The 233,152-nt window shown below is 47.4% G+C and overlaps 2 protein-coding genes and 1 long non-coding RNA gene across 5 annotated transcripts; 1 reads left to right on the top strand and 2 right to left on the bottom strand.

Moving 5' to 3' along the window:
- Positions 1-3,073: 3,073 nt before the first annotated feature.
- Positions 3,074-7,747, bottom strand: LOC122933245. 2 transcript variants are annotated; one of them, XM_044288110.1, is made up of 3 exons: positions 7,476-7,747; positions 7,046-7,404; positions 3,074-4,180 (listed from the first exon to the last, which is right to left on the bottom strand). In XM_044288110.1, exons 2-3 carry the CDS (start codon positions 7,399-7,401, stop codon positions 3,217-3,219), a joined length of 1,320 nt encoding a protein of 439 aa, XP_044144045.1. In that variant the 5' UTR covers positions 7,402-7,404; positions 7,476-7,747; the 3' UTR covers positions 3,074-3,216. The 2 variants fall into 2 exon arrangements, with proteins under 2 accessions (XP_044144045.1, XP_044144044.1); XM_044288109.1 differs by having other exon boundaries at positions 3,074-7,404; positions 7,476-7,737.
- A 4,683-nt stretch (positions 7,748-12,430) lies between these two features.
- LOC122932497 (Fc receptor-like protein 5) lies at positions 12,431-146,057 on the top strand. Of its 2 annotated transcripts, XM_044286950.1 has the most exons (9): positions 12,431-12,531; positions 53,631-53,948; positions 61,765-62,034; positions 63,653-63,904; positions 68,314-68,565; positions 86,261-86,512; positions 129,706-129,963; positions 136,226-136,360; positions 145,777-146,057. In XM_044286950.1, exons 1-8 carry the CDS (start codon positions 12,486-12,488, stop codon positions 136,354-136,356), a joined length of 1,779 nt encoding a protein of 592 aa, XP_044142885.1. In that variant the 5' UTR covers positions 12,431-12,485; the 3' UTR covers positions 136,357-136,360; positions 145,777-146,057. The 2 variants fall into 2 exon arrangements, with proteins under 2 accessions (XP_044142885.1, XP_044142886.1); XM_044286951.1 differs by lacking the exon at positions 129,706-129,963.
- LOC122932498 lies at positions 25,042-35,541 on the bottom strand. The gene is made up of 3 exons (XR_006388310.1): positions 35,471-35,541; positions 28,368-28,440; positions 25,042-25,311 (listed from the first exon to the last, which is right to left on the bottom strand). It is a non-coding gene; the product is annotated as an uncharacterized LOC122932498 (long non-coding RNA).
- Positions 146,058-233,152: the final 87,095 nt, after the last annotated feature.

Here is a 233,152-nt window from a genome sequence, read left to right as displayed (position 1 = left end):
AATGTGTGTAAGGCAAACAGGAAGCTGAAGGCATGAGCTCCGTGCCTCCAAACTGCCGGCAGCACCAGCTTGATCAGATAAGCTGCAACCCTGAAAGAGAAACACAAGGTTAGCATGAAATCTAAGAGCATGGCAGCCAAATGGCTGCCCCCGTCTGTCCTGCAGTCCCAAGGACAGAAAAAAACACACTGATGTATGGGGGGTTTGGCCTCTTATAGTGAGGTAATGGGGGCGTGGATTTATTTGATTACTTTACTTCATTAAACATTCCGTCTGTCCTACCAGTTTCACTGGGGCGGATAAACCCCACATGTGCTGCTGGTTAGGACGTAAGGGAAATATATAATACAGATAGTCAGTGCAGGTTATATCCTGATATAGTGGAGCTGATATATATATAATACAGATAGTCAGTGCAGGTTATATCCTGATATAGCGGAGCTGATATATATATAATACAGATAGTCAGTGCAGGTTATATCCTGATATAGTGGAGCTGATATATATAATACAGATAGTCAGTGCAGGTTATATCCTGATAAGTGGAGCTGATATATATATATAATACAGATAGTCAGTGCAGGTTATATCCTGATATAGTGGAGCTGATATATATAATACAGATAGTCAGTGCAGGTTATATCCTGATATAGTGGGGCTGATATATATAATACAGATAGTCAGTGCAGGTTATATCCTGATATAGTGGAGCTGATATATATATAATACAGATAGTCAGTGCAGGTTATATCCTGATATAGTGGAGCTGATATATATAATACAGATAGTCAGTGCAGGTTATATATATAATACAGATAGTCAGTGTAGGTTATATCCTGATATAGTGGAGCTGATATATATAATACAGATAGTCAGTGTAGGTTATATCCTGATATAGTGGAGCTGATATATATATAATACAGATAGTCAGTGCAGGTTATATCCTGATATAGTGGAGCTGATATATATAATACAGATAGTCAGTGCAGGTTATATCCTGATATAGTGGGAGCTGATATATATAATACAGATAGTCAGTGCAGGTTATATCCTGATATAGTGGAGCTGATATATATATAATACAGATAGTCAGTGCAGGTTATATCCTGATATAGTGGAGCTGATATATATAATACAGATAGTCAGTGCAGGTTATATCCTGATATAGTGGAGATGATATATATAATACAGATAGTCAGTGCAGGTTATATCCTGATATAGTGGAGCTGATATATATATAATACAGATAGTCAGTGCAGGTTATATCCTGATATAGTGGAGCTGATATATATAATACAGATAGTCAGTGCAGGTTATATCCTGATATAGTGGAGCTGATATATATATAATACAGATAGTCAGTGCAGGTTATATCCTGATATAGTGGAGCTGATATATATATAATACAGATAGTCAGTGCAGGTTATATCCTGATATAGTGGAGCTGATATATATAATACAGATAGTCAGTGCAGGTTATATCCTGATATAGTGGAGCTGATATATATAATACAGATAGTCAGTGCAGGTTATATCCTGATATAGTGGAGCTGATATATATATAATACAGATAGTCAGTGCAGGTTTATATCCTGATATAGTGGAGCTGATATATATATATAATACAGATAGTCAGTGCAGGTTATATCCTGATATAGTGGAGCTGATATATATATAATACAGATAGTCAGTGCTAGGTTATATCCTGATATAGTGGAGCTGATATATATATATACAGATAGTCAGTGCAGGTTATCTCCTGATATAGTGGGAGCTGATATATATTATAATACAGATAGTCAGTGCAGGTTGATATCCTGATATAGTGGAGCTGAATATATATAATACAGATAGTCAGTGCAGGTTATATCCTGATATAGTGGGGCTGATATATATATAATACAGATAGTCAGTGCAGGTTATATCCTGATATAGTGGAGCTGATATAATATAATACAAGATAGTCAGTGGCAGGTTATATCCTGATATAGTGGGGCTGGATATATATAATACAGATAGTCAGTGCTAGGTTATATCCTGATATAGTGGAGCTGATATATATATAATACAGATAGTCAGTGCAGGTTATATCCTGATATAGTGGGAGCTGATATATATAATACAGATAGTCAGTGCAGGTTATATCCTGATATAGTGGGGTGAATCTATATAATACAGATAGTCAGTGTAGGTTATATCCTGATATAGTGGGGCTGATATATATATATATACAGATAGTCAGTGCAGGTTATATCCTGATATAGTGGGGCTGATATATATAATACAGATAGTCAGTGCAGGTTATATCCTGATATAGTGGAGCTGATATATATATAATACAGATAGTCAGTGTAGGTTATATCCTGATATAGTGGAGCTGATATATATAATACAGATAGTCAGTGCAGGTTATATCCTGATATAGTGGAGCTGATATATATATATAATACAGATAGTCAGTGCAGGTTATATCCTGATATAGTGGAGCTGATATATATAATACAGATAGTCAGTGCAGGTTATATCCTGATATAGCGGAGCTGATATATATATAATACAGATAGTCAGTGCAGGTTATATCCTGATATAGTGGAGCTGATATATATAATACAGATAGTCAGTGCAGGTTATATCCTGATATAGTGGAGCTGATATATATAATACAGATAGTCAGTGCAGGTTATATCCTGATATAGTGGAGCTGATATATATATATATAATACAGATAGTCAGTGCAGGTTATATCCTGATATAGCGGAGCTGATATATATAATACAGATAGTCAGTGCAGGTTATATCCTGATATAGTGGAGCTGATATATATATAATACAGATAGTCAGTGCAGGTTATATCCTGATATAGTGGAGCTGATATGCGTTAATTTCTTAACGTTAATTTGTTTTCCCTTAGTCCTAACAGCAGCACATGTGGGGTTTATCCGCCCCAGTGAAACTGGTAGGACAGACGGAATGTTTAATGAAGTAAAGTAATCAAATAAATCCACGCCCCCATTACCTCACTATAAGAGGCCAAACCCCCCATACATCAGTGTGTCATAACAAGAAACTCTCAAAAAACAAAGGGAGGGATATTTGTGTGCTGCTGTTAGGACTAAGGGAAAACAAATTAACGTTAAGAAATTAACGCTTCCCTTACGTCCTAACCAGCAGCACATGTGGGGACTTAGCAAGAAGTTAGCCTAAAGGGTAGGGACTTCAATGCTGAATGGAATTCAAAACAGACCGCCCAAAGGCAGTGTCTTCTGATCCCCTGAGGTTGAGTCTATAATGGCTCACAAAGGTAGAATGTGAGCTCCAGGAGGCCGCGGAACAGATCTGTTCCAGAGGAATAAGAGACCTTTCGGCCCAACTAGTAGAGACTGCTCGGGTGGAGTGAGCAGTGACAAAGGCAGGAGGAGGTCTATTCTGGGAAGCGAAAGATTCTCTGATGGCCTCTCTGATCCATCTACTTAGAGTAGGCTTAGAGGCCTTCTTCCCTTTATTCCTGCCAAAGAACAGGATAAGAAGATTCTCTGACCTTCTGAACTCCCGGGATCTCTCAATGTAGATTCTCAAACATCTGGCCACATCCAGAGTATGGAGGGAAGTTTCTTCTGCAGAGGAAGAAGAGGAACATAACACAGGCAAAGACACAACTTGATTAATGTTGTGCACAGAGGGCACCTTAGGCAAAAAGGTGGGTAAAAAACGTAAAAGGACTCTGTCCGGTAAAAATAAAGTGTATGGCTCATATGCCGAAAAAGCCTGAAGCTCTGAAATGCGTTTGGCCGAAGTTACGGCCAACAAAAAGGTTACCTTCCAGGATAAAAACTTAAAGTCCACTTCTTCCAAGGGTTCAAAGGGAGGACCACTCAACCCTTTAAGCACCACTGAGAGATCCCACTGCGGTATAGGTCTTGAAATGCTAGGCTTAAGACGTACGGCTCCTTTAAGGAACCTCTTAATCAGAGGGTCTTGATGTAAAGATCTGCCAAAGGCGGCTGACAGAGCAGAGATCTGTACCTTGAGTGTAGAAGGGCTGAGGCCCTTATCTAGTCCATCCTGCATGAACTGAAGAATAGCTGATACTGGAGGATCCTGAGATGGTACTTGATGAGATGCACACCATAGAAGAAAAATGCGCTTTACCCTGGCGTAGGCCTTGACAGTCGCAGGAGCTCTGGAATGAGACATCGTTCTTAAGACCGCTGCTGATAGCCCTTCCGGCTCTAGAAGGGACTCATCAATCTCCAGGCTGTCAGATTGAGTCTGGATGGATCCAGGCAGAGCTGAGTGCCCCGGGACACCAGGTTCTGCATTGGGGGAAGCTTCCAATATTGCCCTCGGCTCATCTGCATGAGCAGGGTAAACCAAGACCTCCTGGGCCAGAATGGAATCACGGCTATTACTGAGGCTTGGTCCTGCCGAATCTTCATCAATACCCTGGGTATCATGGCGATGGGAGGAAAGATGTAGGCCAGCCTGAACTCCCATGGAATTGACAGAGCATCTACTGCCAAGGGATTGTCCTCCCGATACAGGGAACAGAACGTTTCCACTTTGGCATTGAATCTTGTCGCCATGAGATCTATGTCCGGGCGACCCCACCGGAGAGTGATCTGATGAAAGATCTCCTGATTCAGAGACATTTCTCCCAGAGCTGGGACTCCTCTGCTGAGCTGGTCTGCAACCACATTCAGGGACCCCCGAATGTGGACTGCTGAAAGGTGGGAAAGATTCTGCTCTGCCCAAGACAGAATTAGACCTACTTCTGAGAGTAGACTCTGAGACCTGGTGCCTCCCTGTTTGTTGATGTAAGATACCGCAGTAGAATTGTCTGAGCGAACCCTTACAGCCTTGTTTCTGATAAGGGGGAAAAAATGAAAGAGAGCCATCCGGATTGCTCTGAGTTCTCTCAGATTGGATGACATCAAACGCTCTTGAGGGCTCCAGGATCCTTGAACTTGAAGTTCCTCTAGATGGGCACCCCAGCCTAGAAGGGATGCATCTGTCGTCAACAGGATCCAACAAGGTTGGATCAAGGACCTCCCATCTTTGACCTGTTTCCACCACTTCAGTGAGCGGCGAGCTTGAGATGACAGGGAGCACTTTGTCTCTAGCCCTCTGGGAGTTCGATCCCATAGACTCAGAACTTCCGCTTGAAGAGGGCGAATATGCCACAAGGCCCAAGGAACCGCATCCACGGCTGCTGACATTAGGCCTAACATCCTCATCAATACTCTGATAGTTACCCGGCGGGGAACCATGAGTTGATCTGCAGTCTTGGAAATGCGTAACTTCCTTTCCGGAGAAAGGTAGAGCGTCATGTTGGCAGAATCTATTATGAACCCCAGAAACCTCCTGGTAGTGGAGGGAGAAATCTCTGACTTCTGCCAATTGATAATCCAGCCCAAGCGCTGGAGGAAGGACTGAGCCTGCAGAAGATGAAGATGAAGCGTCTCTACCGAGTGGGCTTTTAGAAGCCAATCGTCCAGATATGGAATGATCTCCAGGCCTCTCAATCTGAGGGGAGCTACTACAGCTATCACCACTTTGGTGAAGATGTAGGGCGCGGTTGTGATGCCGAAGGGAAGTGCGGCAAACTGAAAATGTTTCACCGTCCCTCTGAGACTTACTGCCACTCGTAGATACTTCCTGTGGGCCTGGCACACAGGGATGTGGAGATAGGCATCCCTTAGATCCAGTGTGACCATCAGGTCCCCTGGGCTCAGGATGCTGATTACCGATTTGATGGTTTCCATCCGGAACCGCCTTTTCTTTATGAATCGGTTGAGGTAGCGGAGATCTATGATCATGCGCCAACCTCCTGTGGCTTTGGGAACAAGGAAAACTGGCGAATAGACGCCGGATCCAATCTCTTCTGGAGGAACCTCCTCCAAGGCCCCTTTCCGCCTGTATTCCAGTATAGACTCCTCCAACACCGTTTGCTTCGCGCGTGGAAGTAATCTTGTCAAAACAAATTTTTCTGGGGGAACAGATAAAAATTCTATCCTGTACCCTGTCCTTATTATATTCAGGACCCAGGGATCTGGAACAAACTCTGTCCAGGTATTTAGAAAAAAAGTTAAACGGCCTCCGACTGGGAGGTCTGAAAGAATAGGAGTCAAATTTATGACTGGATCTGACGGAAGGGGAGGGCCGTCACTGGTCGGCTTTATTGTTTTTGTTCCCACCGGAACGATATGATCCTCCCCTCCTGGACCCACGGCCTCGCTGAGGCCTGGATTGGCCCTGAAAGGATCTGGACCCTCTACCCTGCCTACCCCTACCCTTAGGGGTTTGAGGAAGGCATTTGCCCTTTTTATCGGCAAGACCCTCCATAATGCGGTCCAGTTCAGTCCCAAAAAGCCTTCCTGGCTCGTAAGGGAGGCTGCATAAATTATACTTGGAGGCATTATCTGCCACCCAAGGTTTTAGCCATAGTGGCCTCCTACCCGCTGCAGAGAGGGCCATAGCTTTAGAGGCTAATTTTAACTGTTGTGGGCCAGAGTCACACAGAAATTCCACGGCACGTAGAATGGACTTAAACTGCGCCAGGATGTCATCACGGGATATGCCAGAGTCGATATCCGACTGCACCTGTCGGAGGCGTCTTTGGAGGAAGACGGCTACCTCCGTAGAGGATATGGCCACAGATGCAGCAGCAGCAGCAGTGGAGTAAGACCTTCTCAAGGTGCATTCTACCCGCCTGTCCATCGGGTCCTGTAAGTTGGAGCCGTCATCAGCCGGGACAAGAGTCCTCTTAGACAATTTTGCAATTGCCAAATCAACTTTGGGCACAGTGCCCCACTGGTCAAATTGGGAAGTCACAATCGGGAACATGGACTTGAAGCGCTTTGAGATGACCGGTGCCTTCTCAGGATGTTTCCATTCTAGCTTCATTAATCGAGACAGAGTCTCGTCCACTTTGAAGGCCCTTGGCCCCCTAGAGGTGGACTCTGAAGCTTCCCCGGGATCAACATCCTGGTCCCCCGACCGGATGGATCTAAGTAACCTCTGGGTCTTCTCTACAGGAAAGGCGTACCTTCCAGCCTCTTCTTCCTCCCCGCTAGACTCAGAGGAATGGACTTCGTCCACGGTATGGTAGACTTCCTCCTGCATAGGAGTGGGTCTCAGAGGAGATCGGACACTGGGTCTTCTGGATGACACGGAATCCCTTAGGGTGTTCATTGAGGACTCCACAAAGTCCTTTACCCAGACTACTACGTCCCGTATGGTAGGCTCCGTATCAGGAGGCAGAGGAGGAGGAGGACGGCAAGAGGGACACCTATTAAATTCATAGGAGTCCGCTAGAGGGGTGTCACAATCCCTACACGCCAAATGCTTGCGCTTGGATGACGTCTTGCGCCCAGTCCGATCCCCATCACCGGCAGAGGACATTATCTGCAGAGAAAGAGTTAAAAATGAATGAACAATGTCTATTCATTAGCTAACCAAGGAAGCAGCAAACCTACCAGACACAGGAAAGCTGGTGACTAAAGTAGTCTGCCTCAGTAACCAACCCAAGGCTGCAACAGCACAGCCTGGAAGGACTGGAGGCTTTATATATTCAAATTTGGCGCCCAAACTGACGTCAGACGCCAGGTTTGAACAAACTTTAATCATTGTTGTTCAGCAACAAACCACCAGAGGGCGCTGGAACACAATGTGTGTAAGCCAAACAGGAAGCTGAATGCAGGAGCTCCGTGCCTCCAAACTGCCGGCAGCACCAGCTTCCATCAGATAAGCTGCAACCCTGAAAGAGAAACACAAGGTTAGCATGAAATCTAAGAGCATGGCAGCCAAGTGGCTGCCCCGTCTGTCCTGCAGTCCCAAGGACAGAAAAAAACACACTGATGTATGGGGGGTGTGGCCTCTTATAGTGAGGTAATGGGGGCGTGGATTTATTTGATTACTTTACTTCATTAAACATTCCGTCTGTCCTACCAGTTTCACTGGGGCGGATAAACCCCCCACATGTGCTGCTGGTTAGGACGTAAGGGAAATATATAATACAGATAGTCAGTGCAGGTTATATCCTGATATAGTGGAGCTGATATATATAATACAGATAGTCAGTGCAGGTTATATCCTGATATAGTGGAGCTGATATATATATAATACAGATAGTCAGTGCAGGTTATATCCTGATATAGTGGAGCTGATATATATAATACAGATAGTCAGTGTAGGTTATATCCTGATATAGTGGAGCTGATATATATAATACAGATAGTCAGTGCAGGTTATATCCTGATATAGTGGAGCTGATATATATAATACAGATAGTCAGTGCAGGTTATATCCTGATATAGTGGAGCTGATATATATAATACAGATAGTCAGTGCAGGTTATATCCTGATATAGTGGAGCTGATATATATATATAATACAGATAGTCAGTGCAGGTTATATCCTGATATAGTGGAGCTGATATATATATAATACAGATAGTCAGTGCAGGTTATATCCTGATATAGTGGAGCTGATATATATATATATAATACAGATAGTCAGTGTAGGTTATATCCTGATATAGTGGAGCTGATATATATATAATACAGATAGTCAGTGCAGGTTATATCCTGATATAGTGGAGCTGATATATATATAATACAGATAGTCAGTGCAGGTTATATCCTGATATAGTGGAGCTGATATATATATAATACAGATAGTCAGTGCAGGTTATATCCTGATATAGTGGAGCTGATATATATAATACAGATAGTCAGTGCAGGTTATATCCTGATATAGTGGAGCTGATATATATATATATATAATACAGATAGTCAGTGCAGGTTATATCCTGATATAGTGGAGCTGATATATATATAATACAGATAGTCAGTGCAGGTTATATCCTGATATAGTGGAGCTGATATATATATATAATACAGATAGTCAGTGCAGGTTATATCCTGATATAGCGGAGCTGATATATATATATATAATACAGATAGTCAGTGCAGGTTATATCCTGATATAGTGGAGCTGATATATATATATAATACAGATAGTCAGTGCAGGTTATATCCTGATATAGTGGAGCTGATATATATATATAATACAGATAGTCAGTGTAGGTTATATCCTGATATAGTGGAGCTGATATATATATAATACAGATAGTCAGTGCAGGTTATATCCTGATATAGTGGAGCTGATATATATATATAATACAGATAGTCAGTGCAGGTTATATCCTGATATAGCGGAGCTGATATATATATATATAATACAGATAGTCAGTGCAGGTTATATCCTGATATAGTGGAGCTGATATATATATATATAATACAGATAGTCAGTGCAGGTTATATCCTGATATAGTGGAGCTGATATATATAATACAGATAGTCAGTGCAGGTTATATCCTGATATAGCGGAGCTGATATATATATATAATACAGATAGTCAGTGCAGGTTATATCCTGATATAGTGGAGCTGATATATATATAATACAGATAGTCAGTGCAGGTTATATCCTGATATAGTGGAGCTGATATATATATAATACAGATAGTCAGTGCAGGTTATATCCTGATATAGTGGAGCTGATATATATATATAATACAGATAGTCAGTGCAGGTTATATCCTGATATAGTGGAGCTGATATATATATAATACAGATAGTCAGTGCAGGTTATATCCTGATATAGTGGAGCTGATATATATAATACAGATAGTCAGTGCAGGTTATATCCTGATATAGTGGAGCTGATATATATATATAATACAGATAGTCAGTGCAGGTTATATCCTGATATAGTGGAGCTGATATATATATAATACAGATAGTCAGTGCAGGTTATATCCTGATATAGTGGAGCTGATATATATAATACAGATAGTCAGTGCAGGTTATATCCTGATATAGTGGAGCTGATATATATAATACAGATAGTCAGTGCAGGATATATCCTGATATAGTGGAGCTGATAGGTTCTGCTGTCCATACATACAGTACAGACCAAAAGTTTGGACACAGCTTCTCATTCAAAGAGTTTTCTTTATTTTCATGACTATGACAATTGTAGATTCGCACTGAAGGCATCAAAACTATGAATTATCACATGTGGAATTATATACATAACAAAAAAGTGTGAAACAACTGAAAATATGTCATATTCTAGGTTCTTCACAGTAGCCGCCTTTTGCTTTGATTGCTGCTTTGCACACTCTTGGCATTCTCTTGATGAGCTTCAAGAGGTAGTCACCTGAAATGGTCTTCCAACAGTCTTGAAGGAGTTCCCAGAGATGCTTAGCACTTGTTGGCCCTTTTGCCTTCACTCTGCGGTCCGGCTCACCCCAAGCCATCTCGATTGGGTTCAGGTCCGGTGACTGTGGAGGCCAGGTCATCTGGCGCAGCACCCCATCACTCTCCTTCATGGTCAGATAGCCCTTACACCGCCTGGAGGTGTGTTTGGGGTCATTGTCCTGTTGAAAAATAAATGATGGTCCAACTAAACGCAAACCGGATGGAATAGCATGCCGCTGCAAGATGCTGTGGTAGCCATGCTGGTTCAGTATGCCTTCAATTCTGAATAAATCCCCAACAGTGTCCCCAGCAAAGCACCCCCCCACCATCACACCTCCTCCTCCATGCTTCACGGTGGGAACCAGGCATGTAGAGTCCATCCGTTCACCTTTTCTGCGTCGCACAAAGACACGGTGGTTGGAACCAAAGATCTCAATTTTGGACTCATCAGACCAAAGCACAGATTTCCACTGGTCTAATGTCCATTCCTTGAGTTCTTTAGTCCAAACAAGTCTCTTCTGCTTGTTGCCTGTCCTTAGCAGTGGTTTCCTAGCAGATCTTCTACCATGAAGGCCTGATTCACACAGTCTCCTCCTAACAGTTGTTCTAGAGATGTGTCTGCTGCTAGAACTCTGGGTGGCATTGACCTGGTCTCTAATCTGAGCTGCTGTTAACCTGCGACTTCTGAGGCTGGTGACTCGGATGAACTTCTCCTCCGCAGCAGAGGTGACTCTTGGTCTTCCTTTCCTGGGGCGGTCCGCATGTGAGTCAGTTTCTTTGTAGTGCTTGATGGTTTTTGTGACTGCACTTGGGGACACTTTCAAAGTTTTCCCAATTTTTCGGACTGACTGACCTTCATTTCTTAAAGTAATGATGGCCACTCGTTTTTCTTTACTTAGCTGCTTTTTTCTTGCCATAATACAAATTCTAACAGTCTATTCAGTAGGACTATCAGCTGTGTATCCACCTGACTTCTCCACAACGCAACTGATGGTCCCAACCCCATTTATAAGGCAAGAAATCCCACTTATTACACCTGACAGGACACACCTGTGAAGTGAAGACCATTTCAGGTGACCACCTCTTGAAGCTCATCAAGAGAATGCCAAGAGTGTGCAAAGCAGTAATCAAAGCAAAAGGTGGCTACTTTGAAGAACCTAGAATATGACATATTTTCAGTTGTTTCACACTTTTTTGTTATGTATATAATTCCACATGTGATAATTCATAGTTTTGATGCCTTCAGTGTGAATCTACAATTGTCATAGTCCTGAAAATAAAGAAAACTCTTTGAATGAGAAGAAGGTGCGTCCAAACTTTTGGTCTGTACTGTATATAGAGCTGTGATGTCACAAGTTCACAACAATACTTAGTGCACCAATCACTAATAAGTAGTCAGACCTGTTAAAATGTGAAGTTGCGCGTATTGCGCCAAAATATTCACATTATTAGTGCCGATTTGCGCAATCACGAATATATTGGAGCACTCTATCTGCATATAAAGCCATTGTGACGTTCTGCCGCGCCGACCATTGTCTCCAGTCTCAGGAAACTTCTAGCAGCTTGAAAAATTTAGCTATAGTGACCCACGCCGGTATTGTGCGCGTATTACTCAAATATTACATTCCCGATTTTTCGCGATCAAGAAAATAATCGCGAATTTGTGACTATATGATGATTATTCTACCAAATATTCACAAAATATTGTGAATTTGAATATTGCCCCTGCCGCTCATTACTAGGCATGGCTGTGATGGCTTCTATGTGCCCACAGCTTAAAAGCCTGCTGATTGGCTGCCCTGCGGGCTCTCAAAAGCTTTATTAAATGCTCAAACACCGAACTCCAACCCGGGTACCTGAACTCGCAAAGTTCGGTATGGACAGTTCGGGTTCTCTCAACACTACCTGTAACCATGGAGACACATTGCTTTGCTTAGGAGGAGATTCATAACTCAGTCCAGGGGCAATGTTGCTTCATTTGGATTAGAGGGACACTTTAGGCCGAGGTGAACATGATTCTTAATCTCTAGGGGTAGCCCCATATTCTGAGGATACCAGTGTATGCCGATCATCCAGACCATGTGACCCGGGGCCGGCTATAGGCAGAGCCTATACAGTGTAATGCAGGAAGCGCGGCAGCTCTGGTGGGGACGTCTTCTTCTTCCGCTTCTCACTTCTCCTCATTACTTCCTCTTTGGTTGTCAGTGAGAGCAGCAAGAATATGAGGTCTCTCTGCGTCCTGTGTGTCTTCCTGTCCATGGTGCAAGGTGAGTGATAGTATATAGCGATGCCACCACCGCACATGGCCAGATGCGTGTGTATGATATGTGTGTATTATATGTATGTATGTATGGGTATGTTTGGTGTAGGTACAAGCACTGGATAACTACAGGGGGGCAGAAGTTTCAGTTGTACCCGTTCCCTTGTGTATGAGGGGCTGGAAAGGTCCCAGAATTGAGAAGTCGCAGTTCAGGGTCCTCTTACAGATTAGTTTGTGTGTATTATGTCTATGTGCAGCGACCCCCTGGGCAGCCTGTGTAGTGGCTGGAATGAAGTGAACTCCCTCAGGTCATTGTTCCCTGGGGATCAGTGCAGTAGAATTAGGCCTCTTTCAGACGGGCGTTGCGGGAAACGGTGCGAGTGCGTTGCAGGAACATGCACGATTTTTCCGCTCGAGTGCAAAACATTGTAATGCGTTTTGCACTCGCGTGAGAAAAATCGTGCATGTTTGGTACCCAAACCCGAACTTCTTCACAGAAGTTCGGGCTTGGGATCGGTGTTCTGTAGATTGTATTATTTTCCCTTATAACATGGTTATAAGGGAAAATAATAGCATTGTGAATACAGAATGCATAGTACAATAGTGCTGAAGGGGTTAAAAAAAATATATATAATTTAACTCACCTTAATCCACTTGCTCGCGCAGCCGGCATCTCATCTGTCTGTCTTCTGTGCTGTGTGCAGGAAAAGGACCTGTGGTGACATCACTCCGGTCATCACATGATCTTTTACCATGGTGATGGATCATGTGATGGACCATGTGATGACCAGAGTGACGTCACGACAGGTCCTTTTCCTGCACACAGCACAGAAGACAGACAGAAGAGATGCCGGCTGTGCGAGCAAGTGGATTAAGGTGAGTTAAATTATACATATTTTTTTTTTAACCCCTCCAGCGCTATTGTACTATGCATTCTGTATTCAGAACGCTACTATTTTCCCTTATAACCATGTTATAAGGGAAAATAATAATGATCGGGTCTCCATCCCGATCGTCTCCTAGCAGCCGTGCGTGAAAATCGCACCACATCTGCACTTGCTTGCGGATGCTTGCGATTTTCACACAGCCCTATTCACTTCTATGGGGCCTGCGTTGCGTGGAAACCGCACAACATAGAACATGCTGCGATTTTCACGCAACGCACAAGTGATGCGTGAAAATCACCGCTCTTGTGCACAGCCCCATAGAAGTGAATGGGTCCTGATTCAGTGCGAGTGCAATGCGTTAAACTCACGCATCGCATCCGCGCGGAAAACTCGCCGGTGTGAAAGGGGCCTTATAGCTCTGAAGAATGAGGCCATAGTCAAACCTAAGAAAGTGTTAGATCATGAAATACATACAGTAGCAACAGGTGTCCAGTGCAGATCTTCTCTGGCACCAGTAAGGATATGGAGGCAGGTTGGCCCGTGGCAATTCAGCACCACTGGCCTTGTGGTCGTTGGGTGATGGGTGGCTTGGCTATAACACCAAACCTCACAGCAGGGTCATCAATGCTGATGGTAGCAGATCACATTGCTGTCTGGAGACTCAAGAGTTTGCTCTTTACAAGATGAGCCAATTCTAGGTCAGCCCTCGTCCTGATTATTTTAGGTGCTCTTTTGCTGTAGTCAAGCAGCCCCCTAATGACTCTACTCTCTGCCGGGACTTCTTTCTCTGCTGGTGGTGTAGGATTACACATCTGTGTTGAGTTGATGGTTCCAGCGGTCTTAGGCCGGAGGGGCTGAGCTTATTGCTGGGCTGTTCGTCTGCAGAGACTAATTCTTTTTCAGTAGGTAGCCTGGATGAGGCATCGGCATTGTCATTAGTTTCCCCAGCACAGTATTTCATGGAAAAATTGAAACTTTGTAAGCTTAGAGGCCCATCTTTGCTCAAGGGCTTCCAAAAGGGCTGTGTTCAAGTCAGCCAGTGGGTTATTATCAGTGTAAACCGTGAAGGCTGTAGCCACCAAGTAATACTTTAACTTTTCAGTTATGACCCACACCAAGGCCAGGAACCTCTAGTTTAAAGGTGCTATAATTTTGGTAATTTTGCTCGGGTTCTTGGAAGGATCTGCCAGCATATGTGATGAATCTTTCAGTCCAAGCTCGCACCTGAGACAGCACAGCTCCTAAACTTTTTTTGCTGCAATGTGCCACCCCCTATTTCGTCCCAGGTCTAGGTAGAATGCCGAGTGTATGGTGCGGCCTGTATGTGTCACGGTGCTCCTACCTGGATACAGCTGGACCCTAGGCTTTGGCTCCAAAGCAAATAAAGGGGGGTTGAGTGGGGGATGAAGGAAAAATTTAGTCCAGACCCTGTATGAAGTTCAACAGCAGCTTTACTTGAGTACATGTTCATCCAAACAGTTTTCAGGCTTTGTTTTTGTTCCAGCAGGTTTTAGCATAAACTGGCAGGCAAACTCAACTCTGCTTTTTCTCTGCTATACTCACAGGCTTGATTAAATACGTTGCTTTCTTTCTTTGTGCTGCACTAAACTCTGCTTAGTTCTGATTTCTGTACTTTAGGTCTGTTCTGGTATCCTCGGATGGGGTGCCGACCACTGTTATTTCCCTCCTGACACTCAGCAAAAACCCTATCTTCAGCCAAAGAACAAGTTAGTGTCTTGTCAGCTCCAATATGGAGTCTAAACTGTAAACCTCTATATCTGCCACCACTCCCTTCTAGGGTTGGGCGATATACCGGTGTTCACGATATACCGTGGTATTAAAAAACTGCGATATCGCTGTTTCCTAATTACCACTGTATTTTGTGACATCATCGAAATGGTCATGTGCGCTGACCGCTTCTAAATCTGCGTCTGCCCACCCCTGCACCTTGCATAGCACTGAGTGCAAACACATTACTTCCACTCGCTCCTGGCTCCTTCTTGCTCGGCCTCCCTTATTCAAGTCTCCAGACTCCACCCACCATCTAACATCACCGTCCGTGACCCACCCCTGCCGGTTCTATTGTATGTGGCGAACGCTATGTGAGTAGGGTGTCTATGGAGAGACTTTTCCTGCGGCTGCCTCTCGCGTGTGCTCTGATGACAAAATTAGAAACGTATTACTTCCAGCAGCGGCCGCCCCGGCTCTCCCTCCTCCTTGCTCCCATATTCAAATCTCCACCCACTGACATCTGATGTCTGAATCGGAGCACACAAGCGAGGCAGCCGTAGGAAAAGTATATCGTAAAGTATTATTGTATGTATGGTGGCCTGTGGCCACAAGACTTTATTATAACATCTCCTTGTGGCCCCCTACAGTGTAATGTCTCCTTGTGGCCCCCATACAGTGTAACGACTCCTTGTGGCCCCCCATACAGTATAACGTCTCCTTGTGGCCCCCCCATACAGTATAGTATCTCCTTGTGGCCCCCATACAGTATAACATCTCCTTGTAGCTGCCCCCATACAGTATAACGTCTCCTTGTGGCCCCCATACAGTATAACGTCTCCTTGTGGCTGCCCCCATACAGTGTAATGTCTCCTTGTGGCCCCCCGTACAGTATAATATCTCCTTGTGGCTCTCATACAGTATAATGCCTCCTTGAGGCCCCCCTACAGTATAACGTCTCCTTGAGGCCTCCCTACAGTATGTCTCCTTGTGGCCCCCATACAGTGTAACGTCTCCTTGTGGCCCCCATACAGTATAATGTCTCCTTGTGGGCCCCATACAGTATAACATCTCCTTGTGGCCCCCATACAGTTTAGTGTCTACTTGTGGCCCCCATACAGTATAATGTCTCCTTGTGGCCCTCATACACTATAACGTCTCCTTGTGGACCCCATACACTATAACGTCTTCTTGTGGCCCCATACAGTATAATGTCTCCCTGTGGCCCCCATACAGTATAATGTCTCCTTGTGGCCCCCATACAGTATAATGTCTCCTTGTGGCTGACCTCATACAGTTTAACATCTCCTTGTGGCCGACCCCATACAGTATAACGTCTCCTTGTGGCTGCCCCCATACAGTATAATGTCTCCTTGTGTTTTTTTCTTGGAAACTGGTATTTATTGAGATATATATCGTTATCACAATAAATTTCTTAATATCGTTAGAATATTTTTGATATCGCCCAACCCTACTCCCTTCTGGTAGCAAGCAGGACTGGCCCACTTCTGCCTAAAGAGAGGAGAATGGAATGGTGAGTTCCATTCTGTCTAGAGAATAGCTCTGCCATATACTCTGCCACCTGCTGGTGAACCAGGCATATTACATGTAATAACAGTTACATAAGAAGATTACAGATGCACATTTGTGGAGAACCTGGAATAAAACACAAAGATGGCATTTATGTTAGCAAAAAAAGACAGTAGCGGAGTGCAGAAATGGTAATACCATTCTGGGGTATTACATACCCCCTTACGTAACAGCAAGCTGCCCTCAGCTTGTGCTTATGGTATGCTTTTGGGTTCCCTTTTAAGTTAAAGTGCTGCTTAACACTATTTGCTGTTACCATATACATGAATTGACATAGCAATGGCTACTAATAGGTCTCTGATGGTATGAGTAGGGTGTCTATTTCCTGTTTCCCTCTCGGTAAAACCAGAGAACCAAACATACTGCACAAAGCGATCAAATACTCCACGACCTGGCCGGAGTTTTATATGGAGCGTGGGGGTGTCATGTACTGTAATCACTCAACGATACTATGAACACCCGCAAATAGAAGGAGTCGCTTCATCCTGTAATCCCTTCTGAGCACCAAGGTGTAATAAGGCTTTAAGCATGGTAACCTTGATGACTAAACTGGTAGCTTCACATTTCTATTATGGCTACTTTCACACTCGCGTTTTGGCTTTCCGTTTGTAAGATCCGTCATGGGCTCTCAAAAGCGGTCCAAAACGGATCAGTTTTGCCCTCATGCATTCTGCCCTAATCCACTCAGAATGCATCAGTTTGCCTCCGATCAGTTTCGATTGCGCTCTGGAGGTGGACACCAAAACGCTGCCTGCAGGGTTTTGCTCTCCGCTTGATGAAACTTAGCCAAACAGATCCTGGCACATGGATCCGTTTTCTCAGACACAATCTGGCACAATAGAAAACGGATCCATCTCCCATTGACTTTCAATGGAGTTCATGATGGATCTGTCTTGGCTATGTTACAGATAATACAAACGGACCCGTTCATGACGGATGTATGCGGTTGAATTTTTGTAATTGATCAGTTTTTGCAGATCCATGACGGATCAGCCCAAAACACGATCGTGAAAGTAGCCTAAGGCAGTGCACAATGCCTTAGGGCATCTAGAACCAGGGCATAAGGGTTGACCCCCTCTCAACTTACATTTCTAGCAGCGGGGCCACCCTTTACGATGTTAGACTGCTTGTGACATTACCACTTGGTCCTCCCTGTGGAGCAACAGCACATGAACCCAAAGACATGGGACATAATGTCTCCTTCCCCTCCCAAGTCTGTGGAGAGAAAAAGGTTAAGGGCACATGCAAGTAATACAATATAATACCTAGGCTTTCTGAACTAACACAAGGCAAAGTGGGACCATTAGTATTAGGCGTCCTCAGAGGCAGTCCATATGAGCAATGAAGCAAGGTGCTAACTATCTAGCTAATGGTATTGAGTCCAAAGTCCATTTAAAAAGTGCATAAGAGGTCACATTGTGCCCATAAAAGAGTCCATACAATGGGCTAAAGTGCTTGAACGTTATAAAAACTTTATAACTTTAGTGCAAGAATATGACAGTCAGGGCTGGTTTTAGACAAAATGTGGCCCTGGGCAAAATCAAAAGAGGGGGCCCACATCTTGTAGTAATGTGCTAAAATCACAGTCCGACACCCAGGCCGATACGCTGTTTGAAGAGCCGGCGCGTGCTGTTCACTGCTGTCCTATAGACATACAGCAGCAGAAAGAGAGAAGGGAGACGGCACGGGCACACAGCGCTCCTCAAACAGCTGACCGTCGGGAGTGCCGGGTGTCAGACACCGCCGATCTAATATTGATGACCTATCTGGTTCACCCGAGGCTGATATGCGATGGTCCTCAGTTTTTTGCAGTTGTACAGGGCACAAAGTTCATAGAACAACTGAGACTCGAATGCGGACCCTTTATCAGTGAGTATCTTGTCAGGACCCCCATACTGCAGAATGAAGCTCTTCCACATGGCAGCTGCTGTAGTTTTAGCAGTTAAGTCCTTTACAGGTGTCTATGATTGTCATAGCATAGGTGTATCCGGATCTGCTGGCTTCCAGTTTCACGTGGTCGACGGCCACGATTTCCAGAGGACTCCTAATCACTATTGGATGAAGGGGGGCTTGCTGATCATGTCTGTAACAGAAGCCTTCTGTTTGTCTGTGGAGACATTTCGTTTAAGTAATGTCGAACCCCGAATGAGGTCTCGTGTGCGGTCGGTCAGAAACGAGGCCTCCAGGAAATTCTTAAACCCCTTCTCTGATTTTTGGATATGGTCCCCATTGTATCCGGACCCTCTCCACGAACGGAGCTTAGGGCCCCTCTTCCACCCGGGCCCCCTAGTTTTTCTGGTCCTTCCAGGAATAATTGAGAATATTCCAAGGTGAAATGTCACCGATGCCGCAAACCCGGACACCGAGTGGCCAATTACCCTTTTGGACCCCCCGATCTTCCTGGAACAACTCACCCCCTGTGTCAACCCCGGCTGCATCATGTACCCCGGCTGTCCACTGCATGGACACGGACACTCACCCTGAGGAATATCTGGGGGTATTGTATGAGGTCAATCCCATTCAGGCTGATTCCAGGGATAATAGACCACAGCACCGACAAGAGGTCAAGCTCGACAGACAGGTCGCCCAAGGATTACGGAACACTGGGGCTACCATTACACTGGTACAGAGGCACTTGATTCCATCCCATAAACTTACGGGCCAAAACTATAGCTGTTCGAGTGGCTGGAGGAGCCGTAATTCGCCTGCCTGCCGCTCGCGTTCACCTAGACTGGGGAGCCGGATCCGGTGTAGTTAAAGTCGGCATAATGGATAACTTACCTGCAGAAGTCCTTCTGGGCAACGATCTGGGCCCCCTCATTTCTGCCTACATCCCCACCTCTACAGCAGTTGCACACCCCGTGACAACCAGGGCCCAAGCTAAAACCGAGCGGACCAGTTCGATCGGGAGCAGAGAGCGGACAGCAGGGAGCACGAAGTCAGCAGCCCCCCACCCCCATCCTAAGTTACCATCAACATCCGGGGTCAAGTTAACAGCGAGTAACCGCCTCCCTGAGTCACCACCTCCGAAGGGAACCACAACCATTTAGGGCTGCAGCTAACGATTATTTTAATAATCGATTAGTTGTCGATAATTTCATCGATTAATCAGGAAAAAACACCAAAATGACAAAAAAAGGGGTTTATATGATTTTACTTGAAAGATTATGTTCAAAGGCCATATTAAAACAAATTGTGAATAGCACTGTTATGGAGGATCTGTGGATAGCACTGTTATGGGGGGATCTGTGGATGGCACTGTTATGGAGGGGATCTGTGGATGACGCACTGTTATGGAGGATCTGTGGATAGCACTGTTATGGGGGGATCTGTGGATGGCACTGTTATGGGGGGATCTGTGGATGACACTGTTATGGAGGGGATCTGTGGATGACGCACTGTTATGGAGGATCTGTGGATAGCACTGTTATGGGGGGATCTGTGGATGGCACTGTTATGGGGGATCTGTGGATGACACTGTTATGGGGGGATCTGTGGATGACACTGTTATGGGGGATCTGGGGATGGCACTGTTATGGAGGATCTGTGGATAGCACTGTTATGGGGGGATCTGTGGATGGCACTGTTATGGGGGATCTGTGGATGACACTGTTATGGGGGATCTGTGGATGACACTGTTATGGGGGATCTGTGGATGGCACTGTTATGGGGGGATCTGTGGATGGCACTGTTATGGGGGGATCTGTGGATGACACTGTTATGGAGGGGATCTGTGGATGGCACTGTTATGGGGGATCTGTGGATAGCACTGTTATGGGGGGATCTGTGGATGGCACTGTTATGGGGGGATCTGTGGATGGCACTGTTATGGGAGGATCTGTGGATGGCACTGTTATGGAGGGGATCTGTGGATGACACTGTTATGGAGGGGATCTGTGGATGGCACTTTTATGGAGGATCTGTGGATAGCACTGTTATGGAGGGGATCTGTGGATGGCACTGTTATGGAGGGGATCTGTGGATGACACTGTTATGGAGGGGATCTGTGGATGGCACTGTTATGGAGGATCTGTGGATAGCACTGTTATGGAGGGGATCTGTGGATGGCACTGTTATGGAGAGGATCTGTGGATGGCACTGTTATGGAGGGGATCTGTGGATGGTACTGTTATGGAGGATCTGTGGATAGCACTGTTATGGAGGGGATCTGTGGATGGCACTGTTATGGAGGGGATCTGTGGATGGCACTGTTATGGGGGGATCTGTGGATGACACACTGTTATGGGGGATCTGTGGGTGGCACTGTTATTCGGGATCTGTGGATGGCACTGTTATGGGGGATCTGTGGATGTCACTGTTATGGGGGATCTGTGGATGGCACTGTAATGAGGGGATCTGTGGATGGCACTGTAATGAGGGGATCTGTGGATGACACTGTTATGGGGGATCTGTGGATGTTGCTGTTATGGGGGATCTGTGGATGGCACTGTTATGGAGGGGATCTGTGGAAGGCGCTGTTATGGGGGGATCTGTGGATGGCGCTGTTATGGGGGGATCTGTGGATGGCACTGTTATGGAGGATCTGTGGGAGGCACTGTTATGGGGGATCTGTGGATGGCGCTGTTATGGGGGATCTGTGGATGGCACTGTTATGGGGGATCTGTGGATGGCACTGTTATGGGGGATCTGTGGATGGCACTGTTATGGGGGATCTGTGGATGGCACTGTTATGGTGGATCTGTGGATGGCGCTGTTATTGGGGGATCTGTGGATGGCACTGTTATGGGGGGATCTGTGGATGGCGCTGTTATAGGGAGGATCTGTGGATGGCACTGTTATGGGGGGATCTGTGGATGGCACTGTTATGGTGGGATCTGTGGATGGCACTGTTATGGAGGGGATCTGTGGATGGCACTGTTATGGAGGGGATCTGTGGATAGCACTGTTATTGGGGATCTGTGGATGGCACGGTTATGGGGAGGGGGACCTGTGGATGACCATGCTATGGGGGGATCTATGGATGACACTCTTATGCTATATGTGTCATCCACAGATCTCCCCTATACCAGTGTCATCCACAGATCCCCCTCCCCATAACAGTGTCATCCAAAGATCCCCCTACCCATAACAGTGTCATCCACAGATCCCCCTCCCCATAACAGTGCCATCCACAGATCCTCCTCCCATAACAGCCCTTGCCCCGCCGCTCACAGCAGTATTCCTTAACCGGCAGTAACTTTTACTTTATATCACTGCATATTTATTACCTTACAATGAAGCTCCAGTAACAGGCAGAGCGGGCATGCACGTCACGTGAGTAAGCCGCCTGAAGTAGGCGGAGCATGCACGTCACGTGAGTAAGCCGCCCGCTCTGCCTGTTACTGGAGCTTCATTGTAAGGTAATAAAGATGCAGTGATTTAAAGTTCAAGGACCCGCAGGCATAGTGCCTGACCGCCCGCTCCCGCCCATATAGCAATGAATCGGCCGATTATTCGATAACGGGATTCGTTGACAACAAATCCCGTTATCGAATATTATCGATAACGTCGATTAATCGTTGCAGCCCTACAACCATTTCTAACACCATTAGCAGCGACGTTGAAACTCAACAGCATCAGCAGCCAGCCGCCCTGGAGAGCAAGTCAAGCCACTGTGGGGGAGAAGAAGGTCATCGCAACCAAGGTTTTGGGCACGTCAAACGGTCTAACGTGCGTAATGGATATGGCTTCATTAACAGGAATGACACCAAGGAAGATGTGTTTGTACACCAAACTGCCATTAAGACGAACAACCCAACGAGGTATCTTTGCAGTGTGGGAGATGGGGAGAGTGTAGAGTTTGATGTAGTGGAGGGAGAGAAGGGTGCAGAGGCAGCCAATGTAACTGGTCCTGGTGGTGTTCCTGTCCAAGGCAGACTGATCTAAACACCGAATAACAGAGACTGGACAGCCCCAAGTTGCCCTGAAAAAAGGTCGAACAGGGTCTGCCAGCGTGTTCCACTAAGAGGGAGCCATGTAACAGAAGCCCTATGTTTGTCAGAAACGAGGCCTCCAGGAAATTCTTTAACCCCTTCTCTGATTTGGGTGATTTTTGGATATGTTGGTCACCCAGATCAGGGCTATCAGGGGATGTCACATTTGTGGATTTTGGGGTACTTTCTAATGCTTTATAAAGAAATGTGGTTTATTCTGCCTGGAGATGATTGGGTTACACACAGTATCTGGCCTAATTATCTCCCAGGCAGAGGGGAGGCATTGTGTGTCCTGTATGGGAATGTCCCGGATTGTATGGTTATTTCCATTGGTCTGTGTGGTTATCACACAGTTCTCCATCAGGTCCAGAGGGGATGTCCCCTTGCATGGGGACTTGTATATAAGGCCAAGTGTGGCACCAATAAAGCAAATCTTCTTACCCTCAACTCGCAGCCTCGTCTCGTATTGTAGGAGCTGTACAACTACTAGGAATCACAACTCGGCCTTGGAAGTCGCTGGAGCAGCTCTACAGCGCCACTCTTGCTAGGTGAGAAGGACATCACCAACGGTTGATACCGTTACAATGTCTTTCTCCTCTAGCCACAGCACAGGTGGGACACTCCCAGCACCAGGTTTCAATGTCACTTCTCATGTAAATTTAGTAGAAATTACATCTGATGGTGGCTTCCGTCTTTTGAGTTCCAAAATGACCAGACCTGTTATTGTACATGCCCATTACCATCTTAGCATCTCTTCGGGGCGCCACTATCTGATGGTGGTGCTCACAGGTGACTGGATCAAGGGTTCTCCTGAGGAGCAGATCTCTTTGTAGAAAGAGTAGTTTCCGTTGTCGGCAGAGGTGAACTAGCTCAGAGTCAGCTCTCCGCTGCTGGATTCTCTCCGGAACACACCCACTGTAAAAATAATCCAACAGTTCTCCGATGACTCTACTCTCTGCTTGTAGATTGAGCCAGAGCGCTTTCTCAACTGGAGGTGAAGGATCACCGGTCTTTGGAGAACTAGTGGCTTTGGAGGCCTGATGCATAGTGTGTAGGGCTTTGTGCTGGGCAAACCGGGAGTAGAACATTGGCATTTCTATATCTTCCTATTGATCACCTGTAGAAATTAGTTCCTTCTGGGCAGGTAGCCTGGACAAGGTGTCAACGTTGTCATTAGTTTTGCCAGTCCGGTACCTAATGGTGAAGTTGAAGTTCACCAGTCTAAAGACCCATCTTTGCTCCAGAGCTCCCAGACACGCAGTTTTCAAGTGAGCCGGCGGATTATTATCGGTGTAGACAGTGAATGGTGTGGCCGCCAGATAATCCTTTATCTTCTTAGTTACAGCTCATACCTAGGCTAGGAATTCCAGTTTAAAAGAGCTATAATTATGGTCATTCCTCTCCTGCTCTCATAAAGACCTGCTGGTATAGGTGATGACTCTTTCAGTTCCAGCTTGTGTCTGAGATAGTACGGCTCCAACACCTTTCTTACTTGCGTCAGTATAGGGGCAGAATGGCAGGCTATAGTCAGGGTAGCCCAGGACTGGTGGCTCTGTAAATTTTTCTTTTAACAGTTGGAAAGCGGTCTCTCACTCTTTTTTCCACTCTAACGGTATCTTAGCATTCTGACAGCCTATAGGATGACCCTTTAAAAGCTCCTGGATAGGCTCCGCAATTTGAGCGAAATGCGGGATAAATCTCCGGTAGTAACTTGCAAATCCGAGAAAGCTCTTGACTTCTCTGACTTAGAAGCTGGCCAGCTTTGTACTGCTGCTATCTTATTTGGGTCCAGTTTCACGCCCTCCGCACTCACAACATGTCCGAGGTACAGTCCTGATCAAAAGTTTAAGACCACTTGAAAAATGGCAAAAAATCCTATTTAGCATGGCTGGATCTTAACAAGGTTCCAAGTAGAGCTTCAACATGCAACAAGAAGAAATGGGAGGGAGACAAAACATTTTTTGAGCATTAAATTTAATGAAAACAACAAATAAACTGAAACAGGCTGTTTTTCAGCTGATCAAAAGTTTAGAACCACATGCCTTTAAAAGGCAAAATCTGTGCAAAGATGTGGATTCATTGTCCTGTTCTGTCAGGTAGTCACACGTTGTGATGGCAAAGGCAAAAAAACTCTCCCTTTTTGAACGTGGTCGGGTTGTTGAACTGCATAAGCAGGGTCTCTCACAGCGCGCCATCGCTGCTGAGGTGGGACGCAGTAAGACAGTCATTTGCAATTTCTTAAATGATCCTGAGGGTTATGGAACAAAAAAGTCAAGTCGAAGACCCCAAAAAATTTGTAAGAGAGCACCAAACATAGGACATTCAAAGGTGGAAGAAAGTTTTATTCTCTGATGAGAAAAAATGTAACCTTGATGGTCCTGATGGTTTCCAACGTTACTGGCATGACAAGCAGATCCCACCTGAGATGTTTTCTACGCGCCACAGTGGAGGGGGCGCCATAATGGTCTGGGGTACTTTTTCCTTCCGTCTGGTTTATGACGAGTTCAGTTACATGGGGTGCGGTCAGTAGGATTTTCTTAAAGGTTTCCAGCACTTCAGTGTAACAGTTGCCGAGTACATTCATCCCCAGAACCACAGGGCAATGGTCATCTTCCGTGTTAAATCTCTTTTATATTATTAAATGATATTCTGCAGGTCATAGAATACAAAATACTAAGAAAGTCATCTTCTTACAATAAACAGCACAATCATTTAGAGGTTTAAATATGATCAATGACAAATTGTTCTAATGCAAACAAACTAGTCTTCATCTGACTGCATTTGGATGTCTACCTCTACAGTGCTAGTGAGATGTGGATCAACAAATTTGAAAAAACAGAACAATAATTACAGGGGTAAAAAGCAAAAGAGAGAGTAAAAAAAGGTTTGGGAGGTAAGGGGAGGGGGTTAAAGGGTATGGGTTGCACTAGTTCTTCGTAGGGTGCAAGTAGAAAACTATAGATAAAATATGTTTCAAGGCTATGTAAGAGCCAGGTGGGATGTGACCATGAACTTGGATTGCATCCAGGGATCCCAAATTTTGAGGAAGGATGTTCTGGTCATAGCTTCCCAGTGAGCTAACTCCTCTAGTCGAAGTATTTGATTGACCTTAGTCTTGTAGGGTTGGAGGCCTTGGGAATGTTGGCATTAACAATTTAGCTGCAGATAGTAATAATGTGGGTAGATTGAGTTTCCGTGGCGTAAAAGAGGAGGTTGGGCTCCACAGAAGAACCAACTGAGGAGTCAATGTGAGCTTACTTCGTTTTAATGGTTTATGCTATTTTCGATCGCTTCCCAATAATCTTTGATAAGAGGGCAATGCCACCAATGGTGAGATAAGGTGCCTCTGCCAGATCTACATCTCAAGCAGGTATCTGGGATCCTGGGATTAATTGTGTGGAGAAAAACCAGGGTTTTGTACCAACGTGTTAATAATTTAAAAGAGTTCTTGAAGCTTTACACAGAGTGATAAGCAATGTAATCTGGAGAGCAGAAAATGTAATTATGGATCAGAGAAGGTCATACCCAATTCCTCTTCCCATTTAGACACATATTGGGGTTTAAATTGAGAATCATTGGTTAAAAGCCAATTATAGAGAAAAGAAAGATCTTTGGAGTGAGGCGACTGTTATAATAAGTGCAATTCTAGCCAAGTATCCTGACGTGTGGAGGGCAGTTTCTTGTAAGCAGTTGTACAGATATAAACTATCGGTGTGGTACTGAAAAGCAGGAAGGGCTCAACCCCATATGCAGTGGCGCATCTATACAGGGGGGCAGATCCTGCACTTGTGGTCCGCTGCTAATGGCAATGCGTAATGGCAAAAATGCATACAATGGAGGATGCCCGCAACGGACCACAAGTACCACAATAGACATCCTACACAGGATAGCAAATGTGAGGATGTGATAAACAATAAAACAAAATAACAATAACTTTTACAAAGACAGGTGCACTCTACGGTCTTACTAAACCCTCATACTGATGTAAAATTTTGAGATTAGCCAACATATCCTACTATGGAGGACATGTCTGAGCCCAAGCACCGCGCCAAGGTTTCTCAAGTAGCTCGGGACCTAACGCTAAACCTACCTGTGCCGTATGGGCAATACCAGGAGCCTGTGGGCAAATTACAGGAGCGCAAGGTTCGACTCACAGCAAACTCCCGGGTACCCAGTTAGGTTTCGCATTAGGTCCCGAGCTACTTGAGAAACCTTGGGGCGGTGCTCGGGTTCAGACATGTCCTCCACAGTAGGATATGTTGGCTAATCTCTCAATTTTACATCAGTATGAAGGTTGGGTAAGACCGCAGAGTGCACCTGTCTTTGTAAAAGTTATTGTTAAGCAGTTTTACAAACCGAGTCGAAGTCGCTGTACAAAGTTGGGAAAGATGAATTTTGGTCTTTTGTAGTAAAATGTCTGATGTGGGAATAGTATCTGTGTAAAATATATCTGCTACTGTAATGTTAGAAAGCTGTTTCCAGAAGTCTGAGGAGGTTCTTATACCTGGGTTAACATACTTCGGTAGGAGGCTCAAAGGCATTTCAGGCGATGGGGAGGAGATCAGAGCTGTTTGTTTATTGATCTTTTGGCACACATCGGCAATATATGAGGGTGATATCTGGCTGGTTTAGAGATGCCTCAACAACAGCAGCAGTCTGCCAGGGTGAAAAGATGGTTTTCAATGTAGGCATATAGATTAGATGGTGGGTTCAACGTGACTGTGATCCATCTACTAAGCTGGTTCGCTTTATAATAGGTGAGAAGGTCTGAGAGCCCAAAACCTCCAAACTTTTGTTTGTGTTTCAGAAGTCTAAAGGGAAGTCTAGGGCCAAGTCTACAGGCCAAGTGTATTTAGATTGGAGCTGAAGTTGGCGTGCCTGATGTAGTGGAAGCTTTATATTTAGAATTTCCGATTTGCTAAAGTTGACTTTAAAGTTCAACAGACTTCCATATTGTTCCAGCAGAGCAGACAAACATGGAAGAGACTGCAGAGGGTTTGTGGTCAATATCAGCAAATCATCTCTGAAAGCCGCAATGGTGTGTGTGAAAGATCCCACCCGATATCCCTGTATCCGAGGGTACTGTCAAAGTGTCTGAATTAGGGTTTCCATTACTAGTACATACAATGAAGGGGACAATGGACAACCCTGCCTGGTACCATTTTTTATGTGAAAGTTCGAAGAATAGATTCCATTCACTTTTATTTTCGCCTTGGGTTTTTCATATAGTGTAAGTATAGCATTAATAACTATATTAGGGAATTGGAACCGCCGGAGAGTTGCAATCACATATGGCCAACTAACCCTATCAACCACTTTCTCAGTGTCTGTGCTTCAAAGAAGAAGAAGTGTTTCAGTAGACCTAGCATGTGAAATTATAGGTATAACCCTAGCAGTATTATCTTTAACGAACCCTGTTTGTTCGGCACCAATAATCCTGGGCAATATAGGACTCAGTCTATATGCTAAGGCTTTAGCCCACCACTTTAGTTCTGCGTTGAGAAGAGATATCTACCTGTAGCTGCTGCATAGAGTAGGATCTTTGCCACCCTTAGGTAATATAGTTATATGGACTTCTAGAGATTGCGGTGGCCAGGTATCTCCTCCCAACAGGGCATTACACACTTTGGTAAAACGCGGCAGCAGAGAAGATTTAAACTTTTTATAGTAGTGGATGGAGAAGCCGTCCGGGCCTGGTGACTTACCCGATGGGATAGACTGTAGTACCTTACCCAGTTCTGAAGGTGTGAAGGGTTGCGTCAAGGAGATTATCTGTCTCTGAAATGGAAGGAAGATTGAGTGAGTCTACAAACTTGTCGATAGATCTCGGGGAGGGTGTCGACACTGGGGAAGCTGGTTTCCAATGTAGATTATAAAGTTTAGAATAAAAATCTTGAAATGCCTGGGTAATTGATTTTAAATCAGTGGATAAGGATCCTTGCGTTGTGCGGATTTTAGTAATATATGATTTTTCTTTTTTGTTTTACCATTGCTAACATAATCTTATTGCATTTATCTCCATGGCCATAGTATTTGAACTTGGACATGTGGAATAGCTTAGCCGTGTGAATATTAAGGATGTTTTTAATCTTAGTTCCAATTACCTTTTATGGATGTTTAATAGTTTAGAGGCTTGGAACATTAGGGAGTCAAGAAGGGCATATCTTTGTTTCTTTAGTCGGTGTGGCGAAACAGTGTTTTGGAGGGGGCTGTTTGCCAGCCGCCTGCCCTGGGATTATGGTCCCTTAAGTTATTGGGTCTTAAGGCACTTGGGACGGAGCCCTCTGTCCCTGGACTGCATCCTCTGCCTTACTTGCTTGGATGAAGCACATGGTGAGAACAATAGATAGCGGCCATTTTAACTCACAGACACTGTTCTGAATTTTCAACACGGTGCTATCTTGCCTGTATTTGGTGCACAGAGACATCATTCAGTAGTTTGAAACTACCAAACAGGGGACACATTTATTAGTGACTATTTTCGGTATAACTTGTATATTTTCAGTGTAACTGTATCTTCCAAACTACTGAACGGATGTGGGTGAATTTTGGATATGTGGTTCACCCAGATCCCCCGGTTCCGAGGATATATTGGTTATGGGGTTATTGCATGTTTTGGGGTTCCTGTGATATGTTTTATAAAACTGTATTTCTCTGCCTTTGATAATTATATTCGCCAGTGTGTTCAATAATCATCACCGGCAGAGGGGAGGATTTTGTGTGGGTGTGTTTCTATTGTCCCATTGTGTGTTTAAATGGTGATGTCTGTCCTGTTGTCTCCACATGTGTATTGGCGACTTCCCTTTGTCCTGAGAGATAATTGGATTGCCCTCGGTTGTCTCCGGGACAGAGAGGAGGAAACCATGATGCATTGTGGGGATGTGTTGTATCTGTCCTGTATTTGCAACAACTGTAATAAAAACCAGGCTGGGTGTGCCAGCACGTCAGACCACTGCTTGACCCTCAACACGGAGCCTTGTCTCGTTATTGGGGGGATTCCCTGTATGCTGTTAGAGACTGATTGCCAGGAGTGTAAGCTGATTGTATGCTTTTCCTGTTCGTCTGCTGGCAGCTATTCGCGAGGTTCCAGTTTGGAGTGCTATTTTGTATCCAGTTCGGGAGTTTGGTGTTCTGCAGTAGCTGTGCCTGTCTCTCAGAAAGGGGCATATCGCCTAAACGGATTTTAACCCCTTGTCTGCTGAAACGGTCCGTTACAATTGGTGGCAAGCAGGCGGGATCGTTCCTACAGCCAGAAGGACAGCTACAGGAGACACCATTTCTTTGGATTTTACAACTTAAGGGCAACGCATGTCTCAGTACAGCGACCCTAAAAGCACCAGGATGGAACCAGCAGTGGAGTACAGATACTCTGTTGAGGAATTTGACCGTATGATGTGGTTGCGGCTGAACTTCTTCGGACCCAATCCAGCTGAGAAATACGTAAAGTTCGTGAGGAGTCTAGTGTTCAAGACCCTACTATACTGGGCAGAAGGTGACGGTCAGCTGCCACGTTGGGTGGACCTCCATCGGAAGTTACAGTTGCGGGACAGAGGGAGCCCAGTCTCCATTCCCCAGCGGCAGGCTGAGTTACAGGGGGCAGAGACAGTCGGTCCTGTCCCCCAGCGGCAGAGTGTCCAGCAGGGAATAAAAAGCCCAGTCTCCTTTCCCCAGCAGCAGATTGAGTTGTTGGGAATTGGGAGCCCAGTCTCCATCCCACAGCAACAGAAGGATTTGTTGGGAACTGGGAGCCTAGTCTCCATTCCCCAGCGGAAGCTTAACGCACCAGGGGGAGACAGTAAGCCCCACAACTGTGCAGATGGGACCGTGGTCTCTGCACTCACAGCACAGGGGGTAGGGACAGTCGGTCCTGTCCCCCAGCAACAGGGTTGTTTAGCCGAAGAGGAGACAGTCGGTCTCACCCTCAAACAACCAGATCTCCAGCCATCTCCGCAGGGATACCAGGAGGAGGAGGTAAGCGAGCCCTCCCCTTCCCAGCTACTTCCCAACCGAGTTCTGGGGGCAGGGGATGAGCCTGCAATACCCACTGATCCCTTCCCAGCGGAAGAGCTGGCATCAGGGCAGAGAGCCGCTAGCCTCTGCTCCACCGACCCCCTTGTTACAGGACTGGCTTGTACCCCCCTCACCCCAGCAGAAGAGCTGGCATCAGGGCAGAGCGCAGTCGGCCTCTGCCCTCCCCTATCCTCTTGTCCAGAGACTGACTTCCCACAGGCATCCCCAGCGGAAGAGCTGGCATCTGGGCAGAGCGCAGTCGGCCTCTGCCCACCAAGTACCTACAGCTCCAAGCTGGAGAACCACAAAGCAAGGAGTAGCAGATGCACACTCAACAGCTGGGGACATACAGAACAGAGCCAGGCCCCAAGATTCAACAGGTCCAGTATTGGGTTGTGGGTGGGCTGCCAGACTAACTCAGGTACCGACCGGCGTGAGGTCAGGTATCTGGTTAGTCTTCCCTGGGGGGGGGGAGATGTGTGGTGAAACCAACCTCGCCACGGTGTTTTGGAGGGGGCTGTTTGCCAGCCTCCTGCCCTGGGATTATGGTCCCTTAAGTTATTGGGTCTTAAGGCACTTGGGACGGAGCTCTCTGTCCCTGGATTGCATCATTTGCCTTACTTGCTTGGATGAAGCACATGGTGAGAACAATAGATAGCGGCCATTTTAACTCACAGACACTGTTCTGACTTTTCAACACGGTGCTATCTTGCCTGTATTTGGTGCACAGAGACATCATTCAGTAGTTTGAAACTACCAAACAGGGGACACATTTATTAGTGACTATTTTCTGTATAACTTGTATATTTTCAGTGTAACTGTATCTTCCAAACTACTGAACGGATGTGGGTGAATTTTGGATATGTGGTTCACCCAGATCCCCCGGTTCCGAGGATATATTGGTTATGGGGTTATTGCATGTTTTGGGGTTCCTGTGATATGTTTTATAAAACTGTATTTCTCTGCCTTTGATAATTATATTCGCCAGTGTGTTCAATAATCATCACCGGCAGAGGGGAGGATTTTGTGTGGGTGTGTTTCTATTGTCCCATTGTGTGTTTAAATGGTGATGTCTGTCCTGTTGTCTCCACATGTGTATTGGTGATCTCCCTTTGTCCTGAGAGATAATTGGATTGCCCTCGGTTGTCTCTGGGACAGAGAGGAGGAAACCATGATGCATTGTGGGGATGTGTTGTATCTGTCCTGTATTTGCAACAACTGTAATAAAAACCAGGCTGGGTGTGCCAGCACGTCAGACCACTGCTTGACCCTCAACACGGAGCCTTGTCTCGTTATTGGGGGGATTCCCTGTATGCTGTTAGAGACTGATTGCCAGGAGTGTAAGCTGATTGTATGCTTTTCCTGTTTGTCTGCTGGCAGCTATTCGCGAGGTTCCAGTTTGGAGTGCTATTTTGTATCCAGTTCGGGAGTTTGGTGTTCTGCAGTAGCTGTGCCTGTCTCTCAGAAAGGGGCATATCGCCTAAACGGATTTAAACCCCTTGTCTGCTGAAACGGTCCGTTACAGTCGGCTTCCAATGGATATCAACTCTCCCCGTATGACGGCCTTATGTGCCTCCCAAATAATAGGTCGTGGTGTCTGTGGGATATCATTAGTCTCAAAATAGCTATTGAGGCAATCCAGTATTGACTGGGATACTGCTGGTTCCTCTATTAAGGGCTCGTTCAGTCTCCAACACCAAGCCCCTTTTGGTAGGTCAGGAGAAGTAATGGTAATTGATACAGGGCTGTGGTCGGAGAGTAGAATGTCGCCAATATCTGCTTTGTGAATTTGGGCATGTAGGTTTGTGAAAGGAAGGTGTAGTCCAGTCTGTGATAGGTGTCATGGGCATCTGAATAGGAGGTATAGTTGTTTGTGTTGGAGAATAGCAATCTCGAGACATCTACCAAATGTAGGTCTTGTAGGGTACTGTTGAGGCGTCTCAGAGACCGGTAGGAGATATGAGAGGCACCGGTGGAGTCTAGGATAGGGTTTACAGAGAGATTAAAGTCACCACCAACTATCTTTATTTCGTCTGCAAACTACCCAAATTTTTGCAATGTCTGCGTGAGCCATTTTACTTGGTGTGTATTCGGAGCATATAGGCTTACAATAGAGTATACGGAGTTACCCATTCTCCCCCTAATGAAGAGATGTCTACCATCTGGATCCACAGTTTCTGTGATGAGCTGGAAAGGAATGTTAGCGTTAATAGCAATAGCAACTCCCCTAGAGGCTGTAGTGTACGTACTATGGTACCATGTAGAGAAGTGCTTATGGGGAAGAGCAGGTATTTTAGACGTCTTAAAGTGTGTTTCCTGTAAGAGTGCAAGATACACTTTATAGGTTCACAGATAGTGGAAGATTTGGCTTTTTTTTTGCAGGATATTAAGTCCTTTAACAATAAAAGGACATTACCTTAAATTCAGCCATAGTAAGAAACAATAGTAAGACGGCCAACATTGTGTAAGAACCAGTGCAAAGTAATTGTATGGGTAGGTCGATATGAGGGGGGGGGGGGGGAGGGAGAGGAAAAGGAGGAGAGCAGAGTAAGAAAGAGCTGTAACACCAAGACATTGATGTCAACAGCAGCATCAAGGTTAATCGAGGGCCAATAACATGCAACAGGGCCCGTATTAGAAAATGGCAGATGAAAAAGAAAGCATTATAAAACAATGACTGAAATGAAGTGAGCATTACTATGGTCACTAAATAGGGCTAACCCTGACCAACTAGCAGTTCTAAAGAGTAAACCTAGAGAAGGTAGATAGATCTGTTACCAACATCCTACAGATGAGTAACTTCTGAAGAATAAACCGCGCCGCGCACATATCCACAATAGGTTGAGTAAAAACATATTGTGGGTAATATAATCCCTTTAAAAAAAAAAAAAGAAAAGAAAAGGATATCAGGAACAAGAAAATGTTTCTTCCGGAGAGTTCAAGTGTTGTCCAGCGGCACATGTCTTGAGGTGAATCTCCCAGTTTTCTTTTTCGATCTTGTAGAATGATCAACTACTTCCCATGGGGTGGGATGAGCACCCAAAGTGATTGTGAGGAGGTCTTGACCCATGGCCCAGTCCGATACGCGGAGATGAGAAGCTTCTAAAGCATCAAGAAGCGGCGTTAGTTCTGCGTGTTCTTGGATGGTGAATCTTTTACCATCTACGGACAAAGTGAGACCAAACAGGAACAGCCATCTATAAGGAATTCTTCTATCACGTAGCAGATCTGTCAATGGTTCGAGAGTCCTTCTTTTGTTGAGAGTACTGGCAGCTAGATCCTGAAAAAGAGATATATCACTGCCTTCAAAAGAGATCGCTCTACTGTCCCTGACTCTAAAGTCCAGTAATCTACAGATGATGTCACACGGGGGTTCAGTAGGTTTAGGTCTCGCGCGTAGAGCCCTATGAGCTCTTTCTATAATTATTTATTCCGGATAGTCGTCCCCTAGTAGAGACATGAAGAGGCGTTTCACAGTATCCGATATTGATTCTGGTGGGATTGTTTCAGGTAGGCCTCGAATTCTCAAGTTGTTTCTGCGACCTCTGTTTTTATGGTCTTCTAAGTGATCATAAGCAACATTGAGGTAATTCTGTCAAGATTGGGGTTAGCGACTTCCTCTGTGTGCTCACAAATAGCTTTTTGAATGTTTTCCAAACTGTCCACTCTCGCGCCAATTTGCCTCATATCTTGTTTAATGTCACTGACATCTTAGGCTAGGGGCTCTAAGGCTTTGGCCAGAGATTTTTGCAAAAAGGCACGAGAAATAGATAAGGCAGAAGTTATAGAGGTGTCATCCGTGTCGGTATGGTCCACCTCAGAGTCTTCACGAGGGTGCTGTACTTCCTGGGAGCATGACATTTTGGGAGCGGGAGGGGTGGATCTTTGGGGTTGACCACCCTCTCTAATCACATATTTTCCGAACTTGACCATCTTGTCAATTAGTGTTGGTGGTCGATAACTAGTTGGTTTGGGGTAAAAAGCTGAGGTCACATGGGTGTTTATGCCATAATGAATACAAAAATATCAGATTAGTGAAGCACTTAAGGTGTTAAAAAAAAGTGGGCTTTCATTAAGGTTTGTGAAGTAAAATGAGATAGATGGCCACTAGATGGCAGTGTGGATCTATAGCCAGCGGGAGATGGTGTTTTGTGAAAACCTCCAGCAATGCTTGGGGTTTAGGGTGGCCACTTGCAGAGCCCCAAAAAAGAGGATATCATACCGGGGACAGTGGCGCATAATGGTACAACATACTACATGCCCAGGTTATGTCAGCATAGTCCATGTCATTATATACAGGAGATGCCCAGGTTATACCAGCATGGTCCATAAAACTAAATACAAGAAGATGTATGACTTATACAAGGCCAGCTGACAGTAATATATAATTAAAGTATGCAGAAAATGTATTAATCTCTATACATATCCCCATAAAATATCTAAAACAAAAAGAGTAATAAAACAATCAAGATATACAATGGCATATAATAATCAAACAATCAAAGTATTCAGTGGCATATGGTGCATAACATTTCAGATGGTTCAGATTGCACACCTGGACTTTTATATATTATCTATTACTAAATGCAACCGTTTGTAAATGCAAAAAGGAGTCTCCTTTATATCTCTGTCCCAGGGTAGAAAAGTGAATGTCACTTCAGGTGCTAATGTTGCACTTATCACAGAAACGCAATATGTTCATATATCATCCGATAAATTCAAGTGATACTGTGCTTAAAGTCTCTCTTTAGATATCCTTTAAAAATAAAGGTAAAATCTTTATCACTGTTCGGCTTACCGTATGGTGCCAGTTGTCTCCCGATCGCTTGGTACGGAGCTTTGAGTATTTGCCGGCGTGCTCGTTATTCTCCTTGAGCCAAGCAGGTTTAGATCTCGCTGGAGTTCCAAAGATCGCGGGAGTTCACACTCTATACTGCGAATTCCTTCGATATAAAGATCGAGGAGAAGAATATTTGTTCCTTTTCTTTTCTTCAATAATTTTTCTGTATGGCCATACAGTTTATAGGAGGACTTTCAATGCGGGTACGTCCACTTGTTTCACCAAACGCGTTTCGGGTAGATTCACTCTCCCTTCCTCAGTGGTCAAGTGTTTGCCCGCCTAGCCTCCATTTTTATACTCTCTTTGATTAAATCAAGATCGCAAGCACCTGCTATTCAAGCTGTTTTCAATTAGCAAAGGAATAATCCTATAGTGCGTTTTCTTCATATTTCTCCTTGCGTTTTTCATGCGTTTTTTTCAGAGCATATGCGTTTTTTTGCCCAGATGTGATATACCACTGTATGTCATAAAAACCTTATATATGGTTGCTTATGGTCCTAAACACCAATTGTTTCACAATAATGGTGACCAAATAAAATTACATATATAACCATAATAATGCCATATAAATACTGTTCACATATGAATATTAAAATAAATTACTATAAAATTTACTTATAAAATTTATATAAGATTATAACATTAAAATGGAATGGAATTTGATAGATGAGAATGGGTGGGTATCTCGAAACTAAGGGCACGTCGCAGCGCCGATAAATGGCCTGGCATGAGACGTGCCATCGGTGACCAGACATCCAGTCCTTTTGGTTGTAAGGATGCAAATTCATAGATGCGTCGGGATTCTATCCTAGACATTTGTCTAATATAGTCTCCGCCCCTCCAGTGTTTTTCCACCTTCTCCAGTGCCACGACCATCAAACTAGATGGATCCTGTTTGTGCACATCTTTATAATGTTTTGATAGGGAGTGTTTATCATACCCCTTCTTTATATTCGCCATATGTTCAGCCACTCTCTTTTTTAGTGGTCTTTTTGTGCGCCCTATATATTGTCTATTGCAAGGGCACTGGAGAAGGTAAATAACCCCGGTGGAGTCGCATGTGAGACAGTCTTCTATCTCCCACTTAAAGTTATTTTGAGTTGAGGAGACAGTAGTCGTCAGACGGGGTTTCTTGTTCAATCTACAGCCTATGCATCTTCCGCATTTATAAAAACCCTTCAAGTTTAGCCAAGTTCCCGAAAAGCTCATCTTATTCTGTTTCCATGGTTTTACAGTAGGAGCCACTTTAATACCTAGATTGGGTGCCTTAGTAAAGGTAATTGATGGAACAGTTGGGAGCAGATGTCCTATGGTTTTATCACTCAAAATATGATGCCAATGAGTTTTAATAATTTTCTGAATCTTCCTATAATTCTCATTAAATGGAAGAATTACTCTTAGAGCATCTTCCTTACTTTGTTCCTTTTCCTTTTCCTTTTCATTTTGATCTTCCTTTCCAAAAAACTCCCTTCTCTCTAGTTTCCTAGTTTGATTAAGTGACTCCTCCACTAACTCCTCAGGATATTATTTTTCAATAAATTGTTTTTTCATTTCAATGGCCTCTATCTCAAAGATGTGTCCCTCTGTGCAGTTTCGTTTTATCCTACGAAACTGACCAGATGGGATATTTGTCAGCCATCTTGGCAAATGGCAACTCGAGAAGTCAATATAGCTATTTCTGGTTGTAGGTTTGCGGAATGTCTCACATATTATTTTTTTTTTTCCAGATCTCGTAATCAATAAGTCTAGGAATTCGGTCCTTTCCTGTATATTTGAAGTAAAGACCAGATTTAAGTGGTTATTATTAATTATTATAATTAATTACCTCTAGGAATGCGTCTAGTTCATCTTTACCCTGCTTCCAGATGAAGATTACATCATCAATGTATCGTCGCCATAGGGCCAGATCCACCCCCAGCCTCGGTCCGACCTGGTTATACTCCCACTCGGCCAGAAATAGATTTGCGTAGCTGGGGCGAATCTGGTCCCCATGGCGGTACCCAGTTTCTGCAAGAAGAACTCCCCCTCAAAGAAGAAGTAGTTGTGACTCAAGATATACTCTATTCCTTCTGTTATAAAGTCCCTCTTAATTATTCCATAGGAACCATCTCTTGTTAATTGTGATTTAACAGCATCAATTCCTTGATGGTGGTCAATCACAGTGTATAATGATTGGATATCAAGTGTACCCATAATCCATTCAGAGTGTACATCTAAATTTTCCAAAATCTGTATGATTTGGGTCGTATCCTTGATATAGGAACTGTTTTTTTTAACCACTGGTTGTAATTGGACGTCTATGTATTTAGACAGGTTGGACGTGATGGATCCAATCCCCGAGACAATTTGGCGTCCTGGAGGAGGACGTCTGTTCCTATATCAAGGATACAACCCAAATCATACAGATTTTGGAAAATTTAGATGTACACTCTGAATGGATTATGGGTACACTTGATATCCAATCATTATACACTGTGATTGACCACCATCAAGGAATTGATGCTGTTAAATCACAATTAACAAGAGATGGTTCCTATGGAATTATTAAGAGGGACTTTATAACAGAAGGAATAGAGTATATCTTGAGTCACAACTACTTCTTCTTTGAGGGGGAGTTCTTCTTGCAGAAACTGGGTACCGCCATGGGGACCAGATTCGCCCCCAGCTACGCAAATCTATTTCTGGCCGAGTGGGAGTATAACCAGGTCGGACCAAGGCTGGTGGTGGATCTGGCCCTATGGCGATGATACATTGATGATGTAATCTTCATCTGGAAGCAGGGTAAAGATGAACTAGAGGCATTCCTAGAGGTAATTAATAATAACCACTTAAATCTGGTCTTTACTTCAAATATACAGGAAAGGACCGAATTCCTAGACTTATCGATTACGAAATCTGGAAATAAATATATATGTGAGACATTCCGCAAACCTACAACCAGAAATAGCTATATTGACTTCTCGAGTTGCCATTTGCCAAGATGGCTGACAAATATCCCCTCTGGTCAGTTTCGTAGGATAAAACGAAACTGCACAGAGGGACACATCTTTGAGATAGAGGCCATTGAAATGGAAAAACAATTTATTGAAAAAGAATATCCTGAGGAGTTAGTGGAGGAGTCACTTAATCAAACTAGGAAACTAGAGAGAAGGGAGTTTTTTGGAAAGGAAAATCAAAATGAAAAGGAAAAGGAACAAAGTAAGGAAGATGCTCTAAGAGTAATTCTTCAATTTAATGAGAATTATAGGAAGATTCAGAAAATTATTAAAACTCATTGGCATCATATTTTGAGTGATAAAACCATAGGACATCTGCTCCCAACTGTTCCATCAATTACCTTTACTAAGGCACCCAATCTAGGTATTAAAGTGTCTCCTACTGTAAAACCATGGAAACAGAATAAGATGAGCTTTTCGGGAACTTGGCTAAACTTGAAGGGTTTTTATAAATGCGGAAGATGCATAGGCTGTAGATTGAACAAGAAACTCCGTCTGACGACTACTGTCTCCTCAACTCAAAATAACTTTAAGTGGGAGATAGAAGACTGTCACACATGCGACTCCACCGGGGTTATTTACCTTCTCCAGTGCCCTTGCAATAGACAATATATAGGGCGCACAAAAAGACCACAAAAAAAGAGAGTGGCTGAACATATGGCGAATATAAAGAAGGGGTATGATAAACACTCCCTATCAAAACATTATAAAGATGTGCACGTCTCATGCCAGGCCGTTTATCGGCGCTGCGACGTGCCCTTAGTTTCGAGATACCCACCCATTCTCATCTATCAAATTCCATTCCATTTTAATGTTATAATCTTATATAAATTTTATAAGTAAATTTTATAGTAATTTATTTTAATATTCATATGTGAACAGTATTTATATGGCATTATTATGGTTATATATGTAATTTTATTTGGTCACCATTATTGTGAAAAAATTGGTGTTTAGGACCATAAGCAACCATATATAAGGTTTTTATGACATACAGTGGTATATCACATCTGGGCAAAAAAACGCATATGCTCCAAAAAAACCGCATGAAAACTGCAAGGAGAAATATGAAGAAAACGCACTATAGGATTATTCCTCTGCTAATTGAAAACAGCTTGAATAGCAGGTGCTTGCGATCTTGATTTAATCAAAGAGAGTATAAAAATGGAGGCTAGGCGGGCAAACACTTGACCACTGAGGAAGGGAGAGTAAATCTACCCGAAACGCGTTTGGTGAAACAAGTGGACGTACCCGCATTGAAAGTCCTCCTATAAACTGTATGGCCATTGTGGCGAAACCAACCTCGCCACTGGGTTTTGGAGGGGCATGGCTACCAGCCTCTTGCCTCAGGATTTTGGCCCATACTAACTTTAAAGGAGAAGACAGACCAGCCGCACAGCTTAAATCTGCCTTTGGAATTGTATTGTATGCTATGTGAGGGTACCCAGATAGCTAATTTTATTGTATTCGTGTAGTCTGAGTGCTATTCGCCTAATGGTATGCACTCAGACTTGAGCTATCTGGGGATGTGTTGGATGTCTGTGTTTACTGTAAGGGTTGTGACATTGTATGTTTAAATGGTGATTTCTGTCCTGTTGTCCCCACATGTGTATTGGCGATTTCCCTTTGTCCTGAGAGATAATTGAATTACTCCTCGGGTGTCTCCAGGGCAAGCGAGAGAGCAGAGAGAGCAGAGTGTCAGACCCAGGTCCAGAGCCCTTCAGCTGGGAGGATATTGTGGAGGTTTACTGGGAAGACCCGACTGAAGTATCCCCTGCTTCAGTACCAGCTACACAGGTAGGGGACCTCATAGACTGGTCCTGGGGGGAACCCCATATGGCAGATGGAGATGGGACCGAGGTCTCTTCACCGGCCCTACAGAGATGCTGGGCAGTCGGCCCAGATCCCCAACGGCAGCCGGAGTTTCAGTGAGTAGGGACAGTTGGTCCTGCTCCCCAGCGGCAGTGTACTTTGAAGGGAGAGGAGACAACCGGTCTCTCTCCCCAACCACAGGGGGGCAGCACCGCTAACTCCAATGATGCAGATGGGACCGCAGTCTCTGCACCAGGCCTACCGGGATGCTGGACGGCCGGTACAGAGTTCCCACTTACCCCGCAGGAATGCCAGGAGGAGGAGGTAAGCGATCCCTCCTCTCCACAGCTGATCCACAACAAGGTCTTGGGGATAGGATTCCCTGACCCCATCCCAGCGGAAGAGCTGGCATCTGGGAAGAGCGCAGTTGGCCTCTGTCCTCCTCTATCCTCTTCTCTAGAGGCTGACTCCACACAGGCTTCCCCAGAGGAAGAGCTGGCATCGGGGCAGAACACAGTTGGCCTCTGCCCTCCCCTATCCCCTTCTCCAGAGCCGGACATCCCACAAGCTACCCCAGCGGAAGAGCTGGCATCTGGGCAGAGCGCAGTTGGCCTCTGCCCTCCTCTATCCTCTTCTCCAGAGGCTGACTCCACACCGGCTTCCCCAGCGGAAGAACTGGCATGTGGGCATAACACAGTTGGCCACTGCCCTCCCCTATCCTCTTCTCCAGAAGCTGACTTTCCACAGGCTACCCCAGCGGAAGCGCTGGCATCTGGGCAGAGCGTAGTCGGCCTCTGCCCTCCCCTATCCTCTTCTCCTGAGCCGGACTTCCCACAGGCTACCCCAGTGGAAGAGCTGGCATCAGGGCAGAGCGCAGTCAGCCTCTGCCCACCAAGTACCTACAGGTCCAAGCTAGAGAGCAAAAAGGAAGCAAGGAGTAGCAAATGCCCCCTTAACAGCTGGGGACATACAGAACAGAGCCAGGCCCCAAAATTCAACAGGTCCAGTATTGGGTTGTGGGTGGACTGCCAGACTAACTCGGCATGAGGTCAGGTATCTGGTTAGTCTTCCCTGGGAGGGGGAGATGTGTGGTGAAACCAACCTCGCCACTGGGTATTGGAGGGGCCTGGCTACCAGCCTCTTGCCTCAGGATTATGGCCCATACTAACTTTAAAGGAGAAGACAGACCGGCCGCACAGCTTAAATCTGTCTTTGGAATTGTATTGTATGTTATGTGAGGGTACCCAGATAGCTAATTTTATTGTATTTGTGTACTCTGAGTGCCATTCACCTAATGATATGCACTCAGACTTGAGCTATCTGGGGATGTGTTAAATGTCTGTGTTTACTGTAAGGGTTGTGACATTGTATGTTTAAATGGTGATTTCTGTCCTGTTGTCCCCACATGTGTATTGGCGATTTCCCTTTGTCCTGAGAGATAATTGAAGTACTCCTCGGGTGTCTCCAGGGCAGAGAGGAGGAAACCATGATTCATTGTGGGTATGTATTGAGTCTGTGTATCCTGAATTGCTGCATATCTGTCCTGTGTCACAGTCTTCCATCTGGTCCCCTAGGGGAGTGTCCACCAGATGGGGACCTGCATAAATACGGGCGGGTAGCCCTCAATAAAGAGTGCCTGTTTTATCCTTCATCATGTTGAGGCTGGTGTTTGTGTAACTGATCAACACTGGGGATTTCTATACGCTAAAGATTTGCTATACTCCCCTGCATAACTACGAGCTCTTGTAAGAGCTGTTCCTGCTCTCTGGTTTTAGGAGAGGTTCACCCACTGGAGCCTGGAGCCTTGTCGTAGGTCCAGGGTGGGTAGAAGACGGTGAGACCTCAACCAAGCTTCGGCGGTTCGTGGGGTCCGCAGCGCTTACGGTGTCAGGTGGAGTGCTTGGAGTCCTCGGGAAGCACTAGGAGCATCTATCGACAGAGGTACCCGGTCAGGGTGCTAGGAGATCCGTTACAGCCATACAGAAAAATTATTGAAGAAAAAAAAAGGAACAAATATTCTTCTCCTCGATCTTCATATCGAAGGAATTCGCGGTATAGAGTGTGAACTCCCGCGATCTTTGGAACTCCCGCTAGATCTAAATCTGCTTGGCTCAAGGAGAATAACGAGCACGCCGGCAAATACTCAAAGCTCCGTACCAAGCGATCGGGAGACAACTGGCACCATACGGTAAGCCGAACATTGATAAAGATTTTACCTTTATTTTTAAAGGATATCTAAAGAGAGACTTTAAGCACAGTATCACTTGAATTTATCGTTTGATATATGAACATATTGCGTTTCTGTGATAAGTGCAACATTAGCACCTGAAGTGACATTCACTTTTCTACCCTGGGACAGAGATATAAAGGAGACTCCTTTTTGCATTTACAAACAGTTGCATATAGTAATAGACAATATATAAAAGTCCAGGTGTGCAGTCTGAACCATCTGAAATGTTATGCACGATATGCCACTGAATACTTTGATTGTTTGATTATTATATGCCATTGTATATCTTGATTGTTTTATTACTCTTATTGTTTTAGATATTTTATGGGGATATGTATAGAGATTAATACATTTTCTGCATACTTCAATCTGAGATCAAATGTATGAGTGCTCGCCCATTCTTTCTATTTCCACTTTTTAATCGAGGGTTGGGTGATCCCCTCTACTTGAGCTTGTAGCACCATACCATAACTAATTACGAGTGAGCCACCGCAATCTATTGCAATAAATATATAATTATATGCCCCAACTAGAGATGGCCTTGGTGTTCGCCTGGCGGTCGTTTTGCGGCGAACTTTGCTCTTTGGCGGTTCGCCGAACAGGCGAACATATGGCGATATCCGCCGGCGCCATATTCTTTTACATTGTGAAGAACTTTGCACCATGACACATCTATCAGGTGGTACAGGACGGCCAATTGAGATGTTTCAGCACATGGACACCCCCCCACCTTTTAAATAAACCTGATCTGGCCGCCATTTTACATTCAGTGTTTTACCAGTGTAGGGAGAGGTTGCTGTGTGGAGCAGGGACAGGCTGTTAGGGACACCAAATGCCGGCTAATAGGGCCACAAAAGTGCTTTTAAGGACTGGTACAGGTGCGCTATCGATAGATGTGATACACAGAGGAGTGTGATATACTTATAATATACTTTCTAACATAGAAAGTATATAGTGCATCTGTTTTGTGCAGCAGTTGTGTGCGGTTCTGCTGAGATACTGCAGCCACACAGAGGGACAAACACTATTGGAACAACTAATTGCAACTAGTGTGATTTACCAGTTGCCCCCCCCAAAAAAAAAACTGATTGAGGCAGGGATTTTATATACCAATAATATACTTTCTATATAGTGTAGTTGGGTAGTGCAGCAGTTGTTTGCGGTTTTGCTGCGTTACCTCAGCTACAGATAGTGACAAATGACATTGGAACAAATAATTTCTACTGGTGTGATATACCAGTTGCCCCCCCAAAAAAGTGATTGGTTGAGGCAGGGGTGTTATATACCTTTTTCCACAAATACTGCTCTTCTATAGGGACTTTTGTCACAGGATCATTTTGAAAAGGACAGGCGGAGGAAGAGGCAGGCCATTCCGTAGGGGTGTAGAGGTCAGGCATGTACAGAAGGCGCGTGCGATTACGTCAAAGGACGCAACAGAGTTGGTTGAGTGGCTCACTCAGCCTTCCACCTCTGCTGTGTGCACCCCCAAAGACACCACCACCACCATATTCCCTCTGCTCGAGTCAGAGGAATTATTTTCCCATCCAATCCAAAACCTTACTGATGCGCAGCGGCATCGGATCAGGAAGAGGAGGTTTGAATGGTCGCCACCCAGCAGTCTGACGACAGTACCCAGATCAGCCCAAGGAGGGTGGTCCCCGCTGTTGCTGCCTTCTCCGAGATCTCTAATGTCAGTGGTGGTGAAGGTGACGATGATGACGTGTCGTCACGTGGGTGCCCACAAGAGAAGAAGAGGAGGGGAGTTCAGAGGGAGAGCAGATAAGAGGGAGAAGGAGGAGAAGCAGGCAGAACTCACAGTGCACAGGAGCCAAAAAGCAGACAGCAAATGTATCTTGAGCGAGCCATCCACCATGCACGGTCACATATGGCGCTCCCAGGATGCTGGCACATGGCTCCGCAGTGTGGGATTTTTTTAACGTGTCAACTGCTGACAATAGTGTTGCCATCTGCAGCCTGTGCTGTCAACGGTAAGCCCAACACTCACCTAGAGACGACCGCCTTAAGAAGGCACCTGGCCTCCCATCACCGAGCCCAGTGGAAGCAACACCGTCAGAACCCACAAAGACACACTCCTGGTGCTCCACGTCCTGCCTCTTCTCCTTCCCCTTCTCCTCTCGCCTCCCATTTGTCCTCCACTTCACCTTCCACCATGCCGTTGTCGCATTCATCTGGCAGAAGGCAGGCTTCCGTGGCCCAAATGTTAGAGCGAAAAAAGTTGATGACGCCGGATAACCCTCTTGCCCAACGGCTGACCGCTGGCTTGTCGGAACTGCTAGCCCGCCAACTACTGCCATATAAACTGGTGGACTCGGAGGCCTTTAGAAAATTTGTGGCCATTGGCACACCGCAATGGAAGGTCCCCGTAAGGAAATATTTCTCCCAGAAGGGCATCCTAGAGCTATATGGCCACGTTCAGCGGCAAGTGAATGTATATCTGGCACACAGTGTCGGTGCCAATATACATCTGACCACAGACATGTGATCTAGCAAACACGGGCAGGGAAGGTACATAACTTTTACTGCCCACTGGGTGAGCCTTCTGACGGCCGTCAAGCATGCAACCCGTGGCACCCGTGTGGATTTGGTGTTACCGCCACGGATTGCATGCAGGCCGGCCTCTTCTCCTCCTCCTACTCCATCCTCCGTCTCCTCCTCGGCTGACTCCTCCTTTTCCACTGCTACCGCCTCTTCCGCTGAACTCCCCAAGCTCCCCAAAACCTATTAGACGTGCCAGGTGAGACGTTGCCATGCTGTGCTGCATCTGTTGTGCCTGGAAGCCAAGAGCCACACCGGTCCTGCACTGCTTTCAGCTCTGCGGTCACAGTTGGTAAAGTGGTGTGTGACAACGGTGCCAATCTGCTGAGCGCGCTGAAACAGGGCAAAATGACACACGTGCCGTGCATGGCACGCGTCATGAACTAAGTCGTGCAGTGATTCGTTGCCAAATACCCCGGGTTCAGGACGTTTTGCGGCAGGCCAGGAAAATCTCTGGCCATTTTAGAAGATCTTACACGGCCAAGGCTCATCTTGCTGACGTTCAGCCGCGACACCACCGGGCCGTCAGATATCTGATTTGTGACTGCCCGACGCCCTGGAACTCCACCTTGTATATGCTTGATAGGCTGCTCCAGCAGAAATGTGCAGTTAACGACTACCTGTACGAACTCTGCGGCAGGACAGGTTCTGGGGAGCTTGGTTTCTTTTCACTGCGCCAGTGGCTGCTCATGCACAACGCATGCAGACTTCTGCGGCCAGGCCAAACTGGTCAGTCGCAGCCAGGCCACCATCAGTGACTTCGTACCTTACGCCTTCTTTCTGGAGCGTGCATTGCGTCGTGTCATTGATTAAGCCGTCGAGGAGCAGGAAGACGAGGAAGTCGCAATGCTGGATGAATTTACAGCGGGGCTACTCCATCTGAGACAAGTCAGCAGGAGTCGGAAGAGGAGTCAGAGGAGGATGGTGCCGTGGGGGAGGAGGAGCGAAAACAGCAGGCTTTAAACGTTTCTGGGATTCCCTAGTGTTGTCCGTCGCTCGGGGGCTGGAGACCGAGGACGACATTATCCTGGACAATTAGCAGGAACCAGGCCACTCCACCGCTTCCAGTTAGTTAGTTGCAAATGGGGACCCCATATATTAAGCATAAAGGGCAAGGACCAGTACTGGGTGGCAATGTTCTTAGACCCCCGGTACAAACACAAAATGGCGGACATGTTACCAGCATCACAGAGGGCTGTCAGAATGCAGCACTTCTAGGCCTTGCTTCGAGAAATGCTGCATTCTGCTTTTGCGGGCGCTAGCAGTGGAATTTCCACTCACAGAGAAACAGTTGCGGGTACCAATCCAACAGTGCATGCAAGAAGAGGGCAGTTTGAAGATGTGTTGGTCACTTCGGATATGAGATCATTCTAGCAGCCAACCCATCGACAGCCGCCCTCCGGATCCAGCCTCAGGGAACGCCTAGACCGATAGGTGTCTGACTACATCGGGTTAACGGCCGATGTGGACGCTCTGAGAAGTGAGGAACCCCGGACTACTGGGTGTGCAGGCTTGACCTGTGGCCAGAGCTGGCACAATTTGCCATGGAACTGTTGACTTGCCGCTTGTCCAGGGGGGATCATGACCGATAAGGGCACTCGCCTAGCTCACGACAGTGTGGACTACCTCACATGGCTAAGAATGATTGAGGCATTGATCTCGAAGGAATTCAACACCTGTGACGACCACGTTTAATTGAATTTACTCATGCCAGCCCATAAATATCCGCCACCACCCAGAACAAATATTGGTCCCTGTCTTAGGTAAATACAGCGCCATAAAAAGCCTTTTCTGTCCCTTGAATGCCTAATGTTTTTGGCCTCGGAGGAATTCAACACCTGTGAGGACCACGTGTTTCAACTATTATCATTAGGGTTTTTTTCAAGAGGGGGGATTTCGTTAGCAATGTTTTTAATCCAATTTTATATTTTTTGTTCTTTTAAACATATGTATTTGACCTGTATTTGTACTGGCCTTCAGTAAAATTTATATCCATTGACCATCTAATAGACCTCCAGCCACATACTTATTTGTTCTTTTATGTACGCTGAATGCATAATTTTTGGGGCCTGTAGTACGCTGGCCTGCTGGAAAATTGATATCCAGCGACCGTGTAATCTACCTTCAGCCACTGACTTGTTCATTTATGTACACTGAATGCATAATTTTTGGGGCCTGTAGTACACTGGCCTGCTGGAAAATTGATATCCAATGACCGTGTAATCTACCTCCAGCCACATACTTACTTGTTCTTTTATGTACGCTGGAGAAATTCAACACCAGTGACGACCACATGTTATCAAATTTCAACTATTATCATTAGGGTTTTTTTCAACAGGGGGGATTTCGTTAGCAATGTTTTTAATCCAATTTAATATTTTTTGACCTGTATTTATACTGGCCTGCAGTAAAATTGATATCCATTGACCGTGTAATATACCTCCGGCCACATAATCACTTCATCTTTTCTGTCCGGTGAATGCCTAATGTTTGGGGCCTGTAGTCCAGTGGCCTACAGTAAAATTTGTATCCATTGACCGCATAATGTACCTCGAGTCACATAATCAGAATTTATTTTACGTCCGGTGAATGCCTAATTTTTAAGGCCCGTATGCCCGTGGCCTAAAATAACATTTTCTAACATTTATCCAACAGGGCACAGTTCAGAGAATTTCCCTTTAAGACACAAAAAAATGTCCCCTGATTAAGATACATATTTTTTGTTGAAATTTTTGTCACTGATCCCCCTCTAGTATGTCAGTGTCTATGTTGTTGGACTATTTGTACATATTCTGACTCCGATTGTTGTAATAGCGATTTAATAGCGATTTATCCTAGTGAGGCCTCTATGCCTGGCCTGTATAAGCAGATATAAGCACTGCGGGCAATCCTTATCAGATAGCTTGAACTCACCAACACCGAGTTGCTTTATTCTGAAGCCAGATAACAGAGTACAGCAGAACAGATGGATTCCGGTATTGTGCGGTCAAAAGATGATGCTTTTGTAAGCTTACATGAGAATACATGTGTACCTGTGCAAATGTCTGGAGGAGAATGAAGATACAGGAAGTGATGTATACAGAAGAAGGGGTGGAGCAATGAAATGAATGACAGATATGACGAACCAGAAAAACAAGTGCATTACCAAAAACGGCCCTAGATGGGAGCATATAAGCAAATATAGAATATATGAATGGTTCAATGAATTAAACTATATACATTTAACTGCGTAGCAGCACACTCCCTTTCTGGCATTGAAAATTTCACTATTTAAACCATAACGGTAGTTATATAATGCAAACTAAAAAGACAGGGAGGCATTAGCAGGAGGTGCTCAAACCCACATGCAGTCGTGCATATATACAGGGGAGCAAATCCTGCACTTGTGGCCCGTTGCTAATGGCGATCCCCAGCAAAATGCATACGGTGGAGGATGCCCGCGGCGAACCACAAGTACCACAATAGACATCTCACACAAGGTAACAAGTGCGTATGTCATAATCAATATAACAATATAACAAAACAATAACAAATACAGGTGCACTCTGCAGTCTCACTAAACCCTCAAACTGATTTTAAAATTGAGAGATTAGTCAACATGTCCTACGGTGTAGAACATGTCTAAGTCCGGGCACCACGCCAAGGTTTCTCAAGTAGCCCGAGACCTAACGCTCTCCTACCTGAGCCGTATGGGCGATACCAGGAGCCAGTTTGAGGGTTTAGTGAGACTGCAGAGTGCACCTGTATTTGTTATTGTTTTGTTATAGTTATATAATGCAAATAAACAACAGTGCAATTTTCTTGATGTCCGAGGACCTGAAAAACATAAAGAGAACAGGCATATAATGCAACAACTAAAATGTAAGGCTTCAAGTGTATCAAGTAAAGTTTAAACACTTCTTGCTTGAAGTTTCAGGCAGTATTAAGCAGCCTAGGCAAATAAGTTCATTCTCCAAAGGGCAAGAGCAGAATAAGTCCCATGATAGGCCTGATGAAAGTCTTTACAGTTCCTTGTCTTTGAACTTTCACCTCCACCTTGCGTACCTTACCGTCATCACTAGGAACACTCTTCACAATAAGTCCCATAGGCCACTCGATTCTTTTGGCTTGCTGGTCCTTGAGCAGAACGAGATCTCCACCTTGTATGTTAGGGTACTGTCGTTGCCATTTGCTGCGTCCTTGCAGAGTGGAAAGATACTCCATCTTCCAACGATTCCAAAAGTGGTTGGCAAGGTTTTGTACTCGCTTCCACTGATCAAAGCACAGATTTCCATCTTTAAAGTTTCCAGGTGGAACAGGAACGGACCCAAGCTTCCGGGTAAGCAGGGTAGCTGGGGTAAGGATAGTTGGGTTCTCTGCATCCTTGTCAGGTTCTAGAAGACCGAAGACGTCAGCTATGGTCTTTTCTGTGTGATCCAGCCGGAATTCAGGACCTGTTAACCAGGAAGAATTTGCAAATCACTTGCAGACACTGGCCTAGTAGCATGGTCTGCAGGATGAATTTCAGATGGGACATAATGCCATTGTTCAGGTTTAGATGATTTCCTGATTTTTTCTACACGGTTGCTGACGTAGACATAGGAACGTTTAGTCTGGTTGTATATGTAGCCCAGAACAACCTTACTGTCTGTGTAGAATTTGGTGTCATCTATCTGAATGTCTAGCTCGCGTAATATGAAATCTCAGATTTCTACAGCTAGCACAGTCCCACAAAGTTCAAGTCTAGGTATTGTGTGCTCAGGCCTAGGTGCTAACTTGGCTTTCCCAAACAGAAACCCTATGTGGGTTTTATTAGAAGAGTCTCTCACCTTGAGGTAGGCAACAACCGCAATGGCCTCAGTAGATGCGTCTGAGAAGATGTGAAGCTCTTTTCTCCGGCTCAGCAAGGGAAGCTGAGGTATAGCAGCATGGTATATAGATTCTATCAAAGGCGTGTAGAGATTGCTTCCAGGACTCCCACTTTGAAAGCTTGTCAGATAACAGTGAAGCATCCCAATCTTTAATAGACTCTGAGAGCTGTCTAAGTAAGGCTTTACCTTCTATGGTGATGGGAGCCACAAATCCCATTTGATCGCATAGGCTGTTTACCACTGACAGAACACCACGCTTGGTAAATGGCTTGTCTGTAGAGCTGACTTGAAAGCTGAAAGTGTCCTTTAATTGGTCCCACCGTAGGCCCAGACTTCTCTGTATAGGTAGCATGTCTATTCCCATATTTAAGTCCTTAAACCCTGTGGCATGATTGCCAGGTTGAAAGGCTTTCATAACAGCAACACTATTTGAGGCAATCTTGTGTAGTCTGAGGTTAGCCTCAGAATGCATACCTTGTGTCCTTTGGAGCAGGTCTATGGCTTCTTCAGTCTGTAGGTAAAGACTTAAGTCCATCGTCAACATAAAAGTCTCTCTCAATTAAGTGTCTAGCATCCGCGCCATACTCCCTTATATGCAATATGCTGGGTGTGTTTCTATTATCCCATTGTGCCATTGTGTGTTTAAATGGTGATGTCTGTCCTGTTGTCTCCACATGTGTATTGGCGATCTCCCTTTGCACTAATAATTGGATTGCCCTCGGTTGTCTCCGGGACAGAGAGGAGGAAACCATGATGCATTGTGGGGATGTGTTGTATCTGTTCTGTGTCGCAGTCTTCCTTCTGGTCCTCTGGGGGGCGTGAACGATTGGTTGCTGTACTTGCATTGTGTGTGTTGTAAGATATTGATTGGTTGAATTTCAAAACCCTGTGGGCAGTACTATGTTTGTTTTTTATGGATAAAAGAGGCTGTACTTGATGTACAGTCAGACCACTGCTTGACCCTCAACACGGAGCCTTGTCTCGTTATTGGGGGGATTCCCTGTATGCTGTTAGAGACTGATTGCCAGGAGTGTAAGCTGATTGTATGCTTTTCCTGTTCATCTGCTGGCAGCTATTCGCGAGGTTCCAGTTTGGAGTGCTATTTTGTATCCAGTTCGGGAGTTTGGTGTTCTGCAGTAGCTGTGCCTGTCTCTCAGAAAGGGGCATATCGCCTAAACGGATTTTAACCCCTTGTCTGCTGAAACGGTCCGTTACATTGGTGGCAAGCAGCGGGAGCGTTCCTACAGCCAGAAGGACAGCTACAGGAGACACCATTTCTTTGGATTTTACAACTTAAGGGCAACGCATGTCTCAGTACAGCGACCCTAAAAGCACCAGGATGGAACCAGCAGTGGAGTACAGATACTCTGTTGAGGAATTTGACCGTATGATGTGGTTGCGGCTGAACTTCTTTGGACCCAATCCAGCTTAGAAATCCGTGAAGTTCGTGAGGAGTCTAGTGTTCAAGACCCTACTATACCGGGCAGAAGGTGACGGTCAGCTGCCACGTTGGGTGGACCTCCACCGGAAGTTACAGTTGCGGGACAGAGGGAGCCCAGTCTCCATTCCCCAGCGGCAGTGTGAAATGCAGGGAGAGGAGAGCAGCGTCCTCCCTCCCCAGCGGCAGGCTGAGTTACAGGGGGCAGAGGTAGTTGTTCCTGCCCCCCAGCAGCAGCATGATTTTTGGGGAATTGGGAGCCCAGTCTCCATTCCCCAGAGGCAGGCAGAGTTACAGGGTGCAGAGACAGTCGGTCCTGTCCCCCAGCGGCAGAGTGTCCAGCAGGGAATAGAGAGCCCAGTCTCCATTCCCCAGCAGCAGGACACTGTATTGGGAGCGGAGACAGTCGGTCTCCCCCTCCAACAACCAGGCTCCAACCAGGCTTCTTCCATGGTAGCGCTGGTACCAGGGCAGAGTACCGCTGATCCCTGCCCACAAAGCAACCTTCACTCCAAGCCAGGGAGCAACTCAGAGACCGGGAGTACCAGCTACCAATATAACCTTGGTAGATTCACTGGACAGAGACAGGCTACTAAATTCAACAGGTCCAGTATTTGGTTGTGGGTGGCCTGCCAGACCGGGCCATTTGTACTACTGGGGGCACTATAAAGGGCCATTTATACTACTGGGGGTACTATAGGGGGCCATTTGTACTACTGGGGGCACTATAGGGGGCCATTTATACTACTGGGAGCACTATAGGGGGCCATTTATACTACTGGGAGCACTATAGGGGGCCATTTATACTACTGGGGGCACTATAGAGGGCCGTGTATACTAGTGGGGCACTATAGGGGTCCATTTATACTACTGGGGCACTATAGAGGGCCGTTTATACTACTGGGGGCACTATAGGGGGCCATTTATACTACTGGGGGCACTATAGAGGGCCGTGTATACTAGTGGACCACTATAGGGGGCCATTTATACTACTAGGGCACTATAGAGGGCCGTTTATACTACTGGGGGCACTATAGTGGGCCATTTATACTACTGGGGCACTATAGGGGGCCATTTGTACTACTGGGGGCACTATAAAGGGCCATTTATACTACTGGGGGTACTATAGGGGGCCATTTGTACTACTGGGGGCACTATAGGGAGCCATTTATACTACTGGGGACACTAAAGGGGGCCATTTATACTACTGGGGGCACTATAGAGGGCCGTTTATACTACTGGGAGCACTATAGGGGGCCATTTATACTACTGGGGGCACTATAGAGGGCCATTTACACTACTGGGAGCACTATAGGGGCCATTTATACTACTGGGGGCACTATAGAGGGCCGTTTATACTACTGGGGGCACCATAGAGGGCCATTTATACTACTGGGGGCACTATAGGGGACCATTTATACTACTGGGGTCACCATGTTTACTTTCTGTGGAGGGGGCACAATCCTGGGTATATTACTGTGAGGAGGCATATTCCTGGGCATATTACTCTGAGGGGGCACATATCTGGGTATATTACTGTGAGGAGGCACAATCCTGGGCATATTACTGTGAGGGGGCACAATCCTGGGCATATTACTGTGAGGGGGCACATATCTGGGCATAATCTGTGAAGGAGACACAATGTTGGCATATCCACTGTGCGGTGGCATGTAGGAGGAATAATTAGTATGTGGGGGCATTTAATGGACTGGGTGGGATTGGTTATTTAGTTATGTTTTGGGCAGAGTTAGCGGTGTGGCCTAGTGTGGGAAACAATTGCCACAGATGTGCTTTGCGCGCCGCACATAATGTCCCTCTTCCTTCTTTTCACCAGTTGGGAGGTATGCAGCCCTGTGCCTCGCCTGTATTGTTTGGCACCTGAATCCCTCCAGTAAAGAAGCCCCCTGGTTACTGCAGACCCGGACTCTCTGGACTTATCTCCCATTGGGGTGCACCACGCCTTACCATCCCTTCTGGAGAGCAGCAACACGTGGTGACACCTCGACGGTGTCCGGGGGACCCAGCGTAGCGTTAGGGCCTCCCCAAACCTAGCCACAGGATCTACAATGCCCATTACAACCTAGGCAAGGCATATAACTTCTTATAGAGATAGGAGTGTGCCAGGAGTGTGTGTAGACGCCTGTGGAGGACTCTTATATTAACATGTTATAATATCATTCATGTGGTTATCATACAGAACAATATCTTCATTGAATGTTCTTCTCTGTACCCACAGGAGAGGATATATTCACCCGTTCAGGCTCCGATGTTCTCCTCCCCCTGAGATATAACCTGAGCACGGAAAAAGACAAGTGTGATGTGTTTATCTGGGAATGGAGCTACAATGGATCCTCATCATCACCGATCTCAAGAAGTGTACGCTGCAAGATGAGAAGATACAACATCACCAAATTCACTAATGATAATACATCAAAGGACGGACACCTGACCCTAACAGCCGTCACCAAAAACAACAGCGGCATCTATACCGTCACCGTACGCAATGTAGGAGGAAACCTGATCTTACAAGAAAATTATAATCTCCAAGTACAAGGTAAAATATACTCTGCAGGGTTCATACCATTCTCCGCAAGAAAAAAGAATGAACGTTATAGATAAAGATATAAAGAAAGGTGGCTGAACATGTAATGGGCATGTAGTGTATGGTATAATGAGCGGGGGTCTGTGTAGTGTATGGTATAATGAGCGGGGGTCTGTGTAGTGTAGGGTATAATGAGCGGGGGTCTGTGTAGTGTAGGGTATAATGAGCGGGTGTTTGTGTAGTGTATGGTATAATGAGCGGGGGTCTGTGTAGTGTATGGTATAATGAGCGGGGGTCTGTGTAGTGTAGGGTATAATGAGCGGGTGTTTGTGTAGTGTATGGTATAATGAGCGGGGGTCTGTGTAGTGTAGGGTATAATGAGCGGGGGTCTGTGTAGTGTAGGGTATAATGAGCGGGGGTCTGTGTAGTGTATGGAATAATGAGCGGGGGTCTGTATAGTGTATGGTATAATGAGCGAGGGTCTGTGAAGTGTAGGGTATAATGAGCGGTGGGTCTGTGTAGTGTAGGGTATAATGAGCGGGGGTCTGTGTAGTGTAGGGTATAATGAGCGGGTGTCTGTGTAGTGTAGGGTATAATGAGCAGGTGTCTGTGTAGTGTAGGGTATAATGAGCGAGGGTCTGTGTAGTGTAGGGTATAATAAGTGGGGGTCTGTGTAGTGTAGGGTATAATAAGTGGGGGTCTGTGTAGTGTAGGGTATAATGAGCGGGGGTCTGTGTAGTGTAGGGTATAATGAGCGGGGGTCTGTGTAGTGTAGGGTATAATGAGCGGGGGTCTGTGTAGTGTAGGGTATAATGAGCGGGGGTCTGTGTAGTGTAGGGTATAATGAGCGGGGGTCTGTGTAGTGTAGGGTATAATGAGCGGGTGTTTGTGTAGTGTATGGTATAATGAGCGGGGGTCTGTGTATTGTAGGGTATAATTAGCAGGGGTCTGTGTAGTGTAGGGTATAATGAGCAGGTGTTTGTGTAGTGTATGGTATAATGAGCGGGGGTCTGTGTAGTGTAGGGTATAATGAGCGGGGGTCTGTGTAGTGTAGGGTATAATGAGCGGGGGTCTGTGTAGTGTAGGGTATAATGAGCGGGGGTCTGTGTAGTGTAGGGTATAATGAGCGGGGGTCTGTGTAGTGTAAGGTATAATGAGCGGGGGTCTGTGTAGTGTAGGGTATAATGAGCGGGTGTCTGTGTAGTGTAGGGTATAATGAGCGGGGGTCTGTGTAGTGTAGGGTATAATGAGCGAGGGTCTGTGTAGTGTAGGGTATAATAAGTGGGGGTCTGTGTAGTGTAGGGTATAATGAGCGGGTGTCTGTGTAGTGTAGGGTATAATAAGAGGGGGTCTGTGTAGTGTAGGGTATAATGAGCGGGTGTCTGTGTAGTGTAGGGTATAATGAGCGAGGGTCTGTGTAGTGTAGGGTATAATAAGTGGGGGTCTGTGTGGTGTAGGGTATAATGAGCGGGTGTTTGTGTAGTGTATGGTATAATGAGCGGGGGTCTGTGTAGTGTAGGGTATAATTAGCAGGGGTCTGTGTAGTGTAGGGTATAATGAGCGGGTGTTTGTGTAGTGTATGGTATAATGAGCGGGGCTCTGTGTAGTGTAGGGTATAATGAGCGGGGGTCTGTGTAGTGTAGGGTATAATGAGCGGGGGTCTGTGTAGTGTAGGGTATAATGAGCGGGGGTCTGTGTAGTGTAGGGTATAATGAGCGGGGGTCTGTGTAGTGTAGGGTATAATGAGCGGGGGTCTGTGTAGTGTAGGGTATAATGAGCGGGTGTCTGTGTAGTGTAGGGTATAATGAGTGGGGGTCTGTGTAGTGTAGGGTATAATGAGCGAGGGTCTGTGTAGTGTAGGGTATAATAAGTGGGGGTCTGTGTAGTGTAGGGTATAATGAGCGGGTGTCTGTGTAGTGTAGGGTATAATAAGTGGGGGTCTGTGTAGTGTAGGGTATAATGAGCGGGTGTCTGTGTAGTGTAGGGTATAATGAGCGAGGGTCTGTGTAGTGTAGGGTATAATAAGTGGGGGTCTGTGTAGTGTAGGGTATAATGAGCGGGGGTCTGTGTAGTGTATGGTATAATGAGCGGGGGTCTGTGTAGTGTAGGGTATAATGAGCGGGGGTCTGTATAGTGTATGGTATAATGAGCGGGGGTCTGTGAAATGTAGGGTATAATGAGCGGTGGGTCTGTGTAGTGTAGGGTATAATGAGCGGGTGTCTGTGTAGTGTAGGGTATAATGAGCGGGGGTCTGTGTAGTGTAGGGTATAATGAGCGGGGGTCTGTGTAGTGTAGGGTATAATTAGCAGGGGTCTGTGTAGTGTAGGGTATAATGAGCGGGGGTCTGTGTAGTGTAGGGTATAATGAGTGGGGGTCTGTGTAGTGTAGGGTATAATGAGCGGGGGTCTGTGTAGTGTAGGGTATAATGAGTGGGTGTCTGTGTAGTGTAGGGTATAATGAGCTGGGCTCTGTGTAGTGTAGGGTATAATGAGCGGTGGGTCTGTGTAGTGTAGGGTATAATGAGCGGGGGTCTGTGTAGTGTTGGGTATAATGAGCGGGTGTTTGTGTAGTGTAGTGTATAATGAGCGAGGGTCTGTGTAGTGTAGGGTATAATGGGTGAGGGTCTGTGTAGTGTAGGGTATAATGAGCGGGGGTCTGTGTAGTGTAGGGTATAATGAGCGGGTGTCTGTGTAGTGTAGGGTATAATGAGCGGGGGTCTGTGTAGTGTAGGGTATAATGAGCGGATGTCTTTGTAGTGTAGGGTATAATGAGCGGGGGTCTGTGTAGTGTAGGGTATAATGAGCGGATGTCTTTGTAGTGTAGGGTATAATGAGTGGGGGTCTGTGAAGTGTAGGGTATAAAAAGCAGCGGGTCTGTGTAGTGTAGGGTATAATGAGCGAGGGTCTGTGTAGTGTAGGGTATTATGAGCGGCGGTCTGTGTAGTGTAGGGTATAATGAGCAGCGGGTCTGGGAAGTGTAGGGTATAATGAGCGAGGGTCTGTGTAGTGTAGGGTATAATGAGCGAGGGTCTTTGTAGTGTATGGTATAATGAGCGAGGGTCTGTGTAGTGTAGGGTATAATGAGTGGGGGTCTATGTAGTGTAGGGTATAATGAGTGGGGGTCTGTGTAGTGTAGGGTATAATGAGTGGGGGTCTGTGTAGTGTTGGGTATAATGAGCGGGTGTCTGTGTAGTGTAGGGTATAATGAGCGGGGGTCTGTGTAGTGTAGGGTATAATGAGTGGGTGTCTGTGTAGTGTAGGGTATAATGAGCGGGTGTCTGTGTAGTGTAGGGCATAATGAGCGGGGCTCTGTGTAGTGTAGGGTATAATGAGCGGTGGGTCTGTGGAGTGTAGGGTATAATGAGCGGGGGTCTGTGTAGTGTAGGGTATAATGAGCGGGGGTCTGTGTAGTGTATGGTATAATGAGCGAGGGTCTGTGTAGTGTAGGGTATAATGAGCGGGGGTCTGTGTAGTGTAGGGTATAATGAGCGGGGGTCTGTGTAGTGTAGGGTATAATGAGCGGGGGTCTGTGTAGTGTAGGGTATAATGAGCGGGGGGTCTGTATTGTGTAGCGTATAATGAGCGGGGGTCTGTGTAGTGTAGGGTATAATGAGCGGTGGGTCTGTGTAGTGTAGGGTATAATGAGCGAGGGTCTGTGTAGTGTAGGGTATAATCAGCGGGGGTCTGTGTAGTGTAGGGTATAATGAGCGGGGGGTCTGTGTAGTGTAGGGTATAATGAGCGGGGGTCTGTATTGTGTAGGGTATAATGAGCGGGGGTCTGTGTAGTGTAGTGTATAATGAGCGAGGGTCTGTGTAGTGTAGTGTATAATGAGCGGGGGTCTGTGTAGTGTAGGGTATAATGAGCGAGGGTCTGTGTAGTGTAGGGTATAATGAGCAAGGGTCTGTGTAGTGTAGGGTATAATGAGCGGGGGTCTGTGTAGTGTAGGGTATAATGAGCGGGTGTTTGTGTAGTGTAGTGTATAATGAGCGAGGGTCTGTGTAGTGTAGGGCATAATGAGCTGGGCTCTGTGTAGTGTAGGGTATAATGAGCGGTGGGTCTGTGTAGTGTAGGGTATAATGAGCGGGGGTCTGTGTAGTGTTGGGTATAATGAGCGGGTGTTTGTGTAGTGTAGTGTATAATGAGCGAGGGTCTGTGTAGTGTAGGGTATAATGGGTGAGGGTCTGTGTAGTGTAGGGTATAATGAGCGGGGGTCTGTGTAGTGTAGGGTATAATGAGCGGGTGTCTGTGTAGTGTAGGGTATAATGAGCGGGGGTCTGTGTAGTGTAGGGTATAATGAGCGGATGTCTTTGTAGTGTAGGGTATAATGAGCGGGGGTCTGTGTAGTGTAGGGTATAATGAGCGGATGTCTTTGTAGTGTAGGGTATAATGAGTGGGGTCTGTGAAGTGTAGGGTATAAAAAGCAGCGGGTCTGTGTAGTGTAGGGTATAATGAGCGAGGGTCTGTGTAGTGTAGGGTATTATGAGCGGCGGTCTGTGTAGTGTAGGGTATAATGAGCAGCGGGTCTGTGAAGTGTAGGGTATAATGAGCGAGGGTCTGTGTAGTGTAGGGTATAATGAGCGAGGGTCTGTGTAGTGTATGGTATAATGAGCGAGGGTCTGTGTAGTGTAGGGTATAATGAGTGGGGGTCTGTGTAGTGTAGGGTATAATGAGCGGGGGTCTGTGTAGTGTAGGGTATTATGACAGGGGGTCTGTGTAGTGTGAGGTATAATGAGCGGGGGTCTGTGTAGTGTAGGTTATAATGAGCGGGGGTCTGTGTAGTGTAGTGTATAATGAGCGGGGGTCTGTGTAGTGTAGGGTATTATGAGTGGGGGTCTTTGTAGTGTAGGGTATAATGAGCGGATGTCTTTGTAGTGTAGGGTATAATGAGCGAGGGTCTGTGTAGTGTAGGGTATAATGAGTGGGTGTCTGTGTAGTGTAGGGTATAATGAGCGAGGGTCTGTGTAGTGTAGGGTATAATGAGTGGGTGTCTGTGTAGTGTAGGGTATAATGAGCGAGGGTCTGTGTAATGTATGGTATAATGAGCGAGGGTCTGTGTAGTGTAGGGTATAATGAGCGGGGGTCTGTGTAGTGTCGCTTTCTTGAGGTCCTGCCACAGCATCTCAGTCGGGTTGAGGTCAGGACTCTGACTGGGCCACTGCAGAAGGCGGATTTTCTTCTGTTTAAGCCATTCTGTTGTTGATTTACTTCTATGCTTTGGGTCGTTGTCCTGTTGCAGCACCCATCTTCTGTTGAGCTTCAGCTGGTGGACAGATGGCCTTAAGTTCTCCTGCAAAATGTCTTGATAAACTTGGGAATTCATTTTTCCTTCGATGATAGCAATCTGTCCAGGCCCTGACGCAGCAGAGCAGCCCCAAACCATGATGCCCCCCCACCATACCTCACAGTTGGGATGAGGTTTTGAGGTTGATGTGCTGTGCCTCTTTTTCTCCACACATATTGTTGTGTGTTTCTTCCAAACAACTCCACTTTGGTTTCCTCTGTCCACAGAATATTTTGCCAGTACTGCTGTGGAACATCCAGGTGCTCTTGTGCAAACTGTAAACGTGCAGCAATGTTTTTTTTGGACAGCAGTGGCTTCCTCTGTGGTGTCCTCCCATGAAATCCATTCTTGTTTAGTGTTTTACGTATCGGAGATTCGCTAACAGGGATTTTAGCATATGCCAGAGACTTCTGTAAGTCTTTAGCTGACACTCTAGGATCTTCTTCCCCTCATTGAGCAGTCTGCGCTGTGCTCGTGCAGTCATCTTTACAGGACGGCCACTCCTAGGGAGAGTAGCAGCAGTGCTGAACTTTCTCCATTATAGACAATTTGTCTTACCGTGGACGGATGAACAGCAAGGCTTTTGGAGATACTTTTATAACCCTTTCCAGCTTTATACAAGTCAACAATTCTTAATCGTAGGTCTTCTGAGAGCTCTTTTGTGCGAGGCATCGTTCACATCAGGCAATGCTTCTTGTGAAAAGCAAACCCAGAACTGGTGTGTGTTTTTTTATAGGGCAGCTGTAACCAACACCTCCAATCTCATCTCATTGATTGGACTCCAGTTGGCTGACACCTCACTCCAATTAGCTCTTGGAGATGTCATTAGTCTAGGTTTTCACATAATTTTTCCATCTGCACTGTGAATATTTACATGGTGTGTTCAATAAAAACATGGTAACATTTAATTTTTTGTGTGTTATTAGTTTAAGCAGACTGTGATTGTCTATTGTTGTGACTTAGATGAAGATCAGATCATATTTTATGACCAATTTGTGCAGAAATCCATATAATTCCAAAGGGTTTTGCAACCCTACCTCATTGACTCCAATGGATCAAAACTGGAATACCAGACACAACCAATGTACAGGGGTGGTGCTTGGAAGAAAGCAGATCTTATAATCCTGGACAACCCTTTTACATGGTCTGCACAATACAATATGGGGGGGGGGGGGGACTCCTGCTGCCATGTTGTAGCACTGTCACGGAAGGTGTACAGAAAACTAGAAGACACAAAATGAAGATCCGACTGACTGGATCCAAAACTAAGGAACCAAAGGGTAAGCCCTGCAACAGACCTGGCTCTCTCCCTAACTGCTCAGCCTATGCAAAAATCTCTATGGTAGATGATTGCATACCCTCGTTCCTCTACTGTATAACACCTGAACACCATATAATAGTGAGGGGACACGACCACCGGCTCCCTACACTTGATACGGAGGGAGTCAGGGTCACCTGGGATCCAGCAAACAGGAAAACACAAATGAATGAACAAAACTTATCTGTAGAAGACTCAGTAGTAGCATCCAGCATGCACACACTCCAGGAAGTTGTATAAACCGCAAAGTGATGCAGTATGGGAAGGGATTTAAAGGGATGCAATCAGTGCAACTACATGACAGCTGAGAGAGGCTAACGAGATGAGAAAACGAAAGCAAAACAAAAGGAACCTCAAGCAGGAGGTTCTGAAGAACGTCTGACAGAGCTTCTCAGATGTCTGGTGGTGACAAGCACATGGCCAACACCCTGTCGTGATACAAGAGATAGAGATGGTGACCTCACAACATCCTACCTGGATGCTGTTCTTGTTCTCAATGGAGTTCCAATTAACTGTCTTTGTGCACCAGGTTTATACCTTTTCAGCCTCTCCTTCTAAGGATGTCCAGTGTGCAGCACGCATGTCTCTGAGATAAACAATCAGGAATGTGACCTTCTCAGCACAATGGGGGGGGTTTGTCTATGTTATCTAACTATCCCTACCTCACTACATTACAAAAATATTTAAGGTGACATAATAATTGAAGGGGACAGAACCAATCGGTACTTAATTATGTAAAATACTCTTTCAATACAATAAGACAACCAGCAATCTCTAGTGATGGCTCAGACACAGGTCCTGAGCCTACACCATCACACTGAACATGAACTACCTTCCCACTATGAAATAATATGATAGAGTAGAGAGGGAAGGGGTTTAATGACACCTATGACAGAGGGACCCCTACACTACATCTTATCTATATAGGAGAATACTTCCATTCTCCGCTCTGCTCTGACTATAGGCTGTTCTAATATGGGCCCATGTAAAAGAGAAACACCACCATGGGGGCAGTTTGGATCGATATGACCCCTGTCCTCATATATTTCACAGTCTTCACTGACTTGGAATAAGGATATGGGGGGCAGATTGTATCGATGAGACCCCTGTCCTCATATATTTCAGAGTCTTTACTGGCCTGGAGTAAGGAGATGGATTGTATCAATGAGACCCCTGTCCTCACAGTCTTTGTTTACCTTGCCTTCTCATATTCTCTCCACTTTCTCCAGAACCGGTATCAGAGCTTCTCCTGAATGTCTCCTGTCTTCCGGACGGTGGAGCTGACATCGTGTGCAGGACTGATGTTGGAGATGATCCCAAGTTTTCCATTATGGTAAATGGTGGTTTCAGGCTGGAGAACTCTACATCATCCAGGACTGTGGGTGATGCCAATGAGGTCAATGTCCCTGCGGTTTCACCTGGACCTTGGAATATTACATGTTCTGTGAGAAACCGGGTCAGCGAAAGTGAGACCAATAAAAAGGAAGTAATATGTCCAGGTGAGTACCACTCCTGCTGGAGGTTAGTAATTGCCAGCACCATAGGAGTAGACACTGGAATCTGTCCAGGTACCTATAGTCATGTATGAATGCTATATGGCTTCTAAGTGGTATAGACCTCAGGTAGAACATGGGTACATTGTCTTCTGGTACAGTTCTGACAGGTTTAAACTAAGACCACTTGTCATTAGTTTTTAGGGTGCAGAGAAGACCTTCTGGATGCTCCAGGGGCTGTTCCAAATGTATTGTTTATTTTATGCCTTATTATTTCTGTGTGAATTGTGTTTAGGGTTTTTTGCCATTACAGGTCGAGAGTCAAGGACAAGTTGTTACTGCAGTTATATGAATAATGTCTGCCTTTCATAAGCATATGCTATATAGGGATTACATATACAGTACAGATCAAAAGTTTGGACACACCTTCTCATTCAAAGAGTTTTTATTTATTTTCATGACTGACAATTGTAGATTCACACTGAAGGCATCAAAACTATGAATTAACACATGTGGAATTATATACATAACAAAAAAGTGTGAAACAACTGAAAGTATGTCATATTCTAGGTTCTTCAAAGTAGCCACCTTTTGCTTTGATTACTGCTTTGCACACTCTTGGCATTCTCTTGATGAGCTTCAAGAGGTAGTCACCTGAAATGGTCTTCACTTCACAGGTGTGCCCTGTCAGGTTTAATAAGTGGGATTTCTTGCCTTATAAATGTGGTTGGGACCATCAGTTGCATTGAGGAGAAGTCAGGTGGATACACAGCTGATAGTCCTACTGAATAGACTGTTAGAATTTGTATTATGGCAAGAAAAAAGCAGCTACATAAAGAAAAACGAGTGGCCATCATTACTTTAAGAAATTAAGGTCAGTCAGTCTGTCGAAAAATTGGGAAAATTTTGAAAGTAAGGGCTATTTCACCATGAAGGAGAGTGATGGGGTGCTGCGCCAGATGATCTGGCCTCCACAGTCACCAGACCGGAACCCAATCTAGATGGTTTGGGGTGAGCTGGATCGCAGAGTGAAGGCAAAAGGGCCAACAAGTGCTAAGCATCTCTGGGAACTTCTTAGAGACTGTTGGAAGACCATTTCAGGTGACTACCTCTTGAAGTTCATCAAGAGAATGCCAAGAGTGTGCAAAGCAGTAATCAAAGCAAAAGGTGGCTACTGTGAAGAACCTAGAATATGACATATTTTCAGTTGTTTCACACTTGTTTGCTATGTATATAATTCCACATGTGATAATTCATAGTTTTGATGCCTTCATAGTCATAAAAATAAAGAAAACTCTTTGAATGAGAAAGTGTGTCCAAACTTTTGGTCTGTACTGTATGTTCTGTTATATATAGAAATATATAATCAGTTGCCTGGCCATGACAATGTGGCATTGGAGCCTCAAAATTGTAAATCCTTTAAATGTCAGAAGATGGTTCAATTCACCGCCACAGGTACCACAGCATGCTTGTGGCTGGAGAATGATGTTGCTCCTTCAGTCTCCATGTATATATTCATCCTGCCGACTACGCCAAGTTGTGATCTTATTAAGTCATCAGTACACATTGAAAATGTTTCCTCTTGTATATACCTCTCTTCACCAGCTGTCCTCTTATCTCCTAGTCCCACCGTCTGACCTGGTCCTGGAGGATTTGTGTCTCCAAAATGGCAGCCTCCAGGTCTCTTGCTCCGTGGAGAATGGAACAGATCTCCTCTTCTCTCTGTCTGTGAATAACACATTATTGGAAGAAAGCACAAAGGAACAGAAAAGGGTTATTGTCACATTGTCATCTTCCGGACCCTGGCATGTTAACTGTTCAGCTAGAAACGATCTCGGGGAGAAGAGTAAGACCAAGTCATATCCGGCTTGTCCAGGTGAGTGGTAACATGTTCTATCACCACACCCCAGGAACATGTATACCATATTGTATGTCTCATATCTGTGGGGATCCAACAACTTCCGATCCTGAGAACCTGGGTCCTGTTCACACAAGACTGGTAACCTAGACTGGATACTGAATGGGAATGTTATGATGGGAAGGTGAATGTCCACAACTCTGGTGTCAGTCCATCTCTTCTGTGATAAGATCAGTGAAATTAGTAAATTTCCTCAGCTCTTCTGTGAGGTGAGTTAGAATGTTTGCTGCTCTTGACATGAAGAAAATTATGCTGCCTATTACTAGAAGAAAGCACAGGATGTAGGAATGCATAGTGCATATTTGTCACATGTGAATGCTTCAGGCCGTCAGACGACTTCTAGTATTAGACACAGAGGACCACAGATTTTATACGATGATTTCATGTATTGCAGGAAAATACTTTTCAGCCCTTCCTGTCCCTATGTGAAAAACTAATTGCCCTCTTTTTCTGACTGAACCAATCAACCAAATTCAGTTGAAATGAGTGTGACTCTTGGTACCCTGACACGATCACTGCCAAACCTGCTGAATATGAACATCACTTCCATAGAACCTCTTTGGTGATGTGCAGCAGAGGGAAGGTCATACAAAGCTGCACAAGATACAGCCAGAGAAGCGAAACAAAGTTACTGCCATTATCCAGAGATGTAGAAAACCTTCCCAGAAGTGGCCGGTCTACCAAAACGCCACCAAGAGCATCAACAAGTCATACAGAAAGTCACAAAAGAACCAAACATCTAAAAAACTGTAGGCCTCACTTGCCTCAGGTAAGATCAGCACTGTTGACCAATGAAAGATAAAGGCTCATCTTATATTGGCCATAAAACATCGGAATGACACCCAAGGTATTTGAAATATAGTGTGAACTGATGAGTCAAAGGTGGAAGTCTTTGGAAGACATGGGTCCTATTGTATCTGGTCATTTCACAATAGGAACATCATAGCAACAGTCAGAATTGGTGGTGGTCATTAGTGTTGAGCACGAATATTCGAATAACCAATTTTAATAGCGAATATCGCCACTTCGATAATTCACGAATATTTAGAATATATTTCTATGTATTAATTTTTCGAGTATCCATCTGAAATGAACAGTACACATGATTCCTCCCTGCTTAGGGTGTCTGGTTCCCAAAAAAAACAGTTCTTATCTGTCCGGGCTCCCTAGGATTTCAGCCCGCTCCAGTCAGTGCCCGTTGCCGTGCGCATGGAGCATCCCCATCACCATAGGAACGCCTCGGGGTTAGAATATACCATCGGATCTGAGTTTTCACGATCTCACAACAGCATATAGTCTTGTCATAAGACTATGCAACCAATAGGGGGCGCTGTTCATAACGTGATATTGTTCACTTTAGATAGATGATGAAAAATGACGAATATTCTAAAAACGAATATATAGCAATATATTCAATATATTGCTACATATTCGTTTTTTCGAATATTCGCGAATATATGACGAATATTCTACAAAATATTCATCAAATATCGCAAATTCGAATATAGCCCCCGCCGCTCATCACTAGTGGTCATGTGATGAACTGGAGCAGGACGTGGATGACTTGTCATCATGGATGGAACCATGAATTCTGCATCAGAACATCCACCCATCAGTTCAGGACCTGAAGCTCCAGCACAGTTGGTTTATGCAGCAGGACAAAGATCCAGAACAGGATGAAGGTTCCAGAGTCCTGACCTCAATTCCTTTGAGATTCTGCGGCAAGATTTGATAGTAGATGTTCATTCTGGAAGACCCTGCAATGTAGGCAAATGAAAACAGTTCTGTAAAGAAGAGTGCGCCCACATTCCTCCACAGCGACAGAAAAGACTTGTCACAAGTTATCACCAAGATGTTACTGCCAAGAGGGCAAGGCCAGGTATTAGGTTCAGGGGGCAATTACTTTTTCACAGGGGGATATAGGTTTAGAATAAATTCTTATCTTCAGTAAATGGTCATCATGTAATGGCTGCAGTATGTGTTTCCTCGTCTCGTCTTTGTCTTGTATTAGCATTTGTAGGAGGACCGGAATGATTTACACTGTCAGGATATAGGGTGGGGGGCAAATACTTTTTCACAGCACATGTAGGTTGTAAAACTATTTTAATTATTTTCCGTGGACTCGGTCATGTCCGATTACATCTAATTGGCCAAGTGAACTCTGCTCCACCAAGAAGGGCTCCGCCTGGTAACTAATAAAGGGGTTATCCCTCAAAAGCGACCATTTATCATGTAATTACATGATCATATCACATGATCAAAGTATGTTTGCCGGAGGCTCCACCACACAGACCCTCTTCACCAAAAGAATAGGTTAAGCTGCTTGAATCTAATGACGGTCAAAGGCTCTGGGACTGATGGAGATAGCTATCACTGTAGGTACCATAGACTGTGAATGAAGGTGCAGTGAGCATGTGTGACCACCACCTTATTCAAACTTCTCCAAAGTGGGAGCTTGAGATCCCTGTTCTAGTGATTGGTGGAAACCCGATTACTAGAGTGATTTAAATCATTATATGTTTCAGCCGTTACGTTTCTCCCCAGAGAAGTGACTCCTACGGTATAAGCTGCAGTCAGTTTGGCATTGGCTAGACTGGGGTGTGAAATTTTCCCGGTCAGATTCACGGGCAGCAGTCCTCAGAATAGTGACTGATTGGAGACAAACTCAGAGACAGGACAAAAATAAATTTGCTGGAGAGTGGTCAGGATGTGACAAGCCAGAGGATGAGATGGTGGCTTAGCTAGGGGACGGGCAAAAAGGTAGAACAACAGGTACCAAGGAGTGAAACAGAAGCGTTATCCAGTAACGAGCACTGGGTCAGAGTCAGAACGATAAGTCAGGCACAAGAGTCACAAAAGCCTGTGTCTTATCCAGTGGGCGAGGATCCATAGAAGCTTCTGATCTAAACATGCATGATGCTATTAGTGGGTGGAAGGCAACATGGCAACCTGTGGCCAGAAGCAGGGAGCCATGGAGACCCACTGCTGGAATGGGGAGAGATGATTTCAACTGGCCCTACACATTGGTGGGTTTGGCTGACATACATCTAATCTAATGTACTGTATATGGAGGTTTCTAACTCTCTGTGATCTTGTGGGAGATGGTGATCAGGCAGGAGGAGACTCAATAGCAACACATGCTTGCCCGAATAATGGGGATCGGGAGTGATAGCTGATGGCCGAACAGCTACCTTAGGTCCATGGCCGGCCTAACACCTACAGTGACAGTGATGATGAAGAATAAGATGATGGTTGTGATGGGAATAAAGGTCACAATGATGGTGAAGATGATGGTTGTGATGGGGATAATGGTCACAATGATGGTGAAGATGATAGTTGTGATTAGGATAATGGTCACAATGATGGCGACGATGATGGTTGTGATTGGAATAATGGTCACAACGTTGATGAAGATGATGGTTCTGATGGGGATAATGGTCACAACGGTGATGAAGATGATGGTTGTGATGGGGATAATGGTCACAATGATGATGAAGATGATGGTTGTGATTGGGATAATGGTCACAGTGATGATGAAGATGATGGTTGTGGTGGGGATAATGGTCACAGTGATGATGGAGATGATGGTTGTGATGGGGATAATGGTCACAGTGATGATGGAGATGATAGTTGTGATGGGGATAATAGTCACAGTGAAGATGGAGATGATGGTTGTGATGGGGATAATAGTCACAGTGATGATGGAGATGATGGTTGTGATGGGGATAATAGTCACAGTGATGATGGAGATGATGGTTGTGATGGGGATAATAGTCACAGTGATGATGGAGATGATGGTTGTGATGGGGATAATGGTAACAATGATAGTGTTCTTAGTGTCTCTAGTTTCCATACATACATGAACTCAGCAACAAATCTTTCCTTACTTATCTGCTCTGAGATACAACCAGTGATCATCTTATACTGGGATCTGCACATAACTTGTGAGGGTAAGACACCAAAACAATCAGAGGCTGAAAAACAATCTCCTCTGCTCAGTCTTGTACGGCTGCTGCGGAGAGATCCCAGATTATTCAACAGGTGTGGATTATTGGGATTACAGGGGTTGTCCAGGATCTGTATATGTTCGGTTTTTTCCTTCTTCTGAACACCTTACACAGATCGATTTGATTTCTCTTGAGTCTTTCTAAACCCTACTGATAAGGGCGTCATGCAGCTTTGTGTAGGGTTGGAACATGGGGTGTAACGATTCCAACGAGCGGTGGTTTCCAATCTGTGGCTCTCTAGATGTTGTGAGACTACAACTCCCAGCATTTCCTGACAGTATTAGGCACATTTTCGTCTTGGGTCCACGTTGTATACGTTACTCCTTGTCTATACTTTTCTTCTGTTGTTTTGTCTCCTAGTGCCACCATCAGACCCAGTACTTGGGATCTCGTGTTACAATGGCAGCCTCCAGATCTCTTGCTCCGTGGAGAAGGGAACGGATCCCATCTTCTCTCTGTCTGTGAATGGAATATTATTGTTGGAAAATGTCCAAAATGAGCAGAAAATGGTTAACTACACGTCATCATCATCTGGACCTTGGAATGTTTATTGCTCTGTGAGAAACAATCTCGGAGAGAAGAATAAATCTGTGACATACCAGACGTGTTCAGGTGAGTGTTGGTATGAGACAGTCCAGGAATCTGGACTGGACTCGAGCTGTATGCAGATGATTTAATACAGGACCCTCATACTGGTGACCAGAGAGACATATAGGTGTCAAATTGGGGAGTCCAACAATGGAGCCTCCTGTGAATTTGGAGTCCTATCCACACTTGGCTCTTCCTAGAGCTCACACTGATATAAATGGAGAGTGAGAGTGACTCACCACATACCAGTAACCTAGGACCTGAAGGCTCATGTGGGTTCCTGTGGTTACACCCCACCCATCAATACTTCTATGGTATAATGGGTACATATGTGATGTGTTCATAGCGTGTACTGTACATTTTCATATTCACATCACTGCACTATGATATGACCTGTATATAGGCTTGAGGCCATAAAAACCCGACACCCGCTCCCATTGTGTGGTCTGTACAGGATGGTGCATATCTGCGTCACCTATCAGAACAACCTTACAGTAGAACTGTGACAAGGTGACTAGCACAGAGCACACAGCGATGGAGGATGGGGCATTAATCATGAGAAATTTATTGTGTTACTGGAAAACTGCTCCACAGAACACGGCTGAGCACCAACTCCAAGAGCTTAATCTAACAAAACAATAAAAACAAATCAGGGAACCCGGAACTCCAACACAAGCAAATGGACCCTCAATAGTACGCAGTTCTCCACCACTTGGAATACGGCTCCCGTTCTCTAATGTTGGATGGCAGACTATTCCCAATCTCTCACTTCTTGAAAAGTTCTTGTGGCCCCAGGATCTGGCCTCAGCACCAGATCCTGACCCTTCCAAAGCCACTGTTCACTGCAACAACCCATAACCTCCTCTGCCAGCGGTTATGATAATTCCACCTGGATGATCAGCCCAGGGGCAGATAGGGGCATGAATAATTACCAGCCCCCAACCACCCTTCTGCTGATCAGTTCAGCATTTTCTATAAGATCCTTAAGCAAAAGGTGAAAAGTCTATCATGTCCTTCTTCCTCTACCACATTCCAAGGGATCCTGTGTCCAGACAGTCAGGTCAATTACCCAGTGAAGTCCCAGCAACACACAAAAGATTTTCAGCTCCACCCAGTTGAATGTATGTAGGATACATGACCTCAGTAGATAGTTTGGAAGGTCTATGAGTGTTAAAAGTCAGAATGAGGTGAAGCATTGTCAGAGCCACCAATCAGAGCTCAGCTTTAATAGCCACCAATCAGAGCTCAGCTTTAATAGCCACCAATCAGAGCTCAGCTTTAATAGCCACCAATCAGAGCTCAGCTTTAATAGCCACCAATCAGAGCTCAGCTTTAATAGCCACCAATCAGAGCACAGCTTTAATAGCCACCAATCAGAGCTCAGCTTTAATAGCCACCAATCAGAGCTCAGCTTTAATAGCCACCAATCAGAGCTCAGCTTTAATAGCCACCAATCAGAGCTCAGCTTTAATATCTACCAATCAGAGCTCACCTTTAATAGCCACCAATCAGAGCTCAGCTTTAATGGCCACCAATCAGAGCTCAGCTTTAATAGACACCAATTAGAGCTCAGCTTTAATAGACACCAATCAGAGCTCAGCTTTATTAGCCACCAATCAGAGCTCAGCTTTAATAGCCACCAATCAGAGCTCAGCTTTAATAGACACCAATCAGAGCTCAGCTTTAATAGACACCAATCAGAGCTCAGATTTAATAGCCACCAATCAGTCAGTATGTTCAGTAGAGAATTTGTCACGGACGGTGTACAGGAAACAAGGCAAAGCAACATGTATAAACGACTCGCTGGATCCAAAAACTAAGGAACCAAGGGAGACCCCTGCAGAAGACCTGGCACTTTCCCTGGCTGCTCAGCCTATGCAAAGATCCGAATGGTGGAGGTTTGCATATCCACGAACCTTGACTATAAAGCCCTGAGCACCCTACAATAGTGAGGGGACACGACCACCGGCTCCCTACACAAGATACGGAGGGAGTCAGGGTCACCTGGGATCCAGCAAACAGAAAATAACAGATAAAGGTACAACACTTAGCTTTGAAGCAAACAGGAGGACAGAGTCAGCGTGCACACACACTCCAGGAAGTAGTATAGGCCGCCCAGAAAAGCCTTCTGGGGAAGAATTTAAAGGGAAGCAATTAGTCCAACACATGACAGCTGAGAGAGGCTAACGAGAGGAGGAGCTGAATACCATAACACAGAAACTCAAGGAGGAGGTTCTGAAAGGCCTCTGTCAGAGCTTCTCAGCTGTCTGGTTGTGACAGTACCCCTCCCTCTACGAGTGGACTCCGGACACTCAGAACCCACCTTCTCAGGATGGGACCTATGGAAAGCCCTGATGAGACGAGAGGCCTTAATGTCCGTCACTGGGACCCACATCCTCTCCTCAGGACCATACCCCTCCCACTGAACAAGGTACTGAAGAGAACCGCGGACAAGACGAGAATCCACAATCCTAGAGACCTGAAATTCAAGATTCCCATCAACCATAATCAGAGGAGGAGGCAAAGGCGAGGGTACAATGGGTTGAACATAAGGTTTCAATAAGGACTTATGAAAAACATTATGGATCTTCCAAGTCTGAGGAAGATCAAGACGGTAGGCAACAGGATTGATGACAGACAGGATTTTGTAAGGCCCAATAAACCTAGGACCCAACTTCCAGGAGGGAACCTTCAATTTGATATTCTTGGTAGACAACCACACCAGATCACCAACATTCAGGTCCGGACCAAGCACACGTCTCTTATCAGCCACACGCTTATATCTCTCACTCATGCTCTTTAGATTATCTTGAATCTTTTGCCAAATAGATGACAAAGACGAGGAGAATCTGTCCTCATCAGGTAAACCAGAAGACCCCTCTCCCGAGAAAGTCCCAAACTGTGGATGAAACCCATATGCACCAAAAAATGGTGACTTATCAGAGGACTCCTGACGACGTTTATTTAAAGCAAACTCAGCAAGGGACAAAAAAGAACACCAATCCTCTTGATTCTCCGCCACAAAACAACGCAGATATGTCTCCAGATTCTGATTGACGCGCTCTGTCTGGCCATTCGACTGCGGGTGGAAAGCAGAAGAGAATGACAACCGTACCCCCAAGCGAGAACAGAAAGCCTTCCAGAATCTGGAAACAAACTGCGTGCCCCTATCAGAGACTATGTCTGAAGGAATACCGTGCAATTTGACAATGTGATCAACAAATGCCTGCGCCAGCGTCTTAGCATTGGGCAAACCAGGAAAAGGGATGAAATGCACCATTTTGCTAAAACGGTCCACCACCACCAGAATCACAGTCTTCCCCGAGGAACGAGGCAGATCCGTTATGAAGTCCATGGACAGATGTGTCCAAGGACGGGAAGGAATGGGTAAGGGAAGGAGAGGACCTGATGGCCGTGAATGAGGGACTTTGGCACGAGCGCAAGTCTCGCAGGCTGCCACAAAACCCTCAACCGACTTACGAAGCGCAGGCCACCAGAATCTCCGAGCGATGAGATCCAGTGTGGCTCTTACCCCCGGGTGCCCAGCAAGGACCGTATCGTGGTGTTCTTTAAAAATCTTGTGTCTTAAAGCGAGAGGTACAAACAACCTCCCAGGAGGACAAAGATCAGGAGCCTCTGACTGGGCTGCCTGCACCTCTGCCTCCAATTCAGGAAAAAGAGCAGAGACCACCACACCTTCAGCCAAAATGGGACCCGGGTCTTCAAAATTCCCGCCTCCCGGAAAACAACGTGACAGGGCATCTGCCTTCACATTCTTAACTCCAGGGCGGAACGTGACAACAAAATTAAACCTTGAAAAGAACAAAGACCATCTGGCCTGTCTCGGGTTCAGACGCTTGGCTGACTCCAAGTAGGCCAGATTCTTATGGTCAGTAAACACGGTAATAGGGTGTCTGGCTCCCTCTAGCCAATGGCGCCATTCCTCAAAAGCCAACTTGATGGCCAACAATTCCCTATCTCCCACATCGTAATTTCTCTCTGCGGAGGAGAGTTTTCTTGAGAAAAAGGCACACGGTCGCCAATTGGCAGGAGAGGAACCCTGAGACAAAACCGCCCCCACACCCACCTCAGAAGCATCAACCTCAATTATGAAGGGTAAAGAAACATCAGGTTGCACCAAGATGGGAGCGGAAGCAAAACTCTCCTTGATATCAGAAAAAGCCTTACGCGCCTCTACTGACCAAGAAGAAAAATATACCCCCTTTCTGGTCATATCAGTGAGTGGTTTAACAATAGAAGAATAATTCAAAATGAACTTCCTGTAATAATTGGCAAAGCCCAAAAAACGCATCAGCGCCTTTTGATTCTCAGGAAGCTCCCACTCAAGCACAGCGCGGACCTTCTCGGGGTCCATGCGAAAACCAGAAGCGGAGAGAAGAAACCCCAGAAATTGAATTTCTGGAACCGCAAACACACATTTTTCCAGTTTCGCATATAATTTATTCTCCCGCAGGATGAGCAAGACCTGACGTAAATGTTCCTTATGAGTTTTGAAATCGGGAGAAAAAATCAAAATGTCATCCAAATACACCAATACAAATTTCCCCATCAAATGATAAAAAATGCTGTTCACGAAATGCTGAAAAACGGCTGGGGCATTCATCAAACCAAAAGGCATAACCAAATTTTCAAAATGGCCCTCAGGGGTATTGAAGGCCGTCTTCCATTCGTCCCCTTCTCTGACCCTGACCAGGTTGTATGCTCCTCTTAAATCTAATTTGGAAAAGACTTTAGCCCCAACAACCTGGTTAAACAGGTCCGGGATCAGAGGAAGCGGATAAGGGTCACGAATGTGATATTGTTCAGCTCCCTGAAATCCAGACAAGGTCTTAAAGAACCATCTTTTTTCTTAACAAAGAAAAAACCAGCGGCAACAGGTGACTTTGAGGGTCGTATGTGTCCCTTTCTCAGACTCTCAGAGATATAAGCACGCATAGCGATCCTCTCAGGTTGGGAAAGATTGTATAAACGAGATTTAGGCAGCTTGGCGTCTGGGATGAGATTAATAGGGCAATCGTACTCCCTGTGCGGGGGCAAATCCTGAACTCCACTCTCAGAGAAGACATCCGAAAATTCAGAGAGAAAAGATGGTACAGTCTTAGTAGCAACCTCAGAAACAGATGTCATGAGGCAATTCTCTCTGCAAAAGTCACTCCAACCATTTATTTGCCTCGCTTGCCAATCAATGGTGGGGTTATGCTTAGTGAGCCAGGGCAGCCCCAACACCAGAGGGGTAGGCAAACCGCTAAGGACGAAACATGACACATCCTCAACATGAGCATCACTCACAATTAAACGGATATTGTGAACTATGCCCTTTAATGATTTTTGAGAAAGTGGAGCGGAATCGATAGCAAAAACAGGAATATCCTTTCCCAAAGTGCGCACCTGGAAACCATGAGTTATCGCAAATTGATTATCAATGAGATTAACCGCTGCTCCACTATCCACAAAAATCTCACAAAAAATGTTCTTGCTCTCTAGCGCCACCCTAGCCGGCAGGACAAAACGGGAACTACAAGCAAATGGAAAACCTTCAATTTCCGCCTCAACCCTGCCAATAGTAACAGACGGAACATTTTTAAAAGATTTTTTCCTGTTTGTTTCTTTATTACTCCCAGAAAACTGCCTGAATCTCCTAGAGGGACAAATATTTGCCAAATGATTTATACCTCCACAACAAAAACAAACCCTCCCATGCGAGCTGAATCTTCTATTGTCAGAAGCAATCAACCCCAGCTGCATGGGCTCCTGCTCAGAAGGGGCTGACGGCGACTGAGAGCCCTGCGCACAGAATGGGACCGCTGCACTGTCCTGGGACTGAGTATGACAGGAAGGAGAGATCTCTCCTCTCTCTCTAAGACGCCTGTCAATACGAACGGCCTGAGACATAGCAGAGTCCAAAGAAATAGGCCTCTCATGAAAGGCAAATGCATCTTTCAATCCCTCTGAAAGACCATGGCAAAATTGACTTCGGAGCGCAGCATCATTCCAACCAGTATCAACTGCCCATCTCCGAAATTCTGAGCAGTATATTTCTGCGGATTGTTTACCCTGGCATAATAGACGTAGTTTAGACTCAGCCAGAGCAATACGATCCGGATCATCATATATCTGACCCAGGGCTAAAAAGAATTCATCCACTGAACGGAGAGGCCGTGCCCCCTCCGGCAGCGAAAAGGCCCAGGACTGAGCGTTACCCCTGAGCAGCGATATAATGATCCCCACCCTCCGTTCCTCATCACCAGAGGAATGGGGAAGAAGGCGAAAATGGAGTTTGCAAGCCTCTCTAAAACGCACAAAATTCTCACTACCCCCGGAGAACGTATCCGGGAGCGAGATCTTAGGCTCAGAACAAACTCCATGAACGCAAGCTGAACCGGTCACTTGAAGCTGAGAAAAAGTCTTACGGAGATCAGCTACCTCCAATGAAAGACCCTGGAAGCGTTCAGCCAAAAGTGAAACCGGATCCATGCTTGAGACGGTTATGGCGGCTTATAATGTCACGGACGGTGTACAGGAAACAAGGCAAAGCAACATGTATAAACGACTCGCTGGATCCAAAAACTAAGGAACCAAGGGAGACCCCTGCAGGAGACCTGGCACTTTCCCTGGCTGCTCAGCCTATGCAAAGATCCGAATGGTGGAGGTTTGCATATCCACGAACGTTGACTATAAAGCCCTGAGCACCCTACAATAGTGAGGGGACACGACCACCGGCTCCCTACACCAGACACGGAGGGAGTCAGGGTCACCTGGGATCCAGCAAACAGAAAATAACAGATAAAGGTACAACACTTAGCTTTGAAGCAAACAGGAGGACAGAGTCAGCGTGCACACACACTCCAGGAAGAAATATGAGCCGCCCAGAAAAGCCTTCTGGGGAAGAATTTAAAGGGAAGCAATTAATCCAACACATGACAGCTGAGAGAGGCTAACGAGAGGAGGAGCTGAATACCACAACACAGAAACTCAAGGAGGAGGTTCTGAAAGGCCTCTGTCAGAGCTTCTCAGCTGTCTGGTTGTGACAGAATTGTGGAATAGAAAGTCAGAAATGCAGCGCTCACCTGCGTATCGTATCAGAGGCACGGATGTAGATAGGACAAGGCCGACATAAACTGTGCAAAAAGTAAGAGGAGTCAGCTTCTGGCAAAACCATATCCTTTATTTGATGCAGTAAAATCCATACAGTGCAAAACAAGTGCAACATCGACGCGTTTCGGATCCCAAGTTAATGATCCTTACTCATGATATAAAATGCTACCTGTGACTCTCCCATATAAATCCACCTCCTGTAATCACACACATGGAAACATCACGTGGTAAACAGGTACGGGCAAATCACAAAACATGGAACAGCAAATCCAAACGTATAGAAAGGAGAAAAGAAAAAAAAAAGAACAATAAAACTTTCTCAAATTCATTAATATTGTAAAATCAAATCCTTAGTAGTTTGCATCTGTGGTCACCCCCCTAACTGGGAGCGGGACCACCTAATCAAGGTCACCTGTGGGAGCCGCACAGCTATATGTACCACCTAATCAAGGTCAGCTGTGGGAGCCCGCACAGCTATATGTACCACCTAATCAAGGTCACCTGTGGGAGCCACACAGCTATATGTACCACCTAATCAAGGTCACCTGTGGGAGTCCGCACAGCTATATGTACCACCTAATCAAGGTCACCTGTGGGAGTCCGCACAGCGATATGTACCACCTAATCAAGGTCACCTGTAGGAGCCGGCACAGCTATATGTACCACCTAATCAAGGTCACCTGTGGGAGCCGCACAGCTATATGTACCACCTAATCAAGGCCACCTGTAGGAGCCGGCACAGCTATATGTACCACCTAATCAAGGTCACCTGTGGGAGCCGCACAGCTATATGTACCATCTAATCAAGGTCACCTGTGGGAGCCGCACAGCTATATGTACCACCTCATCAAGGTCACCTGTGGGAGTCAGCACAGCTATATGTACCACCTAATCAAGGGCACCTGTGGGAGGCGCACAGCTATATGTACCACCTAATCAAGGGCACCTGTGGGAGTCAGCACAGCTATATGTACCATCTAATCAAGGTCACCTGTGGGAGCCGCACAGCTATATGTACCACCTCATCAAGGTCACCTGTGGGAGTCAGCACAGCTATATGTACCACCTAATCAAGGGCTCCTGTGGGAGGCGCACAGCTATATGTACCACCTAATCAAGGGCACCTGTGGGAGGCGCACAGCTATATGTACCACCTAATCAAGGGCACCTGTGGGAGGCGCACAGCTATATGTACCACCTCATCAAGGTCACCTGTGGGAGCCGCACAGCTATATGTACCACCTAATCAAGGGCACCTGTGGGAGGCGCACAGCTATATGTACCACCTCATCAAGGTCACCTGTGGGAGCCGCACAGCTATATGTACCGCCTCATCAAGGTCACCTGTGGGAGCCCGCACAGCTATATGTACCTCCTAATCAAGGTCACCTGTGGGAGCCGCACAGCTATATGTACCACCTAATCAAGGTCACCTGTGGGAGCCGCACAGCTATATGTACCACCTAATCAAGGTCACCTGTGGGAGCCGCACAGCTATATGTACCACCTAATCAAGGTCACCTGTGGGAGCCGCACAGCTATATGTACCACCTAATCAAGGTCACCTGTGGGAGCCCGCACAGCTATATGTACCACCTAATCAAGGTCACCTGTGGGAGCCGCACAGCTATATGTACCACCTAATCAAGGTCACCTGTGGGAGCCGCACAGCTATATGTACCGCCTCATCAAGGTCACCTGTGGGAGCCCGCACAGCTATATGTACCTCCTAATCAAGGTCACCTGTGGGAGCCGCACAGCTATATGTACCACCTAATCAAGGTCACCTGTGGGAGCCGGCACAGCTATATGTACCACCTAATCAAGGTCACCTGCGGGAGCCTGCACAGCTATATGTGCCACCTAATCAAGGGCGCCTGCGGGAGCCGGCACATCTATATGTACCACCTAATCAAGGCCGCCTGTGGGAGCCCGCACAGCTATATGTACCACCTAATCAATGTCACCTGTGGGAGCCGCACAGCTATATGTACCACCTAATCAATGTCACCTGTGGGAGCCGGCACAGCTATATGTACCACCTAATCAAGGTCGCCTGTTGGAGACGGCACAGCTATATGTACCACCTAATCAAGGTCACCTGTGGGAGCCGCACAGCTATATGTACCACCTAATCAAGGCTGCCTGTGGGAGCCGCACAGCTATATGTACCACCTCATCAAGGGCACCTGTGGGAGCCCGCACAGCTATATGTACCACCTCATCAAGGTCACCTGTGGGACCCCGCACAGCTATATGTACCACCTCATCAAGGTCGCCTGTGGGAGCCGCACAGCTATATGTACCACCTAATCAAGGTCACCTGTGGGAGCCGCACAGCTATATGTACCACCTCATCAAGGGCGCATGTGGGAGCCGGCACAGCTATATGTACCACCTAATCAAGGTCACCTGTGGGAGCCTGCACAACTATATGTACCACCTAATCAAGGTCACCTGTGGGAGCCGGCACAGCTATATGTACCACCTAATCAAGGTCACCTGTGGGAGCCGGCACAGCTATATGTACCACCTAATAGAAGGCGCCTGTGGGAGCCGGCACAGCTATATGTACCACCTAATCAAGGTCACATGTGGTAGCCGCACAGCTATATGTACCAGCTAATCAAGGTCGCCTGTGGGAGCCGCACAGCTATATGTACCACCTAATCAAGGTCGCCTGTGGGAGCCGACACAGCTATATGTACCACCTAATCAAGGTCACCTGTGGGAGCCCGCACAGCTATATGTACCACCTAGTCAAGGGCGCCTGTGGGAGCCCGCACAGCTATATGTACCACCTAATCAAGAGAGCAGGGTGCAGGGTGGAATACAGTCTCTGTAGATGTTATGTACACGTGTCACGGTGTTCCTACCTGGATATCCGTGGATCCCAGACGTGATGTGGTCCGAAGCAGTGCAAAAGGGGCAATTTAACTTGGATGGTGGATGAGTAGAACAAATGGAATCCAGACTTTGTAGTAACGTTGAACAGTTGCTTTTACTTGGCATAAATTGATAATTCAAACAGCTTCCAAACGATATCTTGGTCATCAGCAGGTATTGGCATTAACTTTGGCAGGCAAATACTTCTCTGCAACAATCTCAGCTCTGCTATGCTTGGCTGAATAAATAGGAAACTCTTCCTCTTCTGCTGGAACTTAAGTTAGCTGTAGTCTGTAGTCTTACTTATAGTCCCAGGAACTTCTTGTCCTGGCTTTATAGTACCTCAAGGTTCGGCTCAGCTTGGATGTGCACAACCTCCAGTGATAAGGTTGGTGTAGGCCTAACAGAACCTGTCCAGAGAGGACCAGGCCTCCTGCCTTCCCCTTACAGGGACTAAGCTAGACTCCTCCTTCTAGCTACAGAGGGCTGGGAGGAACCAGGGAGGAACCAGAAGACTGACATGGTATACGATTGCAGTCTATGCAGCCTTTGGGATCAGAAGATCATATGGTTAAGATCCTAAGGGAACTACAAATTTTAGTAAAAAAAAAAAAAAAAGTTATAAAAAAATAAACATAATTGCTATCACCATGTCTGAAAATGTCAGAACAATATGTCGTATTTTGGTCACCTTCCCCCCCCCCCCCCAAAAAAAATAAAAATAAAAATGAATAAAAAATGGTAGTTATCCTGGCAGACCCTGGTTCTCACAGTCCAATGCCTCAGTCACACGTCAGTGTTCAGTCAGAGATTTTAAGCCCAAACCAGTCGCGGCTCTAAGCAAAGAACCAGTGCAGTTCTCTCCGTTATTCCTTATCTCTGTGGAGGCTCCACTCCTGGTTTTGCTCACAATCACTGATGGAAATCACTGAGCAAACACTGACGTGTGACTGAGGCTTAATCCCTATACAGGCCTCTGCAGTGGAACCACCAGGCCGCTACCTTCTGGAGTAGGCTCTATGCGATTGACAGCTGACCTACGGGGGTCAAGGGACAATGGTGCAGAGCACGTACCACCTAATCAGTGACGGCTGAGGTCAGGCAGAGTATTTACAGCCTAATTAACAGCTTAAGGATGTGCAGCTCAGGGTCAGAATGGAGATCAGACAGAGACCAGGACAGGCAGCGAGAAGTCAAATCCAGGAAACAGGGCATTAGTGCACAAGAACCTATTGCTCAGGTACCCTCTTACTCCCCCAACTTGTTACCCCCCCTCTGTACCCTTACTGCAGACTGCTAGCGATTCATCCATCACTTCTAGTAGAAATAATAAAGGTGAAGATTAGGGTGTGTGCGCTGGCCCGATAAGAGCCAAAGGGAGAGCGTACACCCTACGAGCATAGCGAGAAAGGCTGAACCGCAAGCACGCCGAAGCCTGTGAGGAGGGACAGAGCTAGCCTGGTGGCTGGACCCATCTGGAAGAAGAGGACTGCAGGAGGCAAGTCCTCTTGGCTGGGACCCAGACACTGATGCTGGTGAGCAGAGTACCTCAACAGTACCACAAAATGCTACCAATAGAAACTGCAGCTCAACCCACAAAAAACAAGCCCTCACATGTAGATGGATTATTACAAAGTCATGGGCGCCAGAATATGGCGATGCAAAATGTTCTCAGAGGTTTTTTTTTTAATTAAAAATAGAAAACCATGTAATTGTAGCGCAAAGTAAATAACGTAAACAAATTTTTTTTATAAAAAATTATCAGAATTGCAATTTTTTTCCACCAGTTTTTCCAATTTCACCACATAATGATTTTTCCCGCTGTTTTCCAGTATAAGCTGCTATGGTGAATAGTGCCATTAAAGAATATAACTTGTTCTGTAAAAAAAAAACAAGCCCTCATATGACTATGAGAAAGGCCGGACGCTGGAGGTAGGCCTGCATGAGGGGTTTTGGGCCGAGGAGTGGCTAGGAAGGGTTAGGATAGTGAGGGGGCGGAGTCGCGCTGGGTGTGGGTGGAGCTTCAAGAGGCCATTCCGGGAGAAGAGGAGCAGGAGAGCGGACATCTCGGCATCCTGTCCAGCTCCCAGCTTACCATGTCGGGTGTCGAGGAAGTCCTGGAGAGGCTGCGGGCAGCGGCGGAGGTCCGTGGTCAAGGCTGGCTTGAAGACCAGGTAGCCGGCTTGTTACAGGGGGAGGCGGCGGGTGCAGTTTGCCCGCCGTCAGAGGAAAAACGGCCGCGGTGGGCTAGGCCGCCGGCGCACCTGATTGAGGAGGACACCCCCAGAGTCCAGCGCCGAGTTAGGAGCCCCTCTAGGGACCCTCCGGGCAGTGGGGGACACTCTCAACCCCTCCCTAAGTCCTCACGGCTCGGGAGGAATCCACATGCACGGCGGGACTCAGTGAAGGGAAGGGGGCGGCCCCCTTCATCGCGTGCGGCTGCAGACGGCGGGAATGCGGGTCCAGGTACTGCAGGCTCCCCTCCTAGGCCTGGGGGGAGGCCTGCTCGACGTGGGAGACCAAGTGGAGCGAGGGTCTGCGGGGCTGTGCATCGGGAGGCGGAGCGGGTGCACAGGCCCCTTATGGATGACAGACAGCCGGCGGCTGGTCTTAATGAAGAGTCGAGTGAGCAGATGGCAGGGGCTGAACAAGAGGGGTCCAGGATGGTGCGATCGGAAGTGGAGCGATGGGAATCCGGATCAACGGCTGCGGGGTTCACAGCACCCGGGCAGCCAGGTGAGGCAACCTTGGGGACACCGTTTACATTATTGCAAGGTGTGGGGTTGGGGGCCAGCGGGGGTGGTCAGGCTGATTTATTTGGTGGTTTGGAGCGGTTACTGTGCGGGTTGGCTGGTTTAGGGCAAGGCGGCACAGGGCCTTTGCAAGCTTGGGGATTGGGGAGGGGAAGCGAGGTTGAAGCAGTGGCTGGGGGATCTGGGCAGGTTTTGGGGGGGGTGGGCCCCGGGGTGGGGGCGAGTGGGGGGAGGGGGCTTTCAGTGCAGACTCAGGTTGGCGGTGAGGAAGACATGCCGAGGGTTGATGATGCGGCAAAGGGCGAGGTGTATGTGTGCTTTGAGGGCCCGTTGGGGGCGCATTTAAAGCAGGAAGTGAGGGAGCGAATTTGGAAGGGGGAATACATGGATATTTTCTCGCTGCTCCCGTTGGAGCGCTTTAATTTGGATGTGGTTAGGAAGGATTTGGGGAAAAAGGAGGAGGAACGGAAGAGATGGTATAGGCTGATACCCCGTACGTTTAGCAATTGGCTTCAAGCGTTTGCTATTTTGGCAAGTGTGATCGGGGAGAAGGCGCAAGATAGTTGTTCGCCTCTGTTTTGTTACATGGATGCGATAGGGGAGGCTTATCGTGTTTATGGAGGATACAGGTGGTTCCGGTATGACGAACAGTTTCGTCAGAGGAAGGCGGTCCGCTCCGGTATGCGGTGGGACCATAAAGACATAGGGCTGTGGATGAGGGTGATGGGAGCTGGTAGACAGGGACAGCCTTTTCGTGCGGAGCAGGGGGGGGGGTGGGGGGCGGGCAGTCGGGTTTTGCCGCTGCTTCGGCAAAGGGCTTGTGTTTGTTGTTCAATGAGGGGAGTTGCAAGTTCGGTCAGAAATGTAAGTTTAAGCACGAGTGTTCGGGGTGCGGGGGGAGTCACGGGGCCAGCCGATGTTTCCGGGGGCATAGGCCGAGGGGGGGAGAGACGGTTGGAAAAGGGGCGGACTCCGGTCAGGGTGGACGCGATGGGGCCGTATTTAAGTAGGTACCCGGATAGGGTGGGGGCAGAGCTGTTGCGGAGGGGGTTTGAGGAGGGGTTTGTGATTCCGTCTTGTCATGAGGATGCGGGGGGTGGAAGAGGTAAGAATTTGAGGTCGACTTTGATGCACCCGGAAGTGGTGTCTCAGAAGCTAGCTAAGGAGGTGAGTTTGGGGAGAATGTATGGGCCGTTTGTGGAGTTACCTTTGGGGAACTTGGTGGTTTCTCCGTTGGGGGTGGTTCCGAAGAAGGAGCCGAATGCTTTTCGGCTGAGTCAACATTTATCTTTCCCAAAGGGGTCGTCGGTGAATGATGGAATTGATCCGGAATTGTGTTCGGTTGTTTACACCTCGTTTGATACGGCGGTTAGTTGGGTTAGGAAGTTGGGGCCGGGTGCGCTGTTGGCAAAGGCGGACATTGAGGCCGTGTTTCGCTTATTGCCGGTTCATCCGGATAGTTTGCGCTTGTTGGGATGTTTTTGGGAGGGGGGTTATTTTGTGGACGGGTGTTTGCCGATGGGGTGTTCGATCTCTTGCGCTTATTTTGAGAAGTTTATCTCCTTCTTGGAATGGGTGGTGAAGGATGTGGCGGGGTGTCAGTCGCTCATTTGGATGACTTCCTTTGTTTGGGGCCGGCAGGTTCCGGGGTGTGTGGGTTGCTGTTGGCCTCGTTGCAGTCGGTGTTTAGGGAGTTCGGGGTGCTGTTGTCGGCAGAAAAGACGGTTGGCCCCACTACAGAGTTGTGTTTTTTAGGCATAGTGCTGGATACGGTTCGGATGGAGTGTAGGTTACCTGAGGACAAATTGGTTGATGTGAGGGCTGCAGTGCAGTCGGCGAGGGTGGGGCCGAAGATTCGTTTGAAGGAGTTGCAATCCTTGTTAGGGAAGTTGAATTTTGCTTGTAGGACTATTCCAATGGGCAGAATATTTTGTAGGAGGTTGGCGGTGGCGACGGCAGGTGTGGTGTCGGGTCACCATTTTATTCGGCTGGGGAAGGAATTGAGGAAGGACTTGGAGGTTTGGGACGGGTTTTTGGGACAATTTAATGGCAGGACGTTGGTCATGGGGGAGGTGGTGGAGAGTTTTGACTTGTTTTCAGATGCTGTTGGGGGGGTGGGTTTTGGTGTGTATTGTGAAGGACAGTGGTGTGTGGGTGAATGGCCGGTGAGTTGGTTTGAGAGGGGTTGGGTTAGGAACGTCGCGTTGCTTGAATTGTTCCCGATAGTGCTGGCGGTGGTGCTGTGGGGGGGCAAGTTCAAGGATAGGAAAGTGAGGTGGCATTGCGATAACTTGGGTGTTGTGCAGGCCGTTAATAGTCTGAAAGCATCTTCGCCTCCTGTAGTTAGGTTATTGCAGCACTTGGTGCTGATGTGTTTGCCGCTGAACACATGGGTTGTGGCGGTGCATGTGCCGGGTGTTCATAACGGGGTGGCTGACTCTCTTTCTCGTTTGCAGTGGGAGCGTTTTCGTCAGCTGGCTCCAGAGGCAGAGGGGGAGGGGCTGGAGTGGCCGGCGTGGCTCTGGGACCTATTGGAGGTACTATAGCGGATTTGTTTAGGAGGTCTTTGAGTGAAGGTACTTGGTCTGACTATGGTAAGGCGTGGCGTTCTTGGGAGCAGTGGTGTGTGAGTATTGGGGTTGGTGTTGATGGGGGGGAGATCCCATTGGTGTTGTTTTTGGGGCACGTGGTGGAGGAGGGTTGGTCAGTGGCAAGGGTTAACCGTTTTTTTGCTGGTTTAGTTTTTGGTTTTAGGTTGAGGGGCCTTCCGGATGTTACCAAATCATTTTTGGTTAAGCAGGTACTGAAGGGTTTTCGACGTGGGGGCCGGGAGGCGGATGGTCGGAGGCCGGTGTCCTTTGAGTTGCTGTTGAGAGTGGGGGTTTGTGTGGAGTCGGTTTGTAGCTCGGAGAGTGAGATCCGGTTATTTAGGCTTGCATTCACGTTGGCCTTTTTCGGGCCTTTCTGGCTGGGGGAGCTGGTGAGTAAGAGTACGGTGTGTGGGGGCGGTTTGGCGAGTGATGATTTGGATTTGTACGAGGATAGGGTGGTTGTACGGATTAGGGTATCTAAGACGGACAGGGAAGGAAGGGGTCGGAATGTGTGTCTGTATGCAGTGGCAGGGTGCTTGGTTTGTCCAGTAAATTGTTTGAGGGTATAAAGGGCGGGGGGGGGGGGGGGTCCGTTGTTGAGGCATCAGGATGGTTCTTTTTTGTCAAGGTTCCAATTTGTGGCGGTATTCAAGAAGTGTATGGCGGTGCTGGGAATGGACTCTAGTGGCTTTACGGGTCATTCCTTTCATATTGGGGCGCGACGGAGGCTGCCAGATTGGGGTTGGGGGACGAGGTGATTAAGAAGATTGGGCGGTGGGAGTCGGCCCGTTTTAAGTCATATGTGCGTCTGGGGGGGCTTGTGAGTTCGGGTTGGAGGGTGCAGTGGTTTTGTTTGTGTTTTCATTCTCGTTTTTCTTGTTGCAGGTTGTGAGGCGGCGTTAGTCTGGATCCTGGGACATTCGTTCGTTTTTTGGGGTGCTTTGCGGGCGGATGTGAGGCCCAACGGGCGGCAGTTGGGGATAGGACGGGATGAGGCAGGTGGTGAGATGGATTGGACGCAGGGGAATGTTGTGGGGGAGTGTGATGGGTGAGATTCATAGGCATGCGAGGTTGGATAGGGCCCCGGATATTCTGGTGCTGCATGTGGGTGGTAATGACTTGGGGGTGAGGTCTTGTCGGGATTTGATCAAGGATATCAAGTTTGACTTGTTGCGCTTGTGGTCCTTGTTTCCTGGGATGATCACGGTTTGGTCGGATATGGTGTATAGGCAGTCATGGCGAGAGGCCAGGTCGTTTGAGAGGGTGGATAAGACAAGGGTGAAGGTGAACAGGGCGGTGGGTAAGTTTGCAGCCAGGAATGGGGCGGTGGTGGTTTGGCATGTGGAGTTGGAGGCGGGTACAGGAGGATTTTGGAGGGCTGATGGTGTTCATTTGAACGCGGTGGGGATTGACTTGTGGTCTTTGGGCCTGCAGGGGGGCATTGAGAGGGCGCTTTGCATGTGGAGGAACGCGCGGGCTTGAGGGAGGAGTCAAGCCTCGCGTTGTTGGCGGGGGAAGGTCATAGAAGCTGGTGGTCTTGAATGGTGTGGAAAATGGGAGGGCCCCCAGGAGGGGGGGCTGGACTCTCATAGTTGGGGCATTTTTGGTTCGTTCAGAGAGGCGTCCATCAGTTGGTGTCTCCGAGCTGGAGTTTTGCGGCTGGAGGCAAGATGGAAGTGCCGGGTTGGCGTGTTTATACATATATGTGAGAAATTTGGGGCATCTATGACCTCCCTCGTCAGGGGGTATGGAAAAAGTTATTGTTATATATTTATATATATATTTATATATGTTATGTATTTATTTATTAATAAACGGCTGCTGTGGCCGATTTAATCCAACTCGGACTGTGTGTATTCATTTAAGGGGCGTGAGAGGTTGGGGGGTAAAAAGGGGGAGTTTTTGTGGAGTAAGTAGGCCCCGGGGAATGCACAATAACCCATTCATGAAAAAAAAAGCTAAAAAAAAAGAAAAATAGGGCTCTTGGAAGAAAAAAAGTAAAAAAAAAAACATAAACATTGCCTCATCCTGTTGAGGATAGCTGGTTCTTAGCCTCTTTCTGCAGGTGTGTACAGGGGCTAACAACCAACTTCGTGACGGGTGAGCTCCTTTCAGTTCACCTCCTCCCCTGCTGATATCTACATTGGTGAACACACGGGACTCTTGAGCCCCCAATCTCATCAGGTCCCGAGATGTAGGTAATAATGAGTGTCGTCTGTATTGTGGGCTCTGGTGACAGACCTGTGACAACGCCTGAGGCACAATCTGAAGGACCTGTTGGGGAGATGTGAGGACCAGGGTTGAGACACAGCCATGTAAACCATATATTATCCAGTATATACTGTAATAATCTGCACATGAATGTCTCCTTAGTTCCTCTCTCTGCACCCATTATTAATGCCACCTGTCAAAACGATGGAACGGCAAGAGTCGTCTGTGAGGTAGAAAGAGCGAGCGATGCCACATATGCCTGGAGTGTGAACGGGAAACATTTTCACCTCCGCCATGCTCCAAACATCACTATAGATGCCTCAGAATTTGCATCTGGTGCCATAAACGTCAGCTGTTCTGCAGAGAACTCTGTCAGCAAGGAAAACAGTAGTAGCAAGGAAATCTTCTGTGATGGTGAGTAAACAGCAAGCAGTGCTACTGAGGTAAAGAATATTCAAACCTCACAGTCTGATCTCTCCTCACAGTCTGATCTCTCCTCACACTGATCTCTCCTCACACTGATCTCTCCTCACAGTCCGATCTCTCCTCACAGTCTGATCTCTCCTCACACTCTGATCTCTCCTCACAGTCTGATCTCTCCTCACAGTCTGATCTCTCCTCACACTCTGATCTCTCCTCACAGTCTGATCTCTCCTCACAGTCTGATCTCTCCTCACAGTCTGATCTCTCCTCACACTCTGATCTCTCCTCACAGTCTGATCTCTCCTCACAGTCTGATCTCTCCTCACACTCTGATCTCTCCTCACAGTCTGCTCTCTCCTCACAGTCTGCTCTCTCCTCACAGTCTGATCTCTCCTCACAGTCTGATCTCTCCTCACACTCTGATCTCTCCTCACACTCTGATCTCTCCTCACAGTCTGATCTCTCCTCACAGTCTGATCTCTCCTCACACTCTGATCTCTCCTCACAGTCTGATCTCTCCTCACACTCTGATCTCTCCTCACACTCTGATCTCTCCTCACAGTCCCTCACAGTCTGATCTCTCCCCACAGTCTGATCTCTCCTCACAGTCTGATCTCTCCTCACACTCTGATCTCTCCTCACAGTCTGATCTCTCCTCACACTCTGATCTCTCGTCACAGTCTGATCTCTCCTCACAGTCTGATCTCTCCTCACACTCTGATCTCTCCTCACAGTCTGATCTCTCCTCACAGTCCCTCACAGTCTGATCTCTCCCAACAGTCTGATCTCTCCTCACAGTCTGATCTCTCCTCACAGTCTGATCTCTCCTCACAGTCCCTCACAGTCTGATCTCTCCCCACAGTCTGATCTCTCCTCACAGTCTGATCTCTCCTCACAGTCCCTCACAGTCTGATCTCTCCCCACAGTCTGATCTCTCTTCACAGTCTGATCTCTCCTCACAGTCTGATCTCTCCCCACAGTCTGATCTCTCTTCACAGTCTGATCTCTCCTCACAGTCTGATCTCTCCTCACAGTCTGATCTCTCCTCACAGTCTGATCTCTCCCCACAGTCTGATCTCTCCTCACAGTCCGATCTCTCCTCACAGTCTGATCTCTCCTCACAGTCTGATCTCTCCTCACAGTCTGATCTCTCCTCACAGTCCCTCACAGTCCCTCACAGTCTGATCTCTCCTCACAGTCCGATCTCTCCTCACAGTCTGATCTCTCCTCACAGTCTGATCTCTCCTCACAGTCTGATCTCTCCTCACAGTCCCTCACAGTCTGATCTCTCCCCACAGTCTGATCTCTCCTCACAGTCTGATCTCTCCTCACAGTCTGATCTCTCCCCACAGTCTGATCTCTCCCCACAGTCTGATCTCTCCTCACAGTCCGATCTCTCCTCACAGTCTAATCTCTCCTCACAGTCTGATCTCTCCTCACAGTCTGATCTCTCCTCACAGTCCCTCACAGTCTGATCTCTCCCCACAGTCTGATCTCTCCCCACAGTCTGATCTCTCCTCACAGTCTGATCTCTCCTCACAGTCCCTCACAGTCTGATCTCTCCCCACAGTCTGATCTCTCCTCACAGTCTGATCTCTCCTCACACTCTGATCTCTCCTCACACTCTGATTTCTCCCCTCACAGTCCGATCTCTCCTCACAGTCTGATCTCTCCTCACAGTCTGATCTCTCCTCACAGTCTGATCTCTCCCCACACTCTGATCTCTCTCACACTCTGATCTCTCTCACACTCTGATCTCTCTCACACTCTGATCTCTCTCACACTCTGATCTCTCTCACACTCTGATCTCTCCTCACAGTCCGATCTCTCCTCACAGTCTGATCTCTCCTCACAGTCTGATCTCTCCTCACAGTCTGATCTCTCCCCACAGTCTGATCTCTCCCCACAGTCTGATCTCTCTCACACTCTGATCTCTCTCACAATCTGATCTCTCCTCACAGTCCGATCTCTCCTCACAGTCTGATCTCTCCTCAGAATCTGATCTATCCTAACACTCTGATCTCTCCTCACAGTCCGATCTCTCCTCACAGTCTGATCTCTCCTCAGAATCTGATCTCTCCTAACAGTCTGATCTCTCCTCTCAGTCTGATCTCTCCTCAGAATCTGATCTCTCCTAACAGTCTGATCTCTCCCCACAGTCTGATCTCTCCTCACAGTCTGATCTCTCCTCTGAATCTGATCTCTCCTCACAGTCTGATCTCTCCTCACACTCTGATCTCTCCTCACAGTCTGATCTCTCCTCACAGTCTGATCTCTCCTCACACTCTGATCTCTCCTCACAGTCTGCTCTCTCCTCACAGTCTGATCTCTCCTCACAGTCTGATCTCTCCTCACACTCTGATCTCTCCTCACACTCTGATCTCTCCTCACACTCTGATCTCTCCTCACACTCTGATCTCTCCTCACAGTCTGATCTCTCCTCACAGTCTGATCTCTCCTCACACTCTGATCTCTCCTCACAGTCTGATCTCTCCTCACACTCTGATCTCTCCTCACAGTCTGATCTCTCCTCACAGTCCCTCACAGTCTGATCTCTCCCCACAGTCTGATCTCTCCTCACAGTCTGATCTCTCCTCACAGTCTGATCTCACACTCTGATCTCTCCTCACAGTCTGCTCTCTCCTCACAGTCTGATCTCTCCTCACAGTCTGATCTCTCCTCACACTCTGATCTCTCTCACACTCTGATCTCTCCTCACAGTCTGATCTCTCCTCACACTCTGATCTCTCCTCACAGTCTGATCTCTCCTCACACTCTGATCTCTCGTCACAGTCTGATCTCTCCTCACAGTCTGATCTCTCCTCACACTCTGATCTCTCCTCACAGTCTGATCTCTCCTCACAGTCCCTCACAGTCTGATCTCTCCCCACAGTCTGATCTCTCCTCACAGTCTGATCTCTCCTCACAGTCCTTCACAGTCTGATCTCTCCCCACAGTCTGATCTCTTCTCACAGTCTGATCTCTCCTCACAGTCCCTCACAGTCTGATCTCTCCCCACAGTCTGATCTCTCTTCACAGTCTGATCTCTCCTCACAGTCTGATCTCTCCCCACAGTCTGATCTCTCTTCACAGTCTGATCTCTCCTCACAGTCTGATCTCTCCTCACAGTCTGATCTCTCCTCACAGTCTGATCTCTCCTCACAGTCTGATCTCTCCCCACAGTCTGATCTCTCCTCACAGTCCGATCTCTCCTCACAGTCCGATCTCTCCTCACAGTCTGATCTCTCCTCACAGTCTGATCTCTCCTCACAGTCCCTCACAGTCTGATCTCTCCCCACAGTCTGATCTCTCCCCACAGTCTGATCTCTCCTCACAGTCTGATCTCTCCTCACAGTCCCTCACAGTCTGATCTCTCCCCACAGTCTGATCTCTCCTCACAGTCTGATCTCTCCTCACACTCTGATCTCTCCTCACACTCTGATTTCTCCCCTCACAGTCCGATCTCTCCTCACAGTCTGATCTCTCCTCACAGTCTGATCTCTCCTCACAGTCTGATCTCTCCTCACAGTCTGATCTCTCCCCACACTCTGATCTCTCTCACACTCTGATCTCTCTCACACTCTGATCTCTCTCACACTCTGATCTCTCTCACACTCTGATCTCTCCTCACAGTCTGATCTCTCCTCACAGTCTCATCTCTCCTCACAGTCTGATCTCTCCCCACAGTCTGATCTCTCCCCACAGTCTGATCTCTCTCACACTCTGATCTCTCTCACAATCTGATCTCTCCTCACAGTCCGATCTCTCCTCACAGTCCGATCTCTCCTCACAGTCTGATCTCTCCTCAGAATCTGATCTATCCTAACAGTCTGATCTCTCCTCACAGTCCAATCTCTCCTCACAGTCTGATCTCTCCTCAGAATCTGATCTCTCCTAACAGTCTGATCTCTCCTAACAGTCTGATCTCTCCTCACAGTCTGATCTCTCCTCAGAATCTGATCTCTCCTAACAGTCTGATCTCTCTCCACAGTCTGATCTCTCCTCACAGTCTGATCTCTCCTCTGAATCTGATCTCTCCTAACAGTCTGATCTCTCCCCACAGTCTGATCTCTCTCACACTCTGATCTCTCTCACACTCTGATCTCTCTCACACTCTGATCTCTCCTCACAGTCCGATCTCTCCTCACAGTCTGATCTCTCCTCACAGTCTGATCTCTCCTCACAGTCTGATCTCTCCCCACAGTCTGATCTCTCCCCACAGTCTGATCTCTCCCCACAGTCTGATCTCTCTCACACTCTGATCTCTCTCACACTCTGATCTCTCTCACACTCTGATCTCTCTCACACTCTAATCTCTCCTCACAGTCCGATCTCTCCTCACAGTCTGATCTCTCCTCACAGTCTGATCTCTCCTCACAGTCTGATCTCTCCCCACAGTCTGATCTCTCCCCACAGTCTGATCTCTCTCACACTCTGATCTCTCTCACAATCTGATCTCTCCTCACAGTCCGATCTCTCCTCACAGTCCGATCTCTCCTCACAGTCTGATCTCTCCTCAGAATCTGATCTCTCCTAACAGTCTGATCTCTCCGCACAGTCTGATCTCTCTCACACTCTGATCTCTCTCACACTCTGATCTCTCTCACACTCTGATCTCTCTCACACTATGATCTCTCCTCAGAATCTGATCTCTCCTAACAGTCTGATCTCTCCCCACAGTCTGATCTCTCTCACACTCTGATCTCTCTCACACTCTGATCTCTCTCACACTCTGATCTCTCTCACACTCTGATCTCTCCTCACACTTTGATCTCTCCTCACACTCTGATCTCTCTCACACTCTGATCTCTCTCACACTCTGATCTCTCTCACACTCTGATCTCTCCTCACAGTCCGATCTCTCCTCACAGTCCCTCACACTCTGATCTCTCCTCACACTGTGATCTCTCCTCACACTCTGATCTCTCCTCTTACTCTGATCTCATTTCACACTCTGATCTCTTCTCACACTCTGATCTCTCCTCACACTCTGATCTCTCTCACACTCTGATCTCTCTCACACTCTGATCTCTCCTCACAGTCCGATCTCTCCTCACAGTCTGATCTCTCCTCACAGTCTGATCTCTCCTCACAGTCTGATCTCTCCCCACAGTCTGATCTCTCCCCACAGTCTGATCTCTCCCCACAATCTGATCTCTCTCACACTCTGATCTCTCTCACACTCTGATCTCTCTCACAATCTGATCTCTCCTCACAGTCCGATCTCTCCTCACAGTCTGATCTCTCCTCAGAATCTGATCTCTCCTAACAGTCTGATCTCTCCCCACAGTCTGATCTCTCTCACACTCTGATCTCTCTCACACTCTGATCTCTCTCACACTCTGATCTCTCTCACACTATGATCTCTCCTCAGAATCTGATCTCTCCTAACAGTCTGATCTCTCCCCACAGTCTGATCTCTCTTACACTCTGATCTCTCTCACACTCTGATCTCTCTCACACTCTGATCTCTCTCACACTCTGATCTCTCCTCACACTTTGATCTCTCCTCACACTCTGATCTCTCTCACACTCTGATCTCTCTCACACTCTGATCTCTCTCACACTCTGATCTCTCCTCACAGTCCGATCTCTCCTCACAGTCCGATCTCTTTTCACAGTCCGATCTCTCCTCACAGTCTGATCTCTCCTCACAGTCTGATCTCTCCTCACTGTCTGATATCTCCCCACAGTCTGATCTCTCTCACACTCTGATCTCTCTCACACTCTGATCTCTCTCACAGTCCGATCTCTCCTCACAGTCCGATCTCTCCTCACAGTCCGATCTCTCCTCACAGTCCGATCTCTCCTCACAGTCTGATCTCTCCTCACAGTCCGATCTCTCCTCACAGTCCGATATCTCCTCACAGTCTGATCTCTCCTCACAGTCTGATCTCTCCTCACACTATGATCTCTCCTCTCACTCTGATCTCTGCTCACAGTCTGATATCTCCTCACAGTCTGATCTCTCCTCACAGTCTGATCTCTCCTCACAGTCTGATCTCTCCTCACAGTCTGATCTCTCCCCACACTCTGATCTCTCTCACACTCTGATCTCTCTCACACTCTGATCTCTCTCACACTCTGATCTCTCTCACACTCTGATCTCTCCTCACAGTCCGATCTCTCCTCAGTCTGATCTCTCCTCACAGTCTCATCTCTCCTCACAGTCTGATCTCTCCCCACAGTCTGATCTCTCCCCACAGTCTGATCTCTCTCACACTCTGATCTCTCTCACAATCTGATCTCTCCTCACAGTCCGATCTCTCCTCACAGTCTGATCTCTCCTCAGAATCTGATCTATCCTAACAGTCTGATCTCTCCTCACAGTCTGATCTCTCCTCACAGTCCGATCTCTCCTCACAGTCTGATCTCTCCTCAGAATCTGATCTCTCCTAACAGTCTGATCTCTCCTCACAGTCTGATCTCTCCTCAGAATCTGATCTCTCCTAACAGTCTGATCTCTCCCCACAGTCTGATCTCTCCTCACAGTCTGATCTCTCCTCTGAATCTGATCTCTCCTAACAGTCTGATCTCTCCCCACAGTCTGATCTCTCTCACACTCTGATCTCTCTCACACTCTGATCTCTCTCACACTCTGATCTCTCTCACACTCTGATCTCTCCTCACAGTCCGATCTCTCCTCACAGTCTGATCTCTCCTCACAGTCTGATCTCTCCTCACAGTCTGATCTCTCCTCACAGTCTGATCTCTCCTCACAGTCTGATCTCTCCCCACAGTCTGATCTCTCCCCACAGTCTGATCTCTCCCCACAGTCTGATCTCTCTCACACTCTGATCTCTCTCACAATCTGATCTCTCCTCACAGTCCGATCTCTCCTCACAGTCTGATCTCTCCTCAGAATCTGATCTCTCCTAACAGTCTGATCTCTCCCCACAGTCTGATCTCTCTCACACTCTGATCTCTCTCACACTATGATCTCTCCTCAGAATCTGATCTCTCCTAACAGTCTGATCTCTCCCCACAGTCTGATCTCTCTCACACTCTGATCTCTCTCACACTCTGATCTCTCTCACACTCTGATCTCTCTCACACTCTGATCTCTCCTCACACTTTGATCTCTCCTCACACTCTGATCTCTCTCACACTCTGATCTCTCTCACACTCTGATCTCTCTCACACTCTGATCTCTCTCACACTCTGATCTCTCCTCACAGTCCGATCTCTCCTCACAGTCCGATCTCTCCTCACAGTCCCTCACACTCTGATCTCTCCTCACACTGTGATCTCTCCTCACACTCTGATCTCTCCTCATACTCTGATCTCATATCACACTCTGATCTCTTCTCACACTCTGATCTCTTCTCACACTCTGATCTCTCCTCACACTCTGATCTCTCTCACACTCTGATCTCTCTCACACTCTGATCTCTCTCACACTCTGATCTCTCCTCACAGTCCGATCTCTCCTCACAGTCTGATCTCTCCTCACAGTCTGATCTCTCCTCACAGTCTGATCTCTCCCCACAGTCTGATCTCTCCCCACAGTCTGATCTCTCCCCACAGTCTGATCTCTCCCCACAGTCTGATCTCTCTCACACTCTGATCTCTCTCACACTCTGATCTCTCTCACACTCTGATCTCTCCTCACAATCTGATCTCTCCTCACAGTCCGATCTCTCCTCACAGTCTGATCTCTCCTCAGAATCTGATCTCTCCTCACAGTCTGATCTCTCCCCACAGTCTGATCTCTCCTCACAGTCTGATCTCTCCTCTGAATCTGATCTCTCCTAACAGTCTGATCTCTCCCCACAGTCTGATCTCTCTCACACTCTGATCTCTCTCACACTCTGATCTCTCTCACACTCTGATCTCTCTCACACTCTGATCTCTCCTCACAGTCCGATCTCTCCTCACAGTCTGATCTCTCCTCACAGTCTGATCTCTCCTCACAGTCTGATCTCTCCTCACAGTCTGATCTCTCCCCACAGTCTGATCTCTCCCCACAGTCTGATCTCTCCCCACAGTCTGATCTCTCTCACACTCTGATCTCTCTCACAATCTGATCTCTCCTCACAGTCAGATCTCTCCTCACAGTCTGATCTCTCCTCAGAATCTGATCTCTCCTAACAGTCTGATCTCTCCCCACAGTCTGATCTCTCTCACACTCTGATCTCTCTCACACTCTGATCTCTCTCACACTATGATCTCTCCTCAGAATCTGATCTCTCCTAACATTCTGATCTCTCCCCACAGTCTGATCTCTCTCACACTCTGATCTCTCTCACACTCTGATCTCTCTCACACTCTGATCTCTCTCACACTCTGATCTCTCCTCACACTTTGATCTCTCCTCACACTCTGATCTCTCTCACACTCTGATCTCTCTCACACTCTGATCTCTCTCACACTCTGATCTCTCTCACACTCTGATCTCTCCTCACAGTCCAATCTCTCCTCACAGTCCGATCTCTCCTCACAGTCCCTCACACTCTGATCTCTCCTCACACTGTGATCTCTCCTCACACTCTGATCTCTCCTCTTACTCTGATCTCATTTCACACTCTGATCTCTTCTCACACTCTGATCTCTTCTCACACTCTGATCTCTCCTCACACTCTGATCTCTCTCACACTCTGATCTCTCTCACACTCTGATCTCTCTCACACTCTGATCTCTCCTCACAGTCCGATCTCTCCTCACAGTCTGATCTCTCCTCACAGTCTGATCTCTCCCCACAGTCTGATCTCTCTCACACTCTGATCTCTCTCACACTCTGATCTCTCTCACACTCTGATCTCTCCTCACAATCTGATCTCTCCTCACAGTCCGATCTCTCCTCACAGTCTGATCTCTCCTCAGAATCTGATCTCTCCTAACAGTTTGATCTCTCCCCACAGTCTGATCTCTCTCACACTCTGATCTCTCTCACACTATGATCTCTCCTCAGAATCTGATCTCTCCTAACAGTCTGATCTCTCCCCACAGTCTGATCTCTCTCACACTCTGATCTCTCTCACACTCTGATCTCTCTCACACTCTGATCTCTCTCACACTCTGATCTCTCTCACACTCTGATCTCTCCTCACACTTTGATCTCTCCTCACACTCTGATCTCTCTCACACTCTGATCTCTCTCACACTCTGATCTCTCTCACACTCTGATCTCTCCTCACAGTCCGATCTCTCCTCACAGTCCGATCTCTTTTCACAGTCCGATCTCTCCTCACAGTCTGATCTCTCCTCACAGTCTGATCTCTCCTCACTGTCTGATATCTCCCCACAGTCTGATCTCTCTCACACTCTGATCTCTCTCACACTCTGATCTCTCTCACACTCTGATCTCTCCTCACAGTCCGATCTCTCCTCACAGTCCGATCTCTCCTCACAGTCTGATCTCTCCTCACAGTCCGATCTCTCCTCACAGTCCGATCTCTCCTCACAGTCCGATATCTCCTCACAGTCTGATCTCTCCTCACAGTCTGATCTCTCCTCACACTATGATCTCTCCTCTCACTCTGATCTCTGCTCACAGTCTGATATCTCCTCACAGTCTGATCTCTCCTCACAGTCTGATCTCTCCTCACAGTCTGATCTCTCCTCACACTCTGATCTCTCCTCACAGTCTGATCTCTCCTCACAGTCTGATCTCTCCTCACACTCTGATCTCTCCTCACAGTCTGATCTCTCCTCACACTCTATTCTCTCCTCACAGTCTGATCTCTCCTCACAGTCTGATCTCTCCTCACAGTCTGATCTCTCCTCACAGTCTGATCTCTCCTCACAGTCTGATCTCTCCTCACAGTCTGATCTCTCCTCACACTCTGATCTCTCTCACACTCTGATCTCTCTCCTCACACTGTGATCTCTCCTCACAGTCTGATCTCTCCTCACAGTCTGATCTCTCCTCACAGTCTGATCTCTCCTCACACTCTGATCTCTCCTCACAGTCTGATCTCTCCTCACAGTCTGATCTCTCCTCACAGTCCGATCTCTCCTCACAGTCTGATCTCTCCTCACACTCCGATCTATCCACATTCTAATCTCCCTCTTTACTGTTATGGTGGTGACAAGTGCTGATATACCCCAACCGCATTCCCTACCTATTTGCACGATCCGTCCTAGTCGACAGTCCCTCCTTAATTAAGTGCTGGGGCCTATACAGGAAGGTACAATGGGGACAAAATAATAAACAGATAGTGACAGATCGGCCAAAACTGAGTAAAGGCAAAGCAGAAGCAGACAAACCAGGAGGAACAAACACACACGGAACCAGAAGACCAAACTACGCCAAAGTCAACACCCGAAGAGACAGACAGATCTAAATCAGAGAACAATAACCACAAAGAATTGTGTACGTAGTAGGGGCACAGCGACATACTCCTATTAACACTTCAAACACCGGATCTAAACTCAGACGTCCAGCGCACCACCCCGTCCTACACTGCAGTCCTGTGGTGCAACGCCCCTTAAAACATATAAGTATAGATTCCAACAGTATTAAAAGTTAATGAAGCGGCACTCACCCAGCAGTAATTCGTAAAATGATCCTTTATTAATCCGGGGTTCAAGTAGCAATAACCAGCAGAGTTAACAGTGGCGGAACTGCGAATCTTTCATGCATGGCGGCAACGGCCGTTTTGCGCAAAAATGCGCTTCCCCAGGCCGCTGACGTGAGCGCGTATAGACGCGCTGACTTTAAACACACCCAGGTGGAGGTTGTCATGCCAACACATGACACACTATCACCCTTCTGATGGCCAATAAAATAAAAGACAGATCGTCTATAATAAAAACAAACAATGAGAACATTTACAGAAACACACTAAGATCATTGCGGTCATTTAACCCTAGCTTGCCCAAGGCATCCGCACGCAGGATCCATCTGGCTTCCCTCTGTAGCAGTAATCTGTGCCTATCTCCCCCTGCAGAGGGGCTGGGAACTAGTTCAATGCCAGCAAATTCAAGAGTTTTACAATTGCCATTATGTGTCTCCTTCATGTGTTTGATGAATCTAGGACAACCTTTACCTGATTGTACGGAATTTATGTGTTCCCCGATTCTCTCAAAAAGGCATCTAATGGTTTTGCCAATATAGAAATGGCCACAGTTGCATGAGATCAAATAGACTACAAAAGTACTCCTACAGGTAATAAAATCTGTAACCCTATGATGTATACCTCTAATATTGGGAATTGTACTTGCAAAAAGAGCAATTGCCACATTTGTAATTACCTTTAGGTCTTCTCTCATGTAATCAACTGTTGCTAGTGTCCTGAGTGAAGCGGCTTCTCACTAATCTGTCCCTAGTAGTATGACTTTAACCACAAAGAAGTCTAAATCTTATAGTCCAGAGCGGCTTAAAAAGGCTAATGTGGTGATCCGAAGACCGACCCATCACGGGGCAACCGTGGCAAGCAGTTGCCTGTTTAAAATAGTGACATGACCGGCATCATTGCCAGCTTTACGCGTCCCAATGTTATCTCTACACCAGACATGCTACGTGCTTCTACAAGAAGCCTCTGGAACCTTAACCCAAGGAGTTGGTTTCTCAGGATGAATAGCATGAAATCGTTTGACCAATCTATCCTGCATGAACTTCTTTAGAAGAAACCCAAGATCTTTCCTCTGGGCCCTATCCCTTCCACTGCCCAAGGTATTGAATAGAACCTCGAAGTCTTCTAGAGCTTAGGATTTCCAAAATCTCATACTCTAATTGCCCCAGCACCTTCATGGGAGAAGGAGTCTGTGGCAGAGTGATAAGTGAAACATATGGGGTCCTTCATTTTTGACAGCTCCTTTGGAAAATTAAAGGTGGAATCTGGTTGGTTGCTATGAGCAAAAAAGCCAGTTCTACTTCACATGAATTTGATAAATGACCCCAATAATTCTTAAGCAACGATCTATGTAACACATTGTGTGAATTTTAAATGAAATCGGTAACTTTAAACAGTAAAATAAAGGATTAATGATTTCAATAATTTTATAAGGACCAATAAAGTGTGGAACAACCTTTCCAAATGGTACATTGAGATACCTTATCCCCCCCACAACAAAGTCTGCCCCTGAGAACATTTCCTGGGATATTCTCAGGTTTGCTTGAATCTGAGCCCAGACTATGCACATTTCTGATGATACCGAAGAAAAAGACCTGCACGAAGAGTGAAAACCATAGTTACAGAAAAAGGGAGAAGTGGAAGAATTCACATGATTATTGATGGCAAACTCTGCAAGTGCGATATGAGAAACCCAATCAGATAGTTTGTCTGAAATATAACATCTTAAATATTGTTCTAAGGATTGATTCAATTGTTCCGTTCGGCCATTGGTCTCAGGGTGGAATGCTGATGAGAAAGACAAAGTAATTCCTAATTTAAGGTAAAAGGCCCTCCAAAATCTAGAGACGAACTGAACACCTCTATCAGTACAATATCCTTTGGAATGCCATGCAGATGCACAACATGGTCAATAAACAACAAAGCCAATTACTTGGCAGTAGATAACTTAGCTGTCAATAGTTATCTATACCACAGATTTACCCTGTGAAACACGTAGGTCTATGATGAAGTCCATGGACAGAGTGAACCATGGTCTTAAGGGAATGGCTAATGGCTGTAATTCACCCACAGGATGTGTCCTGGGAGTGTCAGACCTGGCACAAATCTTGCAAGCTAATACCTAGGCTGCAATACCTCTGGACATTGTAGACCACCAATAATGTCTCGAGATTAATTTCTTTGTACCTACAAAACCGAATCATGCACTCACCCAGAAGTGACTCAGGTTGAAAAATGTACCTACTGGACAGTTTTCAGGTGGCAGATTTTGATTCGTCTTGATCTCCGAAGCCAAGTCGAAGAAAATCAAGGAAACCAATATACTTGTGGGTAGAATGTGTTCTAGTGGCGCATCAGGAGGACGAACAGTACAAAAATGTTTGGACAGTACGTCTTCTTTTACGTTCTTAGATCCCAACCTGAAAGTGATAACATTAAAATGGGTAAAAAAATAATGCCCACCTGCATTGCCAGGGATTCAACCACTTGGCAGATTCCAAAAAAGTCAAATTCTTTTGGTCAGTGATCAAAGTCACCTGATGCTGAGCCCCCTCCGAAAAGAGCTGCTATTCCTTGAATGTCCACTTAATGGTGAGGAGCAATTACTTATTTCATAATTTCTTTCCATGAGGGAAAATTCACAAGAAAAGAACGTGCAAGCCCTAAGCTGAATGAGTGAAGAGGTACCTTGTGAGTGTGCTGTCTCCACTCATATTTTCAAACTGTCTACTTCCACAAATGGTTTAGTTTGATAAGGTTGAGCCCCCAGAAACTACTTCTTTAAAGATTCAAATGAATTAACACCCATGAGATGTAGGCGCCACGTCTTCTGTCCCCTCGCCAGTCAGATTTATCAGCATCTCCTTCAGGAAGTGAAGGAGTGGAATAACAACATTTATCCGGTTGTCCTGGTGACTGACAAATAAAGTGGTCTCCTCAAAGGGCCTGAACATCATCAAGAAATCATGTATTGCCTTCCTCTGCTCATATACTGTAGTCAGTCCAACATGTTAAGGGTGAAGTTCCAACATGTGGAAATGTTGCATATGAGGCAATGTTGTGGAACGCTATTCTGCCTTTGCAGTTCAAGGAGGGCCTGTTTTTCATGGTAAGAGTGGCTGAAGTGCATGCACAGTTTCCTTGACATTTTTAAGATGTCTTGCAGTTGGGTAGAAGACTTCAGGAGCTGGGTGACAACCAGTTTGAAGACGTGCGCCATGCAAGGCGCATGGGTCAGCCTTCCCTGATGCAGTGCAGACAGTATGTTCTTCCTGTTATCAGTGACCATGGTTCTGATCTCCAGTTAGTGAGGAGACAGCCAGGAATCGATTGCCAGCAGTTCCTCCCCTTTGTGACTCCATTCACCCAGGCTGGCCAGGTGCAGAAACACGTCACAACTCCGTTCTTTGCATAGGTGGTATGCTGGAGAACCACTCTGAACTGTGCCTACAGTGGAGGCTGAGGATAAGGTGGAGGTTGAGGAGGCAGAGTAGGACATTGGCGGAGAAATCACACAATTACAACGCAGAGGCGACAGTGCCGTCACCTGGCCAAGTACCAGCAACTTGGCCAGGTGTGAGTTCAGCTTCTGCCCTGTTGGATGAGTGCACGCATACTGCTGTCTTCTTTTTGCTATCGGCTCTGTGATCGATTGATGGCGAAACATGTGACGAGGAGGAGGAGCATCGGGGAAAGAACAACAGCTTCCTTCTGCTGAGGTTGAGGAGTCCTGACTGCTGGAGAAGGCCTTCCAGCTGCTGGGAGATTCAGTGCCTGCTGCATCAGGCTGTACCACTACATTAGAGCCACGGTGGCGCTCCATGTGTTGACGCAGGGCCGTGTAGCCAACATTAGCATCCTGACCGTGCTTCACCTTCTGCCCACATATCCTGCATACTGCCACTTTAATGTCCTCCAGCTACTTGATAAAAAATTCCCACACTGCCGAGTGTGCCATTTTACCCCCAACAATCTGTGCTGCCTGCCTGCCTTTATGAACCTGTTGTTTTGTGACAGGTAGGATCCTACCCCGGGCATGTTTGGCTCCAGATCTCCCACTGCTTCCACCCTGCTGCTGTCTCACGGGCCTGCTGCCACACTCGCACCCTCATGATGATGCCCCCTCTTCATCCAGCTCCCACATGTGATCGGCTACATCTTCAACCACTAATGTCTGTTCTTCACTTATGTCACCCTTACCAGTCTCATGGCCACGTCCCTGACCGCATGCAACACTCCCACCTGACTGTCATCATCGCTAGTTACACGCCTAAGGGAGGATGCAACGGACCTCTTCTCCAAGTCTGTGCTGGCCTGTTACTGCTGACTGTCCTCACTAAGCTCATCCTCGCTGATATCCTGAGCATAGCCGGCAGCATACATTACTTCCCGAGCAGAAGGAGCAGCAAAGGAGAGAGGCAGTTGCAGGACAGGTGAGGGCACAGAGGTTGTTTCTGGGCTATGCCAACTAAGTGTGGTGTCAGAGGAACCCACTGACTCCTGGCTTTGTGTATCTGTTCTCACCTGACATGATGTTGCAGGGCGAGTCAACCATTCCAGTATAGCTGAGTTGTTCGTCAAAACAAGACCACTGGATGACACTGGCAGCTCTGGGCTGTTTCTACAGCTGCTCCTACCACCTACCCTTCTTCTGCTGCTACTTGTGCCGGCTACAGCAACATTTTTGCCACTCACTTTTCCTTTCGAGGGCCCAGGCACCTGTTTGTTGGCCATCGTGTACAGTAACTGAATCATTAATGTAACAGATGAAGTATGAACAATGCAGCAGATAGACTAGAAAAACGCTCCAATATATTACACTGCCTGTTGGCAATGAGTCTGATGCACAATAAGTCTATGTATAACAGAACAGATTAAGCATAAATGGCGCAGCAGATGAACTATATAAACGTGCCTGTATATTACTATTGGGGGGTACTATCTCTCCTTGGGTAGAGAGTGCCTTAATAGGTGTGAAAAGACTTATAGGCCATGCATGCTCCTTTGCAATTCTGGGTAAAAAGGGAGGCAAATGAGCTCTTAACAAGCTCCGCCTCTAATGCCACCAGATGTAAGGCAGCTATCCTATAAGTCTGTGTCTGACCCTTCAAACAGGCCTGGAGACATGACTTGGATAATAAATAACAACGTTTCGACTGTTCACCAGTCTTTGTCAAGCCTGGTGAACAGTCGAAACGTTGCCATTTGTGTCTGGAGGTACAAATAAAGAAGTTTTTTTGATACTGCTACATGCTGCCGGAGCCATTCTTTCTTATACACGTATTCCAAGGCCTGATGGATCAAGGGCCTACGGCTAGGCTGCTGCATTGATCAACGCATTATCTTGAGACCGTAAGGTGCTGCTTCTACATTTTTTTTACGTTTATTTTTTGGATAATAAATAAGTCAGTGCCACATCTGGAGACAGCTGTTCCGGGGCAATTGCTCCTCATAAGTGTAGAGCAGAGAGAACTGGCTTAACTGGGTAAGAGGCCTAAATCAGGATTTGGGGGGTATCATCTCTCCTTGGGGAGAGAGCTCCTTAATAGGCATGAGGAGACTGATAGCAGCAAATTGAGTCTGATGCACAGTAAGTCTATGTATAACAGAACAGCTTAATAATAAATGGTACAGCAGTGGAGCAAGATGCACAAGGCGATTATACTACGCTTGCACTGTCCCTGCAGTCTCCCTATGCTCTCCTTACGATCTCCCTACACTCTCCCTGCACTTTTCCTATCCAATACTCTAATGTCCCTAGCACTTGTCACATCTCTTCTTATGCCCAGTTCACAGTAAAAAGCCGGAGACCAGGCAGGATTAGGCTTTTTATAGGGCTGTGACATCGCAGGGGATAGGCTGGCTGCACGGCATTATGGGTCATATTACGTTCACAGGCTTCTTGCTTTTACTTTGTTACACGTGTAGCCGCCATTTTAAGAGAAAAAAAAAACCTTTGTTACTACGAAGCGCAAGGAAATTCAGCTTCTATGTACATTGGAGTTTTCCTGAAATTGCGATTGAAGTCAATTCGTTTCACTTCGATTCACTCAACACTAGTAAGGATGTACCACAAAAAAGGAACTTCTTGTACCCCGAACACACACGTTTCCTCTTGACAAGCAAATTATCCCCAGGATCAATGTAGCAGGATTACTGGTTGGACTTGATGGACTTTAGTTTTTTCCAACCATAACAACTAATTAGCACTGACCTAACATGGACTCCATGGGTCTCCCAGTCAGGGAAATAAAATATCATCGAGCTACATCTCCATATATTTTCCAATAAATTCCCTATATATATATTAATGACTAGATTTTGGTAATCTGGGGGAACATCACTTAACCCAAAAGGCATGACTAATTCCTTAGTGTCCCTCAGGGGTGTTAAATGCTGTCTTCCACTCCTCTCCTTCCTTGATACAAATAAGGTTGTACGCCCCCGAGGCAGAGCTTAGAAAACCATTGAGCATCTAGAATTTGATGGAATAAGTCTAGGATTAGAGGTAAGGGAGGGTTCACATCACCGTTATGGATTCCGTTTTGTTTTCCGTTATAACATGGTTAACTGAAAATAACGGAATCCATAATACAGAAGTCAAAACGGAAGCCTTTAAGAGGCATTCCGTTTTAATCCGTCATAATAGAAGTCTTTGGGAATCATAATGGATCGTCTGGTTCCCGTTATGCAAGACGGAAAACAAAGTCCTGCCGACAGAAACCAGATGAATCCGTTAATATTGCCCATAGACTTCTATTATGAAGGAAAGCAAAACAAAATGCCTTTTAAAGGCATCCGTTTTGCATTCTGTCATGATACAAGTCTATGGCCAACATAACAGATCCGTCCTGGTTTCCGTTATGCAAGACTGGGCTCCTGCATAATGGAAACCAGAACGAATCCGTTCTGCTGCCCATGGACTTGTATTATGAAGGATCCAAACTGAGTGCCTCCTAAAGGCTTCCGTTTTGACTTCCGTCTTACAGATTCCATTATTTTCCGTTATAACCATGTTATAACGGAAAACAAAAAGGGAATCCATAACGGTGATGTGAACCCGCCCTAAGGGGTATTGGCTCTTAAACCTTATTTTATATCATTGCCTATAATCAATACATGGCCTAAGACTCCCACCTTTCTTGCAAAAATAAATAAATAACTGCACCCATGGGATATGTGCAAGGTCTAACATGCCCCTCCTGCAGACTTTTTTTTAATATAATTTTGCATAACTTGATGTTTCGGACCAGACAGGCTGTAATTCCATCCATTGGGGAATTTCACTGATGGTAATGAGTCAATATCGCAATCTTATAGTCTACAGGGTGGAAGGGAATCTGAACTAGCTTTGGAATCAATGTTGGAAAATGCTCAGTTCTACAGAAATCCGATTTAGTCAATTTGCCGAACTTTGACAAGAAGTTTGATTTGTTATAAATTAATTTGTCACCAATCGTTATAAATCAGGTATACCCAGGCCCCACTGCCTAGTCATACTCATCCCACTTGGTGGCCAAATCGCAGTGTGAAGGTATCGGCGTGTGCATTATGTTCTAGTGCACACACATTCATAATCAATCTGTTCTGTAGGTACTGGGCCGTCAGTATTACAGAGGTGATTTATCGCCGACTACATCACTGTGCAGGGCACCAAGATTCATAGCTAATCCCTTCTGTTAAATAATAAGAAAAGCATACAGCAGCCTTCAGTTAAGCCAAAACCCACGTGCGCCCTTGCAGGATCTGTGTCCAAATGGCTCCTTAGTGGAACAAAATAAAGTAATGGAGGCAGCATCAATAAAGTAGTGGAGAAAATGTTTTTTTTACTGCATGTTGTGGCAGTGCAAACACATGCTTTTTAATCCCTTCTGTTAGCTGTAGATTTACTGTGCATCAGTATTACAGGTCACTGTTAACATCAGATCTAATTTATCGCTGTGGACATAACCGTGCAATGCCCAAAGATTCAAGCAGTGGCCCCATGACACAGTGTAGAGGGTGGCAGCAGCAGCAGTGGCACTAACTGTGACAATAGTGGCCCATGACAGAGTGGGGATTGTGGCAGCAGTTGAACAAGATAAACACGACAATATATTAGACCATCCTTTAATACTTTAATACAGTATTTATATATATAAACTAACATTAACTGGAAATATGGCAGCAGTTCGACAAGATGCACATGGCGATTACATGCAACCTGCACTGTCCCTGCAGTCTCCCTGTGCTCTCCCTACACTGTCCTCACACTGTCCCTGCAGTATCCCTGTGCTCTCCCTACACTGTCCTCCCACTGTCCCTGCAGTCTCCCTGTGCTCTCCCTACAGTCTCCCTGTGCTCTCCCTACACTGTCCTCACACTGTCCCTGCAGTCTCCCTGTGCTCTCCCTACACTGTCCTCACACTGTCCCTGCAGTCTCCCTGTGCTCTCCCTACACTGTCCTCACACTGTCCCTGCAGTCTCCCTGTGCTCTCCCTACACTGTCCTCACACTGTCCCTGCAGTCTTCCTGTGCTCTCCCTACACTGTCCTCACACTGTCCCTGCAGTCTCCCTGTGCTCTCCCTACACTGTCCTCACACTGTCCCTGCAGTCTCCCTGTGCTCTCCCTACACAGTCTCCCTATCTAATATTCTACAATTAAAAGCTTTCTTCAACACTGTCCCTAGCGCATGAGCGCTTGCCTCGTCTTTCCCTATGCTCAGCTCACAGTGAAATAACAGAGACCATGCAGAATGTGGCTTTTTATAGGGCTGTGACATCACAGGAAAAAGCTGTGGATAGGCTGGCTGCACAGCATAATGGGTCATTTCGTGTTCCCGTAATTCTTACTTTCACTTTGTAACATGTGCGGCAGCCATTTTAGAAAAAATCTAATTTGTTACAACAAAGCGCGAGGAAATTCAAAATTGAATTTTTTATAAACTTCGGCTCAAATTCGAATTTGAATGCTTTGATTCGCTCAGCACTACTCAGTTCCTATCATAGAACAAGCAAGAATTACGGGTAAGCAGGAACTGGCACAATTAGGTCCCCATTTCTCAAGCTCACCCGAAGTCCAGTTAATGACTGGATTACACTGCTGGCGCCATGGCAGACCCACAATGACCTCAGTGGGTACATTTTTCATAAAAAATAGAGAACTATGGTTCATCAAAATTCTCAGTGCACAAAATTCGACAATTCCTCTAGCCAGGGCAGTGGAGTCTACTGCTGTAACTAGTACAGGTTCTGCCTTTCAGGGGGTGATTTGCACACCCACAATAGTAGAAAAGACCTCCTAAAATTTCTGTCATCCTCTATGGACAGCGTTACCCCAAGTTACATGAGTTCATCCATGTGGACCAAAGTCTTGGGACCTGGTGATAGTGGGTCTGGATAGGCGAGCAGCATAGGTGCAGACTCCGTTCTCTCTTCCGTTCTCTAAGATGCCGGTCCAGTCTCGCTTCCAAGGTCATAGTTTCGTCTAATGTGTCAGGAGAGGGATAGTTGACTAAAGGCCCTATTACACGTGCAGATAGAGTAGAAGACCACTGCTATTACATGCAGCCATCTCCTCCTTGGTATAGGAATGATCAATCGCTAATGCATCGCTCGTCCTTAAACTGTCTCATTGTTTGCCATCAGCAAAGCGCCTATTACACGGCAAAAACCGCCGGAAAACCAGGATTTAATAACAAGTTAAAAGATCCCGATTACTTGATGAACAAGCGTTTGTTCATTCAGCAGGGTAATCGGCGGCAGGATAACATTGCCAGATGATCGCTAACAAGCGTTCATACGAAGACTTGTTAGTGATTATTTTTACAACAATAATCTTCCCGTGTAAGAGGGCCTTAACATGTCCTTAAGAGATTTTGATAGTCCCTGTTGATATTGACTCCTCAGTGCTGGGTTGCATCCTCCTTGACCTGCTCGCTGTGCAATCCATCTAATATTTTAGCTTTGTCCCCAGCAAGCTTGGAATCAAGGCCCTGAGAGCGGCAAGAAAGCCAAGAACAAGTTGAAGTGAGACAAGCCCTTTAATACAAGAAGAAGAGATATTCATGGAAGATGCGGCATGAACCTCCTCCTGGTTTTGGACTCTTTCTGAATGCGTTAGGCCTTGCACCTGAACCCCAATAGCCCGCATACCCTCCATGTTCACACCAATACCAAGTAAATTTAGTAGGCCTGTGCTTCTGACACGGTGGAGACAAGTCAGATGCTGATCTACCCTAACCGCTGTCCCGACCTATTTGCACAATCTGTTCAATGTGACAGTCCATAACTGGTAGACTTTTTCTCCTTAATTAAGTGCTGGGGCCTATGCAGAAAGATGTCGGCCAAAACCAAGTAAGGGCGAAGCAGAAACAGATGAGCCGGGTCAAACCAGGAGAGACAGAAGCATATTGAATCAGGAGATGCAAATATGCCAAAGTCAATACCAGGAGAGACAGACAAGATAAAATCAGAGAACAATAACCAGAAACAATACCAAGCCAAGAGTTGGTACCAGGAAGTCATGTCAGGGTCCAAATCATCAGGCAAAGGGTCAAAGTCAGTAACCAAAGCAGAGGTCCAAATCCTATAGTCCCGATTGGCTTAGAAAGGCTAGTGTGGAGATCCGAAGACAAACCCATCACAGGAAACTTTGACATGCAGTAGCCTGTTTAAAACTGACCCCCTGACATCACTATGCCGGACATGCCAGCACGATTACTGATTAGCCGACTCTCCTGCTTGTGGAAGCAGGCCTGTTACCCCCGGACGCCGGCAGTGCTGTATGTGAAGGAGAGCGCCCGTCAGCCCAGTTATAACACTCACTCCAATCTCATTTTTTAATCTGCTCTCTCCTCACACTCTGCTCTCTCCTCACACTCTTCTCTCTCCTCACACTCTGCTCTCTCCTCACAATCTGCTCTCTCCTCACACGCTAATCTGTCTCCTCACACTATGATCTCTCCTAACACTGCTCCCTCATAACACTCTGATCTCTCCTAACACTGCTGTCTCCTCACACTCTGCTCTATCCTCACACTCTGATCTCATCTTACACTCTGCTCCCTCCTCACACGCTAATCTGTCTCCTTACACTCTGATCTCTCCTAACACTGCTCTATCCTCACACTCTGATCTCATCTTACACTCTGCTCTCTCATCACACTCTGCTCTCTCCTCACACTCTGCTCTCTCCTCACACGCTAATCTGTCTCCTTACACTCTGATCTCTCCTCACACTCTGCTCCCTCCTCACACTCTGCTCTATCCTCACACTCTGATCTCTCCTCACACTCTGGTCTCTCCTCACACTCTGATCTCTCCTCACACTCTGCTCTCTCCTCACACTCTGCTCTCTCCTCACACTCTGCTCCCTCCTCACACTCTGCTCCCTCCTCACACTCTGATCTCTCCTCACACTCTGCTCCCTCCTCACACTCTGCTCCCTCCTCACACTCTGATCTCTCCTCACACTCTGCTCTCTCCTCACACTCTGATCTCTCCTCACACTCTGCTCTCTCCTCACACTCTGCTCTCTCCTCACACTCTGCTCTCTCCTCACACTCTGCTCTATCCTCACACTCTGATCTCATCTTACACTCTGCTCTCTCATCACACTCTGCTCTCTCATCACACTCTGCTCTCTCCTCACACGCTAATCTGTCTCCTTACACTCTGATCTCTCCTCACACTCTGCTCCCTCCTCACACTCTGCTCTATCCTCACACTCTGATCTCTCCTCACACTCTGGTCTCTCCTCACACTCTGATCTCTCCTCACACTCTGCTCTCTCCTCACACTCTGCTCTCTCCTCACACTCTGCTCCCTCCTCACACTCTGCTCCCTCCTCACACTCTGATCTCTCCTCACACTCTGCTCCCTCCTCACACTCTGCTCCCTCCTCACACTCTGATCTCTCCTCACACTCTGCTCTCTCCTCACACTCTGATCTCTCCTCACACTCTGCTCTCTCCTCACACTCTGCTCTCTCCTCACACTCTGCTCTCTCCTCACACTCTGCTCTATCCTCACACTCTGATCTCATCTTACACTCTGCTCTCTCATCACACTCTGCTCTCTCATCACACTCTGCTCTCTCCTCACACGCTAATCTGTCTCCTTACACTCTGATCTCTCCTCACACTCTGCTCCCTCCTCACACTCTGCTCTCTCCTCACACTCTGATCTCTCCTCACACTCTGGTCTCTCCTCACACTCTGATCTCTCCTCACACTCTGCTCTCTCCTCACACTCTGCTCTCTCCTCACACTCTGCTCTCTCCTCACACTCTGCTCCCTCCTCACACTCTGATCTCTCCTCACACTCTGCTCCCTCCTCACACTCTGCTCCCTCCTCACACTCTGCTCTCTCCTCACACTCTGGTCTCTCCTCACACTCTGATCTCTCCTCACACTCTGCTCTCTCCTCACACTCTGATCTCTCTCCTCACACTCTGCTCTCTCCTCACACTCTGCTCCCTCCTCACACTCTGCTCTCTCCTCACAATCTGATCGCTCTTCACACTTTGCTCTCTCCTCACACTCTGCTCTCTCCTCACAATCTGCTCTCTCCTCACACTCTGCTCTCTCCTCACACTTTGCTCTCTCCTCACACTCTGCTCTCTCCTCACAATCTGATCGCTCTTCACACTTTGCTCCCTCCTCACACTCTGCTCTCTCCTCACAATCTGATCGCTCTTCACACTTTGCTCCCTCCTCACACTCTGCTCTCTCCTCACAATCTGATCGCTCTTCACACTTTGCTCCCTCCTCACACTCTGCTCTCTCCTCACACTTTGCTCCCTCCTCACACTCTGCTCTCTCCTCACACTCTGCTCTCTCCTCACACTTTGCTCCCTCCTCACACTCTGCTCTCTCCTCACAATCTTCTCTCTCCTCACACTCTGATCGCTCTTCACACTTTGCTCCCTCCTCACACTCTGCTCTCATCTCACACTTTGCTCTCTCCTCACACTGTGCTCCCTCCTCACACTGTGCTCCCTCCTCACACTTTGCTCTCTCCTCACACTCTGCTCTCTCCTCACACTTTGCTCCCTCCTCACACTCTGCTCTCATCTCACACTTTGCTCCCTCCTCACACTTTGCTTTCTCCTCACACTTTGCTCTCTCCTCACACTCTGCTCTCTCCTCACACTCTGCTCTCTCCTCACAATCTGATCGCTCTTCACACTTTGCTCCCTCCTCACACTTTGCTTTCTCCTCACACTTTGCTCTCTCCTCACACTCTGCTCTTTCCTCACACTCTGCTCTCTCCTCACAATCTGATCGCTCTTCACACTTTGCTCCCTCCTCACACTTTGCTTTCTCCTCACACTTTGCTCTCTCCTCACACTCTGCTCTCTCCTCACACTCTGCTCTCTCCTCACAATCTGATCGCTCTTCACACTTTGCTCCCTCCTCACACTTTGCTCCCTCCTCACACTTTGCTTTCTCCTCACACTTTGCTTTCTCCTCACACTTTGCTCTCTCCACACACTCTGATCGCTCTTTACACTTTGCTCCCTCCTCACACTCTGCTCTCTCCTCACACTCTGCTCTCTCCTCACACTCTGCTCTCTCCTCACACTCTGCTCTCTCCTCACACTCTGATCTCTCCTCACACTCTGCTCTCATCTCACACTTTGCTCCCTCCTCATACTTTGCTCCCTCCTCACACGCTAATCTGTCTCCTCACACTTTGCTCTCTCCTCACACTCTGATCTCTCCTTACACTCTGCTCTCTCCACACACTCTGCTCTCTCCACACACTCTGCTCTCTCCTCACACTCTGATCTCTCCTCACACTCTGCTCTCATCTCACACTCTGCTCTCTCCTCACACTCTGCTCTCATCTCACACTCTGCTCTCTCCTCACACTCTGCTCCCTCCTCACACTTTGCTCCCTCCTCACACTCTGCTCTCTCCTCACACTCTGCTCTCATCTCACACTTTGCTCTCTCCTCACACGCTAATCTGTCTCCTCACACTTTGCTCTCTCCTCACACTCTGATCTCTCCTTACACTCTGCTCTCTCCACACACTCTGCTCTCTCCACACACTCTGCTCTCTCCTCACACTCTGATCTCTCCTCACACTCTGCTCTCATCTCACACTTTGCTCTCTCCTCACACTCTGATCTCTCCTCACACTCTGATCTCTCCTCACACTCTGCTCTCTCCACACACTCTGCTCTCTCCTCACACTCTGCTCTCTCCTCACACTCTGATCTCTCCTCACACTCTGCTCTCATCTCACACTTTGCTCCCTCCTCACACTTTGCTCCCTCCTCACACTCTGATCTCTCCTCACACTCTGATCTCTCCTCACACTCTGCTCTCTCCACACACTCTGCTCTCTCCTCACACTCTGATCTCTCCTCACACTCTGCTCTCATCTCACACTTTGCTCCCTCCTCACACGCTAATCTGTCTCCTCACACTCTGATCTCTCCTAACACTGCTCCCTCATCACACTCTGATCTCTCATCACAGTGTCCAAATCATCAGGCAAAGGGTTAAAGTCAGTAACCAAAGCCTATATCCTATAGTCCAAAGTGGATTAAACAAGCTAGTGTGGTGATATGAAGACAAACCCATCACAGGATACTGTGGCAAGCATTTGCCTGTTTAAAATAGTCCAAGCTACCGGTCATGTGACATGGCCGGCATCACGTGACCACCTGACATCACCACGCCATATATGATAGCATGACTACTGATCATCCGGCTCTCCTGCTTGTGGAAGCTGGCCTGTTACCCCAGACTGTTGGCACCATCAGGAATGGGAAAGGGGTACTCCAACCCCACCTCTGGCCCCCGCATACCAACCCCATCTAAACCCCTTTAATAACGACACTGACACCGTTCAACTTTTCAACCCTTTATTTTGTTGGGTGGTAATCGGCCACAGCTTTATTCAAACGGCAAACCGTAACTTTAAACCGTGCTCTCCGCCAGCCGCTGGTCTCCCAGCGGACGGATTCGCCCATTTTTTCTCCAACACCTTTAAGCTGAAATAACTTGCCGCCAGCTGTGACTTAAGAAAATTCCAACGAGGCGCAATGCCCATAAAACCACTTCCATTAACCACGTAGAAAACCCAGTCAAAAGAGGCCCCACACTACCAACTCACAAGGGAGGGAGGGCAAATCGCTTCCGCACAAAGAGGAAGAGGAGAGGCGGGACAGCGGCATATAAGCCCTCCTAGCCGCCCGCCTCCTCTCCCAACCGGATCAGCATGTTAACCCCTAACTGCCCACACAAAACGGGTGCCAGTGGGGAAACCAAACTAAGGGGGATAAGAACAAGGGGGGGGGGGACCACCAGTCCCTGCCCACCCTCCCTAAGCTGTCGGGTGGCCACCAGACTGTTGGCACCATCAGGAATGGGAAAGGGGTACTCCAACCCCACCTCTGGCCCCCGCATACCAACCCCATCTAAACCCCTTTAATAACGACACTGACACCGTTCAACTTTTCAACCCTTTATTTTGTTGGGTGGTAATCGGCCACAGCTTTATTCAAACGGCAAACCGTAACTTTGAACCGTGCTCTCCGCCAGCCGCTGGTCTCCCAGCGGACGGATTCGCCCATTTTTTCTCCAACACCTTTAAGCTGAAATAACTTGCCGCCACGGAGGAGAACCGCCCTCAAACGGGGCTCCGACCACCACCCAACAAAAACATGGCCTGCTCTATCCCATCCTGAAGACCTGAAAGGAAAATATCCAAGCCGATATCCGTCAGATGCACCCCGTCAGGCCTCATCAATGAGCGATTATCGCCCTCCAGCTGCCGGTGTCTGACCACCACACCACCCCGGGACCGAACAAAACGGGAGATACGGGCATTAATCGTCCTCCTACACCTCTCCACCGCCTCCCCACCCTGCCATACAACCCGAGGGACAACCTCGGACCACACCAGGACCACCTCACGGAAAAAAGAAGGGAAACGCTCCAAATCCGACCTAATGAGGGCCAACAATTCCACCAGGGGCACAGAACCTATATCGTTACCCCCCGCATGCAAAACCAGAATCACCGGGCCACTGGCCTGCAAACCAATGTCGACCACTTGGGACAGGAGCTGAGTCCATCGCAACCCACGGATTCCTCTCCAGGACACATCCACCTCACGGAAGCCGAGGGATCTCCCACCGGGCCGGCAATCGGCTCTCTGGGCTGCCCAGAACACATACGAATGGCCGAGAATCCAAACGGCCGGACGCCCAGGACCTGCAAGAGAATAGAATTAGCACCGAGCAAACATCACTCAAAACCAAGAGATTCCTGAAAACCAAATATACACGTCAACAAAAACGCACAAGTAGGGCACACAGAAACTAAGAAGTAGCTGAATGACTGGCCAAATAATCTTTTGAAAATCTTCCCTTTCCTTTTTTTTTTTTTTTTTTTTTATACGTTACCTGTCAACATAACAGAAGGTCCGGTCGAATATACCTAGCAAAGCAATCGGACTTCCACCTGCCAATTCTCATAACCTCCGATTCGGGTAAACCTGCCCTGGCCACCTCCGTGGCCGCCCCAATCCGGAACGAATGAGTACCGAATTCCCCGGGATTCACCCCAACCCACTCCAAACAAGACCGCAAAACCCTGGTGAACTGGAATTTGGTCAAGGGGGAACCATCCGCATGCGCAAAGAAATTACCGCTCACCGGGCGAACTGCACTATAGCTACCCACCAACCCGACAGGGCAAGAAATACCCGCCACTGGATACAGAGGAATCCAGGCGCCCCTGCCAAACTGGTCAGTTTTAGACCGCCGGACCCTAATCCTCAACGAATCACTGCCTAGCACCACGTCCTGGCAAGAAAGGCCTCCTATTTTCTTACAAGAGGGCGCAACTAACTCGCCCAACCGCAGCGCCGCAAAGAAGGCCACGCTAAAACAACACGAGAACAACGTCGTCTCAAAAGGCGAAGCGCAAACATCCGGAAGCCCGGCAATAAGCCTACCCAGCAAAGCAAACGAGATCGGCCTCCGGCACTCGCGAGAGACAAACTCTCTCCTCCAACCCCTCAGAGCCTGCCGGATAATAAACTGCTTGGTGACATCCACCCAGCCGCGCAATTTAAAATGAAAGGCAACACCCGCCAAACGCCGCTGTGCTACCGCGGCCGAAACGCGCTCAGCTCGCAAGCGCAATAGCCATTCCGTCGTGACCTCCAAGCGCAGGTCAACCTGGGACGCCACGTCCCTGCCATTCACCATTCCCAACCACTCATCCCACGCCTTACCATGGGCCTGCCAAGTAGCCGGGGAAATCGATGATCGGACCAACGACATCAGCTCCTGTCCACCAGGTCCCACAGGTACGACGGGCACGTCCAGCCCTCCAAATCCGCTCCCGGAAGAAAGAACCTGAAATCCTGCCAACGAAAACGGGAGAGAGCATCAGCAATCTTGTTATCAACTCCTGGAACGTGACGAGCCCTAAAATAGATATTACATTCGAGGCACCGAAGGACGAGATGACGAAGCAAAGATAGAACCGGGAGGGAAGAGGAAGACAAGCTGTTGACAGCATAAACCACACTCAAATTGTCAGTCCAAAACGAAACATGCTTATTGGCCAATCGGTCACCCCATAACTCCACCGACACAATAATCGGAAACAATTCCAACAACGTGAGGTTCTTGCACAAACCAGCAGATCGCCAAGTGGCAGGCCACTCACCGGCACACCACTCAAACCCCAAAATCGTACCAAAACCACACGACCCGGAAGCATCCGAAAACAGAGACAGCTCGGAATTAGGGGTCACTGCAGACATGTAGCATGTATGACCATTGAAAGAGCGCAGAAAAGCCTTCCACACCCGCAAATCCTCCTTTAGAGACGCAGTGATCCGAATGCGATGACGGGGAGACTGCACACCCCTGGTAGCTAAAGACAAACGCCGGGCGAAAACCCGACCCATGGGCATCACCCTACACGCAAAGCACAAGAGACCCAGGAGAGACTGCATCTGCAGGAGGGAAACCTTCCTGACCGCCAGGAACCCATCAATTAAACTCACAAGCTTCTGAAGCTTATCATGTGGCAACCGGAAAACCATATTGACAGTGTCAATTTCGATACCCAGAAAAGACAAACACGTAACCGGGCCCTCCGTTTTCTCCATAGAAATCGGGACCCCAAACTGAGCCATCCGCTCCAAAAACAGATTCAGCAAGAACAAGCAACCATCCCCAGACCCTGGAGAAACAAAAAGGAAGTCGTCCAAATAATGCAAAACCGACGTAGAGCCCGACTCAAAACGAACGACCCATTCCAGAAAGGAACCAAACAACTCAAAATAGTGACACGAAATGGAGCAACCCATAGGAAGACAGGTATCATAGTAAAACCTGCCGTCCACACAGCAACCCAGCAAATGAAAACAATCCGGGTGAACAGGAAGCAGGCGGAAAGCAGACTCTATATCCGATTTGGCCAAAAGGGCCCCCTGGCCCGCCTCCCTAACCAGCGCGACCGCACGGTCAAAGGAGACGTAAGACACCGAAGCATCCTCTGGACTAATGGCGTCATTAACTGACGAACCCTTAGGGTGGGACAAATGATGAATCAACCTGAACTTCCCCGGTTCCTTCTTAGGAACCACGCCAAGCGGGGAAACCCGCAAATTAGGGAAAGGCAGCACCTCAAACGGACCCCTAATCCTGCCCAACGAAACCTCCTTAGCGACCTTCTCCCGAAGAACCTCCGGTAACTCCCGAGCAGACTTCAAGTTATCAGAAAAAAACGGCAAGCGGTTAAGCACAAAAGGAATAAAAAACCCAAAGGAAAAGCCAAAACGGAGCTGAGCAGCAGCACGTTTATTGGGATACCTGTCTAACCAGGGGCCCATCTCTGCCACGCTCACCGGGGTCCTTAACTCCCCCTTGGACAAACTGCCTGGAAGGCCCAATCGCGGGGCGGGAGCATTTACCCGCCGGGTGAGGGCCGCCACAGGCGGAGCACTCATGCTTGAACCTGCACAATCCGGCAAACCTGCAGTTCCCCTCGTTGAACAACCAACAAGACCCGGGGCGGCGGACGGCCACCGGTCCATGGGAAGGTGATCCCCCTGAACCAGCGGCCGCTGCTGGAAAGGGAGAGGGCCTCTGCGCGACCATCAACCGCAACCACACATCCGTCGCCTTCACCCCCCACCCCATCTCCGGATGTAACGCCAACCGACGGTGGAACTCCTCATCGTACCGCCACCATGCACTGCCCCCGTGCGATTTATAGGCACTATAAATAATATCCTGATAAACAAACAGCTCAGCACAGCGCTCAGGGTGACGCTGTCCCATAACACAACCCAAAACAGAAAAGGCCTGCAACCAATTGTTCATGGTCTTGGCCACCCGGGGTCTACGCTCAGAAGGTCTATCCGAGAAACGCCGTTCCTTATCAACCGTGTGTTGGTCAACCGATATGAGGGACCAAACATCCACATACTGGTTAGCCCACACCTTCTCCTTAACCGCCTCATCCAGGTGGGCCCCTAGGAGGCTAACCCCACAATAGCACGAATCCTTGTGCACCCCCGCCAGAACAGGCGCCTGCTTAACACTGGGAGGAGGGGGATCCGGAACCGGGGCAGGCGGCTGCAAACGATCCAACAACATCTGCAACAACTCGGCCGCGTTCGCATCCCCCACCCTCTTCGAGAAATCGCCCGTGCTCACATCCCCTGCTCCCGCCCCCAACACACCCACAGAATGGTACTCACCGGACGCAGAAACAGGAACCACCGGAGGAACAGGCATCGGAACCTCAGACTGAACAGTCGCCGCAGGAGCCAGGCAACGGACCCTGGACGAGTGACGCCGCGACCGTCCACTGCGACGCGAACGTGCTACACGACCAGACTCCCCCGACGCAGCCAGCGACCCCTCAGAGGAGGACGGCGAGCGCCACCTGGAGGATCTGGAGCGCCTGCTCCACGCCGAGCCACCAGACCTGCGGTGGGAGTGACGTCTGCGGGAACCGCGGCGACCACGCCTCCTGCTCTCCGGAGAGGAGGACGACGAGGTGGACCGAACCCTGCGCCGGCGTGACCCCTGGGGAAGGGAGGGGGGGGGTGGCAAGGTGAAAGAATTTACAGCAGGGGCAGAAGGAGGGTCCACCCGCACCCCATCATCATTGTGAGCAGGGGGGGGGCCACTTCCACAACTGCCGCAGATGGCAGAGCCCCATCCCCCTGCAGCTGCTCATGGGGGACAGGAGGGGGCAAAGGCTGAGAAGCAGGAGGAGTGGGAGGGAGACTATGGGAGGAGGAGCTGCTGGCCTGAGCTCCCATCACTAAAGCGCCGCTCCACGCCGCAGTCACACCAGCGGCAGCAGGACGGGACACGAGGTGAGAGGGAACAGGAAGGGGCGGAGCCACCGCCGACTCGGCAGCACAGGGGACCTGCCGGCGAGCCTGGAAAGCGCCAGCGACGGCTGTAGCAGGCAAGGTAAGGGGAACTGGAGGGGGGGGGAGCGCCCGAACCGAGCGGGGGGGCGGATGTGCCGTGCAGACCGCCGGCCCCTCACCACAGTACCGGGATCCGCGGACATTACCTCCCTAGGGGGACACGCCGAGCCAGGAGAGGAGGAAGGCTGAGGGGAACCGAGGCTGCTCAAGAATGAGCGCAGCCATCCCTCACCCCCCTCCGCCATTCTCGCCCTCAAAGCCTCCATCAGAGGGACATCAGAGGCGGACATCTTCCTGCAGACAGAGCGCAAATCGCTTCCGCACAAAGAGGAAGAGGAGAGGCGGGACAGCGGCATATAAGCCCTCCTAGCCGCCCGCCTCCTCTCCCAACCGGATCAGCATGTTAACCCCTAACTGCCCACACAAAACGGGTGCCAGTGGGGAAACCAAACTAAGGGGGATAAGAACAAGGGGGGGGGGGGGGACCACCAGTCCCTGCCCACCCTCCCTAAGCTGTCGGGTGGCCACCAGAAACTGGACACCACCGGAGCTATGAGTGAAGGAGGGCACCCGTCAGCCCTGTTATAACATCTCTCCTTAACTCTGCTTCCTCTTCACACTCAGATATCTCCTCACACTCTGCTCCCTCCTTACACTCTGCTTACTCTCTGTTCTCTCCTCACACTCTGCTCTCTCCTTACACTCTGCTCTCTGCTTACTCTCTGTTCTCTCCTCACACTCTGCTCTCTCCTTACACTCTGCTCTCTGCTTACTCTCTGTTCTCTCCTTACACTCTGCTCTCACCTCACACTCTGATCTCACCTCACACTCTGATCTCACCTCACACTCTGCTCTCTCCTTACACTCTGATCTCACCTCACACTCTGCTCTCTCCTTACACTCTGCTCTCTGCTTACTCTCTGCTCTCTCCTTACACTCTGATCTCACCTCACACTCTGCTCTCTCCTTACACTCTGCTCTCTGCTTACTCTCTGTTCTCTCCTCACACTCTGATCTCACCTCACACTCTGATCTCACCTCACACTCTGATCTCACCTCACACTCTGCTCTCTGCTTACTCTCTGTTCTCTCCTCACACTCTGATCTCACCTCACACTCTGATCTCACCTCACACTCTGCTCTCTCCTTACACTCTGCTCTCTGCTTACTCTCTGATCTCACCTCACACTCTGCTCTCTCCTTACACTCTGATCTCACCTCACACTCTGATCTCACCTCACACTCTGCTCTCTCCTTCCACTCTGATCTCACCTCCCACTCTGCTCTCTCCTTACACACTGATCTCACCTCACACTCTGATCTCACCTCACACTCTGCTCTCTCCTTACACTCTGATCTCACCTCACACTCTGATCTCACCTCACACTCTGCTCTCTCCTTACACTCTGCTCTCTCCTTCCACTCTGATCTCACCTCCCACTCTGATCTCTCCTCCCACTCTGATCTCTCCTCACACTCTGCTCTCTCCTTACACTCTGATCTCACCTCACACTCTGCTCTCTCCTTACACTCTGCTCTCTGCTTACTCTCTGTTCTCTCCTCACACTCTGATCTCACCTCACACTCTGATCTCACCTCACACTCTGATCTCACCTCACACTCTGCTCTCTGCTTACTCTCTGTTCTCTCCTCACACTCTGATCTCACCTCACACTCTGATCTCACCTCACACTCTGCTCTCTCCTTACACTCTGCTCTCTGCTTACTCTCTGTTCTCTCCTCACACTCTGATCTCACCTCACACTCTGATCTCACCTCACACTCTGATCTCTCCTTACACTCTGATCTCACCTCACACTCTGATCTCTCCTCACACTCTGCTCTCTCCTTACACTCTGATCTCACCTCACACTCTGCTCTCTCCTTACACTCTGATCTCACCTCACACTCTGATCTCACCTCACACTCTGCTCTCTCCTTACACTCTGATCTCACCTCACACTCTGATCTCACCTCACACTCTGCTCTCTCCTTACACTCTGATCTCACCTCACACTCTGATCTCACCTCACACTCTGCTCTCTCCTTCCACTCTGATCTCACCTCCCACTCTGCTCTCTCCTTACACACTGATCTCACCTCACACTCTGATCTCACCTCACACTCTGCTCTCTCCTTACACTCTGATCTCACCTCACACTCTGATCTCACCTCACACTCTGCTCTCTCCTTACACTCTGATCTCACCTCACACTCTGATCTCACCTCACACTCTGCTCTCTCCTTCCACTCTGATCTCACCTCCCACTCTGATCTCTCCTCCCACTCTGATCTCTCCTCACACTCTGCTCTCTCCTTACACTCTGATCTCACCTCACACTCTGATCTCACCTCACACTCTGATCTCACCACACACTCTGATCTCACCTCACACTCTGATCTCACCTTCCACTCTGCTCTCTCCTCACACTCTGCTCTCTCCTTACACTCTGATCTCACCTCACACTCTGATCTTACCTCACACTCTGCTCTCTCCTTGCACTCTGCTCTCTGCTTACTCTCTGTTCTCTCCTCACACTCTGATCTCACCTCACACTCTGATCTCACCTCACACTCTGATCTCACCTCACACTCTGATCTCTCCTTACACTCTGCTCTCCGCTTACTCTCTGTTCTCTCCTCACACTCTGATCTTACCTCACACTCTGATCTCACCTCACACTCTGATCTCTCCTTACACTCTGATCTCACCTCACACTCTGATCTCACCTCACACTCTGCTCTCTCCTTACACTCTGATCTCACCTCACACTCTGATCTCACCTTCCACTCTGCTCTCTCCTTACACTCTGCTCTCACCTCACACTCTGCTCTCTCCTTACACTCTGATCTCACCTCACACTCTGCTCTCTCCTTACACTCTGATCTCACCTCACACTCTGATCTCTCTGCACATTCTTCTCCCACCTCACACTTTGAGCTCTCCTCCCACTCAGATCTCTTCTCACACTTTGATCACACCTCACTCTGCTCTCTTCTGATGCTCTGCTCTCTATACAATCTGCTACCTCCATACACTCTGCTCTCTCCTTACACTCTGATCAATCATCATACTCTGCTCTTTTCATACTCTGAACTCTCCCAACACAGATCTTACCTCACTCTCTGCTTTTTCTTCATATTCTGCTCTCTTCCCTCACACTCTGATCTCTCCTCACACTCTGCTTCCCCATCTCCTTTTGATCTATTCTCACCCTCTGATCTCTCCTCACACTCTGATCTCTTTTCACACTTTGATCTCACCTCACACTCTGCTCTCTCCTCACTCTATGTTCAATCCTTGCACTCTGATCGCATCTTCCACTCTGCTCTCTGCTCACTCTCTGCTCTGTCCTCACACTCACTAACACTCTGATTTCCTCTCCCACTCTGCTATCTCCTCATACTCTAATCTCTCCTCACACTCTTCTCTCTGCTTACACTCTGATCTTTCCTTACAGTCTGACCTCTCTCCTCACACTCTGATCACACTCTCCTCTCAACTCACAGTATGCTGTCTTCTCACACTTAGATCTCACTTCACGTTCTGCTCTCTCCTCGCACTGTGCTCGCTTCTCACGTTCTGATCTCTCCTCACGTTCTGATCTCTCCTCACATTCTGATCTCTCCTCATGCTCTGCTCTCTTTTCTCATGCTTTGCTCTCTTTCCTCACGCTCTGATCTCTCCTCGCACTCTGATCTCTGATCACGCTCTGATCTGTCCTTATAATCTGCTTCTTCCTCACACTCTGCTTCCTCATCACACTTAGCTCTATCCTCACATTCTGATCTCACCTCTCACTCTATTTTCTCCTCACACTCTGATCTCACCTCACACTCTGATCTCACCTCACACTCTGCTCTCTGCTTACTCTCTGTTCTCTTCTCACACTCTGATCTCACCTCACACTCTGATCTCACCTCACACTCTGCTCTCTCCTTACACTCTGCTCTCTGCTTACTCTCTGTTCTCTCCTCACACTCTGATCTCACCTCACACTCTGATCTCACCTCACACTCTGATCTCTCCTTACACTCTGATCTCACCTCACACTCTGATCTCACCTCACACTCTGCTCTCTCCTTACACTCTGATCTCACCTCACACTCTGCTCTCTCCTTACACTCTGATCTCACCTCACACTCTGATCTCACCTCACACTCTGCTCTCTCCTTACACTCTGATCTCACCTCACACTCTGATCTCACCTCACACTCTGCTCTCTCCTTACACTCTGATCTCACCTCACACTCTGATCTCACCTCACACTCTGCTCTCTCCTTACACTCTGATCTCACCTCACACTCTGATCTCACCTTCCACTCTGCTCTCTCCTTACACTCTGATCTCACCTCACACTCTGCTCTCTCCTTACACTCTGATCTCACCTCACACTCTGATCTCACCTCACACTCTGCTCTCTCCTTGCACTCTGCTCTCTGCTTACTCTCTGTTTCTCCTCACACTCTGATCTCACCTCACACTCTGATCTCACCTCACACTCTGATCTCACCTCACACTCTGATCTCTCCTTACACTCTGCTCTCCGCTTACTCTCTGTTCTCTCCTCACACTCTGATCTCACCTCACACTCTGATCTCACCTCACACTCTGATCTCTCCTTACACTCTGATCTCACCTCACACTCTGATCTCACCTCACACTCTGCTCTCTCCTTACACTCTGATCTCACCTCACACTCTGCTCTCTCCTTACACTCTGATCTCACTTCACACTCTGATCTCACCTCACACTCTGCTCTCTCCTCACACTCTGATCTCACCTCACACTCTGATATCTCACCTCACACTCTGATCTCTCCTTACACTCTGATCTCACCTCACACTCTGATCTCACCTCACACTCTGCTCTCTCCTTACACTCTGATCTCACCTCACACTCTGATCTCACCTTCCACTCTGCTCTCTCCTTACACTCTGATCTCACCTCACACTCTGCTCTCTCCTTACACTCTGATCTCACCTCACACTCTGATCTCACCTCACACTCTGCTCTCTCCTTACACTCTGATCTCACCTCACACTCTGATCTCACCTTCCACTCTGCTCTCTCCTTACACTCTGCTCTCTCCTTACACTCTGATCTCTCCTTACACTCTGATCTCACCTCACACTCTGCTCTCTCCTTACACTCTGATCTCACCTCACACTCTGATCTCTCTGCACATTCTTCTCCCACCTCACACTTTGAGCTCTCCTCCCACTCAGATCTCTTCTCACACTTTGATCACACCTCACTCTGCTCTCTTCTGATGCTCTGCTCTCTATACAATCTGCTACCTCCATACACTCTGCTCTCTCCTTACACTCTGATCAATCATCATACTCTGCTCTTTTCATACTCTGAACTCTCCCAACACAGATCTTACCTCACTCTCTGCTTTTTCTTCATATTCTGCTCTCTTCCCTCACACTCTGATCTCTCCTCACACTCTGCTTCCCCATCTCCTTTTGATCTATTCTCACCCTCTGATCTCTCCTCACACTCTGATCTCTTTTCACACTTTGATCTCACCTCACACTCTGCTCTCTCCTCACTCTATGTTCAATCCTTGCACTCTGATCGCATCTCCCACTCTGCTCTCTGCTCACTCTCTGCTCTGTCCTCACACTCACTAACACTCTGATTTCCTCTCCCACTCTGCTCTCTCCTCATACTCTAATCTCTCCTCACACTCTTCTCTCTGCTTACACTCTGATCTTTCCTTACAGTCTGACCTCTCTCCTCACACTCTGATCACACTCTCCTCTCAACTCACAGTATGCTGTCTTCTCACACTTAGATCTCACTTCACGTTCTGCTCTCTCCTCGCACTGTGCTCGCTTCTCACGTTCTGATCTCTCCTCACGTTCTGATCTCTCCTCACATTCTGATCTCTCCTCATGCTCTGCTCTCTTTTCTCATGCTTTGCTCTCTTTCCTCACGCTCTGATCTCTCCTCGCACTCTGATCTCTGATCACGCTCTGATCTGTCCTTATAATCTGCTTCTTCCTCACACTCTGCTTCCTCATCACACTTAGCTCTATCCTCACATTCTGATCTCACCTCTCACTCTATTTTCTCCTCACACTCTGATCTCACCTCACACTCTGATCTCACCTCACCCTCTGCTCTCTGCTTACTCTCTGTTCTCTTCTCACACTCTGATCTCACCTCACACTCTGATCTCACCTCACACTCTGCTCTCTCCTTACACTCTGCTCTCTGCTTACTCTCTGTTCTCTCCTCACACTCTGATCTCACCTCACACTCTGATCTCACCTCACACTCTGATCTCTCCTTACACTCTGATCTCACCTCACACTCTGATCTCACCTCACACTCTGCTCTCTCCTTACACTCTGATCTCACCTCACACTCTGCTCTCTCCTTACACTCTGATCTCACCTCACACTCTGATCTCACCTCACACTCTGCTCTCTCCTTACACTCTGATCTCACCTCACACTCTGATCTCACCTCACACTCTGCTCTCTCCTTACACTCTGATCTCACCTCACACTCTGATCTCACCTCACACTCTGCTCTCTCCTTACACTCTGATCTCACCTCACACTCTGATCTCACCTTCCACTCTGCTCTCTCCTTACACTCTGATCTCACCTCACACTCTGCTCTCTCCTTACACTCTGATCTCACCTCACACTCTGATCTCACCTCACACTCTGCTCTCTCCTTGCACTCTGCTCTCTGCTTACTCTCTGTTTTCTCCTCACACTCTGATCTCACCTCACACTCTGATCTCTCCTCCCACTCTGATCTCACCTTACACTCTCCTCTCACATTATGCTCTCTCCTCATATTCTGATCTCCTCTCACACAGGGGTAGGATTCAAATTTTTAACAACAGGTTCCCTACTTAACGGCAAGCATGCGGCATCACGGCACATGTTTATATACATACACAATATATATGCAACACACATACACATGAATACACCATATATCCACTACACACACATACCACCCAACTTTCAAAAAGCCCAAGGAGCTAAACTATCAGAGGCGTGCAAAGCTCGTCACAACAAGTGTTTTAAAGCCATGGCCCACTCCTCTAACTCCACATAATGTCTATCTGCCTAGTCTCCATTGTGCCCCACACAGCAGTTATGCCAGATCTGGGATGGTTGGGAGGTATGCATACACAGAATATATACACTCACATAATCACATATACGACATACACCATACAGTATATAAATGACCCCTAGGCTACACTTACAGTAGATTTTCCGACATCATATACATTTCATACACATTTGTACCGAGCACTAAAGACATATTTGCAGACACATTATATTCAGTGCTATCCAGAATACAGCGCCACATGCCTCTTGCATCCAGTGACTTCTCCTCTGATCCTTCTCTTTCCTCATCTTCTCCTTTCAGACCAGACCGCCATGATGATTTTTCACCCATCTCTCGTCTCTGCAGTTTGACAAAAAGACATCTTAGGTTCCTACTTTTCCATCCTCCTACCTTCTGAACAACTCATTCTGCCACATTTAATACTGTGCCCGCTGTGCTCCTCAATACTATACTACAGAAACTGTACACCGAAAAATGCCAGTACCACACAGATAGTGCCCCCAGTACTGTGCCCACTGTGTGCCCCAATACTAACCAGCAGAAACAAATAAACCCCCTGATGACACTAGTACCACACAGCTTGCCACATAAAAGGAAAAAAAAACACTAATACTTTCCTCCATGCTGGCAGGGATGCATACCTCTTCCAGCCTGTGTCCCGCGCAGTACAAATCTCGGCTCAGGCGGACGCAATGATGTCATCGCTCCGCCTGTGCCAGCCTATGATAGGCTGCAAGCCTAGTGCCTGCAGCCTATCAGAGGAGCAGGAAAGGGAGACCCCTCTCCCTTGCTCTGCTGCTGCCGCTGCCGAGCTCCAGATCAGGAATCAGCCAGCAACACGGTTCTCTGATCCGGCTGTAATTTTAACAACCGGATCTGAAGAACCGGAGGAAACTGGCTGAATCCCATGCCGGCTGTCACATTGATCTCTCATCATACTCTGATCTCTCCTCACACTCTGATCTCTCCTCACACTCTGATCTCTCATCATACTCTGATCTCTCCTCACACTCTGATCTCTTCTCACACTCTGATCACTCCTCACACTCTGATCACTCCTCACACTCAGATCTCTCCTCACACTCTGATCTCTTCTCACACTCTGATCTCTCTCCTCACACTCTGATCTCTTCTCACACTCTGATCTCTCCTCACACTCTGATCTCTTCTCACACTCTGATCTCTTCTTACACTCTGATCTCTCCTCACACTCTGATCTCTCCTCACACTCTAATCTCTCCTCACATTCTGATATCTCCTAACACTCTGATCTCACCTTACACTCTGCGTTCTCCACACGCTCTGCTGCCTCCTCATGCTCTCCCTCTCCCTCACATCTCTCCTCTCACTCTAGTCTCTCCTTACACTCTGATCTCTCTCCTTACACTCTGATCTCTCTCTTCTCACACTCTGATCTTTCTCCTTACACTCTGATCTCTCTTCTCACACTCTGATCTCTCTTCTCACACTCTGATCTCTCTTCTCACACTCTGATCTCTCTCCTTACACTTTGATCTCTCCTCTCACTCTGGTCTCTCTTCTCACACTCTGATCTCTCTCCTCACACTCTGATCTTTCTCCTTACACTCTGATCTCTATTCTCACACTCTGATCTCTCTTCTCACACTCTGATCTCTCTTCTCACACTCTGATCTCTCTCCTTACACTTTGATCTCTCCTCTCACTCTGATCTCTCTTCTCACACTCTGATCTCTCTTCTCACACTCTGATCTCTCTTCTCACACTCTGGTCTCTCTCCTCACACTCTGATCTTTCTCCTTACACTCTGATCTCTCTTCTCACACTCTGATCTCTCCTCTCACTCTGGTCTCTCCCCTCACTCTGGTCTCTCCTTACACTCTGATCTCTCTTCTCACACTCTGATCTCTCTTCACACACTCTGATCTTTCTCCTTACACTCTGATCTCTATTCTCACACTCTGATCTCTCTTCTCACACTCTGATCTCTCTCCTTACACTTTGATCTTTCTCCTTACACTCTGATCTCTATTCTCACACTCTGATCTCTCTTCTCACACTCTGATCTCTCTTCTCACACTCTGATCTCTCTCCTTACACTTTGATCTCTCCTCTCACTCTGATCTCTCTTCTCACACTCTGATCTCTCTTCTCACACTCTGATCTCTCTTCTCACACTCTGGTCTCTCTCCTCACACTCTGATCTTTCTCCTTACACTCTGATCTCTCTTCTCACACTCTGATCTCTCCTCTCACTCTGGTCTCTCCCCTCACTCTGGTCTCTCCTTACACTCTGATCTCTCTTCTCACACTCTGATCTCTCTTCACACACTCTGATCTTTCTCCTTACACTCTGATCTCTATTCTCACACTCTGATCTCTATTCTCACACTCTGATCTCTCTTCTCACACTCTGATCTCTCTTCTCACACTCTGATCTCTCTCCTTACACTTTGATCTCTCCTCACACTCTGATCTCTCCTCACACTCTGATCTCTCCTCACACTTTGATCTCTCCTTACACTCTGATCTCTCTTCTCACACTCTGATCTCTCTCCTCACACTCTGATATTTCTCCTTACACTCTGATCTCTCTTCTCACACTCTGATCTCTCTCCTCACACTCTGATCTCTCTTCTCACACTCTGATCTCTCCTCTCACTCTGGTCTCTCCTTACACTCTGATCTCTCTTCTCACACTCTGATCTCTCTTCTCACACTCTGATCTCTCTTCTCACACTCTGATCTTTCTCCTTACACTCTGATCTCTATTCTCACACTCTGATCTCTCTTCTCACACTCTGATCTCTCTCGTCACACTCTGATCTCTCTTCTCACACTCTGATCTCTCTCCTCACACTCTGATCTCTCTCCTCACACTCTGATATTTCTCCTTACACTCTGATCTTTCTCCTTACACTCTGATCTCTATTCTCACACTCTGATCTCTATTCTCACACTCTGATCTCTCCTCTCACTCTGATATTTCTCCTTACACTCTGATCTCTCTTCTCACACTCTGATCTCTCTCGTCACACTCTGATCTCTCTTCTCACACTCTGATCTCTCTCCTCACACTCTGATCTCTCTCCTCACACTCTGATATTTCTTCTCACACTCTGATCTCTCTCCTCACACTCTGATCTCTCTTCTCACACTCTGATCTCTCTTCTCACACTCTGATCTCTCTCCTCACACTCTGATCTCTCTCCTCACACTCTGATATTTCTCCTTACACTCTGATCTCTCTTCTCACACTCTGATCTCTCTCCTCACACTCTGATCTCTCTCCTCACACTCTGATCTTTCTCCTCACACTCTGATCTCTCTCCTCACACTCTGATATTTCTCCTTACACTCTGATCTCTCTTCTCACACTCTGATCTCTCTTCTCACACTCTGATCTCTCTCCTCACACTCTGATCTCTCTCCTCACACTCTAAACTTTCTCCTTACACTCTGATCTCTCTTCTCACACTCTGATCTCTCTCCTCACACTCTGATCTTTCTCCTTACACTCCGATCTCTATTCTCACACTCTGATCTTTCTCTTCACACTCTAATCTCTCTTCTCACACTCTGATCTCTCTCCTCACACTCTGATCTCGCTCCTCACACTCTGATCTCGCTCCTCACACTCTGATCTTTCTCCTTACACTCTAATCTCTCTTCTCACACTTTGATCTCTCCTCTCACTCTGGTCTCTCTCCTCACACTCTGGTCTCTCTCCTCACACTCTGATCTCTCCTCACACTTTGATCTCATTCCTCACATTCTGATCTCTCTTTACACTACTCTCACCTAACACTCTACTCTCTTCTCGGAATTTGATCCCTCCTCACACTCTGATCTTTCTCCTTACACTCTGATCTCTATTTTCACACTCTGATCTTTCTCCTCACACTCTGATCTCTCTCCTCACACTCTGATCTCTCTTCTCACACTCTGATCTCTCGCCTCACACTCTGATCTCACTCCTCACACTCTGATATTTCTCCTTACACTCTGATCTCTCTTCTCACACTCTGATCTCTCTCCTCACACTCTGATCTCTCTTCTCACACTCTGATCTCTCCTCTCACTCTGGTCTCTCCTTACACTTTGATCTCTCTTCTCACACTCTGATCTCTCTTCTCACACTCTGATCTTTCTCCTTACACTCTGATCTCTATTCTCACACTCTGATCTTTCTCTTCACACTCTAATCTCTCTTCTCACACTCTGATCTCTCTCCTCACACTCTGATCTCTCTCCTCACACTCTGATCTTTCTCCTTACACTCTAATCTCTCTTCTCACACTTTGATCTCTCCTCTCACTCTGGTCTCTCTCCTCACACTCTGGTCTCTCTCCTCACACTCTGGTCTCTCTCCTCACACTCTGGTCTCTCTCCTTACACTCTGATCTCTCTCCTTGCACTCTGATCTCTCCTCACACTTTGATCTCATTCCTCACATTCTGATCTCTCTTTACACTACTCTCACCTAACACTCTACTCTCTTCTCGGAATTTGATCCCTCCTCACACTCTGATCTTTCTCCTTACACTCTGATCTCTATTCTCACACTCTGATTTTTCTCCTCACACTCTGATCTCTCTCCTTACACTCTGATCTCTTTTCTCACTCTCTGATCTTTCTCTTCACACTCTGATCTTTCTCTTCACACTCTAATCTCTCTTCTCACACTTTGATCTCTCCTCTCACTCTGGTCTCTCTCCTCACACTCTGGTCTCTCTCCTCACACTCTGATCTCTCTCCTTGCACTCTGATCTCTCTCCTCACACTCTGATCTCTCTCTCACACTCTGATCTCTCTCCTCACACTCTGATCTTTCTCTTCACACTCTAATCTCTCTTCTCACACTTTGATCTCTCCTCTCACTCTGGTCTCTCCTTACACTCTGATCTTTCCTCACACTCTGATCTCATTCCTCACATTCTGATCTCTCTTTACACTACTCTCACCTAACACTCTACTCTCTTCTCGGAATTTGATCCCTCCTCACACTCTAATCTCGCCTCATACCTTTCTCTCCTGACACTCTCCTCTTCCCTCACACTTCTGTCTTCTGTTGCTTCTCTGTCCTTCTGCAGTTTTTTTCTGTGGTTCTACTATTCTCCTCCTCACACAGGCCTTTTTTTCTCTTGCTTTTTCCTATTTAGCTCCAGTATCAGACCCTGTACTGAATGCCTCATGCCTCGGTAATGGCAGTGCTGCTATCACCTGCTGGATTCTTGGTGGGACAAATCCCAAATTTAACCTGACTGTGAATGGAGACGTCATTCAATTTCCTAATAATTGTACCTCTTGTTCTTGGTTTAACTATACAATCTCCTCAAGAGGTCCATGGAATATTTCCTGTTCTGTGGAAAACAAGATTAGGAAGTCGATGAGTAATATTCCAAGTCATTCCTGTCCTGGTGAGTGTGTGGCATTTATGTAATTCTGAGAAGTTCTCTCATGCTCCTCCAGTGGTATCCCATGGCATCTGGTTATTGGGGTAACAGGCCGGCATCCACAAACAGGAGGGGCAGCCGTCACATCCACTGCCTGTGATTGGTTTTTCTTTTAGAAGATCCACACTAGCCGTTCTGTTCTGCTCTGGACCTTTTAGATTCTGGACCTAGCTTTAAATTCTGACGCTAACCTTTTGTCTGACAATTTGGACCCTGACACGACTTCCTGGTATCGATCCCTGGCTTGTTATTATTTCTGATTATTCTCTGATTTTGTCCTGTCTGTCCCGGTATTAACTCTGGCATAGTTTGGTTAATGATTTGTGTCTTCTGAGTCTGTGCATTTTTGTCTCTCCTGGGTTGACACTGCTCATCTGTTTCTGCTTTGACTTTACTCGGTTTTGGCCAATCATTCACTAGTTTATTATGTCCCCTTTGTGCCTTCCTGTATATGTTCCTCCACTTATTTAAGGAGGGACTGTCAATCAGTTGTGGAACATCAACTAGGACGTATTGTGCGAATAAGTAGGGACATTGATTGGAGTATTCTCTGGTCAAGTGATGGCTGACCCACAGAGGTTAAGAGATAGAAGTGTGGAGGACCAAAGAACCAGACAAAACCATAATCAGAGGCAGACTGAGACCAGGGCAGGCAGAGTACATTAAATCTGACAAACAGTTTGAGGTCAAGGTGGGCAGCATAGGGTCAGAATGGAGATCAGGGAGATATCAGGCAGCAGAGGGTCAAAACCAGTCTGAACAAGACAAGTAGTGCACATTTGCAGGAAATTAAAGAACTACAACCTATTTCTCAGGCACCCTACCAAAGGTGCCATAAATGCCCTAGGGTGGCCAGCCATAGGTTGGGTGAGATTAAGAGCTGGAGAGCACACATGCCCACTACAGGCAGTGAGAGGCAGATCCAGAATGAATCAGGTCTCCAGAGTGCCAACCTAGAGGCCCTGCCTGCCGGAAAGGAGCGGTGAGCATGGGACACCAGTGAATGTTCTGGTGGTTGTGCCTAAAAGGAGATGGCAATGGGCACGAACCACCAGTGCGGCATGTCTGCTGTTCACTGTTGACATGTAAATAACCATTTTAGATGCAATAAATCATTATGCTTATGTTTTGACCAACAATATAGTGATAGAAAGATAGCAAGATGGTGGGAATATTCAGTGCAGAGCATCAAGGGCACTAAACATTTAAGGATCATCTTCTGGGCACTTGTGAAAACAGTGCTTGGGAGATTGTAGACATGGGAGAGAAGTAATCTCCTGAGATCTCTTTAGTGGGGGCTGTATATATCTGTATGTAGTAATCTCCTGAGCTCCCTCTAGTGGTGGCTGTATATATCTGTATGTAGTAATCTCCTGAGCTCCCTCTAGTGGTGGCTGTATATATCTGTATGTAGTCATCTCCTGAGCTCCCTCTAGTGGTGGCTGTATATATCTGTATGCAGTAATCTCCTGAGCTCCCTCTAGTGGTGGCTGTATATATCTGTATGCAGTAATCTCCTGAGCTCCCTGTAGTGGTGGCTGTATATATCTGTATACAGTAATCTCCTGAGCTCCCTCTAGTGGTGGCTGTGTATATCTGTATGCAGTAATCTCCTGAGATCTCTCTAGTGGTAGCTGTATATATCTGTATGTAGTTATCTCCTGAGCTCCCTCTAGTGGTGGCTGTATATATCTGTATGTAGTAATCTCCTGAGCTCCCTCTAGTGGTGGCTGTATATATCTGTATGTAGTAATCTCCTGAGCTCCCTCTAGTGGTGGCTGTATATATCTGTATGTAGTAATCTCCAGAGCGCCCTCTAGTGGTGGCAGTATATATCTGTATGTAGTAATCTCCTGAGCTCCCTCTAGTGGTGGCTGTATATATCTGTATGTAGTAATCTCCAGAGCGCCCTCTAGTGGTGGCTGTATATATCTGTATGTAGTAGTCTCCTGAGCTCCCTCTAGTGGTGGCTGTATATATCTGTATGTACTAATCTCCTGAGCTCCCTCTAGTGGTGGCTGTATATATCTGTATGTAGTAATCTCCTGAGCTCCCTCTAGTGGTGGCTGTATATATCTGTATGTAGTAATCTCCAGAGCTCCCTCTAGTGGTGGCTGTATATATCTCTTTGTAGTAATCTCCTGAGCTCCCTCTAGTGGTGGCTGTATATATCTGTATGTAGTAATCTCTAGAGCGCCCTCTAGTGGTGGCTGTATATATCTGTATGTAGTAATCTCCTGAGCTCCCTCTAGTGGTGGCTATATATATCTGTATGTAGTAATCTCCTGAGCTCCCTCTAGTGGTGGCTATATATATCTGTATGCAGTAATCTCCTGAGCTCCCTCTAGTGGTGGCTGTATATATCTGTATGTAGTAATCTCCTGAGCTTCCTCTAGTGGTGGCTGTATATATCTGTATGTAGTAATCTCCAGAGCGCCCTCTAGTGGTGGCCGTATATATCTGTATTTAGTAATCTCCTGAGCTCCCTCTAGTGCTGGCTGTATATATCTGTATGTAGTAATCTCCTGAGCTCCCCCTAGAGGTGGCTGTATATATCTGTATGTAGTAATCTCCTGAGCTCCCTCTAGTGGTGGCTGTATATATCTATATGCAGTAATCTCCTGAGCTCCCTCTAGTGGTGGCTGTATATATCTGTATGTAGTAATCTCCTGAGCTCCCTCTAGTGGTGGCTGTATATATCTGTATGTAGTAATCTCCTGAGCTCCCTCTAGTGGTGACTGTATATATCTGTATGCAGTAATCTCCTTAGCTCCCTCTAGTGGTGGCTGTATATATCTGTATGTAGTAATCTCCCTCTAGTGGTGGCTGTATATATCTGTATGTAGTAATCTCCTGAGCTCCCTCTAGTGGTGGCTGTATATATCTGTATTTAGTAATTTCCTGATCTCCCTCTAGTTGTGGCCGTACATATCTGTATTTAGTAATCTTCCTCTAGTTGTATATATCTGTATGTAGTCATCTCCTGAGCTCCCTCTAGTGTTGGCTGTATATATCTATATGTAGTAATCTCCTGAGCTCCCTCTAGTGGTGGCTGTATATATCTGTATGTAGTAATCTCCTGAGCTCCCTCTAGTGGTGGCTGTATATATCTGTATGTAGTAATCTCCTGAGCTCCCTCTAGTGGTGGCTGTATATATCTGTATGTAGTAATCTCCTGAGCTCCCTCTAGTGGTGGCTGTATATATCTGTATGTAGTAATCTCCAGAGCGCCCTCTAGTGGTGGCTGTATATATCTGTATGTAGTTATCTCCTGAGCTCCCTCTAGTGGTGGCTGTATATATCTGTATGTAGTAATCTCCTGAGCTCCCTCTAGTGGTGGCTGTATATATCTGTATGTTGTAATCTCCAGAGCGCCCTCTAGTGGTGGCTGTATATATCTGTATGCAGTAATCTCCTGAGCTCCCTCTAGTGGTGGCTGTATATATCTGTATGTAGTAATCTCCTGAGCTCCCTCTAGTGGTGGCTGTATATATCTGTATGTAGTAATCTCCAGAGCGCCCTCTAGTGGTGGCTGTATATATCTGTATGTAGTAATCTCCTGAGCTCCCTCTAGTGGTGGCTGTATATATCTGTATGTAGTAATCTCCTGAGCTCCCTCTAGTGGTGGCTGTATATATCTGTATGTAGTAATCTCCTGAGCTCCCTCTAGTGCTGGCTGTATATATCTGTATGTAGTAATCTCCCTCTAGTGGTGGCTGTATATATCTGTATGTAGTAATATCCTGAGCTCCCTCTAGTGGTGGCTGTATATATCTGTATGTAGTAATCTCCTGAGCTCCCTCTAGTGGTGACTGTACATATCTGTATGTAGTAATCTCCTGAGCTCCCTCTAGTGGTGGCTGTATATATGTGTATACAGTAATCTCCTGAGCTCCCTCTAGTGGTGGCTGTATATATGTGTATACAGTAATCTCCAGAGCGCCCTCTAGTGGTGGCCGTACATATCTGTATGTAGTAATCTTCCTCTAGTTGTATATATCTGTATGCAGTAAGTTTCTGAGGTCCCCGTAGTTGTGACTGTATATATCTACTTTTATATTTTTTCATGGAGCTGTGTGAGGCTTACCTTTTTGCGTGTTAAGCTATAGTTTTAAGCAGATGTTTCCTTCAAAAGTTTCCTTTTCACATATTTATAGCTTATATGTGAATATTCTATAATTTATAAGTGAAGGGCGGATGGTTTTCTGGATATCATTTTCACAAGAACCTCTTTGTATTCTGCGTCCTGTCCACAGCTTGTGACGTTCTTTCTATCTGGACTTTTAGCACGACAGAGAGGCAGTCAGACCATCAGTCAGACCAAGGAGGAGCCAGGGATGGTGACACTTATCCTATCAGTGCGGCCGCTCAGGGCTCCTCACATTACGCTTTCACTGCTCTGCTCCTCTTTGTCCTACCTATAAATATCAAGGACAATAATGAGTAAGCCATGCCATTATAAGGCCCCTTGCAGACGAGCGTGTCCGGATAAGGTCCGGATGCGTTGCGGCAAATCCGCGCGAGTAGGTAACCAATTGCAGTCAGTTTTGACTGCGATTGCGTACCGTTGTTCAGTTTTTACCTCGCGGGTGCAATGTGTTTTGCATGCGCGTGATAAAAGAACTGAATATGGTACCCAGACCCAAACTTCTTCACAGAAGTTCGGGCTTGGGATCGGTGTTGTATAGATTGTATTATTTCCCCTTATAACATGGTTATATGGGAAAATAATAGCATTCTGAATACAGAATGCATAGTACAATAGCGCTGGAGGGGTTAAAAAAAATAATAGTAATTTAACTCACCTTAATCCACTTGTTCGCGCAGCCGATTGAGTATATGCAGAGTGGATCACATGCAGGATTGAGTATATGCAGAGTGGATCACATGTAGGATTGAGTATATGCAGAGTGGATCACATGTAGGATCGAATACATGTAGAGTGGATCACATGTAGGATTAAAAACATGTAGATTGGATTACATGTAGTATTGGAAACATGTAGAATAGAACACATGTAGGATCGGGAACATGTAGAATAGATCTCATGTGGGATTGAGGACATGTGGAGTAGAGTGAATCACATGTAGTACTGATGATATGTAGAGTGGATCAAATGTAGTATTGATGACATATAGAATGGATCACGTGTAGGATTAGATACATGTAAAGTGAATCACATGTAGGATTGAGAACATGTCGATCACATATAGGACTGAGGATATGTGGAGTGGATCACATGTAGGATAAAGGACATAAAATGGATCATGTTTAGGATTGAATAAATGTAGAGTGGATCACATGTAGGATTGGGAACATGTAAAGTGGATCACATGTAGGACTGAGAACATTTAAAGTGGATCACATATATAGTTGGTAACATGTAGAATAGATCACATGTGGGATTTGGGACATGTGTAGTAGAGTGGATCACATGTAGGAATGAGAACATGTAAAGTGGATCACGTGTTGGACTGATAACATGTAGAATGAATAACATGTAGGGCAGAGAACATTTAGAGTGGATCATATGTAGGGTTAAGTAGATGTAGAGTGGATCATATGTAGGATTAAATACATGCTGAGTGGATCACATGTAGGACTTAGAACATGTAGAATGAATCACATGTAGGACTTAGAACATGTAGAATGAATCACATGTAGGACTTAGAACATGTAGAATGAATCACATGTAGGACTTAGAACGTGTAGAATGAATCACATGTAGGACTGATAAAATGTAGAGTGGATTACATGTAGGACTGAGAAAATGTAGAGTGGATCACATGTAGGATTGAGTAGATGTAGAGTGGATCACATGTAGGATTGAGTAGATGGAGAGTGGATGACATGTAGGAGTGGGAACATGTAGAGTGGATCACATGTAGGATTGAGAACATGTAGAGTGGATCACATGTAAGATTGAGGACATGTAGAGTGGATCACATATAGGACTGAGAACATGTAGAGTGGATCGCATGTAGGACTAGGAACATGTAGAGTGGATCACATGTAGGATTGAATAGATGTAGAGTGGATCACATGTAGGACTGGGAACATGTAGAGTGGATAACATGTAGGATTTAGAACATGTAAAGTTGATCACATGTAGGGCAGAGAACATGTAGCGTATATGACATGTAGGATTGAGAACATGTAGAGTGGATCACATGTAGTTAACGGTGGATCACTTGTAGTCTAATGGTTTTTGTCTTCCTGTTTTTAGTGCACAGTGAATCTTCCTGTTTGAGTTGCCTGGAGAAGTCATTAATCGGAGGCGCTGTGGCCCTGATTGTGACGACTTCTCCGCTCCTCATCGCCTATTTTTACATCGGACAGAACGCAAAAAAAGAATGATGATGTAAGTGTCTACATAAATGTGTATTGGTGGGAATACATAGGGGAATATGGTATATCAGAGACACCAGACGGACATCTTATATCAGAGACACCAGACGGACATCTTATATCAGAGACACCAGAAGGACATCTTATATCAGAGACACCAGGAGGCCATCTTATATCAGTGACATCAGGCTTCCATCTTATATCAGAGACACCAGGAGGCCATCTTATATCAGAGACACCAGACAGCCATCTTATATCAGTGACATCAGGCGTCCATCTTATATCAGAGACACCAGACGGACATCTTATATCAGAGACACCAGACGGACATCTTATATCAGAGACACCAGACGGACATCTTATATCAGAGACACCAGAAGGACATCTTATATCAGAGACACCAGACGGATATCTTATATCAGAGACACTAGGAGGCCATCTTATATCAGTGACATCAGGTGTCCATCTTATATCAGAGACACCAGACGGCCATCTTATATCAGAGACACCAGACGGCCATCTTATATCAGAGACACCAGACAGCCATTTATATCAGTGACACCAGGCTTCCATCTTATATCAGAGATACCAGACGGCCATCTTATATCAGAGATACCAGACGGCCATCTTATATCAGAGATACCAGACGGACATCTTATATCAGAGACACTAGGAGGCCATCTTATATCAGTGACATCAGGTGTCCATCTTATATCAGAGACACCAGGCGTCCATCTTATATCAGAGATACCAGACGGTCATCTTATATCAGAGATACCAGACGGACATCTTATATCAGAGATACCAGACGGACAGCTTATATCAGTGACATCAGGCGTCCATCTTATATCAGAGACACCAGACGGCCATCTTATATCACAGACACCAGACAGCCATCTTATATCAGTGACATCAGGCGTCCATCTTATATCAGTGACACCAGAAGGTCATCTTATATCAGTGACACCAGGAGGCCATCTTATATCAGAGACACCAGACGGCCATCTTATATCACAGACACCAGACAGCCATCTTATATCAGTGACATCAGGCGTCCATCTTATATCAGTGACACCAGAAGGTCATCTTATATCAGTGACACCAGGAGGCCATCTTATATCAGAGACACCAGACGGCCATCTTATATCACAGACACCAGACAGCCATCTTATATCAGTGACATCAGGCGTCCATCTTATATCAGTGACACCAGAAGGTCATCTTATATCAGTGACACCAGGAGGCCATCTTATATCAGAGACACCAGAAGGTCATCTTATATCAGAGATACCAGACAGCCATCTTATATCAGTGACATCAGGCGTCCATCTTATATCAGAGACACCAGACGGCCATCTTATATCACAGACACCAGACAGCCATCTTATATCAGTGACATCAGGCGTCCATCTTATATCAGTGACACCAGAAGGTCATCTTATATCAGAGATACCAGACAGCCATCTTATATCAGAGACACCAGGCGTCCATCTTATATCAGAGATACCAGACAGCCATCTTATATCAGAGATACCAGACAGCCATCTTATATCAGAGATACCAGACGGACAGCTTATATCAGTGACATCAGGCGTCCATCTTATATCAGAGACACCAGACGGCCATCTTATATCACAGACACCAGACAGCCATCTTATATCAGTGACATCAGGCGTCCATCTTATATCAGTGACACCAGAAGGTCATCTTATATCAGAGATACCAGACAGCCATCTTATATCAGTGACATCAGGCGTCCATCTTATATCAGAGACACCAGACGGCCATCTTATATCACAGACACCAGACAGCCATCTTATATCAGTGACATCAGGCGTCCATCTTATATCAGTGACACCAGAAGGTCATCTTATATCAGAGATACCAGACAGCCATCTTATATCAGAGACACCAGGAGGCCATCTTATATCAGAGACACCAGGAGGCCATTTTATATCAGAGACACCAGGCTTCCATCTTATATCAGAGATACCAGACAGCCATCCTATATCAGAAACACCAGACGGCCATCTTTTATCAGTGACACTAGAAGGACATCTTATATCAGTGACATCAGGCGTCCATCTTATATCAGCGACACCAGATGGCCATCTTATATCAGAGAGACCAGACGGCCATCTTATATCAGAGACACCAGGCGGCCATCTTTTATCAGAGACACAAGATGGCCATCTTTTATCAGAGACACCAGACGGCCATCTTATATCAGTGACATCAGGCGTCCATCTTATATCAGAGATACCAGACAGCCATCTTATATCAGAGATACCAGACAGCCATCTTATATCAGAGACACCAGGAGGCCATCTTATATCAGAGACACCAGGAGGCCATCTTATATCAGTGACATCAGGCGTCCATCTTATATCAGAGATACCAGACAGCCATCCTATATCAGAGACACCAGACGGCCATCTTATATCAGTGACACCAGGCTTCCATCTTATATCAGAGAGACCAGACGGCCATCCTATATCAGAGACACCAGACGGCCATCTTATATCAGAGACACCAGACGGCCATCTTTTATTAGTGACACCAGAAGGACATCTTATATCAGTGACATCAGGCGTCCATCTTATATCAGAGATACCAGAAGGACATCTTATATCAGCGACACCAGATGGCCATCTTTTATCAGAGACACCAGATGGCCATCTTTTATCAGAGACACCAGGAGGCCATCTTATAGCAGAGATACCAGGAGGCCATCTTATATCAGTGACATCAGGCAGCCATCTTCAATCAGTGACACCAGGCGGCCATCTTATATCATTGACACCAGGCAGCCATCTTATATCAGTGACAACAGGTGGCCATTTTATATCAATGACAACAGGTGGCCATTTTATATCAGTAACACCAGGTGGCCATTTTATTTCAGTGACACCTGGCGACCATCTTATATCAAAGACACCAGGCTGGACTAAGGGGAGGGTCTATGCAAATATACCAGACATTAGGGAGGTTTAAGTGGATTAAGGTGGGCTTAACATGTCTTCTAAGTGGTCATTCTATTTTTGGGAGGTAACGGCATCATCAACAAAGCTGCTAAAAAGCCCTCAAGTCCTGATGGTGAGATACATGTGGCTAGGATGTGGGCAATATGGCAGCTCAGTCCCAGGGGACTTACTGATAAGGGGCAAATTATTGTGTAATGGTAGGAGTCAACACCTGGAGGAGCTGACAATGTAATATTAGAAGATCTGATCTGGGGTGACAGTGTGTGATCAAGGGTAATTGTGGCTGATCCGGGGTAATTGTGCATGCCTCCAGGGTAATTGTGCCTGCTCCAGGTTAAATGTGCCTGCTCCAGGGTGATTGTGCCTGCTCCAGGGTGATTGTGCCTGCTCCAGGGGGATTGTGCCTGCTCCAGGGTAATTGTGCCTGATCCGGGGTAATTGTGCCCGCTCCAGGGTAAATGTGCCTGATCCAGGGTAATTGTGCCTGCTCCAGGGTGATTGTGCCTGCTCCAGTGTAATTGTGCCTGATCCAGTGTAATTGTACCTGATCCAGGGTAATTGTGCCTGATCCAGGGTAATTGTACCTGATCCAGGGTGATTGTACCTGTCTTGAGGTAATTGTGCCTGATCCAGGGTGATTGTGCCTGATCCGGTGTGATTGTGCCTGATCCGGGGTTTTTGTGCCTGGTCCAGGGGTGATTGTGCCTGATCCAGAGGTGATTGTGCCTGATCCAGGGGGAATTGTACCTGATCCAGGGTGATTGTGCCTGATCCAGGGGGTAATTGCACCTGATCCAGGGTGATTGTGCCTGATCCAGGGTAATTGTGCCTGATCCAGGGTGATTGTGCCTGATCCAGGGTAATTGTGCCTGATCCAGGGTGATTGCACCTGATCCAGGGTGATTGTGCCTGATCCAGGGTGATTGTGCCTGATCCAGGGTGATTGTGCCTGATCCAGGGTGATTGTACCTGTTTTGAGGTAATTGTGCCTGATCCAGGGTAATTGTACCTGATCCAGGGTGATTGTACCTGATCCAGGGTAATTGAGCCTGATCCAGGGTGATTGTGCCTGATCCGGTGTGATTGTGCCTGATCCAGGGTAATTGAGCCTGATCCAGGGGTGATTGTACCTGTTTTGAGGTAATTGTGCCTGATCCAGGGTGATTGTACCTGATCCAGGGGTGATTGTGCCTGATCCAGGGGTAATTGTACCTGATCCAGGGTGATTGTGCCTGATCCGGGGTGATTGTGCCTGATCCAGGGTGATTGTGTCTGATCCAGGGATATTGTGCCTGATCCAGAGTGATTGTTCCTGATCCAGGGTGATTGTACCTGTTTTGAGGTAATTGTGCCTGATCCAGGGTAATTGTACCTGATCCAGGGTAATTGTACCTGATCCAGGGTAATTGAGCCTGATCCAGGGTGATTGTGCCTGATCCGGTGTGATTGTGCCTGATCCAGGGTAATTGTGCCTGATCCAGGGTGATTGCACCTGTTTTGAGGTAATTGTGCCTGATCCAGGGTAATTGTACCTGATCCAGGGTAATAGAGCCTGATCCAGGGTGATTGTGCCTGATCCAGGGTGATTGTACCTGTTTTGAGGTAATTGTGCCTGATCTAGGGTGATTGTGCCTGATCCAGGGTGATTGTGCCTGATCCAGGGTGATTGTACCTGTTTTGAGGTAATTGTGCCTGATCCAGGGTGATTGTACCTGTTTTGAGGTAATTGTGCCTGATCTAGGGTAATTGTGCCTGATCCAGGGTGATTGTGCCTGATCCAGGGTGATTGTACCTGTTTTGAGGTAATTGTGCCTGATCCAGGGTAATTGTACCTGATCCAGGGTAATTGAGCCTGATCCAGGGTGATTGTGCCTGATCCGGTGTGATTGTGCCTGATCCAGGGTAATTGAGCCTGATCTTGGGGTGATTGTACCTGTTTTGAGGTAATTGTGCCTGATCCAGGGTGATTGTACCTGATCCAGGGGTGATTGTGCCTGATCCAGGGGTAATTGTACCTGATCCAGGGGTAACTGTACCTGATCCAGGGTGATTGTACCTGATCCGGGGTGATTGTGCCTGATCCAGGGTGATTGTATCTGATCCAGGGATATTGTGCCTGATCTAGGGTGATTGTTCCTGATCCAGGTTGATTGTACCTGTTTTGAGGTAATTGTGCCTGATCCAGGGTAATTGTACCTGATCCAGGTTAATTGAGCCTGATCCAGGGTGATTGTGCCTGATCCGGTGTGATTGTGCCTGATCCAGGGTAATTGTGCCTGATCCAGGGTGATTGTACCTGTTTTGAGGTAATTTTGCCTGATCCAGGGTAATTGTACCTGATCCAGGGTAATTGAGCCTGATCCAGGGTGATTGTGCCTGATTCAGGGTGATTGTGCCTGATCCAAGGTGATTGTGCCTGATCCAGGGTGATTGTACCTGTTTTGAGGTAATTGTGCCTGATCTAGGGTGATTGTGCCTGATCTGGTGTGATTGTGCCTGATCCAGGATGATTGTACCTGTTTTGAGGTAATTGTGCCTGATCCAGGGTAATTGTACCTGATCCAGGGTAATTGAGCCTGATCCAGGGTGATGGAGCCTGAGCCAGGGTGATGGAGCCTGATCCAGGGTGATGGAGCCTGATCCAGGGTGATGGAGCCTGATCCAGGGTGATTGTGCCTGATCCAGGGTGATTGTGCCTGATCCAGGGTGATTGTACTGTTTTGAGGTAATTGTGCCTGATCCAGGGTAATTGTACCTGATCCATGTTAATTGAGCCTGATCCAGGGTGATTGTGCCTGATCCGGTGTGATTGTGCCTGATCCAGGGTAATTGTGCCTGATCCAGGGTGATTGTACCTGTTTTTAGGTAATTGTGCCTGATCCAGGGTAATTGTACCTGATCCAGGGTAATTGAGCCTGATCCAGGGTGATTGTGCCTGATCCGGTGTGATTGTGCCTGATCCAGGGTAATTGTGCCTGATCCGGTGTGATTGTGCCTGATCCAGGGTAATTGTGCCTGATCCAGGGTGATTGTACCTGTTTTGAGGTAATTGTGCCTGATCCAGGGTAATTGTACCTGATCCAGGGTAATTGAGCCTGATCCAGGGTGATTGTGCCTGATCCAGGGTGATTGTGCCTGATCCAGGGTGATTGTACCTGTTTTGAGGTAATTGTGCCTGATCTAGGGTGATTGTGCCTGATCTGGTGTGATTGTGCCTGATCCAGGATGATTGTACCTGTTTTGAGGTAATTGTGCCTGATCCAGGGTAATTGTACCTGATCCAGGGTAATTGAGCCTGATCCAGGGTGATGGAGCCTGATCCAGGGTGATGGAGCCTGATCCAGGGTGATGGAGCCTGATCCAGGGTGATGGAGCCTGATCCAGGGTGATGGAGCCTGATCCAGGGTGATTGTGCCTGATCCAGGGTGATTGTGCCTGATCCAGGGCGATTGTACCTGTTTTGAGGTAATTGTGCCTGATCCAGGGTAATTGTACCTGATCCAGGTTAATTGAGCCTGATCCAGGGTGATTGTGCCTGATCCGGTGTGATTGTGCCTCATCCAGGGTAATTGTGCCTGATCCAGGGTGATTGTACCTGTTTTGAGGTAATTGTGCCTGATCCAAGGTAATTGTACCTGATCCAAAGTAATTGAGCCTGATCCAGGGTGATTGTGCCTGATCCGGTATGATTGTGCCTGATCCAGTGGGATTGTGCCTGATCCAGGGTAATTATGCCTGATCCAGGGTGATTGTACCTGTGTTGAGGTAATTGTGCCTGATCCAGGGTAATTGTGCCTGATCCAGGGTAATTGAGCCTGATCCAGGGTAATTGTACCTGATCCAGTGTAATTGTGCCTGATCCAGTGTAATTGTGCCTGATCCAGGGTGATTGTGCCTGATCCAGGGTGATTGTGCCTGATCCAGGGTGATTGTGCCTGATCCAGGGTGATTGTACCTGATCCAGGGTGATTGTACCTGATCCAGGGTGATTGTGCCTGATCCAGGGTGATTGTGCCTGATCCAGGGTGATTGTGCCTGATCCAGGGTGATTGTGCCTGATCCAGGGTGATTGTGCCTGATCCAGGGTGATTGTGCCTGATCCAGGGTGATTGTGCCTGATCCAGGGTGATTGTGCCTGATCCAGGGTGATTGTACCTGATCCAGGGGTGATTGTGCCTGATCCAGGGGTAATTGTACCTGGTCCAGGGGTAATTGTACCTGATCCAGGGTGATTGTACCTGATCCGGGGTGATTGTGCCTGATCCAGGGTGATTGTGTCTGATCCAGGGATATTGTGCCTGATCCAGGGTGATTGTTCCTGATCCAGGGTGATTGTACCTGTTTTGAGGTAATTGTGCCTGATCCAGGGTAATTGTACCTGATCCAGGTTAATTGAGCCTGATCCAGGGTGATTGTGCCTGATCCGGTGTGATTGTGCCTGATCCAGGGTAATTGTGCCTGATCCAGGGTGATTGTACCTGTTTTGAGGTAATTGTGCCTGATCCAGGGTAATTGTACTTGATCCAGGGTAATTGAGCCTGATCCACGGTGATTGTGCCTGATTCAGGGTGATTGTGCCTGATCCAGGGTGATTGTGCCTGATCCAGGGTGATTGTACCTGTTTTGAGGTAATTGTGCCTGATCTAGGGTGATTGTGCCTGATCTGGTGTGATTGTGCCTGATCCAGGATGATTGTACCTGTTTTGAGGTAATTGTGCCTGTTTCAGGGTAATTGTACCTGATCCAGGGTAATTGAGCCTGATCCAGGGTGATGGAGCCTGAGCCAGGGTGATGGAGCCTGATCCAGGGTGATGGAGCCTGATCCAGGGTGATGGAGCCTGATCCAGGGTGATTGTGCCTGATCCAGGGTGATTGTGCCTGATCCAGGGTGATTGTACCTGTTTTGAGGTAATTGTGCCTGATCCAGGGTAATTGTGCCTGATCCAGGGTGATTGTACCTGTTTTGAGGTAATTGTGCCTGATCCAGGGTAATTGTACCTGATCCAGGTTAATTGAGCCTGATCCAGGGTGATTGTGCCTGATCCAGTGTGATTGTGCCTGATCCAGGGTAATTGTGCCTGATCCAGGGTGATTGTACCTGTTTTGAGGTAATTGTGCCTGATCCAGGGTAATTGTACCTGATCCAGGGTAATTGAGCCTGATCCAGGGTGATTGTGCCTGATCCGGTGTGATTGTGCCTGATCCAGGGTAATTGTGCCTGATCCAGGGTGATTGTACCTGTTTTGAGGTAATTGTGCCTGATCCAGGGTAATTGTACCTGATCCAGGGTAGTTGAGCCTGATCCAGGGTGATTGTGCCTGATCCAGGGTGATTGTGCCTGATCCAGGGTGATTGTACCTGTTTTGAGGTAATTGTGCCTGATCTAGGGTGATTGTGCCTGATCTGGTGTGATTGTGCCTGATCCAGGATGATTGTACCTGTTTTGAGGTAATTGTGCCTGATCCAGGGTAATTGTACCTGATCCAGGGTAATTGAGCCTGATCCAGGGTGATGGAGCCTGATCCAGGGTGATGGAGCCTGATCCAGGGTGATGGAGCCTGATCCAGGGTGATGGAGCCTGATCCAGGGTGATTGTGCCTGATCCAGGGTGATTGTGCCTGATCCAGGGCGATTGTACCTGTTTTGAGGTAATTGTGCCTGATCCAGGGTAATTGTGCCTGATCCAGGGTGATTGTACCTGTTTTGAGGTAATTGTGCCTGATCCAAGGTAATTGTACCTGATCCAAAGTAATTGAGCCTGATCCAGGGTGATTGTGCCTGATCCGGTATGATTGTGCCTGATCCAGTGGGATTGTACTGGATCCAGGGTAATTATGCCTGATCCAGGGTGATTGTACCTGTGTTGAGGTAATTGTGCCTGATCCAGGGTAATTGTGCCTGATCCAGGGTAATTGAGCCTGATCCAGGGTAATTGTACCTGATCCAGTGTAATTGTGCCTGATCCAGGGTGATTGTGCCTGATCCAGGGTGATTGTTCCTGATCCAGGGTGATTGTGCCTGATCCAGGGTGATTGTACCTGATCCAGGGTGATTGTACCTGATCCAGGGTGATTGTGCCTGATCCAGGGTGACTGTGCCTGATCCAGGGTGATTGTGCCTGATCCAGGGTGATTGTACCTGATCCAGCGTAATTGTGCCTGATCCGGGGTGATTGTGCCTGATGCAGCGTAATTGTGCCTGATCCAGGGGTAATTGTACCTGATCCAGGGTAATTGTGCCTGATCCGGGGTGATTGTGCCTGATCCAGGGTGATTGTACCTGATCCGGGGTAATTGTGCCTGACCCAGGGTAATTGTGCCTGATCCGGGGTGATTGTACCTGTTTTGAGGTAATTGTGTCTGATCTTCGGTGATTGTCCCATTCCTTCTATAAAAGCCCTGTTTCTCACAATGTGTCCTCTGTCCTCATGTCTCATTTTGAATAGGCTTCTTCCTCGCCACGTTCTTGAATATGAACGGTGACCAGAAGACAAGATTGATTGCTCCAGGCCAGAGCAAGCATTTGAACAAAGCTCATGTCCCTCACCATGTTGTCGTTTGGACAGAACTGTCCTGGTCAGAAGCTTCTGACCACCTGAGGTTGTACAGACCACTCCGACTTGAAGCCAATGACTCTTCTACAGTGCGGCCTGTTTCTCAGGTCTGGTCATTCTGCTCAGGGTGATGTCAGTGGTTATGACGCTCAATAAACTTATTATACACTTTACATTTTGTCTCAGAAATTTTTATTATGTGACAAATGCTCCTTCTAAAATCCAGCTCTGGATGTGACTAGAGTATAAGATGCTGGCAGCAGGTAGGTGTGCCAGTGAGTGAGGAGAACATGTTCCCTGCAACATGGCCAAACCGCACCTGCCAAACAGAACATAATAATATACCCATAGAAAACAGGGCCGTAAAGGGAGCAGAAGGCAGAGCTATAGGGGGAGCAAAAAACATAAAGGCAGTGATCACAGGGCACGATATACAAGAGAGCCACAGAGGGTGTGAAAGACTGCCCCACAGCGGGCACAGAGACAGAGCCATCCAGAATGGTGTCCACGTCCACTTCTACGCAAATCCACCAAAAAAGGTATCACTAATAAGATGACTCTGCTGACCGCGGCTCTAATCCTAATGAGATGACTCTGCTGACCGCGGCTCTAATCCTAATGAGATGACTCTGCTGACCGCGGCTCTAATCCTAATGAGATGACTCTGCTGACCCCACCTCTAATCCTAATGAGATGACTCTGCTGACCCCACCTCTAATGATAATGAGATGACTCTGCTGACCCCACCTCTAATGATAATGAGATGACTCTGCTGACCGCGGCTCTAACCCACGTTGCCTTTCCTTTGCGGGGGTGGAACATGTCCGTCCTATCCCTCGGGGAGGGGACCGGCATCGCCTACTACTGCAGAGGGAGGCGAGGTGGATTATTCAGACAGGTGCAATGGGTCCAGCAGGCATGAATGACAGAAATGACATGTCTGTCTTTCTGTAAGTAACAACTTGCTCTATGAATTGGCATCTGCATTCATATGTTTTTGTTCCTTCATGCTTAGCTATATGTCGGCTTTTATTTTTATAACTTTCTTTGTATTTGTATTCATCTTTTATTAACTCCACTATGTATCTCCGTGCTTTCTATGCAATATTTGATCCCTCTATCCACATAATGTATGGATGCATTTGCGTTTTCAATTATACCACTATCATGCGCTGTCACCCCTTGAATATGGGGATCTAATGTATATCGTCTTAATATATGTCTCCTCTATGTATCCGGGCCTCTGCATACATCTCCCATGGTGCGGGGGTGTATGCAGATGAATATATTAAATTGTATATTTGTGTTGCTATTTCGATTGTACCTTAACGTCACTGCTGTGCGCTTGTTTTTATATGTCATTATTCTCAGGGGCGAACAGCTGTGGATGACGGCGTCGGCCGTGCCCTGTCCGCCTCTATATAAAACGCACTTGCGTCATGACGTATTGAGCGGCCTGAGGAAGCGCGACCCCACGCGCGAAACGGCCGTCGCCGCCTGCAACAGTGTATCCGCCCCTGGACCCACATGTATCCTCTTCTAAGGAAGCCACAATAAAGGTTACTGATTTTTATCCTGGTGAGTGCCGCAACGCTATTATTTTCTTCTCCTTCAAAGACTTACTTTTACTTGATGTCACTTTTTGTTGCTGAGCACCGCTCATTGGACTCTTTACACCGCATGCAATTTGCCGACAGCGGCGATATTTGTGGGGGCAGTGCCGCCATATTTTCTCTTTTCTCCCTTGCCTGACTCTAATCCTAATGAGATGACTCTGCTGACCCCACCTCTAATGATAATGAGATGACTCTGCTGACCCCACCTCTAATGATAATGAGATGACTCTGCTGACCGCGGCTCTAATGATAATGAGATGACTCTGCTGACCCCACCTCTAATGATAATGAGATGACTCTGCTGACCCCATCTCTAATGCTAATGAGATGACTCTGCTGACCCCACCTCTAATGATAATGAGATGACTCTGCTGACCCCATCTCTAATGATAATGAGATGACTCTGCTGACCCCACCTCTAATGATAATGAGATGACTCTGCTGACCCCACCTCCAATCCTAATGAGATGACTCTGCTGCCTGTCCTCTAAGAATAATAAAATGACTTTGTTGACCTCTCCCTCTAATGATAATGATATGACTGCTGACTCCACCTCTAATAATAATATGGTGAGTCTAGTAACCTCTCCCTCTAATGATAATGAGATGACTGCTCACCCTACCTCTAATGATAATGAGATGAGTCTACTAACCTCTCCCTCTAATGATAATGAGATGACTGCTCACCCTACCTCTAATGATAATAAGATGAGTCTACTAACCTCTTCCTCTAATGATAATGAGATGACTCCTCACCCTACCTCTAATGATAATGAGATGAGTCTACTAACCTCTCCCTCTAATGATAATGAGATGACTGCTCACCCTACCTCTAATGATAATAAGATGAGTCTACTAACCTCTCCCTCTAATGATAATGAGATGACTGCTCACCCTACCTCTAATGATAATGAGATGAGTCTACTAACCTCTCCCTCTAATGATAATGAGATGACTGCTGACCCTACCTCTAATGATAATAAGATGAGTCTACTAACCTCTCCCTCTAATGATAATGAGATGACTGCTCACCCTACCTCTAATGATAATAAGATGAGTCTACTAACCTCTCCCTCTAATGATAATGAGATGACTGCTCACCCTACCTCTAATGATAATGAGATGAGTCTACTAACCTCTACCTCTAATGATAATGAGATGAGTCGGTTGTGGTGAAGCAGTCACAGACCATTTGAGACATGATTGCACCTACCGCAGTTTGTCTTCTAGCCATGATAAAAAGGAAACTAATTCTTGGCTTAATATCGAACGGTCTTACAAGTGTGGAGGTGCACAATGGCCACCATGTAGTGTAAAACCAACAGTGGTAATTAACGATGGACGCATGCGCAGTGACACCAGAGGAGCGCGTGCGAGTACAGGCACAGCTCTGAACACGGGTAGGTTTGTGTGAACGCTGCTTCAGTCCACAGGCCTTTCCAAATGAAACCTTCAGAAAACCAATAATCAAATAGCTAAAACTGCTAAATCGTGGGATCCACGGGCGCTGCCACTGACTGGAGTACAAGCAGGATGACTAAATAGGGAATGAAATTTATTGGTAAAAATGCATTTTTAGGTGGGTCCAACCTCATCCTTGGGATTTGCAGACCATCAACTTGAATCCATATTTGGATGTCCTCAATGCCGAGTAATCCAGGCAGATACTCACCCATCATGTAACACCATCAGGGAGGCATCTGATTGGCTCCAAATTTATTTTGTAACAGTACAACTACCACCAACATCCAGCCAATGTCATTAAGGACTTCAGGAGACCTGGAAGTGATGACACGACTGCAGGGAGTGACCGACTATCTTAGAATTAAACCATCCAGGCTCAACCAAACCTTGCAAATAAAACCATAACACTTTTTGTGCAGAATTGTGGGGTGGCCACAGCTTCATTTACCCACATCTGACAATGTGAGCCCTGAAAACAGTCATTTTCGTGGCCACCCGACGGCTTAGGGAGGGTGGGCAGGGACTGGTGGCCCTCCCCCACCTGTTTCCTACCCCTTTAATATATGCTTCCTCTGATGCCCGTTCCGGTGGGCATGCAGGGGTTAATATAGGGTTCCGGTTAGGAGAGTGGGCGGTCAGCCGGGAGGGCATATATGCCACTGTCCCGCCTTCCCTCTTCCTCTTGTAGCGGAAGCGCTTTGTCCCTCCCTCCCTCCCCTGTAAGTTGATAGTTTGGTTCTTGGTTCGGATGGTGTGCTCAGAAGTGATTCTGGGGAACGGTTATAGAGGCAAGGTGCCTCTTTGGAATGTTTAAAGTCACAGCTGGCGGCTAGTTATTGCAGCGTAAAGGTGTTGGAGGAAAAATGGGCGGATCCGCCCGCTGGGAGACCAGCGGCTGGCGGAGAGCACGGTTCAAGGTTATAGTTTTGCCGTTTGAATAAAGCTGTGGCCGATTACCACCCAACAAAATAAAAGGTTAAAAGTTGAACGGTGTCAGTGTCGTTATTGAAGGGGTTAGTTGGGGTTGGTATGCGGGGCTAGAGGAAGGTTTGGAGTTCCCCTTCCCATTCCTTATGGTGCCAACAGTCCACGCAACCCAACTTTCTGTTTTCCAAAGACATATAACCTCCTGTTATGCCGACCGCATGGAGGATCTTCCACTTGTTTCAGGGCTACCTTCTGCCACGGACGATACCGAGTAGCCCTACTCCGTGCTCCGACCACCCCCACAAAAAAGAGCCAAAGCTCCCTCCAGACCATCCTGCAAACCTGATATAAATACGTTGTTACCTATATCATTTAAATGTACCCCTCCGCTCTCCTCTGTGATATATGAATGACCCACGATCAAGGTCTGAGGGCAGGGGGGAATCTAGAAAAAAAAAAAAACATACCATGTAAAGAAAAATTAAGACAAAACTAAGTCCTGCCGGATGTAAGACCTGAAACAGTTTGAGCTCCATCTACCAACCCTCTTAACTGCCTCATCCCCGATGCCCAAAGCATCCACCTCAGTTGCTGCACCTATCTGAAATGAATGGGTCCCAAACTCAATAGGATCCAGAACCAACAAACTTAAGCAGGCCCGAAAAATTTCGCCTCAAATTGAAAACGCGTCAACGGAGACCCGTTTGCGTGTACCAAAAATTGTTCACTCATTATTCTACATGCAAAAAATTCCCCAACCACATTATATGGGCAAAATTCCCCACCCACTGCTCTGATAGACAACCAAGTGCCACGACCTACCTGATCCGTTTTCGACCTGCGGACACAAAGTTTTACCACACTTGGAGCAATCAATTCCCCAACCCTCAACGCCCCAAAAAAGGCAAGAACAAAAGCTGTATTGAACAATCTTACCTCATAAATGTCCTTACAGACTGACCCCACATTTTTTGCTTGAAACTGACCCCAGAAAGGCATTTCGAAACTGCAGCCCCCGACATACCTGCCTCCTGTAAACTAGCCAAATAATCTAAGGTTACATCCAAATGCCGAACCTCATCTGCCGGAAAATCATTCCCGATGAAACCCAACCAAACCTCCCAAGCATTTGTGTGTGTAACAGCAGCTGCAGAATGCGGTGACCTGTGGCTGGTGCTTCCATTTCACCGCTGCGGTCCTGGGCTCTGGTTGTGTAGCTGTTATTGATTCTGAGGATTCCGCTCCACAGCTTCCACTCAGCCCTGGACACCGCATGAGCTCGGCTGGTCTCATGTTATACTGGTCTAGGGCCGGAGCGCATCACTCCCTGGGCTGTGTGGGTTAGGTCAGGTGACCTCGCTGACCAACTCTGGCTCTCCGGCACATACTTAAGTGTCTCAACCCCCTTCCTAGATGCCTCAGTGACAAGGTCCTTGTGTTTGCTGGTTCCTGATACTCACATGTGCTCCTGACCTATACTTCGTTCCTGGATTCTGCTTATTGTCTGATCCCCGTCTGCTTGCTTTGACTCTCCTGTTGCTGACCTGGATTTCCTGACCCGTACCTGTGCTGCCTGCTCTGACCTATTGTCTGTCTGACCACATCTCTGCCGAATCCTTCGGTCCTGCACCATTGCTCCTGGTAACGTCTCTGCTCGCTTGACTACGCTTATACCTTAGGTACATACTGGTCCACCCGGACCAGCTGCCACTGACTTCGGGATTGCTCTGGAGTAGCCCTGGCAACTACCCTAACAGCTCAAGTCTATCCTCACCATCTGAGGCTCTAGTGAAAACCAGGTAGTTGCTTAGACACACGCCCCTCCAGAGTATAGCCAGTCAGTGGCACAGTGGGTTCACACTCGCTGATCCATGAGAGTGTGTCTCCCCTCCATGTAGATTGCGTGACCGAACTCTCCACCAACTTCATAAGTTCGCCTCGACCAGAGCCCACAAGTTTGCTGGGCATGGCTCCCTCGCGCCTCAAGCCTCCCTAAGCAACTCCTGCAAAAGTGACATCTGAAAACGAGGTAGAAAATCTGCGATTTTATTATCGACTCCTGTGATGTGTTTTGCACCTTAACCATATATTACCTGGCATACATCTCAGAACCAAATGACGCAATAGGGCCAAAACAGGGAGTGAACTCGAAAACAGGTCATTAACCACATGGACAACAGACATATTATCTGTCCAAAACCGTATCCTCTTATTCCTCATCAAAGGACCCCAAAGTTCCACAAGCCACAACAATGGGAAATAGTTTGAGCAAGGTAAGATTACCTGTCAAACCCTTCTCAAACCAACTCCTAGGCCAGAGTGCCCTGCACCAAAAGGAGCCAAGAACAACACCAAAACCAGTACTACCGGCTGTATTAGTTACCAACTGTAACTCTATACTGGAAACTTCAAGATCCTGACAAACTGACCTCCCATTAAACAACTGTAAAAACACCACCCAAACCGAGAGATCCTCCTTCATGCTCCTTGTGACCCGGATGAAATGATGGGGCCGAGATATCCCCTTCGTCGCCAATAAAAGTTGACGAGAGAAAACCTGCCCCATGGGGACTATTCTACACACAAACAGCAAAAGCCCTAAAAGGGACTGGAGGTGTTGTAGTGTCACCTTCTTGGCCACAGCCACCTGCTCAATGACAAACAGCAGTCTAGACAGCTTGTCCTCAGGCAACCGAAACTCCATCTTCACAGAATCAATCTCAATATCCAAGAATGACAAGCAAATAACTGGGCCTTGTTTTATCTTCAGCCACTGGAACCCCAAATCTACTTATGAGGGATTTAAAAGCATGCAAAAAAACGAAAACAACTAACAGCATAGAAAAAGCTTGAGTGGCACTACGTGTATGTCATAGTAGTCCTGTATTCATAACGTCACAGATGCGAAGCATATGTAGTAAATCATCCGGTGGTGCTCTGCATTGACAGGCGATATCTTCAAAAATCCAGTGCACAAGAAAAAGGAAAATGTGGCACTCACCTTAGGATGTAAAACTTTCTTTATTCTTCCATTGCTTAAAAATGGGTCAGCGGGACAGACAACATTTGATGCACATGTAAAAAAACATTCGCAGCATGTTTGAGAGGTTTCGTGAACATTTAAATAGGCAGAGGCGTTCCTCGCCTTATACAACATGCGAACGAGGACCACGGTGGAGATCGTAGAGTCCTGAGGTTTGCAGGAGTGGAGGTGGTGCCACCTCTACCACAAGCGGGGTGACAGAGAGCGGGAACTACTGAGGAGAAAAGGAAGGTGGATACTCCGTTGCGGAGCAACGGGACCCCTGGGACTTAATGAAAAGTTGGATATGGGAGTGTTTTTGTAGATTTATTTATTATGTTGTTTTTGTACAGTCGGGTCCATAAATATTGGGACATGGACACAATGTAAAATTTTTGGCTCTATACACCACCACAATGGATTTGAAATGAGACGGAAAAGATGTACTTTACCTGCAGACTGTCGGCTTTACCTGCAGACTGTCGGCTTTACCTGCAGACTGTCGGCTTTACCTGCAGACTGTCGGCTTTACCTGCAGACTGTCAGCTTTACCTGCACACTGTCGGCTTTACCTGCAGACTGTCAGCTGTACCTGCACACTGTCGGCTTTACCTGCAGACTGTCGGCTTTACCTGCAGACTGTCAGCTTTACCTGCAGACTGTCGGCTTTACCTGCAGACTGTCGGCTTTACCCGCAGACTGTCAGCTGTACCCGCAGACTGTCAGCTTTACCTGCACACTGTCGGCTTTACCTGCAGACTGTCAGCTGTACCTGCACACTGTCGGCTTTACCTGCAGACTGTCGGCTTTACCCGCAGACTGTCGGCTTTACCTGCAGACTGTCGGCTTTACCCGCAGACTGTCAGCTGTACCCGCAGACTGTCAGCTTTACCTGCAGACTGTCGGCTTTACCTGCAGACTGTCAGCTGTACCCGCAGACTGTCAGCTTTACCTGCAGACTGTCAGCTGTAATCTGAGGTATTTACATCCAAATCAGGTGACCGGTGCAGGAATTACAGCAGTTTGCATCTGTGCCTCCCACTTGTTAAGGGACCAGAAGTAATGGGACAATTGTCTTCTCGGCTGTCCCATGGCCGGTGTGTGTTATTCCCTCATTATCCCAATTACAATGAGCAGATACAAGGTCCAGAGGTCATTTCCAGTCTGATATCTGCATTTGGAATCTGTTGCTGTCAACTCTCAAGATGAGATCCAAAGAGCGGTCACTATCAGTGAAGCCATCATTAGGCTGAAAAACACCACAAACCCATCAGAGAGATAGCAAAAACATCAGGCGCGGCCAAAACAACTGTTTGGAATATTCTTAAAAAGAAGGAACGCACCGGGGAGCTCAGCAACACCAAAAGACCCGGAAGACCACGGAAAACAACTGTGGTGGATGAGCGAAGAATTCTTTCCCTGGTGAAGAAAACGCCCTTCACAACAGTTGGCCGGATCAAGAACACTCTCCAGGAGGTAGGTGTATGTGTGTCCAGGAGGTAGGTGTATGTGTGTCAAAGTCTACAATCAGGAGAAGACTTCACCAGAGTGAATACAGAGGCTTCACCACAAGATGGAAACCATTGGTGAGCCTCAAAAACAGGAAGGCCAGATTAGAGTTTGCCAAACGACATCTAAAAAAGCCTTCACAGTTCTGGAACAACATCCTATGGACAGATGAGACCAAGAGCAACTTGTACCAGAGTGATGGGAAGAGAAGAGTATGGAGAAAGAAAGGCACTGCTCATGGTCCTAAGCATACCACCTCATCAGTGAAGCATGGTGGTGGTAGTGTCATGGCGTGGGCATGTATGGCGGCCAATGGAACTGCTTCTCTTGTATTTATTGATGATGTGACTGCTGACAGAAGCAGCAGGATGAATTCTGAAGGGTTTCGGGGAATATTATCTGCTCATATTCAGCCCAATGCTTCAGAGCTCATTGGGCGATGCTTCACAGGGCAGATGGACAATGACCCAAAGCATACTGCAAAAGCAACCAAAGAGTTTAAGGTTAAGAAGTGGAATGTTCTGCAATGGCCGAGTCAATCCCCGGACCTGAATCCGATTGAGCATTTCACTTGCTGAAGACAAAACTGAAGGGAAAATGCCCCAAGAACAAGCAGGAACTGAAGACAGTGGCAGTAGAGGCCGGGCAGAGCGTCACCAGGGATGAGACCAGCGTCTGGGGATGTCTATGCGTTCCAGACTTCAGGCTGTGATTGACTGCAAAGGATTTGCAACCAAGTATTAAAAAGTGACAGTTTGATTTCTGATTATTATTCTGTCCCATTACTTCTGGTCCCTTAACAAGTGGGAGGCACAGATGTAACTGCTGTAATTCCTGCACCGGTCACCTGATCTGGATGTAAATACCTCAGATTACAGCTGACAGTCTGCAGGTACAGCTGACAGTCTGCAGGTACAGCTGACAGTCTGCGGGTACAGCTGACAGTCTGCAGGTAAAGCTGACAGTCTGCAGGTACAGCTGACAGTCTGCGGGTAAAGCCGACAGTCTGCAGGTAAAGCTGACAGTCTGCGGGTAAAGCTGACAGTCTGCGGGTAAAGCTGACAGTCTGCAGGTAAAGCACATCTTGTCCGCTTCATGTCACATCCATTGTGGCGGTGTATAGAGCCAGAAATGTTACATTGTGTTGATGTCCCAATATTTATGGACCTCACTGTATATCAGGTTGGCGTCGTCCTTTGATAAAGGTCTGTAAGTATATGTAGTGCAATTCAGTCTCTATTGTTGGTAACCACCCATTATAGGGAGTGACGATATCACCTGCGGGTGTGTTTTGCACCAGGTGTGGCTTTAAGACCTGCATTACACTCACATACAGACTGAGGCCAGAGGAAGCGCATACAAGTGCAAAACGGCCGTCACCATTTTTTTACATGTGCATCAAATGTTGTCTGTCCCGCTGACCCATTTTTAAGCAATGGAAGAATAAAGAAAGTTTTTTACATCCTAAGGTGAGTGCCACATTTTTCTTTTACTTGCATATTGAGATAAAACAATCCTTCCAAACAGCCCGAAAGGTGAAAACAGCTCCATATCAGACTTGGCCAATAACGCGCCCGATCCAGCCTTCCCAACCAAATAAATGGCCGTGTCAAACGAAGTATATGAGATCACTGCTTCTTCCCTTGGTACCCCATCATTATCTGGGAATCCCCCAGAGGAAAGGAGAGATGATGAATCAGAGACCGAGGACCACACATCCACAAACTCGTTGTTCCGTATCTTCTCCTTAACCCCCTGCTGCCAAGTGAGTGCCGAAAAGCACAACTCCGCAAAAAAGGGAATCAAGAAAAGTCAAACCAACCATGCTATTTGACCTCTCAGGCAGGGTAGAAGCCCCCTTGGTGGCAAAGGTGAAGCCGAAGCTCCCCTATTGATAGAACCTTGATCAACAACCTGTTTTAAGATACCCAACAAATCAGCACCAGAAACCGCATCAATGTATTCTCACCCGCTGACTGCGTCTCTGTGGCTCCCAGGCTTCCTTCTGGTGAGGAAGTAGTACCGCTGGACAGTGTAGGCTTTTCGCATCTGACAGAACAATACCGCCTCTGGTGATGACTCCTGGAACGGCTGTGTTCCCTGCAACGATGCGTATGGCACCTTCTCTTCGTTCTTCTGCCACCAGCAGAAGATCCTGTAAAAGAATGACCAGACAGGGAAACAGCCCGAACACTGTGTACCTGAAAGGCCTGTGCAACCCCCTGACGGGGGCTACTCCCTGATGGCATACTATCCAAGTGGGCTGGGGGCCGCTGAGCCGCACAGCCGGAGCCCTGTGCACCCACTGTGAGAAGGGGGGATTACTACCAAGGCTGCCTCCCTGTGTGAAGCTTCCCTTGTAGCAGAGAGGGGTAAGGGCGGTGCAGGAGAAGCCACCCCCTCCACTCCCTGCTACCCACAGAGCTCCTCTCTGCTGTCCTAACCCTTAACCCTTCAACCAGGGAACGGGCACCAGGCTTACCTGCTCCTCTATTAAAGGGGCTCTCCGGTCCAAACCTATTAATTGCTGGCTAAATCTAACCTGTGAAGGGAAGGTTAGTGGTCTTATACTTACCTTCCACAGTGCAGCCAGTTTGGAGACCCACCTCCCAGTCACTTGGTCCCTCCTGATGGATTTTCTATCTTCTGGCCAGAGTCCGTCTTCTTCTCTTCCTTTCTACAGCAGGAGACGAATGATCACGAGTGACGTCACCGCCTCCTGCTTGAGAAAGCGCCGTCCGGCAGTCGTCACAGCGCACTATGCTGAACACTAGTGCGCATGTGCAGGACCGCCGGCCGTCAGTCTCTGTATCGTACAGGCTTCTATGTGAACCCTGTACTGACTCCTGCACATGCAACACGCCAGACCTGCAGGGGATGACGAAGTGAGGTCACAGTTATGGGCAATCGAGGGTACTCACTATATTTGCAGAACCCTGGGCAGGCGCGTGGCAGTGAAGGAGAGGTAGACACAGTTCCTCTGGGGCACACTCTGTATATAGGGACCAGGCCTGATGGTGGATGAGGTGCCCTGGATGTTACAGGTATTTTGAGTGCCTGGGGCAAGGTCCCTGTTGTATTCGTGACGCCAGTGCCTTTGGACGGTGGCACGCCGGTTGGTAGTTGGAATGATGGAGGTACACAAGTAGAATAGTGAACCAAACGTAATTTTACTGAACAATCCAACTTTGTACAGAAGGCAGTAACACAGTCTTTCAATCACAGTTCCACAAGTAGGCTTATTCACAAATATGGCAGGCAATATTCATGCAAGATACACTGAGGGTAACTTCACAAGCACTCAGCAGCAGGTTGTACCTTTCCTCAGAATCAATGTACACTGTCCTTTCTAGAACTCCTGCTCTGGCTTTATCTCCCAAGTAGAGTTGAGCGAACACCTGGATGTTCGGGTTCGAGAAGTTCGGCCGAACATCCCGGAAATGTTCGGGTTCGGGATCCGAACCCGATCCGAACTTCGTCCCGAACCCGAACCCCATTGAAGTCAATGGGGACCCGAACTTTTCGGCACTAAAAAGGCTGTAAAACAGCCCAGGAAAGGGCTAGAGGGCTGCAAAAGGCAGCAACATGTAGGTATATCCCCTGCAAACAAATGTGGATAGGGAAATGAATTAAAATAAAAATTAAATAAATAAAATTTAACCAAAATCAATTGGAGAGAGGTTCCATAGCAGAGAATCTGGCTTCCCGTCACCCACCACTGGAACAGTCCATTGTCATAAATTTAGGCCCAGCACCCAGGCAGAGGAGAGAGGTCCCGTAACAGAGAATCTGTCTTCATGTCAGCAGAGAATTAGTCTGCATGTCATAGCAGAGAATCAGGCTTCACGTCACCCAACACAGGAACAGTCCATTGGCATATATTTAGGCCCAGCACCCAGGCAGAGGAGAGAGGTCCCGTAACAGAGAATCTGGCTTCATGTCAGCAGAGAATCAGTCTGCATGTCATAGCAGAGAATCAGGCTTCACGTCAGCCACCACTGCAACAGTCCATTGGCATATATTTAGGCCCAGCACACACACAGGCAGAGGAGAGAGGTCCCGTAACAGAGAATCTGGCTTCATGTCAGCAGAGAATCAGTCTGCATGTCATAGCAGAGAATGAGGCTTCACGTCAGCCACCACTGCAACAGTCCATTGGCATATATTTAGGCCCAGCACCCAGGCAGAGGAGAGAGGTCCCGTAACAGACAATCTGGCTTCATGTCAGCAGAGAATCAGTCTGCATGTCATAGCAGAGAATGAGGCTTCACGTCAGCCACCACTGCAACAGTCCATTGTCATAAATTTAGGCCCAGCACTAGTGTTGAGCGGCATGTCCCATATTCGAATTCGCGAAATTTTGTGAATATTCGAAAGAATATTCGTAAAATATTCGCGATTATTCAAATTCGTTATTATTTCGCATATGCGATAATTCGAATTTTCGCATCGCATAATACATATATTTTATGCAAAATTCACATGTGCGCTAATGAAATCGCCTTACGAAGATTCGCAACTCAATTCAATCACTAATGTATGAATGCAATGCCCTTTGCCTCTGTTCTGGGACAAGTGTAGATATTCGCATGTGCGCTAATAAAATCGCCTTACGAAGATTCGCACCTCAATCACTTTCTAGGGAATGTGAGACTTTTGGGAATCAATCGAGATACAGTGGGGGGTGATGACAGTAGTTGACAGAGTACAGATCAATGTAATCTGTAAGGTGGAAAGTAAAATAAAAAATACGAATATTCGTAAATCGAATTTTACGAAGTTCTACGTATTCGCGAATATGGTGCTATACTATATGAATGCACAGGCCTTTGCCTCTCTGTTCTGGGGACAAGTGTAGATATTTGCATTTGCGTTAATAAAATCGCCTTACGAAGATTCGCAGCTCAATTCAATCACTAATGTATGAATGCAAAGCCCTTTGCCTCTGTTCTGGGACAAGTGTAGATATTCGCATGTGCGCTAATAAAATCGCCTTACGAAGATTCGCGCCTCAATCACTTTCTAGGCAATGTGAGTAAGATCTGAGCTGTTGGACCTTTGGGAAACAATCAATTATATGTGTACTGTAATTTTGTGGGGGGGGGGAAAAAAACAAAAAACGAATATTCGTTTTTACGAATATATAGCACTATATTCGAAATATTCGCGAAATCGCGAAGTTGCGATATTCGCGAAAAAAATTTGCTTTTCGAATATTCGCGCTCAACACTACCCAGCACCCAGGCAGAGGAGAGAGGTCCCGTAACAGACAATCTGGCTTCATGTCAGCAGAGAATCAGTCTGCATGTCATAGCAGAGAATGAGGCTTCACGTCAGCCACCACTGCAACAGTCCATTGGCATATATTTAGGCCCAGCACCCAGGCAGAGGAGAGAGGTCCAGTAACAGAGAATCTGGCTTCATGTCAGCAGAGAATCAGTCTGCATGTCATAGCAGAGAATCAGGCTTCACGTCACCCACCACTGGAACAGTCCATTGGCATATATTTAGGCCCAGCACCCAGGCAGAGGAGGGAGGTCCCGTAACAGACAATCTGGCTTCATGACAGCAGAGAATCAGTCTGCATGTCATAGCAGAGAATGAGGCTTCACGTCAGCCACCACTGCAACAGTCCATTGGCATATATTTAGGCCTAGCACACAGGCAGAGCAGAGAGGTCCCGTAACAGACAATCTGGCTTCATGACAGCAGAGAATCAGTCTGCATGTCATAGCAGAGAATCAGGCTTCACGTCAGCCACCACTGCAACAGTCCATTGGCATATATTTAGGCCTAGCACACAGGCAGAGCAGAGAGGTCCCGTAACAGAGGATCTGGCTTCATGTCAGCAGAGAATCAGTCTGCATGTCATAGCAGAGAATCAGGCTTCACGTCAGCCACCACTGCAACAGTCCATTGTCATAAATTTAGGCCCAGCACACACCCAGGCAGAGGAGAGAGGTCCCGTAACAGACAATCTGGCTTCATGTCAGCAGATAATTAGTCTGCATGTCATAGCAGAGAATGAGGCTTCATGTCAGCCACCACTGCAACAGTCCATTGGCATATATTTAGGCCTAGCACACAGGCAGAGGAGAGGTTCATTCAACTTTGGGTAGCCTCGCAATATAATGGTAAAATGAAAATAAAAATAGGATTGAATGAGGAAGTGCCCTGGAGTCCAATAATATATGGTTAAGGGGAGGTAGTTAATGTCTAATCTGCACAAGGGACGGACAGATCCTGTGGGATCCATGCCTGGTTCATTTTTATGAACGTCAGCTTGTCCACATTGGCTGTAGACAGGCGGCTGCGTTTGTCTGTAATGACGCCCCCTGCCGTGCTGAATACACGTTCAGACAAAACGCTGGCCGCCGGGCAGGCCAGCACCTCCAAGGCATAAAAGGCTAGCTCTGGCCACGTGGACAATTTAGAGACCCAGAAGTTGAATGGGGCCGAACCATCAGTCAGTACGTGGAGGGGTGTGCACACGTACTGTTCCACCATGTTAGTGAAATGTTGCCTCCTGCTAACACGTTGCGTATCAGGTGGTGGTGCAGTTAGCTGTGGCGTGTTGACAAAAGTTTTCCACATCTCTGCCATGCTAACCCTGCCCTCAGAGGAGCTGGCCGTGACACAGCTGCCTTGGCGACCTCTTGCTCCTCCTCTGCCTTGGCCTTGGGCTTCCACTTGTTCCCCTGTGACATTTGGGAATGCTCTCAGTAGCGCGTCTACAAAAGTGCGCTTGTACTCTCGCATCTTCCTATCACGCTCCAGTGCAGGAAGTAAGGTGGGCACATTGTCTTTGTAGCGTGGATCCAGCAGGGTGGCAACCCAGTAGTCCGCACACGTTAAAATGTGGGCAACTCTGCTGTCGTTGCGCAGGCACTGCAGCATGTAGTCGCTCATGTGTGCCAGGCTGCCCAGGGGTAAGGACAAGCTGTCCTCTGTGGGAGGCGTATCGTCATCGTCCTGCCTTTCCCCCCAGCCACGCACCAGTGATGGACCCGAGCTGCGTTGGGTGCCACCCCGCTGTGACCATGCTTCATCCTCATCCTCCTCCACCTCCTCCTCATCCTCGTCCTCCTCGTCCTCCAGTAGTGGGCCCTGGCTGGCCACATTTGTACCTGGCCTCTGCTGTTGCCAAAAACCTCCCTCTGAGTCACTTCGAAGAGACTGGCCTGAAAGTGCTAAAAATGACCCCTCTTCCTCCTCCTCCTCCTCCTCTTCCATCATCGCCCTAAGTGTTTTCTCAAGGAGACATAGAAGTGGTATTGTAACGCTGATAACGGTGTCATCGCCACTGGCCATGTTGGTGGAGTACTCGAAACAGCGCAACAGGGCACACAGGTCTCGCATGGAGGCCCAGTCATTGGTGGTGAAGTGGTGCTGTTCTGTAGTGCGACTGACCCGTGCGTGCTGCAGCTAAAACTCCACTATGGCCTGCTGCTGCTCGCACAGTCTGTCCAGCATGTGCAAGGTGGAGTTCCACCTGGTGGGCACGTCGCATATGAGGCGGTGAGCGGGAAGGCCGAAGTTACGCTGTAGCGCAGACAGGCGAGCAGCAGCAGGATGTGAACGCCGGAAGCGCGAACAGACGGCCCGCACTTTACGCAGCAGCTCTGACATGTCGGGGTAGTTGTGAATGAACTTCTGCACCACCAAATTCAGCACATGCGTCAAGCAAGGGATGTGCGTCAAATTGGCTAGTCCCAGAGCTGCAACGAGATTTCGCCCATTATCACACACCACCAGGCCGGGCTTGAGGCTCACCGGCAGCAACCACTCGTCGGTCTGTTGTTCAATACCCCGCCACAACTCCTGTGCGGTGTGGGGCCTGTCCCCCAAACATATGAGTTTCAGAATGGCCTGCTGACGTTTACCCCGGGCTGTGCTGAAGTTGGTGGTGAAGGTGTGTGGCTGACTGGATGAGCAGGTGGAAGAAGAGGAGGAGGAAGCCGAGAAGGAGGAGGTGGCAACAGGAGGCAAAGAATGTTGCCCTGCGATCCTTGGCGGCGGAAGGACGTGCGCCAAACAGCTTTCCGCCTGGGGCCCAGCTGCCACTACATTTACCCAGTGTGCAGTTAGGGAGATATAGCGTCCCTGGCCGTGCTTACTGGTCCACGTATCTGTGGTTAGGTGGACCTTGCTACAGATGGCGTTGCGCAGTGCACACTTGATTTTATCGGATACTTGGTTGTGCAGGGAAGGCACGGCTCTCTTGGAGAAGTAGTGCCGGCTGGGAACAACATACTGTGGGACAGCAAGCGACATGAGCTGTTTGAAGCTGTCTGTGTCCACCAGCCTAAATGACAGCATTTCATAGGCCAGTAGTTTAGAAATGCTGGCATTCAGGGCCAGGGATCGAGGGTGGCTAGGTGGGAATTTACGCTTTCTATCAAATGTTTGTGAGATGGAGAGCTGAACGCTGGCGTGTGACATGGTTGAGACGCTTGGTGACGGAGGTGGTGGTGGTGGTGTTGGTGGTACATCCCCTGTTTGCTGGGCGGCAGGTGCCAACGTTCCTCCAGAGGCGGAGGAAGAGGCCGAGGCGGCAGCAGCAGAATAGGCCGAGGCGGCAGCAGCAGAAGAGGTAGCAGGGGGAGCCTGAGTGACTTCCTTGGTTTTAAGGTGTTTACTCCACTGCAGTTCATGCTTTGCATGCAGGTGCCTGGTCATGCAGGTTGTGCTCAGGTTCAGAACGTTAATGCCTCGCTTCAGGCTCTGATGGCACAGCGTGCAAACCACTCGGGTCTTGTCGTCAGCACATTGTTTGAAGAAGTGCCATGCCAGGGAACTCCTTGAAGCTGCCTTTGGGGTGCTCGGTCCCAGATGGCGGCGGTCAGTAGCAGGCGGAGTCTCTTGGCGGCGGGTGTTCTGCTTTTGCCCACTGCTCCCTCTTTTGCTACGCTGTTGGCTCGGTCTCACCACTGCCTCTTCCTCCGAACTGTAAAAGTCAGTGGCACGACCTTCATTCCATGTGGGGTCTAGGACCTCATCGTCCCCTGCATCGTCTTCCACCCAGTCTTGATCCCTGACCTCCTGTTCAGTCTGCACACTGCAGAAAGACGCAGCAGTTGGCACCTGTGTTTCGTCATCATCAGAGACATGCTGAGGTGGTATTCCCATGTCCTCATCATCAGGAAACATAAGTGGTTGTGCGTCAGTGCATTCTATGTCTTTCACCGCTGGGGAAGGGCTAGGTGGATGCCCTTGGGAAACCCTGCCAGCGGAGTCTTCAAACAGCATAAGAGACTGCTGCATAACTTGAGGCTGAGACAGTTTCCCTGGTATGCATGGGGGTGATGTGACAGACTGATGGGGTTGGTTTTCAGGCGCCATCTGTGCGCTTTCTGCAGAAGACTGGGTGGGAGATAATGTGAACGTGCTGGATCCACTGTCGGCCATCCAATTGACTAATGCCTGTACCTGCTCAGGCCTTACCATCCTTAGAACGGCATTGGGCCCCACCATATATCGCTGTAAATTCTGGCGGCTACTGGGACCTGAGGTAGTTGGTACACTAGGACGTGTGGATGTGGCAGAACGGCCACGTCCTCTCCCAGCACCAGAGGGTCCACTAACACCACCACGACCATGTCCACGTCCGCGTCCCTTACTAGATGTTTTTCTCATTGTTATGGTTCACCACAACAACAAATATATTATTTGGCCCAATGTATTGTATTCAAATTCAGCGGGATATAAATTTGAGGCCTAGTATTTAGGCGCTGGGTGACCGGTATGGATTTAGTGACAGAATTAGACTTGGAAATGCACAGAAGCGTGTGTGTGTGAAGTTATTCTGAATGACCCAATGTGCACCTTGAATATTATATACCCTTTTAGGGATAGATTTCAAATAGCTCTGATACAGCAGAAACCACTAAATTATGAAATTGCTAAATTGGGAATTGTATTTCAACCCAGAACAAGAAATGTGCTTGAACGGACACTAAATAACTCGCCCAGCTACAGCACTAAGGACAGATTTAGCTGGATATAAATTTGAGGCCTAGTATTTAGGCGCTGGGTGACCGGTATGGATTTAGTGACAGAATTAGACTTGGAAATGCACAGTAGCGTGTGTGTGAAGTTATTCTGAATGACCCTATGTGCACCTTGAATATTATATACCCTTTTAGGGATAGATTTCAAATAGCTCTGATACAGCAGAAACCACTAAATTTTTAAATTGCTAAATTGGGAATTGTATTTCAACCCAGAACAAAAAATGTGCTTTGACGGACACTAAATAACTTTCCCAGCCACAACAGGACAGCGGTAACGAGAGATTTAGCGGGATATAAATTTGAGGCCTAGTATTTAGGCGCTGGGTGACCGGTATGGATTTAGTGACAGAATTAGACTGGGATATGGCCAAAAAATAACCACACTATTGCTGGTTAAATGCACTTGGTGATGGGCGCAGCTTGCCCCTGATGTAGTATATGGCCAAAAAATGAACAGACTATTGCTGGTTAAATGCACTTGGTGTCACAGCTTGACCAACCACACTACTGAGGGTTAAATGCACTTGGTGACGGGCGCAGCTTGCCCCTGATTTAGTATATGGCCAAAAAATGAACAGACTATTGCTGGTTAAATGCACTTGGTGTGATAGCTTGACCAACCACACTACTGAGGGTTAAATGCACTTGGTGTGACAGCTTCACCCTGATGTAGGCTTTAGCCAAAAAACAACCACACCATTGAGGGTTAAATGCACTTGGTCGCAGCTTGTGCTGGCGCACCACAAGACACAAAATGGCCGCCGATCACCCCAGAAAAATGTGACTGACAAACGGTCTGGGCAGCCTAAAAACAGTGAGCAATTGAGGATCAGCAGCTCAATGATCCACAGCTGCAGATCGATCAGTTAATCAAGTCCTTTGGAGGAGTTAATCTGCCTAATCTCGCCCTACTGTCGCAGCCGCAACCTCTCCCTACGCTAATCAGAGCAGAGTGACGGGCGGCGCTATGTGACTCCAGCTTAAATAGAGGCTGGGTCACATGGTGCTCTGGCCAATCACAGCCATGCCAATAGTAGGCATGGCTGTGATGGCCTCTTGGGGCAAGTAGTATGACGCTTGTTGATTGGCTGCTTAGCAGCCTTTCAAAAAGCGCCAAGAAAGCGTCACAAAAGCGCGAAGAAAGCGACGAACACCGAACCCGAACCCGGACTTTTACGAAAATGTCCGGGTTCGGGTCCGTGTCACGGACACCCCAAAATTCGGTACGAACCCGAACTATACAGTTCGAGTTCGCTCATCCCTACTCCCAAGGCCTGGATGCCTAAAGGGTGGCTTAAATCCTTGGTTACTATCTTCCTCAGGTATTAGATTCTTGCTGCACTTTCTAGTTTCATCTGCCCATCAGGGTCACTTAGCTTACCCTGGATCGCCCTCTCTTGTAAAGTGGATGACTGTGGGTTTCTCCCAGGAGGTTGGGTCCTGCAACTGGGGTGTTTCTACTGAGCTGATCCTAGCTTCAGGAGCTTCAGGTGGACGAGCTGACTCCTCTAGTCCCCTGGAATGAACTAACACTTCCTGTCTGGGCCTTCCTATATATCACTAGGGCTCTCCAGCTCCCTCTACCATCCGGGAGGCCAAACTACACCCTGACAGGCCTGACACCCAGATAATACAGGGAAAACAAACGCATGACATTTAATGCAATGAATACACATTAACCTGTGCAGTGCCCACCTTTACCTAGTGGGACACTACATACCCCCACACTATAACGTTGCCCGTCCTCGGCGCAACATGGAGGGTCCGCCCATCTGGAAGCAGCAACCTGAAAGAAGCTGAGAACTTGCACATACAATATTCACCACATTTAACAACATAACAGTGGGCAATATGGATCGTCGTTCTCTTCTCTCAGGATAATGTGAGGGAACAGGGGCGCTGACCTGGCACAGCGTATCAATAACCAGGATAGTCCGTATAAAAGTAAATAAACATAAGTCCTTGGAGGCTCAAAGAACAACATGAGTCCGTACCCAGACTTGCAAAAGTTAAACAGGGGTTTCCCGTGAGGGGCTACCTGGGCCCATAATGTAGTCCACAAACCTCACAGGTCGATGCCCCCTGGTAGAACGGGTAGACCTCCTTACTGGCAGGGATTCTTCCTGCCTGGCTTCAGGAATGTCAGAGGAGCCCATTGCCTCTGGAGCTTCTTCAGGAGGCTGAGGGCTAACAGGAACAGGAGCAGGAACCAATAAATTCAACCAAGGCGTGAGGGCCCAGTGGAGCGGCTCTTTATCATGGATTAAGTTCTCCACAGCCTGCATAGGGTCCATAGGTGGAGCCGGCAACTCTTCCTCAGTAGGCTCAGGTTCCATCTCCTCCGCCGCTGGTTCTCCTTCTATACAGGGCTTGAGGCGGTTCCTGTGAACAACTTGGGGACCTTTTCCTTCCCTGGATACCTGGTAAATGTGGGCCGCAGCATTGGGTATGGCAGTAATAAGGTAGGGAATCCTTTCCCATTTGCTGTCCAACTTGCTGGTCCGGTGGTTGTTTTTCAACCATACCTTGTCTCCCAGAGCCAGGGGTCCCGCATGGGCAGTCTGGTCATAGTCTTTCTGCTGCCTTTCTCAAACAATCTCCATCCGTTCCTGGACAATCTCCTTAGCATTAAGAAGACGCCTTTGGTGTTCCACTACCCAGTCAGTCTTGGGCAGTGGGTTGATCTCATCCGGCACCTGTACCCCTAGGGAGTGGTCCGCAGGCAATCTCCCTTGTCGGCCGAACATCAAATAGAACGGGGTGTAACCGGTGGAACAATGGATGGTGTTGTTGTAAGTGTACATAAGCTGCGGCAACAGAGTAGGCCAATCTCCCCTCGTCTCAGGGGGTACTGCTCTCAGCATTTCAATGAGAGTCTTATTCATTTTCTCACAGAGTCCGTTACCTTGCGGATGATAAGCGGTGGTCCGGACCTTCTGGCAGTTGTGTAGCAGGCACATCTCATGGAACAGCTGTGACTCAAACGCAGACCCTTGATCGGTGAGGATCCTTTCTGGGCAGCCGTAGGGCAGCAGGAAATGCTTCCAGAACACCTCCGCTGTGGTCTTGGCTGTCAGGTCTTTCACAGGCACTGCCACGACAAACTTAGTGAAGTGATCGATTATAGTCATGGCATATGTATATCCTGAGCGACTCGGCTCTAACTTTACATGATCGATGGCAACAAGTTCTAAAGGAGCCTTACTTACGATGGGATGGAGAGGCGCCCTCTGGTCATGGCGTTCAGTCCGCCCCACAGCACAGGCAGTGCATTCTCGGCACCATTTCTCGATATCTTCTCTCATCCCGATCCAATAGAATCTTCTGCGAATGGTAGTCTTTTGCACACCGAAGTGTCCGGACTGGTTGTGGTATATATCCAGCACCAGGCTGGCATCCCGACGTGGCAGGAGAATTTGATACACTCTATCATAGGACACTGGATCCAGACTCCTTCTGAGCAACAGGCCCTTTTGAAGGAATAGTTGGTGGCGATGTCTCCACAGTCTCACTAGCTCTGGGTCTGCACTCTTCCTGCGGATCCTCTCAGGGATTTTTCCACTAGTAAGGATGTCAAGCAGTTCACCGAGGACTCTACTTTCGGACTGGAGCTTAATCCATCTTTCTTGATCGCCTCTGGACTCAGGACCATCTGATGAGGAAGGATCAGTAGCAGGGGGATCTTCAGTACGTAAATTATCCTGCTGGGTAAATTTGTTATAAAACGCTGGCATCTCCACCTCTTCCCAGGCATCTTTCGGTTCATCTGGGGCTTCTGTAGTGGGGAGTCGTGACAGAGCATCAGCGTTATCATTGGAGCGGCCTGCCCCGGTACTTCACAGTAAAATCATAGTTGGCCAGGCGGGAGGCCCATCTTTGCTCCAGTGCCCCTAATTTGGCTGTATTCAGATGCGCCAGGGGATTATTATCTGTGAAGGCAACAAACGGTGTGGCAGCGAGATAGTCCTTAAACTTTTCGGTCACAGCCCACACTAAGGCAAGAAACTCCAGCTTGAAAGAACTGTAATTCTGGTCGTTCTTCTCAGCTCCTTCAGGGATCTGCTGGCGTAGGCAATCACCCTCTCTTTGTTATCTTGCACTTGAGCCAACACGGCCCCCAGGCCTCTTTTACTGGCATCTGTGTAGAGGTGGAATGGCTTCTGATAATCTGGGTAACCCAGAACAGGGGGTTCAGTCAACTTCTTCTTTAGGAGTTGGAAGGCAATTTCCCGCTCTTCACTCCACTCAACAGGAATAGGAGTCTTTGGGCTCTTTTTTGGATGCCCCCTCAAGAGTTCCTGGATGGGATCCGCAATTTGTGCGAAATGCGGGATGAATCGCCTATAATACCCTGCAAAACTGAGGAAGCTTCTCACCTCTTTCACGGTAATAGGAGTAGGCCAGTTACGGACAGCGGCAAGTTTATCAGGATCAGGCTGTACTCCTTCGGCACTGACAACGTGCCCGAGATATTTGACGGCTGGTTTCAGCAGGTGGCACTTGGATGGTTTGATTTTGAGGCCATATTTAGAAAGAACTTGAAACACCTCACCCAGGTGCTTTAGATGGTCCTCATACGTCTTGGAATATATAATGACGTCATCCAGGTATAATAGTACCGTCTCAAAATTCCTATGGCCTAAACAACGTTCCATCAGCCTCTGGAACGTTCCTGGAGCATTACACAGTCCAAATGGCATATAATTGAATTCAAACAGGCCCATAGGTGTAGTGAAAGCAGTCTTTTCTCGATCTTCTGGGGCCATGGGTACCTGCCAGTACCCACTGGTTAAGTCCAAAGTGGAGAAATAGGCTGATGACCCCAGGGCAGTCAAGGACTCCTCAATGCGTGGCAATGGATATGCATCTTTGTGGGTGATTTGATTAATTTTCCTGTAATCCACGCAGAACCTTATGCTGCCATATTTTTTTCGAACAAGTACTAGGGGCGCAGCCCAGGGACTATGACTGTCCCGGATTATATTAGAGTCTTTCATCTCTTGAATCATCTCTTTCACAGACTGATAGGTAGTAGGTGGTATGGGTCTGTGCCTCTCCTTAATAGGAGGGTGAGAGCCAGTGGGTATGGTGTGTTGGATTACACTGACCTCTCCATAGTCTGTGGAGTGTTTGCTGAAGGCCTGGTGGTGCTCCTTCACCAGCTTCAGGACTCCCTCTATTTGCTCCTTTGGGGTGGATTCGTTCCCCACATGTAGTTCTTCCCACCAGGATGCCGTTGGGGTGCTGCTGCTCTGTGTGGTCTGGAACGCCTCCGCGGCAGGCAGACGGATCACATCCTGGAAAGACACTTGGAAAAGCTGAGCAACGGGGCAATGCTTAAGGAGAGTAACGGGATGATCACCAAAGTTAATTAAACGAACAGGCACTTTACCTTGAGACACGGTCACCATGCTCTTGGCTGTTCATACGAAAGGATGATCCTTAATAGGAATAGGTTCCACTAGGGCTTGATAGTCCTGGCCCTGGATCCCTAATACAGCACGGCACCACAGGATGATCTGGGAATTTGGAGGCAAAACCACCGGCCGGTTATCCCGGATCCGGACAGTGCAAATTGCTCCTTTCTTGTTGGCGAACCTTTGTTGAGCGCACAGCACACTAATGGTTTTCTGAATAACTCTTCTGGAAGCAGGTGAGGCGGATGATATGGTTTGATTCAATGCGTCAAGCACTTCGGAGTAACAATTTTTAAGAACATTAGTCCCTAAGATCACAGGGTGTCCTCCTTTACCTCCGGCTTGTACCACAATCACGCCTTGCTGTGGCAGGGTGGCTTCTCCCACCTGAAGAGTAGGTTCCCAATACCCATGCACTTTCACTGGCTTACCGTTGCTGGCAATGATATCCAGCCAGGACTCTGGTGGCTGGGTGAGGAGACTTGGATTCCAGAACTTGTCAAAGGCAGGCCGTTGAATGGTGGTGACCTGTGACCCAGTGTCCAACAGGGCTTCAAAGGGTATCCCGTTGATACATATATTAATTTTCGGACGGGATCCTACATACTTAGGCATCCAGCTTGGATCCTTTGGACCTACTGTTCTACCTCCCGAGGGGCGGTCCTCTGCCTCAGGGGTTGCCCGTTGTAACTGCCAGCACATTGATTCAGTATGTCCATATTTCTTGCAGTGGTGGCAGACAGGCTGCTTCTTGTTTCTGGGCCGGTACTTCGGTCGCCCATCAGGATCTTTTGGATATACATCTCCATATGCAGGTGGGAGCCTTGGAGGAAAAGGACCTTCATCTTCTAGTAACAATGGTCTCTCCCACTCCTCTATTTTCTTGCACACCTTCTCTAGACTTAGAGTAAGATGGTTCACCTGCTCCATTAATGCGGCCACCACATCCGTGACCGGAGCTTGGGTGGCTTGACAGACTCCTGCAGACCCCACATTAACAGTCTTTGGCTGACAAGCCTGGGGTTCAGGGAAGGTCGCTGGCCCTGGAGCAGGATTCTGGCCTAGTATGCTGATGGCCAATTCTTTAAAATCCAAGAATGTACAGTGAGGGTGTTGAGCTGACAACATCCGTAGCTGGCCCTTTAAATGTTCAGTACTTATGCCTGCAATGAATTGCTCTCTAAGAGTCCGGTCCTGGTCCTCAGCTTCTTTAGGATCCACTTGGACTACAGCTCTCAGCGTCTCCTGTAAGGACAGGGCAAAATCACGGAGCGACTCTCCAGGCTGCTGTTTTCTGCTGAAGAAACGCATTTTAACTTCTGACACCGTTCTGGCTTCAAATGTGGTGCCCAAACGTTCAAAGATCTGTTCCAGGCTATTTTTCTCAGAACGGGGCCATGACATTACTTCCCTGCGGGCGGCCCCTTCTAACTGAGCTAAGAGGATCTCCATTTGCTGCTCAGCATTGATGGGATAAAGCCGGAACAAGGCCAGTATCTGCTCCCTGAAGTCTTTTAACTTGTGGGCTTCACCTGAATAACGTGGGAACCAGGGGGCCCCGAAATAGTACGGCATGGTTAGCGGCATCAGGCTGGGCGGTGCCGCGGCGGCAGGGGCCCTAGAGTCGGCTGCGGGTGCTTCGGCAGGCACGACTGGGGCTTCCTGTCCGATTTCCTCAGCTGCGGACATGGCGTTGCTAGGTGGGTATGGCCCTTTAAATGTAGCGGAGCGGACTGGAGCGGCAATGGCAGTAACTTTAACTTTTTTTTTTCAGACAAGTCGTTGGTGACTAGCGGGGGTCCCTCCGGTGCCCTGGCAGGGGTCGGGAAGCTCCCGGTAAGGTAAGCGGAGAAGCCGGCAAAAGCTTTTGAAGTCGGTACTTACTCCGGTGGTGCTCGCTCCAGGTCTCGCGAGATGCGCAGCTACGGGTGTCGGACGTCCTGCGTACCGCGTCAGCAGGTGGGCGCGGCCTCTCGTAGCTCCGGGACTCAGGTAGGCGGCGTTCTTCTTCCTCGTTGGCTGGGCGATGGCTCCGCCTGATTCTTTTCGCGCCAAAGTCCGCTTTTTCGCGCCAAACAACTCCACGAGGCGCACTTGTAATCCGATCAGGTTAAGTGGGCAATATGGCTGTCTATTCACTGACAGCAAGCGGTGACTTAAATCGGCAGCAAACAGTCCAGATAACAAAATCTTCACACCGCAATTATTACAGTTTACTTTGGCCCAGCAATTTGCAATAAAACAATTAGGGCTTGTCACTTTAAGACAATAAACAGCACACAGTTTTTGTATCCGCAATGGCGCAGGAATATTCGTATCCTGTTCGTGACGCCAATTTATGCAACACGCCAGACCTGCAGGGTATGACGAAGTGAGGTCACGGTTATGGGCAATCGAGGGTTACTCACTATATTGGAGAACCCTGGGCAGGCGCGTGGCAGTGAAGGAGAGGTAGACACAGTTCCTCTGGGGCACACTCTGTATATAGGGACCAGGCCTGATGGTGGATGAGGTGCCCTGGATGTTACAGGTATTTTGAGTGCCTGGGGCAAGGTCCCTGTGGTATTCGTGACGCCAGTGCCTTTGGACGGTGGCACGCCGGTTGGTAGTTGGAATGATGAAGGTACACAAGTATATAGTGAACCAAAACGTAACTTTACTGAACAATCCAACTTTGTACAGCAGGTTGTCACACAGTCTTTCAATCACAGTTCCACAAGGAGGCTTATTCACAATATGGCAGGCAATATTCAGGCAAGATACGCAGAGGGTAAACTCACAAGCACTCAGCAGCAGGTTGTACCTTTCCTCAGAATCAATGTACAGTGTCCTTTCTAGAACTCCTGCTCTGGCTTTATCTCCCAAGGCCCGGATGCCTAAAAGGGTGGCTTAAATCCTTGGTTACTTTCCTCCTCAGGTATTAGATTCTTGCTGCACTTTCTAGTTTCATCTGCCCATCAGGGTCACTTAGCTTACCCTGGATCGCCCTCTCTTGTAAAGTGGATGACTGTGGGTTTCTCCCAGGAGGTTGGGTCCTGCAACTGGGGTGTCTCTACTGAGCTGATCCTAGCCTCAGGAGCTTCAGGTGGACGAGGTGACTCCTCTAGTCCCCTGGAATGAACTAACACTTCCTGTCTGGGCCTTCCTATATGTAACTAGGGCTCTCCAGCTCCCTCTAACGTCCGGGAGGCTAAACTACACCCTGACAGGCCTGACACCCAGATAATACAGGGAAAAACATGCACATGACATTTAATGAATAAATAATGAAAGTGGGGCACACTCTAAAAGTATATTGATCTTTATTAACACTGTTAGTAATAAAAGCACTAAAATAATAGCAGATATTAAAGATAAAGATTACAGAAGGAAGTTTAAAATACAATAAATGTTAGCAGTAAGATTAAGCCTTAGGTTGTAAATGACCATAAAAAGGATAAATATAGGTAAAAATATATTAAATAAGACACTATGGTCAGTTGTATGGATCCCAATATAGACTTGTATACGGATAACCGGTCACAAGATGTAAACTCACTTATTGCTTGGTACACAGTCCCGTACAAGGTTGGTATGCTGTTGTGTATATTATTATTTTTTTTTTATGGAAAGTCCTTGCTTGCCAATACTGGCAGTGATCGGAAGCGTATGCAGCCTGTAAATTTAGCGTTATACGATGTTCCGGCTGTTCATGCGCACAGCGGCGTCCCGCTGTATTGGTTTAACAAAGCGATCGCTTAGCGAAAATTTATAGAGGCTTACCCGAGGATCTCTTGGAGCTGGGTATTAGGCTCTCGACTCGGCGTACCTGTCTTGGTTCCGGTCTCAAGAGCTGGTGTCCAGATTTGAATTTTAAGCGCCAGTGGAATTTGTTTGTTGCACGCGGTGTCGATGTCTTTCATCACCAGCGTGGCAGCAGTAACTCACTTCAGCAGCTCACTGGTTAAATAACAGTTAATAAAAACCGCACTGGTGTAATTTCAGTATATCCCCAGGGAGTTTTAATTTTCTCCCCTCCTCAAAAATCTTTAATTTATTTTATTCTATTTAAATAAATAAATAAATAAATAATTGCGGTTCCAGTGCGTTTTCGTTGACAGTTTAATATTGCAGAGTTATCCTTGATTTTTCCAAAGATAATTTTATTTTCAGAAAACTCTGCAATATTCAATAAGCTATAATCAAGTAGTATAACTATCAAGTTATTGTTAACTTCAATCTCATGGAGAAAACGCCATATTAATTTAACAATGCCATGCGGTTTGAATGCGGTTTCAATATCTTCTTCTATATTGTTGTTCTAATCGTCCCCATCCATTGACTACATAAATATGATACAGAATTTGTTAGAACAACAATATAGAAGAAGATATTGAAACCGCATTCAAACCGCATGGCATTGTTAAATTAATATGGCGTTTTCTCCATGAGATTGAAGTTAACAATAACTTGATAGTTATACTACTTGATTATAGCTTATTGAATATTGCAGAGTTTTCTGAAAATAAAATTATCTTTGGAAAAATCAAGGATAACTCTGCAATATTAAACTGTCAACGAAAACGCACTGGAACCGCAATTATTTATTTATTTATTTATTTAAATAGAATAAAATAAATTAAAGATTTTTGAGGAGGGGAGAAAATTAAAACTCCCTGGGGATATACTGAAATTACACCAGTGCGGTTTTTATGCGTTTTATACGACGTTTCCTATGCGTTTTCTATGATGTTTATATAAAATGATATAATCCCTTTGTCTTATGACATTCAATGAAAGAAAATGTTAAACAGTGTAAGCAGGTCTGCATTAGGAAAAATCTGCCTTCTGGTGTCCTTATATTATGGTTGTAATAAGACACTCCCTCATTGAAGCCGGATATAAAGATTCCACTCTTTTTCCCTTTTATATTGTATATTTATATCTATTTTATATTCATATGTTTGGAACTTATATTTTTAGATAGTGTGTGTTATTCATTTATGTAAGATGTCGATGGAGTAGTTGAAAATACCACCTTTGACACTTGTTTGAAGCCAAATGGCACACATGGATCCCAATCCGAAAAAAATCCTGGATTTTTGAACCAGTTCTTTTGATAGACTCTATTCACTATAAAAATGGAACACAAGTAGGGGGTAACTAACCACTGAGGAAGGGGTCATTTCCGTAAATCCCCGAAACGCGTCTGGTATCAGCCCCCCTATGGAATAGAGAGACCCTGCAAAACCGAGGAAGTCTGGACAACTGTTATTTAACCAGTGAGCTGCTGAAGTGAGTTACTGCTGCCACGCTGGTGATGAAAGACATCGACACCGCGTGCAACAAACAAATTCCACTGGCGCTTAAAATTCAAATCTGGACACCAGCTCTTGAGACCGGAACCAAGACAGGTACGCCGAGTCGAGAGCCTAATACCCAGCTCCAAGAGATCCTCGGGTAAGCCTCTATAAATTTTCGCTAAGCGATCGCTTTGTTAAACCAATACAGCGGGACGCCGCTGTGCGCATGAACAGCCGGAACATCGTATAACGCTAAATTTACAGGCTGCATACGCTTCCGATCACTGCCAGTATTGGCAAGCAAGGACTTTCCATAAAAAAATAAAAAATATACACAACAGCATACCAACCTTGTACGGGACTGTGTACCAAGCAATAAGTGAGTTTACATCTTGTGACCGGTTATCCGTATACAAGTCTATATTGGGATCCATACAACTGACCATAGTGTCTTATTTAATATATTTTTACCTATATTTATCCTTTTTATGGTCATTTACAACCTAAGGCTTAATCTTACTGCTAACATTTATTGTATTTTAAACTTCCTTCTGTAATCTTTATCTTTAATATCTGCTATTATTTTAGTGCTTTTATTACTAACAGTGTTAATAAAGATCCCTATACTTTTAGAGTGTGCCCCACTTTCATTATTTATTCATTATTTATCACTTTCAGACTGGGTGTTGTCTGTTAAGTGGGTGCACCTCTGTGTGGTTCTCCACCTCATTTTTGTGCGACATTCCCTGTTTCACATGACATTTAATGCAATGAATACACATTAACCTGTGCAGTGCCCACCTTTACCTAGTGGGACACTACACACAGCGCGATGTAAGCGCAGGAGTGACAGCATAGCGATCAGCCACAGAGGCTGACCGCTATACTGTGCATGTCACAGGGGGCACTTTGGATGGCCCCATGGGGTAATGGATAACACAATGGGGGAAATGGATGGCACAAGGGGGCAATGGATGGCACAAGGGGGTACTAGATGGCCAACTGAGGCACTGGATGGCAAACAGGGGCACTGGATGGCACAAGGGGGTCAATTAATGGCACAAGGGTGCACTAGATGGCAAACAAGGGGGCACTGCATGGCACAATGAGGGCACTGGATGGCACAAGGGGGCAATGGATTGCACAATGGGGACACTAGATGGCACAATGGCATGGCAAACAGGGGCACTGAATGGCACAAGGGGGCACTGGATGGCACAAGGGGGCACTGGATGGCACAAGGGGGCACTGGATGGCAAACAAGGGGGCAATGGGTGGCACAATAAGTGCACTAGATGGCACAAGGGGGGCAATGGATGGCAAACAAGGGGGCACTGCATGGCATAGTGGGGACACTGTGGATGTCAGTGTTATGGAGGCACTGTGGATGTCACTGTTATGGGGGCACTGTGGATGTCACTATTATGGAGGCACTGTGGATGTCACTGTTATGGGGACACTGTGGATGGCACTGTTATGGGGGCACTGTGGATGTCACTGTTATGGGGATCTGTGGATGACACTGTTATGGGGGCACTGTGGATGTCACTGTTATGGGGGCACTGTGGAGGTCACTGTTATGGGGGCACTGTAGAGGTCACTGTTATGGGGCACTGTGGATGTCACTGTTATGGGGGCACTGTGGAGGTCACTGTTATGGGGGCACTGTTGAGGTCACTGTTATGGGGGCACTGTGGAGGTCACTGTTATGGGGGCACTGTGGAGGTCACTGTTATGGGGGAACTGTGGATGTCACTGTTATGAGGGCGCTGTGGATGTCACTGTTATGGGGGCGCTGTGGATGTCACTGTTATGGGGGCACTGTGGATGTCACCGTTATGGGGGCGCTGTGGATGTCACTGTTATGGGGGGCACTGTGGAGGTCACTGTTATTGGGGCACTGTGGAGGTCACTGTTATGGGGGCACTGTGGAGGTCACTGTTATGGGGGCGCTGTGGAGGTCACTGTTATGGGGGCACTGTGGATGTCACTGTTATGGGGGGCACTGTGGATGTCACTGTTATGGGGGCACTGTAGAGGTCACTGTTATGGGGGCACTGTGGAGGTCACTGTTATGGGGGAACTGTGGATGTCACTGTTATGGGGGCACTGTGGATGTCACTGTTATGGGGGGCACTGTGGATGTCACTGTTATGGGGGCACTGTGGATGTCACTGTTATGGGGGCACTGTGGAGGTCATTGTTATGGGGACACTGTGGATGTCACTGTTATGGGGGCACTGTGGATGGCACTGTTATGGGGGCACTGTGGATGTCACTGTTATGGGGACACTGTGGAGGTCACTGTTATGGGGACACTGTGGATGTCACTGTTATGGGGATACTGTGGATGTCACTGTTATGGGGATCTGTGGATGACACTGTTATGGGGGCACTGTGGATGTCACTGTTATGGGGGCACTGTGGATGTCACTGTTATGGGGATACTGTGGATGTCACTGTTATGGGGATCTGTGGATGACACTGTTATGGGGGCACTGTGGATGTCACTGTTATGGGGGCACTGTGGAGGTCACTGTTATGGGGGCGCTGTGGAGGTCACTGTTATGGGGGCACTGTAGAGGTCACTGTTATGGGGCACTGTAGAGGTCACTGTTATGGGGGCACTGTGGAGGTCACTGTTATGGGGGCACTGTTGAGGTCACTGTTATGGGGGCACTGTGGAGGTCACTGTTATGGGGGAACTGTGGAGGTCACTGTTATGGGGGAACTGTGGATGTCACTGTTATGAGGGCGCTGTGGATGTCACTGTTATGGGGGCGCTGTGGATGTCACTGTTATGGGGGCACTGTGGATGTCACCGTTATTGGGGCTCTGTGGATGTCACTGTTATGGGGGGCACTGTGGAGGTCACTGTTATTGGGGCACTGTGGAGGTCACTGTTATGGGGGCACTGTGGAGGTCACTGTTATGGGGGCGCTGTGGAGGTCACTGTTATGGGGGCACTGTGGATGTCACTGTTATGGGGGGCACTGTGGATGTCACTGTTATGGGGGCACTGTAGAGGTCACTGTTATGGGGGCACTGTGGAGGTCACTGTTATGGGGGAACTGTGGATGTCACTGTTATGGGGGCACTGTGGATGTCACTGTTATGGGGGGCACTGTGGATGTCACTGTTATGGGGGCACTGTGGATGTCACTGTTATGGGGGCACTGTGGAGGTCATTGTTATGGGGACACTGTGGATGTCACTGTTATGGGGGCACTGTGGATGGCACTGTTATGGGGGCACTGTGGATGTCACTGTTATGGGGACACTGTGGAGGTCACTGTTATGGGGACACTGTGGATGTCACTGTTATGGGGGCACTGTGGATGTCACTGTTATGGGGGGCACTGTGGAGGTCACCGTTATGGGGGCACTGTGGATGTCACTGTTATGGGGGCACTGTGGATGTCACTGTTATGGGGGCACTGTGGATGTCACTGTTATGGAGGCGCTGTGGAGGTCACTGTTATGGGGGCACTGTGGAGGTCACTGTTATGAGGGCGCTGTGGATGGCACTGATATGGGGGCGCTGTGGGTGTCACTGTTATGGGGGCACTGTGGAGGTCACTGTTATGGGGGCACTGTGGATGGCACTGTTATGGGGGCACTGTGGATGGCACTGTTATGGGGGCACTGTGGATGGCACTGTTATGGGGGCACTGTGGATGGCACTGTTATGGGGGCACTGTGGATGGCACTGTTATGGGGGCACTGTGGATGGCACTGTTATGGGGGCACTGTGGATGGCACTGTTATGGGGGCACTGTGGATGGCACTGTTATGGGGGCACTGTGGAATCAATTTGGCATTATTTGCATTATTCGATCCAAATTGATTCCATGGTAAAAATCCGTTACAGAGTTTGAGGACAACCGGATCCTTTTCCCATTTTGCAAACTCCCAAATCCTCTTATAAAAGGAGCAGCATTATGGAGGGGAGGTCAACCACTGAGGAAGGGGCCACTAAGAGCCCGAAACGCGTTTGGTACTGGACCCCTCATTCAACACAAGGACCACCAACTTCTACAGCTCTGGATTCCTCTGGAGTAAACTTATTGAGGACATTGTGTGGAGCTGTGGACGGTGAAAGAGACCACTGGCGCCAGTAAGGGAAGGCTTGTTAAAGTAAAGGGCATCAGCTGTCGAAATTCCTTGAGGGAAGTCGCACATTACTATCCCACAAATAAAATCGATACTCACGTGAATAAAGCAGCAGCGGAGGATCGCATCTGGATCACCACGCGGGACGCCGCGGACTGTCGATTGGATCCACCTGCAGACATCGGTTTCGTGAGTAAACAACATAACCATAGATGGAAGAAGCATATTGCGACGAATATAATCGGCACAGAGTCCTATCTCTGGACGTTGTAACTTGGTCCTTATACAGACTAATTAATATACAAAAATTCGGATAACCTACGATTATATGCAGATGTTTGGACATTGGATCGAATATCTTGAATATAACCACTCTTTTCATATGATCATTTATACGAAATTTTGGACTTGTGTCTATTGATACAAAAATTTTGGGACATTGGACTTAAGGATAACCATTGCGTTTTATTGGAACTCTGTGATTTTATTAATTAATTGTTTTTACTGTGAAGGTACTATTTACCCTGGCCAGACCCATTTGTTGATTGCAGTATATTTTTATCAGTATTATAGCATTTTAACTAATAAAGTACCACATACTCCATATATAGTGAGTGCCCAGCCCTTCTCTTGTAATAGGGGTTCTATATGCCTTTTTCCACCATATATTGATTAAGGGGTTTGATATATCTGCTTCCAGAAAATACTGGTAGAGGGGATTGATTTCCTGATCGTCCTTGGCAGCACACACCAAAGGGTTAAGTCCCCTAGGTACAGTCAGAATAGAGACCAATTAGTAAGCAATAGATTGATTAATTACATGGTACCTTCCAGTATAAAGCACCACAGAGCACACAGAGCCATATATTTTATTTTTCTCTAGGTAACCACTCGAAAAGACCATCTCCCACAGTTACCCCCCCCCCAGGTGTGACACTTTTATCCCTCACCCTGAAGATGGAGGCGAGAGTGTTTTCCCCAGTGCAGTCGGCAGCACCTCGCTCCATTCTCTGCTTGCCTCCCAATGCATGGATGTGGGTTGAGGTTGAGGCAGCAGAGATGCGCGCTATAGGTTTAGCGTAGGACCCGCCTGACCTGAGACCACCTTGGCGCTTGGTAGGTGGGCTCAGATGTGTTTTGATCAAAATATATTGGCTAAGTGTCTCAGATATTATCATATCAGAGTGAGGACCTTGTCCATATATAATGCTTGCATCTACTTTACTAAGTGCATTATTATCTTATTTCTGTGGTTTTCTTCAATAATATGGCCAGGGACATCCGCACATTTGTATATCATATCGTACAGTATGTTTTTATCTTAGTTTTTTCTGTGATTTTTTTTATAAAAAATACTTTTCTTTACTGAAGATAACTTTCATCCAAGCAGAATACAGCTTTGGTCTTTGGTCCCAGTAGGTTTTAGCAATGGTTAGCAGGAATAAATCTTCTGCACTATAAATCTGGAGCTTGCGGGATAAGATGTCTGCTTAGTAGCTCTGAAACTGTGGCAGGAATTTATCTTCTGTGCTTCTCTTTATCTTCTGCTTGGTGGGACTGACTAGCTGAGGAGGAATATGGCTTCTCCTAGGTCTCTGGACTTTACTCACAGATATATTCTCAGGGAATGCTTTCGTCCTGGAACTCTGGAGGTTGTCTGCTTTCGTGTCATCCAGCTGAGGCCGCAGGGCTCAGACTGGGAATATGATAAATGTCTCAGCACAGACAAGATCCTGGCTTTCTTCCCTATGCAGGGGGACTCCTGACACACACACCCTACCCCTAGCAGGGGGTGTGCTACACTGAACCTAATTTCCTTCTCCACCCAAGGTGCAGGATGTGGGAACAGTCCACACCTCCACAGAGCGGGAGCTAAGCTGGAATAAACCATTCCAGCCTAGATACACTAAACTGTAACTAGTTCCTTACCAATCCATTGCTGCCACCTGCTGGTGAACATGGAAAATTACAAGGAAATTTACATTAAACATAGTTTTAAATGCACAGTTGTGAAGACATGAGCAAAATCATATCAGATGACAAGGTAAAGGCTCTTAGAAGATAGTAGCGGGGTAGAGGCGTGTAGTAACACAACTCTGGGGTGTTACATATGGACCCAAGAAATAACAGCAGTCAACATAAAAGGTCCATTGAACGTCATGGCCGACCTGCTCAGTCGCCAAAAAATTTATCCAGGAGAATGGAGTCTCAATCCAGCAGTTTTTGCGGAAATCGAGAATCGATGGGGGGAACCTCGTATAGATGTTATGGCGACAGAACAGAACAAGACCAAAATATGCTGTTCCATTTACCGCTCCACTCAAGCAAATGCGATCGACGGATTATCATTCAGCTGGAGGAAAGATCCGATATACATCTTTCCACCCGTTCCAATGATTCCAAAGGTGCTCAAGAAAATTCAGCAGGACCAAGCAGAAGCATCTGTTGTCCTGCCTTATTGGCCACAACGAAAGTGGTTTTCCATAGCTCTCCATCTATCCAAAGGGAGGATTTGGAAGATTCCGCCCAGACGGGATCTCCTCAGTCAAAACGGTCTTCTCCATCTGAACCCCAGCAACCTCAAATTGTCGGTTTGGTGACTGAGCGGGATTCTTTAGTTCATTTAGGTCTTCCCACGGAAGTGATCGATACACTCCTAGCTGCTCGAAAACCAGCTACAGTTAAAGTTTACAATAGAGTTTGGCGCATTTTTAAAACCTGGTGTCAAAACAGTTCAGAAGACCCAGAATCTATATATACGGTCATACACTTTCTTCATGAAGGCTTCAAAAAAGGTCTGAAAACCAACACTTTAAAGGTTCACTTTACTGCGATAAATGCGCAGCAGCAAGGGAGGTTTACAAATAATCCGTTGATCTGCACTTTCTTCAAAGCCTTGAAGAATATTAATCCTTCCTTCCATTCTCCAATTCCATCCTGGGACCTGTCGGTGGTATTGTCCGCCTTGTGTAAAACCTCCATTAGAGCTGCTAGAAGAAGCATCCATAAAACATCTGTCTGCAAAAGCCTTGTTCTTAGTAGTGATGAGCGGGAGGTGCCATATTCGATTTCGTGATATTTCGCGAATATTCGATTGAATATTCGTGTTATATTCGTCGAAATCGAATATTCGTAATTATTCCAATTATCGCGAATAATATGCGATTTAATTATTCGCGTATTGCGATTTTTCTTTTGATAGTATAAGGCAACGTTCCTATGACTAATTGACTATGGCTAGGCTAATATGTGTATTTTACGAAATTTTGTAATATTGCTCTAACTTCGTCTTTTAGAATATTACGAATATTCTAAAAGACAAAGTTAGAGCATGTGGCGAAACCAACCTCGCCACTGGGTTTTGGAGAGGGCTGTTTAAAAGCCTCTTGCCTCAGGATTATGGCCCATAGTAACTGTAAAGGAGAAGACAGACCGGCCGCACAGCTTAAATCTGTCTGTAGAATTGTATTTTATGTTTATTATGCGTTCGGTTAAATTGTATGTTATGTGAGGGCACCCAGATAGCTAATAGTATTGTATTCGTGTATTCTGAGTGCCATTCACCTAATGATATGCACTCAGACTTGAGCTATCTGGGGATATGTTAAATGTCTGTGTTTGCTGTGGGGGTGTGACATTGTGTGTTTGGGTGGTGATTCCTGTCCTGTTGTCTCCACATGTGTATTGGTGATCTCCCCTTTGTCCTGAGAGATAATTGGATTGTGTTCGGTCGTCTCCGGGACAGAGGGGAGGAAACCATGATGCATTGTGGGGATATGTTGTATCTGCAACAAACTGTAATAAAAACCAGGCTGGGTGTGCCAGCACTTCAGATCACTGCTTGACCCTCAACACGGAGCCTTGTCTCGTTATTGGGGGATTCCCTGTATGCTGTTGGAGACTGATTGCCAGGAGTGTAAGCTGACGGAGACGCTTTTCCTGTTCGTCTGACTGACAGTTACTTGTGAGGTTCCAGTTTGGAGTGCTATTTTGTATCCAGTTCGGGAGGTTGGTGTTCTGCAGTAGCTGTGCCTGTCTCTCGGAAAGGGGCATATCGCCTGAACGGATCTTAACCCCTTGTCCGCTGAAACGGTGCCGTTACAGAGCAATATTACGAAATTTCGTAAAATACACATATAGATTGTAATTTAGCTAATATTTAGCTAATATTTTTTCTCAATTTTTTTTGCCTCTTCTGAACTTAAGTTTTGTAAAATATGTACACTATTAAAAAAATTACTATAGCAGTATATTAGCTAAATTACAATCTATCTTCTTAATATTGCTCTAACTTCGTCTTTTAGAATATTCGTAATATTGCTCTAACTTCGTCTTTTAGAATATTCGTAATATTGCTCTAACTTCGTCTTTTAGAATATTCGTAATATTGCTCTAACTTCGTCTTTTAGAATATGACGAATATTCTAAAAGACGAAGTTAGAGCAATATTAAGAATATACGTAAAAAGTTGAAATCGCAATTCGATTATTATAACTTGAATTAATAGAATTGCGATTTCAACGTAATTCTCAAATCCGACAGTACATTCTAGTATATGGAGACGTTCCCGTGGTGATGGGGACGCTCCATGAGCACGGAAGTCGGCAGAAGCGGCAACGGGCACTGACTGGAGCAGCCAGGAATCCAAAGGACAGGTAAGAACTACTTTAGGGAAGTGGGAAAGAAAAAAATCTAACAATAAAAAAAAAAAAAAAGAATATTCGATTTTGCGAATATATAGAACTATATTCTAAATATTCGCGAAATCTCGAAGTTGCGATATTCGAGAAAAAAATTCGCAATTCGAATATTCGCGCTCAACACTAGTTCTTATTAGCAATTGCATCAGCAAGACGTATAAGTGACCTACAAGCCCTATCCTGCAGAGAACCATATTTTAGGGACTTAGGCCATTCTTTGGTTCTACGCACGATGCCAGGATTTTTACCCAAGGTTGCTTCAACTACTAACATTAACCAAGAGATATCTCTTCCAGTAATCCAGTCTAACACTCAAGACCAGGATTAAAGTCATCTCCTGGATGTCAGAAGAGTACTTCTGTTCTACCTGTGGGTCACTTCGTCACTCAGGGAATGTGAAAATCTTATTTTACAGCTTTAGGGCCCAAATAAGGGTAAAAGGGCCAGTAAAGCAACTTTGGCGAGGTGGATCAAACAGACAATAGAGTTGGCCTACTCAGTGGCTGAGTTACAGTGTCCATTATTATTAAAGGCTCATTCAACAAGGTCTACAGCTTCATCCTGGGCTGAGCCGGCACAAGTTCTATTGGAACAGATCTGCAGGGCTGTGACATGGTCTACATCATCGACCTTCATTAAACACTACAGGCTAGACATCCAGGCAGCAGAAAAGGCTTCTTTTGGCAAACGAGTGCTACAGTTGGCGGCCAGTGCTCCCTCCCTTTGAATACTGCTTTAAAATCCCTTTGGTGTGTGCTGCCAAGGACGATCAGGAAAACGAAAATTTACTTACTGAAATTTGTGTTTCCTGGAGTCCGTAGGCAGCACAATATGCCCACCCTTAATATAAATTATTGTGCATACAATACATGGCTCTGCAGGTTCTGTGGTGCTTTATACTGGGAGGTACCATGCAAATTAATCAATCTATTGCTTACTAATTGGTCTCTATTCTGATTGTACCTAGGGGACTTAACCCTTTGGTGTGTGCTGCCTACGGACTCCAGGAAACAAAGATTTCAGTAAGTACATTTTCGTTATACCGGCTTCCACCAAATATTGATCCAGGGGTTTGATTTACCAGCTTCCAGCAAATACTCATTAAGGGGTTCTATATACCTGTTTCCACAAAATACTGATATAGGGTATTGATATATACGGCTTCCAGCAAATATTGATTGAGGACTGCGATATACCTGCTTCCACAAATACTGCTCTTCTCTAGGGACTTTGTCACAGGCTCATTTGGAAAATGACAGGCAGAGGAAGAGGCAGGCCGTTCTGCAGGGGTGGTAGGGGTCGGGCAGGTGCACCAGGCTGAAGCCTTTGGAAGTTGGAGAAGCTGCGTGCGATTACTTCAAAGGACGCACCAGAGCTGGTTAAGTGGCTTACTCACCGTTCCGCTTCTGCACCCTCCTCATCCTCTGTATCAGTACCCTCCTCATCCTCTGTATCTGCACCCTCCTCACTCTCTGCTGTGTGCACCCGCAGAGACACCACCACAGCCCCTCCACTCGAGTCAGAGGAATTATTTTCCCATCCATTCCCAGACCTTACCGATGCGCAGCCATTCTTGGCATCGGATGAGGAAGAGGATGTAGCAACGTCCGCCACCCAGCGGTCTGACGACAGTACATAGATCGGCCCAAGGACGGAGCTCCCCGCTGTTGCTGGCTACTCCAAGATCTCTAATGTCAGTGGTGGTGAAGGTGACGATGATGACATGTCGATGGATGTCACATGGGTGCCCACAAGAGAGGAAGAAAGGGGGAGTTCAGAGTAGAACAGCAGATAGGGAGGAGAAGCAGGCAGAGCTCGCAGTGCACAGGAGCTATAAAGCAGACTGCAAATGTATATGGAGCGAGCCATCCACCATGCACGGTCACATCTGGCGCTCCCAGGACGCCGGCACAGGGCTCCGCAGTGTGGGCTTATTTTAATGCATCCGCTGCTGACAATAGTGTTGCCACCTGCAGCCTGTGCTGTCAATGCATAAGTCGCGGTAAGCCCAACACTCACCTAGGGACGACCGCCTTAAGAAGGCACCTGGCCTCCCATCACTGAGCCCAGTGGGAGCAATGCCGTCAGAACCCACAAAGCTTCACTCCAGGCGCTCACCGTCCAGCCTCTTCTCCTTCTCCTGCTCCTCCCAATTGTCCTCCACTCCATCTTCCACCGTGCCGTCCTCGTGTTTATCTGGCAAAAGGCAGGCTTCCGTGGCCCAAATGTTCTAGCGTAAAAGGTTAATGACGCCGGATAACCCTCTTGCCCAACGGTTGACCACCGGCTTGTCGGAACTGCTAGCCCGCCAACTACTGCCATATAAACTGGTGGACTCGGAGGCCTTTAGAAAATTTGTGGCCATTGGAACACCGCAATGGAAGGTCCCCGGAAGGAAATCTTTCTCACACAAGGGCATCCCAGAGCTATATGGCTACGTTCAGCGGTAAGTGAATGTATCTCTGGCACACAGTGTCGGTGCCAAGATACATCTGACCACAGACACGTGGTCTAGCAAACACAGGCAGGGAAGGTACATAACTTTTACTGCCCACTGGGTGAACCTTCTGACGGTCGTCAAGCATGCAACCCGTGGCACCCATGTGGTTTTGGTGTTACCGACACGGATTGCATGCAGGCCTTCCTCTTCTTCTCCTCCTCCTACTCCATCCCCTGTCTCCTCCTCGGATGACTCCTCCTTTTCCACTGCTACCGCCTCTTCCGCTGCGCCCCCAAAGTTCACCAGAATGTATTCAACGTGCCAGGTGAGACGTTGCTATGTTGTTCTGTGGCTGTTGTGCCTGGAAGCCAAGACCCACACTGGTCCTGCACTGATTTCAGCTCTGCGGTCACAGGCCAATTACTGGCTAACCCCGCTCAATTTGACAGTTGGCGAGGTGGTGTGCGACAATGGTGCCAATCTGCTGAGCGCGCTGAAACAGGGCAAAATGACACACGTCCTGAACTTAGTTGTGCAGAGATTCGTTGCCAAATATCCTGAGGTCCAGGACGTCTTGCGGCAGGCCAGAAAAATCGCTGTCCATTTTAGAAGATCTTACACGGCCATGGCTCGCCTTGCTGACATTCAGCAACACCACTTGCCCGTCAGATGTCTGATTTGTGACTGAGGTGCGCTGGAACTCCACCTTGCATATGCTTGACAGGCTGCTCCAGCAGAAATGTGCCGTTAGCGACTACCTGTATGAACTCTGCAGTAGGAGAGGTTCTGGGGAGCTTGTTTTTGTTTTTTTACCGCGCCAATGGCTGCTCATGCGCGAAGCATGCAGACTTTTGTGGCCTTTTGATGAGATCACCAAACTGGTCAGTCGCAGACAGGGCGCCATCAGTGACATCATACCTTAAGTCTTTCTGGAGCGTGCAATGCGTTGTGTCATTGATCAAGCCGCCGAGGAGCAGGAAGTCGCAATGCTGAATGAAATCCCAGGGGGGGCTACGCCATCTGAGACAAGTCAGCAGGAGTCTGAAGAGGAGTCAGAGGAGGCTGGTGCCTGGGGGGAGGAGGAGGAGGAGCAGCAAGACCAGCAGGCTTTAAACTTTTCTGGGATCGCTGGTGTTGTCTGTGGATGGGGGAGGAGACTGAGGACGACATTCTCCTGGGTGATGAGCAGGAGCCAGGCCTCTCCACCACTTCCAATTTAGTGCAAATGGGGGCCTTCATGCTCCAGTGTTTGAAGAGGGACCCCCATATAAAAAGCATAAAGGGCAAGGGCCAGTACTGGGTGGCAACGTACTTAGACCCCCGGTACAAACACAAAATGGCGGACATGTTACCAGAATCACAGAGGGCTGTCAGAATGCAGCATTTCCAGGCCTTGCTTCGAGAGATGCTGCATTCTGCTGTTGCGGGCGCTGGCAGAGGAATTTCCACCCACAAAGAAACAGTTGCGTGTACCAATCCTACCGTGCCTGCAAGAAGAGGGCGGTTTGAAGATGTGTTGGTCACTTCTGATATGAGATCATTCTTGCAGCCAACCCATCGACAGCCGACCTCTGGATCCAGCCTCAGGAAACGCCTAGACTGACAGGTGTCCGACTACATCGGGTTAACGGCCGATGTGGATGCTCTGAGAAGCGAGAAACCCCTGGACTACTGGGTGTGCAGGCTTGACCTGTGGATAGAGCTGGCACAATTTGCCATGGAACTCTTGGCATGCCCCTCGTCCAGTGTTGTATCCGAAAGGACATTCAGCGCAGAAGGGGGTATCATGACCGATAAGCGCACTCGGCTAGCTCACGATAAAAATGAATGAGGCATGAATCTCGGAGGAATTTTACACCTGTGACGACTACATTTAATTAAATTTGCCATCCCACACATATCTGCCACCACCCAGAACAAATAATGGTCCCTGTCTTATGTAAATACAGCAGCATAAAAGGCCTTTTCTGTCCGGTGAATGCCTAATGTTTGGGGCCTCGGAGGAATTCAACACCTGTGGCGACCACGTGTTATAGAATTTCAACTATTATCATTTGGGGGGTTTTCAAAAGGGGGGATTTCGTTAGCCATGTATTTAATGCAATGTTATATTTTTAGTTCTTTTAAACATATGTATTTGACATTTATTTGTACTTGCCTGCAGTAAAATTTATATCCAATGACCGTATAATACACCTCCAGCCACATAATCAATTGATCTTTTATATACGGTGAATGCATAATATTTGGGGCCTGTAATCCACTGGCCTGCAGTAAAATTGATATCCATTGACCATTTAATATACCTACAGCCACATAATCACTTGATCTTTTCTATACGGTCAATGCATAATTTTTGGGACCTGTAATCTAACTGGCCAACAGTAAAATTGTTATACGGTGACTGCCTAATGTACCTCCAGCTATATTATCAATTGTTCTTTTCTGTACGGTAAATGAATAATTTTTGGGGCCTGTTGTCCACTGGCCTGCTGTAAAATTGATATCCCCTCTTCTCTTCCTCCAGCCACATAATCACTTGATGTTTTCTGTCCAGTGAATGCCTAATTGTTGGGGCCTCGGAGGAATTCAACACCTGTGACGACCACGTGTTATCGAATTTCACCTATTATCATTTGGGGTTTATTTAAGAGGGGGGATTTCGTTAGCCATGTTTTTAATCTATTTTTATATTTTTAGTTCTTTTAAACATACAGTACAGACCAAAAGTTTGGACGCACCTTCTCATTCAAAGAGTTTTCTTTATTTTCATGACTATGAAAATTGTAGATTCGCACTGAAGGCATCAAAACTATGAATTATCACATGTGGAATTATATACATAACAAACAAGTGTGAAACAACTGAAAATATGTCATATTCTAGGTTCTTCAAAGTAGCCACCTTTTGCTTTGATTACTGCTTTGCACACTCTTGGCATTCTCTTGATGAGCTCCAAGAGGTAGTCACCTGAAATGGTCTTCACTTCACAGGTGTGCCCTGTCAGGTGTAATAAGTGGGATTTCTTGCCTTATAAATGGGGTTGGGACCATCAGTTGCGTTGTGGAGAAGTCGGGTGGATACACAGCTGATAGTCCTACTGAATAGACTGTTAGAATTTGTATTATGGCAAGAAAAAAGCAGCCAAGTAAAGAAAAACGAGTGGCCATCATTACTTTAAGAAATGAAGGTCAGTCAGTCCGAAAAATTGGGAAAACTTTAAAAGTTTCCCCAAGTGCAGTCACCATCAAGCGCTACAAAGAAACTGGCTGACATGCGGACCGCCCCAGGAAAGGAAGACCAAGAGTCACCTCTGCTGCGGAGGATAAGTTCATCCCAGTCACCAGCCTCAGAAATCTCAGGTTAACAGCAGCTCAGATTAGAGACCAGGTCAATGCCACCCAGAGTTCTAGCAGCAGACACATCTCTAGAACAACTGCTAAGAGGAGACTGTGTGAATCAGGCCTTCATGGTAGAAGATCTGCTAGGAAACCACTGCTAAGGACAGGCAACAAGCAGAAGAGACTTGTTTGGGCTAAAGAACACAAGGAATGGACATTAGACCAGTGGAAATCTGTGCTTTGGTCTGATGAGTCCAAATTTGAGATCTTTGGTTCCAACCAACGTGTCTTTGTGCGACGCAGAAAAGGTGAACGGATGGACTCTACATGCCTGGTTCCCACCGTGAAGCATGGAGGAGGAGGGGTGATGGTGTGGGGGGGCTTTGCTGGTGACACTGTTGGGGATTTATTCCCAATTGAAGGCATACTGAACCAGCATGGCTACCACAGCATCTTGCAGCGGCATGCTATTCCATCTGGTTTGCGTTTAGTTGGACCATCATTTATTTTTCAACAGGACAATAACCCCAAACACACCTCCAGGCTGTGTAAGGGCTATTTGACCATGAAGGAGAGTGATGGGGTGCTGCGCCAGATGACCTGGCCTCCACAGTCACCGGACCTGAACCCAATCGAGATGGTTTGGGGTGAGCTGGACCGCAGAGTGAAGGCAAAAGGGCCAACAAGTGCTAAGCATCTCTGGGAACTCCTTCAAGACTGTTGGAAGACCATTCCAGGTGACTACCTCTTGAAGCTCATCAAGAGAATGCCAAGAGTGTGCAAAGCAGTAATCAAAGCAAAAGGTGGCTACTGCGAAGAACCTAGAATATGACATATTTTCAGTTGTTTCACACTTTTTTGTTATGTATATAATTCCACATGTGATAATTCATAGTTTTGATGACTTCAGTGTGAATCTACAATTTTCATAGTCATGAAAATAAAGAAAACTCTTTGAATGAGAAGGTGTCCAAACTTTTGGTCTGTACTGTATGTATTTGAGAATTTATTTGTACTGGCCTGCAGTAAAATTGATATCCAATGACCGTCTAATATACCTCCAGCCACATAATCACTTGATGTATTCCGGTGAATGCCTAATGTTTGGGGCCTGTACTCCCATGGCCTAAAATAAAAATTTTCTAGGCTCCAGCATGGCCCCTGATTAAAATACATTTTTTGGGTGGGAATTTGTGCACTTCTAGTAAGTATTTGGTGGCTGCAAATATGACCTAAAGGTTTTTCAGGTTCATCTGCCATTAAAGTGAATGGGGCCCGCCGCAAACTTGCAGTTCGCGAACATTTGATCACATTTGCAAACCGTCCCGGCCGATGTTTGTCCATCACTAGATAGGAGCACATAAAAAGAATTTGGGGACTGGACAACCTCTTTAATTATTTGCACTTCCCTTTTTACGTTTTCAGCAACGTTCAAGTATACCGTGCCCATTGTGCGTGTTCTTTTTCAGGTGCCACAATGTGATAATATATGCATTTTTTTGTATGGACTCTGCACTTCATATAGTCAACCAGATAGTCAGCATCTTATTGCTTAGTTATTATGTACTGCCTCTGAGGATATTAACCTACGTCACAAGCAGATCTAACATCGCCGTTGCTCATTATGGACTACCTCTGAGGACGTTAACGTACGTCACAAGCAGATCTAACATCGCCGTTGCTCATTATGGACTACCTCTGAGGACGTTAACGTACGTCACAAGCAGATCTAAGATCGCCGTTGCTCATTATGGACTACCTCTGAGGACGTTAACGTACGTCACAAGCAGATCTAAGATCGCCGTTGCTCATTATGGACTACCTCTGAGGACGTTAACGTACGTCACAAGCAGATCTAAGATCTTGAAGGGTGATCCCGCTGCTATTATGTGTATGAAGAGAGAACCGACTCCTCCTCCTTGTTCAGTGTGTCCTGAGGCAAAGGGTCCTGCCTTAAGGAAAATATGTGTTTATCTACCAGTTTAATCATCAAGGTTACCGTACAAAAAGCTATTTTCAGACCTTGGTGCTTGAAAGGGATTACAGGATGAAGCCACCCTTCTGTTTGCGGACATATCAAAGAATGTGGAGGGATTACACCCCCCCCCCCCCCCCACACGCTCCATATATGACTATGGCCAAGTCGTGGACTGTTGAGTGCTTAGTGCAGTAAAGTAGTACTTAGTGAAGTACATGTATTTGGTTTGATTTGCTGCGAGAGGGAGAACCGTTGAGACACCCTACTCAGTCAGGAACCTAGTGGTAGCCGTCTTCTATTTTAGTCTATGTCAGTGTATTATCATGCAGCACTTTGTATTTTTCTAGGTACCTTGAGAGCATATTTATATATTTACCCTAAGCACAAGCCGAGGGCGGCTTGACTCTTAAGTGCCGGGGAATGTAACGCCCCAGAGGTGCAGTGCCACCTTTTACACCTCTCCACTATCTTTTATGGTTAATTTAAGGTCATCATGCGTATTTATTCCAGATCCTGCAAAATGTGTATATTTATTTCTATGCAACTGTTATGTTTGATGTAATGTTCCTGGTTCAGCAGCAGATGGCGGCAACAATGGCAGAGCTAGTTTACCTAGAATGGAACCCCTCTTTCCATTCTAGCCCTCTTTTTTAGAGGGAAGAGTTTACTTAGAGTCATTGGAGAGTCTAGCCTATCCCCTGCCAAGGGAGGTTGTGCAGCAGGGAGCTCATCCCTGCCGGGCGAGCCCTGCCTAAGCCAGCTAGAGAACCATCAGCTCTGCTGGACCTGGTGGCCCAAGCTACAAGCCTCAGGAGCCAGGAGTAAAAGTTCCCTGGATAAAGATAAAGGGAGAGAGTCAGACTACAGAAAGCTAAGTAATGCAGAGAGGAAAAGTTCCCATTTAATCCTGTCAGCACAACAGAGCCAGAGAGTAACTTATGTAGCAGAGCCGAGTGTGTTTGCCTGCCAGGATTCATGCCAAAGCCTGTTGGTGACCAAGATAAAGCTGGAAGATTGTTTCTGTAATGAAAGTTTATTAAAGTAAAGCTGTTGTTCAACATTATACCAAGTCTGGACTCCAATTTATTTATTCATCCCACCATTCAACCACCCCTTTTTCTGCAACGGACGGCCACGCTTGGGGTCCCAGTGTATCCAGGTAGGAGCACCATGACAAGTGCAACACCTTTAAGGGACATTAGGCCGCCCTTAACCACTCTGGCATTCCTACCCTGGGTACCAACCACCAACACCATCTACTTAAGTGTCCCTTGTTGCTGAAATGCAACTGGCATCACAACAAAAACGTTCACTTTACAGGTCCGGAGATATAAAAAAAAAATGCAAATATGGCACATCACATGACCTACATTGGCTAATATCCCAACTGCCAAACACACGGTCACATGTCCCTTATCAGCCAATAGAAAGTCTCCACATACAGACAGTTTTAAACCAGTTTTCCATAACAACCCAGCCATTTTCCTTTACTGCTGCAGGTCAGCTTTAAAGGGGGCATGGCGCTGTGGATGACACTGTTAGGGGAGCGGAGTGCTGTGGAGGTCACAGTTCAAGGGGCAGGTAGGGTGGCCATTCAGGCCATCCTCAAAAGACGGACTTAAAAACCCCACCCCCAGGTCCCACTAAGTCACGCCCCAATTCAATTAGGTCACGCCCCCTCCTACTCTGCAGTCGACAGGGTGGGAGGGAGGGTTCCTGCAGCTCACGCTCAGGCAGCACAGTGCTGGATATGTCGCACCAATGTCGCACGACAATTTTTATAATGATAGTCTATGGTGTTGCTCTGCGACTGTGACATCTTGGATGGATTTTTTGCAACTGTCGTGTTTCAGTCGCAGCATGTCACATGTCGCAGTGCAGCACCATAGACTATCATTATAAAAATTGTTCAGACAAAGTGTCCCGCGACACATATCGTCGTGTAGCCCTAGTATTAAAGGGGCAGGGCGCTGTGGAGGTCACTGTTAAAGGGGAGAGCACTGTGGAGGTCACTGTTAAAGGGGAGAGCACTGTGGAGGTCACTGTTAAAGGGGAGAGCACTGTGGAGGTCACTGTTAAAGAGGCGTTCACTGTGGATGTTACTGTTAAGGAGGCAGGCCGCTGTGGAGGTCAATGTTAAAGGGGCAGACACTGTGGAGGTCACTGTTAAGGGGGCAAGGCGCTGTGGAAGTCACTGTTAAAGGGGAGAGCTCTGTGGAGGTCACTGTTAAAGAGGCGTTCACTGTGGATATTACTGTTAAGGAGGCAGGCCGCTGTGGAGGTCAATGTTAAAGGGGCAGACACTGTGGAGGTCACTGTTAAGGGGGCAGGGGCCACTATTAAAGGGACAACTGCTGTGGAGGTCACTGTTAAGGCAGCAGGGTACTGTGAGATCACTGTTAAGGGAGCGGTGTACTATGGCGGTCACTGTCAAGGGAGTGGGGTGCTGTGAAACTCACTGTTAAAGGGGTGGACTGCTATGAAGGTCAAAGTTAAGGGGATGGGCTGCTGTAGAGGTCCCATTTTAAAGTGGCGGGGCTCTGTGGGGTGGTCAGTGTTAAGGGGATGTGGACTGTGTAGTTCACTGTTAAAGGGGCGGGGCACTGTAGAGGTCACTGTTATTGGAGATACTGTTGATATCTTTTAACGAAACACACAAACATTAAATGAAATGGATCAATATACCCGTGTAAATCCACGTCCTTCTGCTAGTATATATATATCTGTAACGAATCTCCTGGCACCCCAACCGGGTACCTCTGTTGATAGATGCTCCTAGTGCTTCCCGAGGACTCCAAGCACTCCGCTCTACACCAAAACCACCACAGGAACAAGGAACAGGAACAGCTCTTACAAGAGCTAATAGTATAGCCAGGGGAGTATAGCAAATCTCCAGCGTATAGCAATTCCCATTGTCGATCAGTTATCCAAACACCAGCCTCAACGTGATGAAGGGTAAAACAGGAACTCTTTTTTGAACACACAGCATTGACTTATATACACATGACATACCGAGGACATGACATAGCAGCCAATCCTGTACAGTTTAAACACAAAACTAACCCTTTTCAACAAACACAATGGCATTGACTGAGACACAATTAACAAACACACTGGCATTGTCTGTGACGCAATCAACAATGAACATGCAAACAGATATCTTCACCCCCTCCATAATGAATGAATGGGAAGAGGAGACACATGTGAAGGGATTATCTCCTGATTGTATCATATGGTGATCTACTCATCTACAAGTCGTCTGCCATTATAATCAACTATCTTAATCCCATCACCAACACAATCAGTGGGAGTCTCAGTGCAGAGTTAACCCTTGTTGCTGAATCCACACCATGCCTTTTTAATGGGCAATAGGAAATATGTGGCATATAAATTACAGACATAAATCAGGGTTCATAGTTCCTTGTAACCCCAAAAGGTCTGAGGGGGTCTCCATAGTTCTCGGTCCATAGTCTGTAGGAAGGAGGCTGGCCCTCAGGCTTCTCCAGCAGCCCCAGTGACGGTTCAGTCCGCCACAATATCTTATATATATCTTAGAACCTCTTAGACCGCGTTCACACACCGTAGGTAGTCTCGTGGTAGGACCCATGCCACACTGAGATACCTTGACGGTGGTGCAAAAGGGCTCCGATGTGTTCCTGACTGGAATACATTGGCTAAAGTCTCAGTTCCTAACATCAGCCTGAGGGATTAGCCAGTGTTGTCAGTTGCATATCATTGTGGTGCACCTTTTGCAGCGATTTATGTATTTTCCACACCTGCCTAAAACATTTGCACAGTACTGTATCTCAACAACTATGAGGAGACAATAAACCTTAAGTGACTGTAAATGTAATTGCATGATGTCCGGCTTTAGCGAGGTGAGCAGCTACAGATTCCAGTAAAGACTGTACTGGTTCTGTTTATTACCTGTTTCTGGATATATTCTAACAATGGATGAAGGTTTGTATGTTCCTGAGGAAGAGCTCAGACCAACCTTGAAACGTGCGTTTACCATACATTTTGCCAATAGATGTTTTTATGTTTATTTCATGACGTGTTGTTATGTATCGTTGCCCATTGATCCCGCATTGTTAGCTGTTTGATTTTTGGAGGAGTCTCTGGTTTGGCTGGGGTAAGATACCATAGTTTTCTTCCTTCTGAAGGAGAGCTAATCTGCATACCTTTCTCCCATGGAGCTTCTCCTGTAAGGAAGTTTCCACACACCACTCGATCTCTTCCATTAGAGATAGTGTCCTCCCTTTCATATTCTGGATGTGGAGGAGTTAGTGAAAGGTTAATGGTGGGATCTTCTCACAATTGCAATATGAATCATTTGTGTCCTTACCTAGAGCTCAGTTCCTTCATCTGCAGATGTGCAGAGCCTGAAGGTGACCACAGCTCCAACACCTAACCACAAGATGACATTTATAGAAAATTTTCTTTAGAACATCAAGGAGGATCTCTTACTCACATGTGCTCTCACACGGGAACCTGCCGTATGTAGGTATAACCTGCTCTGCATATACATATGGGGCGGGGGACCTGCTGTATGTAGGTGTATGGGGCTACTGTCTGGGAATGCTGATGAGATGAAGACACTTTACAACAGGTAGGTGCTAATGAAGACTGGTGGTAGAAACCTCTCTTCAAGTAGATGATGATGGTGGTATTGATGATTTTTACCTTCAGTTAGATGATAATGGTGATAACCTATCTCTTTAGGTAGATGATGATGGTGGTGATTAGGATTTACTGTATCTCTTGAGATAGATGATAATGGAGATGATGATGTCGACATGTCCACAGTTAGATAATGATGATGACTTATCTCTTCAGGTAGATGATGATGGTAGTGATAAGGATTTATCTATTTAGGTAAATGATAATGATGACTTATTTCTTCAAGTAGATGATGATAGTAGTGATAAGGATTTATCTCTTTAGGTAAATGATAATGGTGATGTGACTACAGGTAGATAATGATGACAACTTATCTCTTTAGGTCAGGGTTGCCATCTATCCAGAAATTCCTGGGTAGTCTGTCAAAATAGGGGACTTTTTCTAGCTTCCAAGAAAAAAATATTGTTCTGGCCATGATGTTATTAAGTTTAGTGGTACTTGAGCAGGTCACAATCGCTCTCATTCATTATGGTTTTCCAATTTGTCCATGCAGATTGTTGGTTGTCTGTGATTTTGGGGTAAGTTGTCCAGTAGGTTGGCGACTCTGCTTCAGGTAAATGATAATAAGGATGGCTTTTCTCTTCAGGTAGATGAGGATGATAATGATGAGGACTATTTTCAGGTAGATGATGATGAGGAAAACATATCTTAATGTAGATGATGATGACAAGGACTTATACTGTATCTCACGGTAGGTGATGATTATATCAGGCAAATGATAATGAGGAGGACTTTTTGCTTCAGGTAGATGATGATAATAAAGACTTGTTTCTTCAGGTACATGGTGATAAGGAGGCCTTTTTCTTCAGGTACATAAGGATGAGAAACACATTTCTTCTAGTTCATGATAAGGATTTTTATTTTCAGGTAGATGATGATGAGGGATTACTGTACATCTTAAGGTAAATGATGAGGAGTAGAGTTGAGCGAATTTCTAAAAAATTCGATTAGTCTCCGGTGGAGAGCACTGTGCCTGTATAGCGGTGTAGAACACTGTGCCTGTATAGTGGTGTAGAACACTGTGCCTGTATAGTGGTGTAGAACACTGTGCCTGTATAGTGGTGTAGAACACTGTGCCTGTATAGCGGTGTAGAACACTGTGCCTGTATAGTGGTGTAGAACACTGTGCCTGTATAGCGGTGTAAAACACTGTGCCTGTATAGTGGTGTAGAGCACTGTGCCTGTATAGCGGTGTAGAACACTGTGCCTGTATAGTGGTGTAGAACACTGTGCCTGTATAGCGGTGTAGAGCACTGTGCCTGTATAGCGGTGTAGAACACTGTGACTGTATAGCGGTGTAAAACACTGTGCCTGTATAGTGGTGTAGAACACTGTGCCTGTATAGCGGTGTAAAACACTGTGTCTGCATAGCAATGTAGAACACTGTGCCTGCATAGCGGTGTAGAACACTGTGCCTGTATAGCGGTGTAGAACACTGTGCTGTATAGCGGTGTAGACACTGTGCCTGTATAGCGGTGTAGAACACTGTGCCTGTATAGCGGTGTAGAACACTGTGCCTGTATAGCGGTGTAGAACACTGTGCCTGTATAGCGGTGTAGAACACTGTGCCTGTATAGCGGTGTAGAACACTGTGCCTGTATAGCGGTGTAGAACACTGTGCCTGTATAGCGGTGTAGAACACTGTGCCTGTATAGCGGTGTAGAACACTGTGCCTGTATAGCGGTGTAGAACACTGTGCCTGTATAGCGGTGTAGAACACTGTGCCTGTATAGCGGTGTAGAACACTGTGCCTGTATAGAGGTGTAGAACACTGTTGCCTGTATAGCGGTGTAGAACACTGTGCCTGTATAGCGTGTAGAACACTGTGCCTGCTATAGCGGTGTAGAACACTGTGCCTGTATAGCGGTGTAGAACACTGTGCCTGTATAGGGTGTAGAACACTGTGCCTGTATAGCGGTGTAGAACACTGGCCTGTATAGCGTGTAGAACACTGTGCCTGTATAGCGGTGTAGAAACACTGTGCCTGTATAGCGGTGTAGAACACTGTGCCTGTATAGCGGTGTAGAACACTGTGCCTGTATAGCGGTGTAGAACACTGTGCCTGTATAGCGGTGTAGAACACTGTGCCTGTATAGCGGTGTAGAACACTGTGCCTGTATAGCGGTGTAGTACACTGTGCCTGTATAGCGGTGTAGAACACTGTGCCTGTATAGCGGTGTAGAACACTGTGCCTGTATAGCGGTGTAGAACACTGTGCCTGTATAGCGGTGTAGAACACTGTGCCTGTATAGCGGTGTAGAACACTGTGCCTGTATAGCGGTGTAGAACACTGTGCCTGTATAGTGGTGTAGAACACTGTGCCTGTATAGCGGTGTAGAACACTGTGCCTGTATAGCGGTGTAGAACACTGTGCCTGTATAGCGGTGTAGAACACTGTGTCTGTATAGCGGTGTAGAACACTGTGCCTGTATAGCGGTGTAGAACACTGTGCCTGTATAGTGGTGTAGAACACTGTGCCTGTATAGCAGTGTAGAACACTGTGCCTGTATAGCAGTGTAGAACACTGCGCCTGTATAGAGGTGTAGAACACTGCGCCTGTATAGCGGTGTAGAACACTGTGCCTGTATAGTGGTGTAGAGCACTGTGCCTGTATAGAGGTGTAGAACACTGTGCCTGTATAGAGGTGTAGAACACTGTGCCTGTATAGCGGTGTAGAGCACTGTGCCTGTATAGCGGTGTAGAGCACTGTGCCTGTATAGCGGTGTAGAGCACTGTGCCTGTATAATGGTGTAGAACACTGTGCCTGTATAGCGGTGTAGAACACTGTGCCTGTATAGTGGTGTAGAACACTGTGCCTGTATAGTGGTGTAGAACACTGTGCCTGTATAGCGGTGTAGAACACTGTGCCTGTATAGCGGTGTAGAACACTGTGCCTGTATAGCGGTGTAGAACACTGTGCCTGTATAGCGGTGTAGAACACTGTGCCTGTATAGCGGTGTAGAACACTGTGCCTGTATAGCGGTGTAGAACACTGTGCCTGTATAGCGGTGTAGAACACTGTGTCTGTATAGCGGTGTAGAACACTGTGCCTGTATAGCGGTGTAGAGCACTGTGCCTGTATAGCGGTGTAGAGCACTGTGCCTGTATAGCGGTGTAGAGCACTGTGCCTGTATAATGGTGTAGAACACTGTGCCTGTATAGCGGTGTAGAACACTGTGCCTGTATAGCGGTGTAGAACACTGTGCCTGTATAGCGGTGTAGAACACTGTGCCTGTATAGCGGTGTAGAACACTGTGTCTGTATAGCGGTGTAGAACACTGTGCCTGTATAGCGGTGTAGAACACTGTGCCTGTATAGCGGTGTAGAACACTGTGCCTGTATAGCGGTGTAGAACACTGTGCTTGTATAGTGGCGTAGAACACTGTGCCTGTATAGCGGTGTAGAACACTGTGCCTGTATATCGGTGTAGAACACTGTGTCTGCATAGCAATGTAGAACACTGTGCCTGTATAGCGGTGTAGAACACTGTGCCTGTATAGCGGTGTAGAACACTGTGCCTGTATAGCGGTGTAGAACACTGTGCCTGTATAGCGGTGTAGAACACTGTGCCTGTATAGCGGTGTAGAACACTGTGCCTGTATAGCGGTGTAGAACACTGTGCCTGTATAGCGGTGTAGAACGATGTGCCTGTATAGCGGTGTAGAACACTGTGCCTGTATAGCGGTGTAGAGCACTGTGCCTGTATAGCGGTGTAGAACACTGTGCCTGTATAGCGGTGTAGAACACTGTGCCTGTATAGCGGTGTAGAACACTGTGCCTGTATAGCGGTGTAGAACATTGTGCCTGTATAGCGGTGTAGAGCACTGTGCCTGTATAGCGGTGTAGAGCACTGTGCCTGTATAGCGGTGTAGAACACTGTGCCTGTATAGCGGTGTAGAACACTGTGCCTGTATAGCGGTGTAGAACACTGTGCCTGTATAGCGGTGTAGAACACTGTGCCTGTATAGCGGTGTAGAACACTGTGCCTGTATAGCGGTGTAGAACACTGTGCCTGTATAGCGGTGTAGTACACTGTGCCTGTATAGCGGTGTAGAACACTGTGCCTGTATAGCGGTGTAGAACACTGTGCCTGTATAGCGGTGTAGTACACTGTGCCTGTATAGCGGTGTAGAACACTGTGCCTGTATAGCGGTGTAGAACACTGTGCCTGTATAGCGGTGTAGAACACTGTGCCTGTATAGAGGTGTAGAACACTGTGCCTGTATAGCGGTGTAGAGCACTGTGCCTGTATAGCGGTGTAGAACACTGTGCCTGTATAGCGGTGTAGAGCACTGTGCCTGTATAGCGGTGTAGAACACTGTGCCTGTATAGCGGTGTAGAACACTGTGCCTGTATAGTGGTGTAGATCACTGTGCCTGTATAGCGGTGTAGAGCACTGTGCCTGTATAGCGGTGTAGAACACTGTGCCTGTATAGTGGTGTAGAACACTGTGCCTTGCAGTAACACACTTAGGGAGTCTGCTGTGGTAGTGATAATACTGTGAGTCCGTATGACAGGCAGATGACAGACGTCGCTCTTAGAATCACTGCACACTTCACTTATTTGGGCAGTCAGGGGGCCAAAACTGACCAAATAACTCAAGTGTGAACTCAGCCTTATAGGTCGATTTTAGCGCCAGGTATAAAGAACTGTGCAGAGGCCCAAGATCTTACTATATAGTGAAAGTCGTCTATTAACCCCTTATACAAGTAGAGCCCCCCCTCCCGACAGAGTGGAGAGGGGGTCAGCAGTAAGGTTGTGGTGACGTCACTGATTATTTTGCCCTTCCTCTGATCCGTCAGAACAATAACCCCAAAAAAACGGATCCTGTCTGTTCAGCATCCGCCTTCACTCAGTCAGCATTTGGTCAGTAATCCATCGGTATCACTAATGCCCAAAAAAACAGGAGTGGATCCAAAACAGAGATGACACGTGAATGGAATATTTTCATGTCTTCTGTGTTTTTTACCCACTCCTGCTTTTGGCTACCAAATCACAAGCCGATTCTGATGCAAAATAGGGACCGTGTCATACAGGCCTTACAGCTGTTACATAGACAGGATCCATTCTGTGTCTAATTTTTTCTTCCGTCTGACAGATCAGAAGAAAGGTCAAATAAATGATGTTGTCAGCCAGGCCAAAAGGCAAAATAGTGGCCCAATCATGAAGTGGGGAGGGTGGGAACAGCATGAAAAGTCCACAGAGTGTCCCTATGACAAAGTGGTGAGGTTAAAGCAGCATGAGGAGACCAGAGAGTGGCCCAATGACAGAGTCTGGAGGTGGCAGGAGCATCAGGAGGAGGCCTCAGAGTGGCACAATGACAGTGTGGAGGTGGCAGCAGCATCAGGAGACCACAGGGTGGCATAATGACAGAGTATGGAGGTGGCAAGGTTTATAATGATGATGAGGCCGACTTGACTTTTCAGTTACATTATAGATGATGAGGAGAAGGAGGGCTCCTTTCTTCACATAAATGATGAAGAGGAAGAGAAGGAAGAGCTCTTTACTCAGGTAGATGATGATTAGGAGGGGGTAAAGGAGGACTTTTCTCTTCAGATAGATGATGATGAGGAGAAGGAGGACTTCTTTCTTCAGGTAGATGATGATGAGGAGGAGAAAGAGGACTTCTTTCTTCAGGTAGATGATGCCAATGATGTATATCCTCTCACTATGTTACTTCAGTAGAGCTTTGTCCGCTCTCTTCCCCCTTTACGCCTGGTTTCTAGGACTTTCGGTCATGGCAGGGTTCTTCTCAGTTTTTCTTGACCCATTGAGGTTTTTTCCAGATAAGACTCCTGTGGAGTGTGGAGAGTTGCTCCTGTATGATGTACCAGATCACATCTGATGATGATGAAGCAGATGGAGGAAGTCTATCTCTCACGAGTAACACTTTATATTTTCCCTACTCTATTGAGCTATGTGGTGGTGGTCATGTCCATGTATTGTCCATGTAATAGAGCAGATAGAGGAGCTTCAGCTGCAGAAACTGAGAGCTGATAGTTTTATGTTTCATAGATGACATCAGGACAATGAAGACGCTGGTCCCTGAGCTCCATCTATAACACCAGGATATCAGTCACCAAATACTGCTGTATCCAGAGACCTCTCTCACATTCACCACCACAAGGGACATGCTCCTGCTCTGCTGCCTTGTACTTCTGTCCTGTGGTAAGTGGATCTTCTTACTGGGAGCATTGGGAGTGATTCTATATCTGCATCCATCATATTATCAGGTGCAGGAAAACAGAACAAAACCTACGAAACTGGGTCTAACACAACATGAGATGTCTTTATGGATAGTAATATCCTCCAACATACTCAGTACCATAGAGGCAAAAGATGTAGCTGCTATGGGGCCCTAGACAAAAAGGGGCCCAGACCACCGTGACCCTACAACCCTTTCCTGTGAGTTTGAACTTGCACATGGCTCTCCTCTCTACATTCATAGTAAGGTTAGATAAAAAAAGTAGAAGGAAGGTGACCTGAACCTGAGGGCCAAGCTGTCCTCTCCATAAAGGCAAATGTGACGAGACCTTGGAAGATGAGGCAGCAAGTAGATGGAGTCCTCCATGTGTTTTCTGTGGGACATTGGTGGCGCAGCCTATCAGAACTCGTTATACAGTGCCCACTGCAGTGGGTGCCTCCCCCCAGGGCCCTTAAAAGTACTAGTACTTGTTTCTTGGCGCCAGTTGCAATGGGCACAGGGCCCCTTTGAGTGATATTGTGGATGGTACGCAGGTGTGGGAATGGCTGAGTGGTATAGAGCGGCCTAAATGTTCCTTAAAGTTTTCCACATGTCACAGTGCTCCTACCTGGATACGCTGGATCCCAGGCCTTGGCCCCGAAGTAATAAAATGGGGTAGTTGAATTAGGGAATGAAGAAATGATTGAGTCCAGACCTTGTGATGAAGTTCAATAACAGCTTTACTTGAATAAACGTTTCTCCAACAGTTTCAGGGTTTGTTTTGTTTCCCAGCAGGCTTTAGCATTAACTCTGGCAGGCGAACACACTCAACACTGCTACATCTGTTGCTCTCTGGCTCTACTGTGCTGACAGGCTGACTGAATAACTTTGCCTTAGCTGTCTGCTGCAACTTCTCTCTTTGTAGTCTTACTAGATTTGTCCAGGAAAAACTCCTCTGTGGCTTCAGAGGCTTCAAGGTGTGGCCTCCACATCCAGCAGAACAGAAGGTGCTCTAGCTGGCTTAGGCAAGGCACATCCTGCTGTACACCCTCCCGTGGAAGGGGTTAAGCTGCAACTGACTCTAGCTAACTAGTCTCTCCCTTTCTTAGAGGGAGAGTTAGAATGGAAAGAAGGGTTCCATTCTATATAAATGTACCTCCGCCATGCTTTCTTCCACCTTCTGGTGAACCAGGTAAAACACATGAACAATAACAGTTACAAGAAATAAATACTCACGATGTACAGGACCTGAAATAAATGCATAATATGACATTGTATTAGCCCATAGGAGACAGTAGCAGGGTGCAGAAGTGGTAATACCACTCTGGGGCGTTACACCACCAGCTGGTAATACGGAGCTCCTCACCACCTCCCATGCTCGTTTCTCCACTTTGATGTTCTTGTTGCCTTTAAGAACGGACTGTTCTGTTGTCACCAGTGTTTACATTTGGGTGCAGAGAATTCTACCAAAAGACATACTGCTGTCTGGGAGGGTGCACAAATTTCTGCAAATATTGCATTCACATAGATAATTGCTGTAATGACTAGCTGCTCGTTACTTTTAAAATATAAGGTAAATGTGTGATTCTAGAGGGGCATCAATATTTTTGCAGACTATATCTCCCAGAGCACACAGTCACTTCTGTAGAGTACACAGCCCCTGTACAGACTGATGTGATGACATGGCCGCCACCTTCACACTAGTTGTTGCCCTCTTGCCTCCAGGGGGTGATTGCTCCCCAGGGTCTAGCCCCCGTTACAGCGCAAGGACATCCTTGACTCCGTAGTGAATCTGTTCCTCCCTCCCAGGTCCACGGGGCAGTTTACATGTCTAGTGTCTCCTCGCAGGGTTCTCGTTTCTGTGTACCAGGGCTGTATGGATTTGCTTCCTTTATAAACTCAGGTTTTTTGTGCTCAGGGCTCGTCCTGTGGTCGCGCAGCTGTAGAGTCTGTCACCTGGTGGGACGATCTGCTGACATAACCAAGCAATGAGAATTCTTTGTCACAGAGGAAACGCCCTCTCTATGGGGTTGACCCCTGCTGGAGTGGTGGGGGGATAAAGTAGACTATGCTCTGGGGCCCTGTTGGCCCTACTTTGGCCCTTTCTCATCCCGAGATTTACAGCTGAGGACTTGTGCCATCGAGGAGGGAAATCGGTGGAGAGGAGAGGAGGAGGGGCAGAGTGGGGCGCCATTCCAATGGGTGCAATAAGTACAGCCCCTCATTTGCATATTTACAAAAAGGTATCATGAAGGTATCTTTGGAAATGAGAGGAGAAGAGCTACAGTGCGATGCAAAGGGTTAAAAATGTCCAGAGCAGTGACAGACGCCCTATGAAGGTGAACAAGGAAGCAGCGACAAGAACCTGCAATTAATTGGTCAGCCATACTGGTGATAGTGGGCGACAGAGTTCTGTGTGAGACAAGCAGCCGACCATCCTACAGGCAGAGACAGAAAGCCGACCATCCCATAGGCAGAGACAAGCAGCCGACCCTCCTACAGGCAGAGACAGAAAGCCGACCCTCCCACAGCAGGAGACAGAAAGCCAACCCTCCCACAGGAGGAGACAGAAAGCCGACCCTCCCACAGGAGGAGACAAGCAGCCGACCCTCCCACAGGCAGAGACAAGCAGCCGACCCTTCCACAGGCAGAGACAAGCAGCCAACCCTCCTACAGGAGGAGACAGAAAGCCGACCCTCCCACAGGAGGAGACAAGCAGCCGACCCTCCCACAGGAGGAGACAAGCAGCCGACCCTCCCACAGGAGGACAAGCAGCCGACCCTCCCACAGGCAGAGACAAGCAGCCGACCCTTCCACAGGCAGAGACAAGCAGCCAACCCTCCTACAGGCAGAGACAGAAAGCCGACCCTCCCACAGGAGGAGACAGAAAGCCGACCCTCCCACAGGAGGAGACAAGCAGCCAAGCCTCCTACAGGCAGAGACAAGCAGCCAACCCTCCCACAGGCAGAGACAGAAAGCCGACCCTCCCACAGGCAGAGACAAGCAGCCGACCCTCCCACAGGCAGAGACAAAAAGCCGACCCTCCCACAGGCAGAAACAGAAAGTCGACCCTCCTACAGGCAGAGACAAGATGACCCTCCCACAGGCAGAGACAAGGTGACCCTCCCACAGTCAGAGACAAGCAGTCGACCCTCCCACAGGCAGAGACAAAAAGCCGACCCACCTACAGGCAGAGACAGAAAGTCGACCCTCCCACAGGCAGAGACAAGATGACCCTCCCACTGGCAGAGACAAGCAGCCGATCCTCCTACAGGTAGAGACATAAAGCCGACCCTCCCACAGGCAGAGACAAGACAACCCTCCCACAGGCATAGACAAGCAGCCGACCCTCCTACAGGCAGAGACAAGCAGTCGACCCTCCCACAGGCAGAGACAAGTAACCAACCTCCTACAGGCAGAGACAAGCAGCCGACCCTCCCACAGGCAGTGACAAAAAGTAGACCCTCCTACAGGCAGAGACAGAAAACCGACCCTCCCACAGGCAGAGACAAGATGTCCGTCTCACAGGTAGAGACAAGCAGCCGACCCTCCTACAGGCAGAGACAGAAAGCTGACCCTCCCAAAGGCAGAAACAACTAACCAACCTCCCACAGGCAGAGACAAGCAGCCGACCCTCCTACAGGCAGAGACAAGCAGTCGACCCTCCCACAGGCAGCGACAAGTAACCAACCTCCCACATGCAGAGACAAGCAGCCGACCCTCCCACAGGCAGAGACAAAAAGCCGACCCTCCTACAGGCAGAGACAAGATGATTCTCCCACAGGCAGAGACAAGCAGCCAACCCTCCCACAGGCAGAGACAAACAGCCGACCCTCCTACAGGCAGAGACAAGCAGCCAACCCGCCCACATGCAGAGAAAAGATGACCCTCCCACAGGCAGAGACAGAAAGCCGGTGCTCCCACAGACAGAGACAAGATGACTATCCCACAGGCAGAGACAAGCAGCTGACCATCCTACAGGCAGAGACAGAAAGCCGACCTTCCCACAGGCAGAGACAAATGACCAACCTCCCACAGGCAGAGACAGAAAGCCGGCCTTCCCACAGGCAGAGACAAGTGACCAACCTCCCACAGGCAGAGACAAGCAGCCAACCCTCCTACAGGCAGAGACAAGCAGCCGACCCTCCTAAAGGCAGAGACAGAAAGCCGACCCTCCCACAGGAGGAGACAAGCAGCCGACACTCCCACAGGAGGAGACAAGCAGCCGACACTCACACAGGCAGAGACAAGCAGCCAACCCTCCCACAGGCAGAGACAAAAAGCCGACCCTCCCACAGGCAGACACAGAAAGTCGACCCTCCTACAGGCAGAGACAAGATGACCCTCCCACAGGCAGAGACAAGGTGACCCTCCCACAGTCAGAGACAAGCAGTCGACCCTCCCACACGCAGAGACAAAAAGCCAACCCTCCTACAGGCAGAGACAGAAAGCTGACCCTCCCACAGACAATGACAAGATAACCCTCCCACAGGCAGAGACAAGCAGCCAACCCTACCACAGGCAGAGACAAAAAGCCGACCCACCTACAGGCAGAGACAGAAAGTCGACCCTCCCACAGGCAGAGACAAGATGACCCTCCCACCGGCAGAGACAAGCAGCCGACCCTCCTACAGGCAGAGACAAAAAGCCGACCCTCCTACAGGCAGAGACAGAAAGCTGGCCCTACCACAGGCAGAGACAAGATGACCCTCCCACAGGCAGAGACAAGTAACCAACCTCCCACAGGCAGAGAGAGATAGCCGGCCCTCCCACAGACAGAGACAAGATGACCCTTTCACAGGCAGAGACAAGCAGCCGACCCTCCTACAGGCAGAGACAGAAAGCTGACCCTCCCACAGGCAGAGACAAGATGACCCTCCCACAGGCAGAGACAAGCAGCCGACCCTCCTACAGGCAGAGACAGAAAGCTGATGCAGTGTCCCAGGGGGTCAGTAGTGTATGCTGGGCTTTGTAGTGCAGATTACCCACTAACCTGGGATCCACTGTCGTCTTCAAATCGGGGCAAATACTGGAACAGGCAGGTATTTAAAAGTTCGTGACGCCAGTGTCAATTAAACGGTGACACGCCGTGTATGGTATTGTAGAAGAATGAAGCAAGCACAGGATAGCCAACGAAAACTGGAACTTTACTGAATATCAGTGATAATCATACATGGACGCAGTTGGAAGCGTCGTTCCATGAAAGACAGTTGGTTTTACATATGAATACAGGTGGTTCTTAGAAGTACAGACTGGCCGGTTATAGCAATGTTCTTTACAGAGTGTTAATTACAGGAGATGCAGTACAGGCGGCTTGCACACTATTCCTGACTGGTCCTGAAACATGTGACTTATTCTCCAAGGTCTAATGCCCTATAGCTGGCGTATCCTTGAAGCTGTCATTATCTAGTACCTCCTCTGTTCTCTTGAGTACCTCTTGCTTTATCTGATCGGCCTCTGTGGTATTCTGTGTCTTCAGGCTGTTTAGCTATGCCCTTCTGACTTCTATGCATAAGGACTCAGGAGGGGAACCCTCTCTGCACTGAGTCTGGAAACTTCTGCCTTTCTGAGCTAGGCCCTAGCCTATTTATACTGAACTGGGGGCTCCCTCTGCTGGCTGTGACAAGAATTACCGGTAACCGGCCTGACTGGCTTAAAGGGAAATACACCTTCAAATCTAGCAGTGTCGGGTAGCCTACCCGTATGCTGCACACCCCCAGACTTTAACGTGAGTAAGGCCTCGTACTCACACACATGCCTGAACCAACATAAGCTGCTGCAAAATTTAAACATTGCATTATAAATATAATAAACAACTATTTCACACAAAAATATAACATTTGCAATAAATGACGCGAGAAAAAGGGGTGTCTTCTTGCTTCTTAGGCACGGCCGCTGACCTGGCACAGCGGACTTAAGGTGAACCAGGTTAGTCTATTTTTCTTGACTGAAGTATAATAAGGAACTACACAGGGTTTCCCCGTGGGTGTAGAACAGGCAAGGGCTCACGTGGAGGAGTCCATTCTTGCGCACACACGTCAAGCAGGCTATTTCTAGTGACAACTGTTCGGGAGGAGACACCACCAGCATAGTCAAAGTCTCCTAAATGGACTGGCGGACGTCCCCTGGTCATCCGGGTGGACCTTCTCAACACAGGGGTTTCCTCTTCCCTTAGTACCGAGGTAGAAGAAAGAGGAGCAACAGGAGGATCTCCATCCGTGAGACCTTGGTCAGGAACAACAGGAACCTCTAGAGGGGGAACTGGATCCGGGGCATCCTGAACCGGCTCTTCTGGAAGTAAAGGTACAGTAGGTGCCGGAGCGGGCACCAACAAGTTCAACCATGGTGTCAGAAGCCAATGCATGGGATCAGCGTCATACCTTAGATTACGGACAGCCTGCATAGGATCCTCGGGCTGTATCGATGACTCTGACACAGGGGGTTCAGATATAGAACTCTCGGCACTGGGTCCTGGTGTCAGGCAGAGCTTTAACCGGTTTCGGTGTACAATTTGGGATCCCCTGCCCTCCCGGGTGATCTCATAAGTGTGAGTTCCAACATTTGGGATTGCAGTGACAACATAAGGACTTTGCTCCCATTTACTGTCCAGTTTACTGGTACGGCGGTTATTTTTTAACCATACCACAGCCCCTATCGTCAGGGGTTCTGCATGGGCTGCTTGGTCATAGTCTCTCTGCTGCCGGTCTCTAGCATAGTCCATACGTTCCTGAACAATAGCTTGGGCCGTATTCAATCGCCTTTGGTGTTCAGCAACCCAGTCGGTATTAGGTAATGGGTTGATGCAATCAGGTACGAGTACGTCCAAGGAGTGGTCAGCAGGCAATAACCCTTGGCGCCCAAACATCAAATAAAAGGGGGTATACCCGGTGGAACAGTGTATGGTATGATTGTACGTGAACATGAGCTGTGGCAACAGATTAGGCCAATCTCCCCTGGTTTCAGGAGGCACGGTCCTCAGCATCTCTATCAAGGTCTGATTCATTTTTTCACATAATCCATTACCTTGCGGATGGTAGGCCGTCGTCCGGATCTTCTTACAGTTGTGCAGGCGGCACAGTTCATGGAACAGATGGGACTCAAAAGCAGGACCTTGATCGGTGAGGATCTTTTCTGGACAACCGTAGGGCAGGAGGAAGTGTTTCCAGAACAGTTCGGCTGTAGTCTTGGCCGTCTGGTCTCTCACAGGCACCGCTACAACAAACTTAGTGAAATGGTCAATAATAGTCATAGCGTACACATACCCTGAGCGACTAGGCTCCAGTTTTACATGGTCGATGGCGACAAGTTCCAGAGGACGAGTACTTACAATGGGTCGCAGTGGTGCCCTCTGATCGTGGTGTTCACCTCGTTTCAAGGCACAGGCTACACACTCCCGACACCACTTCTCCATGTCTTCTCTCATGCCCACCCAGTAAAACCGCTGGCGGATATTTGCCTCAGTCTTTTGGACCCCAAAGTGACCGGATTGATTGTGGTACATCTCCAACACCATACCTGCATCTCGTCGGGGTATGAGAATCTGATGCACTCTTTCGTTGGACACTGGGTCTAGGCTTCTCCGTAGCAACAGGCCCTTTTGTATGAAGAGTTGATGGCGCTGTCTCCACAGTTTGATGAGCTCAGGATCGGTACTCTTACGCCGAATCCTCTCAGGGGCTCTGCCACTGGTAATGAAGTCCAACAATTCACCCAGCACTCTACTTTCAGACTGTAGTTTCACCCACCTTTCTTCTTTGAGTTCCGGCCTACTGGAGGGTGAAGGATCTGCAGCTCTGTCACTGGTAGCCCGGGCCTGATCCTGTTGAGCAAATTTATGGTAGAAGGCCGGCATTTCTACATCTTCCCAAGCATCTCGCACATCATCAGGAGCTGTCTCTGTGGGAAGCCTGGATAAAGCATCAGCATTGTCATTAGCACGTCCAGCCCGATATTTTACAGAGAAATCATAGTTGGCGAGGCGATGATGAAGAGGGGCGGGCTTTTCGGTGTCCTTGAAGGGATCCGCCCACGAAGGTCCTCAGCAGCGCGGGAAACTTTACTCCAGGCGGCTGGTGGCCATCTTGATCACGATTCCCTGACAGCAAGCAGGGTGTTGAAAAGTCCAATAAATCACAGTCCACAAATACGATTTTCCCTCTGGGGGTAGCGCAACACAATACAGCGTCTCTGATTCCTCCCAGGCACAATTTTAATCCACCGGCTTGGAAATAAAGGTTACAGTCTTTGCAATACGGTGGTGGAATAGTTAAAGCCCACAGTTCACACTTCTCTGCACTTCAGAAGTATGCGGATCCTGTTCGTGACGCCAAAAAGAGCGATGCAGTGTCCCAGGGGGTCAGTAGTGTATGCTGGGCTTTGTAGTGCAGATTGACCCACTAACCTGGGATCCACTGTCGTCTTCAAATCGGGGCAAATACTGGAACAGGCAGGTATTTAAAAGTTCGTGACGCCAGTGTCAATTAAACGGTGACACGCCGTGTATGGTATTGTAGAAGAATGAAGCAAGCACAGGATAGCCAACGAAAACTGGAACTTTACTGAATATCAGTGATAATCATACATGGACGCAGTTGGAAGCGCCGTTCCATGAAAGACAGTTGGTTTTACATATGAATACAGGTGGTTCTTAGAAGTACAGACTGGCCGGTTATAGCAATGTTCTTTACAGAGTGTTAATTACAGGAGATGCAGTACAGGCGGCTTGCACACTATTCCTGACTGGTCCTGAAACATGTGACTTATTCTCCAAGGTCTAATGCCCTATAGCTGGCGTACCCTTGAAGCTGTCCTTATCTAGTACCTCCTCTGTTCTCTTGAGTACCTCTTGCTTTATCTGATCGGCCTCTGTGGTATTCTGTGTCTTCAGGCTGTTTAGCTATGCCCTTCTGACTTCTATGAATATGGACTCAGGAGGGGAACCCTCTCTGCACTGAGTCTGGAAACTTCTGCCTTTCTGAGCTAGGCCCTAGCCTATTTATACTGAACTGGGGGCTCCCTCTGCTGGCTGTGACAAGAATTACCGGTAACCGGCCTGACTGGCTTAAAGGGAAATACACCTTCAAATCTAGCAGTGTCGGGTAGCCTACCCGTATGCTGCACAGACCCTCCCTCAGAAAGAGACAAGATGACTCTCCCACAAGCAGAGACAAGCAGCCGACCCTCCTACAGGCAGAGACAGAAAGCCAACCCTCCCACAGGCAGAGACAAGTAACCAAACTCCCAAAGGCAGAGACAAGATGACCCTCCCACAGACAGAGACAAGCAGCCGACCCTCCCACAGGCAGAGACAGAAAGCTGACCCTCCCTCAGAAAGAGACAAGATGACTCTCCCACAAGCAGAGACAGAAAGCCAACCCTCCCACAGGCAGAGACAAGTAACCAACCTCCCACAGGCAGAGACAGAAAGGCAGTTTAACCTACAAAAACCTCTCTGTCTAGACTAGACAGCAAAACATTCCACCTGTGCGGCATCTAATCTACTAGCAAAAAAGCAAGTGGAGATAATATACCAAAATATCAATTTATTATCAAATATAAAATATGGGGAAAAGACAGGATGGTAGACAGTGTACAGAGAAGCAAAGGGCAGTCTACACAACTGGGTTTACATGTATATCCACGCAGTAATAAGCATAGGTGGCCGACAGGTAAAGGTGGCTGTAATACAAGGACAACCGAATCTGCATAACAAATAGTAGTAGTGACCCCCAATTTGGGCTATATACTATATGGCAGAAACAAATAATAGCTGGATGTCCATGAGTAGCACCACACGTCCAGGGAACATAGGCAACCAAGACTGGCAAGTGTAGTACAAAATATCTCAAGTCAAGTCTGTCACTAAGTCACGAGGTATATCGCTATTACCTGTCGGCCACCTATGCTTATTACTGCGCGGATATACATGTAAACCCAGTTGTGTAGACTGCCCTTTGCTTCTCTGTACACTGTCTACCATCCTGTCTTTTCCCCATATTTTATATTTGATAATAAATTTATATTTTGGTATATTATCTCCACTTGCTTTTTTGCTAGAGACAGAAAGGCAGTCCTCCCTCGGGCAGAGACAAGATGACCCTCCCACAGTCAGAGACAAGCAGCCGACCCTCCCACAGTCAGAGACAAGCAGCCGACCCTCCCACAGGCAGAGACAAGCAGCCGACCCTCCCTCGGGCAGAGACAAGATGACTAGAGTTGAGCGGACACCTGGATGTTCGGGTTCGAGAAGTTCGGCCGAACTTCCCGGAAATGTTCAGGTTCGGGATCCGAACCCGATCCGAACTTCGTCCCGAACCCCATTGAAGTCAATGGGGACCCGAACTTTTCGGCACTAAAAAGGCTGTAAAACAGCCCAGGAAAGGGCTAGAGGGCTGCAAAAGACAGCAAAATGTAGGTAAATCCCCTGCAAACAAATGTGGATAGGGAAATGAATTAAAATAAAATAAATAAAAATTAACCAATATCAATTGGAGAGAGGTCCCATAGCAGAGAATCAGGCTTCACGTCACCCACCACTGGAACAGTCCATTGTCAGATATTTAGGCCCAGCACCCAGGCAGAGGAGAGAGGTCCCGTAACAGAGAATCTGGCTTCATGTCAGCAGAGAATCAGTCTGCATGTCATAGCAGAGAATCAGGCTTCACGTCAGCCACCACTGCAACAGTCCATTGTCATAAATTTAGGCCCAGCACCCAGGCAGAGGAGAGAGGTCCCGTAACAGACAATCTGGCTTCATGTCAGCAGAGAATCAGGCTTCACGTTAGCCACCAATGCAACAGTCCATTGGCATATATTTAGGCCAAGCACCCAGGCAGAGGAGAGAGGTCCCGTAACAGACAATCTGGCTTCATGTCAGCAGAGAATTAGTCTGCATGTCATAGCAGAGAATCAGGCTTCACGTCACCCAACATTGGAACAGTCCATTGGCATATATTTAGGCCTAGCACCCAGGCAGAGGAGAGGTTCATTCAACTTTGGGTAGCCTCGCAATATAATGGTAAAATGAAAATAAAAATAGGATTGAATGAGGAAGTGCCCTGGAGTCCAATAATATATGGTTAAGGGGAGGTAGTTAATGTCTAATCTGCACAAGGGACGGACAGGTCCTGTGCGAACGTCAGCTTGTCCACATTGGCTGTAGACAGGCGGCTGCGTTTGTCTGTAATGACGCCCCCTGCCGTGCTGAATACACGTTCAGACAAAACGCTGGCCGCCGGGCAGTCCAGCACCTCCAAGGCATAAAAGGCTAGCTCTGGCCACGTGGACAATTTAGAGACCCAGTAGTTGAATGGGGCCGAACCATCAGTCAGTACGTGGAGGGGTGTGCACACGTACTGTTCCACCATGTTAGTGAAATGTTGCCTCCTGCTAACACGTTGCGTATCAGGTGGTGGTGCAGTTAGCTGTGGCGTGTTGACAAAAGTTTTCCACATCTCTGCCATGCTAACCCTGCCCTCAGAGGAGCTGGCCGTGACACAGCTGCCTTGGCGACCTCTTGCTCCTCCTCTGCCTTGGCCTTGGGCTTCCACTTGTTCCCCTGTGACATTTGGGAATTCTCTCAGTAGCGCGTCTACCAACGTGCGCTTGTACTCGCGCATCTTCCTATCACGCTCCAGTGCAGGAAGTAAGGTGGGCACATTGTCTTTGTAGCGTGGATCCAGCAGGGTGGCAACCCAGTAGTCCGCACAGGTTAAAATGTGGGCAACTCTGCTGTCGTTGCGCAGGCACTGCAGCATGTAGTCGCTCATGTGTGCCAGGCTGCCCAGGGGTAAGGACAAGCTGTCCTCTGTGGGAGGCGTATCGTCATCGTCCTGCCTTTCCCCCCAGCCACGCTCCAGTGATGGGCCCGAGCTGCGTTGGGTGCCACCCGGCTGTGACCATGATTCATCCTCATCCTCCTCCACCTCCTCCTCATCCTCGTCCTCCTCGTCCTCCAGTAGTGGGCCCTGGCTGGCCACATTTGTACCTGGCCTCTGCTGTTGCAAAAAACCTCCCTCTGAGTCACTTCGAAGAGACTGGCCTGAAAGTGCTAAAAATGACCCCTCTTCCTCCTCCTCCTCCTCCTCCTGGGCCACCTCCTCTTCCATCATCGCCCTAAGTGTTTTCTCAAGGAGACATAGAAGTGGTATTGTAACGCTGATAACGGCGTCATCGCCACTGGCCATGTTGGTGGAGTACTCGAAACAGCGCAACAGGGCACACAGGTCTCGCATGGAGGCCCAGTCATTGGTGGTGAAGTGGTGCTGTTCTGTAGTGCGACTGACCCGTGCGTGCTGCAGCTGAAACTCCACTATGGCCTGCTGCTGCTCGCACAGTCTGTCCAGCATGTGCAAGGTGGAGTTCCACCTGGTGGGCACGTCGCATATGAGGCGGTGAGCGGGAAGGCCGAAGTTACGCTGTAGCGCAGACAGGCGAGCAGCGGCAGGATGTGAACGCCGGAAGCGCGAACAGACGGCCCGCACTTTATGCAGCAGCTCTGACATGTCGGGGTAGTTGTGAATGAACTTCTGCACCACCAAATTCAGCACATGCGCCAGGCAAGGGATGTGCGTCAAACCGGCTAGTCCCAGACCTGCAACGAGATTTCGCCCATTATCGCACACCACCAGGCCGGGCTTGAGGCTCACCGGCAGCAACCACTCGTCGGTCTGTTGTTCTATACCCCGCCACAACTCCTGTGCGGTGTGGGGCCTGTCCCCCAAACATATGAGTTTCAGAATGGCCTGCTGACGTTTACCCCGGGCTGTGCTGAAGTTGGTGGTGAAGGTGTGTGGCTGACTGGATGAGCAGGTGGAAGAAGAGGAGGAGGAAGCCGAGAAGGAGGAGGTGGCAACAGGAGGCAAAGAATGTTGCCCTGTGATCCTTGGCGGCGGAAGGACGTGCGCCAAACAGCTCTCCGCCTGGGGCCCAGCTGCCACTACATTTACCCAGTGTGCAGTTAGGGAGATATAGCGTCCCTGGCCGTGCTTACTGGTCCACGTATCTGTGGTTAGGTGGACCTTGCCACAGATGGCGTTCCGCAGTGCACACTTGATTTTATCGGATACTTGGTTGTGCAGGGAAGGCACGGCTCTCTTGGAGAAGTAGTGGCGGCTGGGAACAACATACTGTGGGACAGCAAGCGACATGAGCTGTTTGAAGCTGTCTGTGTCCACCAGCCTAAATGACAGCATTTCATAGGCCAGTAGTTTAGAAATGCTGGCATTCAGGGCCAGGGATCGAGGGTGGCTAGGTGGGAATTTACGCTTTCTCTCAAATGTTTGTGAGATGGAGAGCTGAACGCTGCCGTGTGACATGGTTGAGACGCTTGGTGACGGAGGTGGTGGTGGTGTTGGTGGTACATCCCCTGTTTGCTGGGAGGCAGGTGCCAACATTCCTCCAGAGGCGGAGGAAGAGGCCGAGGCGGCGGCAGCAGCAGAAGAGGCCGAGGCGGCAGCAGCAGAAGAGGCCGAGGCGGCAGCAGCAGAAGAGGCAGAGGCGGCAGCAGCAGAAGAGGCAGAGGCGGAGGAAGAGGCCGAGGCGGCAGCAGCAGAATAGGCCGAGGCGGCAGCAGCAGAAGAGGTAGCAGGGGGAGCCTGAGTGACTTCCTTGGTTTTAAGGTGTTTACTCCACTGCAGTTCATGCTTTGCATGCAGGTGCCTGGTCATGCAGGTTGTGCTCAGGTTCAGAACGTTAATGCCTCGCTTTAGGCTCTGATGGCACAGCGTGCAAACCACTCGGGTCTTGTCGTCAGCACATTGTTTGAAGAAGTGCCATGCCAGGGAAATCCTTGAAGCTGCCTTTGGGGTGCTCGGTCCCAGATGGCGGCGGTCAGTAGCAGGCGGAGTCTCTTGGCGGCGGGTGTTCTGCTTTTGCCCACTGCTCCCTCTTTTGCTACGCTGTTGGCTCGGTCTCACCACTGCCTCTTCCTCCGAACTGTGAAAGTCAGTGGCACGACCTTCATTCCATGTGGGGTCTAGGACCTCATCGTCCCCTGCATCGTCTTCCACCCAGTCTTGATCCCTGACCTCCTGTTCAGTCTGCACACTGCAGAAAGACGCAGCAGTTGGCACCTGTGTTTCGTCATCATCAGAGACGTGCTGAGGTGGTATTCCCATGTCCTCATCATCAGGAAACATAAGTGGTTGTGCGTCAGTGCATTCTATGTCTTCCCCCGCTGGGGAAGGGCTGGGTGGATGCCCTTGGGAAACCCTGCCAGCGGAGTCTTCAAACAGCATAAGAGACTGCTGCATAACTTGAGGCTGAGACAGTTTCCCTGGTATGCATGGGGGTGATGTGACAGACTGATGGGCTTGGTTTTCAGGCGCCATCTGTGCGCTTTCTGCAGAAGACTGGGTGGGAGATAATGTGAACGTGCTGGATCCACTGTCGGCCACCCAATTGACTAATGCCTGTACCTGCTCAGGCCTTACCATCCTTAGAACGGCATTGGGCCCCACCATATATCGCTGTAGATTCTGGCGGCTACTGGGACCTGAGGTAGTTGGTTCACTAGGACGTGTGGCTGTGGTACAACGGCCACGTCCTCTCCCAGCACCAGAGGGTCCACTAACACCACCACGACCATGTCCACGTCCGCGTCCCTTACTAGATGTTTTCCTGATTGTTACCATTCACCACAACAACAAAAATATTATTTGACCCAATGTATTGAATTCAAATTCAGGCCTTTTTTTACAGACACCTAACACTATCTGGCATCTATTTAGGTCCCGTATTACACTAATACAGGCACAGCAGTAACCACAGATTCAGCGGGATATAAATTTGAGGCCTAGTATTTAGGCGCTGGGTGACAGGTATAGGTTTAGTGACAGAATTAGACTGGGAAATGCACAGTAGCGGGTGTGTGTGAAGTTATTCTGAATGACCCTATGTGCACCCTGAATATTATATACCCTTTTAGGGATAGATTTCAAATAGCTCTGATACAGCAGAAACCACTAAATTAGGAAATTGCTAAAATGGGAATTGTATTTCAGCCCAGAACAAAAACTGTGCTTGGACGGACACTAAATAACTTGACCAGCCACAGCAGTACAGCGGTAACGACAGATTTAGCTGGATATAAACTTGAGGCCTAGTATTTAGGCGCTGGGTGACAAGTATACGTTTACTGACAGAATTAGACTGGGATATGGCCAAAAAATAACCACACTATTGAGAGTTAAATGCACTTGGTGTGACAGCTTCACCCTGATGTAGGCTTTAGCCAAAAAACAACCACACCATTGAGGGTTAAATGCACTTGGTCGCAGCTTGTGCTGGCGCACCACCAAAATGGCCGCCGATCACCCCAGAAAAAAGTGACTGACAAACGGTCTGGGCAGCCTAAAAACAGTGAGCAATTGAGTATCAGCAGCTCAATGACCCACAGCTGCAGATCGATCGATTAATCAAGTCCTTTGGAGGAGTTAATCTGCCTAATCTCGCCCTACTGTCGCAGCCGCAACCTCTCCCTACACTGATCAGAGCAGAGTGACGGGCGGCGCTATGTGACTCCAGCTTAAATAGAGGCTGGGTCACATGGTGCTCTGGCCAATCACAGCCATGCCAATAGTAGGCATGGCTGTGACGGCCTCTTGGGGCAAGTAGTATGACGCTTGTTGATTGGCTGCTTTGCAGCCTTTCAAAAAGCGCCAAGAAAGCGACGAACATCGAACCCGAAACCGGACTTTTACGAAAATGTCCGGGTTCGGGTCCGTGTCCCTAAAGATGACCCTCCCACAGTCAGAGACAAGCAGCCGACCCTCCCACAGGAGGAGACAAGCAGCCGACCCTCCCACAGGCAGAGACAGAAAGCCGACCCTCCTATAATCAGAGACAGAAATCTGGCCCTCCTACAGGCAGAGATAGAAAGCTGACCCTCGAAACAGACAGAAACAAGATGGCCCTCCCACAGGCAGAGAAAAGCCGACTCTCCTACAGGCAGAGACATTATTACATCGCATGTAGTATTATTAAACCACAACAGGGTATTATTACATCATATGGGATATTATTACATCACACAGGGTAATGTTACATCACACAGGATATTATTACATCACACAGGGTATTATTACATCACACAGGGTAATATTCCATCACACAGGGTATTATTACTTCACCTGGGGTGTTATTACATTACACATGTATTATTGTGATACCTCCATAATCCCAGGCATAATACTGTATTATAAGGAATCTCTGGTAATTTCCTGATGTCTTCTTCTTAGGTGGAGGTCGTCTTTAGAGAAGAGCAAATTGAAGCCGACCAAGCGGAATTCGTTTAGAATTTCAGATTTTTTTTTATTCACAACGAAAGCGAATTTCCTTGCTCTTCGTGGTAACGAATCACATTTTCCTAAAATGGCAGCAACACGTGTGGGGACTGAGGCCATGGAACAAGGAACTCTGGGAAGGCGGGATCACCCAGATTGACATACCTGCATGCAGCCAATCAGCAGCCAGCCCTGTGACGTCACAGCCCTATAAATACGTCGGCCATCTTACGGTCAGACATTTTCCAGAGTTCAGAGTGCAGGGACAGACGTGTGCAGGCGCTAAGGACAGCAAGTGGAAAAACCTCATTGTGGAAAAAAAAGACAGAATAAAGGATTTATAATTGCAGGGAAAGGTTAGGGAGGAATCACTTCACAGCATCTTAGTGCAGGGACGTCAGAAGGCGCTAGGGACAGTGCTAGGAAAGCGAAGGGAACGATTATTTGGGGATCCACCTAGCCATTATACAGCTCTGTCCTTCCAGCAATTTGTTATTGGGCTGAAAAGCCTTTAGTGGCTTATATCTTAGTATCTTTAGTATCTTATATCAGTACTACAAGAAAAATATATGCGCATTTCACTTCTGCAGTTATTTCTGTTGAAAGCGTATAGGGCCGTATTACATTAAAAAAAGAAACTTTATACGCATTTCACTGGTGCAGTTATTTGTGGCAAAAGCGCTCAGTGGCCTATACAGAACAGAAAGAAAAATATATTCTCGGTTCACGTCGGCAGCGGTTATATGTGCTGAAAGCATGGCTGGGGGTCCGCAGGGTGGCAGCCGTGGGAGGTCGGGAGCCAAACGTGCCCGGGGTAGAGCACCTGCTTCGCAGCAGCCTACCTACCCGGGAAGTAGCAGGGGCTCACGGAAGTAGCGGCGGTAGCAGTCAGTCAGTGCGGCGGTTATATGTGGTAAAATCTTTATTGAAGTATTTATGTCGAAAAACTAAATGTATTCAGCGGTCAGCGCTGCGGTTATATGCGGTTAAATCTCCATGATGTCTCCGTGATAAATCTGCAGCGTGGGGGCCCCGTGTGGCTTCTACACACTTTCAAAATAATCCTTCAGCGGAGCGAATAGATGCCGGACGACCAGGACGCTCCATAACCTTCCCCTCGAGCTGCTGTCGGGAGCAGCGGTTCATTTCTGAGACGTCCGCGTAGTGCGGGGGGAATCCGAAGGCCTTTCTATCTCCGTGCTCCGTTATATGCGGTAAAATTATTTTAGTGGAAAAATAAATTGTATTTAGCGTTCAGCGCTGCAGTTATATGCGGTGAAATCTTTTGTGACTTATTTCAGTGGAAAAACACATTTCCACCTCCTCCATTAACTTCTTCCTCTCTTCATTCTCATCCTCAACACACACTGACTTGACCCTCCCCCCCCCCCAGATATATATACAAGTGGTGCCAGCACCACCTAGGGGCGAATAAAGGTAAATGACACTGCCAGCCTGTTAAAGGGAACTACAGCATCACACCACAATACATTTAAAATACAGTGGACGCATATAGCACATAGTGGGACACTGCATCAAGATGAATCGGGAGTGGATCATTCATGGTGCCTCACCAACACTTTGCCAAAAGAGACCGATTTCTTCTGGCTACCTGCCTCAGCTACTGTTCTGTTGCTGCCACCCGCCTGATGCCACACATCTAATGCCAAGTGCTCCCTCTTTCACCCACTATCTTCAGCGTGTACTGGTATTGCCACCCACCTCCACACTATGTCACCTTCCCACTCTGTGGTCTCCTGATGCTGCTGCCACCTCCAAACTATGTCACCTTGCCACCCGGTGGCCTCATCATACTGCTGTATCACAGCTGAGACATTAACCCATCAGAGGGTACAATTAGTGTAGGTATTACATGACCAACTCATAATTCAAAGACTACCACCCTATAAAACGTAGCCTTTATTATCTATCAATTAAAAAATAACCCAAAAATAATAAATCAATATGGTGAAAAAACAATAACAGAAAATCAATAATGTAAAAAAAAAACTGTAGGCCCTGCCTAGAAGACAGACTAGCCGCCCCGATAGGGATCCCGTACCAGGAACCTCCTGCACGCCCTGGGATGGCCCTGATTGGTCAGCTGTTATTAGACGACCTCAAACTAGAATTAAGACCCATAGTAGGAATTAAATAATAATGAAAAAAAGGTTATTTAATGAACAAGGGCCCCCATTTCAGGGGAGATGGCTACAAACTCCCATTGCTGTATAATTCTAATAAGGATATCAGGTACAGATAATACAGGCCCTAAAAATACATAATAGGCTGGTCAATTAAAGGAAACGCATAATCAATACTTTCTTCGAGACCAGAAGGTATTACAGTGTTGAGAGCATAAATACATCTAGATTCTTTTTGCCGTAGAATTTTGTCAAAATCACCCCCCAATCGATTGTTTTATTGTCTCAATCATGGAGAACCTTATTGATTTAACGTTACCGGCATGATGCAGCAGAACATGTCTTGAAAGAGGTTTATCACGTTTATTGCGAATATCACCTATATGTTCCAAAATTCTCTTCTTAAACATCCTCCACGTCTTCCCCACATATTTGAGTCCACAATCACACTCGGCTGAGCAGACAACTCCAACCGTGTTACAATTTGCAAATGTGTGAGCTCTATAGATCCTTTCTGTGGTGCTATTAGTGAAGGTGTCCCCCACTGCAATGAAGGAACATGCTCTGCGTTTACCACATCTGAATGTACTATTTTTCTATTGGAAAGCCACGTGCTTTTTAGTGGGGTCATAAGATGACTGTGTACCAATGAGTCCGCTTTGCTGGGTCCTCGTCTAAATGTGATTGCTGGATAGTCCGGGAGAAACTTCCCCACGTCGGGATCAGTTTTAATAAGTGACCAATATCGTCCTAAGATGTCACGGACTTGTTGGGATGCGGTGTCATAAGGACCAACAATTCGGATCACTTCTTGTGAATCTATTTTCTTTTTAGACTGAAGCAACGTGGATCTATCCATAGAGTTGGCGGAACTCCACGCCTCATAGAGGCAGGAATCAGGGTATCCCCTCTGTTTAAACCGGTGGAATAGCCAGGATGCCTCCCGGGTGAAATCATTGTGGTCAGATCAGTTTCTACAGATCCTAAGAAACTGCCCCTTCGGTATACCTTTTTTCAGTGGCCTAGGGTGAAAGCTGTCCCATCTCAACAAACTATTCATTGGTGTCTTTTTTCAATATAGAGTTGTCTTGATGGAGTTGTTATCACCTCTTTCAATCCGTGCGTCAAGAAATGTTGGAGTTCAGATATAGACCTATATGATTCCTGTTTAATTCTGATCTGAAGTCCTCTTCAGTTCCTGACCACAACAATAGAATGTCATCAATAAATCTCGACCACAAGGGGATATATCTGGTCCAGTGGGTCATGGACTCGGAAAAGACAACAGTGTCCTCCCACCAGCCCAGGAGCAAATTTGCGTAAGTGGGTGCACAGGGGCTTCCCATCGCGGTGCCCCTGAGCTGGTGGTAAAAATGATTGTCAAATACAAAATAGTTATGGGTGAGTATAAAATTAAGCAGCTGAATTACAAAGTGGTTGTGCTTGCTCCCATCATTAGATCTAGAGTCCAAGAAAAACTTTACCGCTGCCAACCCTTTATTGTGGGGGATAGACGTGTAGAGTGCTTCTACATCGATTGAAGCTAGCCATGTGTTTGGTTCTATCTTATGCCTTCAAGACCTTTAAGAAGATCGGTTGTGTCCCATAAATAGGATGGTAAAGCTACCGCAAATGGCCGCAATACTTGGTCAATATAAGTGCCTGCACGTTGGGTAAGACTTCCAATCCCAAATACTATTGGTCGGCCCTGGAGGGGATTAACTTTTTTGTGTATTTTCGGAAGGTCGCAAAAGGTGGCTATTTTAGGAAAAGACTGAACAAGATATTCAAATTCCTTCCGGTCGACCAGTTTCCCCTCAAGGGCCTCCCGCAGAATCTGGGAGAGTTCCTGTGAAAAACAGTCAGTGGGATCAGTTTTAAGCTGCTCATAGCTTTTCTTGTCAGATAAAAGTGATAGACACCTATCATTGTGTTGTTGAAGGGTCAACACAACTATATTACTGTAAGAAGGGGAAACGGCCACCATTGCTTAAATACGGTTTCTAGTTCTGTTGATGTGAATTGTTTTACTTGTTAGAGTTGTCAATGTGCAGTTTTAACCACTAGAGGACGCTGTTCCTCCAGACAGTTAAGTTTTGCTAAGTGATTGAATATGCATAGGAGGCGGAGCTGATGACTCATGCTGCTGCTGCTGTGAAGAAGCAGGAAATGTGAGCTGAGCAGACATGTTTGGACAAAGACTGGGACACAGCATCGAGTGCCATCCTCGCGTCAATGGGACTTGTTGTGGCCAGGGTCACTGTTGGAAGTGATTGATGACTATCAGCAGACCAGATGTCGTCCAGGAGAGGATCGGTTCCCGGAAGGCTGGAAGAGCCATGGAACGTAGCTACAGACTCTGCAGGGCCTCATGGTGGATGGACAGACTTGTATTTTGGTTTAAGTCGCCATCGGTTAAAGACCTTACCCGGATCATCGGTAATCCAGATTGTGCACGCTCCGCAGTATATTGTGGGAGCCTGGAAAAACTGGAGACTGTGATCAAGCCTGCATTTACTCAGATAGATAGGGATTCTGTGTGCAGCAGGTTGGACGGATCGTGTCACAAGGATTGTGCTACAAGGACTGTGTTACAAAGCTACTCCAGTGTCTAGGCTGGGAGTATTAGGGACACGTGCAACAGTGTCGTTTGGGAACAAGAGAAGGGAAAATTATAATATATACCTGTAAGATTGTGAGCTCTTGTGCTGCACCGCGGGTCGCCTGTATCTTGCATCCCACACAATTATTCCCATTCTCTTGGGTAATAATAGGTAAGCGAGGCAGTGATACTTGTGCTCACAATAGTTAAAGCATTGCAAGTAGTGTCTGTCAGCCATCTTGGGGTGCCGTTCTGTGCAGCACAGGGGTCTCGGCTTCCAAGCCGAGCGTATGTAACTTCAGGACATTTTCACTACATTTGAAATTGTGTTTAATTCTACTGTTCAGCGAAGTTTCTGTTTTTTGCACAAATGCTGGTGTCACTTTTCTTGCCTGTGACTTCGCTGTATCCTGGGGCTCCCTCCCCGGTTCATGGTCTTACATTACCACCCTTATCTAAAGGGCTTGATTACCAAATTTTTATTCATGCTTAGTTGTTGTAAGGCTTCCATTTCTATAGATGTATAGCTTTTATAACACTGAGTGGGTTTAATCATCTCTAGGTCTCTAATCACAGACCTCAAGTCAATGTTGGCTTCCCCCAATGTTTTCAGGGGCATTTTTGTACTTTTGTTCTTGAGATTTGTGTACAGGCCTTGTCCCCTTGGGCGATCATTTTCATCTAATAATTGTATAAGATCATCAAAGCCTTGTAGATCAATAGGTTCAAGTCCCAATTCCAAACATCTCTTTTTATCAGATGAGCAAAAGATCTTATGCCACCGTAATTTCCTGGTGAATAGGTGAAGGTCTTTAACCCATTCAAAAAGGTTAAACCGAGTAGTGGGTACATAAGTCAGGCTTTTCGCAAGAATAGCCTGTTCAGTTTTAGATAGAGTAGCTCCTGAAAGATTCAGGATCACCGATCCATCAGGATCTACTTCTACTGTTTCTTGCCCAGTTAGGACAGTGATTGTGCGCGGTCCCTCAGGGCATAGGTGTTGATGGATGTCTGGCCTAAAAAAGGTATAGTATTTATAGTGGAAGACGACGCTAGAGAGGATAACCTATGAGAGAAAGTGATGATAAAGATGGCTATCCCAGTTGTTCCTGTTCTCTTTCTGAAGTCATCACCTCCCCCCTCTTGGTGAAGGCCTTATTGTCTAGAGAGATGTTGGGGTATCTCTTGATTCCCCCTCTGTTGTGGTCTCGGGGTGGAAGTTGTATATCTTCCCCTGGTGCGGCCTTTCCCCCTCCAACTAGGCCGCCGATGTTGATGTTGTTGTGGTTGACTATATTCTAGGTCGGAACTCTCTGCCTCGGAGAGGGAAGTATCAGTCGCTGATCCCTTTAGGCCAGACTGTGCTACTTCGGACGCCGTTTTATTTCTAAATTCAGTCAAATCTTTAATGAATTGTCGGTGTTTGCGTTCTACTAGGGCTGTCTTCAATCTATCAATGTTCTGTTGTAGTTCAAGTTCCCTTTTTGCAAAGTCAGTTTGATCTTTAAACCTCTGCTTTTCTATTGTTTCAATGTTGATCTTTTCTTGATCTAACAGAAGTTTCATGAGACGCAGTGACCTCCGATTCCCATTTAGATAACAGATCCGGAGAGCAAATGCGTTTTGCTGGTGAAATGAAAATGTGTAGGCCCTTCGGTATGATGGAATTCTTAATATAGTCATCAAGGGATTGGATCTCCCACCATGACTTTAAATATTCTTCATGAATATTATAGCGGTCTCTAAAAGTAGCTTTAATTGATGGAGTAGATAGATTGAGAAGGACAATTCCCTCTCTGAAAATATTTCATTCGCTTCCAGGAGCCATTTATCTTTATCTAGATGTGTGCTTAGAAAACCAGCCATTACCGATGTCAAACGAATGACAGTAGATGTGGGACTAAGCCCTAATTAAAGGGATTCTGTCACCAGATTTAACCCTATTAAGCTAGCGGACAGTAGCGATGTGCCAATGTCAGCTAAACCTAACTAGCCTGTTCCTTCTTTTATCTATGCCCCCGTTACGCCAGAAATATAACTTTTATAATATGCTAATTAGCCTCTAGAGGCTTCGTTCTCCCACCTTTGTCGCCTCCCTCCAAGTCCTGATTGACAGGGCCAGGCAGCGCTCGCATCCCTCTGCCAGCCCTGTGCTCTGGTGAAATCTCGCGCCGTTCAGCGCAGGCGCATTGAGGGAAAGACGCTCGCCGGCTGCCAGCTTCCTCACCGCGCCTGCTCCTAGAGGTTACTTAGCATATTATAAAAGTTAGATTTCTGGCGTAACGGGGGCATAGATAAAAGTAGGAATAGGCTAGTTAGGTTTAGCTGACATTAGTGCATCGCTACTGTCCGCTAGCTTAATAGGGTTAAATCTGGTGACAGAAACCCTTTAACAAAAATAGTGTTTCACAGCTGAGACCTAAACCCGTCAGAGGGTACAATTAGTGTAGGTAGTACAGGACCAACTCCTAATTTACAGACTACCACCCATTAAAACATAGCCTTAATTATCTATCAATTACCCGCCACCACATCACGGAAACCACATCCCCGTGGGCCTCCTCCCGGACCTTGCCGTCATGATGTTTTCTTCACATTTGGTTACCTGATCCATCAGAACATTGCAAACTATCCCTATTGTGGGACATGCAAGTACCATCTTAGAAACATAGACTGTGTCGGCAGACAAGAACCATTTGGCCCCTCTAGTCTTACCACCTATTTAAGGCAGCTGATCTATCTTTGCCTCTTGTATGGTTTATAACCAGGGGGAGAGTTGGTGCTATTTGTACCATCAACTCTATATTGATTCCAATTTGGCACGTATTGTTTTTTCACCATATTGATTTATTATTTTTGGGTTATTTTTTAATTGATATATATTAAAGACTACGTTTTATAGGGTGGTAGTCTGTGAATTAGGAGCTGGTCCTGTACTACCTACACTAATTGTACCCTCTGACGGGTTAATGTCTCAGCTGTGAAACACTATTTTTGTTAATTAGAGCTTAGTCCCACATCTACTGTCATTCATTTGACATCGGTAATGGTTGGTTTTCTAAGCACACATCTAGATAAGAGATACACTGCCTGTCCAAAAAAAAGCCTCTAGCTGTGATTCCGGCACGCGTTCGCTGCGGCGTTGTTCCGATAAGCTTCTGCAATGTCACAGGATTTATCTCCATCCAGTGTTCCAGTGACTTCTCACCAAGATCTTGCATTGATGATGGTAGAGTCTGACCGCTGCACAAAGCCTTCTCCAGCACATCCCAGAGATTCTCCATGGGGTTAAGGTCTGGACTCTGTGGTGGCCGATCCATGTGTGACAATGACGTCTCCTGCTCCCTGAACCGCTCTTTCACAATCTGAGGCCGATGAATCCTGGCATTGTCATCTTGGAATATGCCCGGGCCATCAGGGAAGAACAGAGCCATTGCTGGAATAATCTGGTCCTTCAGTAGGTTCAGGTGGTCGCTGACCTCATTCTTGGAGCACATACTGATGCTGAACCTAGACCTGACCAACTGCAGGACCTCAGATCATAGCACGGCCCCCACAGGCTGGTAGAGGAGGCACTGGGCATGATGGGGGCATCACCTTATCTGCCTCTCTTCTTACCCCGATGCACCCATCACTCTGGAACACAGTAAATCTGGACTCATCAGACCCAGGGCCGGCTCCATGTTCATGTGGGCCCTTGGGCGATAAAGCCTCAGTGGGCCCCCCTGTGCTAAGGCCCCTTGCAGATGAGTGCTCCTCCCGCAGCGAGTCCGCATCGCAGCTCCCGGCCTGACCTCCCAGCACTGACGGGATTCACATAGCATTTTATTGATTTATGATGCTATGTAACCCTTACAGTCCTGGAACGTATTAGATGACACTAACAGCATTATGCCAGTGTTATCCAATACATTCCAGAACTTTAAGGGTATAAATCAATATAATGCTATGTGACCTCCGGCAGCGCTAGGAGGTCAGGCCGGGTGCTGCGATGTGGACTCGCTGCAGGAGGAACACTAGTCTGCAAGGGGCCTAAGGGCTCTTTCATACGAGCGGAGGCCGTGCGGGTAATCCGCTGCGTGAAAGAGTGCCAAGCCCCGTCCCGGACAGCAGAGACACGGAGCAGTCACATGATTGATAATACTCTTTCTTCTCTGTATCTCATCGTGATTTTGTAGTAAAAATGTCACAGAGAGGCGCGGAACGTTATCAATCATGTTACTGCACCGTGTCTCTGCAGTCCGGAGCGCGGCTTGGCACTCTTTTACGCAGCGGATTACCCGCACGGCATCCGCTCGTATGAAAGAGCCCTTAGGCCTCATGCACAGGGCCGTTGTGCATCCGTTGCGGTCCCCAATGCACGGGCAACGTCCGTACAGCGGCCGGGATGGATCCGGACCCATTTAACTTGAATGGGTCCGTTTACCATCCGAGCCCCGCAATTTTTTTTAATAAGTTCTATTTTATTGTGGTGCGGAGGCACGGCCAGAAACACCACGGAAGCAATCCACAGTGCTTCCGTGGGGTTACGATCCATGCGTTCGTTCTGCATCTCTGTGATTGCGGACCCATTCAAGTGATGCGGAGTGCACATGGGTCGGTGCCCGTGTATTGCGTTGCGGACCTGCCGTATGCGGGCCGCAATACAGCCATGGGCACACAACGGCCGCATGCATGAGGCCTAAAACATAAACTGCTATAAGAAAATAATAATTAATAATACACTTTATTGGCAAAAATTTCCTCTTATGAATTTTTGCCAATAAACTGTATAATTGATTTCATGCGTTCTGGTATTTTCTTATAGGAGTTTATATTGTGTTTTACAGGCATGTGTGCTGCTGAGCAAGAGCAACACATGGGAATTGTCCTCTATTAAATTATTGGCTCCTTTGAGCCTTTATTTTGGTCTTTTGGTGTACTGTAGATACCCCCAGGCGGCAGGCCCCCATGTAACTGGTCTTGGTCTGTTATCTGTAGTTCACCTGAATTCTAAATTTAAAACTTACTCCAGCAGCAGCTTCAGCCAGGTTTCCTCTGGGCTCGGCTTGGCCAGGTTTCCTCTGGGCTCGGCTATGCGTCCTGAATCTTCTGCAGCAGCTCCGCGGCTCCGCCTCCTCCACTGTGTCCTCCGAGACGAGTCCTGCTGCTGAGGTTTCCTCACTGATTAGTGGTTTCCTTACGGCTACACAGCTGTTCAGTCCCAATCCCTTGAGTTCCCTTCGCATTGTGCATGTGGAAATGCTCTTACTTTCACTATTAAACATAGCCCTGAGTTCTACTGTTCTTTTTCTTCGATTTGATTTCACCAAACGTTTAAGCGATCGCCGATCACCACCATTCAGGATTTTTTTTCCCAGCCACATTTCTTCCTCGAATACGATGGGTCCCCACTATTCTTTCAGTTTTTACTAATGTGTTGGACAGTTCTTAACCCAATTTTAGTAGTTGCTGCAATCTCCATAGATGTTTTCTCTGCTTGATGCATGCCAATGATTTGACCCTTCTCAAACAGACTGACATCTTTTCCACGATTACGAGATGTGTCTTTCGACATGGTTATTTAAGAAATGAGAAGCAGCTCATTACACCAGTTGGGATTGTGACAAAGTACAGGCTGTAGTAGACTCCATTAGAAAGGCTGGTCTAACAGCTAACCCAAAAAATGTGTGATTGGGTTAGAGGAGACCAAATAACTGGGATATGTCATTGTGCGCAGAGTCATCAAACCCCAAGTAAACAAAATTGAGGCGAGTAAAGTCATTCCTGGGAATGGTGGGCCAATATATGAGGTTCGTTCCCCACTTTGCCACTTTACCAGCTCCATTGACAGGGCTCTTGAAGGGACGGAAGTCCGTGATAGTCCGCTATAATGACCAGGAGGAAGAGGATTTCTCCGCTTTGAAGTCGGCTCTGTGTGGGTCCCCGGTTTTGGTGACTCCCGACTTCAAAAGGGAGTTTATAGTACAGACCAATGCTTCCGAAGTAGGCCTCAGGTCTCAGGAAGTCATCGGGGAGGAGCATCCTGTTGTCTTTTTTAGCCGTAAGCTCACGCCAGCGGAGACCCGGTATAGTATAGTGGAGAGAGAGTATCCGGCCATCAAGTGGGCACTCGAGTCTCTCTGCTTGTATCTGTTGGGGAGAAAGTTCCGTCTGGTGACCGACCACTCCCCTCTCAAGTGGATGAGCCAGGCCAAAGAGAGGAATGCCCGGGTCACCAGATGGTTCTTGTCCTTGCAAAACTTAAAGTTTACAGTAGAACACAGGGCAGGCCGGTTACAGGGAAACGCTGATGCCCTGTCCCGGGTACACTCTCTGACGTGTGTTCACCCCCTCTAGTTTGAGCAAAGTGGGGGGTATGTGACATATGGTAGCAAGCGGTTTTGTTTGGGAAGGCAGATATTTTCCTCCCAACATGGGCGGCTGGGCTGATTTCCAGCACCTGGCTGTCCTTAAATAGGCAGCTGAGTCTCTGTTTTGGGATCTAAAGCATGGTGCTGTGCAGGAAGGTTGAGAGCCGCATGAGGGCTGTATGCTGGGAAACAGGCCCTGAAAGCCTGCTGTGTCTGCCGGATATAAAATGGCTAGCAAGGTAACCTGTCTGTTCTATGGACTTTTCATTGTGTGAATTAACACCAAGACTGTAATGAGTCATTTTTTCTTTTTCCTTTTGTGTGAATAAACACTGATATTTTGATTTACGAACTTGTTTTGCCTCTGTACTGCGTCCGCTTTCCCTGCCTACCAGAGAAAATCCTCACAGGGTTAAATAACTTGTTGCCAGCTGACAGATAATCACCCATGCAGTACCGTATTTTTCGCCCTATAAGACGCACCGGCCCATAAGACGCTCCTAGGTTTTTGGGGAGGAAAATAAGAAAAAAAAATTTTTTTAACCAAAAGGTGTGCTGTGTGTTTGGTGGGTTTGGAACTAATGGTGGTCTGTGGTTGGCACTATTACTGGGGATCTGTGGATGACTGACACTGTTATGGGGGGATCTGTGGATGACGGATACTGTTATGGGGGGATCTGTGGATGACGGACACTGTTACGGGGGGATCTGTGGATGACGGACACTGTTATGGGGGGGATCTGTGGATGACGGACACTGTTATGGGGGGATCTGTGGATGACGGACACTGTTATGGGGGGGATCTGTGGCTTGCACTGTTACTGGGGGGATCTGTGGATGGCACTGTTACAGGGGGGATCTGTGGATGGCACTGTTACAGGGGGGATCTGTGGATGAAACTGTTATGGGCTGGGGGGATCTGTGGATGGCACTGTTACAGGGGGGATCTGTGGCTGGCACTGTTACAGGGGGGATCTGTGGCTGGCACTGTTACAGGGGGGATCTGTGGATGGCACTGTTACAGGGGGGGATCTGTGGATGACACTGTTATGGGCTGGGGGGATCTGTGGATGGCACTGTTACAGGGGGGGATCTGTGGCTGGCACTGTTATGGGCTGGGGGGATCTGTGGATGACACTGTTACAGGGGGGGGGATCTGTGGATGACACTGTTATGGGCAGGGGGGATCTGTGGATGGCACTGTTATGGGCTGGGGGGGATCTGTGGGTGGCACTGTTACAGGGGGGGATCTGTGGATGACACTGTTATGGGCTGGGGGATCTGTGGATGGCACTGTTATGGGCTGGGGGGATCTGTGGGTGGCACTGTTACAGGGGGGGATCTGTGGATGACACTGTTATGGGCTGGGGGGATCTGTGGATGGCACTGTTACAGGGGGGATCTGTGGATGACACTGTTATGGGCTGGGGGGATATGTGGATGGCACTGTTATGGGCTGGGGGGATCTGTGGGTGGCACTGTTAGAGGGGGGGATCTGTGGGTGACACTGTTATGGGCTGGGGGGATCTGTGGGTGGCACTTTTACAGGGGGGGATCTGTGGATGACACTGTTATGGGCTGGGGGGATCTGTGGATGGCACTGTTATGGGCTGGGGGGATCTGTGGATGGCACTGTTATGGGCTGGGGGGATCTGTGGATGGCACTGTTATGGGCTGGGGGGATCTGTGGGTGGCACTGTTAGAGGGGGAATCTGTAGGTGGCACTGTTATATATGTGCCATCCACAGACCCCCCCAGCCCATAACAGTGCCATCCACAGACCCCCCAGCCCATAACTGTGCCATCCACAGATCCCCCCCACCGCCGCTGCCGCCACTCCAGTATAAGATGTCATATTCAATTAATAGTTATTAAACATGCCCCCTCACTCCTATTACTACCTTACATCTTAATCGCTTCTGTAGAATTCAGGCAGGCAGGCCGGGCGGCCGGCGCGTCTCTCACTGACGTCACTTGCCTGTGCCGCCTGCTTCATTCATAAAGTAGGCGGCGCGGGCACGTGACAAGAGTTACGCTGCCGCCCGCCCGGCCTGCCTGAATTCTACAGAAGCGATTAGGATGTAAGGTAATAATAGGAGTGAGGGGGCATGTTTAATAACTATTAATTGAATATGACATCTTATATTAGTATACCGGAGCGGCGGGGCGGGGCTATACTACACTGACTGTACCGCCCGCCGCTATTGCCAGCCCCCAGATCCTCCTCCCAGTCCCTCCCCGAGTCCCCGCTCGTACATCGCAGCTTGCGATGTAAAACTGCAAGCATTCGCCCCATAAGACGCAGGGGCATTTCTCCCCCATTTTGGGGGAAGAAAAAGTGCGTCTTATGGGGCGAAAAATACGGTAATTATCCAATAAGAGGCTCATAACTATTTGCTTAGTTAAATCCAGGTGGCGACATTTGTTTTTGGACAGGCAGTTTATTTTCAGAGAGGGAATTGTCCTTCTCCAATCTATCTACTCCATCAATTAAAGCTACTTTTAGAGACCGCTATAATACTCATAAAGAATATTTAAAGTCATGGTGGGAGATCCAATCCCTACATGACTATATTAAGAATTCCATCATACTGAACGCATTTTCATTACACCACCAAAACGCATTTGCACTCCGCATCTGTTATTTAAATGGGAATCGGAGGTTACAGCAAGCTCACTGCGTCTCATGAAACTTCTGTTAGATCAAGAAAAGATTAACATTAAAAACAATAGAAAAGCAGCTAGAAAGCCAAGTTGAAAAAGGGAACTTGAACTACAACAGAACATTGATAGATTGAAGACAGCCCTAGTAGAACGCAAACACCGACAATTCATTAAAGATTTGACCGAATTTAGAAATAAAACGGCGTACGAAGTAACACAGTCTGGCCTAAAGGGATCAGCGACTGAAACTTCCCTCTCCGAGGCAGAGAGTTCCGACCTAGAATATAGTCAACCACAACAACATCAACATCGGCGGCCTAGTTGGAGGGGGAAAGGCCGCACCAGGGGAAGATATACAACTTCCACCCCGAGACCACAACAAAGAGGGAATCAAGAGATACCCCAACATCTCTCTAAACAACGGGCCTTCAAAACCCCCACCAAGGGGGGGAGGTGATGACTTCTGAAAGAGAACAGGAACAACTGGGAAAGTCATCTTTATCATCAGTTTTGTCTGGGTTATCCTCTGTAGCTTC

The sequence above is a fragment of the Bufo gargarizans genome, chromosome 3 (genome assembly GCF_014858855.1).
Source record: "Bufo gargarizans isolate SCDJY-AF-19 chromosome 3, ASM1485885v1, whole genome shotgun sequence".
NCBI classification, from domain to species: Eukaryota; Metazoa; Chordata; class Amphibia; order Anura; family Bufonidae; genus Bufo; species Bufo gargarizans.
This window is presented reverse-complemented; position numbering and strand designations above follow the sequence as displayed.

Excerpts from the sequence above, each read along its gene's own strand:
- LOC122933245 (XM_044288109.1), bottom strand. The coding sequence starts at position 5,142 with ATGGGATCGAACTCCCAGAGGGCTAGAGACAAAGTGCTCCCTGTCATC.
- LOC122932497 (XM_044286950.1), top strand. The coding sequence starts at position 12,486 with ATGAGGTCTCTCTGCGTCCTGTGTGTCTTCCTGTCCATGGTGCAAG. Across the intron at positions 63,905-68,313 it reads GTCATATCCGGCTTGTCCAG|TGCCACCATCAGACCCAGTA; the intron begins GTGAGTGGTAAC and ends TTTGTCTCCTAG. Across the intron at positions 68,566-86,260 it reads GACATACCAGACGTGTTCAG|TTCCTCTCTCTGCACCCATT; the intron begins GTGAGTGTTGGT and ends ATGTCTCCTTAG.